At 41.6% G+C, this 288,358-nt stretch overlaps 1 protein-coding gene across 1 annotated transcript; it reads right to left on the reverse strand.

Moving 5' to 3' along the window:
* Window positions 1-13,741: 13,741 nt before the first annotated feature.
* NGF (nerve growth factor) lies at window positions 13,742-198,565 on the reverse strand. The gene is given in 6 exon segments (XM_082247414.1): window positions 13,742-14,583; window positions 27,104-27,199; window positions 27,202-27,230; window positions 198,182-198,224; window positions 198,226-198,249; window positions 198,251-198,565. Coding segments are annotated over 6 exon segments (972 nt in total). The 5' UTR covers window positions 198,317-198,565; the 3' UTR covers window positions 13,742-13,869.
* Window positions 198,566-288,358: the final 89,793 nt, after the last annotated feature.

Here is a 288,358-nt window from a genome sequence, read left to right on the forward strand (position 1 = left end):
TTCTTTTTTGGCTTTATTACGTTTTTCTTTATTTCTTTATTAAAAAATAAACTATAATAAAATGTTTATAGTGCACCAAACACAAATGTTTTGCACCCAAGCACCATATTCCCTTCCCACACTCTATGATAGAAAATTATAAAAATCCACCCCAAAAAATAAAAAACAGTAATAAAACGGTTAATAGTGCACCAAGCACAAACCTATTGCACCCAAGCACCATATTTTCATCCAGCATTCTAGAATTAAAAAGTTATAAAACCGCTCCCAAAAATTGCCTTCCACCGCAGTTGCCAAAGCAGCCTATTCCATAGGCTCCTTGTCCACAGCTACTGCTTCTGTAGCCCCACCATCATGCATGGAGGAGTCACCTGAATTATTAATTCATAGTTTCAGGTACATGATGCTGGAGGATGCGCAGCCATTTGAATGCTGATGTTGGTTCCCAGGCTGAGGAAGGGAATAACGTGAGCCTGGAGAGAGGGAGTGACAATGAAGAAACTAGTAGTCATGTTCCAAAAGCTGCAGCATACTGCCAAGTTTGCTCTAGTGATGAGGAGGGAGGGGTTGATGAGGTCACTGACTGTGTTTGGGTGCCTGAGAGAGTCGAGGAGAAAAGTGAGCAGGAGGAACAACTCCAACGAGGCAGGATGTCCTCCAGGGGCCAGCTTAAGGGCATCTACCCTATTGCATTACACCACAGAACACCACAGGTACAGGGAACTGCTAACTCTCCACTGACTTCCAAAAGTTCATTGGTGTAGGCTTTTTTCAACACGTGCAGCAGACTGCAGCATTGCTCTTTGCAATTTCTGTCTGAAGCAGATCAAGCATGGCCAAAACACCAGCCACTTGGGCACCACATGCTTGACAAGACATATGACGACCTGCCATGCAGTCTGTTGCCAACAGCACTTGAAAGACCCACATCATGAAAAACAGAGTTCTCCTTGCTCCTAATCTGGGATCTCTACCCCTACTATATCTCAAGTCTTCTCAAAAACCTGCAGTGAGAGGAATGATGGTATAGTAATGTGTGCTACAGGTACTTGCACCCAATCTGCTAGCAGTACACCACCTGTTGATTTCACCACCAGGCAAATTTCGCTACCCCAGTTGCTGAACCGTAAAAAAAAAAATACTGTCCCAGCCATCCACATGCTCGGTCAGCATCTAAATGCTAGCTTGGCCAAATTGCTAGCACTACAACTGCTGCCTTTTCATCTGGTAGACTCTGCCCCCTTTTGTGAATTTTCAGAATGTGCTGTACCACAGTGGAAGATTCCAAAAATAAATTTATTTTCTCGTAAGGCCATTCCAGCTCTGTGGAAGGCAATTTTGTGGCCTTGTTGGACAGAGCGGTCAGCAGGAAGGTTCACATTACTGCTGACTCATGGTCCAGCAGGCATGGTCAGGGATGTTACATTTCCTTCACGGTGTACTGGGTAACTCTGCTGGCAGCTGGGAAGGATGCAGGACAGGGTTCAGTGCTGGAGCTTGTTCCGCCACAATGCCTCCAGAAATCTGGTGGTGATTCTGCCACATCTGTCTGCTCCACCCCCTCCTCATCTTCTTCCTCTATGGCCTCCTCTGCTGAATTGTCCTCTGAACCAGCAGTGCTCCCTAAGCATTCAAGGGGCTACGCAAGCAGGCAGGCTAAATGATGCCATGCATAGGGATGATCAAACGGTTCGGGTCGACCATCGGTTCGACCCGAACATTGACTGTTCGAAATTCGACCGAATTCCGAACTTTTTGCGGTAAAAGTTCGGAATTCGGCAACCAGAACCACCCAAAATGCAATGGGACAGGAACTGGGCTTTAAAAGCCCCTGATTGGACCAGAAACATCAGTAAAAGCCAATTGAGGGGGCAGGAGTCTTCTTGGAATGTGATTGGAGTGACTAGGGGGTCCAGAGGCCAATCAGTAGTGAATACGCCCCACAGTATATAACATAGCCCCGCCAAATCTCTAGCACTGTAATAGAGAGGCTGTGGAATAGAGTGGAAGCATTTCTGTTACTCCTGCTGCTCCAGTGTCATTTAGCAATTATTAGTGTGAGAAAAGGGATATGCAGTGTAGTTAGGGTACTATCTACCACTATAGTTAGATTCAATAATCTAGTTTCTGTAGGGAAAGAGTTAAGTGTCAGGGTGACCGTAATGTAGTTTAGGGTGAACTGACTCGGACTGCTATGCCAGGGTGACTGAACTCATTCATGTCAGGGTGACCGCCAGAAAAAAAAAGATAATTTTTCTTAGAATTTTTAGTAGAGCAGGGATGGGGTTCCGCTCCTTTCACACCTGGGCGTTTATCGGCTTATGTCAGTAGCGCAGGGATGGGGTTCCGCTCCTTTCACACCTATATGTGTGTATGTGTATATATATATATATATATGTGTGTGTGTGTGTATATACCCCTATACAGAAGTTCAGATGTTATGCCTGCCTCCATAGACGCTCAAAAAATGCCCAATAAACGCCTGCAACAAAAACGCCCAGGTGTGAAAGGAGCGGAACCCCATCCCTGCGCTACTAAAAATTCTAAGAAAAATTATCTTTTTTTCTGGTTCTGGACCAGAAAAACACACAGGAGGAAGAGGAGGAAGAGGATTGTGGCAGTATGGATTTCAAGGATAACATACAGCAGTCTTCAAGGGATGTTTTCACTTCCCAGAAACCCCAGGAGTTGTACATGGCTGGGGAGAGGTTGCTCCTGACAATGTCATCCTTAGTGACCCAGAGGACTCATAATCTCATGCCTCCTCAAACGAACGCTGCATGGGCTCCCTGATTCAGCAAAGCCTGCGAAAGGACCTGAGGATGTATGGTATCAAGGAGAGGGAACATTACTGGTTGGCAACCCTTATTTACAAGGGTAAAGTTGCAGAGCTCATCCTGCCTTCGCAGAGGGAGCAGAGAATGAAACATCTTGAAGAAAAATGTGTGTAACGCCTTTCCAGACACTGGGAGGTTACCATTTCCTGGACAATGTTGTTTTGAGACTTCGGTCAAAGGTGGAGAGGTGGAGAAGGCGGGCCGGCTGACCGATGCCTTTAAACAATTCTTTAGTCCTCAGCGCCCAGGACTGTTAGGTTCAAGCAACCATTGGCAGCGACTGCATCATATGGTGCAGGATTATCAAGGGGCAAGAGCAGACTTGGAGACCTTTTTAACTGAGAATACACTGTGTTACTGGGTCTTGAGGATGGATCACTGGCCAGACCTTTTTCAATATGCAATCAAACTACTAGGCTGTCCTGCTTCCAGCGTGCTTTCTGAATGAACATTCAGTGCAGCTGGAGGTTTTGTGATGGAATAAAGAGTGTGTTTGTCCACAGACTCCATTGACCGGCTGACATTTATCAAAATGAATCAGTCCTTGATTGACAGCAGCTATCAAGCCCCTGATGCTGATGTAACTGATTGAATTTGCTAGGGACCTGGGATATATTGAAGACTGCCTATGCTGCCTATCCTATTCCTGAATCTTGATTATGCTAGCTTCCAACAATGTTTTTGGTTCAGGGCACCAACAACACCCAAGGCCCAATTTTTCTGCACCTGTTTGACAAGCGCATGAAATTTCAATTTTTGTTTCTAATTTTTTTACAGCAGGGGCCATTCCTGTGCCCAGCAAGAGTAACTGTGAGGAGTAACAGTGTTCAGGCACCACAAACACCCAAGGGACAATTTTTTTTTAAAAATGTAATTTCAATTATTTTTCTAATTTTATACATCAGGGCCCGTTCTTGCACCCAGCAAGAGTAACTGTGAGGGGTTAAAGGTTCAGGCACCACTAGGGATGGGTGAACGGTTTGGGCCAAGCATAAGTTTGGCTTAAACATCCCCCCATTTAGGTATTTGCCTAACACCTGAACTTTCTTGACACTAACTAAATGTTCGCCCGCCAAGCGCACAGTCAATATGTTTTTAAGGTTTCCCTGCTGAGAGCTGAATTTAAAAAAATAATTGTAACAAGAAAATGTCAATTTAAAAAAATTTGGGTAAAAAACAACTTGGGGGATCCTTTGGGTCTTGTATGGCTTTTAAGGGGAATCTCATGACAGAATTAAGGAAAAAAACAGCATGCCCCCCCCCCCCAAATCTATACAAGGCTCTTTAAGTCTGGTATAGATTTTAGGAGGAATTCCTAAAAATTAAAAAAAAATGGCAAGGGGTCCCCCCAAAATCCATCACACCCCTACCCGTTCACCAAAAAGGTACAAAAAAATAAACACAGAAGAGAGATTTTGACAAGTCCTTTATTTAAAAATAAAAAAATATTGTCCCCCGATGTAAATTCATTGTCAATCACGAAGCCCGCTGCACCCGTGACCCAAAATAAGAAAAAAAAAGCTCCGCCCTTGGTGAACGCTTCCTGTGGACTGCCTATACACGGTTTGACAGTTCTTTTATAGGGAATGGGTGGGGCCACACCTGTGACTTCACCTTGAAGCCCCGCCCCTCCAGCTGTCACCAACCCAGCATGCACCGGTCTGTGACATCACTGGTTTGACCCTGTGCATTCCCTATATAAGAGTTATCAAACCGTGGATTTTTTTTATTTTTTCGGGTTGGCGGTTGCAGCGGGTGGCATGATAGGCAGTCTGTGGGAAGTGTTCACCGAGAGTGGAGCTTTTTTTTCCTTTTCTTTTTTTGGGTCAGCAGTTGTGGCTAGCGGTGTGATTGACGATGAATTTACATTGGGGGACACTATTTTTTTTATTTTTGAATAAAAGACTTATGTGTTTTATGTGTCTTATGTGTTTATTTTTTTTGTAAACTTTTTTGATGAATGGATAGGAGTACGATGTATCCGATACCCATTCACATGGGGGGGGACCCGGGGTCCCCTTGTTAAAGTGGGCTTCCAGATTCCAATAAGCCCCCCACCCACAGACCCAGACAACCACAGCCCAGGGTTGTCGGGAAGAGGCCCTTGTCCCCATCAACATGAGGACAAGGTGCTCTGGGGTGGGGGGGGCATGTTGCCTGGTATGGTTAAGGAGGAAGGGGTGCTCCCTCGCTCACCCCCCCTTTTCTGACCTGCAAGGCTGCATGCTCGAATAAGGGCCTGGTATGGATTTTGGGGAGGCCCAATGCCATTTTTTTAAATTTGGTGCTAGGTTCCTTTTAAAATCCATGCCAGACCCAAAGAGCCTGGTATAGACTGGGGGGGGGGGGGGCTACCCCATTTTTTTTCTTTTTATCTGTATTGCCAGGAGCCGGCAATACATTACAGCCACGAGCAAGTTTAAATGACATTTTTTCCTTTAGAAATGTCAGTATTGCTGCAGCGGGCTGAATACATTGTACAGATGCCTCACTATACAGGCATAATAAAGGACCCCCCAGGCATGATATTTAAAGGAATTTTTCATTTTTATTGTTTCATTTTAAACATCATTAAATCACTGCTCCTGTAAAAATTATAATTTAAAAAAAGTATTTTTGCATTGATACATGTCCCCATACACTTTTTATGGCAATAACTTGAATATAAGCCTTTAAAATGAGGAACTTTGGTTTTTCATGTTCGTGTCCTATAGACTTTAATAGAGTTTGCATGGGTAGAACTTTTTCCCTGTTCGAGATGTTCTGGTGTGAACAGAACAGGGGGGTGTTCGGCCCATCCCTAATGACGAGAGGTCTTTTTGGAGCTGCTCAAAGGACAACAAAAAAAAATACAATTTTCTTAAAATAATATGCTTGAGGACACTATAAAGTTGTTTGTGGAATTAAAGAGCATTAAGACTTTTGGAGACATCACCCTATGTGGCACATATTCTGGCATCACATAAATTACATGTCTATTAACTTACTTTACTTTTACATAATTTCTTGGCTTACATACAGCAGCAGCAGCCCAAAATTATTTATTTCCACCCTCCAAAAAAATAGTAGTAGGTAGTTTTGCCAAAAAAAGGAAAAAACATGTTTTGTGTAGAAGTAATAATTAAGCAGCAGAGGCAATGCAGCCAAAAACTATTGTAAAGTACAGGTGCATCTCATAAAATTAGAATATGATCAAAAAATGTATTTATTTCCGTAATTCAATTCAAAAAGGGAAACTCATATATTTCATAAAGATGTGTTACACACAGAGAGATATATTTGGCTTATTGCCAGTGAAAACCCAAAATTCAGTATCTCAGAAAATTAGAATATTACATAAGACCAATAACAAAAAAAGGATTTTTAATACAGAAATGTTGGCTTACTGAAAAGTATGTCCATGTACAGTATAGTATACACTCAACAAATGGTTGGGGCTCCTTTTGCATGAATTACTGCATCAATACAGTGTGGCATGGAGGCGATCAGCCTGTGGCACTGCTGAGGTGTTATGAAAGCCCAGGTTGCTTTGATAGTGGCTTTCAGTTCATCTACATTGTTGGGTCTGGTGTCTCTTATCTTCCTCTTATACCCCACAGATTCTCTATGGGGTTTAGGTTAGGCTAGTGTAAGCCATAATCACAAAAATGAAAAGAAAGAAATGCTTGAAATATATCACTGTGTGTAATGCATCTATATAAAGTATATGAGTTTCACTTTTTTGAATTGAATTACTGAAATAAATTACCTTTTTGATGATATTCTAATTTTATGAGATGCACCTGCATATACTGTACTAAAAAAAACATTAAAAAAAATTAGCAAATTGCCAACAGGGGCAAAACAAGTCACAGGGCATAGTCTGTATACTATTAAGTAACACGCTGTGTGTAAAATACACAAATCACAAACCCACATTGCAGAACTGAGGTATGCCAACAAGAAAAATGTCACAATGCCATGTTTCAGAGACAAAAGCAAATATTTTTAGGCAGTAGCTGGAGAGCATGCAGGCAGTTTGATTTGGGCCCAAGGCAGCAATGTAAGATTAGTCAATTTAGAGTATGATATTACAAATTCCTTCTAAAGTTAGAGAGTGTTTTTTTAGAGCAACATGTCAGAAAATGTAACTGATTAGTGATTGATTGGACTATGAACTTCTTATTTACTAAGATTCTATATCAAAGAGAGACCCAGCAGACCTAATATGGAATAAACAAATCATATTTTTTTTTCCTCTCAAAAATTTAATGCAGAATTCTTGAAGTCTTTTGCAATTCCACTATTCTAGAGGAAGTCAGCAGAGTGAGTTTAAAAACAAAAAAAAATCTTTGCCTCACCGTTATTAAGCTTGTATAGATAGACTGAAATTTATAAATGACTAAACAGGCATTTAGCATCCCTAAAATATAAATTGTTGGACACCAATGATAGAAATAGCATACAGGTTTGTACAACAGCTAGAAAGATTTATTTATTTATTTTTTGAACAGGCTGTCATTTCTTGAACAGCCTGAACAGGCATTTCAATTTTGAAAAAAAAAAAAAATATCAGTGTCCTTTTTTTGGACACAAACAGTGAAAATAGCACATAGGTTTGCACCACAGAACTTGAGCAGGCATTTGGCATCTGAAAGTAATCACTTAGTGTGTTTTTTTGGATACTGAGGTCGGAAAAAGCTTACAACTTAGGAACACAAGAGGGATAGAGCAGGCAGGCATTTTACACCAAAAATATCAGTGCCTTAGTTTTTGTCATTGAAGATGCAAACAGCATACATAGTTTCAACACAATGTTGAAGCCATCATTGTCAAGGCTGCAAATTATGAGGGACAGAGTAACTAGACTGCAATTTGCCCCCCAAAAAACAACTTCCTTTTTCAAAGAGTGAGAAAGGATACACTTTACAGATTTTTTGCACATCTTTTTAACCTTTTCAGACTGTCCACTGTTTTTGAGATAAAGCAAGAACAAACAGATTGCAACTTAAAGTTGAATTATCTTTTTTCCACATGGCAGAAGAAAAAATGAAAGTACTGGTCATCACAGTTTTTATATCTTTTTGGAGAGGTCAGTATCTCTGAGAGACAGAGTGTGCAGATTTAATGTTAAATAATTAAAAATATTATAACTCGAAGGAACTGGAAGCAGGTTTCTTGAGAAATATAGGGGATCTCCATTATAGGAGAGTGAGGTAACGCTCCAGGTGTCCGCGATGACTGACATGTCAGCGTGGCACATACTTTCATGTTGAGTGTTGATTTAAACTTGTACTAGTGCAGTCACCTATATTAAAAAGAAGGGGCAGGAGATCTAACATAGAAATAAACATATGATGGGCTAGAGCATATTCTAACTGCGGATCTTATATCAAGAGGACTCTGGGGGTTACATCGGTGTCAGAAACAAATGCCAAATAATAAAATATGTGTAATCTCAAAGAAAGTCCCTGGCAACGAGGACAACCAGAGCTCTTTGATATGCAGAAAAAGTCAACTAACAAACAAAAATTATGCTTTGGTGTCAGGAAAGGCTTTGTCATAGTACAGATGTTATTTCCAGGCGCACACCCATGCGCACGCGCCAGCCAAGAACGAGCCAAACCGATGTGGGCAAACATACAAACATGCATCTGTCACCAAGGCTGGCGCCAAACAGCCTATTTAAATAGAGCTTCAGCACTGGCTAATTGCGGTTTGGTCTATGGCGTTCTTTGTATGTTCCTGCATTCCTGATTCCTGTGTTTATACCTCTGATCTTGACCCGGCTTGCTTCCGACCATTCCTGTCTGCTACTTGTCCTGACCCCTAGCTTCACCCCAGATTCTGTCTCTGCCTGCTGCCTCTGTTGATCCAGCATCCATTGCCGACTCTGCCAGTGACCCGACTACGCTGCTGTCTGCCATATATGCCTGATCTGTCCATCTGCTACCGACCTGGCTCATCTGACCCTGCTTCCAGCTCTTTCAGCCTGCTACAGCTCCTTCAGTCCAGCTTACCATCTTCTGGCACCTTCTTCCTGCTGTGCATCCACAGTTTGTCATCAGCCAAGCCAGTTTGCCTGTTTGCTTCTATCCTGTTGGCACCTCTGCCTGCTGTCTTATCCGCCTGTTGTCAGCTACTCCTGGCTTCCTTCCTGACTACTTCCAGCTCAGACTACTGGACTGATCATAGGCGCTCTTACCCCGCCCATGCTCCAGCGGCTACTGTCTCACCATCAGTGGCCCTCGAGCTGGAGCTGTACGAGAGGCCTTCCTCCACATGTCAGACAAGTCAACAAAAACTATAACACAAGCAGAGTGAAGGTGGTCAATATACAAGATGTCAAAAGTTCAGGATAGAGAGGCTAGTAATTCCTGGGATTTAGCTGCAGAATCACTGAGCCTGGGCGGTGCAAGGTCCTCAGATGAGATGGACAGGTATTAGCCTGAAGAGAGTGTGGTGAAGTATACTATCCATGTTTCTGTGATCATTGATGTCCTTCAACTGATGTAGCTGTTTTGGACTTCAAGGGCGAGCAAGAGGCCGAACGTATATCCAAACTCTCTAGGGCTGAGTCTCCAGAGGCCAGGTGGAGGTCTTCCAGGGTATTTTATAGCTCTTTAGGGGTGTGGAAAGTATAATGTGACCCTATAATAAAAATTGGAGAGCGAATGGGAAACCTCATTTGTATTTTATTTGGTGGTGCATTAAACTTTTATCTGGTGTTTTTTGGCCCTGCGTTTGGTTATAGTCAAGGGGGTAAGGATTCAAAAAGGTTTCACTTGGCCATAAATATATTAAAGAAGGAAAATAAAACTGCTGAACCAAAAATGTCCTTGAATACTCAGGAATAATAGTGGGCAACATCATTCTATTGATTCTTATAGCGGAGGAAACTAGTCACAATATGCATATCTGTGTACTCAAACTACAAACTCAGCTCCTTGCATACAAATTACTGTGGCCGATTATTAATGTAAGAAGGCAGTCGTGTTGTTTGCAACTACCAGACTATATATAGTGCAAGCGCCTTGTAAACCATGGATTATAATGACTGATATATACTGTATATGAATATGCATATAAATGTTAATAAAAAATATTCTCTTTACATCCAAAAAGTATATAAAAATACTATTGATACAAAAATGTATTTATATTAAAAAGAATTTCAAACTCTGAGGCTGGCCAGCAACCGACCTCTAGTGTGGGATCTACATATCTGGTGGCCAGTATTCAGCTTTGAGGCACAGTGGTGATGCACAAGCACTTCTGATACTTTTGTTTTGCACAAGGACATGTTTTATCTTCTCGCATGTGGGGAAGTTTGAACTACAGATCAAGTTTATGCAAGGAGATTGTATAAACTGTTGGAGCACATTGCCTACTATTAATGTCTTGGAGCACAGTGTTAAATCCATTAACTATATATCAATTGTATTTATAGAACTTTCTACATGCACTTTTGAGTATTGCACAAAGCACTTTATTCATAAGTTACAGATTTCACAGAGTTTAATTGAACTATTATGGATAGCATTGTGGATTCTCTCTTTATTTGATGTTATATTTATGATGTAGCTAATTTTTACAATTGCATTAAAACACTTCAATGCAGTTTTCTCAGAAATACAGCTTGTACATCAAGCCCTACTAGGGAGACAGCAGGTGTTTAAGGAAGTTAATTGTCAGCCAGAAGGTGCTGGTACAAGTATGATGCAATTAGTGAAGCTCCACCCCTTACGTGTTGCGTTTGCAAGGACTTCCTCAGGGGAAGTCCTTGCAGATGCAATGCATAAGGGGCAGAGCTTTAGCTGACATCATTACGCTTGTACCTGCACCTTTTGGCTGATGATCTCAGCAGACGGGGACCACTCTCTCTCTCTAATACAGCTTTCTCACTAACATTGGCTGGATGGGTATTGTACAGTGTTGAATGGATGGATGAAATGAACTCTTTTTAATCTGCTTGTGCTCTGTCTTGTAAGTGTGCTATTTTAGCGCTGTGGATGTGATCATTAAATAAAACAGAGTACTATTTTGGTTTGTTTTATTACATGACAGGCTTGTGCTGAGGAAGGATGTTTCATTAATCCCATGTGGTATTGGTGTACCAATAATCCTGAACATAAATGCAGAGGAATTCAAGCATTCTTCTTCTACTAAGTGCTGTTGGACTGCCTGTATATTAGGAGGTCTTTGTTCAAGGTGAGCTTTCTTGCTGGCACGAGGTGAAGTTGGGAGATACCTGCTGGTGGCAATGCACACATATTATTTGAAGATTGTCTCTGGGTGTATTAATGTTGTGTCATCACGCTGGACTGTGAGATATTAATTTTGCTATGATAAGGCTTACCTGTAGGTAAAAGTTTATTGGCAGAGTATACTACCGCTTTAAGGTTGGCAAAAATAGTTCAATCTCAGTGTTTCCTGATGATATAAAGCTAAGCAGGGCAATAACCTCAAAGCAGGATATTGGAACTTTACAAGAGGACCTCAATAAAACAGAGGGGTGGGCAGCGAGTTGGCAGATGAGGTTCAATGTAGAAAAATATAAAGTAATACACTTGGGGGATAAAAACTATAATGCATGTTACTTGTTAGGGAAGAACTTCTGGGAGAATCGAGAATAGGAAAGGATCTGGTGGCTCTAGTAGATAACTGGCTCAGCAATAGCATGCAATGCCAAGCATGTATTAGCATGTATTAAAAAGGGTATCTACTCAAGAGATAACTAAGACTATAATTCTACAATTTTACAAAACTCTTGTTCAGCCATATCTTGAGTATGTCATCCAGTTCTGGTCATCAGTCCTTAGGAAGGCTGTACTGGAACTGGAGAGAGTCCAGAGAAGGACAACAAAGATATTAAAGGGGCTGGAGGACCTTGGTTATGAGAAGCAACTACAATCAGTCTCAGGTCACTTAAGAAGATATGATGAAGCTGGTTTACCCTTAACAGTGTAAGGGATTCTTACTGTCAAAGTGGTAAGGGCGTGAAACTTCCTTCCACGGTTGGTGAAGTCAGCAGGGAAAGTTGATTATTTTTAAAAAACTAACTTTTAGATGGGTATCCTAGCAAATGCAATATGCAGGGATATGGGAAATGATGGTGGCATAAACTCACACACATGCACAAACACTGAACTGAATGGACTGGTGTCTTTATTCAACCTTGCCAACTATGATTAGTAGTGCTTTGGGGCCAATTTACAGCAGAAAGCAGATACCATAAACTACTGGACAGTGCAGTGCTTACTTCACCGCATGGCCTGAAATGTACGTGACATTTATAAAATGCAGTCACTGTGTAAAGCCTGTGTTTTCCTTTTGGCAAGTATTTGATTGGCAGGTCAGGCAACTTGGGCATGACCCATCTTCTCCTCCACCCTTTTTTTTATTCAATAATTTAAATAGCGTTGCTTTTTCCTGTGTAGTTCAAAAGCAAGCAGAGCATTATGTACATTTGTGAAGTGATGTATGCAGGCACTTATATGACTGTTAAAAATTATCTTTGTTGAGCCCAACCTGAACATGGGGCCTTGACTTCTGCCCAAGCCGAGATTAAACCCCTCTTTTTTATGTGCAGCCCAGGCCTCTATTATTGAACTCTCTCTTGTCTCCATTGCCTAATTAGGTACATTTTAGAGACAGTGGTTGGGGCTTAGTACCAGGAAAAATAGGGCTCCACAGTGACTAAAGTTGAAGCTGTACACACAGGGACCGATTAGAACACAAAGACGGGTGGCTGCTCTTTGGTACTGTTTTTATCTTAAAAATGCAGGATAGGCCTGGGTTTATTTTGCAATTGTTAAAAGTTAAATAACAGCAGTCATATTTTCATATTTTATATACAAGCTCTGCATCTTGCTTAGTATTTATGCCCAATTACATTACATTACTGAACCTTTTATTTCACTACAAGTCTACCAGACACATTCTGTCTAACTGAAAACAACACATTCTCTGTAGATTTTGAAGCACTCACAATGGTTCTGGTAGTTGGAGACCATGTCCTTCAAGCTGACTAGACTTTAGCACACATTGAAAAACTTGCGAGGAGCATTTTAGGACATTTCAACGTAGCCAAAACTAAATGGTCAGTCCACCCAAAAGTAATATATTCATTTGAGATGAAGCCTGGTGGGATGAGTTAGGACCTGACTGACTTTATATATATCTTAAGTATTCAGGAAGCAAAATACCTCTGCACCAATTCTTGACTCTGTCCCTGGCCGCCTGAGAGTTTTGGGTGCCCCCACACCTATTTGTGTTCTAGAAGCTTCTCTAACATTCTCCAATATATGAAATAAAAACACAATTCCATCCAGGAGATAAGGAAGGAAGTCATTGCAATGGTCATAGCAGATATTCTGCATCTACCAAAAATGAAATGTAAGGGCTGACACTTGGAAAAGTCTCTAAAACAAAGACAAACAATGCTGGTGCAGGTAGAAAACAGTAGCTTCAAAAAGCTTGCAGATATGGCCAAACATTTCTGGCTAGTGTTGTAGATTGTTGCTATGTTGCACCCCCTCACATTCCTCCGAGCCAATCATTATGATGGGCTGCCTCACTGAGCAATAGGAATACACAGAAAGCAGGAATGGGTGGTGGCAAGCTTTAACAATATAAAGGAAGTGCTGTGTGTTTGCCTGTATGGACAACCCAGCATTCAGCCATATCTGTAGGCTTTCTGAGGCTTCTGCAGTTAAGTTGAGGCAGCTCCAGGTGTCTGTGCTTTACATTTGGAGCAGTTTTCCTGTTTGTGTTTTAGAGACAAAATCAAGTAAGGAGAAAGGAGGCAAAGCCTGTGCAACCATAAACACCACTAACTTTATAGGTGTAATTTGGATATTTAGTTTAATGGAAAACCTTTTTCCAGCAAAATAAGCTCAATAAATTCAGTTGTAGAAAACACATTGCTTTGAAAACTTTTTAATAAATAGTCTCTTGTAAAAATTTTAAATATATCATGCAGTCCATATAATTTAAAATAATTTACAGGCTGAGGTAGGGGTGGGGAGAAGCTGGGACAGCAGAAAATGGTTCAGAAGGTTCGAGTTTTCCTGCTGAGCACACAAACACAGGCTGTATCAATCCGTATGAACCTCCATGCTGCTTGCTTCGCATCCATGGTCAATGCTTTGACAAAGGTGTGTGTGGTAGTACAATAGGAGTTCCAATGTTTTGAGTCAATCCCACGACATCCACCTGACACTGGCTTTGGATCGCTACACTTGGTCTCAAAAAAGTACTGTTTGAAAACGTTATTGTTTATGTTGACTTCTCCCAGCACACTTACTTCCTTGCCCTTAATGTCAATGGCTGTGGTTTTATTCCCGACCCACATACTGACACTGTCACATACAGAGTATTCCCCTCGGTGCAGGACCGGATGCACTGTTCTTTTAGCCCGGATAGTCTTATTGAGGGACTCCTCATCATCTAAATATTCCAAGTTCCGGAGGTCCTCTGATATTGGTGGAGGTTGGGTGCTAAACAAAACTCTTGGAGAGCGAAACTTCCTCTTCCTGAAAAGCTTAGGATCAACTGTGATGTTGTGAAGGTTAGAAGGTTCATGAGTCTCTAATTTCCCATTGTGCCGTTGAAGTGACTTAGTTCGATGTGTGTGGTGGTGGTGAATACGATGTCTTGTTGATGCTCCCCCTGGGGCATGGTCTTTGGTCTTTGGTGCAGCCTGTATGCCGATCAAAAATGCTATAATCAGAGTGTAGTACAACATGGACATTACTCTCTCCACCTAGGGAAAAAAACAATAAAATATTTAATATTTTATTAAATAGGCAAGTTTTTACAAGACATTAGTAATAACAGTACTAAAACATTTTAATCATTTAAAAGAAGCAGAAGTAACTAGAAGTTCCTAAACTATAAGCATTGCAATTATACACAACACCACACAATCCAAAAGTTCAGAAATAATTTACTCCAATGTTCTTCAGTTATGGATCTCCCTTTCAAAATCAACAAGACTTTCTTTACATTTTCTATCTATAACGGTCTATTGCAGTGCTTCTTTCTAGCGTTAATGTGTGTTGCATTGATACAGTCCTGATTGGGTTTCCATTGCACCGCAGCAAATCAAAAAAACACAACTTTTTTTTTTTTTTTTGGAACGCCATGCTACAATGCACAGCATGACAGATTCATCAAGAGTAAACACATTTTGGCTGTTGCTGGCAGGTAGACTTATCATCCTGATTTTTATAACTCTCTATGTAAGCTGGACAAAAGGACAGGTGCTGAGGCAGTACTCATGAGAGATATAGAGGCCAATGAGTATGTGCATTTTTATAGTAATATTGGGCACTGAGCATAATAGTATAAGGGCTGTTTTATGGGTATTGACACAGTAAACAGTATACTGTATGTACCGGGTGCCCCACGGCCCTGCATTTCCAACCAGCGGCTGCTGGTGTTTACACAGGCTTTTAGGGAGAGAGAGCCTGTCAGCTCCTGTAGGGGATCTCTCTCCCTCCTCCTCACATTGCAGTGTGAGAGAGTGGTGCTCACAGAGGACACAGCTACCCGCCTTGCTCACTCCCCTGCTTTACAATTGACAGGGAGGGAGGAGCCAATCACTAGCCAGCAGCTGAAAAGGATTTTTGGACATGTAGTCCCTAACACAAACGGTCTCACAGCCTTCTATGTTGAACAGGACCACAGATTCCTGCATGCTCTGGGGGGAAAAGAAGTAAGGATTGTCTGCCTGGGACCGGACCCAGGGGAGAGGTGGTGCCTCCCAGGTCGGCGTACTGGTCAGGCACATCCTGCCTGAGAGGGAATCTCAGGCGAATCTCCAGAGGCACCTGTACCAACGGCATGAAGTGTTCCAGTCGTGAGGTAGCCAGTCGGGCTACCTGAAGAGCCTGCATTGTTCCAGGACATTTGGCTTGGGCCTTGACCGCAGGACTGGTGAGCGGGCACTTGCTCATTTGCAGGGAACAAAGACACTGCATGCAGACAACGTTACTTATCTTGCCCACATTTGCAAGAACCTGAGTCACACTGACACCCTGTTAAGCAGTATCAGCCTTTCTATCCGGATACTGCATTTTCACCCTTAGTGATATTTGATCGCCTCTGCATTTTTAATTTTTTTGTGCTATGAAAAAGACAATTTTGAAAAAAATAAAATGAAAACAAAAAAAACAATATTTTTTGCTTTCTACTCAAAATCTAATTTCTTCATCAAGTTAGGAAAATAATGTATGTTTTTTTTAACCAAAAATAAGTAGCAGAATATATAATTGTTTTTCGCAAAAGTTATAGCGTCTACTATTTTTACTATTACTAAGATGTTTTTATTCATTTCTATTTATTAGTTTATTTTTTTACTAGTAATGACTGCGATCAGCTACTTATAGCGGGACTGTGATATTGTGGCAGACGTTTGGACACTTAACTGACACTTTTGACACTTTGTTGGGGGACCAGTGACACTAATACAATGATCAGTGCTAAAAATATGCACTGTCACTGTACTAATGACTGGCTGGGAAGGGATTAACATCAGGGGTGATCAAAGGGTTAACTGTGTGCCTAGCCAGTGTTTTGGTGTACTGTGTGGGAGGTGATTTTACTAGGAAAAGACATTGATCCATGTCCCTGCTTTGCAGAGACACAGGATCCATGCCTTCCCTCCAGTCAGAACAGTGATCTGCCTTGTTTACAGACCGCTGTTCTGTGTGTCTGCAGGATGATCGACGGGTGCCGGTGGATTTTGAGTCCATGGTACCCGCTGATCAGCTCCCGCTGTGATTAGACAAACTGCCGGTGGAGCACCCTGTAGCAGTAAAACTCTTATAGGGCTGTCAGCAAGTGAATAATACAGAATACTACAAGCAAGTTCTATATTTTTTCATCTATTTCTCAGTCTTCTAAGAAAGCAACCTGTAGATCAGATCAGTGCAGACTTCATTGGCTGCATGCTTGTTTTGGGCCAGTAACAGGTAGTGAAATATTTATTAAGGTGACAGCCTTAAAGCGTGCACTTTTAGGACTAGTTTACACTAGCGTTGGCCCTCTAAATGCAGTGGATCACTCTTCAGAGAGCATTTGACACTCAATGAGGAGGCATTATGTCGCTTCCTCACCGCCTGTTTTAACACCTAAAACCCTGCACAACCGTGCTGCAGCCCCAGTCAGATGAATGGATTGCGTTTGGCAGACAATACTGCCAGCTGATCATGACAAGGTTTTTAATTCTTGCTATGTCTGTGAAGCAAAGCATCACGGCTCTAGGATGTGTACAACCCCAAACCACTTGAAAGCAAGGATGATTTTTTTAATTTTTAAACACGTTAATCACCTGCCGACTTCTCACAGTAAATACAGTGCGCATAGGCGGTAGGTGCAGGCACAATCACACACCTGTACGTTAGGCCCTCCTTCCGGGTTTGGAGCTCGCACATTCGACTGGACACAGTATGAAGTTTGCAGCAGATTTTAGCTAATGATTTTAGCTGAAATCAGCTGATCCCCTGTGTTCAATCACACACAGAGTTCTGTGTTTACAAAAACACAGAACTCTGTATGCATAGGAACAGTGATCTGGCTGTTTCTCCTCCCTGAAAAGCAGAGAGAAAAAAACTGCCAGATAGTAAAGTAAAAGCAGCACACACTACACACTGTTAGGTACACAGCTAACCCCTTGATTGCCTTTAGAAGTTAACCCCTTACAAGCCATTGTCTCTAGTACAGCGTCAGTGTACATTACTTTCTTACAAACCAATTAATATACACTTACTGAGATATATTTTTTTTTTTACCCAAAACATGTAGAAGAATACATTTTGGCCTCAATTTATGGAAAAACTTGATTTTATTTTAATTTCTTTTATTGGATAGGTTTTACAACAGAAATTAGAAAATATGTTTTTTCCAAATTTTCAATCTTTTATAAATTTGTTTCCAAAATGTTTAATATTTTTTATTTATGTAATAAAAACATAAAAATCCAGTGGTGATTAAATACCACCAAAAGAAAGCTGTATTTGTGTGAAAAAAATGATAAATATTTTATTTGCATACAGTGCTGCATGACCACGTCATTTCCAGTTAAATTAGCGCAATTGCTGAATAGCAAAAAATACTCTAGTCATTAAGCTGATAAAATCTTCTGGAGGTCAAGTGGTTATAATCTGCATTTTTGTACTAGAAAATTACTTAAAACCCCCAATTATATATTTTCTGGGAGAAGTTGCTGTTTTCTTTTAGGTCACAAAATATTTGATCGATGCATTATATTAAATGCATATTTTCAGAAAAAATACATTACAATGAATTTCAGTGCACACAAACACAACATAATAACCAAGTAAATGGATATCAAACCTGTCAATCCATAACTTGTTGCTGCCTGTGTAACATACATGTGCAGTGGCAAAAGGGTGGGCTTTAAAGTGGTTGTAAAGGCTGAATATCTTTTAACTTAGTGCATTGTAAAATATGTAAAAAAGGTAAAAACAGAAGCTTTACAATCACTTCAACGTCCACACATCACACATATGCATCGCTGGATGACTGAGGTTTCTTTGCTGTTAGCGCATTCACTGCCTCCTCACAGAGACCGAGCTGTCAAAGGCTGCTGTTGATCTGCATTATATCAATTAGCAATGCATTAGCAAACAATAGCTGGATACTAATTCAGACTCCCAATCAGCTGACTACTCTGTTAGTCAATCACAGTGGTCATATGATCACCAATCCTTTCTGCCCCCATTCAGAACTTTTTAAAGAGATGCCAGGGCAGGCAGGAGGGGGTTGCACATGTCCATAAAATGGTGAAAAACTATGATACCCAAAATCGCCTAAAGATGATGCTTTAAAAGCCTTTGCAGATCATCACTTTAGAGTTAACCATGAATTATAGCCCTAAAATTATTGATCTCACTTCAGTGTTCAAGGCAATACCTCACATGTGTGGCAAAATTGCTGTTTACATTTATGTGCCTGCCCTAAACACATCTTTGCATTTGCTTGTGTGCACATAGTGACCGGCCTGCTTTTAAATGTTTTTAATTTAGTTTCTTATAATTTTTTTAACACTCTTTTCCATTTAACCTCATGTTAAAATGTCCCCTCTGTGATATTATGAGCAGGGGACAAATCTCTTTTTTGGAGACATCAGGGGTATATTAGACCCCTAATGTCAACCCAAGCCCTCCACTGCAACAAATTGTGCTTGATTAGCTGCTTACCTGGACACAGTAGCTGGTGAATGACAACTTTGCACCAGAAGTGACAAAATCCTCACCATTCCGGATTCATTTATTGCAGAGGAGACTGGGAAAAAGATATTCCCTAAGCTCTTTTCACGTGGCATCTTGTGTGTTGCTACTGTGGTCCCAGGCTTTCCCGAAGGATAAGGAGAGCCTGGGAACCACTGGAACACAAGAGAGTGGCCACCACGGTGGGAGTCCTTTCTCAGTACTGTAAAAAGATTATTTTACATGAAAGCCAGGTACTAAATAAATAAACCAATACCAAGCTGAGGGCTGCAGCAGCAACCGTAAGCATGCTTTAACCCAGTGATTTTCAACCTTTTTTCAGTCAAGACACCCTTTAGATTGCGCACAATCCCGAGGCATGTTGCATTTTTAATTAGGCTGCTCTAAGCAACTGAAACATGCAAAAAATGTGCTGGCATTATTTTAAATTGAGCCCCACCAAAATGCATGGTACTACAGTACCATGCACTTTAGCGTGTGAAAACATGCATGCAATTAGTGGATGTGTGGGGGTGCCATTAAGGCAACACATTTTTGTGTGGCGCAGTCAAACGTACGTTACCGCACTGCACCTGACGTGAAAAAGCCCTAAAATTTAGTTTTTAAGGCAAAGTTAAACGTTCAGTAGGTTGTAAACCCCCCCACATCCCATCAGCTAGCACAAATTCCCCCCTTCAAAATCCCCAGTCCTAGCACATATCCCCCCCCCCCGTAGTACAAACCCCTAACCTTAATGCCCCCTGCTAACACAAATCATCCCCTGCTAGCCACAAGACCCACCCCCCCAAAAATTGCCCCCAGCCACAAATTCCCACACTGCAAAATTCCCCCTCTAGCACAAATCCTCCCCTGCTCCTACCCTCCCCCCCTTTGCTTTTATCACAGCAAACTTAAAGCCCTGATACAGTCTGATAATTAAAGGTTTCCTGTGTTAACTTCTGTGTATACGGAGCAGCAAGAAGACATCTCGTTCCCCCTCCCAGGCTCTCTCCCCCTCCTTGTCACTATCTATACTACTGCTGGCAAAACTGAAAGCTGTGTGCACTGTTAAACCTTTCCTTAGCAACCGATGATGTCATTGGTTGGTAGGATGCGGGCGGCCGGCTTGTACAGCTTTCAGTTTTGCTGGCGGTAGTAGGAAGGGGGAGAGAGTCTAAGGGAGGAACAGCCTTTTCTCTCCCTGCTCAATATACAGGCTTTCTGTAAATTTGCCGAAGCACCCCTGAGGACTCTTTGTGTCACCCTTTGTGACAAACCCAAAGTGAAGAAAATACCTAGTACTCCTGGATATGTAGGACCCTCCCACCCACATGACAGCACTGGTGCTTGCCAACTGGTAGCTCATGCAGCTGATACGGTCATATGGGGCAGTAATTGTTTCATGACTCAGTGCTTACACAGGGTCTCTTCTCTTTTCCTCCAGTGGCTGGAGGGAGTAAATACATACTCGCCAGCACACAAAGGCTCTTGCAAAAGCAGTCCAAAAACTTTATTCAAGTTACGATCACATCAAAAAAATAGTGCAACGTTTCGGAGCCGCACAGGACCCCTTCATCAGGCATGTGAAGGGGTCCTGTGCGGCTCCGAAACGTTGCACTATTTTTTTGATGTGATCGTAACTTGAATAAAGTTTTTGGACTGCTTTTGCAAGAGCATTGGTGTGCTGGCGAATATGTATTTACTTGTAACTAATCCAGTTGCCAACTGGCGATCGCTTCAGCACCCAACATACACGAGCCTACAAACCAGGAAGGTGTGCGATAGGAATATGAACTATACGATATATATATATATATATAAGCAAGGGAGTAAATTCAGCTAAGTGCAGGATGCGCCGCTATTAAAGTGAACCTGTTTTGCCCTGTATGGTGCAAAATACAGTTTCAAGTTAAGCTTTTTAAACTTAAAGCCTACGTTTAGATAAAACATAAAAAAAAAAAAATCAGCACAAGGGACAGTACTTACATTTAATCTGAAATATCCCTTGTACTGGTTGTCATAAGTTGAAATCTTCTGTCCTCTGCCTTACCCCACAGCCACAATTATTTGTTGCCGCAGCAGTTAATAGAACTGAGGGACCTGTCACAGACGCTATTTCTTCTCCTTAATTCATTGAAAGCGGTAATGTAGCTTCAATGAATGAAAAGCTATCTATAAATGGAGGATGGGCAGATAAATGAAAGGACCACCTCTATTCATAGAGCACTATTCATTAATGGAAGCTACAGTACAAGGTCAACTCTTGGTGAATGTCTCTGACAGGTCCCTCAGCTCTATTAACTCTTAAGCTTTGGAAGATTACGGCCACGGGGTATGGAAGCAGGGCAGAAGAGAGTTTCAACTATGGAAGCCAGCACCAGCACAAGGGACACTTTGGATTAAATGTAAGTACCAGTAAGTACCATGCCTTGTGCTAATTTCTTTTAAGTTTTATGTAAACTTAGAATTTAATATGCTTACAACCTCTACAGTTGATCAGAACATTGTCTTTTTACAGTGATTGTTTCCAAGCTCTACTAGATTGCACTAAAGAAAAGGGTTCTTTAGGACAGATGTAAAGTCATCAGCTATAGGGTTAAACCTAGGTAAGTTGACATTTTATATAGGTCAAATATGTGCATATGTGTGTGTGTGTACCCAAGGACTGGGCCTGAGTATGAATATCAAAATTGTGACTAGGGTAGCAATATTTTTTTTCTTGGAGGAAATAGTCTGCTTTTTCTACAAGCTGAACTCGCAGAATTAAAAAGAAAAAACAGAAATCAATGCAGCTCTGTATTTAATAATGCATCAATAAAATTTTAATGCAATCAGTGTAAGTGCATGAGAAGCAGCGCCAACCTAAGTGTAGTAATATAATAAACAGGTTTTATTGAAAGTAACATACTCACTTTTGCCTCTCGCAATTGCCTGATGAAGGAGCACGCATGCTCCAAAACATGGGCACAGACCCAGCCTCCCTTGCACCAAGCTTCCTCCTGCACCTCCTCTAGAACACCGGAAACCACCGACGCCGCTGTGATGATACTGGGCCTCAGAGCTGCCACCCCAGATTACTGCAATTACCTGGCTGATCACTACAGATGTGCTTTTTTATCATCCCTGTCTAGTGAATGTATTACTTTCAATAAAACCCATTTATGACATTGCTACACTTAGATTGGCACTACTCCTCTCTCCTTGTTTCCCAGCATCTACAAAGTTCCTTCTGCTCTCAAGCAGGCAGCCTCTCAAGTGAGTGTGTAAGGATTCCTACAATTTCCTCCTGTGGTTACCACCCAGGATATACTGACCAATAATAATATATATTATATATATATATATATATATATATATATATATACACACACACATACATACACATATATATACATATACACATACACATACACATACACACACACACACACACACACACACACACACACACACTCGCTCTTTAACCCCTAATTTGGGTCTACCTAACTATTACCTATTCTGGCATACACGCTGTATCCCTTATCAGAGGTGTTCTCACTCCAGCCATCAAGTACAAAGCGCTCCGATCACCCTTATTTTTAAGTTTACGAATTTGGCATGGTATCAGACTTTTGCAATCCTTTCAGAGCTCAAGCAAAAGAGGATGAGGCAGCACAAGTACTAAAACTGATGTGCTACAGTCAGGGCTGCGGTTAGAAACCACAGAGCTCCATACAGACAACCTGACATGGGGCTCCATACAACCATTGCTTCAGTTATGAATGAATACAGTGACTGATCAGTTCTGATCACTAATTGTGTTCATTCATGAATGGAAGGAGCTTATAAATATTGCATTTACCTACCACTTACCACTCTTGATCTTGAAGGGTCCTATAGTGTACTTGCAGCTGCCAGATGGAAGAAGAAGAGGGAAACCAGCAGCGCTGGGGGGGGGGGGGGGACAAACACACCTGGGCATTGGCAGTATGGGAAACATATGAAGCACAGAGAGGGTGATCAGTGTGGTGGTGGGGGGGGGGGGAATTACTGGAACTGATCCTTTGTATGGCTCTCTCTGAAGCATCTGAAAGCAAGCCATACAGGAGATTGGTTGCAGTAATTGCCCCCTGCCACACCTTCCGATTCACCCTGCTGCCTCGGCCCCCCAGCCCAGGCCCTTCACAGGAGAACTGATGGTACCCCCTTATCTACAGCCCTGGCTACAGTGCATGGAGTCTGCTGATAGAAGGATAAGATATAAGATATACTTTATTGTCATTGTATACATAGAGAGATGAGTTTATCAGGTTTCTGCTTCTCCTTCCATTGCCCAGATACAGAATGGGGTTAGACAGAGACCTGTGTAACTGAATTGTAGCAGAGAAAAGGCAGATCCCTGGCAGAAATGCCAAGACATTTGAAAGAGACTAAGGGTCCTTTCACACGAGCAGGGCACCCGGCGGACTCTGTGTTGCTCAGCGGGGGATCGATTCGCTGATCACCGTTGAGCAGGCGGATGACAGCTCCGTCTCAACTTACTTTGCAGAGAAAGAGCTGTCAGATCCCCGCTCTCCTCTATGGGAGATCGGATGAAAATGGACCGCCTGTCCGTTTTCATCCGATCAAATCCTCCAGACGGATGGAAAATAGGGCTTCCATCCGTCTGGATTTCACAGGCAGGATCGGATCGGATAGCAGTAGGTGTCAGCTGAGATGTCTCCACTGACATCCGCTGCTCCATAGAGGTACATGGAGATTCTGATCAGGTCCACCTTGCAAATTGACAGGCGGACCGGATCGGAAAGCCTGTGTGAAAGGGGCCTAATGGACAGAAATACAAATTCTTTGGCAGGTATAACAGCTCTCTTGTGTATAGTATGTATTTCAGCAGGAGCTCAGCTTTTAGTTGATCATAATTCTCTCCTATGTAAGCATATAAGCCAAAAAAAGTAATTTTATTTCTTCTACATTTACAGTATAATGCACATATTTATGTCATAAAAGCTACCAACTAAGGATCCAATTCAAATGATTAAATTGAAGTCTAGCCTTAATTATTATAAGGGCTTCATCTGAATGGAAAAATAGAAAACCTGTAGCAGACTACTATGAACATTTTGCATCAGTATATCGTTTTAGAATGTAAAACAACCACACACTGTGAAAGTGACATGTAATTATGTTGTCAATTTGTGTTAATGACAGGAACTGGGATAAATGGAAAGAATGTTCGCAATAAGCCTGAGTCACTTGGGTTAGGGATACAAATAACAATACACCATATGGGCTATAAATTCAAAGTATATAGTCACAGAAACTGAGACGTAGGCAAAGTATCCCAACACATCTGACATTCTGTAGGTAATGGAATGAAAGTACTTTTCTTAAAATCTCTAATCCTCTACACAGGGCTGCTGCATTCCCATAATTCCCAAATTAAAAAAGAAAAAAAAAAAAAAGACCACAGACCCTGTAAAAGACACCTATGCATATTCATCTTAAGGTGGATGATTATTTTTATTGCCACCTACATACATTGGTTACTAACCCAGGGTAATATATATCAGATGGTTTAATAGGTATGTTTGTATTTTTTCCCTGGTAAAGCTAATAAGTGACCTGTTTGTCATGAGGAAACTATTATTGAGGCCAGACCATTCCTAGCAAAGATACTTTTATAAGGAACATCAAACGCATGCTGTAATTTTTCCATTCTCAGAAATATCTGGAATATTCTAGTCTGTAATCTAGACCAGGTCTCACAGCAAGATATCGTCAGAAAAGGAAAATCTTGTTTTTTCTTTGGTAGTTTTTTTTGTAAAGCAAGTTCAGTTAAGCCTCACACGTGCTCTGGGTCTTTGCCGTCATGCAGTGTGCTAAAAAAAGTGCAATGTTAAAAAATTGTACACATTAAGTCATTACCCGTGCCTAGTGTCCCTTGGTTTTTGTCTTGGCTATTGGCTTATTCTTTGCAGTATGGACTGACGGCTTTGTATGAAAAGCAAATCAACACACATGAATACACTAAAATTTAGTAAACACATCTAAAAGAAAAGTATAGTAAATTTTCAGGGAACATATTTTTTTAATGTATTTTGAGTTATTTTTGCAGTGTTAACCACTTAACCCTAAATCATGTACATGTAGGTCATTTGACTTTAAGTGGTTATACCAAGATGACGCCTGCAGGTACAGGCATCAATCAGGTATTTATTTTTTTTCCACCTGGCTAATATTATGTAAAAGCCATCCTAATGGCTAATTAGCCTATGGATGGCTTTTACAGACGGTGGGACAGGCCACCCACCAGTGCCTCTCCGGGTTCTACCGTCCCATCAGCAAGCCCCAAATTAAATCCGGCGGCTTAAAACAGTGCTAGTCGAGGACTAGAAAGTCCTATAAAATAAAAATGAAAGACTGTAAAAGAAAATACAAAATACTAAAATAAATAATAATTATATATATATATATATATATATATATATATTTTTTTTTTAAAGCACCCCACCCTGCTGTGCTCGCACCCAAAGGCAAATGCATGCATTAGTCCCAAAAGCATACATAAATGGCGATCGCACCACTCATGTGAGGTACTGAGAGCAATAAATCTAGCAGCAGACCACCTCTGTAACTGTAAACTAGTGACCTGTAAAGGCTTTTAAAGTGTCGCCTGTGGCCATGTGATTTGTCGTTATTCCATGAGCGTGCACAATTTTAAAGCGTGACATGTTAGGTATCTATTTACTTAGTGTAATACCTTCTTTTATAGTTTACAAAAAAAAAAACGGGTATTATATTGTGTTTGTGTGCATTAAAATTCATTAAAGTATATTTCTTTCAAAAACTTTGCTTTCAAAATACGGCTGCGCAAATACATGCAACGTTATAAATTGCAAAACCCACCATTTTATTCTCTAAGGCCTCTGCCAAAAAATATATACTGTAATGTTTGGGCGTTCTAAGTAATTTTCTATCACAAAATACTGATTTTTTATAAACAAAAAGTGTCAGAAAAAGGCGTGGTCTTCAGTCATTTGTGTGATGGTTACATTTTACATGCTTGCTCTGCCATATTTTAATTATTGCATTAAATTTAGACATTTGTTAATTAACCATAAGATGGAGCCTTTTGTACGTAGACACACTCAGTTTTAAACCGCACTAAAACCTGGAGATCAACTTTAGTTCAGCCTCCGGAAAGAAGCTAATGTTGCCTAGAGCTCGCCAACTATTGGCTGCTGCGAGTGCCCTCTAAAATAAAAGCAAAAAAAAATAAAAAAATTAAACTTTACAATTAAAAAATAAAAGTATATACAAACTCTTTATTTCCCTGAAACTCCTACTTACTTGCAAACTGACATTTCCCAGTGCATTTCTAAAATGAATTTGATACAAACTGTTCGTAGTTTCAGGGCTCCAAAGCAAAAGGTGCTCTGTAAGCAATGTTTAAATTTTTTCTTAACAAATCGCTAACAGTTATTATTAGACTCAGAGATCTATTAATCCCTGATATTCACTATGCCTGTCAATCACTGAGCTCATATCTGGTTTTTCCTTACTGCAAAAAAAGAAAAAAAAAAAAGAAAAGAGGCCACAGAAAGTAGTGGAATCAATGGAAAATTGTTATTTGCCCAAAATTACAGTTTAGGAAACTTTAACAATGAATTTTATATTGGAGAAAATAATAAAACAATGTGTTACTGCCAGTAAAATAAAGTGAAATTCTACAGTCCAGTTATTAAAATGAGAATAATAATTATAATAATAATAATAATAATACTTATCAGAGTAATAACATTCTGTTTATAATCTTGCAAGACATCACATCACCAGGCATTGGCCCAACATACGATTTCCCTCATAACAAAAAAGCCACAATTTTATGATCTTTCATGGACTTATCACAGAGACTGTATAATAAAATAACAGGGTGTTTATGTGTTTTGAATAAGTCCACTTTAGAACGTGAAATGAATGAGAAGGATATAAAAATCATAGCTGTAAATTAGTTCTATATTCGCTGTCAGGAAATACTGCTTTCAGGTCATTGTGTACCATATGACGTACCTTTGGGTGTACAGAATGGAAAGCTGCTCTGTCCCAGAGGCCTTTATTGCGTCCAAACGCTGTGCTGAGTTGAGGCCCAGCATACCATCTGTACAAGGGACAGTCTTAGTGATGTAGTGGAGTTTTGCTGTTGAGAGGAAACAAAAAAATGACAGTGAATACCTAACAAGATATTAATGCCATTCAGCCTGATAGAGACCATCAAGTGAAATGACTTATAATTATTAATCACTTCCATGCTGACTGGCAAATTGAACAATTATGTACCGGATTACAGCATTGTTCTCTGTTTAGTCACACAAACCTGATGATTCACTGATGATTAGCCCAGCCATTTCGAAAAAGTACAGCAATGTACATCAGTGAAATGCAGAAACTTAAAGTATAACTAAAGGCAAAACTTTTTTTTTTTTTTAGTATTGGATAGAGTTGAGATATATTAGAACACATGTACATTTTTATTGCTTTCTGTGCCCCCATTAAGGAGATTCAACCTCTCTATTTGTCCTATTTGCCATTTTCATCGAAAGTGAAAGTAAATGAAAATCCCCAAATTTTGGGTTGTCCCTTGAAAAGTAAGAGAGGGGAAATTTTCCAATTGGGACACTAGTTCTTGTGATCTGGGGGTCCCCAATGAATTTCCCTAATTTACAGGGTTTTTCTCACACTTCCTCTTTGGCTATGGAATAGTGAGTGAAGGTAAATCTACGCAATGGGACACAGAAGACAAAAATAAATCTGACAGGGGTTACTACCCTCCCTTGCTCTATCCAAAATGAAAAAAAAAAAACACTTTAACAGCCTGTCTGACACTTATTCTGGTGTAGGTCATTTTATATTCCATTCAGGTGCCGAAAGGGGTTATATATAAGTGATTTGGGTGGCTGTAAAGCTGTCTGATCACTTCCACATCCCCCTGGAGGTACTGCTTTCACCCAACTGCCCAACATAGCAGGTATCGGCAGGTGGAACAAAAATAAAAAAAGAGACCAGCAAACATCTATTCACTGGTCTCCCTTCTGGTGAAATAACATAGAAGTGATATGTATTATTTCACTCTCAGCTGTCAATTTCCCCAGCTGTGGCCTGGTAGGAAGCTAATGGAGCACAATGTTTTTTTTTTGTATTTTTTAATATGTATTTATGTTGAATATTTGCATTTGATGAATAGGTGCGCCGTCATAAAATTAGAACAGAAAACATCTTTCTCCAAGATCTTTTTTTCAGAAAATATATACTGATAGAAAAGTTGTTAAAGTATAAGAGCTCATGTACATTACAGCTTCTAAAACATGAGTTTAGGAGCTTTTGGCATTTTTTTTTTAATGCCAATAATGGCATAATATGACAGATTTAAATTGTGGGATTAATCATGCCCTCCAAAAACACATCTCACTTTTTTTCTGTATCTTTATACTTTGTCTTACACGCAACTCGGCTTTTCTACATCCTCTCTATTTTTCTGCAAGATAGTATGACATTTATGTGTCATTCCTGTATTTGATATAAACACCTGTTTTGTGTTTGGGTGGAGCTAGAAAGGAAAATGAATGCAACAAGCGTTGCCAGACAGCTTGCAGAATAAAAAAATGTAAACAAAAAAATAGCTAAAATAATATTTAATATTTTAAATATATAAAGATGACAGGCTAATTTAAGCAAGAAAATAAAAATACTAAACATGCATAATGCATTGTACTTCATTATGTATATATTGCATAATAAATGATTTTCGCTATAAAATGTGTAATATACAGAAAGCGGCTTCTTGGGAATTACAGATCACATCATGAGCCTTACAGCATATTTCTTTTTCAATTTTTTTCAAAAAGAAGTTGTCTAAGTATATATTTTGGCACTGTGAAGTGTCTATGTGGAATAGCATGATTGAGTAATGATGGGTCATAATCCGTATGCTGTACACATACAAATTTCCAGGAACACTTGCGTTACTGATGGAGATTTGCTTTTCCTATCCATTTTTTTTTTTTCTTACTTTGGAGCCAGAGGAAATGGTCTGATATCACACTCATATTTTTGTTGGATGTGTCAATTGCCAGCATGCTCACAATGTCTCGTTTTGGTGCCAGATCTAAACATCTTAAAACCATGGTGAATTTTGACAAGGCATATTAGCAACTCCACATGCTGAGAATACGTGTTTGTCTGCATGGATTTTGTATGTTCTCCATGTGTCCATTTACTCCAGGTGTTCCAGTTTTCTCCCACATTTCAAAAGTGGTAGATAATCTGGCATTAATTCAATTTTGTGTTCAGTTTTTGATAACAAAAAGTTAAATGGTTTGATATCTTATCAATATACCACTCTTATATTAGCCATGGTCCATAGATCCATTATTTTCTGTTTATTACTCTTATTGATGCTAGGGATGAGCTTTGAGTTTAAGTCGAACGTAAGTTCGCCTCTAACATTGGCTGTTTGCTTGTTCGTCGAACGATGAACAAATGGGCTTCTTCGCGGAAACTTTAAGTTCCCGCATTATCATGGACTCTCTGACTTCTGAATTCCAATAAATAGATCACTGGCTGGCAGGGTGAATCAAAATCACAGCTCTCATCATTGCAAAGCTGGTATTCTACAACTTATGCCACCGTTAAGCTTGCTTAAGCTGCACACACACTCTCCCTAACTTTTATCTCATCCACTGTGTGTAGGGTGAGATAGGAGTTGGTTAGGCAGGGAAAGTATATACAACCTAACCGTGCTTCACGGTGGCGTAGCTGGTAGAATACCAGTCCTGCAATTGCGATGGTTGTGAGATCAAATCCTTTGGCCAGAGAGATTTTTGCTTTTTAGTTTGTTGAGATCAGATAGTGCAGTGTATACCACAAAGTTATTTATTTATATATAGGCACTTCAGTTTATATCAGTTTATGTCAGTATTGCTGAAAAAAAAACGGCGTGGCTTTTGTAATTTTTTTTGTACACTTTTTTCGTGAATGGGTAGGGCTACCGTGTACCCGATATCCATTCACATGGGGGGGGGCCGGGATCTGGGGGTCCCCTTGGTAAAGGGGGCTTCCAGATTCTGATAAGCCTCCCCCCGCAGACCCCCACAACCACAGCCCAGGGTTGTGGGGAAGAGACCCCTGTCCCCATCAACATGGGGGAAGGTGCTTTGGGGTAGGGAGGGCAGAGCCCCCCCTGCCCCCAAAGCACCCACCCCCCCATGTTGAGGGCATGAGGCCTGGTATGGTTCAGGAGGGGGGGACGCTCGCTCGCCCCCACCCCCATCCTGGCTAGCCGGGCTATATGCTTGGATAAGGGTCTGGTATGGATTTTAGGGGGAACCCCACGCCGCTTTTTTTTCTCATTTTTTTATCTGTATTGCCGGGAGCCGACAATACATTACAGCCGTGGGCAAGTTTAAATGACATTTTTTCCTTTAGAAATGTCAGTATTGCTGCAGCAGGCTAGAAACATCGCACAAATGCGACACTTTACAAGCACATTAAGGGGGGCCCCCCAGGCACAATATTTAAAGGTATTTTTCGTTTTTATTGCTTTCATTATTAAAATCACTGCTCCTGTAAAAACGATTGTTTTAAAAAAAAAAATAAATCCATTGATTCATGTCCCCCAGGGCAGTACCCGGGTCCCCATACACTTTTTTGGGCCAATAACTTGTATTTAAGCCTTTAAAATTAGGACTTTGATTTTTCATTTTTGTGTCCCATAGACTTTAATGGAGTTCGCATGTTCGCAAGAACATTCCCCCTGTTCGAGATGTTCTGTGCAAACTGAACAGGGGGGTGTTCGGCTCATCACTAATTGATACATCTTTGCCTGTTATCTAGTGGCTGTCCTTTGGAATTTAGAACTTTATTTTGCCTCAAACATATAACGTTGTTGATGCAGATATATTTCTTTGAGTAATTACCTTACGCCTGTAAATTCTGCTGGCTGTAGTTTGGTAATTTGGATTTGGGTAGTCATTTATACATCTTATATTGTTTTAGAATCTACATATTGGGGTATTATCCATACTAATATACATAAAGAATTGATGGCTATTTCTTGCCCCTGTGTCCGCCTGCCAGACTTTCATGTGTGGTGTCTTCCAATCAAATAGGTGCAATGTGAGCATATTATTTGGAAAAATATACAATTAATGAATGTGTGTGAGTCTATACTTCTATACATTGTATTAACTAATGCTTTTTGCTTCAATTTGCATACCACTGTCCCGATAAAGCAACCCTATTGCGAAACGTGTTGGCCTGATATCTGGATTTGGAGAAGCCCACTCTACAACTACTTGTTTTGTTGTGATAACATTTATTATACTGGACTATAGGCATCCCTATCCAGTAATGAGTATTGTATGTATGCTTTTATAAGAATTAGGGGTTTATATCCCCATACTTTAAAGGGGTGTTTTGATTTTAATGTGATTCAATAAACTGTTTATATTTTATTATGTGTCCCATGGTGCGCCAATAAAGTTCCTACCCCACTAAACTAAAAGAATAGACAAATCCCTTTTTTCCTGCCTAGAACAGGAAATGAGAAAAATTTAAAAAAAAATCACACAGTCCAGGTAGCTGCAGGAGATCTAAATGGTGTGTGCTAAAAGTGGTATCTCTTGCCCTTCCAAATAGGTTTATAGGTACATTGTCCCTTGTCTTGGCTACAATGAAGATTCTGTAAATCATATGAATTAGGATTTCCTATCTAAAAAGCCTTTGCGTGCTGAAAGGTGAAGCAGCCGGTTCTCTGTATAAATAATACACTAAAATCCCAATTATTGTTTTTAATTAATTGAAGGAATAAATGAAATACATTTGATTGTACAATCTTCTTTAGCATTAACAAAGCTTTATAATGCAAAGAACTAACATTCAATTCATATCCAGCCATGTAGGTTCTTATTCTACACATGTTTGTTGGTAGATCAAAAGCAGATTGTACAATCAAATTATAAGACCTTTAGCCCCGGTACATACTGCTGTGACTTATTATGTGACCTGCAACACGAAGTCGCATGACAAGTCAAAACACATTCATTTCAATGGGTGCTTTTTTTAATTAATGTGACTGAAGTCGTTGCGCCAAAAAAAAAAAAAAGGTTCCTGCACTACTTTTCTGAGACTTTGGTGCGACTTGAGTGCCATAGACTGCAATGTTAAAGGGATTGTAAATGCAGAAGGTTTTTTTTTTATCTTAATGCATTCTATGCATTAAGATAAAAAACTTCTGTGTACAACAGCCCCCCTCAGCCCCCCTAATTGTCCATTCTCATTGATCCGACTTGTCAGGCGACTTGTCAGCCTGACAAGTCACGGTCCTCACGCTCCCATTGTGTAGTACAGGAGCCATTCTAATAAGAGCGACACAAGTCGCTCCGACTTAGAAAAAGGGTCCTGTACTACTTCGGGGCAACCTGGAGGCGAATTGCATAGACATTCATATTATGAAGTCCATGCAAGTCGCGCCAAAGTCGCGCTGCACGTGACTTCACAGGTCGCCCCCTACTTTCGGAGCGACCTAATGTGAATGGGGTCTAATACTTACCTAAGCCCATCTCTATCCAGCGATGTTGTAGGAGTTCCTCAGCTGCCCGGGATTGCCCTCCTTATTGGCTGAGACAGCAGCGCAGCACGACTGGCTCCCGCTGATGTCAATCAAAGTCAGTCAGCCAATCAGGAGAGAGAAGAGGCGGTCCGTGTCATGGCTCCGTGTCTGAATGGACACAAGGAGCTGTGGTTAGGCTCGGGTTCCCCCATAGCAAGCTGCTTGCTGTGGTGGCACTCAACAGGAGGAAGGGGCCAGGAGCACAGAAGAAGGGCCCTAGAAGAGGAGGATTGGGGCCACTCTGTGCAAAATCAACTGCACAGAGTAGATAAGTATCGCATGTTTTTTTTTTTGGAATATGAGACTTTACAATCACTTTAAAAGAAAAAAGTAGCAAGCAAGTCACAGGACTTTGGGGTCGCAGCAGTGTAAACTAAGCCTTAATGACACGCCACAGAGTTTACTTTTGGTTGAGAGTATATGTTGACAGCATATGTATTTTGATTAAAAAACAATTTACAGCTATAATTTCTATATGGCTGAGCACTAGCTGAAAAATATCAGTAAGTATTAGTATATTTTTCATTCGTGGAAATTGATTCTGAAGCCCAAGAAAGCACTGGTTCTAATTAGGATACCTAATCATTGTCTTAGTGACAGTTGAACAGATTATAACCCCTTTTGTTGACATGAAAAACTTCTTGCACAACTATTAATTCAAACCATCACGGAGTTCTTTTCATGAACTTATTGAATCTGTCTATCATTTATCCAAGATAAAAGCCATTTGGAAAGTCTGGTGACATAGTACAGGGGTGGGCAACCACTGCTCCTCAGCTGTGGTGAAACTCCAATTCCATGAGACACTGCAAGACTTTGACACCAACAGGCACGAGACCAGGTGTCATGATAGGATTTGTAGATCCACCACAGCTGGACTGCTGAGTTTGACTACACCAATAAAGTACCAAACAGGTGGGGAAAACCCAGGGGGATAATTGATCACTGTCCAATCTTTGCTCAAGAAAACCCCATACAGCCTTTGAAGTATACCAGTCTGATATGGAAATTATTGAAAACAATTACAGTTGTGGTTTATGTTGTAACTTAAAAGCCTAAAAAAATTCCTGTTTCAATCAGCCAAATATAATCCAGGTGCACAAAAACAAAGGGTGCACAAAGTATCACAGTTCTTTTTCTTTAAAAGATAGTAAAAGCCTAATTAGAAAAGCTTGTCCCCTGACAGCATGCTGCAGAAAAGGACGTTACTCTCTGTGTGGAAACAGTGATCCATCTGCAGAGGTCTGACAAATCCCATGCTGGGTCAGAACAAGAGCTCTCTAATGAGCTTAGAAGTAGAGCTCTGATTTTTCAGGGGGTGTGACCATTGCTGAATTTAGACCTTGGGGGGCACTTCAAATGTGGGGGGCTCCTAAATATAGATATTAAATTATATGACAAATAAAGTGAACTGAAATGAATGATAAATCACATAAGTTATGTTCCGAAGAAGACTTTTGCCCAATTTTTGTTTTTCTATTTTTTGACTGCAAGAATACACATTACATGGGTAACTGAAACTGGCAAGTCAAACATCACAGTTATGCATCACTCTACACTATTTACAAAAAGTCTTCCTTCCTGCACTTAGCATCTGCAAAATCTTTAAAGTAAAGCTGGATACACACTATCCAACTTTTGTGGTTAGATTTCCTTCAGATTTACCTTTTCTATGTAGTGCAAGGGCCTGCCTGATTGCATACAAATTAAAAGTGTTTAGGTTTGACCTCATATTATATGGTTTTGGTAAGTCTAAAGGAAAAAGTCTTCAGAAAATCTTACAGTGTGTATGGCCCATAAAAGTCCACCCTAACAATAAAATCTCTAAATCTACAGTCCATGACCTAAGACTAACCTATCTATCCCTGTAAAGATGAAATACGTATACATACCTTTTTTTAAAGCCGCTCTGGTCCAGTCTCCAGCGGTGGAAACTCTGGTCTCCAGCGGTTTCCCAACAACAATGGTTGGGAAATGAATGGGAAGGGACGTCACCCATAGAGTTACTAAGAGGCTTCTGTTGTCAGCTGCCTCCTCTGCACCCGTCTCCGCAGTAAAGCTGTCGCTGTGGGAATGGACTGGACAATTTCTTCTTTACAGGGTTAGATAGATTAGTTTTAGATTGTGGATGCCTGTAGATTTACAGGGTTTAGTGTTAAGGTGGGCTTTAACTAACCCATTAAGCTGTATCATCTTGAGGACACAGCTCTCGACAGCTAGTAGACACAGAGAACTTTGTCTTTTTTGAGTTTTTGTGATTCCTAAATATTTCTTTATCAGTGCTGATTTGCTAATTTTATAATTACATTTTCTATAAAGGAAATCTGGGGACTCATCTGGCAGAAGGGCCCGGGGCAATTGTCCCTTTTGCCTCCTTATAAATCTGCTACTGGCCATGCCAGACCTCTGCAGAGAGACCATGCTCTCAAGGGATAGGTTTTTCGTTTTAGGTTGCAGCTGCTTTCTCAAGAAATACAAATGGTTGGGCTTTGCACACATTTTGTTTTAATGCATCTGGGAATGTACTTAGCTAAAAGTTCAGTTGGGCTTTATTGAAAGGAAGAGATTTGTGAAAACTGAACCTAAGGAAACTATAGCCACCAATCAATCGTCACGTGAAAGAAAAGATCGAATTGACTGCTATGACCAGCAGTTGCACTTTCTTTGGATCTAGTGTTCTTAAAATTAGCCCACAGAACATTTTATTCATTCAGAAAGTGCAGATAGATTTTAATTAGATCTTTCCTGGATGTTGAGACTAAAACAAGTAATGATTTTCTTGAACGTTAATGGAGAAAAAAGCTATTGATGTCTTTGTTTATAAAATGTTAATAGGAAGTCTGAAAATGTTTCATTGGCTTCATTTACAACATACACATATGAACACTTGATTAAGTCTGGCTGAGTTACTGCAAACACTGACAGATGTCAAGAACCCAAAGAAGGAAACTTACATGAGGAATGCCAAATAGGTTTCAATTAAATTCTAAAGAGCAGACACACTTAAGGGAGAAAGCAATAGATGACATAGGAAATTGGCAGCCATGCCTGTTAGCAACCATACAGAAAAATATCCATTATCCATAGAACCAATGGATTTGTACTTAAACGCTCACCAAGACTTGGTAACTGCATTACTTTACTGGGAATGAGAGAAAGTGTGAGATTTTGTTTCTCTGAAATTTCAGTAAAAATTAGGAGGTTTAATTAAAATGCATTGAATCAATGGGGATGACAAAATTAACACGTTTTTGGTAGTTTTCAAGGGTTATTCCAAGTATACATTTGCCCCCCCCCCCCAAAAAAAAAAATGGATTTTTGTAAGATCTTACCGTAAAATCCTTTTCTCTTAAGCTCATTGACAGACGTAGTCTTCTTGATTCTCAAGAGCTGGGTTATGTTGTCTCCGCAGGAGCAGGACTAGGCAGAAAGACAAAACGTTCTGGCTCCACCTTAGGGGCAGTCCCTGAGGGTATATCCTCCCTCTCTCTGCTACAGGGAATCAGTTCTGTTCTAAAGCAGTAACAGAGAATTTAACCCAACCCAACTCAATGATAGAGGGGCGGGTACTACGTCTGTCAATGAGCTTAAGAGAAAAGGATTTTACGGTAAGATCTTACAAAAATCAATTTTTCTCTATCGCTCATTGACAGACGTAGTCTTCTTGATTCTCAAGAGCTGGGACATCCAGAAGCAGTGCCACAAATGAGGGGTGGGATTGACAAAATCAAAATCCAATCTAGAAGGCCCAACCGGTGCCAAACTAGAAGTTTTAAAGGCTCATTATAAACAAAGAATGAGACTCAAAAGAAAAATTTCCAACGGAAAAAAACCCTCGAGGCAGACCACTGGTCTCCTCAAATGGCGGCCTGCAAAACCTTGCGGCCAAACACGGCATCAGATGATGCCATTACATCAACTTTATAATGTTTTGTAAAGGTATGCACCGACGACCAGGTAGCCGCCTTGCACACCTGGACCACTGACGCCTGATGGCGAAAGGCCCATGACGCACTAAGCGCCCGAGTGGAGTGCGCCTTAACAGGGAACGGGGGCTCCCGACCCTTAATAGAATAAGCCTGTACCACCGTCTGTCTGATCCATTTGGAAATAGTCGCGGCAGATGCAGGCAACCCCTTTTTGGGTCCATCCGGGATCACAAAAAGTGAATCCGTCTTGCGAAACGAGTCTGTCGTTTTCAAGTATACCCTGATCGCCCGGACCACATCCAAGGAGTGTAAAGCAAACTCCCGAGGATGACTGGGCTTAGGACACAGGGAAGGTAATACAATTTCTTCATTCAGATGAAATTCTGAAACCACTTTTGGTAGGAAGGATGGATTCGGACGAAGAACCACCTTATCTCTATGAACCACCAGATATGGGGAACGACAAGATAAAGCGGCCAGTCTCCTGACTAGACAGAAAAAAACTGATTCCCTGTAGCAGAGAGAGGGAGGATATACCCTCAGGGACTGCCCCTAAGGTGGAGCCAGAACGTTTTGTCTTTCTGCCTAGTCCTGCTCCTGCGGAGACAACATAACCCAGCTCTTGAGAATCAAGAAGACTACGTCTGTCAATGAGCGATAGAGAAAAAATAATAATAAAATAGCACTGTATTGTTAATACCCCAAGTACTTGGATTAAGCTCAAATTGATGCTCAGAGATGCAGTGTAGAAACAGCGTTACCCCAAAATACAGCATAGTTGCTGCCATCTTGCCTTCCCTATCTGTGAGGCAAATTAACTTATCAGCAAGAACCTTATGAGAGCTAGGTAATTAGTAGGGATGATCGAACGGTTCGGGTCGACCATTGGCTGTTCGAGGTTCGGCCGAATTTAGAACTTTTTGCCCAAAAAGTTCGGAATTCGGCAACCAGAACCGACCAAAATGCAATGGGACAGGAAATGGGCTTTAAAAGCCTGTGATTGGACCAGAACCATTAGTAAAAGCCAATTGAGGGGGCAGGAGAATGCTAGGAATGTGATTGGAGTGACTAGGGGGTCCCTAGACCAATCATTAGTGAATACGCCCCCCGGTATATAATATAGCCCCGGCAAATTCCTAGCATTGTAATACAGGGACATGGAAGAGAATGGAAGCAGTTCTGTTAAATGTGCTTCAAAAGTGTTCCAAAGAACCCAAAAAAATGCCTGCAACAACACACCTGGGCGTTTTCTTTTGGCGCTAGCGTTTTTTTTGGGCATTTTTTTGGGTTCTTTGGAGGCAGGCAAAACATCTGAACTTCTGTATAGGGGTATATATGTACACACACACCCTTATATGTATTTTACACTTACACATATATAGGTGTTATAGGAGCAGAGCCATATTAATGTTAATTATTTAATTAGCGCAAGCATATATTTCTGCTACTATCACACCTATATATGTCTAGGTGTATATATACATATAAGTATGTGTGTATATATACCCGTATACACAAGTTCAGATGTTTTGCCTGCCTCCAAAGAACCCAAAAAAATGCCCAAAAAACGCTAGCGCCAAAAAAAAAACGCCCAGGTGTGTTGTTGCAGGCATTTTTTGGGGGTTTTTGGAGGCAGGCAAAACATCTGAACTTGTGTATAGTGGTATATATACACACATACTTATATTTATTTTTACACTTACATATATATAGGTGTGAAAAGAGGGAAGCCATATCCCTATTCTATAAGTGACATAATACAAACAATCTTTTTTTTCTGGTTCTGGACATGCTACAGAGCTGAAACTTCACAGGTACACTTTTTAGACCCCACAGACACTAAATCCAAAGTCAAAATCAAAAAATCTCATTTTTTTTTTATTTTTTCAATAATTGGCTCTCTATCAAAAATGAAAAATTTTAAGAACTTTTTTTGTGTGATTAATAGTCCCTGGGGTATGACCCAGAACCCTAGACACTTTTTAGGGGCATTCTTGGGTTTTAGGGCTTCAAAATTGTGTTTTTTGATTACCGAAGTTCGGGTCCCATTGATTTCAATGGGGTTCTAAAATCCGGGCCGAACTTTCGGGAAGTTCGGATGTTCTGGCCGAACCGAACTTTTGAAAAGTTCGATCATCCCTAGTAATTAGCTGTGCAAGAGCCTGGTGCAAGAGCACCAATAAAAGCCAAGCTCTCATAAAAGTCTTTAGATGAGTGACTGCAGGGATATAGGCAAAAATAAAGTAGTTGTAAAGCCTGAAGGTTTTTTACCTTCAATGCATGAAAGTAAAAAAACCTTTAGTATGCAGCTCCCCCCCCAAATACTTACCCGAGCCTGATCCCAATCCAGCGATGTGTACGAGAGTGGCTGCTGTCCCGGCTCTCTGCCTCCTCATTGGCTCAGAGATAGCAGCGGGAGCCACTGACTCCCACTGCTGTCAATCACAGCCAGTGAGGATGGAACAGGGGCTGGGTTGAGCCTTGTTCTGTGTGTCTTATGGACGAAGAGAGTGGGGCTTGGGAGCATGCAAGTGGCTTGCTATGAGGGCACTTGGCAGGGGGAAGGAGCTCAGAACAGTGGCGGGGGACCCGAGAAAAGGAGGATCAGGGCTGCTCTGTGCAAAACCATTGCACAGAGCAGGTAAGTATAACATGTTTCTTTTAGTTTTTTTTTTTTTAAATGTAAGCCTTTAGTATCACTTAAACTCTTGATTTTGCCAAAAATCAAGATATACAGACACTGTGGATCTGCCCTGAGATAGTGGATTTTCAAAAGAAAAATATGTACAATAATCTACCCTATGTAAGCACTTTGGAATTCGATTTGCTAAGACAAATAGGCTGCTTACTTTGCAAGATTTCACTTTGCAAGAAAAATTATTTTGTCCCAGAGTTTGGTTAAAATAGTGAAGTATCACTTTGCAAAGAAATACTCAAACACATGCAAGGAAAAAAAACCCAGCATTTTTGTTTGCACACGAATGGATGGTGGAAGTCAGTAGAGCTTAACCTGATTCTTGTTATGAATGATCTGGCATTTAGCAGAGGGGGCCATGAACAATTAAAAACACCTTTTTATTTGCGTAGCGGGTGAGGATGCCAGGTGCCGCCCCCCCCTCGTAAATTCCATCAGCCACTGCTGCCACAGGACACAGGGCAGCGACACCGAAACTGACTCGCTCTGTTAAGGGACACAAGCAGATCCGCAGCTGCAGGGGATTTTAACCCCTCCTTTTCCTCCTCGAGCCAAGAGGCTCTCATTTACCCAGCCATGCCCACTTCTATTGACCACATTCAGAGCCAATGGGAAATGAATAGCCAGAGGATTATGGGACATGCAGTCCCGGATACCAGGATTATCCCTTGGGAGTGGACTGCAACCCCTAGCATGCCCGAGCAGGAGGGAGAAGTAGAGGAGAGGAGAGAGGACTGGGAGAGGAGAAGAGGGGCCAGCATTACCAGCTAGCAGTACCCACCAGTAATACCAGCCAGCAGTACCCACCAGCAGTACCCACCAACAGTACCCACCAACAGTACCATCCATGGAGGACAGCCAGCAGCAGCCACCAAATCATAAAGATGTCCCATGAAGCTGATAAAAGTGTTAAGACCGCCACCCACTGTCACGGCTGGCCTTAACACTTTCATCACTGTGGTTGGCAGGTCTCACTATTCTTCCCTACCTTCTCCTGGCTGAGAGCATGGCATCAATACTAGGGGTTATTACTGCATAAGCGGGCACCAATACTAGGGGCTATTACTGCATAAACTGGCACAAAAACTAGGGGTTATTACTGCATAAACTGTTTTCTTAAATAGCTTTAAACTATAAAGAAAAGATTTCTAGAGTTTTCCTCTCTTTCTCAGGTCTGAAGCAGTACCCGAGGAAGAAAGCAAAACTCTTGAAAGTTTGTCTTTTAAGTGTTAGGTTAGTATAATAAAAAGGTATCATTGCATACTGCATTACTCTTGTATTTTGTAACCTATTTATATACAGTATTTACTTAAATTAGTTTTTGTCAGTGGTATGATTTAGTGGTAAAAATTACGAGTGCCCCCCCCAGTTTTGACTGTGGTATAGCCCCCTCTATATATTGTTCCTAGAGTCGCCACGGTGCCTTACACCATTATTCATTATACAATAAAAACCTGAACGATACAGTGGAGGCAAATTTCATACATGCTATGTAAATGTCCCTTAGCAGGGGTGCCCAACCTTTTGAACAGTGAGTGCCACTTGAGCAACTTCGTAACCAGTCACTGACCACAATGAGCGGAGTGGGTGGATTACAGTTCGGTGCCCATTCTACTCTATGGGCCCTCCGATCCACCCAGATGGAAGGGGAGGGATCCCCTTCTGTTTTTTTTTTTTTAAAGGGCTCGGATTAGAGGTAGGTGGGTGTAAACAGACACAAGTCCGTTTACATCTGCAGCTCCATGGAGGTGAATGGAAGGTCAGATTGTGTCCACCTTAAAAACAGACAGGGGGACCTGATTGGACCAATTGTGAGAAAAGGGCCTAAGGCTGTTTTCACATTGATGGGCTACCAGTTTACCCACACCGCGGGTGCAGCGCAGTGCACCTGTGGCTTTCCTGCGGGTTAGCTGCACTTTGCCATAGACTTCTATTATATCCTGCAGGTGTAGTGCACTTCCTGAAAGCACACCAAACCCGCAGGTAATAACAGAAGTCTATAGCTTAGTGCAGATAACCCGCAGGTGCACTGTGGTGCACCTGCGGATCAGTTTGAAAGCAGCTTACTAACCACTGCAGAACAGATATGCCCATATATACACTGTGATTTTATAATATAACCTGACCTGTAATAATAATCTTCCATTCAGGAATCTCCCTTGCTACAGGTATTGCCATCTGTTGCTGTCCCAGGCAGACTGCAATTGGTATAATTTTGCCTGTGTCAGGAGCTGGCACAATACAGGAAACATCGGCGTATGTTACTCTGCTCCCTCCGCAGCCATGCTTCCTCCAGCGCCGGCTCCATTCAGAACACTAAAGCTCTAGGATGGCGGGTCTGTCTGGACCTGGGATTGCCGACCTGCCATCCCAGAGCAGAACATTTTGGGCCAAATCAGAGGGCTCCGCAGGCCACATGTGGCCCACAGGCCAGCGGTTGGGCACCCCTGTTCTACAGAGTGCTTTGGAATAATTAATTTTTTTCTTTTCACAAATTCTTTTTACATAAGAATATTGGATTTAACTAATTTCCAGGAAACATAGTTAAGTCTTGTATAAAATATATGTCATGTATATTAAGATGGAACGAAGATATTCTTGCATTACAAAAATCTGTTCTGAATTGAGCCAAAGCGTGATGTCTGCTACTGATTCTGATTTGGATTCAAGACATCAGTAAAGGATAAGAACAGTCCAGCCACGTGTCTAATACAGTTTCGTTTGGAGAAACCCAGTGAGGCATATTAATACTTGTGGTTTTCAGTAAACACAAAGAGCCAGTTAAAGCACTTTTGCTGAATCCTAGCTGCAGTCAGCCAATCTCAAGATGATATTTTTGGCTAGGACTAGTGTGTTACTGGCTGGATCACCAGTTACATTAGTTTTTCATATATATCGGATATACCAAGACATCATAAAGTGTAATTATTTGTGACAACTTAGAAGAGCTCTGAAGGAAAATTTTGACTATAACAATCAGTGGTGTCTTTCCAAATATTTTTCAGATTAAAACTACGTATAAACCACATACTGATGAATACTGGTGTATTATAACACTCCATCATTTTAAGTAGTTCACTTATTCTTGGTTTGAATCAGTGAAGTATAGGTCCAGCTTAAGAGTAGTATAGGTCCAGCTTAAGAGTATTGTGATTAGCAAGGTTCATTATAGCTAGATACATTTGCTATGTTTTTACATAAAACAGAGTTCTGCTTTTGTATGAAACACCAGTTCATATAAGCAAATTATCAGTGAACATATTGATATTCAGTGATAGTCCTTTTGGAAAATAAGGACTTATTGTATATTAAAGAGTGGATTTTACAAAATTGAAGCATAGGAAGCTCTTTTTATATAAGTAAAATTTGCCTACAAAAATAGATTAAGCAGGGCTTTTTCCACTTTTGTCCAATCATGGTAGCAATGGTTTTAATTTACTAAAAGAGTGCAGTACTTTGCAAATAGAAGTAGAGGTCCAGAGTTCATTTCAAGTTTTCTATTTGCATTTGGAATCTGTTGCTGTCAACTCTCAATATGAGATCCAAAGAGCTGTCACTATCAGTGAAGCAAGCCACCATTAGGGTGAAAAAACGATACAAACCCATCAGAGAGATAGCAAAAACATTAGGTGTGGCCAAATCAACTGTTTGGAACATCCTTAAAAAGAAAGAACGCACCGGTGAGCTCAGCAACACCAAAAGACCCGGAAGACCAAGAAAAACAACTGTGGTGGATGACCGAAGAATTCTTTCCCTGGTGAAGAAAACACCCTTCACAACAGTTGGCCAGATCAAGAACACTCTCCAGGAGGTAGGTGTATGTGTGTCAAAGTCAACAATCAAGAGAAGACTTCACCAGAGTGAATACAGAGGGTTCACCACAAGATGTAAACCATTGGTGAGCCTCAAAAACAGAAAGGCCAGATTAGAGTTTGCCAAACATCTAAAAAAGCCTTCACAGTTCTGGAACAACATCCTATGGACAGATGAGACCAAGCTCAACTTGTACCAGAGTGATGGGAAGAGAAGAGTATGAAGAAGGAAAGGAACTGCTCATGATCCAAAGCATACCACCTCATCAGTGAAGCATGGTGGTGGTAGTGTCATGGCGTGGGCATGTATAGCTGCCAATGGAACTGGTTCTCTTGTATTTATTGATGATGTGACTGCTGACAAAAGCAGCAGGATGAATTCTGAAGTGTTTTGGACAATATTATCTGCTCATATTCAGCCAAATGCTTCAAAACTCATTGGACGGTGCTTCATAGTGCAGATGGACAATGACCAGAAACATACTGCAACCAAAGAGTTTTTTAAGGGAAACAAGTGGAATGTTATGCAATGGCCAAGTCAATCATCTGACCTGAATCCGATTGAGCATGTATTTCACTTGCTGAAGACAAAACTGAAGGGAAAATACCCCAAGAACAAGCAGGAACTGAAGACAGTTGCAGTAGAGGCTGGGCAGAGCATCACCAGGGATGAAACCGAGCGTCTGGTGATATCTATGCGTTCCAGACTTCAGGCTCTTTTTGACTGCAAAGGATTTGCAACCAAGTATTAAAAAGTGAAAGTTTGATTTATGATTGTTAATCTGTCCCATTACTTTTGGTCCCTTAAAAAGTTGGAAGGCACATATACAAACTGTTGTAATTCCTACACCGTTCACCTGATTTGGATGTAAAAACCCTCAAATTAAAGCTGAAAGTCTGCAGTTAAAGCACATCTTGTTTGTTTCATTTCAAATCCATTGTGGTGGTGTATAGAGTAAAAAAAAAATTAAATTGTGTCGATGTCCCAATATTTATGGACCTGACTGTATAGCTGCACTAGTACCAGATGAATGCATGAGCCAAGCAAAGCAGTAGCACAACACTAAAAGGACATAATAAATGATCAGTGTACCACCAAATCTAAATCCCAGAGAGGCCAAACGTACCATGAAACATTTTGCATAAAAATGGCATACTCACACGGCACATTTGTATGAAATGTGTTCAGTTTCTCTCTGAATAACTTATATACTGAGAAGCAATGTTTTATGGAATCTGGATTCAGGTGTACACTGATTATTTCTTCTTCTGGTTAGGTCATTAAAAAAGGCAATAGAGGGAGTTGTACTTCTCCAATATGGGCCAATTCACACTATATGCGGTGACAGACATTTTACTGCATGGTAAAACTATCACTGTAGGGACACAAAGGAAACAATTCATATGTGTTCTAATCACACAGCAACATAGCCTAGTGCTGCAGAGTGCATTTTATTGCAGTGCACAGGGCCAAATTGCACTGCAATGTTAGGCAGCACATCACACTGCCCGGCATTACAGTAAATGAAGTGAATGTACACTTCAAATAAAGCTCATATAAAAAAAAAAAAGAGAGCCGTGTGATGCGTTAAATCGCGCACCACACTGCCCCCTAGTGCAGCCGGAAACATAGAGCGGCCGGAGTGGTGAATCACATTTTACATAGGGAATTATCCATTGAATTCCTAAGAGTAACAGAAGGCTCCAGCAGCACAACAAAAATGTACTTCAGTCCTAGATCCCCTAATTGTAGCAGACAATGCAAGGTACACCTTGGACTTTATAGAATCTTATGCTTGTTTTCACCCACTATGACACCATAAGTCATCCCTGCTAAGAGGATACACTTCACTAGGGGCAGATATTTCATGCCTAAGTTAAACCAAGGCACATTGCAGCATTGTTTTTGATACTGGGTGCATTACTGCACTATAGAAATAATTTAAAATCATTTGCAAAAAGTGGGTTTTAAAGTGTTACTAAACCCAGGACCCTGCATTCACTATATCTGGTCTCCCACAGTACACAGAACATGGAAATTTCATTTTTTTTTAGTAAATATAAACTGCTAAATACCTTTTCTCATCAGCAGTATATTGCAGTCTTGTGACTTCTGTCAATGTCTGGTTAAAGCTTATAGGAGGAGTTTTCATTCTCCCATGATTTTCCTATGAGGATGCAGGACCCCTGACCCTCTGTCTGGACAGTGACGATTGGCCCTGTGGTGATCACACCCTGTGGTGAAATACTTAAATAAATAAAACTTTCTAGAAATACACGCCAAACTGAGCTTGTGCAGCTTTCCCCTACGGCTCTGTTCTATCAGGAGATGGTTTGGGGACAGTGGAAGAAGGGGAGGCTCAGAGAAGACAGGATCAAACAGCCTTTTTACATGTGAAACAAAGGGGGACAGCGCTTAAAAACTGTGCATGCAAATTCAGTACATAAATCACAAATCATCCAAATAAATATATGGGTTACCTCAAGTGATATAACATAAAGTGACTGTGCAAAAGTGACTATGCAACTATAAATGAATAGTCCAAATAAAAAAAAAAAAAAAAAAAAAAAAATATATATATATATATATATATATATATATATAAATATATTCTATATATATATATATATATATATATATATATAGTCCTTGAAACTTAAAAGTGCAGGTGCAGCCTTTTTACATGCAGATAGAAAAAAAAGGGGGGTAAAAAGCCACGCTTGGTCACACAAATGATATAACAGGCCCCTTAGACCAGCAGCACCTAAAAAAAGGGGCTGAAAAAAACTACTAGGCTGCCAGCACCAAAGATATGATTAATCCAAAAACAAAAGAGAACAGAAAAGTGCAGCGCCAATAAACGAAATGACACTAAGTACACTAATAGCTCAAATTACACATTAACATATCACAATATGGCTATTAGTGGGTGTATACAAATTAAATCATATCCAATAATAAGTCCATTGGAAAGGAGAAAATATTAGATAGAATCCGTGCCTAAGTCAAAGGTTCTGTTCTCTTTTTACATGCAGAGGATTAACCCCTTAGGTTCCACAGTGAGTATAACAAGCATGTTTTACTGCATATACACACTGATTTTACTGTTGCGGGTTTAGTAACAATTTAAGTAAGATTCGTTACCCATGGCTATGTTTTCCGCTTTCATTGATTTCATAGTAAATAGGATATTCATTGCCAGCTTCAGCAAAGAGCTATTTTTAGCTTGAAAAGATATAATGCCAGCCGTGCTGTATAATTCCATCGTCTGGTAGTATAATGATTTCCAAAAAGGTGTAGACTGTTTGAGCATGACAAATTAACTTGTAAGGGGCTTGGTTTTATTCCCACTTTAGAACCATTCTATAATAGCAACAACATGCCCTCTGGTTTATAGAAGTGAGTTTTAGTGGGCGTAATTGGAGCAGAAAGGTTTTGGATTCGAGCCCTGTGCTCCCAACTGCACAAAGGGAATCAATTACCCAATTACATTACACAGAGATATCATCTAGAAAGAAAAGTCTCCATTAAGGCTTGTGCAAACAGCAGCTGGTGGTAGTCAAGAACAACTATACTGACCATATACCATTAAAGAAAATATATATACCATGCGACATGATTCAATTTAGATGCTTCGTTTTTAATTTATTTTTTTTTCAAATTTGCCCTTAGGAAAAAAATTGAATCTATGATGAGGCCTGTAGCACTTATAAATAATTTTTTTCTTTCTACACTGATAGAAAATGTATGTTTATTATTTAAGTCCATTTTTATATAGTATTATATGTATAGGTGTTTCTAAACCTCTGAAGGTAGCCATTTTGATTTTTCTTGAGCAAAGCCCAAATTCCTACTTTAAACTATAAGCTCATCTTTAGAAAAAAAAAATAAAATGCACATTTTTTTTTTACAGGTAAAAAATTGTGCATTTATTCATTTTTTTTTTCTTAGAAGCCAGTAAGGGTACATTCACACTAAGCGTCACGTTTTCAAGTGATTTTGAGCATTTTTTAGGAATTGCACATTTTGCAGCTTTTAGTAGATGTATTTGTGTTTTTTAACTAAAAGGTGTGGAGTGCTGCTAAAAAAGGGGCAGAGAGCTGCTGTTTGAGCAGAAAACGCGCAACTAAATGCCTGAAAACAGCTTAAAAAAAAGCTAATGCTTCATTTCCATTGAAGTCTTTGGGACAAAAACACTCAATTCTGCCTGAAAAATAGCTAATGTACTTTGAGCAACATGCGTTTTGTTACAAGCGACAGGACGCTCAGGGGTGAACAATGGAGATTGAAAACAATTGTTTTTTTCTTGTTGAGCATTTTAAATTTCAAGCTACAAGCTAAAAAATGCTCAAGGATGGGGCCTAAAGCATTGCATTTGCGATCAGTGCAATGCCAGGCTCCTGCAGACTGTTAGTATAGCTGTCTGTCTGTACCTTTGATATGGGCAGGCAGCAGGGTTGCAAACCATACATAAATTTATGGACAGTTTGTAAATATTGGCTGATTTACAAACTGTCTGTAAATGTCCATTCCAGGTATGGACTACCTGTAAAAAAAATGGCTCTCTGCCAACTTTGGAACTGCGCACGCACAGTCACTAATGTAAGAGGAGAGTAAATAATATACCAAGGTAAGGGGGGACATAAGTAACCCCCCTATTACCTTAGTGTATTCACTCTGCTGAAGGTGGTCCGTGGTCACCAGAGTACCTCCCCTAGATCAGAGTTCCCAGGATTCCCCCTAAAATCAGGGTCCTCAGAGTTCCCCTAACAGTCCAAGGGGAACTCTGTGGACCCTGATGTCAACGGCAATGCTGCAGACTCTTATGTAAGTGGGAACTCTGATGTAAAGGGGAATGCTGCGGTCTTTGATGTGTGGGGGGGGCAGCTCTGGTGACCACAGGCCACCTTACATCAGAGTTCCCCTTTACATCATAGTCTGCAACATTCCCATTTACATCATGATCTGTAGTGTTCCCCTTTACACTGCCTCTTTACGTCAGGGTCCACAGAGTTCCCACTTGCACTGTAAGGGGGAGTCCTGGAGACTCTAATGTAAAGGGGAACTTCGTGGACTCTTGTGTAAGGGGGTGACCAGAGACCCCTTTTCATCACAGTCTGCAGTGTTCTCCTTTACTTTAGGGTCCAGTGTTCCCTGGACACTGATGTAAGGGAGAACTTTATAAACTGTGATGTAAGGGGGAACTCTGTGGACTATGATGTAAAGGGGAGCTCTGTCGACTGGAATCTTGTGTAGGGGGGGGGGGCTCTGGTAATGTCTCCTTTACCTCAAGTCCACAAGTGTTCCCTTTTACATTAGGGTCCACAGAATTCCCTCTTGCACTGTAAAGGGGAACTCGGCAGACTCTGATGTATTGGGGAACTCTGTGCAGGGTTATATTAACCTGACCATCATGTAAAAGGAGAAATATGTCGTTTGCCATTTTTTATACCTTAAGCACATTGTAATAGCACTAGCTACATGTTTGTAGACTAATTACTGATATTTGCAATGAAAATGGTCGTGCTCTATTGACACACACAGAGCTTCTTAACCCCACCCCCACTTCCTTCTCACAGCATTTGATTGACAGCAGCTGGAGCGAATGGCTCCTGCTGCTGCCCGAGTCCCTGTGTGAAGTAGAAGTTAGGTGAGAAGAGATGCAGCAGGGCACAGCGCTGGATCTCTTCTCCCCTTTCTTCCTCATTACACATGGAAGGGGATGGACAGAAAGCTATAAAATGTTTTTTAACCTTTGCATCCTTATGCATAATAAACATTTATACAGAGAGCACTAGAGGGTGTTTTTTTATATCCCTATATATACACCTTTGAGCGGTTTTCTAAATACATATCTCAGAGCAAGAGGAAGGAGGAGAGGAGTAAGCAGTATCCCTTGTTGATATCCCCAGCGGGGAAAAGCTGTATTTGACTTATTGGTAAAACATGAGTCAAGGTGAGCAGCTTGAGAGCACAGATGGAAGCACAAACTAGCAGCTTATTTATGTGGATTTTTTGCACCAGCACTTTTTTTTTTTATTTGCACGGCATGGGGGAACTTCACTGAAGAGAATTGTCATACGATTCATGTTTATATGAACTTTTTCTTTGAATTTGTATATATATATATATATATATATATATATATATATATAAATATCTTTCTGATTTTAATCTATTTATCACTTTTATTTTTGGTATTGCACAGAATTTTATTGATTGATTATTATTGATTGGTATTTATTACGCACTGATTGAGCTTTTGGCGCTGCATTTATTTGAGCTTCAATATGTGTAACATGCTGGCTTTCTATCCAATACACATTTCAAAATTAGGTAAATGAGTAATTTACATACATTTTTGGTCAATGTCGGCTTTCACACTGTTGAATTTTTTGTTATAAATTCAGGCAATTCAGTCGCACTAACAATGACTAAATGATACACACTAGTTATGGCATATATTACTAGTTAGTGTGTTATACTGGAAAGATTTCTGTTCACTTTGAGAGGAGATGTTACCAAAGTGATGGGAATTCCCATCTAAGCGCTCTGCATGCTTGAGCTAAAAAATGCTGCATTTTTGGGCGTTTGAAATGTATTTTCGTTTGCCTCTAAACTCTCCTCCATGCTAACTTATGTGTCCATGTACACATAGGCATTTACAGGCAGAAAAAAAACCCATCACTTGTGCATACAAGAGAGGAGCGTTTTGGCAGAAAACAAAAAGCCTGGCACGGCTAAACATGGGTAAATGTGTGTAAATGCACGTTAATGCTAGGTGCTTCTAGCGCATTTGAATTTTTTTAATTTCAATGGCTGGAATAAATGAATATTCTGGCCAATGAAATAAATAAAAGCCCAGGCATGTGATGCGCCTAAAAAAAATTTGAATTGAGCTTAGGAGCGTTTTTGCAGCGGCTTTTCTCCTGTTAGGAGAAAAGCCTTAAGAAGAGCCCCAGTGTGTATGAAGCCTTAGACAGTTGCCACCTGAACTTCTTTAACCTTAGTTGTTTGGGCTGATGACAACCTTCAAATTTTACATTTCCACTCACTTTCTGTCCTAGTGAAATTGGTCAGCAGAAGAAAGAGGAATGAATTTTTCACAGCAGCACACAGACTACCATAAAAACCCTTCTCAACTCTTTCTAAAAGGTGTTTATAAAAGGCAAAAATGAACTTTGAAAAGAAGACCTGGAGAAAGACATGGAATTTGAAGTGAAATATTTTAAATCTTTAGTGAAGAAAATAAAAAATGTAGAGAATTTCTCCTCATCTGGCTTTCCATCATATCTACTCAATGCTCTATGCTTTCCACTCTGGTACCCTCTCCCTCAGTTACTTCTTTTCAGTCTCTTTGACATATCTTTATGCTCTCTCCAAGGCCAAGAAAACCCCATTCGCTTAGGCTGGGTCCTACATGGCCGGGCTTTACATTGCCAAACCCCCAAAAAACCTTTAGTGCCGGTTCACACTACCGTGGCACGACTTCAGGGGCGACCTGTGAAGTCGCGTGCACCGCGACTTCGGCGCGACTTACACGGACTTCATATAATGAATGTCAATGCAAGTCGCTCCGATGTCGCCCCGAAGTAGTACAGGAACTACTTTCTAAGTCGGAGTGCATGCATGGACCGCGACTTGTCAGGCTGACCAGTCGCCTGACAAGTCACGGTAGTGTGAATGAAACCACAACATACTAAAGAGCAATTCCCTTTCTCACCTGTGGCACCACTTGTGAATTCTCTGTTGGATTAGAGACCGCTATATATACACACACACACACACAGAATTTTTTTATATATATTTATATATCTATATCCTCAGGCTGGAGCAGTGATATCAGGATCGTGGCTGCAGCCATGATCCCAGTATTGTTCATTAGAGCAAACAATGGAATTTTTGATATCTGAGTAGCTCTACAGGTGCCTTTTACAGAAGGCAAAAGGGGTCTTCCTCCTCCTACCACCGCTCTATTACTTTATGGCATCTGTTGGAGGGCACACAAGATTTTAATTTTTTGTTAACAAGAAGTTCATTCAAATTTTTTTGTTATAAAACAGTACAATACAAATAAGAACGGTAATACAAGAAGTGCAAGCCTCATGCCCAAAACAGTAATATAATAATAGGGAGAGAAACCTTTATATGCATTTTTGGTTATATACCATGACAGAAATCAATATAGACAGACAGAAGTCAAATAGTTTTTGTTTATAATGGCAAAGCACAGTACCCTATGAGGCTACCATCAAAACTGAGGTCTAATGAGTAGGGAGCAAAGAATGGTGGTGTACAATGTATAGCGCTAACATCAAACCAGGATAATGAAATGCATGTGAACGTGAATCAATAAATATATAAATAAATAATCAAAAATTGGTTACTCTGAATAAAAAATAGCAGTGAAGTCCATAAATCACCAAAAAGGAATAGCCAGTGAATATTTTGGTGATTTATGGACTTCACTGTTATTTTTTATTCAGTCACCAATTTTTGATTATTTATTTATATATTTATTGATTCATGTTCACATGCATTTGATTATCATGGTTTGATGTTAGCGCTACACATTGTACACAATTTTGTGATTGATTTTTGTCTATAGATCAGTGTATTGCAGCTTTATTTTTTATATATCACTCATTAATTTATAATTTTTTAGCGCAGAAAATGTTGGATTTCCCTTTAACAAAGAATGGTGGCAGACCAAGGCATATACACTATATTAACAAAAGTATTAGGGCGCCTGATTTTACACGCACATGAACTTTGATGGCATTCCAGTCTTAATCTGTAGGGTTCAATATTTTTATTTTTTCTCCCAAAAACATTTTACTAAAATTGAAATTAGAGTGGTTTCCATACAGGGGTCAGTCGTGTATTGATTACAATGTGGAATGTTAAACAAAAAAGGAAAAAGAAAAGTAACAAGTCATATCTGTAGGCACATTGAAGACATACATCATTTAGTGTACAATTTACAGCAAGATTTTGAAGCTTGTGGTTTGATACGGGTATTATTACAAATACAATAAAACAAATAACAGTAAATGAGCAGTCCAGCAACTAACATCTGATGCATCATACTGTAACATAACATTGTAGGGAAAAAGGCAATTGGGGGAGTGATGGTAAGGAATGGGGGGGTGGAGTAGTCAAGGGGACAGAAGGCATTATGTTTCACACTCCTGGGGAAGAAGGGATAAGTGTATTAAGGGGTTGGGTAGAGCATGTTAAAGATCTAATGAGGGGTAGAAATTTACACATTGGCCAATATATTTCTCCCTAGCAGTAGGGCATTCCAGGAGGGTGCATTATTATTGTCGTGTGTGGGGCAGAAGAGAAGAAGGGGGGGAGAAGAGAAAAAAAAAAAGGAGGGGAGGGTGTGGAAGAAAACGGGGGGGGGGGAACTCACCAGGAGATCCCTCCAGCAAGTTGTATTGAAAAGGTGTTTGATCTATGTGGTTAAGTCAAACTATGTTTGGAAAAAGATCTAAAAGTATAGGGGTGGTTTATATTATATCGTAGAGGGGTTTAAAAAGTGGCGGAAGGCCTCTGTGGTTCGAAAGTGTATCCAGCATGCCCACGTAGATGTGAATTTGGATGTAGGGTTTAATATTGAGTTGGCCCACCCTTTGCAGCTATAACAGCTTTAACTCTTCTGGGAAGGCTGTCCACAAGGTTTAGGAGTGTGTCTATGGGTATGTTTGACCATTCTTCCAGACAGGCATTTGTGAGGTCAGGCACTGATGTAAACGAGAAGGTCTGGCTCGCAGTCTGCACTCCAATTTATCCCAAAAATGTTCTATCAGGTTGAAGTCAGGACTCAGTCAGTGCAGGCCAGTCAAGTTCCTCCACCACAAACTCGCTAATCCATGTCTTTATGGAACTTGTTTGTGGACTGGTGTGCAGTCATGTTGGAACGGGAAGGGGCCAAAGTGTTCCGACAAACTTGGGAGCATGAAAATTGTCCAAAATGTCTTGGTATGCTGACGCCTTAAAAGTTCCCTTCACTGGAACTAAGGGGCCAAGCCCAACCCCTGAAAAACAACCCCACGCCATAATTCCCCCTCCACGGGGTTTGTGTGAAAAACAAGGGAAGGCAGGCAAAGATGGTGAGACCAACCCTATCCTAGTGCATCTCCCTCAGACCATGGGGATCATAGACCCACAAGATTTTATTTTTTTTTTTTAAATCAAAAAGATTAGATCTGCACATCTTACACAGCCAACAGAACTTTTAGCTTTTTTTATCACTAATCACTAGTTTCATTTTTAGTCATTTAGTTAAAATGCAACTTTATTATTTCATGTTAGCCATATCTAATAAGAAAAGCATTTAACCTTTTAACCACGGTATTGATTAATATGTTATGTAATGCAGAAAATATTTTCCATTGACTTATGTTTCTAAATGTAGAAGTATGCAAGTAAAAATCCTATATAAAGTGAGAAAGACTTTTTAAATTATATCCATTCCAAACTAAAATTGTATTCAATGTACACTGATGAATTCAATCACCCACTACATTTTAATATACAGTAAATTTAAGGAAATTATGTGTTTAGTGTTCAACAAGATTTCACTCTTCCTCTATGTTGCTTGGTTAGATGACTGCTACCACCTTGTGCCAGCTGAAAACCTGGGTCTAGCAAAGCCTCAGCCCTACACTGATAGATATAGGAAAAGATCAGACTATCAGGATTCCTAATACATTTTTTTAAACATTGGTATATAAAAACAGTTTGCCAAAAAGTACCTTAAACTTTTTACACAAAAAATGGTTTACACATAAGGCCTTAAGATATTTTGTGGAGAAAAAAAAAAGTATTCTCTGGGATCTAAATTAAGGTGTACATTGATCTATTATTCTGCTGATTTGACCATTAAAAAGCCAAATAACCACTTCTGGACCGGAAGGATTTGCCCCCTTAATGATCAGGCCATTTTTTGCGATTTGGCACTGCGTTACTGTAATGGAACACTGCGCGGTCGTGCAACGCTGTACCAAAATAAAATGAATGTCCTTTTTTTCCCCACAAATAGAGCTTTCTTTTGGTGGTCTTTTAACACCTGTGTGATTTTAATTTTTTACACTATAAACAAAAAAAGAGCAACATTTCAGAAAAAAAAAAAAATTTTTACATTCTGCTATATAACATTCCCCAAAAAATAAATTTAAAATCAAAATTACTCATTCTTTTAGGCCAATTTTGTATTCCGCTACATATTTTTTGTAAAGAAAAAAAAATCGCAATAAGCGTATTTTGATTGGTTTGCACAAAAGGTATCGCGTCTACAAATTAGGGGAAAGATTTATGTTGTTTTTATTTATTTATATTTCTTTTTACTAGTAATGGCGGCGATCTGTGAATTTTAGCGGGATTGCAACATTTCAGCAGACAGATCGGACCCCTAACTGACATTTTTGACACTTTTGGGTGGAACAGTGACATTACTACAGTAATCAGTGCTAAAAATATGCACTGTTACTGAAATAATGACACTGGCAGGGAAGGGGTTAACATTGTGGGTGATCAAATGGTTAAGTGTGAGCATAGGGGAGTGTTTTCTAACTTTGGGGGGGGGGTGGGCTTGTGAAATGATCATAGAGACCTGTGATCCTATATAGAAGGATCACAGGCACTCTGTGATCATTTCAGAAAGAAGAACAGTCAGCTGTGTTTACAACAGCTGACTGTCCTCTCTCAGCGGGGAGCGTTCGCGGATGCCTGGCAGGAATCGCGGCCGCCAGCCTCGTGAATTGGCTTCCCCGCTGCCTAATGGGGCCAGGAGCGCACCACCGGCGGCTTGCGCTCGCCCCCCAGCACCACACGCGTGACCGATGTAGGGCTACGTCAGTTCGTGTAGGAGAGCCAGCCTGCCGCAGTAAATGTGCGACGGGCGGTCTTGAAAGGTGTTAAGGGAACTCTTTAAGAATAAAAAGAATCCATGAAAAAATGGAAACCCTTACCTGGTGATCATGCCCCAGGAGTTCCCAAAGAAATGTAAAAATATCAGATGCATGACGACAGTTTTTATTCTGCATCCTATTTTATAATACTTTGCCTCTTAGGATCGAGTGTTATGTTACATATTGAATGTAAAAATGCAATGTAAAATGTGAAAACATTTTTATTTATTTAGAACATATTGGCTCAATTAATATAAATAATTTACAATGGAAATTACCCCATGGGCTCCCAAGGATCACAGAATACACCACATGTATAGAAAAAAATAGATTTAATATTCTAGACCCCCCCCCCCCCCCGCACCATACCTGTCATTAAAAGAGAAGTATAGGGTACTAAAAAAAAAAGAAAAAAAAAACAGTTTAGACTCACCTAGGTGGATGCAGCATCAGTCTGAGGCTGCGTCTGTCCCCTGCTGATTCTAAGACTGAGAACTGAGTGATGAAAGACCACTGATCACTCCGTTCTCAGCCTACAGTGAGCAGAGTTGGTGACTGTCCCTCCAGGGCTCACTGGAGCATTGGGCTCTGGAGGGGGTCTGGAGTGGCTGGAGCGGTTGGGAAACTGAGCCAGCTGGGTGGATCCTGACCATATGGTCGGAATCTTTTGAGAGGCTGGACCGGCTCTAAAAACGGGTCACAGGAGGGCAGAACAAACTGCACTTCTGTGATCTCCAGGGAAAATATTGCCAAAATAGCTATGGCTATACTTCTCAATTAATTGTAGCAGACAATGGGAACTACACCTTGGATTTATACAACTTTATGCCTGTCTGCAAATATGTGAAACCATAAGTCACCCCTGCTAAGATGAAACATAATTTGAGGCAGATATTTCTGGCCTACAGTAAAACATGTCAGAGTATACCATTATTTTAATACTAGGTCCATTATGGAAATTAATTAAAATTATTTGACAAAACTGAGTTTGAAATAAGATTTGCCACAAGGTAGTATTTTTAGGCTTTTTCCATTGTATATTCAACAGATGATCTAGCCAGTAACACACTTCCTGTCTTAAGGTGTCTCCACTCTGGATGGAAGACCAGCGGAGACACCTTTGGACAGCAGCTTTGTCAATCTAGTGTGAGGGGTTAGCTCGGTAGTGGGGTTCGTTACACAGAGAGACAGCCGAGGAGTGGTTGAAAACAACAGTCTATGGTTTATTCTTCCAATTTTCTTCAAACATTTGCAAGCATCCAAAACAGCATAATTCAAAAAACAAACATAAAATAATCCCTGGCCACTTGGGGCGTCTACCTTCTCACACAGGAACCTACCTATGGTGTCTGTCCCAACCTACTGCTGGGCAGACACTGCTGGTCATACAGCAGAAAACCAACAGTCTTTGTTTTCTTTCCACACAGAAAGAATCCACACTTCACCTTCAGAAGTCATTCAGCTGACGTTTTCTTTTCACACAGAAAAACTCCAGCACTTCACCTTCAGAAGGCATTCAACTCACTGCTCTCCTCACTGCTCTCAGCTCCCGGAGGCATTCCTTTCACTGCTCTCCTCACTGCTCTCAGCTCCCGGAGGCATTTAAAAAAACAGTCATCCTCTGGATAACTTATAGAGGCCTTAATTGCCTCATCCTGAACAGCTGAAGCTGTTTCAACGTCCTTACAGCTTTCTGGCTACCTCTGCAGCCGACACCCTATAGTAATTGGTGAATGGTCTACACAAGGCAGAAATGTATCTCCTGTCTGTGACAACACCCACAGATTTACCTGACTTCCTGTCACACTAGAGAGAGGGAAGTGGTAGATGCACTAGCAGATTTAGATGGCCTTGACTAACAAGTTAAAGCTAAACTCAGAACCACATCATACTACTGTAAAGAGCAATCCCCTCTTTCATCTCTGGCACCATTTGTGAATTCTCTCTTGGATTGGAGTCAACTGCATGAGCTCCTTCAGCAATCAAGTGTTAGGCCACGAGATGCATCTAAATAACCAAGAGGTATCCTGTTTAGCTACACAAACAATTATCACCTTGAATGCCATGTTAAAGTCACTAGGCAGCAAACATTCATTAATTAGAAATTAAATCCTAACATATCTATAGCAATTCTTAGGCAAAAAGCATATCGCTCCCGGGAGCACTAATTTTGGTTTATGTTGTGATTCGGATTCATTAAAAAAAAAAAGGTCCATCTTCTCGAAATAGCAAAAAGTGCTCTGTAGTTTACATTATATAACCAGAATTTATGTCTGGTGTGCTGTACTGATATCATTTGAAGGGCACACACAGATTAATTTTATTAAAAAATAAACAAAAAGGGTAGATCTTCACATCTTACACAGCCAACAGACATTTTTGTGATAGTGATAGTGTTTATCACTATTCCCTAGTTTCATCTTTACTGAAAATGCAGCTTTATCATTTCATGCTAGGCATATCTAATAACAAAAGCATTTAACTTTTAACCCATGGTATTGAATGATGGTTTTGTTTTGAATGTTATGCAATGCAGAAGATCATCTCCATTGACCTATGTTTCTCATTGCATAGGCATGCAAGTAAAAATCCACAGACTTTATATTCAAGAATAAAATGTAGAAATCATATTATTGAACTTTATAGCTAGATTTTTTTAAATGAAGTCCACATCAAACTAGTATTGTTTCCATTGTACACTGATGAATTAAATCACCCACTATAGTTTAATACATTTTAAAAGGTATTCGCGCAGTTAGAGCTTCCTATCTAGATTTTGCTCTCTCGATTTTACTTGCCTAGATGTTACCACAAAGGGAAGAGACTTAAAGCAGTTGTAAACCCTAAAACATAAAAAAAAAAAAAAAAAAACCTGCAAGACAAAGGCATAATGAGCTAGTATGCATCGCATACTAGCCCATTATGTGTAACTTACCTTAGAACGAAGCCCCGACACGGACCCCCGGACATCGCTGCGGGCGCTGCCATGATCCCCCGCCGTCTCTTCCTGGTTCGGCGGCTCCGGCGCGGTGATTGGCCAGAAGAGACGGCTCCGGTGTGATGATTGGCCGGAGCCGCGATGACGTCACTCCCGCGCATGCGCGCGGGAGTGATTTTTCCGGCAAGCTCCCGGCAAGTTAATTGAAGGTCCCCCCGGACCTTCAGAGCGCATGCGCCGCTCGCGCGAGCGGCTGCATGCACTGTAAATATCTCCTAAACCGTGCCGGTTTAGGAGATATTATTTGTACTTGCAGGTAAGCCTTATTATAAGCTTACCTGTAGGTTAAAGTGCCAAAAAGCAGGATACTACCGCTTTAACGTGTTACTAAACCCACAACAGCAAAAAATCAATCTGTATATGCAATAAGACATGCTTGTTACACTTACTGTGGAACCTAAGGGTTTGGTCCCCTGCATTGTGTAAAAAAACGATTTGATACTGTCTTCTCTGATCCTCCCCTTCTTCCACTGTCCCCAATCCATCCCCCTGATAAGACGGAGCCTTTAGAATCACTCTGATATGCTCAGTTTGGCAAGTATTGCTGGAGATTTATTTATTTTTCTTCGGAGGGTACATGTGATCAGCACAGGGCCAATTAGCACTGTCGAGACAGAGGGTCAGGGGTCCTGCAGCCTCATAGGACAGTCAGGAGAATGAAAACTCCTCCTACAAGCTTCAACCAGTGCTTGGCTGACACTAATAGAAGTCACAAGACTGCTATAAACTGCTGATGAGAAAAGGTATTTAGCAATTTATATTTACTAGGAGACCAGATATAGTGAATGCCGGGTCCTGGGTTTAGTAACACTTTAGAACTCACTTCATTCAAAGAATGTTAAATGATTTCCATAGTGCAGTAAAGTACCTAGTATCAAAAACAATGGTGCAATGTTGCATTTCCATGTTCTGTGTACTGTGGGAGACCAGATATAGTGAATGCAGGGTCCTGGGTTTAGAAACACTTTAATTCCTCACTAGTATCAGCTGAAAACCTAGGCCTAGCAAAGCCACAGCACACCACTTATACTGTAGATACGAGCACACTCCCACCAATAGAGTGGCGCCAAGTGGGCTATATAAACACCTCCACTGCACTAGAACCTTCCCTTATGGTCTACAGTGTCTTGCTACCTGTTTCTTGTGTTTGATCCCCTGTTGTCATTCTGATCCATCTGACCCTGACTACTCTGCTGCCTACTCCTCTGTTCCTGACGTGCCTGCTAGTGACCGACCTGGCTTGCCTGACCCTGCACTCCAGCCATCCTTATACCTGCTGTCTGCTACCTGCCAGCCAGCCAGCCAGCCAAGTACTCGCTGCTTGTGACCTGCCAGCCTACCAAGTACCTACTGTCTGCCATCTGCCAGCATGCCAAGTATCTGCTGTCCTGCGTCATGATCCAGTCTGCATTCAAATGCTCACAGATCTCATCTGCAGCCTTCACCATTTGAACTTCTAGGCACTCGTGTCACTCCAGGCTTCCATGCCTCCTGTTTACTTTATCAGGGGGTACCAAGTCGGAGGTGTAAGAGATTGCCTTCCTCTCCAAGTCAGGCTTCATCTTCAGGTACATGACAGATAGGCTGCTAGGCTGTTTGGTAGATTTTGTTTTTGGCTCCTCTGTAGCTAGTGCAGCATTGTTGATTGCTTTTGGCTATTGTGGATTTCATAGGCTGCAAAGCTGATTGCTCTTCCCTGCATTCCGGCACTCTCTGAATTGTTCTGGGACATAGATGTGCAGTAGGCAAATGGGCAGAACTAATATTTATACTGTCTCAGCCATTTCCTGTAGGAGACTGCACAGATGGTTGCTGGGAAGGTGTATAAATAGTCTGAATTGCAGATCAGCATTGCCTTCCTGCAAGGGATTCCACCTGTTCAGGTGGGGTGTGGCTACCCCTCACCTCAAGCCACTGTTCATCATGGTTCCAGCTAGTTTGTGAAAGACTGTTTGCTAAGCCTGGGCGAAGGAGTTTAACTTCTGATAGATTCATGCAGTCAGCCCTTTTCAGTGTCATTGCAGAAGAGCTGTTCTTTTAATCTCGAGTCTGGCAAAAGATATTGGTTTCTGAAGTTCATCTATAGTGAAGAGTGTCCTCTTTATTGTAAAGTTCTGGAGTATCCCATATTACCCTACACCTCATCCAAGTTTCCAAAAAAAAAAAAAAAAACACCACAAAAAAGATACCCCTAGACTGTCCATTAAGCCAATTGGAGTAACTGTTGCTGTGTTCCTGGCTGCCTCTGCACTTCTTGGAAAAGAACCTAGGCAACAATCCAGTGGCTCCTTCGGTGGTGATCGCTACATTAGTGTTAGGCTAAAAAGGCATACATTTTTTTTTTTCATATTACATACTGGCTCAGGTAGTATTTATTGTTTGCATGAAACATTCTATTTCTAGATCCCCCAGCCCTTTGCAATTATTTAAAATTATCTGAAATATGATTCACTAGATCACCAGGTGACTATACCTGGACAGCAGCATTGTCAATCTAAAGAGAGTATTGTTAGATGCACTAGCAGATTTAGATAGCCTTGACTAACAAATTAAAGCTGAAATCAAAACCACATCATACTAAAGACTGAGCAAACCTCTTTCTCATCTCTGGCACCACTTGTGAATTCTCTATTGGATTAGAGTCAGCTGCATGAGCTCCTTCAGCAATCAAATGTTAGGCCACAAGATGTATCTAAATAACCAAGTGGTATCCTGTTTAGCTATACCAACAATTAACTCCTTGAATGCCCTGATAAATTCACAAGGCAGCAAACATTCATTAAATAGAGAATACATTTTGACATATCTGTACCATTATCCTCATAGTGGTCACTGATATACCCTAGTCCTTTCCCAACAGTACAGAAGCCATCAGTCACCCAAACACGAGTCCATGCACTCCAACTCCAATTAAACAGCCTAGGGCAGTGATGGCAAACCTTGGCACCCCAGGTGTTTTGGAACTACATTTCCCACGATGCTCATGCACTCTGCAGTATATTTGAGCATCGTGGGAAATGTAGTTCCTAAACATCTGGGGTGCGAAGGTTCACCATTACCGGTCTAGGGGATGCTTTTGTTTGTAATTTATTGCTTGAAGAATTTTCACAGAAGAGTTAGGGCATAGGATCCTCCAAAAATATTTCCTTGAGTAGTTGTGAGTGTTGTACAGTCTAATGCCTCACAGCTGGGGACCATGAAGCAAGTCTCTTTGGCATTCTGTTACTTGCGCCAATGCACAACTGATGGTACCAACCACAATATCCAGAACAATACACAGTCACAGAGATCAGTTTAGTCATTCTTTACTCAAGACCCCAGGACAGCTGCCACCTTCCAGCTGTCTCCAGACACTCCAGTGAGTGAGATGGTCCCTCTCCAGGCCAGATCCTCTGTAATGAGGTTCTGCCTTTAGCATCTAGGAACGTCCATCCAGGCCCTCAACTCTCACACCACTGAAGTCAACAGAACAGTTGCACAGTCCTTAGGCACTAGGCAGCAGCCCCTCAGGCTCTGGGACCATCCTGGGGAAAAGGAACCTTGCTCTCTAATGTTTAACATAGTTAGTTATTTATCTTCATTCTAACCCCTTTTTGACACTCCTCTCCAGGAATAGCAGGAACCTGATAAAAATTCAGGCTGGTTATTTTGAATCCCCCTCCCCTAAGCCTGGGAAATCCTGAGCAGGCCAGATCATTTACTGCTCCCTTGTTTACAGAAGGAGCCAAAAACTAAATTTACCTAGCACCCTACACCAGAAGGGTGCTAAATATAATAATATAGCAAACGGGTTATCGCTCCCAGAATGCTAATATTGGTTTATGTTATGATTCCGATCCATTTAAAAAAGGTCCATCCTCTCAAAAGAACAAAAAAATGTTCTGCAGTTTATTTCATGTATGCCTGGTGTGCTACACAAGATAATATTTTATTAAAAATATGTTAATTAAAAAAATAAAAAAAAAACAATAATTAACAAAAAGGTACATCTGCACAAGATACACAGCTAACAGATGTTTTAGAAGTTTGTTATCTGTAATCCCTAGTTTCATTTTTAGTGATAATGCAGTTTTATTATTTCATGCTAGGCATAGCTAAGAACAAAAGCATTTAACCTTTAACCCACAGTATTGAATAATATTTTGTTTTGAATGTTATACAATGCAGAAAATTGTTTCCATTGACTTATGTTTCTCACTGTATAAATATGCAAGTAAAAATCCTCAGACTTCATAGACTTAAATGTATAAACTGTACTAATGAACTTAATAGCCAGGCTTTTTAAATTATGTCCATACCAAACGAATATTGTTTTCAATGTACACTGATGAGTTAAATCACCCACTATATTTTAATATATATTTAACCCCTTGGCGCCGGCCACGCGCAAATATGCGGCCTCTTGGCAGGTGGGCCTTAGCACTGAGCGGCCGCATATATGCATGTATTCGTGTAAATACAGCTGTGCTGAGAGTGTGTGCCCTGTGCACTCCTGGTGCAGTTACTGGCGGCTAATAGCAAGTTATGAAACAGGAGCTTTCTGATCATGTGACTGCCATAACAGCCAATCACGGCAGTCACATTATCACAAACCCTGCTTCCCATCATCCTGAACCTCTTAAAGAGCCTGGGAGGTGCGAGCACCAAGAGGTTAAGGCTGGGTTCACACATTTGCCAATTGGATGTGTTTTTAACCGCATCCAAGTGAATGTAACTGGCTTTCAATGGAACTGGTTCAAACATGTGCGAGGCGGCTGCGGTGTGGTTTTGAAAAGGGTCCTGTGTGTTTTTGGGTCCGGTTCAGGTGCAAATTCAGGAAAAAATGTGCACCTGAACCGGTGAACAGAAATGCACCGGAATCCAGACTGTAAACCGCAGGGGCATATGTGTGAACGCAGCCTATGGGATTCATGTGGTTGGAGCTCCTCATCTAGATTTTGCTAGTCCTCCCTTTTAGGGAGCAACTCTGTAGATCTAAGAAAAGATCAGTGTATCAGGATTCCTAAAAAGTTCATTCTAAAAACATTTGTATATATCAACGATTCACCAAAAAGTAACATTTTGCACAAAATGGCACACACAAGCCCTCATGAGTAAGCACATTTGTACGAAATGTGTCAAGATATTTTTTGGAGAACTTCTCTCATATACCAAGTTTTTGAAAAAAAATATTCTCTGGAATCTGAATTAAAGCATACAATGATCTTTTATTCTCCTGGTTTGATCATTAAAAAAAAGGGAATATTACTCCTCCAATAAAAAAAAAAAGAATCATTAAAAAGAGGGAAACCCTTACCTACAGTGTTCATGCCCCAGGAGTTTCAAGGTAGTCTTTTATTCTGCATCTTATGTAATCATTTTTTATCTTAGAATTTTGTGTTAGGTTACAGATTGAGTGTATACATTTGTTTTTTCTTTTTTTTATTACATTCTTTTTATTTACTACTACATATTGGCCTATCGGGTAGTATAAATAATGTAATTGAAAATTGCAGATACCGAAGATCTGGTAAGTAGCAATATAATTTTTATTTTCTGGTTTAACACTTTAGGAGAAATTACAAGTGGGTCTATGCACAAATAGATTTTAAGGCTGGGTTCACACAGAGAACTTTTGCCCCTGTGCAATGTGCTCTGAGGCCGCCCGGAGATGTGTGTTCTGGCTCCATTAAGAACCGGTCACAATCTCCTGTCATGCGAATTAGATGCGGAAAATCCCACATCCAATTCACATTAGTGTGAATCCAGCCTGATAGCACTTTCAGATAAAATCTAAAAAGTCAAATGAAGATTAGAAAAATACATAAAATGAAGGTGATCTAAAGACAAACAATGTGTGTAACATGCTGGCTTTTTATCTAATACACAATTCAAAAATCAGCTAAATGGGTAATTTGCATACTTTTTTTGATCAATATCGGCTATCACACTGTTGTATTATTTGTTATAATTTCAGGCAATTCAGTCACACTAAGGGTACTTTCACACGGGCGGTCCGATCAGATCCGCCTGTCATTTTATTTGACGATTCTGATCGGATCGTCCATGCATCCCTATAGGGCAGTGGATGTCAGCGGAGAAATATCCGCTGCCATCCGCATCCGATCCTGTCCATGAAATCCAGATGGATGGAAACACTATTTTCCATCCGTCCAGGGGATCGGATCGGATGAGAGCGGACAGGCGGTCCGCTCTCATCCGATTATCCATAGAGAGCAGCGGGGCTCTGACCACCTTCCTCACTCTGCAGGAGGAGAGACAGCCGTCCACCTCCTCCTGGGATGCCCTGTCACATGCTCCTGCACTATTTATGGCCAATCCCTGTATGCATTGCCACATGCCCTCCCACTGGGACTGCCATGAAACAGGATGTGTCACTAACTGGGTTTCCTCCACTGTCCAACAAGCTCCCTCATTGGATACAGTGGGGACACTCCCTCAGACCCAGTGAATCACACTTGGAAACATGCGACAGATCTGCTCCCCTGATAAGCTGCAGGAGCAAACTAGATGCTTTTACCTAGCAACTGTTTTGCACAGGGCAGCCGGGATCCTCCTCTTCTCTGTTCCTGCCTTCTCCCTCCTGTCAAGTGCCCCCACAGCAAGCAGCTTGCTATGAGGGCACCGGAGCCGAGCTGAAGCTCCGTGTGTCCATTCGGACACGGAGCTGCCATTCGGCCTCGCCCCCTCTCTCTCCTGATTGGCCAACTGACTTTGGTTGACAGCAGAGGGAGCCAATGGCACAACTGCTGTGTCTCAGCCAATCAGAAGGGAGAGTCCCAGATGGCTTAGGGACTTGTGGACATCGCTGGATAGAGATGGGGCTCAGGTAGGTATTAGGGGTGCAGGGGCAGCTGCTACACACAGAAGGATTTTTATCTTAATGCATAGAATGCATTAACATAAAAAAAACCTTCTGCCTTTACAACTCCTTTAATTTTCCGCACATAGCCTACCATAAAAAAAACTCTTCCCAACTCTTTCCAAAAGTGAAACGCTTTATTTTTAATCAATGAAATTTGATATGTAGAATAATTATATAAATCACTAACATGCTCATTTATGCAATAATACAATGCCCAATGCTTACCTGCCAGGAACTGGACTAAGCAGCTAGAACTCTGTGCTCAGCTTTTCCTCCTGTTGACCCACATGCATTACAGGATACAGCAATGCTATGGAGGTAAGCAGGAGGGACCAATGAGAGCAACACTTCCGGAATACAGTCTCTGGTTTTCTGCACATTGTTATAAACTCTCTGGATCTCACTTTCACAGGACTATGTTGGCTAAACTTCTACACTTGTGACATAGCTCTTTGGCAATTGAGGTTCAAGTGGTTTCTCAACCTTTACGTTCCAAGAATACCACCACTGCATATCCAAATCCCCCTGCTGGAGCAGGCTCAAACAGCAAGTGATTGTTCGAGTACACGCCATGCTTAGAGAATGCCAACACATACCATACACAGACAGGCTGGACTACAGCCCTCTGCTTCCTACAGAATGACAAAAAGGCAAAAGGGGAATTTCAAAAAGTATACCGCATCCCTACAACATAGTACAAAATAGATAATTTGCATCCAGGGAATTCTTTTAAAGGCATTTGCGGCAGAACAAGACAAGTTGAGACGCAGAACGAAACAATGAGTTAGTAATATGTTTGACAAACACAGTAATGTATACCACCTCTCCTTATAAGTACATATCTTCACAGTCTGCTACAAAATAATCTGTCTCTTGGAACGAGCACAAAGCCAGAGTCCTGACAACGCTGATTAGTGGCTGAATGAATTCTGTCGGCAATGTTGGTACACATTATTCTTGCTGCTCTTCGTGAGGCTGCTGTGACATTGATTTATATTTTGCAGGAAAGAGAATTACAAGGGACTTCTCACTTCAGTAGTGCATAAAACAAATACACCCAGTTTGTGATTATTGTCATGGGACTATTTTGTAAGCATGCTCAAATTGAGAGAGAAGCTAACCATCTTTTATTATTATTTAAAGTCTAAGTCAACCCTAAAATGTTGTATAATAGTTAAAGTGGATGTTTTTTTTTTTTTTCGGACCAGCAAGGTAAAGGAATAATGTGCTAGTATGCATCGCATACTAGCGCATTATGTGAAACCTACCTGCAAATCAAGCCCTCCAGCAATGCAATGCAATCGCTGAAGGCAGCGTCCACCTTCACCCGGTTTTCCTTCCGGTTCTGTGTAAAAGGCCGGAGCTGAGATGACGTCACTACTGCGCATGTGCGGGGGAGCGGTCATTCACGCCAGAGGTATCTGAAGGAACGGCATGGGTGTCCGTTCCTTCAGAGCGCATGTGCCATTGACTGCATGTAATGTAAATATCCCCTAAACAATACACTTTTCGGAGATATTTACAGTACCTTTAGATAAGCCTTATTATAGGCCTACCTATAGGTATAAATTATGCCTTTGAGTTTACTTCCTCTTTAACATGGGAATGCCATTTTAACCACTTGAAGGCCGGGCTTTTTCTGGCACTTTTTGTTTACATGTTTAAAACAGTATTTTTTTGCTAAAAAATTACTTATAACTCCCAAACGATATACTTTTTTTTTTTTTTTTAGCAGAGACCCTAACGAATAAAATGGCAATCGTTGCAATTGTTTATGTCACACATTATTTGCGCCGCGGTTTTGCAAACGCAATTTTTTGGGGGAAAAAATACACTTTAATGAATACAAAAATAAAAAAAATACAATATTTACCAGATGATGTTATGCTAAGTAAATAGATGCTTAACATTTCACAGTTTAAAGCTACGTACGCTTGTGGAATGGCAACAAACGACAGTACTTAAAAATCTCCATAGGCGGCTCTTTAGGCACCTTTACAGATTACCGATTTAGAGTAACAGAGAAGGTCTAGTTCTAGAATTATTGCTCTTGCTCTAACGTTCACAGTGATACCTCACATCTGTGGTGCAAATACCATTTTCATATGCATGCGTAACTTACATATGCATTCACTTCTGCATGCGAGCATGGATAGGTGCGCTTTACACTTTTTATTTCTTATTTATTTTATTTTTTATTTGTTCACTGTCCCTTATTTCTGTAATTACTTTTATTCCTATCACAAGGAATTTAAACATCCCTTGTAATAAAAAGGGTGACATGTCCTCTTTATGGAAAGATCAAAAAGATCCCAAATCTCTCCTTTACCTTTAAAAACAAAACAAAAAAAAAATGACTCATTGATTGGCAGTGTGGCCGGCCGGTGGCACGGTCAGCGAAACACCGGCGAGCCACTCTGGAAAGCGTCCTAGCGGCTCATGAGCCACTCAGACCGTTTTCATGAGAAAGCCAGCTGCCGGCTGTAAGGAAAGATTCCGAGGTTATTGCGGATATCTTCAGCCATAATCCTGGTAAACCACTTGCAAACCACAAGGTATATAGTTATCAGTTGTGGTCGGCAAGTGGTCATTTTTTTTGAAGATTTTTAAATCTGCATCATTCAGTCACTTCCTGTTATAAGTGTAGTGATGTGATCATTTATTTGTCCATCATTCAAGTGTGTATTCGTGTTATGCAGTGTTTGTTTTGCCCTTTGTCAATATGGCTGCTGTGCTTTCTTTCTCTCTCTGCAAGAAGGATGAGGTCATCAAAAGGGCAGAGCAAGGTTTTCTGGGTAAGACTGGACAAAAAGAGCACATGAGGAGACACAGAAATTCCTGCTGAGAGAACAGACTGTAAGTGCTGTAACATCCCTTCACTGAGACACACAGAGACACTGCTAATGATTTCATGTTCCTATGAGGAAAATATCTTATGTTGTATGGTTCACTGAATGTTATTTCTTCAATACATGGACATTTAAACACTATGAGGTGTGGATTATTGTCTATATGGATATGTTTTCTCAATTGGGATTTCACTTGCTAATCACAAGCCCCGATTGAGTGGAGGCACGGGCGCTTACTATAAATTCTGTCCTGATTACACAAATTATATAGACTCTGCTCCTAAATACTACACAGGTGGCATCATCATACCCCAGTAGCTGCCAAGAGTGATCAAAATGGCGCTACATAAGATAATAACAATCTGTCTCTGGCTCCTAACTGTGCTTCTACTTTGCCACCCTTTCACAAGGTCTATATAGCCAACTGTTGTCACTATTAAGAAAGTCACCCTGAGAACTGCTACACATTCATTGCTGTAGTACATGCATACAGACAGGAAGTGGTAGACCTGAAATGCAACAAAGGATAAAAAAAAATAACAGGAAAAACAAGTGTGTTATAAAAAAAAAAGAAGAGGGGATTACTGATTGATAGATGAGATTTTGCACCTAATGTAATCCTACTTGTTTATTTGAGGTGGCTTGGCCACTACACTGCCAGTCATGGTTGCAACTGCTCTGATACCTTTTCTTACATTACTGAAAGAATATTGATTCCTTTTAAAGTGTTACTAAAACCAGACCCTGCATTCACTGTATCTGATCTGCCACAGTACACAGACCATGGAATTGTAATTATTTTAGCAAATACAAACTGCTAAATACCTTTTCTCATTATCAGTATATAGTAATCTTGTGACTTCTATAAGTGTCTGGTTAAAGCTTGTAGGAGCCAGGGATTGCATTCTCCTCTGTTTGTCCTATGAGGCTGTCTGGACAGGGCTGATTGGCACTGTGCCGATCACATGAACCCTCCCCTCCAAAAAAAAATGTTTTTTCTAGCAATACTCACCAAACTGAGCATGTGCAGAGTGCCCCCCAAGGCCATGTACTATCAGGAGAGGGACTTGGGACAGGAGGATCAGAGAAGACCGGCCAAACAGCCTTTTTACACAATGCAGAGGATTACCTCCTTAGGTTCCACAGTGAGTATAACAAGCATGTTTTATATATGCACCATGTATGATTTTAAATTGCTGTTCTCTCCAAAATTAATTTTGTACGAATAGACATGCATATACAGACTGATTTTACTGTTGTGGGTTTCGCAACACTTGTGGGTTTTGCAAGACATACTAGGGAAAACAATGTAGAAGGAAACTGAAATGGGACATTGCGAGACACCTTGGTACAAAATTTCAACTAGTTTTGCACTGTACCCTTTCCTGCTCTCAGTACAAGCTTACCTGGAGCCAAAGACATTTACTTCTCAGCTGTGGGTATATTTAAAGTGGCCTTTTGGGCCTCATGGTTTGACCACCTTTTCTCAATTGTATGACCCACTCACAGGTTTACCTCTGGAGATTCCTGCTCTATGTACTAAATATGGAATACCCCGGTCCCATCACTTATATGTTCAGCAATGTCTTAGTTTTGTTCAATCTTTTAATCTAGAGAAATCTCTGAGGTTTAAACATTCTATAATGGACTTATGGGTGATGAGGGACATGCACAGGATCTCCCATATTTATTCCTCCCTTTGCCAGAAACTTTACGTACCCACTGCTGCACAGGACGCAAAACGATGGAATACCGCTCTTTCCTCTACAACAGCTATAATGATACATGTCTATTCGTACAAAATGAATTTTTGAGAGAACAGCAATTTAAAATCATACATGGTGCATATATTCCGTACCTAAAGTGGTCGACCGATCCTGCTCAACTTCAGTGTTCACTCTGTGGTCATTACAAACCATCCCTGCTACACAAGTTCTGGTCGTGCAGAAAAATCTCTATGTTCTGGGACAAGCTTCTCAGATTTACCTCACACTCCATAGGTCTTATGCTTCCCAAGGACATATATGCTCTTATATTCAGAGAATTACAATCCATATCATCTCACCTGCCTAAGCATCAAAGAACAATCCTGCTACGCCACAAACCCTGGCTCCTGAACTGCCTGATGATCGCCAGGAGAGCTATCCTGAAACAATGGACAGCGGCAACTCCTCCCACCCTCACAGAGGTCACTGGCGAACTACATATCCTACTGCGAAGGGACTTGGTGGAACTGTACCAAAATAGGCTGTCTCGTCCGGATTAATTTCTTAGGAAATGGTCCACTTTCCTAAACACCTCTGGTCTTTCTCCGCCTCACCCAATGACTGCTGCCATCAAATCTTCCCATCAGGTCCTCTCATGAGGGGTAATCCACAACTCCCTGTTCAAAAGTTTTAACTGCCAATCTAGTTCCTCGGGTTGTAGACTAAAGCCCCGTACACACGTACCGATCGTCGGCCGAAAAGCTTCGGCTGACGACCGATCTGCCGATTGTAGGCTTGTTAGTATGATGCCTCCGACAGCCGACAGCGCACATTCGGCCGAAAAGAATCTGTCATGCAAGCATTAAAATTTTTGTATGCCGACACCAGAGCGGCCGATTGTTCGCCAGTCAGTACAGATTTCGGCCGACAGACCGCAGATTTGCAAGACTGGGCATGCTAAGAAAAGGAAAAACACAGGGAAAGTTAACTATTAGATGACATCACTTCTGCAGTCGGCGGACAAAATTCTTGTGCAGTCTTTTGCAGTTTTCAACAGACACCGACAGCCCTGAACAAAAGACGGCCGATCGTTTGCCGATGATCGGTACGTGTGTACGGGGCTTAATAGATTGTTTTGTGATCTAAACCCTTATCCACTTTATGCTCAACCTAATAAGTATTATGCTTTTATCTGTTGATGCTACTGATTACACCAACATCTATGGCGTCCAATACTATTGCACAGAGCAGGTGACTATGCCATGTTTATTATTTTATTAAAAAGATAAAGCTTTACAATCACTTTAACTACAGCAGAGAAGTCAGGTCACCAGGATGTGTGTGATTAAAAAAAATATTTTAGCAGATTTGGTGAACATGCAGCCATGAAAGTTTTAGTGTTATGCAACCTCCAAGAGAGGATAAAACGTAATTAGCTTTCAAAATGTTAAAAGCTTGAAACATGCCTGCCAATTGAAGGAAAAATGCCTAAATCAAAAAAAGAAAAATGATCAAATGGAATCCTGGAAAAATGAATGGCAAAACAATGAATTAGTGTTACTTAAACAGAAAATGAAGGGAAGTCTTCCTAAAGGAATCAAAAACAGCAATACAAACCAGACAGACATTTTTACTCTAAAGATGGCTGTTAAAGCTTGAAAGAAAATAATGTTTTTTTTTTATTACTAATCAGTTACAGGAGATGAAGGATCCGTGTACAGCAAACTAAAAAAAGAGTACAGAAATCACATGTACCCTTAAATACACACTGCAAATGCCAAATAATCAGCACTATAAAGTTAGCAATTTTGGTGTTTCTTTTTTTTGATTTCCAAATTTTTCCAGAAATTTGCATAAGCATGAAGATGAGCTTTAAATGCTATTCTCGACCACGCGGCTATATACAGATGTTACATTTTTTACAATTATTTTACTCTGCTTAAGCCCAAATGCAGACTTCATTTTTAGTTTGGACTAGAGCTGCACGATTCTGGCAAAAATGAGAATCACAATTTTTTTGGCTTGAAATGAAGATCATGATTCTCAAAATCGTTTTTATTTTAAAGATTTACAACCTCTGAACATTAGGTTCAAACAAGATGACAATAAAATAAGCCATAACACTCTTTGATTCAAACAAATGTAATGAAAAAGGTAGTGTTATGTGCAGTCAGAAAATTGTAACTTAAAAAAGTGTATAAATATATATTATATATATATATATATATATATATATCACACACAATAATATATTACAAATAAAATGGTATATATATATATCTACATATATATATATATATATATTTTTTTTTAAAGAAAAAAATAATAAATATACACACGCACATGCACACACAGTTCCTGTATCGGCGGCTGCGCCATTTGCATTCCAGACTGGCTCCGCTGCGGCCGACGGCTTCCCTTACCGCCACTCAGAATCGTGGAAATTCGGGTTTGAGATCGCATAGGAGGGTGAATCGAGATCGCGATTATCAAACAACTAATCATGCGGCTCTATTTTGGACATAGTGGATTAGACATAGAATTCTTATCAGTTTTCGAGCAAGAAGATGGGAAATCTCTCTAGATGAGAGGCAGACTAGAATTAAAGAACAATTTTGTTCAGTGAAATTAAGTGGGGTAGGACCTCTGTCAGGTTATTATTACTGTCTGAAGACAACCACCCATCGCATTTTTTGTTCTATTGTCACAGGGATAGGACATGAGGCAATATCATCGCTATCTGGACAGCAATAAAACTTTTGCAGAAACATATAAAAAAAAGGGAGAAAAGAAAAATAAGGAAAGTTTTTAACTTTAAAGAAGATATGCGGGCAGACTGCTAAGTAGACAGAAATGCATATGTGAGTGTGCATAGGAGAGTTGTTGAACCTGCACATTTGTGTTTCTGTCCATCCAGTTCAGATATTTACACAGTTCTGCCACACAGAAGTGCTGTCTGGCAGGGGCTGACCTTTCTCTAATGCAATTAAATAATGCTAACAGTTCCCTGACCTTGTAATTCGGGGCGTAACTAGCACCTTCAGGGCCTCGATTCAAGAAACTATGAAGGGCCCCCTAGACCCCTGGCCAGGGCCCTTCTCTTCAAGCATGGGGCACTTCCCACTGATCCTGGGGCCCTTTACTCTCGTTGCAGGGCCCTTTATTACGGTCCTGCAGCGGGAACCTTTGACAAGTTCATTGGGCCCCCTTCCTGCAATCTTGGGGCCTCCCCTGCCAGGGCCTGGTCGCAAGTGTGACCTTTGCGATCCTGGAAGTTCACCCACTGGTGTCGGTAGTTTTTATTTTTTAGTATTTTAATTGTATTATTTTTTATCATTTTATTTTATTTTTTTTACAATGTCACTGACTATGACTCTGTCCATTCAGAAAAGGAAGGAGCTGGTAAATTACATATTAACCCCTTCCTGGTTCTCTATTGTGACACATCCCCTGCAGCAGCCGGCAGGAGAGGGGAGGCAGCAGAACACAAGTGAACTGGATAGGAGGAGTGGCGGGGGCAGCAGTGATTTCTCTACATGCTGTCCCTGCCGCCCGTTCTATCCAGGTGTACAGGGAAGCCGCATATGCCCCTTGGAGCATGGAGCCTGGTTGCAGTTGCAACCCCTGCGACCCCTGTAGTTACCCCCCAGCTTGTAAATGAACAATAAAAAGTGAAGCAGTGGGCTGACAAGCTTTGGCACTGCAGCATAACAGACTGGTTCTTGGTGCTGCATCTTCCCCCCAAAAGTCTAAACACTGCTGCATATAAATAGCCTGATATCAAGTTAAATACAATTACTTGCACAGCTTGCATTTAAAAAAAAATAATACATTGAAACCATGATTTTGTAGAATTCAGAACTGTATTCGTTTGTGTCTTTTATATTTGCCTGGAGATCAGCTTTAATCAGGATGCTGGCAGAGCCCATGGAAACATACTATTTAAATGAGTGAGTTTGTGTTTGTCCAAGCATTTTTTCCCTAAGTGACATAACAAAAAAGAGGTCATGTTTATGTCAAGAAAAAGTCATTGTGGTGCAGCAGTTAACTACTTGCCAACCAGCCGCTGTACACATACTGCGGCAGGTCAGCTCTGTCCCGCAAAATGATGTACCTGTACATCGCTTTGCGGGATTGCTAGCGGGTGCCGGAGCGCACCCGTTTGCCACAGGAGAAGCCAATTTGCGGATCCGCTGACCGCGACTTCCACCGGGCACCTGCAATCGCTCCCCGTGGAGACAAAACGGCGGTCTGCCATTGTAAACTTGGCACACTGCTGTTCTGTCAGTTATAAACACAGGGATCCTGTGTTCTTCCTATTTAGGAACACAGGTCTCGGTGTTCATGCAGCAAGCCCATCCCCCACAGTTAAAAAGCACCCCCTAGGGACACATTTAACCCTTTGATTGCCCTGGTGTTAACCCCTTCCCCGCCAGTGTCTTTAGTACAGTAACCATGCATATTTTTAGCACTGATTACTGTAGTAATGTCACTGGTCCCCCCAAAAGTGTCAAAATTGTCAGTTAAGTGTCCGATCTGTCCGCCACAATGTTGCAGTCCCGCTAAAAATTGCTGATCACCACCATTACTGGTGAAAAATAAAAAAATTAAAATGACATAAATCTTTCCCCTAATTTGTAGATGTGATAACGCAAACCAATCAATATACACTTATTGGGATTTTTTTTTAAGCAAAAAATATGTAGCAATATCCAAACTGGCCTAAAATGATGAAATAATTAGACTTTTTTTATTTGGAATGTTATATAGCAGAATGTGAAAAAAATATATATATATATATATATTTTTTTTTTCAGAATTGTCGCTTTTTTGTTTATAGCGCAAAAAAAAAAAAAAAAACCCGCACAGGTGATCAAATACCACCAAAAGAAAGCTCTATTTGTGGGTGGAAAAAAAGACATCGATTTTATTAGAGTACAGCATCACATGACCTCGCAATTGTCAGCTAAAGTAACGCAGTGCCATATCGCAAAAAATGGCCTTGTCATTAAGGAGGTAAATCGTTCCGGTTCAGAAGTAGTTAATTCAGTAAATAAACACAAAAAAAAAAAACTTTCAGTGATGGCTCCAACTAATAAACAAATCAAAATATATATTACTTACTCTGTGTGTCTATCTCTGCAAGAGTAAGATCACATTATAATTAGTGTTGAGCGAACACGGACTGTATTATTCGTGTTCGTACCGAATAATTGGATTTTTTGTACCCGAACACGGACACGGACACTTTACTGTATGTTCGGGTAAAAATCCGTGTTCGGTCGTTTTATTTCCGGGTTTTGCATGCTTTGGCGCTCTTTTCATGGCGGGCTTTCAACAGCCAATCAACAATCGTTTAACTGGTGTGCCTTAAGCCATCCCAGCCATGCCTGCAAATGTCTCAGTAGCTGTGATTGGCCGTCTGAAGCATGTGACCAAGTCTTTATAAGTTCGAGGCAGCCGCAGCGGCGTCATTATGCTGCTTAGATTCAGGGACAGAGCACACATCAACGTGCTGGCTGCTGATTAGGGAAAGATAGGCAGGAAAAAACCATTTGTGTCCGGATAGAATTGAGGGACAGGTCGGAGTGTTTAGGCAGGGCGAGTTGTAGGCATTTTAGGGATAGAGTCTGCTGAATTATATAGGGTCAGTGTCTTCTACAAACTACAATCGATATTGCTGTGTGGGGGGTGGGGTCTGCACTCAATCCTGATCTACGATCTCTTCTCAATCCTGTTAGGGACAGAGTCTGCTGAATTTTAGGGAAACTGTGTTCTACAAACTACAATCGATATTGCTGTGTGGTGTGGGATTGGAGATAGGCAGGTGTCAGTGATCCACATCCATTTTTCTGTGTGTGAGCTGCAGTGAACACAATCTTTTTGGGCTGCAGTGAACACAATCTTTTTGGGCTGCAGTGAACACAATCTTTTTGGGCTGCAGTGAACACAATCTTTTTGGGCTGCAGTGAACACAATCTTTTTGGGCTGCAGTGAACACAATCTTTTTGGGGTGCAGTGAACAAAATCTTTTTGGGGTGCAGTGAACACAATCCTTTTTGGTGTGCAGTGAACACAATCTTTGTGGGGTGCAGTGAACAAAATCCTTTGTGGGGTGCAGTGAACACAATCTTTTTGGGGTGCAGTGAACAAAATCCTTTTTGGGGTGCAGTGAACAACATCCTTTTTGGGGTGCAGTGAACACAATCTTTTTGGGGTGCAGTGAACAAAATCCTTTGTGGGGTGCAGTGAACACAATCTTTTTGGGGTGCAGTGAACACAATCTTTTTGGGGTGGAGTGAACAACATCCTTTTTGGGGTGCAGTGAACAAAATCCTTTTTGGGGTGCAGTGAACAAAATCATTTTTGGTGTGCAGTGAACACAATCTTTTTGGGGTGCAGTGAACACAATCTTTGTGGGGTGCAGTGAACACAATCTTTTTGGGGTGGAGTGAACAACATCCTTTTTGGGGTGCAGTGAACAACATCCTTTTTGGGGTGCAGTGAACACAATCTTTTTGGGGTGCAGTGAACACAATCTTTGTGGGGTACAGTGAACAGAATCTTTGTGGGGTGCAGTGAACACAATCTTTGGGGGGTACAGTGAACACAATCTTTGTGAGGTGCAGTGAACACAATCTTTGTGGGGTGCAGTGAACACAATCATTGTGGGGTGCAGTGAACTCAATCTTTGTGGGGTACAGTGAACACAATCTCATACTGAAGGTTTGAGGGTGCTGCCTGTTCCATACTCCCCCTACTCCTCATCTAGCCTTTTAGGGGTACAAACAATAGTAATTGGGGCCTAGTGTGGTTGTGTACGTGTGATATACATACACTTTTTTGGGATCATATTTTCTATTCCGCTATTTAATCAAAAACCTTTGGGGATCAGTTAAATTGGGGGATAGTCTGTGTTGGTACGTGTGAGAGAGATCCACCTTTCCAAGTTGTTGGGGTTCATCTCATACTTCTGAAGGTTTGAGGGTGCTGCCTGTTCCATACTCCCCCTACTCCTAGCCTTTTAGGGGTACAAACAATAGTAATTGGGGCCTAGTGTGGTTGTGTACGTGTGATATACATACACTTTTTTGGGATCATATTTTCTATTCCGCTATTTAATCAAAAACCTTTGGGGATCAGTTAAATTGGGGGATAGTCTGTGTTGGTACGTGTGAGAGAGATCCACCTTTCCAAGTTGTTGAGGTTCATCTCATACTTCTGAAGGTTTGAGGGTGCTGCCTGTTCCATACTCCCCCTACTCCTAGCCTTTTAGGGGTACAAACAATAGTAATTGGGGCCTAGTGTGGTTGTGTACGTGTGATATACATACACTTTTTTGGGATCATATTTTCTATTCCGCTATTTAATCAAAAACCTTTGGGGATCAGTTAAATTGGGGGATAGTCTGTGTTGGTACGTGTGAGAGAGATCCACCTTTCCAAGTTGTTGGGGTTCATCTCATACTTCTGAAGGTTTAAGGGTGCTGCCTGTTCCATACTCCCCCTACTCCTAGCCTTTTAGGGGTACAAACAATAGTAATTGGGGCCTAGTGTGGTTGTGTACGTGTGATATACATACACTTTTTTGGGATCATATTTTCTATTCCGCTATTTAATCAAAAACCTTTGGGGATCAGTTAAATTGGGGGATAGTCTGTGTTGGTACGTGTGAGAGAGATCCACCTTTCCAAGTTGTTGAGGTTCATCTCATACTTCTGAAGGTTTGAGGGTGCTGCCTGTTCCATACTCCCCCTACTCCTAGCCTTTTAGGGGTACAAACAATAGTAATTGGGGCCTAGTGTGGTTGTGTACGTGTGATATACATACACTTTTTTGGGATCATATTTTCTATTCCGCTATTTAATCAAAAACCTTTGGGGATCAGTTAAATTGGGGGATAGTCTGTGTTGGTACGTGTGAGAGAGATCCACCTTTCCAAGTTGTTGGGGTTCATCTCATACTTCTGAAGGTTTGAGGGTGCTGCCTGTTCCATACTCCCCCTACTCCTAGCCTTTTAGGGGTACAAACAATAGTAATTGGGGCCTAGTGTGGTTGTGTACGTGTGATATACATACACTTTTTTGGGATCATATTTTCTATTCCGCTATTTAATCAAAAACCTTTGGGGATCAGTTAAATTGGGGGATAGTCTGTGTTGGTACGTGTGAGAGAGATCCACCTTTCCAAGTTGTTGAGGTTCATCTCATACTTCTGAAGGTTTGAGGGTGCTGCCTGTTCCATACTCCCCCTACTCCTAGCCTTTTAGGGGTACAAACAATAGTAATTGGGGCCTAGTGTGGTTGTGTACGTGTGATATACATACACTTTTTTGGGATCATATTTTCTATTCCGCTATTTAATCAAAAACCTTTGGGGATCAGTTAAATTGGGGGATAGTCTGTGTTGGTACGTGTGAGAGAGATCCACCTTTCCAAGTTGTTGGGGTTCATCTCATACTTCTGAAGGTTTGAGGGTGCTGCCTGTTCCATACTCCCCCTACTCCTAGCCTTTTAGGGGTACAAACAATAGTAATTGGGGCCTAGTGTGGTTGTGTACGTGTGATATACATACACTTTTTTGGGATCATATTTTCTATTCCGCTATTTAATCAAAAACCTTTGGGGATCAGTTAAATTGGGGGATAGTCTGTGTTGGTACGTGTGAGAGAGATCCACCTTTCCAAGTTGTTGGGGTTCATCTCATACTTCTGAAGGTTTGAGGGTGCTGCCTGTTCCATACTCCCCCTACTCCTAGCCTTTTAGGGGTACAAACAATAGTAATTGGGGCCTAGTGTGGTTGTGTACGTGTGATATACATACACTTTTTTGGGATCATATTTTCTATTCCGCTATTTAATCAAAAACCTTTGGGGATCAGTTAAATTGGGGGATAGTCTGTGTTGGTACGTGTGAGAGAGATCCACCTTTCCAAGTTGTTGGGGTTCATCTCATACTTCTGAAGGTTTGAGGGTGCTGCCTGTTCCATACCCCCCCTACTCCTAGCCTTTTAGGGGTACAAACAATAGTAATTGGGGCCTAGTGTGGTTGTGTACGTGTGATATACATACACTTTTTTGGGATCATATTTTCTATTCCGCTATTTAATCAAAAACCTTTGGGGATCAGTTAAATTGGGGGATAGTCTGTGTTGGTACGTGTGAGAGAGATCCACCTTTCCAAGTTGTTGGGGTTCATCTCATACTTCTGAAGGTTTGAGGGTGCTGCCTGTTCCATACTCCCCCTACTCCTAGCCTTTTAGGGGTACAAACAATAGTAATTGGGGCCTAGTGTGGTTGTGTACGTGTGATATACATACACTTTTTTGGGATCATATTTTCTATTCCGCTATTTAATCAAAAACCTTTGGGGATCAGTTAAATTGGGGGATAGTCTGTGTTGGTACGTGTGAGAGAGATCCACCTTTCCAAGTTGTTGAGGTTCATCTCATACTTCTGAAGGTTTGAGGGTGCTGCCTGTTCCATACTCCCCCTACTCCTAGCCTTTTAGGGGTACAAACAATAGTAATTGGGGCCTAGTGTGGTTGTGTACGTGTGATATACATACACTTTTTTGGGATCATATTTTCTATTCCGCTATTTAATCAAAAACCTTTGGGGATCAGTTAAATTGGGGGATAGTCTGTGTTGGTACGTGTGAGAGAGATCCACCTTTCCAAGTTGTTGGGGTTCATCTCATACTTCTGAAGGTTTGAGGGTGCTGCCTGTTCCATACTCCCCCTACTCCTAGCCTTTTAGGGGTACAAACAATAGTAATTGGGGCCTAGTGTGGTTGTGTACGTGTGATATACATACACTTTTTTGGGATCATATTTTCTATTCCGCTATTTAATCAAAAACCTTTGGGGATCAGTTAAATTGGGGGATAGTCTGTGTTGGTACGTGTGAGAGAGATCCACCTTTCCAAGTTGTTGGGGTTCATCTCATACTTCTGAAGGTTTGAGGGTGCTGCCTGTTCCATACCCCCCCTACTCCTAGCCTTTTAGGGGTACAAACAATAGTAATTGGGGCCTAGTGTGGTTGTGTACGTGTGATATACATACACTTTTTTGGGATCATATTTTCTATTCCGCTATTTAATCAAAAACCTTTGGGGATCAGTTAAATTGGGGGATAGTCTGTGTTGGTACGTGTGAGAGAGATCCACCTTTCCAAGTTGTTGAGGTTCATCTCATACTTCTGAAGGTTTGAGGGTGCTGCCTGTTCCATACTCCCCCTACTCCTAGCCTTTTAGGGGTACAAACAATAGTAATTGGGGCCTAGTGTGGTTGTGTACGTGTGATATACATACACTTTTTTGGGATCATATTTTCTATTCCGCTATTTAATCAAAAACCTTTGGGGATCAGTTAAATTGGGGGATAGTCTGTGTTGGTACGTGTGAGAGAGATCCACCTTTCCAAGTTGTTGGGGTTCATCTCATACTTCTGAAGGTTTGAGGGTGCTGCCTGTTCCATACTCCCCCTACTCCTAGCCTTTTAGGGGTACAAACAATAGTAATTGGGGCCTAGTGTGGTTGTGTACGTGTGATATACATACACTTTTTTGGGATCATATTTTCTATTCCGCTATTTAATCAAAAACCTTTGGGGATCAGTTAAATTGGGGGATAGTCTGTGTTGGTACGTGTGAGAGAGATCCACCTTTCCAAGTTGTTGGGGTTCATCTCATACTTCTGAAGGTTTGAGGGTGCTGCCTGTTCCATACTCCCCCTACTCCTAGCCTTTTAGGGGTACAAACAATAGTAATTGGGGCCTAGTGTGGTTGTGTACGTGTGATATACATACACTTTTTTGGGATCATATTTTCTATTCCGCTATTTAATCAAAAACCTTTGGGGATCAGTTAAATTGGGGGATAGTCTGTGTTGGTACGTGTGAGAGAGATCCACCTTTCCAAGTTGTTGGGGTTCATCTCATACTTCTGAAGGTTTGAGGGTGCTGCCTGTTCCATACCCCCCCTACTCCTAGCCTTTTAGGGGTACAAACAATAGTAATTGGGGCCTAGTGTGGTTGTGTACGTGTAATATACATACACTTTTTTGGGATCATATTTTCTATTCCGCTATTTAATCAAAAACCTTTGGGGATCAGTTAAATTGGGGGATAGTCTGTGTTGGTACGTGTGAGAGAGATCCACCTTTCCAAGTTGTTGGGGTTCATCTCATACTTCTGAAGGTTTGAGGGTGCTGCCTGTTCCATACTCCCCCTACTCCTAGCCTTTTAGGGGTACAAACAATAGTAATTGGGGCCTAGTGTGGTTGTGTACGTGTGATATACATACACTTTTTTGGGATCATATTTTCTATTCCGCTATTTAATCAAAAACCTTTGGGGATCAGTTAAATTGGGGGATAGTCTGTGTTGGTACGTGTGAGAGAGATCCACCTTTCCAAGTTGTTGGGGTTCATCTCATACTTCTGAAGGTTTGAGGGTGCTGCCTGTTCCATACTCCCCCTACTCCTAGCCTTTTAGGGGTACAAACAATAGTAATTGGGGCCTAGTGTGGTTGTGTACGTGTGATATACATACACTTTTTTGGGATCATATTTTCTATTCCGCTATTTAATCAAAAACCTTTGGGGATCAGTTAAATTGGGGGATAGTCTGTGTTGGTACGTGTGAGAGAGATCCACCTTTCCAAGTTGTTGGGGTTCATCTCATACTTCTGAAGGTTTGAGGGTGCTGCCTGTTCCATACCCCCCCTACTCCTAGCCTTTTAGGGGTACAAACAATAGTAATTGGGGCCTAGTGTGGTTGTGTACGTGTGATATACATACACTTTTTTGGGATCATATTTTCTATTCCGCTATTTAATCAAAAACCTTTGGGGATCAGTTAAATTGGGGGATAGTCTGTGTTGGTACGTGTGAGAGAGATCCACCTTTCCAAGTTGTTGGGGTTCATCTCATACTTCTGAAGGTTTGAGGGTGCTGCCTGTTCCATACCCCCCCTACTCCTCATCTAGCCTTTTAGGGGTACAAACAATAGTAATTGGGGCCTAGTGTGGTTGTGTACGTGCGAGATACATACACTTTTTTTGATCATATTTCCTATTCCGCTATTCAATAAAAACCTTTGAGGATCAATTGAATTGCGGGATAGTCTGTGTCGGTACGTGTGAGAGAGATCCACCTTTCCAAGTTGTTGGGGTTCCTCTCATACTTCTGAAGGTTTGAGGGTGCTGCCTGTTCCATACCCCCCCTACTCCTCATCTAGCCTTTTAGGGGTACAAACAATAGTAATTGGGGCCTAGTGTGGTTGTGTACGTGCGAGATACATACACTTTTTTTGATCATATTTCCTATTCCGCTATTCAATAAAAACCTTTGAGGATCAATTGAATTGCGGGATAGTCTGTGTCGGTACGTGTGAGAGAGATCCACCTTTCCAAGTTGTTGGGGTTCATCTCATACTTCTGAAGGTTTGAGGGTGCTGCCTGTTCCATACCCCCCCTACTCCTCATCTAGCCTTTTAGGGGTACAAACAATAGTAATTGGGGCCTAGTGTGGTTGTGTACGTGCGAGATACATACACTTTTTTTGATCATATTTCCTATTCCGCTATTCAATAAAAACCTTTGAGGATCAATTGAATTGCGGGATAGTCTGTGTCGGTACGTGTGAGAGAGATCCACCTTTCCAAGTTGTTGGGGTTCATCTCATACTTCTGAAGGTTTGAGGGTGCTGCCTGTTCCATACCCCCCCTACTCCTCATCTAGCCTTTTAGGGGTACAAACAATAGTAATTGGGGCCTAGTGTGGTTGTGTACGTGCGAGATACATACACTTTTTTTGATCATATTTCCTATTCCGCTATTCAATAAAAACCTTTGAGGATCAATTGAATTGCGGGATAGTCTGTGTCGGTACGTGTGAGAGAGATCCACCTTTCCAAGTTGTTGGGGTTCATCTCATACTTCTGAAGGTTTGAGGGTGCTGCCTGTTCCATACCCCCCCTACTCCTCATCTAGCCTTTTAGGGGTACAAACAATAGTAATTGGGGCCTAGTGTGGTTGTGTACGTGCGAGATACATACACTTTTTTTGATCATATTTCCTATTCCGCTATTCAATAAAAACCTTTGAGGATCAATTGAATTGCGGGATAGTCTGTGTCGGTACGTGTGAGAGAGATCCACCTTTCCAAGTTGTTGGGGTTCATCTCATACTTCTGAAGGTTTGAGGGTGCTGCCTGTTCCATACCCCCCCTACTCCTCATCTAGCCTTTTAGGGGTACAAACAATAGTAATTGGGGCCTAGTGTGGTTGTGTACGTGCGAGATACATACACTTTTTTTGATCATATTTCCTATTCCGCTATTCAATAAAAACCTTTGAGGATCAATTGAATTGCGGGATAGTCTGTGTCGGTACGTGTGAGAGAGATCCACCTTTCCAAGTTGTTGGGGTTCATCTCATACTTCTGAAGGTTTGAGGGTGCTGCCTGTTCCATACCCCCCCTACTCCTCATCTAGCCTTTTAGGGGTACAAACAATAGTAATTGGGGCCTAGTGTGGTTGTGTACGTGCGAGATACATACACTTTTTTTGATCATATTTCCTATTCCGCTATTCAATAAAAACCTTTGAGGATCAATTGAATTGCGGGATAGTCTGTGTCGGTACGTGTGAGAGAGATCCACCTTTCCAAGTTGTTGGGGTTCATCTCATACTTCTGAAGGTTTGAGGGTGCTGCCTGTTCCATACCCCCCCTACTCCTCATCTAGCCTTTTAGGGGTACAAACAATAGTAATTGGGGCCTAGTGTGGTTGTGTACGTGCGAGATACATACACTTTTTTTGATCATATTTCCTATTCCGCTATTCAATAAAAACCTTTGAGGATCAATTGAATTGCGGGATAGTCTGTGTCGGTACGTGTGAGAGAGATCCACCTTTCCAAGTTGTTGGGGTTCATCTCATACTTCTGAAGGTTTGAGGGTGCTGCCTGTTCCATACCCCCCCTACTCCTCATCTAGCCTTTTAGGGGTACAAACAATAGTAATTGGGGCCTAGTGTGGTTGTGTACGTGCGAGATACATACACTTTTTTTGATCATATTTCCTATTCCGCTATTCAATAAAAACCTTTGAGGATCAATTGAATTGCGGGATAGTCTGTGTCGGTACGTGTGAGAGAGATCCACCTTTCCAAGTTGTTGGGGTTCATCTCATACTTCTGAAGGTTTGAGGGTGCTGCCTGTTCCATACCCCCCCTACTCCTCATCTAGCCTTTTAGGGGTACAAACAATAGTAATTGGGGCCTAGTGTGGTTGTGTACGTGCGAGATACATACACTTTTTTTGATCATATTTCCTATTCCGCTATTCAATAAAAACCTTTGAGGATCAATTGAATTGCGGGATAGTCTGTGTCGGTACGTGTGAGAGAGATCCACCTTTCCAAGTTGTTGGGGTTCATCTCATACTTCTGAAGGTTTGAGGGTGCTGCCTGTTCCATACCCCCCCTACTCCTCATCTAGCCTTTTAGGGGTACAAACAATAGTAATTGGGGCCTAGTGTGGTTGTGTACGTGCGAGATACATACACTTTTTTTGATCATATTTCCTATTCCGCTATTCAATAAAAACCTTTGAGGATCAATTGAATTGCGGGATAGTCTGTGTCGGTACGTGTGAGAGAGATCCACCTTTCCAAGTTGTTGGGGTTCATCTCATACTTCTGAAGGTTTGAGGGTGCTGCCTGTTCCATACCCCCCCTACTCCTCATCTAGCCTTTTAGGGGTACAAACAATAGTAATTGGGGCCTAGTGTGGTTGTGTACGTGCGAGATACATACACTTTTTTTGATCATATTTCCTATTCCGCTATTCAATAAAAACCTTTGAGGATCAATTGAATTGCGGGATAGTCTGTGTCGGTACGTGTGAGAGAGATCCACCTTTCCAAGTTGTTGGGGTTCATCTCATACTTCTGAAGGTTTGAGGGTGCTGCCTGTTCCATACTCCCCCTACTCCTCATCTAGCCTTTTAGGGGTACAAACAATAGTAATTGGGGCCTAGTGTGGTTGTGTACGTGTGATATACATACACTTTTTTTGGATCATATTTTCTATTCCGCTATTCAATAAAAACCTTTCTAGGGCAAGATCTTAAATTACAGAAATATGAGGAGACCGTCAAATAAGGGCCGTGGCCTGGGTCGTGGTGCTGCTGGTAGAGCTCCTGTTGCAAGGAGAGGACATGGTCGATCTGTGCCAGCTACACGCACAAGTGAAACACCTTCCTCAAGTGTGAGTAGGCGACAGAACCTGCATCAGTATTTGGTAGGGCATCAAACGCCCCTAGAAGTGATGAGGCCAGAACAAGTTGAGGCGATAGTAGATTGGTTTGCTGCTGACAGTGCCTCCAGTTCCTTCACATTGTCTCCCACCCAGTCTACTGCAGAAAGGTCAGAGTTGGCACCTGCAGCCAATGTCCAACCGTCTTTCACCTCACCCCCTTGCAAATCAGGCCAGCAGTCTGAGCCCCAAGCCATACAGCAGTCTCTTATTCTTTTTGAGGACTCTGTCAGCAGGGTTTCCCAGGGCCATCCACCTAGCCCTGCCCCAGAAGTGGAAGAGATTGAGTGCAGCGATGCCCAACCACTTATTTCTCAAGATGAGTACATGCAAGGATCATCGCAGCACGTCTCCGATGATGACGAAACGCAGGTGCCAACTGCTGCGGCGTTCAGCATTGTGGAGACCGACAAGGAGGGCAGGGGTGAAGACTGGGTGGAAGATGATGTGGAGGACGATGAGGTCCTCGACCCCACATGGAATGAACGTCATGCAGGTGAACTGAGTAGTTTGGAGGAAGAGGCGGTGGTCGCACAGAGCCACCAGCACAGCAGAAGAGGGAGCAGGGTGCAGAAGCGGAGCGGCCGTGCCCTAGACACTACGCCCGCTACTGCCCAACGCAGCAAGGGAACGAGCGCACCAAAGTCAGCTCAAAGGAGTTCTCTAGCGTGGAAGTTCTTTAGAAAATGTGCTGATGACAGGACACGAGTGGTTTGCACCCTGTGCAATCAGAGCTTGAAGCGAGGCATGAACCTTCTCAACCTGAGCACAACCTGCATGATCAGGCATCTAAGTGCAAAGCACGAGCTGCAGTGGAGTACACACCTTCAAAACCAAGAAACGTCTCTGGCTCATCCTGCTTCCTCTTCTGCTGCAGTCTCGGTCGCTCCAGCCACATCTGTAGTGATACCGGCACCTGCCACCCCGCAAACAGACGATCTGTCAGCAACACCACCACCTGGGTCACCAACAACCATCTCCACAATGTCCCGTGGAAGCGTTCAGCTTTCCATCTCCCAAACACTTGAGAGGAAGAGGAAGTACCCCCCTACCCACCCGCGATCCCTGGCCCTGAATGCCAGCATTTCAAAATTATTGGCCTTTGAAATGCTGTCATTCCGTCTGGTGGAGACGCACAGTTTTAAAAACCTTATGTCGGTGGCTGTCCCACAGTACGTCGTGCCCAGCCGCCACTACTTTTCCAGGCAAGCCATCCCTTCCCTGCACAACCAAGTGGGGGAAAAAATCAGGTGTGCACTGCGCAACGCCATCTGTGCCAAGGTCCACCTAACTACGGATACGTGGACCAGTAAGCACGGTCAGGGGCGTTATATCTCCCTAACGGCACACTGGGTAAATGCAGTGGCGGATGGGCCTGAGGCGGATAGCAATTTGGCGCATGTCCTTCCACCACCGAGGATTGCAGGGCGCTTCAGTTTGCCTCCTGTTCCTAACTCCTCCTACTCCGCTTCCTCATCCTCTACCGCCTCCTCATCCGGACAGCGTAACACCTTCACCACCAACTTCAGCACGGCCAGGGGTAAACGACAGCAGGCAGTTTTACAACTTGCCTGTTTGGGGGACAAACCACACACCGCGCAGGAGTTGTGGAGGAGCATGGAACAGCAGACAAATGAGTGGTTGCTGCCAGCGAGCCTCAAGCCCGGCCTGGTGGTGTGCGATAACGGGCGAAATCTCATAGCAGCTCTGGGCCTAGCCGGTTTGACGCACATCCCTTGCCTGGCGCATGTGCTGAATTTGGTGGTGCAGAGGTTCCTTAAAAACTACCCCGATATGTCAGAGCTGCTGCAGAAAGTGCGGGCCGTTTGTGCGCACTTTCGGCGTTCTCACCCTGCTGCTGCTCGCCTGGCAGCGCTGCAGCGTAACTTCGGCCTTCCCGCTCACCGCCTCATATGTGACGTGCCCACAAGGTGGAACTCCACCTTGCACATGCTGGAAAGACTGTGCGAGCAGCAGCAGGCCATAGTGGAGTTTCAGCTGCAGCACGCACGCGTGAGTCGCTCTGCGGAACAGCACCACTTCACCACCAATAACTGGGCCTCCATGCGAGACCTGTGTGCCTTGTTGCGCTGTTTTGAGTACTCCACCAACATGGCCAGTGGCAATGACGCCGTTCTCAGCTTAACTATCCCACTTCTATGCCTCCTTGAAAAAACAATTCGGGCGATGATGGAAGAGGATGTGGCACAGGATGAGGAGGAGGAGGAGGATGAAGAGGTAACATTTCCAAGGCTTTCAGGGCAGTCATTCGCAAGGGGCTCCGAGGGTGGGTTCCTGCACACGCAAACGCCAGGGACGCAATTGTCCAGCAGGGGCACAGTTCTGGAGGATGAGGAGGATGAGGAGGAGGAGGAGCTGGAGGAGGAGATGGAACCATGTTCACAGCAGGGTGGCACCCAGGCCAGCTCATGGCCATCACTGGTGCGTGGCTGGGGGGATACAGAGGACACGGACCATACACCTCCCACAGAGGACAGCCTTTCGTTGCCTCTGGGCAGCCTGGCACACATGAGCGATTACATGCTGCAGTGTCTCCACAACGACCGCCGAGTTGCCCACATTCTAACTTGTGCTGATTACTGGGTGGCCACGCTGCTGGATCCCCGTTACAAGGACAACGTACCGTCCTTAATTCACTCACTGGAGCGCGATCGCAAGATGCGCGAGTACAAGCGCACGCTGGTAGACGCCATGCTGCTGGCATTCCCATCTGACAGCGGGGCCACAGTGGAAGCACAAGGCAGAGGAGGAGGAGGAGGAGGTCGCCAACGCAACCAGGGCACCGCCAGCACCTCAGAAGGCAGGGTTAGCATGGCCGAAATGTGGAAAAGCTTTGTCAGCACGCCACAACAAACAGCAGCACCAGCAGCTCAGATGGAACGTCTTAGCAGGAGGCAGCATTTTACCAACATGGTGGAGCAGTATGTGTGCACACGCCTACATGTAGTGAATGACGGGTCTGCCCCCTTCAACTTCTGGGTCTCCAAATTGGGCACATGGCCTGAGCTTGCCCTTTACGCCTTGGAGGTGCTGGCGTGCCCTGCAGCCAGTGTATTATCTGAACGGGTATTTAGCACGGCTGGGGGCGTTATAACAGACAAGCGCAGCCGCCTGTCCAGAGACAATGTGGACAAGCTCACGTTCATTAAAATGAACCAGGCATGGATCCCACGGGACTTTTCCGTACCTTATGCAGAATAGCAATGGATACCGACCTTACCCACCCATTGTTCCATTTTTGCTCTTTCTCACTCTTTTGGGGTGTACCCTCATTTAAAATTTGTGAAAAGAAGCAGTGTTGGCTACCTCGTCCTCCTCCTCAGGGCCAGATTAATGTAGGGGCTATTGGAGCTGCAGCTCCAGGCCCCTACCTTTTATATAGGCCCCGGGTTGGCCATATTCACTGTTACCGCTCTTCTGTCACTTGTAAACACAGAAGTCTGGCTTCTATGCTCGCTTCCCCAGGCAGCACCCTCAGAACCTCCCCACACAGCGTGAAGGCCGGACAAGGAGGGACAGTTGGCGATGCATGGATGTGTTTATGGGCTTCAGAGACAGCATCCCATGTTGAATTAGGCATGCATGGCTGCACCCTTCCTCCTCTGGGTGCATGGCAAGGCACGGCCCTAAGGCCCTTCAAAATCCTCAGCACCAAGCCCATGATGCTGTTAATCCGGCCCTGGTCCTCCTCCACCGCCGCTTCCACCTACACCGCCCATAGGTGTGCGCAGCCTATTGCATTAAGGTGTGCACCCCAAAGTTGAAATACACATGCATGTGTTTGCCAGCAGGGAGAGTAATGTATCGGGGCCATGTACCTGTAGGCAAGGAGAAATAGAGCAGAGCAGGTCCCAGGGAGATCTTTCCCATCTCCTCACTGGCAATGCTATGTGCCCTAGGTGATTAGGGTGTGCCCAGGCACACCCAGCACACCCTGTGCGCACGCCTATGTCACCGCCACATCCACCACCACCTCAACCTCCCTCCTACTCCATATGGGCCTCGTCCTTCAGAGATGAAGAAGAACATTGTTTTATTTTTCTGTTTTTTTTTGTTGTTTTAAGTTATTTCCCTATCCACATTTGTTTGCAGAGCACTTGCCATGCTCTTAATTACGTTTTGCTGCCATTTGCAGCACTCTAGCCCTTTCCTTTGGTGTTTTAGAGCCATTTTAGTGCCTTAAAGTTCGGGTCCCCATTGACTTCAATGGGGTTCGGTGTCCGGGAAAAGTTCGGTAAAAGTCCGGGACACGGACCCGGACTTTTTTTTAAAGTTCGGCCGAACCCGTCGAACACGGACATCTAGGTGTCCGCTCAACCCTAATTATAATCTTTTAAATTATTTTTCGGTTGAGATTTCTTCTGACCATACTACCAATATTAGATATTAGTAATAAAGGTTTATTTTAGCCCAGATTTACATTGTAGTAGTGTATACTGTACATGCAGTATTTCCATATGAATGTTTGATGCACATTTTAACTTGCTTTTTGGTTGCTATTTAACATACCTTTTGTAATTTTAAATGTGCAGTAAAACGTGCACAAAAAAGCAGTAAAAAGCAGCAACTGTTGTGCACAACCGTTTCATAATGCTTTGTAAATCCAGTCTTAACCACTTAAGCCCCAGAAGATTTTACCCCCTTCCTGACCAGGCCCTATTTTGCGATTCGGCACTGTGTGAATCAGAGGCGTAACTAGAACCTTCAGGGCCCTGATGCAAGAAACCATGAAGGGCCCCCCAGACCCCTGGCCGGGGCCCTTACCTTCAAGCCCAGAGCTCTTCCCACTAATCCTGGGGCTCTTTACACTCGTTGCATGGCCTTTTATTAAGGTCCCGCAGCAGGATTCTTTCACAAGTTCTGCAGTGGGCCCCCTTCCTGCAATCTTGTGGGCCCCCTTCCTGCAATCTTGGGGCCTCCCCACAGTGGTGCAATGCCAGGGTCCGGTCGCAAGTGTGACCTTTGCGATCCTGGAAGTTTACCCACTGGTTTGCTACCGGGCCCCCTGGAGCATGGGGCCCGGTAGCGATTGCAACCCCTGCAACCCCTATAGTTACGCCCCTGGTGTGAATTTAACGGACAATTGCGCGGTCGTGCGACGCTGTAACCAAATGAAATTGACGTCCTTTTTTTCCCACAAACAGAGCTTTCTTTTGGTGGTATTTGATCACCTGTGCGATTTTTACTTTTTGCGCTATAAACAAAAAAATAGCGTCAATTTTGAAAAAATAACAATATTTTTCACATTTTTTTATATGAAATTCCCCCCCAAAAAATTAAAAAATCAAAATGTTTTAACATTTCAGGCCAATTTGTTTTCTGCTACATATGTTTGGTAAAAAAAAAAAAATCGCAATAAGCCTATTTTGATTGGTTTGTGCAAAAGTTATTGCGTTTACTAAGAGAAAGATTTCTGTAATTTTTGGTGTTTTTTTTTTACTGAGTAATGGCGGCGATCTGCAATTTTTTTTTGCGGGACTGCGACATTGCGGCGGACAGATCGGACCCTTGACTGACATTTTTGACACGTTTGGGGTTACTGACACTGGCAGGGAAGGGGTTAACTTTATTGGTGATGCAGGGGTTAAGTGTGTCCCTAGGGGCATGCCTCTTACTGTTAAGGGGTGTGGCTAGTAGCAGGATCGTATGATCTCTGCAGTTAGATCAGGGAGAATGACAGGTGGCTTTGTTTATATCAGCCGCCTGCCTTTCTCCCTCTCCACGGGGAGATCGCGAGTGACCGGCGGACATCGGCGGACTTGTTAGGGAACGAGCGGGGGTGGTAGCGCGCCTCCGGCGGCGCGCGCTCGCCCCCTAGAGGCTCACAGGCTAGCGACCCCTAGAGGCTCACAGGCTAGCGACGTAGTACCACGTCACTTTGCCTGTACGGGGCTGACTGCCGCAGTAAGTAGTCGTGCGGCGGTCGGCAAGTGGTTTAAGTGGTAGTAAAGTCCTCATAAAGATGCTAAAAAATGGTCCCCCCTGCCGACTTAGGTCCTAATGTACTAGTACTGTATGACAGAGTTGCCTGCGAACAGACCCACCAGTGCTGTGCTGTTGCGGCTCCCCCGGCGCTTCCATCTTCGGCCATGCACGCGGGAGTCACATCGCAGTGGCACACGGAGCGGGCCATAAAAGTTGTCTGAGATGCGCATGCGCAAACTCCAATCACATTGCCGTCAACAGGAAAGGGGGAGATTTATTACAGAAGATACCTCTAGGGTCTTTTCTGTTATATAAACCCTGCCTGTCAGTGGATTTTTAAGTTTTGACTTTACTTCCACTTTAAATAAATAAAAAGTATATATATATATATATATATATATATATATATATATATATATATATATATATATATATATATATATATATATATATATATATATATATATATATATATATATATATATATATATATAGCATTTGCAATTACTGCAGAAGCTATTTTGCAACTAAAATTTTATTAAAAATTAACTTATGCAGCCACCATAACTTTCTATGAAATTCAAAGCACAAATGACAACCTGGAGGTGTTCTGTATACCCCCAGGCTTAGTCTGCTTGTCTTCAGCAAACTGTTCTGAGTGAAACCCATCCTGTTAAACCACTGTATGGTATTGGCCACCATGCTGCAGCTCAGTATCAGGGTATTGGCAATCTTCTTATAACCCAGGCTATCTTTATGTACAGCAACAATTATTTTTTTCAGATCCTCAGAGAGTTCTTTGCCATGAGCTGCCATGTTGAACTTCCAGTAACCAGTATGAGAGAGTGAAAGCGATGACACCAAATTTAACACACCTGCTCCCCATTCACACCTGAGACCTTGTAACACTAACGAGTCACATGACACTGGGGAGAGATACTGTATATCATTGTTGTAGGCCATGTACCTGTAACCTGCATTTAGGTTGCTTTAGCTTGAGTATGTGTAGGTGACTCATTTCGTATGAGGGAAAAGGTAAGGTTTTGGCAGGCCTTACTAAATTAAAATGCCTTTAAAGGGCTGCACTACGCATTATCTACTAGTATACAAACTACAGGTCCCTGGCCAAAATCCAGTTATACTTCCTACAACTCCTGCAATTCTGTCAAAACATCTGAAGGCATTGAATGTTGATACAAAACGCTTGTTAATTGGAGCTATGGTGCAAGAATACAATTACTTTAACAGTAAGCTGAATTTAAATGACCCAGCATTCTCAGGATTTTCCGTATTGAGTATGAAGCTATTGTTAAATGAAACAGTGGTCTGACTGGTCAGACAAGTCATTGAGCAATGGCTGGGAGGTTTCCCAAACCAAAACAGGTGATGGCTTTTTTCAACCTGTCACAGCAGGTTACTGAACGGTGGCATAAACAGCATTATAGACAGGTCAAGAGAGCGCAATGGCACCAGATTATGCACAGATCAGTAACAGGGATAGGCACTGACAACCCCATTAGCGGATAACATTGGGAAACAAGCAGCAGTGCAATAGAAAGGCTCAACTCCAACCAGCTTTAAATACAGTGTGTAAGAGGTAACTAATTTCCTGTTCCAGTGATGCTCGGTCATATCTTGACATGCAAGGGATGCTAGGACAGATTTTGAAAGAAAATCTCAACAACAGGGACCCAGACTGTAAAATAGAAACAAGGTAGTGGTTCTAACTCTCATATATACGATATTTAAATGAAAAAATAATAATAAAAATGTTTTAACAGGAGCTGGCCTTTAAATTATCCATACAAAGCAAAAATGCATTTTGGAGTACAGTAGAAGCACATACCAGAAAAATATTCTTCCATTACTATGCATAAGAAAACATTCACATGTGAAAATACTAACTAAACTAACATAACTTGACTAATAAAAAAGTACTGTAAACAACATTGGTTGGGGGTCTGCAGCGGCTACGTCATCACGCTAAGCTCTATCTGATTGATTGCTTTCACCTGGAGTCGGATGCACGAGAAAAAGCCTACAGGAACACCGCTACACTTGTCATATACACGCATCTATTTAACTTGGATTATGTAAGTGCAATATTATGCTTTTTTTATCCATTATATTTTAAGTACTATGGAAGCCTTATTTTAAAGCACTGTGGAAGCCTTTTTTGTGTTTTATCCCCTGGGATCCGTATATGCCTACTGAATGAGTTTTCAACCTTAAGAGAGACCTCATGAGAGACTTACTGTTATAAGCTTCATTAGAAAACCTATAATTTAGTGGTTTTTAATCTGGTAAGCAGACTCTAATACTCACCTTGGGTGTGAAGCTAAGATTCTAAAGCCCCGTACACGCGATAAGATTATCGAACGATCTGTCGTCCGTTTTTTGGGGCATGCTAGTCTGATGTGGAAAGTGAAGAGGTTATTTTCATACGAATTTTCCCGTACGACAGAATTCTACTTCAGAAGTGATGTCATGTGTTGGATTGATTTGTATGTGTTCTTTCGTCTCTGAGCATGCCTAGTCTTGCTCTTAAGATTTTTTTACGTCGAAATCTGTACTTATGAGAGGAAAATTGGACGTTGTATTACGGACCACAAAAATTTTATAGCCTGCACATCAGGATTTTGTCAGCCGAAAAGTCGGAGTTGGCTGTCGTAAGCACCATACTAACAATCCGAAAATCGGCAGATCGGTCGTCGGACGAATTTTCCCTTTCTTATCGTGTGTACGGGCCTTTAGTCACCCTTTACTTTCTTTGAACCTATACATCTGTCACCACGGGTTGTCCGGTTCCTGCTACGACTACTTCTGTGGATTGATGGTGTTTATACACATTTTTATGGACTTTTAACAACAGGTTACATTATTATTTTGTTTTAGCGCTGCACTTCTTTCTGTTTTTATGTATTACTCTGTACCTGGGAAAAAAAGTTGAAACAGATATTAACCACTTGACCTCTGGAAGGTTTTACCCCCTTCATGACCAAGCCACTTTTTGCTATTCAGAATTGCGCAACACTGTACGTAAATTAAACTAATTTTTTTTCCACACAAATAGAGCTTTCTTTTGGTGGTATTTTAACACTACTGGGTTTTATATTTTTTGTGATATTTAGTGGTTTTGTGTTTGTTTCATTTTTAAGGTTTTTCCTTTTATTTCCTGAAGAAGCCTGCAGACACATAGCGGACGAAACACATCATTAGCAGTCTAGTTTGATGGGGTCCTGGACTCTTGACCCAACCCCCATGTCTATTCCCCGTTACAAGATATGAGACTGCCCTAAAACTTGGTCCATGTATAACGTCTGAGGCTAAAGCAGAACAGAGTGGACTGTCAATGCGTAAGTGCAAGCCTGGAACAGTACACTCTAGTGAACAGGACGGAAACCTGCCTTTGCTGCTGCTAAGTGGACCAGACAAGGTTTGACCCAAGACAGGAGAGCAACGCTGGTACAGTGGACTGGATACACAGCATAAACTGGTTACAACGAGACCATTGACACGGAGCAGTGAGTACACACCAGACCCCTGACCTGAGCTCCATGTATGGAAACTGAGCCTTGGTCTTATCCTGTGTCTCTCGTTCGGAACATTTCATCTTTTCTAGCCAAGACGGCATAGGTGATATATGCAGTGTTTATGTCCCTATTCACATCCCTGTCTAGCTTCTTACCATCTTGGGAAATCGCAACTTGGGGTCCACGAGCGGAATCCTAGTTCATTTTCTACTTTACACTTTACTATAGACCAGTGTACACCACCACACGCTCTGTGGTTAATTGCCATTTCATAACCCCATAACGGAATACCTTAATTGACTTGTTGGCTTCCATTCATTATTGGGATACATTGTTTTCACCTGTAATAATAATATATATACCAATTCAGTCATTTCACTCAACTCGTGACCTGAGTATCCTTGGAAGGGTTACCTTACAGGTCTCTAATCCACTGATGGTTATTAAAGGGATTTTAGATTATATTTGCTTGAGGGTTATTTATTTTGTTACCACAAATATTGTATCCATAAATACCTAATCTCCTAAGCTGTGCTCGAGACACATCCCCCCACAACTGCATTTTGCATACTGCCACTGAGCAGAGGTAGTCGTTACATATATCCCGAGATCCGACCAAGCAGCTTGTTACTTTATTCAATGGCCTTGAGTCCGGACTCTATATTTTTATTGTGACAGCGTTGTCATTTTTATACGGTGTTTGATGGAGGTAGTGAATATTACTAAAGTCATTTTCTAGTTAGATTACTTTAATCTTGTAGGTACCTTCTTTTGTATGGCCCTTATCCATGCTTCCCTTTTATATTTTCATTGAATTATCCCAAGGTACATTGACCCACGTCCTAACGGATGAGTTAATGCACTAGAGTGGCTTTTACTACCACAGCACCTCATATACTGGTTGCAGTATTGTGCAACAAGCTTTGTGTTTCATTTTTCTTTTATTTGCAGGTGCTCACAGAAAACCAATCTGTTATAGCCTGCACCAGAATTGCAGCTTTCTGTTCCACCTCCTGGAGTTCGCCAGAGAACTGCATTTGTCACCTGCATTATCAGAAGTCCCAGCATTTCTGTGTTGGCGAAGAGTAGCGATGAGTGAACTAGCTTGCCAAACCCCACCGACGTCATTGAGGACAATTTTCAAGCTTTTGGTTAAAATTCCATGCAAAGTGAAGTGGTGCACCTTCAGCAAAAGCAACAGTACAAAAAAAAAAAAAAAATTACTATTGCCGCTAAAGGATAGTTCCTTCCCCACTAGCTTCCATTCATTAATCAAAGCGCCCAGGGGACTATATGCGTTATTGACCGCATATAGTTGTTACGATAAGTTGTCCATAATGTCAACAAACAGACTGGTTATGTTAGGTGACACCATTGACCAAATAAAGTCATGACAATATTTGGTTAATGACATCACCAAGGATACCCATTGGCTCAGTTATAATAGAAATAAAAAGCTGGAAAACAGGAAGTCATCATTTAGTGGCAGTAGTAATACTGGAGGTTCAGGCAGGCAAGCTGGGTAAATTTGACCATTTAGTTTGCCCATATGACGAACCTTGAACAGCTAGGTTTCTGGTCAGACCAATGGTCAAACTGTACCCAAAAGCTCATCCCTAGTGAAGAGTATCTTCCCCTATTTATACACACACCCGGATGTAGTGCAACACAAACACTGTTTCAGTTTTACTGTACCAATACTTGTGCCTGTATTGAATACATTATGGTATATGTACATACTGTGTTTGTTTTTTTCATTGATAAATTAATGCCTAATATTAACTTACGTTGTGTGTGCACATTTCCATGTTTTATCTGTATGTTTTATGGGATAATATACGAGAATGCATATTTCCTTAATGCAAAACTAAACTGCCATAAAAAGAAAAAAGTTTGGGCAGCCAGGAACTTTGTCATAATGTGGAAGTATGTACAGTATATTTGCACATTATGGCACACTTACCTAGCAAAGCGATCCTGTCCAGCACTGCAATGTTCACACTGCCCTCCATCTCCAACCGGTCTTCATTTGGGTTTGGAGTCTTCGGCAATCTTGATTCACCAAGCCGGCATGATGGAACTCTCTTGCATGTGGATGGGAGTTACTTCACCTCAACACAGAATTGTGCTGAGATTATAAACTGAGAAGAGTGTTCTCAGTTCAGTGTATACTTACAGAAAAAAATGCTAACAGGTACGTATAAGCATCAATGACAGAAGGGACATGCACAGCCTCTTCTGTCATAAAAATGTCTGCCTTTCAGCACTTTACCAAAAAACTGTTTTGGTTCCACTTTAAAGAATTTAATCAGCCAGTTAAAGTAGAACTATGAGCAAAACTTTTTATTTTCATTTGGGATAGATTATTAGAGGGTCATAACCCCTGTCAGTTTGTGTTTTGCCATTTGTGTCCCAATGGGTAGATGTCCTTTCAACCCCTGTCCCATAGCCAAAACAGGAAGTAAGAGGTAATCCATGCAAACTAAGGGAATCCCTGGGGGGGCCCTAGGTCACCAGAACTAGTGTCCCCATTGGAAGATTCCCCTCTTTCTTTTCTAAGGTTTGCTCAAAATGTGGGATTTCCTGTTACTTTCAGTGATAATGATAAACTGGACAAATCGAGAGGGTAAATCTTCCTTACAGGGGCACAGAAAGCAAAAAAGAAAAACTGACAGGTGTTTTAATCCTTCTCCACTCTATCCAACACTAAAAAAAAAAAAAAAAAAAAAATGTTGTCTGTAGTTGTACTTTAGGCTTTCAGAACAAGAATTATACCCTCACAGAGATCACCTTTAGAGTAGCGGCACTGCCACAATTATAAGAAATTCCACTAAGGCTCAAGTGTCCTCAGCCTACAGGGTTAGCACAATAGTTTATTCAGGGGGGTCAGTTCACATAACTCTTCCCAGAATATGGCTAAACTTGTACAGACTAAGCTCGCCCCTAATAGGGAGTAGTTTGATTTGTTGTAAAAAAAAAAAAGGATATTCTTTAAACCAGGACATCATGGATCATTCATCAAGAAAACACCTTTAAAAGCATTTGTATTTTAAGAAACTGACTCCCTCCAGTGCCTGGATTTTTGTACAGGGAAGGAGGACCAATACAGCCATGTTTATTGGAAGGTTCACCAGTAAGGGAAACTGACCCTGTCTTTCCATGGTAAGTTATAGGTTGAATTGGGTGACTGTTAGGGGGGAAAGGGACAACAATGGAATGATTCCTAATAAAATTATATGACTTAACTCTGGTATCATTATTCAGTCCAAAACAAATCTATGGGGATGCTAAAAACATATAAGCAGGCCATGGCTGCATTACTGAGATAAGTAAGCAGCTGGGGTGGGGGAGGTTAAATGAGGTTAAAGCAAACTCTTGAACCTAAACAAATTCCTAGCATTAAATATATTCTTACCTGCATCATGTACTTAAAGTAGTACTATTGGCTCAGCCTTTTTATTACAGATACATCCCTCCTGCCTTATTAACCACCTGCCTAATAATGATGGTGTGTCACAATGCCACTAAACAATATCACTTTAACTTCTGCACTGGACCTGGTAGCATCAAACCATTACAATCTTGAGCCCTCGCCCCCCTTCACAAAAAAAAAAAAAAAAAACACGATATATCCACTCCTTGGTGAAACATTTGAGGAGCATTGTTACTCACAAGAGTTAACCAAATGCACAGAATTAATAGTACGTTTTATTTATAGTTTGACAATAGCTATGGAATTTTGATACATACATTTTTTTAACACGTACTATCTGTCTATCTATATTTATTTTTTTCTTTATGGTAAGAATTATGAAGCACAGTTCTTTCCAAGGAGAGCTTGCACCTTGCCAGATTTGGACATACCCAAGAGACTCAGCCATTCAGCCAAATGGCTGAAGCACTTAGAGGTCAATGGGAGCAGTTGTGCAAAGACTGCACGCAGATGTATTCATTCTGTATGATAGTGTCATCTGTTGTGTCTGGTTCAAATCAGCTTTACCACTGCAGATTGGACAGTTAGATCTAAAAATGTATTTATACATTTTACTGTTTTGCTATGTATGGACATCAATTTATTCAAAACTTAGTCTTCAACAGATTTAAAGTCCTTTATATACCAATATATTATTTCTTGTGTTTAATCAGCAGAGGAATTGTTTGCATTGGATACAAAAGTCGGGCAAAACTGACCATCTTAACCAGATGACACCGACCCAAGAGCGAAAGAGGCAGATCCATCCAACTATTAAGTTCTTGGCAGAGTTTCTTAAAAAGTGGGGGGTAGTTCAGGGTATAGATGGAGGAAGGAAGTTTGCCAATCTTTATACCCAGGTAGGTTATATGCGAGGACGCCAAAGTAAAAGGGGAGGAAGGTGCCCAAGCTGGAGTGGGGTGGGGGCCTAAGGGGAGTATTTCACTTTTGGTATAATTAATTCGAAGGCCCGAGCAGGTTTTAAAACGATCAAAAATAGAGATGATGGTGCGCATATCCAAGGCGGTGTTACGGGTAAAAATCAGTATATCGTCCGCAAAAAGAGATATGCGGAGTTCCTGTGAGCCAAGTATAATCCCATGGAGTGGAGCCACGTCAAGGAGGTATCTGGAGAGGGGTTCCAGTGCTAAGTTGAAGAGCAACGGGGACAGGGGGCAGCCCTGTCTCGTGCCCTTATATAGACGGAATTCCTCGGTGAGGGACCCGGCCACCCAGAGCCTGGCCACTGGAGAAGCATACATGGCCTTGACAACATGTGTAAAAGGACCAGAGAAGCCAAAGGCTGTAAGGACCATCGACAACCACTCAAAGTTAACGTTGTCAAAGGCTTTCTCCGCGTCCAGGGTTATGATCGCCAAGTCCTCCACCGATTGAACTCTAGCCTGGTCCAGGGCTAACAGCACTTTGCGGAGATTAGAGGCAGCTGATCTGCCCTTGGTGAAGCCTGATTGTGCCGGGTGTATCAGTGAAGGCATGATTTGGGCCAGTCTAGATGCAACAATCTTAGACAAGATCTTAACATCCAAATTCAGGAGGAAAATTGGTCTATAGGATCCAGGTTCTAGGGGGTCTTTGCCTTTCTTGGCCAAAAGTTTAATCACCGCTTGGTTGCTGGTAGGGGGATAGGAACCGCCCAACCAGATGGAAGAATAAACTTCCAGCAAAGTGGGCGCCACGCTATCCAAAGCAGTTTTATAAATGTCACCTGTAAGGCCATCCGGGCCAGGAGCCTTACTGGGGGCTAAACTTTTAATGGTGTTCTGGATTTCTAATAGAGAGATTGGAGCATTCAACAATTCCAGGTGGGCTGCGGAGATTGCGGGGAGCGTCACCCTATCTAGGAAAAATTTGGCTTGGGCAGCATCAAAGGTGTCAGCGGAGTAAAGAGAAGTGTAGAACTTGTGAATTATACCTTTCACCCCTGATGGAGACGAATTAACCGTACCCGTGTGGTCTCTAAGAGAGGTGATATGGGTGGGTTTGTAGGGGGCACTGCAGAGTCTCGAGAGCAACTTCCCTGCCTTGTTGCCAAATTTGTGTAGGGTGGCTGAAAAGTGTGCATGTTTCAAATGCTCGAGTTTGTCTGCCCACAAGTCAAATGCGTGTTTGGCCTTTTTCCATTCCTCTTTATGAGGTGGTGAGTCATGTGAGAGGAGATCTCGTTGAGCACAGCGTAGGCGGTCACTAGCTAAACGGTAGTGCTGGTTAGTCGATTTTTTGTATGCTGAGGCATAGGAGATGATTTTGCCTCTCAGGAAGGCCTTACCGGCCTCCCAGAAAAGGTTAGGGTCAGAGGCGTGGATAGCGTTGTCTGCAGAGTATTCGGACCAGGCTTGGGTCAAGTAGGAGCGAAAGTCTGTGTTTCCATTGAGATAGCCAGGGAATCTCCAGAGAGGGGACTCACTCTGTCTATCCGGGGGGGTCAAGCGTCAGCGAAATAGGGGCATGGTCGGAGATGACGATGTCGTGGATTGTAGGGTCTTCTATGCGTGGGGTAATAGCGTCCGAGCAAAAAAAATAATCGATACGCGTAAAAACGTTATGTGGATGGGAGTAAAAAGTATAATCCCTATCACAGGGGTGAGAGAGACACCAAATATCAGATAGGCCCAGGGATTCTACCAGTGCAGCCAAGGGGGAGACCAACGGCGTAGATCGACGCAGGGCACTGGGTTTACCGTTCGATTTGTCAAGTAGAGGGTCCATGGTGGAATTGAAATCGCCGCCGATCAAGTGAGGGACCGTTGGTGAGCGGAGAAGAAAAGAGGACAGGTCCCTGTAAAAAGGCTGGTCAGGGCTGTTGGGAGCGTATACATTTGAGAGCAAAAGCTCTCTATTACCGAGTTTGATATGGGCTGAGATAAATCTACCCTGGTCGTCAGTGTTATGGGACAAAACGTGGCAGGAGAGGCGCCTGTGGATCAGTATAAGCACTCCGGCTTTACGCCCCCTCGCCGCCGAACCAAGAACCGCACCCACCCACAGCTTTCGCATACGGAAAAAATCTTCCGCTGGTAGATGGGATGCTTGGATGAGGGCGATGTCGGCCCCAAGCCGCTTAAGGTGTCTCAGGACCTTCATCCTCTTGATGGGGGATCTCAAACCCCTAACATTCCAGGAAATAACTTTCATGGAGGCTTAAATAAAGGGGGGCATGTAGTCGGTACTATGAAGGTGATAAAAGGTACAGGGGCTGAGGCAGGGATCTGCAGTTTAAATGTGGCCGCGGGCAGGTTGACAATTACTGACAGGTGACAAGAAGGGGGGGAAGAATGATCCAACCGTGGATCCGGGGTAGCAAGGGAAGGATGGGAAAAACAACAGAAATGTATCCAGAAACATAGCAGACAATACGAGAAACAGAAATAGCACATTATGCGACTTCACTTTTTTCCGGACGCTGTAATGTGGGGGGGGGCGACTAACCCTTGGCCAGACTCAGGCAGGTCCATGTGACTGCTCTCCCCAAGCGCCATGATCAGATGGATGGCGACAGGAGTGGATCAGCCTAAACGGGGACCACCCGGAAGGGTCACATAAACAGCGTTTGCAAACAGTAGAAGGCCGAATATAGCATAACCTTAAAAATAAACGAGAAAAACTTCAGCGGCAGGGAATTTTAGGAGTGCATACAAGTAACAATAAATCAGCCGCATTGCGGCTTGTAAACCAATTTCAGTGGACGTACCTCAGGCTGCCCACATTGACCCTTACTGCAATAATACAGTGGGTCAGCACCCAGAATCATTCCCGAAAAAAAGTGTAGAACAAGTACAGTCTAGATCTTACTGTCCGAAGAGATCAACGTGGCAGATGCGAGCGATGACCGGACACCACCTCCGAGTACCTTTGCCGCTTAGGAGAGTCCTTGCGGGGGCTCCGTTGATCGAAAGGACGAGGGACTGAGGAGGGTTTAGATGCCAGGGAACCAGGATCATCCAAATGCTGGGAGCGCAGGAAGGATTCCGCTTCCGAGGGTAAAGAGAGTAAATTTGATCTGCGCATGGTGAAGTTTTGAACAGATAGACTGGAAAGCTTTGCGCTTTTTGGCCACCTCCACCGAGTAATCAGCAAAGATGAGGATCTTCATTCCGTCGAGCTGGAAGGATTTGGACTGTCGGAATCACTGAAGAATCGCCGATTTATCGGCATAGTTAAGGTACTTTGCAATGATCGGTCGCGGGGAGGGGCGATCAGAAGACATAATTCCCATGCGATGTGCTCTCTCCACTACACACACACCCTGAATACCCAGAGCTTCTGGAATTTTCTTGGCACACAAGTCGGGGATGGCGGAGGGAGGCATGGTCTCAGGGATCCCAATAAAACGGAGATTACTCCTTCTGGATCTGTTTTCAAGGTCCTCCAACTTCTGCATAATAAATTGATTTGTTTTATCCTGAGTTTCCTCAAAATGGTGGGACTGGTAAATCTCTTCTTTTATGTTAGAAACTCTGTGCTCCACTTCCTGCAGCCTAAGGTTATGGTCTGAGAGCTGCTTTTTGATCTCCTGCATCCCTGCCGCTACCGCTGTCTGCACCGCAGCTGAGATTGTGGGGGAGAGGAGGGCAACCACTGTTTGAGCGATGCGATCAGATTGTGGGTCCCCCAGGGTGGGCACCGCGGCTGGTGCGATAGCCGATGTATCCATACTCGCGGCTTCCGCCACTTCCGGCGGGTAGGCCGAGACCGCGGCCTCGATTTGCGGAGGGCCCTGCGGCGCTCGTGACCCGGGCTTCTCCAGAAATTTATCCATAGTTGGGGTGCCAGGGGTGGCGGGGAGCTGTGTCGGGGTTCGTGGAGGCGCTGGGCTGATTTTGTAAGCAGGTATTTAAGTCCCGCCGCGGGAGACGAGGGAAGACGCGACTACAGCATCCGGCGCCGGAACCGGAAGTAATATATTATTTCTACATACTAAACAATACGAATGTACATAGACTTAAAAAAAAGAATCTGTATATAAAAGCTATGATAAAAACATAAAAAGAGAAATGGCCTAAAAATATGTATTTAGGGCTACTCTATCTAATTCAATAAAGAACAGCCATAGGAAAAAGTATAAGATTATTAGGACAAAAATAGCTAAAATCAAAGTGGCACATGGAGCATTTGCAAAACACAGCTAATGTCATGTCCAGTTATCTCCTAAAAGAAAGCTAGCAACTATTAATGATCTACAAAGGCATTTAAAATGTAAAATCTTAATTTATGTACAGGTGGGAATACAGAATTGTGAACGTTAGGGGCTTTTTCAAATGATTGGGAGTTAGGCTTTAAATGAGTATACAGTAAGTGCACTAAAGTAAAAAATATTACAACAGGGCATGTTAGCATAATATAAATTTGTTTCTACTACTATATTCTATATAAGTTTGACAGTTATCTGACACAGTGAAGGTCCCCATGCAATGCAAAAGGCTGCCATGGCCAAACTAGGAGTAATGCTAGGTTTGTGATAAGCACATCATTGCATGGTACAGGATTAAACTGTCTTGACAGGTTCACTTTAGAAATTATTAAAGCCATAATAAAAGCCATAATCAAGTGTATCTCTAGCTTAGCTTTGTATAGGGTAGGAAAGAATTAAAACATGTATCCTGGAGGAGTTAGGATAAAAAACTCTAATAGTAATAATAATTATAGTAATAACACTAACAGTTTTTTGCCACTGAAAGAGACATCCTCTTTGGGGAAGATTTACCACCATCTCCTGTTGCAATGACAACAGCAAAATGTTGGATTTCTCATCAAATTGTCTCCTGGCGACACAAGTGACCAGAAAAATTAAAAAGCCTGAGTCTTCATTGGGAACATAATTAACAGTAAAGATCTGTCAGAGGTTCTATCCTTCCCATTCTCTATGAAAAAAAAGAAAAAAACATTGGCTAGAAATATACAGTGTATGTATACCTGGGAACTTTTGGATGTTGGGGATTCTGAGATTGGGCATGGAGCAAGGGAAGGGGCAAATAGAAGCACACGATGCTCCAAAACAAGGACACAATTGCAATACCTTTTTATTTTTTTGCACTGCAGAAAATTGTTGTGTTTAGTAGGGTACATAGTGTATTGTGCTAAAACATGGGGATAACAGTGCTGTGCATTGATAGTGACAGGCCTGCTGGAGATTAATTTGTAGTAACATGGCTCTCTAAACAAACAGCTCTGACTGGACACTATGCAAGAAAAAAAAAAAATAGCAATCATAATAACAACTGACCAAAAACATGAAGTTGTCACAACATATGGGCAACAAACTGGCAATTCTGGCAACAGAACAACAAAGGGGCAATTATCACAGCATGGGGGCAACAAATAGGCAACTGCAACAATAGGCAAGCAATATGGTCTGGGCTTGAGCTGTAACTATGGCAGGTGTGTCTCCACTCTTAGATCCTCTTACCATATGTATTAATGGTCAACAAAGTTAAAAAACAAGTAAAATTTGGCGCAAAGTAGAGCATGTGTGTGTGTGTGTGTGTGTGTGAGCGGGGGTGGACTTGTTTAATGGGGGAAAAATGTAAAAAAGTTAAAAATTAAAAAGACCAATGTGTTGGGAGACAGTAACAAAAAAAAGCTAAGATTCAGGCTGCAGCTGTCCCAAGAAGCGATTAAAGAATCCTAAGATTTTTATTCTCAGAGTCTTTATCAGTGGAGTCACCACAGCCTGTCGACCGAACCCCTATCCCCTTGGTACATCTCTTCAGCTGATCTCCAGAGTCTCCTGCTGTCTCCATCTTGCGGCTGACCTGCCGCCATCCACAGCAACTGCCCAGCCGAACGGATGTCCTCTCCGAGCGCCTCCTACAGCCTGATCATAGAGACCCAGCTGCGACCCTGCCAAGCTCTGCATAGTTTCCACCAGGATACATGTTTTTATAATTTCACCAAATAGGAGTGCCACCTTTCATTTATCTCTGGCTTCAATTGTTTTTAGACTAATTGCACTTAGATGGCGGAAGTTCCCACTCCTCCTTGTATACATTGTCAACAAAGTGACTGCATATAACGATGCAGTGCTCCTTACCATCTAGACCAGTTATAGGTGGAGGAGGTGACCACTTTTTGCAATATCGTATAACGTTTATATTGGTCAGGCAACGCACTGACACCTTCGCTGCCATTGTGCTATGTGCTGGGTGTTCAGTGTGACCCTGCGCCTTTAAGGAGGGGTGGGCTCCCTCCAGTCACCTGTCCTCCATCTATCTCATCAGAATGCATGTGCTCCCATTGTGGAGACTCTTTAAAGGTAGAGTTAGGGACTGCAGATATCAGGGTGCCTTGGCGCGGCCTGCAGCTTACGCATGTATTTGCAAATGTGTGCAACTAAACCCCTGTTTTTAACGCATACTGTTAGACAGGTTAATTTGGCTGGTTGCTGGCTGGTTGGTAAGTAGTGACTGGAAATCCCTTCGTTTTTGATCTGCATATAACGATGCACGTCATAAAATACATCAAGAAAGATTGGTTCTTGGATGGAGACCTTGTTGTATGCAGTTACGGTTGATAATTTATAAATACAGCAAGAGTGCGGTGCAGCTGATACATTATTTCATGTTTTTGATGGAGAGTGGAGACAGGCTATAATGGCCAGCACCCAGACTGTCCATGAATAAGAGGGGTGAGTCTTGAGCTATGGATATGGGTAAGATTTTATGGCAGGCAGGTGTTTGATTAGTGAATTGCTGAAAAATGTGGGAACTGCATCATGCATAAGACATGATTACATAGGAATGGTTTAAGTTACAGTATCTAATAAGTAAATACCAATATTACCTTTAACTAACCTATAAGCTTAATACACTTTAAAGCGGAGTTCCATCCCAAAAGTGGAACTTACGCTTTAAGGCTTCCTGACCCCCTGACATGCCACATTTGGAATGTCATTTTTTTGGGGGAGAGTGGGTACCTAGATGTGACAGGTACCCACTCCCATTCCGCTCGAGCCACCTAGGCGGCTCAACCGGAAGTTCTCCTCTCCCCCTCCCTGCAATCTTCTGGGACACATCCCAGGTCTCAGAAGATTGCCCGTCCACTTAGGACATGAAGCACAACTCGCACATACGCAGTGCGCACCCGGCTGTCATGCTGCAAGCTGTAACAGCCGGGTGCCCACACTAGAGATGACTGCGCCGCGGGGAGAAGAGGGAGAGAACCGAGGCTCCCGGCGGCCCCATCGCTGGACCGTGGGACAGGTGAGTGTGTGTTTATTAAAAGTCAGCAGCTACACTTTTTGGAGCTGCTGACTCTTAATAAACACCAAAACGGGTGGAACTCCGCTTTCAGTGTGTCATTTAGTAGAACTACAAATCCCAGCAATTCATGCAAAATATGCCAAGACTGCAGTATAGAGCATATAGAGTAAATAAATGACACAGCGCTGGCTGGGTTGGAGAAAAAGTAATAACGCCACATACAAATGGAAGAGGACCAGCCTGGATACTGCACATCTCTCATGGGAAGATCACTGTAGAAATGTGTGTAGAATGGCCTTGTGTTTTCTTTTATTCAGATTCCTTGCTCCAACCATGCACTGTAGCAGGAGAGAGGGGGGAGGCAGTGCAATCAAAACTGAAAATAGCTTTGGACCCAGAAAGCTAAGGGTTTTTCCAGATAGTCAGGGCCCAATCTGGCAAGTTCCCAGCTATGGATATACTTTAAAAGACTTATCCACTGAAAAAGGATTTTGTGGTAATGCTTTTGTGACTGTACTGGTAATTATGCAACGGGACTGAAAGCTGTAATTTAAGGCAGATTACCTTTACTATTGTTTCCTAATATTTTTTTTTCTTTTTTTTGGTTGAACTTAAAATGGAATTTAAAACTTTGTCCACCTAATCAAACTATTGTACCAATTTACATACTTTTCCTTGAATTAATTGAGTAAAAAAGTGACCATTTTTAGTAAGGTCATGTTTCAGTACAAAAATTGCAATTATCAGCAAATCAAAAAAACATTTAAAAAGGATATAAAGTTGATTTTAGTAATCTAAAGCCCCGTACACACGTACCGATGGTCGGCTTACAAATGTTCCTCTTTTCTCCCCGGGATGTCGGTGTCTGCTGAAAAGTGCAAAGACAGCACAAGGACAGCACAAGAATTTTGTCCGCCGACTGCAGAAGTGATGTCATGTAATGGTTAACTTTCCCTGTGTTTTCTATTTTCTGAGCATGCCCAGTCTTGCAAATCTGCGGTCTGTCGGCCGAATTGTGTACTGACAGGCGAACAATCGTCCGTTCTGGTGTCGGCATACAAATATTTTCATGTTTGCACGAAAGACTTTTGTCCGCGGATTGTGCGCAGACATCTGTCGGAGGCACCATACTAACACGCGTACAATCGGCAGATCCTTCGTCCACCGACGTTTGTATGCCGACGATCGGTACGTGTGTACGGGCCTTAAGATTGCTTAAGATTCCATTCTAATGCAGGAACACTAGAATAAGCAAAGCGCTCTAGATTAAATCGTACACGCTTGCTATATTAAACTTGCTTACTAAGCAGTACTTTTAGATCTTGGAGATTTTAAATAAAGATTAGGGCTTTTTGAAAAAAATAATAAAAATGCATTCTAAAATTCAACACAATTAATTTATAAGATTACCATCATTTTTATTATGAAAGCAGGATATCGGATTTTATTTATAACAATAAAAACAATGATATTCCTTTCAGATAGGAAAAAAAAAAGTACAATATAAATAAGGTTCAGCTTTTATTAGATTCTAAATAATGCTTAAATGAAGTAAAAATTAAGTCACAAAAAAAAATGTTTATACCCTAGTAAAGTAAATTCACAAGTGTGAATCAGGCTGGGTACACACTAGCTGCAGCGCGGGTCACAGCAGGGGGTCCGGTGCGTGTCTGTTCACCATTTCAGGTGCAAATCAGGTCCGAATTTTTGCCTGAATTCAGACTTGAAACAGAGCCATAGATGCGTAGGACCCTTCTGCAATGCACTTCGTGGCCAGAGCTGTGTGAACCAGCTCCATTGAGAGCCGGTCACACTCACCTGTCATAAGTGTGAACCCAGCCTAAGAGTAGTGGCAAAAAGACTGTATATACTGTATACATTAAAGAATAGTTCTAACTGAAACTTTTTTTTTTTATTTATAGAGTGGTCTTAATCTCCAAACTTTTTTTTGTGTCAGTGTCCCATTTGGGCAACTTCCCCCCACTACCTGTAGCAAAGACACAACATTAAGTAAGACACTTGTCACTAAAATAAAATGTTCACATTAAAAGATGTTTCCTCCATTCCAATGGAAAGTACAACATTTTAAAGTTGCCATTACTATCGGCCTATTAACACTTGTTCTTTTTATTGCAAAAAAAATAAATAAAAAAAAAATAACTTTTTTTTATTAAAAACAATATAAAAAAGGTGTCCAGGACAAATAAAGAGTGTGAATCTCTACAGTGGAACTTCTAGCTCTTTCATAATCTAAAACAAAACAACAACAAAAAAAACAGCTAATTTTGGGTTGGAGACAACACTTTAAACATTTAAAGCATGGGTGTCCAACCTTTTTGCTTCTCTGGGCCACATTGAGTGTAGAGAAATTTTCTCGGGCCGCATATAAAATATATACTATAGTTAAGGTATATAAGTAATAAAACGCCGCCGCGTCCTTCCCACGCTGCCACTGCCCCCCCAGCACTAATTTAACACAACTAGAGGATGATCCCTTCCGAGGTAGCCTCTGCCTACAGTTAGTTGGAAGTCACTGTGGCCCTGCCCCCGACCCGACTTCCTTCCTCCCCAGCAAAAAAAATAAAAAATTGTCAGGGGGCAGTGGGCCGCATTGCCTGCGGTTCTGGACTGCATGCGGCCCCCGGGCCGCAGGTTGGACATGCCTGATTTAAAGTGTCTCCACATATGGATTAAAAAAAAAAAAAAGATCAATACCCTCTGAGTAATCCAGGTACATTGTAATCCATGTACGTCCATGTATCAAACTTTGTTGCAGATTCTTACCTTTTTCTGTTTTAAACAAGTAATAAGGTCTCGTTCCTACTGAGAGGTTTAACTACAAGTTGTCCACCATCTCATAAGCAGCATGGTAATCTTATGCCCCATACACACGTGCAGATTATCTGCAGACTTTTGTCTGCAGACTTACCTTTTCTATGTAGTGCAAGGGCCTGCCGGATTGCATACAAATTGAAAGTGTTTAGGTTTGACCTCATATTATATGGTTTTGGTAAGTCTGCAGACAAAAGTCTGCAGATAATCTGCATGTGTGTATGGGGCATCAGTGTGCTACAACAAGGATAATGCCAACAATCAGTTAAAGCTGGTTCACACCAGAACGTGTGTTTAAAATGCACTGCCTTTGCGATCCGCTGTGGGCGTCAATACGTTGGGTTTTTTTTTTTTATCATTTTTTATTGGATTAAGGGCAAAACAAATACCAAAACATTGTTAATGGCATCCAAAACACAGATGACAAACGCAGTGCGTTTAATTGCACCAGATTGCATGGCACCGCACTGCAATGTAATTTGGTGTGGTGTGCTTTTCAAAAGTAGTGCATGTACTACTTTTTTGTGCAGTCTGGTGCGATTCGTAGCCAATTTAAAGGAATGCTAAATCACACTGCCAGGGAATTCACAGGAATCACACAGGAACATGGATTGGTGCGAACCGGCCCATAAAGTGTATGCAAACCCCAAGAATGAATTTTCCTATTTTCTCTCATTTGGTCTGATAAATATATCATGGATACATTTTGTTATATCTATTTGGTAAGTGCAAAAAAAATCTGTTAATATTCCATAACTTGTGTTTTCTCAAGAAGTCCACAAAAAAAAAAAAAAAATCACAAAATAAAACAAAATAAATTTGTTGTGGAAATAAGGAAATCAGGAAGTATTCTGTAGTTTGGACAAAAGGAAACTGGGCAGCATTGACACTATTCCTGGCAATTTCAATTCAATAAAGATAGTGTGTTGTCGGCCCAAAACAGGAAATTACACTAAACACTAAAATCCCTGCATCTATAGACCTCCACGATCTAACACTAACCTGTCTAGCCCTGTAAAGGAGAAATCAGTATACTTACCTTTTTTGAAGCTGATCTGATCCGATCTCACACTGAGGTGTCAGCGGCGGCTTCGATGTGTAGGCGGGTGCAGAGGACAAGTCTATGGGTAACGTCACTCCTCATTCATTTCACAGCTGTTGTCGGCCGCCCGTGTCCTCTGCAGAGCTTCTGTCGCTGGAGCCTGGATCAGATTGACTTCAAAATAGGTATGTGTACTGATTTCATAGACTGGCTCTGGACGTGAGGACAGCAGGAATAGTCCAATGTTCGATGTGGGGGAGCACTCTTTTCCAGAGGATTAAAGGATTGGGTGAGTATAGCATTTTGGTGCGCCTGTAGGCAAAACGAGCAGGTAACCCATGCAGTGCGGGCACAGCCCCACTGTGTGGAAAAAAAAAATTCCAGAGTTCTGCTTTAAGCATACGCCTGTGAGAGGGTCATGTTTTCCCACATGGGCATGCACAGGTGTTCCATGCATTCCTCTTCAGGCAGCTGATGCACAGGTGTTCCATACATTCCTGTGCAGGCAGGGGATGCACAAGTGTGCAGGCAGGGGATGCACAAGGATTCCATGCCTTCCTGTGCAGGCGGGGGGTGCACAAGGGTTTAATGCATTTCTGTCAGGCAGGGAGTGCACACGTGTGCAGGAAGGGGATGCACAGGTGTTCCATGCATTCCTGTGCAGGCAGGGGATGCACAAGTGTTCCATGCATCCCTGTGCAAGCAGGGGTTGCACAGGTGTTTCATGCATTCCTGTTCAGGCAGCTGATGCACAGGTGTTCCATACATTGCTGTGCAGGCAGGGGATGCACAAGTGTGCAGGCAGGGGATGCACAAGGGTTCCATGCATTCCTGTGCAGGCAGGGGATACACGAGGGTTTAATGCATTTCTGTCAGGCAGGGGGTGCACAAGTGTGCAGGCAGGGGATGCACAGGTGTTCCATGCATTCCTGTGCAGGCAGGGGATGCAGAGGTGTTCCATGCATTCCTGTTCAGGCAGCTGATGCACAGGTGTTCCATACATTCCTGTGCAGGCAGGGGATGCACAAGTGTGCAGGCAGGGGATGCACAAGGGTTCCATGAATTCCTGTGCAGGCAGGGGGTGCACAAGTGTGCAGGCAGGGGATGCACAGGTGTTCCATGCATTCCTGTGCAGGCAGGGGATGCACAAGTGTTCCATGCATTCCTGTGCAGACAATCCCACTAATGTCAATTGGTATTGGCTGCCTGCACAGTCTGCTTCAGGGCCACGCACCCACACCTGCATGGCTATCAAATTGGGAGCAGCTGTGTCCATGCAGCCTATGTGCCCCAATTGACATGAATAGGATTGCCTGCACAGGGATTTGGCCAACACCAGTTAGGGCAAACCTGGCCATCGCATATGCGTACACCTCTGTACGAACACTTGAAAAAGGCCTAAATAGGATAAATCTATCTTACTGATTCCCAGATGGCTGTGAAAATCAAATAAAACACTTACAATTTTAAATAATTTGGTTGCTAATCTAAATTTCTTATACTGTGGTTTTTAGCTAGTACTTTTCTGGTTAGTAAAGACAGAGCATTCGGCAAATTAAATCCAAGTCATGCGGTCTGAGTGTTTTGTGAAAAGGTTGCTTATGAAGCCTGGGTGAGTCAACAATAAATTAGTGGTGTAATTGGTAACCTTATAAAACATCACAAAAACTTTGTCCATAGCAACAAAGATATAACAGTTTTATATGTGTTCTAGCAAATTACATGTGTTTAAATTTCCAGATGTTTTACATAATCACAGGGTGTCTTTAAGGTCCTGTTGTCAACAACAATACTTATTGGTTGTGCTTAAGGCTTAGGTGTCAAATCAAATTATTACTTCATAGGTGCTGAAAAAGAAAAGAAGGCTCAGAATAAGCTGGAGATGTATAGGAAAGTCTTTCTAAGCAAAGAATTTGCCAGACAATACAGAAAAGGTGTGGTAAAACAGCAAAAAAGACACCGCTAAGCTTATGTCACACTAAGCTATCAAATCATCTACCAATTTAAATGTAGTAATTCTAAGTCTTCTGCTAGATTCATTAAAGTACATGGGAAGCCTCACCTTGTAAAACAACCCATTCAGTTTAAAATAGAAATGCAAGGCATGCTTATATATATCCTGTATACACTATATTACCAAAACTATTGTGACGCCTGCCTTTACACGCACATTTAATGGCATCCCAGTCTTAATCCGTAGGGTTCAATATTGATCCGAGATCCAACTAAGCATTTTGGTATTGAATTTTTACTGTCATGAGTCTGGACTCTTCGTTTGTTTTTATATAGTGACAACATTGTCATTTTTACATGATGTTTGGTGGAGGTGGTGCTTTTTGCTTAAATGATGTTACTTTTCCTAATGAATCGAACTTAATCAAATAAAGTCATTTCCTAGTTATATTACTTGGATCATGCAGGTACCTTCTTTCGTATAGTGTTATTCATACACTTATTTTATTTTTTGGATTTACCCTAAGGTACACTGGTCCATGTCCCATAGGGCAAGTTATTTACTAGATTGGTGGTTCATTACCACAGCACCTCAAATATTGGTTGCAGTATAGTGCAACAACTTCTATACAACTTCAATACTGAGTTGGCCCACCATTTGCAGCTATAACAGCTTCAACTCTTCTAGGAAGGCTGTCCACAAGGTGTAGGGGTGTGTCTATGGAAATGTTTGACCATTCTTACAGAAGAATCCCCACAAAGTCCAAAATGAGTTCCCTTCACTGAAACTAAAGGGCCAAGCCCAACCCCTGAAAAACAACCCCACACCATAATTCCCCCTCCACCATATGATTTGGACCAGTGCACAAAGCAAGGTCCATAAAGACATGGATGAGCGAGTTTGGGGTGGAAGAAATTGAATGGCCTGCACAGAGTCCTGACCCCAACCCGATACAACACCTTTGGGATGTATTAGAGCGGAGACTGCGAGCCAGGCCTTCTTGTCATCATCATTGCCTGACCTCACAAATGTGCTTCTGGAAGAATGGTCAAACATTCCTATAGACACACACCTAAACCGTGTAAACAGCCTTCCTAGAAGAGTTGAAGCTGTTATAGCTGCAAAGGGTGGACCAACTAAATGTACAGACTAAGACTGGGATGCCATTAAAGTTCATGTGCGTGTAAAGGGAGGCGTCCCAATAGTTTTGGTAATATTATATATATATATATATATATATATATATATATATAAATATATACACACACATACATACACACACATACACACACTATCTTACAAAAGTGAGTGCACCCCTCACATTTTTGTAAATATTTTATTATATCTTTTCATGCGACAACAGTGAAGAAATGACACTTTGCTACAATGTAAAGTAGTGAGTGTACACCTTGTATAACAGTGTAAATTTGCTGTCCCCTCAACATAACTCAGCACACAGCCATTAATGTCTAAACCTCTGGCAACAAAAGTGAGTACACCCCTAAGTTAAAATGACCAAATTGGGCCCAACGTGTCAACATTTTGTCTGGCCAACATTATTTTACGGCACTGCCCTAACCCTTTTGGGCATGGAGTTCACAAGAGCTTTACAGGCTGCCACTGGAGTCCTCTTCCACTCCTCAATGACGACATCACAGAGCTGGTGGATGTTAGACACCTTGTGTTCCTCCACCTCCCGTTTGAGGATGCCCCACAGATACTCAATAGGGTTTAGGTCTGGAGACATGTTTGGCCAGTCCATCACCTTTATCCTCAGATGATTTAGCAAGGCAGTGGTCATCTTTGAGGTGTGTTTGGGGTTGTTATGTTGGAATACTGCCCTGCGGCCCAGTCTCCAAAGAGGGGGATCATGCTCTGCTTCAGTATGTCACAGTACATGTTGGCATTCATGGTTCCCTCAATGAACTGTAGCTCCCCAGTGCTGGCAGCACTCATGCAGCCCCAGACCATGACACTCCCACCACCATGCTTGACTTTAGGCAAGACACACTTGTCTTTTTACTCCTCACCTGGTTGCTGCCACACACGCTTGACACCATCTGAACCTAATACATTTATCTTGGTCTCATCAGACCACAGAACATGGTTCCAGTAATCCATATCCTTAGTCTGCTTGTCCTCAGCAAACTGTTTGTGGGCTTTCTTGTGCAACAACTTTAAAAGAGGCTTCCTTCTGGGACGACAGCCACTCAGACCAATTTGATGCAGTGTTCGGTGTATGGTCTGAGCACTAACAGGCTGACCCCCCACCCCTTCAACCTCTGATAAATAGATGTATGAGTGCTGCCAGCATTTCTGCAAACTGAACCTCTGGATATGACCCTCAGCACGCGCATTCAACTTCTTTGGTCGACCATGGCGAGGCCTGTTCTGAGTGGAACCTGTCCTGTTAAACCGCTGTATGGTCTTGGCCACCGTGCTGCAGCTCAGTTTCAGGGTTTTGGCAATCTTCTTATAGCCTAGGCCATCTTTATGTAGAGCAACAATTCTTTTTTCAAACCCTCAGAGAGTTCTTTGTCATGAGGTGCCATGTTGAACTTCCAGTGACCAGTATGAGAGAGTGCGAGTGATAACACCAGATTTAACACACCTGCTCCCCATTCACACCTGAGACCTTGTAACACTAACGAGTCACATGACACTGGGGAGGGAAAATGGCTAATTGGGCCCAATTTGGACATTTTCACTTAGGGGTGTACTCACTTTTGTTTCCAGTGGTTTGAACATTAATGGCTGTGTGTTGAGTTATGTTATGGGGACAGCAAATTTACACTGTTATATAATCTGTACACTCATTACTTTACATTGTAGCAAAGTGTCATTTCTTCAGTGTTATCACATGAAAAGATATATTAAATTTGCAAAATTTAGAGGGGTGTGCTCACTTTTGTGAGATACTGTATATACACATACATTATATATACATTATATTATATATAATTATATATATATACACACACACACATATATATATATACACACACACATACATGTACACATACATACACATATATACATACACACACACACACATTATAAAATACCTTTTACTTAAGTGATCACATGACCTCTGTTCTCAGCTGCATAAGGGGCTTAGAGCTGGGGTTAGAGACTGCAGGGGGCCTGTCAGCAGGAGGTGGGGAAATAGCAGTACACTGATCTTCCCAGTGAAAAGCTGGAGAGGGTTCAGCACAAGTCTTAGCCATTGGAGGACAGGCAGGTTGTGCTCCCAGCACTGCCAGAAAACTGACAACACTGGTATGGATAAGCTTCCATACCATGGCATGGTCAGTTTGAAATAGGAAAGTTGGGGGGACTGGCAGAATCACTAGGTATTTTATACAAGGGAAGATATACAAGAAAACCAAACACTTTTTACACAAGTACATTGTACAACAGATACATATCAGGAATATCAAAATATTGGGGTAACAAATACTTTGGTCTATGCTTTTTCATGCAGATAAAATAACTGGTTCACCTAAAGTAAATCTAAATCCAAGAACAAAAAAACTTTAAATATTGCAACTTACTGTACCAGCCCCTAAATGTGGTAGCTGCATTATTTTTCCTGTACCCTAAATAGAAATCTCAAAACAATGCTATCAGCCTACCCAGCATCCAGTGAACTACAGAGCATCTCCCCACTGTGTTGTGGCAATGAGGAGAGGGGTAGTAGTAGGTGATTGTAATCCAAATCAGTAGATAGAGCAACAATACGACTACAGCAATATATAGTACAAAGAGTGAGTGTTTTCACCCTAGGACAAGAAGTGGGTCAGCAGGTGAAAATAAAACAAATGCAGCCACCAATCTAAGGACTGGTAAGAGGCAATATATTATTTTCTTTTTCATGGGTTTAGACACACTTTATTTCCCACCCCCCCCCCCCCCACCTCCTTATACTCACTTGCTATTCAATGAACAATAGTGATACCTATGTAATATTGGTAGCTATGTATCCTTCAACTTTTTCATATGCATTTCTACTTTCTGCAAAACGAGCAGTCTTAGCAAACTAAATGTTGATGCTAGTGATATACAAGTTGGGGCTTTTTGTCAAAAGTCAACAGCTAAGCCTCTTCAACATTTCTTAGCACTACCCCCTACCATGGCATATGCAGAGGGTATATAGCAATACATGACTGTCAGAGGAAGGACATATATGTTTTTTGCCATCTGGGCTGGCTTCACCCTCTTTGTGATGTACACAGCTTAGGCCCCTTTCACAAATGGGGCCATTTGAGATTAGCTGCAGGAGACACAATAGGGGTTCCCTGTGATTAGGAAGGGAAGGAAGGCAATGGGAGGCTGACAGCTCTTGCAGCTATTTGCGACCAATCACAAATCAACTATTGGCTTTCAGATGGAAGCAATTCGGCAGATGAACAGCCACCCAATCGCTTCCATGGATCTCTGTAAGTGCCACCCCGCCTTTTTGTCTGGACTCTACTACCCCACCCCCTAGACCACATGGGGGGGGGGGATCAGCAACTGTCCATTCCCTTATCTCCCCTACCTCGTAAAAACCTATTAGCAATGAGGATTTTGTCACTTCTGGTTTATGCTGTCACTTTTCCCAGCTGTTGTGGCTGGGGGGTAAAAGCTAATGGAGCATGAGCATCTTTAGTAGGGTGCAGGGTCTAATAGATCCCTAATGTCTTATTAAAGATAACCTGCCACAGTAAATATGCTGACACTTGGGGACTATTGTTGTCATAGCAATAAAGTTAAAAGGGAAAAAAAAAGTTATTCAAGAGCTTAAATTTTCTATAAAAGGTTTTAAGTCCCCCTGCCCCTAGGTACATGTACATGTGTACATAAATACACATGCTGAGGGCGCCTACATATCAAAACATCAGGTTCGCTACATGTTACATATTGTTGCGCATGCCTGATCAAGAACAATAATTCTGGGGTCATTATTTATAGTTAACTCTTAACTGATGACCTGTAAGAGCCACAAAATTTGTCTATGGCAATTGTTGTGTACCAAAAATGTTTGCTGTTTCATGGGCACATACAGTTTGGAGGCTTAATATTAACTTTAGTGTATTTTGTACTAGATAAACAGTTGCACTGCTTGAGAGTTTTAACTAATCTTCAAGCCTAAAATTTTAAGTTGTTCAGAAAAAAAATAAAAAGCCAAAAAGGCTCTGGCAGTGAAACGGTTATGGCCATACCCTGGGCACAGCTATTGTTTGTATGTTTTTTTTCCCATCTTTATTCCTTAATAGTACCATTAACATTCATTTTATTATTATTATTATTATTATTTTACTTTAGGATCTCTGTAACTGAGCAAAATTGACAGCTGGGAGCCTCATTTCCCTGTCTATGAACACCAGTCCCGTTTTTGTGCCTCCACCTCTTTTTGTGCAACTCACAATGCACAGAATAAACAGCATTATTCTGCTGTGCTTTGTTAATGGCACAGTAGAGTAAAAGGGCAGAAGCACAAAACTAGAACTAACATTGTTTATAGACACTGTTCCAATGCAGCAGGGAACTGATTAACACCATGTTACACACCATAAAAAACAAGTGCAACATGGTCCAAATGGTAAGGTTATCCTTTAAATGCAGTCGATTCCTCAAAGCCACAAAGGATTACAATCCACTTTGTGTGTGCCAAAATCATTTGCAAACTCTGCTATTACCTTGAAAAAGTAGCAGTATTATCACTGTGCTGTACATTGGAATTGCCTGAGCAGAGAGCAGAGCTGTTGGGGGAATCTCCGCCGGTCCCAATACAGGAAGCTCCTGCACAGAGGCAAAGTTTCACACTAAATTAATACACAGATCAGGAAGAAATATACAAAGAGCACCAAGATTCCAGAAACTGAAACAGTGAAAAGTAGAAAAATGAAACAGTGAACCTATTTGGATGTCAAACTTGACATTTTTACTCTGGCTTTAATTTTACACTTTCCTTTATCTTTATACAGTCCTTCTTCTTCTCAAAGGGATGACGTTTCTGAATTTTCAATAACAAAAGAATTGACAAGAATCTTATGAATAAAACGTGATCTATGAATGGAGGGCGGGCAAATTTCATAGTTACATAGTAGTTGAGGTTGAATAAAGACAATAGTCCATCCAGTTCAACCTGTGTAGATGCACGTGTGTCAATGACGTATTCATTGATTGAAAGGTCTGCCCCTTCATTCATGGAAGCCGTAGTACAGGCCTCATTGAATGGAGGAGAAAAGGTAGGCATAGTTGGGCACTCTTGATGAGTGCCTGTGAAAGCTCCCTTAGTTCTTTTAACCTTAACCTCACTGGAAGAATAAAGAGGTGGATGGGGAGTGCATTGGAGGAGGAAGATTTCTGCTAAGCGAGGACACAGCAGCACAAGGGACACATTTCAATAAAGGAAAATAATATCCCTTGTGCTTATTTAAAATTCTTTTTTATTTAGGCCCCTTTCACACTTGTACGACTTGAAAGTCACGCGACTTTGACGCCACTTTGCCACGTGACTTGAAGCAATGCCTGTGTAATCTCAAGGTTGATGGACCTCAACTCGCATCAAAGTTGGACCAAAGTAGCGCAGGGACTATTTTTAAGTCGCTACGTCTTGAAGTCGCACATATATGAATGGTACTCACTGAAAATCATGGGGTATGACTTATCATGTAACTTTGAAGTCCTAAGTCGCATGTCATGTGGCACAATTGTGAAAGGGGCCTTAAAATAAATGTAGGCTTTGAAGTTGTAGCGGATAATGCTAAAGGCACCTAAACACATATTTTCAAACTTTACGTATTGAGCATCTTTGTACACAAATAATCAGTACACTCTACTTGGCAAAGGGAGTGACACTGTAGTCACTAAAAGAGATTGTCCTTGGCTCCCATGATGAGTAGTGTAACAGGCTAATAAAAAATCAGGGAGAACAAGAAGGAGCATGTCAAGGTGAGACATAAGATATATGATAAGTTGCGAAGTGCGGTGTCACCGATTTTAAGGGCACTGGTAGTATCTTAGCAAAACTTTGTTACATTTAAAATATTCTCAAGTTCGGTTTGGTGTTTATAAATATACACACAAACACACACGTGCATAAATATTCATCTTGTATGGATATTTGAGAGGATCTACAGAGGTGGCATCATCGTGCTCGTTGGGGTGTTGCACGTGTATAATTGTACTATATACAAACTTACTCCTACCTGTTGTAGGAAGTTTTCCCTTCATTAAAAGCTTTAATCTTTAATTATTACACTAGGAGTTCTTCCTTTGTTTCCCCTCCTCAGTGAGTCTATTGTGGATCATACTGGTTGTATGGTAATCCATCCTAGCATTCTGGCTCCCAAAATCCATCCATCCTATAGGGATACTGTAATAAGGTGCAGCCAGACCTTCATCGTGGAGTCATAGTAGCTGGTAAGCGGCTTGCGAGTGAAGTGTGCACTTAGGGGTGTGAAGAATTCTTTACTCACATTGGAGCATGGGATCCTGATAACACACATGTTTATATGAACTTTTTGCACAACAGAACTTTCTTTTTTTCTGATGTACTTTATTGGACTATTTATGAATTTTCTCAATTACATCTTCATTTGCACATTTGTCTTTTGGTAATATAGACTTTTTCCCTTTGACTGATGATTGCTATCATGACTTTATATTGATAGCATAACACAATTTTAGATTTATATATCCATCTCGTATACTTCATATACTCCTAGCATTGGGAAAGACATAATAAACTGACAATATTAACACCACTTTGCTTAAAAGAAAATTGTGTTCTACATGTATTAACAGGAAGAGTTTTTTAATTTCCTATTTTGCTGCTTTGCCTGTGGTGATTTTTAAATCACATTTATCTAAGCCTTTGTTAATACAGGCATGTTTTAAAGAAACTTAATAAGTTAAAGCATAAAATGTATAACCTTTTTTTATATCCCCAGCCTATTTTTTTCATTTGTGATAAAATTACAAAAATATGTGCAGCGCTAGGAAGAAATAATAAAGTCCAACAAAGTAAACAAACAAAGTTTCATTTGTGATAGACACTTGGGTTATGATGACAGAAAGCACAATAGCCTAGATCAGGGGTATTGAATATTTACAGAGGTCGGGTCTGTACAATTGTCTTCCAGCAGAGGTCCGAATCTCATGTCGGCACCTGTGTGCTCCAAACCGCATGTTGCTGTAGCACCATGTGGCTTGGTGGGGAGCGATTTTGAAAAAAAGGGTCAGGGACTTCTTTTTCAGTGTTTCTCGCAAGTATTGCAGCCCATTAAAATGAATGGGGTGACCTACCCACGACGTGTGCCCCAAATGCACATGCACAGATCTGAATCTATTCTTACATCAGTGTCCTCAGTCCCCACTGCACCTCACAGTCCCCCTACTCCCTTCACTTCAAGATCTCCTCTTGATGAGTGTCCTCAGATCCCTCTTTACATCACCCCTCTCCACCCCTTTCACTGTAGTTTTCTCACACTTCCTTGACATCAATCCCTCAAACAGTACTGTTCTTTGCCCCTATTTACATCATCCCCCCACATTACTGTCCTCAGCCCCTTCCCCCCACTCACATTACAGTCCTCAGCCACCCTACATTACTGTCTTAAGCCCTCACATTACAGTTCTCAGTTCTCAACCCCCTTCACATTACAGTCTTCAGCCCCCCCCCCCCATTATAGTTCTCAGCCCCTTTCACTTTATAGTCTTCAGCCCCCCCCCCCCTTCCCCACATTACTGTCCTTGTGACTGTTGAGGGGCATAAGCCTAAAATATAACTGATGAGTAGGTAACCTTGCCCACCTGAATAAAACAAACACACACAACCATATAGTTGGAAAAGGGCAAGGCCACAGCTTTATTTAAGGATTTGACACAGACAAGATTAACCATTTTAACCAGTGGCAGTCAAAGTTGTATACTGTGAGCAGGTTTTCCCATTAGGATAACCAGGTCAAAGAGTGGCCTGTCCTTACCAGAAGTGCTGGACAGACATTAACCAATTCCAACTTCCAAACAAGGGCATAGCCCATTACAACAAATTGTCTCGCTGGCAAGGTCCAAAAAAACGGAGACAAAGCTCTTATAAACCAAGCATAGGGAGGGCAGGTGGGCAGCTCTTCAAGTTGCAGTTCCTTAAAGGCACTGTTTTACCTCAGAAACTGACCTTTTATTTGAACTCAGGCTCCACCCCTACACCTCATGTCATGTAGCCAATCAAACTCCAGCTAATTTGTATGATGCGAGTTACCATGCCCAGGTCCTGGCCATGCCCCCAACAGTCAGGGCTCCCTTTTCTTTTTAGGGTCAGGAGGCCTTTATTTCCCGCACATTATGTTTCTCAGCCGCCCCCACATCACAGTCATCATTCCCCCCTACATTACTGTCCTCAGCCCCCCACATCACAGTTGTCGGCTTTGTGAGCATTACAGAGCGACAGCTGGGGGAAGAAAAGGCTCCTAAATGGTGGGGGCCTGCGACAGTCAAAATGGGTGAGTGGCTCGGTCTGCATTCAGACTGCTGTCCGCCATTTAGTGATGCCTGGTTTAGATCATATAAGTCATTATTTTTATTTACCGTATTTTTCGCTGTATAAGACACACTTTTTCCTCCCCAAAACTGGGGGGGAAAAGTTGGTGCGTCTTATACGACAAATACACATTTTGCCTGCATTAAAACTGCCCCTAACTTTGTGCGGTGCTTTCTCGCAGTCCTCTTTTTATGCTGTGTGTGCTGCAGGCTGGATTTGTGGCATGTACTGCGGGCTATGGAGACTTCTTTGACCCTCCCTGCACGGCCAAGCTGTGTGTGTTCGGACTTCCCTCTCCCTCCTATAGCGCGCCTTGTCCCCCCCTTCCCGACAATCTAACCACGTGCTGCCCGGGCACCATGTCAACGCTCTGCTGAGCTTGCCGGTACCTTTCCCTCTATCAGTGCGGGCTGTGCCTCCTCATGTCTCCCCGGGCAGTCTCACTCCGTTGCTGGGCAGTGTGGGCACAATTGCGCCGCTTCTATGCATATCTCCCGGGCACTGTATCAATCTATGCTGCCCTGAAATGTTCGCACGTATGCCCCTCCTGCTCCATACGTTCCGCCTCCTCCGGCCAATGTTTACTGTGTGCTGTCCGTGCTCTGCTTCGCCCCGCTCCTACTTGATTTGATGCCCGTGATTGATGGGCAGAAGAATTGATCTGCCAAAGCTCCACCCCCCCGAATCCCAGGGAGAAGACTTTTTTTATAGATTTTCCTCCTTTAAAATTGGGTGCGTCTTATATTCCGGAGCGTCTTATATGGCGAAAAATACGGTATTTATTATAGTCAGGATTTAAAAAAAAAAAAAAAGAAGAACCAGAATGCATATTTTTTGGCAGATAAAAAGGAAATCTTGCATATAAATATTGTATGTATAATATATATATATATATATATATATATATATATATATATATATATATATATATATATATATATACACATGTATATACACTATAAAGCTAGAGAGAACTGTTTTGCCTGATTTCTGCAGAACTGAAGCTTTAATGCTTAAACTACATACAGAGTTGAATAACTCAGAGGAGTGACTTTTTCCCCTCTGTTCAGATAGTTCTGTATAAATATTTATTTAGAGATAGACACAACGGAAAAAGCTACGGCTGGGCAATTTCATAGATGCATGCAGTTTTTTTTTTTTTATCTCTTTATTTAAGATAACACAAATAAATTCACCAGCAAACATATGAACGTCTCATGTGCAAATAAGGAATATCAATTCAATGTTAGTATGTAGGTCCATAACATGAAACATAGGGGTTGATTTACTAAAAATTGAGTATTTAGAATCTACTGCAGCTGTGCATGGTAGCCAATCAGCTTCTAACGTCAGTTTGTTCAATAAGGCTTGGACAAAAAAACAAAAAAACAAAAAAAAAAAAAACTTGAACCTGATAGGTTTCTATGCAGAGCTGCACCAGATTTCGCACCCTACAGTTTTAGTAAATCCCCGCCCCCACCCCCCCCCGCCTAGTTACATTGGATATTACATATAGTTTATTTCTGATTCTCCTTCCCTGTTGATTCACTTCTGATATAGACATTATTTTCCCTAATTTACAGCTGATCAATGTATCATATAAACTTAAAACCTGCCTGTACCTGAGGTGCCTGTTTTTGCCATGAACTATTAACCAACCTCAACAGGGTTGAACCTGGAATTGTTCAGCAATAAGCTGAGGTTTTCCCCAGGAACTATGGGTAGCCTACAATGCTTAGAAGGCCAGCTGTAGGTAGGAGGGGGGGGGGGGCAAGAGGACGAAAAACAAGAGGAAGAATGAGAAGAAAAAAATGGAGAAGGTGGAAAGAGGGGCGGAGAAAAAGGGGAAAGATGTGGGTGGGGTCCTAGGTTTAGATAAGGGGATTGATAAATGGGAAAGGTATAAATGTGGGAAGGTGGAAGAGCATCAGACATGGAATGGCAAAACCATAATGACCTCAACTTTCCATGGGTGATTTCCAGACCCTCTTTAGAATCTGTTGTTCTAAATATATCATTTTTTAAATGTATAGAAAATACAAAATAAATAAAGATATAAAACATTGTAAAAACGTATTGACTTTAACAAATTACGAACCAGGCCTATTTCTGACACTTGTTGTTTACAAGGTAAAATCAGTATTTTTTGCTAGAAAATTACTTAGAATCCCCAAACATTATATATATATATATTTTTTTTTATATGCGCAATTGGGAAAAAATACACTTTTTTGAATAAAAAAGTAAGAAAACATTAATGTTAGCCCAATTTTTATCAATATTGTGAAAGATAACGTTATGCTGAGTAAATAGATACCCAACTTGCCTAAAAATTGTGCACGCTCGTGGAATGGCGACAAACATTGGTACTTCAAAATCTCCATAGAAGACGCTTTAAAAATTTCTACAGGTTACCAGTTTAGAGTTACAGAGGAGGTCTACAGCTGGAATTAGTGCTCTCACTAACGATTGCGGCAATACCCCACATGTGTGGTTTGAACACCGTTTACATATGGAGGGATGGGGCGCTTAAAATGTTTTATTTATTTTTTTAAATCACTTTTATTCCTATTACAAGGAATGTAGGATCTCACATCTACCCTTTAATTAAAAAATAAAAAATAATAATAATTTCTTTTCAGCATGGAAAAAAATGGGCCCTTTAACGCCGTTAGACGGAAGCGACATATGCTGTCGCTCCAGTCTTCCAAGGCCATAGAGTCAAGTGGGGGCCATCTTGCCCTCCCTCAACTTTCTACCTGGGACATGGATGGATTGGATAGCTTTCCCTGCTACCGACGGCTCTGATAAGCGGAGAAAACAACCTCTCCCGCCACCCATAAAAGTGATCCTGCAACGAATCCACCACTGGGACCACTTTTATGTGAAAGAGGACCACCCGCCCCTGTAAGAAAATACCTGTGTTATGGCAGCAGATAGCTGCCATAACACAACACCGGTATATAACGTCAAAGTACTGACGTAAAATTGCGGCGGGCGGTCCGGAAGTGGTTAAAAAAAAAAAGCTAAAGTAAACTCAAACCAAATTCATTACTTTTCACAGAAAAAAAAAATTGGGGTTATTTTATAACACAATATTAGGTATTATACCACTCACCCAGGAAAAAGCCAGAAGAAATATGAAATGCCAAGACTGTGAAAAGCTTCACTGTTGTACTCCCTGGACCTTGGTTCGTCTTGAGACTGTCAGACTACCTCTTGGCTCAGTTCCCTCTCACATCGTAGCGGATCTACCCTGAAATAGACGTAGCTCTATTAAAATGTCTGGTCGTGCACATGTCAGCAGTGGATCGACAACAGATCATCCGTGCGTTTATTATAACCAGATTGCAGAGGGTATATACAATTTTGTAGAAACAACTAACTGCAGGTGACAGGACAGCTTGATATCATTCCAAGCACTAGATCTATAGTATATTTTGAGAGGTCTCAATTGTAGCGTTAGAATATTACTAAATATTTCAGAGGGTACTGACATGTATAGTCACCACAGAAATCAATTACATGCAGTTTTATTTAGATATTTCACATCTAGGAGATTAGGGATGAGCAGAGTGATTGCAGAAAAATAGATTTTGCAGCTGGTGAATTTTACCAAAAGCAGAAAACCCTCTCTGAGCTGCTTAGGTGAAATCTGCTTTAGAAAACCTCCCCCCTAAAAAACCAAACAAATGTATCCATCTTTATGTGGGTTTTTCTTGGGTGTATATTTAGGGTAGTTTCGTTATTAAATTTTGTGCTCCTTTGTTTGTGTTTATTTTTTTTATTTTTTTTGCATTTGATAGTTATTCATGTTCCAGCTTAAAATAAATGCCACTTTGCATGTTCCAGCTTTAAAAAAATGCCACTTTGTTTTTTTTTAAAAAAGAAGGAATTTTTGGCAAACAACAAGTCCAGGATAGTTGAAAGGAGTCATTCAAGGTTCCCTGAACTCCAATGTACTGTATTTTGCAAAAATTGTGAACCTTTTCCAGAATTCCCTGATATCATGAACATTTTAGGTAAATGAAAACTCAATTTTACTCTTTCCTACTGAAATGATCAGAGAAAGCAGTTTGATATAATGAATAAGGGGGAGGGGCAGCAGCGCTATCCCACGGTACATAGTCTACAATGTAACTCAGGCAGGCTTGATGGAAAACCTTGAAAAGTTTATTTATAAAAATTATATATAGTGATGATGATTAAAACATAATAAAATGTATTCCAAACCAGATCTGTGGCGTTGCTGGGGGTCACAGGATGACCGAGCCGCTGGGTGAGCCGGAACTGTGTAGATGATCACAGCAGGGAACCAGGCATAAGGGAGAAGGATCTTATGTGCCAAAAGCAGACCGGACCAGCCGGTAAGGTGGCGTGGCTTCCTCCCACCCGATAGCGTGGCTGCTTGCACTGAAGCAGTATAGACGTGCCGCGGAGCCGCCAACCAGAGGTATCCACAGCGGAGGCCGTTACTCGTAAGCGGCGTCAGCAAGCGTCGGGACCTGGCCTGGAAAGCATCAGAGTTGCCGTGACGACATGTTTCGCACTGCTGTGCTTTGTCAAAAGTGACTTTGACAAAGCACAGCAGTGCGAAACATGTCGTCACGGCAACTCTGATGCTTTCCAGGCCAGGTCCCGACGCTTGCTGACGCCGCTTACGAGTAACGGCCTCCGCTGTGGATACCTCTGGTTGGCGGCTCCGCGGCACGTCTATACTGCTTCAGTGCGAGCAGCCACGCTATCGGGTGGGAGGAAGCCACGCCACCTTACCGGCTGGTCCGGTCTGCTTTTGGCACATAAGATCCTTCTCCCTTATGCCTGGTTCCCTGCTGTGATCATCTACACAGTTCTGGCTCACCCAGCGGCTCGGTCATCCTGTGACCCCCAGCAACGCCACAGATCTGGTTTGGAATACATTTTATTATGTTTTAATCATCATCACTATATATAATTTTTATAAATAAACTTTTCAAGGTTTTCCATCAAGCCTGCCTGAGTTACATTGTAGACTATGTACCGTGGGATAGCGCTGCTGCCCCTCCCCCCCCATTCACTGACTTATGCTGAATCAGCATTAATTAGCAGCAGCACCACACGGTAATTTGACTTTATTCATTCCTGAGAGTGAGAGATAGCGCTGGAAGTCCCTTTGTTGTTTGATATAATGAATAAACTTCTATTTTTATCCAGTTCTCAGGAAACAATCATTGTGCACTCCCCGACTAAAAGTTCAGCAACTATGTTAACATTTTTCTTGCATCTGAAAAATACTATTTGCATTCCCTAAAAAACCTAATTTGAAGGAAGCTGTACTATGCAAGTTTTACTTCAGTGATGGGTTAATACCATCTGGATTACTTTACACTACAAATGGTATTGGTGGTGATAAAGCATACAGTAACCTGGCTAACTGGTAAGTGTGCTAGGAAATACATTTTGTTTTGCTTGCTGTGCAAAGTCTTTCCTTGTGCACCTTGCTCTAAAAGTAAGTTATGAATGCAGTCGGTTGCCATTTTTGATTCGTTTGCTGCATATGGTGGGGGACACTTTAGTGCCATTGTGCTCTGCTGGGCTTCTGGTGTGTCCCTACACCTTTAAAGCCCCGTACACACGTACGGATCGTCGGCCGAACGATCGGCCGTCTTTTGTCCAGGGCTGTCATGTCTGTTGAAAACTGCAAAAGACTGCACAAGAATTTTGTCGGCCAACAACAGCCGACTGCAGAAGTGATGTCATGTGATGGTTAACTTTCCTTGTCTTTTTTCTTTTCTGAGCATGCCAAGTCATGCTAATCTGCTGTCTGTCGGCTGAAATCTGTACTGACTGGCGAACAATCGGTCGTTCTGGTGTTGGCCAACAAAAATTTTAATGCCTGCACGACAGATTCTGTTCGGCCGAAAATGCGCTGTCGGCTGTCGGAAGCATCATACTAACAAGCCTACAATCGGCCGATCGGTCATTGGCCGAATATTTACGGCCGACAAACGGTACATGTGTACGGGGCTTAAGGAGGCTCTCTCCAAGCTTACCTGCCTATAATTTATCAGTTTCTGTAGATGCTACAACATGGAGACTCTCATAGAAGCTTTGAAAAAGCAGTGCAGTTTTTACATACTAGATTTGCAAATTTTGTGCAACTAATACCTCTGTTTTTAAGTAAATTTATAGAGTTTGGTTTTTGTTGCTGTATAGCTGGTAAATGTGCTGGGAAATACCTTTTGTTTGTTGTATAATTCACTACCAATAATACGAAGGATTACGTAAAGAGGAGATATGTACAATAACCTAGTGTTCCAGAACAAGACTATATAATTCTAAAAAGAACTTAGCGAGGAAGGAAGGGCCCCTACTAACAAATAGAAGACAAACCATAATCCATCATGAAGGAGATGAAGGTGGAACTATACTAAATAAGCAGGATGGCAAAGTAGACCAGCAGCAGTATATGTACGAAGTCCTAAGCCTAGTATATCATCCCTTTACTTTAGAAAAAAAAAACAGAACAGAAAAAGACCAGAAATTTATTTTAAGGGTTCCTCTGTGTTGAAAAAGTTAAGAAATGCACTAGAATAAAAAATGGAATGTGTATATCAGTAAGGAACGGTCGTTAAAAAAAAGGGAAGAATGAGGCCAATCCACCTCACCAGCAGATCTCCTGTTGTAGGTAGGGTGTAAACTCTAAGCACCAGCGGGATCAGTAATAACATGGTGACATAGCTCAAAAGGCATCTACATTTGAAGTAAATTAAGTGCTTCTTACAAGAATCATCAGCTTCCCAGGTATAGAGTGCTCGAAGCACATGAACAGACATTAGGCCCATGCAAGATGCAAACCTTGCAGTAGACTATCACAGATAAAATGCAATGCTTAAGGCTAGGTTCACACTAGCTGCGGCCGCGGCTCACATCAGGGGGTCTGGTGCATCCCTGTTCTCCGTTTCAGGTGCAAATCAGTCCGAATGTTTGGCCAGAAGACGTACAAGACCCTTTTCCCATGTGGACTGTCCTGTAGCTGCGTGAACCGGCTCTATTGAGAGCCAGTCAATCGCTCCTGTCATACAAATTAGATGCAGGGAAACCTGCATCCAATTTACATCAGTATGAACCCAGCCTTAGACATTTTTTCCAAAAGTTTCAAGGAAATAGTAAAGTTAATGGAATGATCACTCTTAAAAACTATTTCACAGGGATAGGTATATTTCAATGACTGCAAAATCAAGATAAAAACTGTGGTACCTGACAGCTCAAAATCATACCGTAAGACAGAGGGGAAATAAATTAAATCCTTAAAGGAGAAGTTTGGCCAAAGCTTGTTTGGTCATAATTCCCATGTGGGTCATGGGAGTGCACTTACATTTCCACTCCTGTGACCCAGAATCAACCGACAGAGGCCTACCGCCTGCTGTCGGCTGATGTCACAGAGCCTGCTGTTGGCTGATGTCGAGGATCCTGACAATAATGTTGGGATCCAATCAGATGCTTTATTGGCAGCTGGCTCAGCCACTCTGCATGCTGTAGAGCCTGAACCAGTGGCTCCCACCCCCTCACCTGCCCAATGCTCCAGTGAGCATTGAAGCGGCAGAGCACGGAGCAGTGACTGACAGTGCTCAGAGCGGACCCGAGAACTGAGCGATCATCAGTTAGGTAATCACTCAGTTCTTGGGCTTAGAGGTGGGGGGGGTTGGCAGCTAAGTGCTAATTTTTGTTTCACTTTCAGCACTTCGCCTTTAAGTCTTAATTTACACTAGTGCTGCTGAAGGATCACATGCTTTTCATTGCAATATTGTAGTTAAACATTGCACATTTTTTACACGTTTGCATGTTGATGGACTTTATTATAGGAGGAAGGGGCTGGGTTTTATACTAAAACACACTAAAACTTTATGCAGCTGCCCTGCATTGATATGAAAGGGCACCACAGAAGCAAATTTAATTTCCATTGTCTAGCAGCATCAGAAAAAGTACTGCTCTGGAGTTGGAGACAATGCTTTGACACAGAACTGGAAGGCACCACAATGCAACCTAAATGCCTGAAGATTACTTCGAGGTTCATCTTCACCGTGACCATAGTTTTAGTCACAAAGGGAGTTTCTTTCCAGGAACTGGGTCATAGCTCAGGTAGTGTCATGGCTCAGGACCTGGAGAGCGCAATATGTCTAATTAAGACTGTACACTAAGGATTGGAAAGCACCAATGGCAGAGACTAGTGCCCTAAGTTCACATCCCAGACTAGCTTGTCCTGTGGGGTCCAGGTATGGCCTCCAAGGCATTGATAAGGATAAGCCAACCTAGATAGCTGCTGTGAAAAAAAAAAAAAAAGCTCAAGTAGCTTGTTCAGGTCTTAATTTAAGTTAGCAAATAAATAAATACTCATCGTGTAATAATCTCGAAGACAAAAAACTGTAGAAAAAAACATGAATTCAGGTTTTCAAAAGCAGAGCTGGGGAAAAAAAACATCCAACCTCCTAGAACACCAAAAAAAAATGATGAGGCATGATGCAGGGTTATTAGTGGACTGGCTTAACTTTTGTTTTGCGAGTCTCCAATACTCCAGAAGGCAGCATCATATCCCACTTGTCCGACTAGTTTACATTCCTGTGTCTTCCAATGAACAATAAAGAAACCCTGATTGCTACTCTTTGGACTTCTTACTCCTAGGCTTACTAATTAAGCCTTTGTGATGCTATAGTTTTTTTTTGGAAAGAGGAGATAAATCGCTGCCAAAGTTATGTGCTTTTTTGATGCTGCTTTTATTTATTTCTACAGTATATGTAACAATGTCATCTAAAATACTTGTAAAAAAATCGGACTTTACAAAGCATGTACTACTGATGTATAGGATTATTTATGCTGATAATTTACGTGTAATTACAGGCCATATGATTGATGCTCAGGTAATGTTGGTAATAGCAGTTCCTAAAGTATATGCCTTTAGCTACTAATAACATGGCAATGTATAACAAAGCAGCTGTTACATGATATTTTTATAGTAATTAGCCTTCCTTTCTAGCAGTATTTGCTGTGGATATCCAAGTATCACTATACAGTACATAGCACTTCATAGAGCAATATTCCTTAAAATATTTTTGGCCACACTTCTCTTCTGGGTCACATGAGCGCACTTCTACACTCTTGTGACCCAGAATCAGCTGACAGCATGCTAAAGCCCGCTGTCGGCTGAAGTCACAGAGCCAATCCAGGCTCTGCAGGGATCCCAACAATGTTGGGGTTCCACCCAGATGCCTGATTGGCAGCTGGTTCAGTCTCTCAGTGCGCCACTGACAGCCTGAGCCCCCTCCACATCTCAGGGCTCCAATGAGCGCTGGAGGGGCAGAGCAGAGAGCCAGCGACTGACGGTCGCCACTCTGCTCAGTGAACACTGAGAACGAAAAGTGGTCAGCAGTCTGATAAATACCACCAGTAATAGTTCCAGCAAATTATGCAGCATTTTAGTCCCAATAAGGCTGTGTCTCTTGAAGAAATCACAAATCTAATGTCCTTACCTTGTACATATAAGTGGGTTAATTAATAAGCCATTCATTGGAATACTTAACAGCTATGCTGTTGTCAACTTTATTGTATAAAAGTCTGTGTGAAATAGCCTTAATTTTATATACTGAATAAGGTATCATATAATCAACAGTTAGTGGGTCTGTAAAAAGTAATTGAGAAAGACTGGTGTAGAGTGCCGAGACACCTATACGAGTCCTTTTGTGGCTATAAAGGTTTTAAGCAAATGACACACTACAATCCGATTGTACAATCTCCTTAGATTAAGCAACAAGTCTGTAGTGCAAGTACCTGCTTAACTGGAAACAAATGTAATGGATAGTTTAATACAGCCCCATATTATGTAGTTTTGTTAGACCTAAAGTAGATTGTACAGAAATTGTATAATGAAAGCCTTTAAGATTTTGGAACATGTCTAAGAATTAGGGCCCATACAGCACAAAGATTATTTTCAAGGTCAGGTACTGATGTTGGATGACTCAGCCAATAGTAAGAGAGGAAGCTATACTTGTACAAGCTAGACCGAGTAACAGAGACCGCCTGCCGACGCTAGGAGAGCGAAATGCATTGTGGTCTCTGAAATAACCCGGAAGTAAAGAGGAAGAAGCTACCTCCTAACCACAGGCACTGGTACACAGATCGGATTGCCTATTGGCACCACTGCACGCTACAGGGAGCAACACAGAGGGATAAACAGCAGGAGTCTGCAGATCCTGTCCCCATCCAGCGACCTATAACAACCAATGCCTATTGCCCTGTGCCAGGTGGGCACAACTAATAGTAAGCAGCCACTTTTTAACTAGATGTATATTTGTTAATAAAGTTGCAGTATTACACTATTTCTGGCTTTCTATTTGTCTCCCTGCACATGGGCTTTAAAAAACACCTGTGAGAGATAATTATTTGGAGGAGTGAGGAGAAGGAGCTAATTATCTTTTTGGAGTCATTCAACTAATATCCAAGAGGAGAGGAGGTGTTCCTATGGTTTGATCCACCAAAGGATAAAGGGATCACAGGCTTGTGGGGTCTGTGTGACCCACCTGTTTCTGGTAAGAGGCAAGATTATCATCCTTATGCACTGGAGCAACTGATATTCCAGCAATATCATTCACTACCTTGCACAAACTGTTTTTGTTGGATCACTGCTTTAACCCTTTGAGCACCTTAGAAATGCACCTTATTTTATATATGTGGAACCAATTTCCAATTTAATTCATACATTATTTTGTATATGCATTTTTATTCACATACGTTTTTTAATTAGAAGTTTATTAAGTGATCACTAGCACTTTATTGGTTCTTTATTGCACCTTTCAGCACCTAATTGGGTTTGCACAATATATTCTGTGGCACTAGCACTTTACAGAAAGGTTTATGATGGTATATATGATTAGTGGTTATAAAATTTAACCTACATATTTTTTTACAATTTTTTAAGAAAAAGTTACTATTTACCTAATTTATTCCTTGTCACAGACAAACACCAGGCATTGCACCTTATATTCATTTTTTAATTTTATAACAATTAATTTGTCACAGATATTTGTATTTTACACATTTATATAATTTTCAGAAAATTGGTGCACCATTGATATCTATTTTATCAACAGGGATACCAGCGCCTTTTTACCATTTTTATCTAGCTTGTATTGCATCTTGCAATTAAAAGGGCAGCAGGTTCTACAATCCAAAAAAATCCCCTAAGAACAAGTTGCCTTCACATCATCCATCCACTATGTACCCGATACCCACTCACATATTCACATGGGGGGGGGGATCTGGGGGCCCTCTTCTTAAAGCAGGCTTCCATATTCTGATAAGCCCTTCACCTGCAGAACCCTACAACCACAGCCCAGGGTTATCAGGAAGAGGTCCTCTCCCCATCAACATGGGGCACCCCAAAGCACCCTCCCCATGTTGAGGACAAGCGGCCTGGTACTGTTCAGAAGGACGCTCACTTCCCCCTTTCCTGCTTCATGCTCGGATAAGGGTCCGGTATGGTTTTTGAGGGGGACCCCATGGCGTTTTTTTTTCATTAGACCCAAAGGTCCTGATATAGATTTTGGTGGAGGGGGGACCCCAAGCCTATTTTTGTTAAAACATTCTGTCATAGGGTCCCCCTTAACCACTTAAATACAGGGCACTTTCACTCCCTTCCTGCCCAGACCAATTTCCAACTTTCAGTGCTCATTGGCATCTATGGGGAATATTGGTCAGCTTGACATGGTACTGTTCCCAAACCATAAGTGACAGGGAAATCAAACTTGGGGAGAACCGAGAGGGGACCCTGGACTACAACATATCTATACATTTTAAAAGTGGAGTATACCTGTATGCTACACTGACTGCATTAAACTTGCAAAACTCACTATCCTCTAACTACATGCCTAATCTCTATTGTCACACACTATAGACGCCTGCCTTTGGCCAATCATGGCTCTGACGAACACTGTGTTGTGATTGGCCAAAGCGTACAGGTCAGGTGAATGCTTTGGCCAATCATCAGCAATCAATGCACGGCAACAGTGCAGCGCATTATGGGCCACTCATCTGCGGGTGAACTTCCCACCGAGGGCACCATTTGTTCAGCGACCCCAACACAGAGCCCATCCCTACTGCTGGCTATGGACTGTCCCTCTCCCCACCCCCTTCCCCCCTGCAGCTGCTGCACTGTGACAGAGCAGCTGTCACTTGCCCCACTTGCCACCCCACCCCCCCCGGCAGACATGGACCTGAGCCAGTCAGTGGCAGGGAGAGGATACAACAGCCACTGAGGACACTGAGAATTGTAGTCCACATGGAGTTCTGGACAATACAAGTGAATAGGATGTGAAACAGGAGGACCCAAATCTCTGCACACAGGGGATAAGAGACACCAAACTTTTCCTATGGAATTCTGCGGAGGTCTGAGTCTTTGCCAAGATGAAGCAGAGTGGTGCAGACCTGCTGTTTGGACCTGTCAGTGCTCAAACTGGAAAGATAGCTACAAGGGAGACAGAGCAGTATGGGAACCAGAGAGTGCAGACCTGCTGCTCTGTTTTGAGCACACAGAAAGTCGCTGTGTCTTTGGACCAAAGCTGATTCTCATAGCTATTGGACTATTTATTGTTCATGGAGCTAATTATCTAGTATAATCCAAATCAGATTGTGATTTGCTAATTTCTAAAGCTGACCAAAAGGACGGCATTTGTAGGAAAGCTTTTCTTTGTAATGTTTTTCTTCTTTTTAACACCCTGCATGCTTATGCTTTGAGAAGAGGTCTTATCTATTGGATCAAATAAAAGAATTCAAATTGGCCATCATCTTTGCTCCTGGCAGCAAATATTGGGTTGAATTATAATGAAGGCATCCACAGACAGACTTATTCATCCAAATATGATGTAGATGATCATCCAAGTCGAAGGACATCCCTAATCACCGAATTAGATCTTTCACCCAGTATGCAAGAAAAGACGGTGCTTAAATTTGGACACTAGGATTTGGTTGACTTTACCTATTACCTTCACAGTATATATATATATTTTTTTTTTTGTATGTATTTGTTGTTTAGGCCACCTTTAAATTTTAATTTAAAAGGATAACTTGATTTTTTAACCACTTCCTGACCACCCGCTGCCTTTTTACTGCGGCAGGGTGACTCTCCTGCGCAACGTAGGTCTACGTCAGTCGTGCGTGGGAAGCTAGGAGGCGAGCGGGCACTGCCGGCGATGCACTCCCACCCCCACTCGGCATCGGGGAAGCCGATGCATGGGTCAGGCAGATCCGATTGCCACCTGACACCCGCGATTGCTCCCCGCTGAGGAAGGAGGATGGTCGCCTGTTGTAAACACAGCCGGCCGCTCTTCTCCCTGAAATGATCACAGAGCCCATGTGATCCTTCTATATAGGATCACATGTCTCTATGATCATTTCACAAGCCACACCCCCCACAGTTTGAATCACTCCCTTAGGCTCACATTTAACCCATAGAGTTAACCCCTTCCCTGCCAGTATCATTATTACAGTAACAGTGCATATTTTTAGCACTGAGTACTGTAGTAATGTCACTGGTCCCCCCGAAAGTGTCAATAAAGTCAGTTAGGGGTCCGATCTGTCCGTCGCAGTCCCGCAAAAAAAATCGCAGATCGCCGCCATTAATACTAATAAAAAAAAACCCAATAAAAAATTACATAAACCTTTCCCGTAGTTAGTAGACGTGATAACTTTTGCACAAACCAATCACAATACGCTTATTGCGATTTTTTTTTACCAAAAATATCTAGCAGAAAACAAATTGGCCTAAAATGTTAAAAAATTTTGATTTTTAAGTTTTTTTTTGAGAATGTCATATAGCAGAATGTAAAAAATATTGTCGCTCTTTTTTTGTTTATAGCGCAAAAAAAAAAAAAAAATCGCACAGGTGATCAAATACCACCAAAAGAACGCTCTATTTGTGGGAAAAAAGGACGTAAATTTATTTGGGTACAGTTTTGCACGACCACGCAATTGTCCGTTAAAGTAACGCAGTGCTGAATCACAACATAGGTTCTGGTCATTAAGGGGGCAAATCCTTCCGGTCTTAAAGTGGTTAAAGTATGTTAAACCTATATTTAGGATGTACCATGGACAGGGTGCCCAGCTTTTGATCGATGCATGGCAGGTTGGTTGTATAGAAGTCAATCTACTGATTGACTTCTATACAACCTGCCTTTCAGCATTTTTCTGAAGGATCAGTGCCCCCGACTTTAGCCAGAAACACTGATCAGTGTATTTTCACGGCAGGGAAGTCTCCCCACAGTCAAAACACAATAGCTGAGCAGTAGTGATTACCCCATCAACCTCGATGGGGGAATCGTGTCGTTCTTTTTTTTTCATTCAACCTGCTGGTTGAAAAAAAAAAAAAAAAAGATTGTATGGCCAGCCTTATGCCCCGTACACACGTGCAGATTATCTGAAGACTTTTCTTCAGATTTACCTTTTCTATGTAGTGCAAGGGCCTGCCGGATTGCATACAAATTGAAAGTGTTTAGGTATGACCTCATATTATATGGTTTTGGTAAGTCTGCAGACAAAAGTCTTCAGATAATCTGCACGTGTGTACGGGGCATAAGTCTTTGCTCATCTTGTGTTTAAATGTTCCTGGAATGTATTTAACTGATTTAAATTTGCAAGTTCATTTGGGTTTCAGAGATCTCTGGAAATACATCACAGTAGAGAAAACCAAGGACAGTGACCCAGTCTGTATGTGGCAGTATTTTGTGTTAAGCTGGAGTCTATTCCAGAGAGAGTTTTAGCTTTTGAACAGTTGCTTTAAAAGATTTGTCCTTCATAAAATGTCATATATGCAGCAGATTAAATATTTGAAAAGATTTAATGCATAATCAAATATCCTAATCCGGTAATTACCCTTTGGAATTAGAAAATCTTTATATTTTTTTCTTTGACCGCATTGAAATTCACCCAACATTCAGTGCAAGGGACATTAGAGGTCAAGTCCAAGACCCATTAACTAAATCCTATTGTACTGCTTTGAACAGGCTAAAGTATTGGATCTGCAAAGTTCAGCAGCCACAAAGACATCTATTCAGTAAGTAGGAACCTCATCTTCCTTACAATCCTTGGCATCATATCCAGACTAAAATTTTTCAATATTCATAAGCTTAAGTCACGCAAAGCAGTCATAAACTATATGACCATACATAATATACATTTGTTCATGGGCCATTACCCAAAGAGACACTTTTTGTATCATCCGCATATGAACCGAAGTATAAATTCCTTAGGGAACTGATGAACAGGAAACTAGTTATAAAAAAGAAAAATGTTGCCGTTTTATGTTTTACAAAGGCACCAGACTTTAAAATGAAATTTTAAGTTTAAATTCATTTTGTAATATCCCAGTATTAAAGATTAGAGACAAGACTATACAAAAAAAAAACACACCATATATTTTACATAAAGAATGAGTGCAGTGATTTGCCATAAATTTACTGATTTGGCCTTTGCCAAACATATCGAAAATACCCTAAAACTTCCAGTGGCTGGAAGTACATTGGAAAAAATATATCAGCCTTCCTTGCTGACATTTTTATGAGAATATGCTTAAGTGACTGACCTTGGGAGAAAGGGAAAGCCTATCCCTTAGGACCCTTTAACACTGATACGATTTTCCTTTATTTTTACGCTGCAAGAAAAAAAAACGCAAGAAAAATGTTTCCCTTTAAATCCTTTGGGACTTTTCACACCACTGTGCTGTGGGTGCGGTGTATTTTGAAAAGTCCTGCTTGCTGAATCTTTGGTGCGGTGTTGAAAACCGCACCAAAATGCAGCTTTCTTTTGAAATGAGTGGAAGTAAAGTTGCGGTAAAAACACACCGCGATTTGCATTTTTGATGCATTTTTGAGTCACATGGTCCATTTTATAACAGGTGCAGGCAACCCAAAAAGTGCACAGGAAACATCTGAAACACAACAACATTTTGCTGCGGAGTAGTGTGAAAGAGCCCTTACTGCCGTATTAAAGACTGAAATAAGACTAAATGTATAATGGGCCATACACACTATACAAAAGTTGTATAGTGTGTATCCAGCTTTAGAGGCAGAAGATTTTCAGTTAGACATTCATTTATTTTAAGTGTTATATGGAAAGACAACACTAATGGAGATCTGCACTCACCAGTGGAAAAACATAGTAAAGCAAGATGCACAATGTTGCACTATAGTATCACTTGTAATAAGTTAATATGCACCTGGGTGGCTGAACGAACTTGTCCTCACTGTATCCTAATAGCAGCTCAGTGCCTGCATAACAAATAGAACTGTATGAACAAAGCAGTGCCTTTGGCATAACAGAGTTATTTACCTGTAAGAATATGTGCAGATTTAGCAGTGGTTCTCTCAATATACTAAACAGATAGGTAATACTGTAAAAGGGTGTATCTAGAAACAAGCCCAGCAGTTAGAACTGAAGAGCCAGAATTTGGAACAGAAAATTCAAGGTTCAACGTCCAAAACAGGAGCCCAGGACGTTGCTTATCCAGCAAAGTCCTAGGTGTTCTACGGCCAGCAAGTTAGCAGAGGCACCTAAAAGTGCTCTTTTACTGATAGATAAAAAAAAATGCAATTATTTAATGTATATTGTCTTGGTAAAAGTGCACTTTAACCCCTAAGCTAATTCCTAGCTTTAAAGAGAAACGTCACTCTCTCAGTGAACAGTGACTATTTTATTCCTTATGCTGCTAACATTAGTAAATAGATAGGAAAGCATATCATATTTACTTGTTTTAGGCTTTCTCATTTCTTTAGTTCCCCAGGTAAATTATGTCATACATCTCAGGACTCTTCAGGAGGGGTTTTCTCAGCTAAGTACAGCCTCCTGTCTGCGTGCATGCCTAAGGTAAGGGCAGATGTATTTCAGGAAGTAAATGCTACATAAATCATCTTCCCATACTCAAGATGGCCAAGACCAGAAATGCTATGGGGGTGGTGGTGATGTCTCAGCAAAATAAAGCATGGAGACATGGATGGATGGGTAAGCTTGCTTTAAATCTTAAAAATGTATTAAAAAGTGGTTTTGGTTTGTGGTGCTGAGATGCAGTTCAGTTCTGCTTTAATCCCTTCAACATCATACTCACCTTGCCCTGTGCAGGGAACCTTAACATGAAGACAACTACAATAATACACAGCATGGACGTGATCTTGGCTCCAGAAGTTACACATTTATCAGCTTATGGGGCAGCCTTGTTGGCTTTATTGACAGATATAGATATACAGTATGTGATGTGTTACCACAATTTCCCGTAGTATGGTCCTAGCTCCTGGAATAGTCACTAATGAAATATTAGTGGCCATTTGATCATTTTAAAATGCAAAAAAAAAAAAAGGTGTAGGCCTTCAACACTGATGTTTCATTACAGTACTAGTGCTTTCAAAGCTAATAGTTTTGATAGCAAAGATGGTGCACAGTACAGTTTTAATAGATTAAACATATTTAGTAAGGGTGTATTCAACTGTCTATGCATACAGGGAGTGAAAGCAACATTGTGACCTAATTCTTTTTCGCAGATACGAGTCTAATTCAGATTCTTGGTTGACTGAGCATTTGCCAAGCACAGTTACACACACTGAAGAGCACTGAATAATTTTAAAGTTCATTCAAGTTTCAGGAATGCTTTGATAGATTATTTACATAGTATAGGATGATGGGACGTTCCAAAGAGACTCTCAGGTAATGAACATGATGTTCAAGTCTCAACCTGCATGGATGTATATATTCAAAATCAGACTTAAAGTAAAGTGGGTGCATCTTGTTAAATTCAATTTAAGGCTTATTCGTGATGAATGTCCTCTTAAAATCTGTCAATGAAACCTAAAGTCACAGAATGTCCAGGTAATCAGTTGCTTTGAATGAAAGATTCTTATTACTAATTGTTCAAGGGTGGTTCCTGGTTCCATTGTATTAACCATTCACTGCAGTATAAATATATAGTTACACATCGTTATTTTGTACTTTTAGCTAGCCTTAAAAGTTTGCTGGCAGTTATTATTTCATAAGTATGTATTTGTACATTATTTTTAATATCCCTTGAAAGTATTGTACTAAATACTTGTGACAGTCTAATAATATATGATGATAAAACCAACAATACACACATAATAAAGCACATGGAAGATAGTTCACTGTAATCCATGTGAATCAATGAATGTCAAAATCATTGACATCAAAGGGCCAAAGGAGAAATGATTGGCTGCCATTAAAACTAGTGGGAAAAAAAGGAGGCATAATGCCATTAAAACTAGAGGGAAAGTAAGCTTAAATCAGTTTTTCCATGTAATTGGGAAGCACCTTCCATCACGTATTTGGGTATCCAACTTACATCTCCGGTATCTAGACTATATGAATGCAATTTCCTACCCCTTTTGTCTAAAATAGGAGAAGAGTTCTCCCACATTGGAAAAGTACACCTCTCCTGGTTAGGAAGGATCGCTGCATATAGAATGCAGGTTCTCCCAAAACTTTTGTACTATTTCAGGACCCTCCCGATCCCTGTGCCACAAATCTTTTTTAATAAACTAGCCTCGTCATTAAGAAAGTTCATTTGGAACGGCAAACCTCCTAGAATAGCCATGTCTACATTATACAAACCCCGTAGATTTGGTGGAGTAGGTCTTCCAAACGCCCAAGCCTATTACAATGCAACTTTACTATCGCAGACGCGATACTGGTTAACGACACAAGAGGATAATTTATGGAACCAAATAGAACGTAAATTCACCCCAGGTCATGATCTTTATGCCTTACTGTGTGCGGCCACCAAACGCCACAATGTGAACATTCCTGCCTTCCCTACGGTCCAAGCCACCATTCTGGCATGGACAAGAATTATAAAAACTGATTTTACTGAAGAAGTATGTGTGCATATTCCAACCCCTCTAGCAGCCTATGATCTCCTGATTCCAGGTGTGTCGACCCTCAATTGGAGGAAGCGTGGATTCCGATTTCCTGGCAACCCTACCCACCCCGACTCTGCTAGTGACCTACTGACCGAATATCCCGAAAATACTATGGCACTATCTCTTGAATAAAGGCAATTCCCAGGCGAAGGGGATCTCGGTCTGCTATCGCTTTTACAATTACCACCACCCTTTCCGTAAATCCCCTACCGTTCTGAGATGGGAGGATGCCTTACAACAATCTTTCTCGGTTGCACAATGGCTGAGGGCTTTTAAAACCAACTATGCATCCTCGGCATGTGTGGACCACTGGGACAACTCACAGAAACTTCTACATAGGTACTATATGACTCCTACTAGACTTAATGCCATTGACCCAAAGTGCTCTCCCCTTTGCTGGCGTGAATGTCAGGAAAGAGGAAATCTGCTACATGTCTTCTGGAGCTGCCCAGTGGTTCAACCATTATGGAAAGAGGTCTTCATTTGGGCATCTTCATTGTTGGGAACCAACCTCCCCCCTTCCCCGGCCCTCGCACTTTTCAGCCTGGGTCTAGAGGACCTCCCTCCTAGCTCCAGAAAAGTTCTGGCTCATATTCTATTTGCAACAAGAATTACAATTGCTGCTAAGTGGCGAGAAGCCTCCTCTCCCCACTTGACGGCAATTAAAAACAGGGTGTCCACTCAATGTGAGATGGAAAAATTGTTGGCGTTTAAGAACTGCAGAGCGGCCACCTTTCTGAAACAATGGCAGGTCTGGTTAAATCATTCCTCTAACATATTATAGCTACTCTGATAAATGTGATAATATACATGTAAATGTGAATTTTACCTAAGCATATTGGAAGTGCCCCCCCTCCCCCCCCCCCTTCCACTACTTCCCCTTATCCTCCCCTCCCCCAAACCCTACTTAACTCCACGTCATAACTCCTCGGCCGAGGTCTCTTGTATAGGTAGTGGCGACACCTATGCAACTGTGTGGTGTAAGTCTGGTCCAATCCCTCACAGTTTGCACCCGTTAGGGGTGAGGGCTTTGGGCATTTAAGTGCACTCAGGTAGACCCGCCCAGAGGAAATAGGTAAGAGCGGTAGTTCCTATATTTGTTTTTTTTTTTGGATTATGTGTTATACTATCATTCAACTGCCCCGAGACAGTTGTGTCATTTACTGTATAGCCAGTTTAGATGTCTATATTCGGTAACAAAGTACCCATCGCTGGCTCGTAAGCTATTGAAAGAATCTTATTGCTTAATGTTGATGTTCTGTATAACCCTGATATGCCGTAAACGACCTACTGTGACTGTTTCTGTTATTTTATGTAAAGTTCTTATCCTGTGTATATGGATCTACGGCTATGTGTTTATACATGCTTGTATTTTTCTTTTCTTACTTAAATAAAAATTTATTGAAACGAAAAAAAAAAAAACTAGAGGGAAAAAAAGGAGGCACTATGCCTGGCTTTCCGGTGGGCAATGTGTTGAAACAATGTAGCTTTGCTTCTCCTAGGTCGCTGCAGGCATTCTACACTTCTGATTATGCAGAATAACTGCTCCCTCATCCCAGGCTGTGGCTCCTCTTGCTCACTTTAAAAACAGACCATACAAACAGGTGGGAGAAACGTTACTTTTTTAGTTTTTGCACACAGTGCGGTGCGCAAAAACTAAACACCATAAGTAAACAAAAAAAGGGAATGCAGACAAAAAAAAGTGCACTTAGGGTGTGTCTATTAGTTCCCTCCCGAAGAGGAAGGACCCTTTCTGACCCCCCCCCCCCCCAGGGTGCAAGACTTCTGACAGGGGTAAAGCACACTAAGGTCCATTTTGATAAAAGGGCTGGCGGACCACACTTCTCATAATCAGCTGAAGCCAACCAACGATTACTAAGCAAGGGGCTCTCCCAAAGAAATACTCACCAAGGCAGGGGAAGAAGGTGCAGAGTGACACATGTATAGAGCAAATAAATAAATATGCAAAATAAAAATGTATCAGTATGAGTGAATTGGTTAGCCCTTGTGGTCTGGTAACAAAAGTTGCCCCGCCCTTTGACAAAAGGTCTAGCTTATGAGGCATAGTGAAGAAAAAAAAAGTGTAGGCATCGTGGCCTAGTGCTGTTTCACACAGTGCTGTCCCAAACCCATAGTACTACTCCGGCACCCCCAAGATGCTACTCCCAGCAGGGGCTTGACACCATGGGTCTCTGCCTTCCCAGCACCTGACCAGGCAAGGTAGCACAATCAAATCAGGAGGGACTGGGCCCTTCAGAACCCTTCACTAGGGAATAACGTCCTGCCTTCACTGCCCAGGGATGCTTCAGTTTCTATTTCCACTGAAAGATCTCTCAGGGCCCCCAATCAGACCAGCAGGAATACTATACAGCCAGCCATGCCAGAATGATGGTGGGGTGACCCTACTGGACACTGATAAGGACAGATACTAAACTTGATCCTAGCCAAAAGATCAAGAATCAGCAGGTGGGAGAAAAATACAGCATGCAGCAGAGATAAAGAGGTATTTGACACACCTAAGTGGTCGAAAATTTGTCTCGGTCAGGGAACAGCAAAGTGGTGTTTTTTTAACAAAAAAGGTAAATAGAATGCCTCTTCTTTTACAGAGTTCCTCTTTGTGTAAGTGACCCTGTGGTGACAGGGTCACTAAAATAAAGAGCAGGCTGTTAAAAACTAATTATATCAATTTTTTTTATGATTGTTCCACATGATAAGTAAAAAAAAATAACTTGACTTACTTTTTTAACCATGCTTAAATTGCATACAATTAAATCAGATCATGAATCAAATGAACTGTTAATATGTTGCTTGTTATACAAAGTCTTTCATATGCAGATCACTGAATGTCTACAACATGAAGTGAAGCAGAAGATGAAAATAATGCTTACGTGGCTATATTTAGCAGTGGTGCATGGTTGGAAGGTAATCATGTTTAGAGTGTAGTCAAAATTGTAAGCTGCTCTGATAACTTTTATGTGATATTATGTTTGGAAGCCTGCAAACCCAATGAACAAAAAAGGAGGACAAAGCTACGTGCAGACTTGCCTGTTAATCATTTTCTTTCCATGACTGGGAAAATGTACAAAATGTAGCCTTCGACTGCTGTACGTGAACAAATGAATACAAATTATAGCAAGTACATTTTTTGACAGGGTCTTGTCAGGAATCTATGTCACCAACCGGGCTAAATAAAACAGAAGGATATGACATCAGAAAGCCAGGCAGAAGAAAAAAGGATGACACCTTAGCATCTGTTTCAACCTTTTCGCTGCCGTTTTTGCATTTTTTTGCACACTTTTAAAAAAAAATTTGTCCTGAACAGCCTGCAGCCCAGAGAGCTGACTGAAGGAATTTGCACTCAAAAGGTGGCATCAGTTGAGACCTGAACATCGAACAGGTGGAATGTGTGAACAGAAGACCAAGCGGCAGCCTAGTGAATCTGGAAAACGGATGTCAGATGCTGAAAAGCCCTAGAAGTACTCACAAACGTAGTAGGATTTCCTTTAACAAGAAAAGGTGGAACCTTGTCCCCAAAGGGTAAGTTCAACCTTGCAATAAAATGCACTATGCGTTTAAGGAGCCCTAGTACTTTTACAAACACTGTGTCATGTTTAAATTTTGGAGTTTAATTTAAATGCCATACCTGCTGGCCCATCATGACTTACCCACAGCCTGATGGAAAAACCAACAATGGGGGAGATTCATGCCATTCTGCCTGTTATTTGAGATGCCATGTTTGTTGGTCCTGTGCAGTGCGATCTCCATCCCCTATCGCAGCAGAGCTTAGCTGCTACTTTGACTGGGTGAGCACTGTGCATGCATGAGTCTTGAAAGAGGGAGAGGACTTGTTCCAGGTGTACTGGAATGCATGGTGTAATTCTCTACCAATAATATTTTTTCAGCCAATGAGGAGAGAGAAGGGCATTTAACAGGAGGGAGGGGCCAGGGGCTCAAGCCAGGGACCCAAGAAGAGGAGGATCCGGGCTGCCCTGTGCAAAACCATTGCGCAGAGCTGGTACAGTAAGTATGACATGTTTGTTATTTTAGTAGACATAAAAAACAAGACTTTACAATTATTTTAGCCTCTAAATTTTAAAACTACACAGTGTTTAGAAAGTAATATGGCCCCATTAATGGATAGTGCATTTTGTTACAAAAGTGAACTGTCCACCTTAAGACTATAAGCTTAAACAATGATCAGTCTAAGCCACCTATAAAAATAGTGGAGAGAGAAGCTAGTTCTCCCTAATGCGGAACATCCAGAATTACAAAAAAAAAACGTAAACCTGTACTGCAAAATCTTCATCTAGGTAGTGAGGGGAAATTTCCTACCGATGTAGTGTAGCCGAACAGAGAGATCTGTTTGAGAGACAGAGCTATTTCTTTGTTGTGGTGAAGAAACCACCTTAGGAAAAAAGGCAGCTTTATACCTTAACAGCAACTTTTCCTTGTGTCAGACCACGTAGGGTTTATTATAGGATAAGGCTACCAGCTCAGACACAAACATCGCAACAAGGAAGGTAAACATGTCAATCTATGTTTTTGAAGATCTGAGAGAACCAGATTCACTCTCACAAAACAAAGGATGGAAGAAACAGGGAGAGCTACATGAGAGACATCCTGTACACAAGTTTTAACCAATGGGAGGCTAGTGGTCTTTGAAATAAGATTGCAAAGGTTGAAATATGCCCCTTGATGGTACTTGGGGCAAATTGCTGATCCAGGCCTGACTTCAGAATGGTCCCATGTATTTCCTGCAATAGAATCTTCTTTCCTTAGAGCAGGCAAAGTAAATCTTACATGTGCAATGGTATATCACGTGGGAGGTAGATTTCCTAGCTTTTAACTACATGAAAATCAAAGAGACTCTCAAGACCTGGGATTCAAAATCCATGCTGTTAAAGCAAGTGACAGTGAAGCAGGGTGCAAAACCAGTCCTTGGGATAGGAGATCTAGTCAATCTAGAAGGTGTGTGCCAAATGTTTGATGAGGTTATGTTAAGTGCTACATCCACATGGACCAGTTTGGAATTATGAGGATCACTGGAATGCCCTCCATAGACCAGGGTGTACTGATTCCAAAAAACAACCAAAGCATCCACTGCTTCCACCAGAGGATCTTTGCTTTCTGAGGACAAACCTGTCCAGTGTACTCCTGGACCTGGAGACCAGGAAGTCCACTTCAGGTGTCCCCCCACCTGCAAGGTTCTGGAACAACTTTAAGTGTAGGGATCATTCGCCTAGGTTCAGATGCTGCTGACTGAGAAAGTTTGCCTGCCAAATGTCTAGGCTTGGAATGTGAATGGTGGACAAGGCTGGAATGTGTTTTTCTTCCCAGACTGGAATGTTTTTACCTCCCTTGCCAAAGCAAGTATTCTGGTTCCTTCCTGCAGGTTTATAAAAGCCGTGGCATTGTCTGACTTGATCCCGATTAGATGACCTTCCAGTTGGGGTGTCCAGCTTTGTAGGGATAACCAAATACTTATAGCTCCAGAATGTTGACAAGGGGACAAGATCCCTCTGACAACAAAGTTTCTGCACTGACCAGGTGTCCAGAACTCCTCCCCAGCCTTACAGGTTTGCATCTATTATGGGGATCTTCCAAAACAGTGGAGGACAGGATTTCCCCAACTCTACTTACGAGCTACCAGGCAAGATATTTATTTATGACCTGGTTCTCTGTGTCAGGCCAATCAGTTTGCCCAGAAACTGAACTAGTTTGTCCTATGGCAACAGAATGTTGTGTTGCAGGAATCCAGAGTGGAACAGAGCAAATAAAAATTGGCTGCCATTTAGCCCAGACCTCTCATGCTAAGTTGCAGAGTTAGGTGTCATCTGGTCTGGAGAGAAAGTCTGGGAGCACAGAGTAAGAAGTTTTTCCTGCAGAAGAAAGACTTTGGCCTGAGCTGTATATAGGATGAGACCCATATAACCAATGTGCTGCATTGGTTTCAGTGCCGATTGATATCTGAATGTTTAGAATCCAACTGAACCTTTCTAAGGTGTGGACTGTCCACATCACATTGTCAGAGACTGAGCCGAATGTTCAAGGAATCCTACAATGGGAATGCCCTAGGAGAGTAAGTAGTAGGACTAGAATTGATGCTCACACCTTGGTGAACACACAGGGTACAGAAGACAGACTTAATGGAAAGGCTGCAAACTGGTAGTGTTGTGTTCCTACACCTAAATGGAGGTAGTGCTGATAAGTTGGAAAGATGAGGGACATACACATAGGCATTCTTGATTTTCACAGAGGCTAGAAAATCTCACTAAAATGTGTTCCCACACCTAACAGCAGTGAACAACAGCAAGCCCATTATATATTTTGGCAATACTTTTAATTATATATATTGTTTCACTATTACAATAGTAGCACAGTGGTATTTGCACATATTAGAAAATGTACTAGTGGATTCCGTACTCACATGAAGGCATTTGAAGCATTCAGATCCAAGAAGGGCAGATGGTTTGGTACAAATGACAAGTCTGAGTGAAAACCATAAGATTTTTCTGCTGTGGGAACAATGGAATTTTTTCCTTGGCACAAAAAATCTGCTAGAGCAGCATGGAGACATATCCATATATAAAGCACACAGAGACCATGGGGTAAGGAATGAGGAAAAATACCAGATCCAAAATGTTTGCTGTAAACCATTTAAAAACGCTCAACAGCAATAAAAGGTGCAGCCAGTATGAATACTTTTAAAAGGATCCAAATGCCATATGAAACTGTAAGCACGGTCAATCCAATCAAATTAAAGTCATATTCCCATGAATAAACTGATGAGATGAAAAAGCAAAGGGACAGAAGATGAGGTCATAAATAATAATCTACTTTATTGTGCTATAATCATAGTAAAAAGCATATCTACTTCCATGTGGCCAATGGATGCATAAACTTGTATACAGGTGAGCTTACATATACATTACCCTGGTAGCTCTGGGCTGTGCGGTGAAGCCATCTGGAACAAGCGAAGGCAGATGCCACACAAAGCGGCCAATCTTCTAGAAACACCCATCAAAAGAGATGGTGAGTGAGGGCTCCAGATTGTTGGGTGAAGCTAATGTGGAAGCCGGTATGGACCGAATATCTGGATACGGCATGGCCAGAAGTTGCATCACACCAAGCCACATCACCAGAAGTGACATGCCAATTAGGATACAGAGGTATTTGGGGTGGAAAGAAGCACCCCAAGGTCTCCAGGAGATACATTTTGAGGCATGTTACCAGGTTTTATTCAAATAGTGCCCCAGTACACTAAAAATTAAAGGATGCCTTAAAAAAAAAAAAATGGACCACAGCTCTCATTTGTCATACTGTGATCCACTTCTCCTTACCCTACTCATCTCCCTATTAGACAGTAAAGCCAAACATTACACTCAATAGACAAAAGAAAGACAAAGATAAGAACAGAAAGCAAAGACCACAGAGCGGCCAGAGGAGCTGCTATCTTAATTTCCTATAATAAAGCACCTATGATTTTCGGGGTCCTGGGGGATTATATGAATACGGGTGTTTATAGGCATTGGAAGGTGCTACTTTTAAAAGATTTGCCACTAGATTACTATGGATTAAAAGACCACACAATTTGGCAGCCAATTATATATACAGTATGTACATGTTTTATACAGCATATGCAGAATTAAAGCATATTTCTGTATTCTTAAGATTTTTTTTTTTATATTTTATCTTCAAATACAGCTCAGACTATTTATAAACACACATTATTTTTCCCCTATTTTGTATAGTAAATAAAAAGTAAAATGCATATATTAGGAAAGCCAGAAATCACTTGTTCCAGAGGGATTTATTCCTCACATTTTGAATTTCATAGGAAGACATGCAAATCATTCTCTTATTCCCCCTGTGGCCATTGACAAAGCTAAACGCAGGGAACCATATGTCTGTTTTACAAATGCTTATTTCACGTTTAGAATCCTGTGTATGATACGAACACATGTGTTATGTGCTTAATAAAGGTTAATTAGCATTCAAGTGTGTGTCAGAACAAATTTCTTTAAAAAGTACATAAAATGTTTACTTCGCCATCTTTTATCCCTTTTTAAAAAATGTTGCAAGTACAGAAAAATACCTTTTAGGTTGCCAGAAATCCAGAGTGCTAATGGTTGGGCTGCCCTGTTTATTGAACTACAGAACTCCATTTCTTTCCCATCCCTCTCCAAATGTATACTTCAACATCTTGACTAGCAAAACAATGCTGCTGTTTGACTCCCAAGAGCGTGCCCACACATTGGGGTTGCTTTACTAAAACTTAAGAGTGCAAAATCTGGTGCAGCTCTGCATAGTAACCAATCAGCTCCCAGGTTTTTTTTGTCAAAGCTTAATTGACAAGTTGAAGTTGGAAGCTGATTGGCTACTCTGCGTAGCTGCACCAGATTTTGCTCTCTCCAGCTTTAGTAAATCAACCCCACTGAATGTAGAGAAAGGACTCTTGGGAGATCAGTTCTGATGGCATGCTTAAAAACCATTTAACAATGACAGGGGTGCTTACAATGGTCAGCATTTACTCATGTAAAATCTTAATCCAAAATAGAAAATAATCTATTTCTATAAATTCCTAAAAAGTGTTATCTAGAATTAAAGTAGAACTATTTTTTTTCCATTTTTGGATAGAGCAAGGGAGGGTAGTAAACCATGTCAGATTTTTTTCACCACCTCTGTCCCATTGAGGAGATTTCCCTTCACTTCCTGTCTAATAGCAAACAGGAAATCCCTGAAAATTAAGGTGACCAGAACTAGTGTCCACATTGGAACATTTCCCTTTTAGTACATTTCTGGGGACAATCCAATATTTTGGGATTCAATTTTACTTTCACGTCCAATGGTAACCAGTACAATTATAGAGGTTGTATCTCCTTAATGGGGGCAGAGACAGCAATAAAAATTGACAAGTGTCCTAATCTATCTCTACTCTATCCAAAACTAAAAAAAAAAATTTGCCTTTAGTTATACTTTAAGCTTTAATTTGTTAGTCGCCTATGAAAAGTCCATCTAAATCTACTACTCCATCTCACAGTACCTTCTCCACAGCTTAAAAACGTTGCTATCCAAAACGTGGCTATGGTGCTCCTCCATAGAATGGAAACGGGAGTATGAGGATGATACACCATGTGTTACTAAAGGGAATATATGATTATAGGAGGAGAAGCCATGGGGAAAATGTGGGCAATGTCTGAACACATACATTAAACCATTTCCATTTAGACCACATACAGTACAAGTTAGGAACAATTGCACTTTACTTGTCTAAAGTAGCAACAGAAGCTAAATATACTGTATAGGTCATAGTCATGGTTCATAGGAAACAAATAACATTGCATTTTTAAACGTGGAAAAGGAATATTCTGGTAGAACTACAATATTTATATAGATATAATGCATGTCAGTTTACTGGTTCATTATTAAAAAAACAGCAGTTAGATTTGTTGCCGTCAGGTCCTGCATTTTCTAATGTACCAGTTATCAGCAATGAACCCTAAAGTCTTGGTTATAATAATCTCTCTTGGTCACTGTTGAATATAAAAGTGATTTTGACTTTGTGTAAGCATGTATGTTGCAAGCTGCAGTATACATTAACTAACAGGATACGTTGTATTGGCACTAAATGTCTGTTTCTTACAGCATATTAGTTACCTTTTGCTATATATTGGTTATTTTGCTTGTAAATTTCAGTCAGAAGAGGTCACTGTTGGCTTTGCGAGCAATGGTATTGCATTGTTGGTCAAGAAGGCAATGAAGTATCAAACATTGTGGGAAGATCTACTTAAACTGGAGCACACAAACTGGTGCAGGTTTGCATAGTTACCCATTAGCTTCTTACTTTAGTTTATTCAATTAAGGATCAATTAAGGGTCCTTTCACACGGGCTTTCCGCCCAGCACTCCGTTTTTCTCTCAGCGGGGATCGATCCGCCAATCCCCGCTGAGCAGGTGGATGACAGCTTAAGCCCCGTACACACGCACAGATTGTTGGCCGTAAATTGTTGGCCAACGTCCGATCGGCCGATTGTAGGCTTGTTAGTATGATGCTTCCGACAACCAACTGCGAATTTTCGGCCGAAAAAAATTTGTTGTGCATGCTACAAAATTTTTGTTGGCCAACAACAGAACGGCCAATTGTTCCTCAGTCAGTACAGATTTCGGCAGACAAAAATCAGATGAGCAAGACTGGGCATGCTCAGAGAAAAACACAGGGAAAGTCAACCATCACATGACATCACTTCTGAAGTTGGTTTTTGTTGGCCAACAAAAGTCCAGTGCAAGTCTAGAGCACATTTCAACCAACAAACAACACTGGACAAAAGACGGCCGATCGGTCGGCCAACAATCTGTGCGTGTGTACGAGGCTTCAGTCTCTGCTTACTTTGCAGAGTTGGAGCTGTCAGATCCCCGCTCTCCTCTATGGGAGATTGGATGATAACGGACCGTCTGTCCGTTTTCATTCGATCCTCCAGATGGATGGAAAATAGGGTTTCCATCCATCTGGATTTCCCACACAGGATCGAATTAGAAGTACATGGCACATCTGATCAGGTCCACTTGAAAAACTGACAGGCGGACCTGATCGGAAAGCCCATGTGAAAGGGGCCTAAGCTTTGACAATAAAACCTAGAAGGTGATTGGCTACTATGCACAGCTGCACTATATTCTGTGTGCCCTAGGTTTAGCAACTCCCCCCCCCCCCCACTGTGTTGTTTTTAAATTGCAGGATAGAGAGAAATATATTTTTTTAATAAAACATCTATACTTGCATATTTACTTCCAGCTGCATGTTAACTGAATCAACATATTCATAAAATGATATAATATATATATCGGGTTGACATGACCTTAGGCAACTCTTTCCTTGTCAGATAACCAGAAAACTACTGCCAAAACATGAACTATTCAGTTTATAAACAATTCTGGTGCATAATCAGTGAACAAAAACTCTGCTCAAGTCTGTCCTCTGCAACTCAGTTATTTCCCTATTGGGTGCCACACAGCACAGAAAAAGTGAAGTCCAGATGTCGATCACTGCCCATATTTCAAAGACTTAACTTTCTCTTTGTGAGTTATGTGTCACTGCTATCTGTATACATCAATAGCCTGGAGGGATTGATGGAAATGAGGGATTAGCTACTGCTTTTTGACAAAAAAGTCAAAGTATCCAAGATCTCCATACTCCTCTTTTACCTTCCCAATGGCAAATCACACTTAAATCAATCTGTAAAGCCACTCATTGCACCAGTCACACTGAACTGGCATTAAAGATTACCACTAGATGGTATTAAAACCACCGCTAGAGTAGCTAGTTTCTCACCCTCCCTATCCCCCTTTGCTGGCATGACTGCGGCCAAATAGGAAACCTTATATACATTCTCTGGGGTCTCAATCTCAACAGTTTTTGGAGACAAATATTTTGGCTACTAGCCAAGTGTACTGGGACTATTAAACAACCTGACCCTGTCCTGGTGTTACTGAACATCGGAATTGATGTGTACCTGTCTGTGTTTCATTCTTGGGTAACCCACATAGTACTTGCAGTCTGTTTGGTGGTGGTACAGACCTGGAAATCTAACCTAGCTTCCAATCTCTCTGACGTGGTGAGGTTGGTGGACCAAAACCATGCATTTGAATGCCTTTGGCAATCAATGCCCTACAATACACCTCCTTCACCTAATCCTAGAGTATATGAACAGGGAACAAAGCAGTGACCTCATTTTCGATTACTTGATAGACACTGGGATACTGTTTTTCTTGCATTTCTGTAACACTATGTATGCTATGTATACCTCTGTTTCTGCTCTGTACTGGTACTCCTGTATCACCTATTTGTTTACTCTGCTTTTTATTGTTAAATTATTAAAAATGTATTGATTAAAAAAAAAAACAATCTGCCTATTAGTAACAGCAAATGTTTCCCAACGCATTTTAAAGGAAAAGATAAATGTGTTTGCAACAGCTGATGGGGCAGATGAGGAAGGTGTCACTATGATTTTGGAATGAAAAGGTTGACTTTACAAAGTGAGAAAAAATAATTATTTATTTAAAAGTATAACTATAGGCAAAACTTTTTTTTCTCATTTTGGATAGAGCAAGGGAGGGTATAACCCTTTTTGGATTTTTCTTTGCCATCTATGTCCCATTGCGGAGATTTTCCTTCACTTCCTGTCCCATAGCCAAACAGGAAGTGAGAGGAAATCCCTGCAAAGAGAATTCCTTAAGGACCCCCAGGTCACCAGAACTAGAGTGCCTATTGGAAGATTTCCCCTCTCTTACTTTTCTGGGGACAACCCAAAATTGGGGATATTCTTTTACTTGCACTTTCAATGATAATGGTAAACAGGACAAATAGAGAGGGTGCATTTCCTAAAGGGTGGCACAGACCGCAATAGAAACTAACAAGCATTCTAATCCCTCTCCACTCCAAAAAGTTTTGCCTTTAGGTATACTTCAGTTCAAAAGTTTATGTAGCGCACCCCTATAGGAGCTGCTGGAAAATTTTGCCCTTTTTCCCCCCTAGAGCACACACAACCATGTACACCACATTTTCAACACGAACAACCTATGGGTTACTTTATTTTACTTTATTGGAAAAGATGAATATACATAGGGGTAGGGAGCATGTGATACCCCAATGAACTGCAACACTAAAAAACTTCAGGACTCCTCAATTTCTAGCTGCACTGCACAAACTGAATGTCCCACATGATCTCTCGTGCAGTCAGTGGCCTGTACTCCTACCAGAGTTAAAAGTTACACACACTCACTATTCTTCAGCACTAGGGCCATCTACTCACATGGCCCCAGGATCATCGGTTGCCCCCTGCCAATATCCCACAGGCTCTTCCTAGTGATGGAGATGTAAAGTCATGCCACCTTAGGAAAGATGGACTCTTTCCCACCAACTTCTTCCTGGCTCTCTCCAGTGAGCTTCTCCAGACCCAACTTGATCCCAGGAAGCAGATTTGCAAATAGGTCGTCCAGCTAAGACTAGCTGGGACCTTGAGGTCTTCCTCAAGACTTTCTCTAGACTCCTGGACCAAGGGCCAGAACACATTTACAGGGGTCTCCTCCTGCCTATGTATGGGCTCTCCAGCCACCTGCTGGGCACACTTCCCCAGGGATTGGCTTGAGTCCAATAAATATTTAAGCTACATGCTCTGTTCTTCCTCCCGCTAGGATTATTGAATCCTCTAACAAATAGCGAGAAGTAACAGAGCAGCAGCCTGTTAAACACTGAGCAGCCCTAAACATTCAACCTCTGCTCCACTGATTATAGGGGGGCTCAGGCCAAACGAAAAATTTACCTAGCAGCTTGCTCTATACTAGAAGGGTACTACATCTATAAGGATATCCTTCTCTTTACAATTGCCTACTGATTTATCTGAGCTGGTTATCTCCCAAACCCAAGCTAGAACAATTTTTTTCCCAACTTCTGATGCAGAGTAGTACAATGTAACTATGGCGATACTGACACCAGAGCTGTGCAGTATGTTAAAAAAATAAATAAATAAATAAATAAATAAAAATCGATCACCGCCATACCAGCAGTATTGTCCATAATCACCACCATGCCAACTACAGTGTCACTAGTCACCACCACACCAGATACAGTGTCTCTGATTACCACCACACGAGGCCTTGTGTCCCTAATCAATGCCACAACAGTTAAAGCATCCCTAAACACTGCTATACTGATACTAGTGTCCCTGATCACTGCCACAGCAGTTATAATGTCATCATAAGCCTGTTCACATATACAATGCATTTGACAGGCAGTGAGGCCAATCATGAGCCATTCATGGGTCATGATTGGCAGGCTTACAGGGGGGCACAATTCCTGCCACAGCAGTGAAGCAAACCATCGCAGCCATAGCATGTGTACACCCCCAAGCGCTGCCTCTGCAGCTAAAAGGGGGTAGCAGTTGAGGGTCAGAAAAGTCATGGCTCAACAACAAGGTTTTACGACCTCTCAAATGTCATGTGTGAACAAGCCCTAATCAGGCAGCCTGTCACAGTTGGTGTCCCTGATTATTGCCAATACTAAACCTAGGCTGTTCACAGACCATGTTCCTGCCTGTTGCCCGGACCGGTCTTTTGCCTCTTTGCTGATCATGTCTCTGCCTGTGCCTGAACTGACCAATCTGCATTTCTGACTGCAAGACACCAGTCCCTGCCATCCTCTGAGAACAACTCCACTCCTGGAACTTTCCTTACGTTAGCCTCAAGTACTTCCTGGTCAGTGAACATTGCATTCTTTGGGGCAGCCAAGTACTAGTAGGCTAGGTTTGCTTATAGGAACTAGGGCTGCTATAGGCAATGCTACACTCATTCATTCAGAGGGGTCCAATATAGTACATTGGTTTTGATACAATTGGTTGATTTGTGTGCTATACAACATACAATGTCTGGTACATAATTAGTTCAGACTGTAAAAAAGTCTCACATGTGGTATTGCCACACTCAGGGAGAAGTAGCATAATCTGTCTTGGGGTGTTATTCTAAGTATGTCTATGCTGTGTGTGAGAAATATCCTAATAAAATTACACCTTTGTGTAAAAAAAAGTAATTTTCATTTTTCTTTCATGCATTTTCCAAAAATTTGTAGAAAAAAAAAATCTAATTTTCAAAAGACTCACTGTGCCTTTCATAAAATACATTGGAGTGTTTTTTTCTTTTTGCAAAATTGGGTCATTTTGGGGGTGTTTCTACTGTCCTGGTGCTTCAAAAAATTAGATGCGTAATGCATGTCTACTTTATGCTCTTTGAAAGCCCAAAGTTGCTCCTTGTATTGTGGGCCACCGAGCCCCTCTATGCATCTAGAATGTGAAAAAGTCTCACATATATGGAATCCCCATACTGGGGAGGCATGGTAGAATGTGTTTTAGAGTGTAATTGTAAGTATGTCTATGCTGTGTGTGAAAAATAACAATTTTATTTAAAAAAAAAAAAAAAAAAAAAATGTATTTAATGTCTTCATTTTTCAAAAATTTGTAACAAAAAAAACAAACAACAAACAAACAAAAAAAAACCGCAACATGCCTCTTCTTACTACATACTTTGGACTTTCTACATTCTACAAATGGGTAATTTCGGGGGTATATATACTATCCTGGCAATCGAGGGTCTCAAGAATTGAGATAGGCAGTCAGTACGTCAAGTTTAAATATATGTATGTGCGCATATAGTACTTCATGATTAATCAAGTTTAAATATATGTATGTGCGCATAAATATATATATATATATATATATATATATATATATATATATATACACACATATACACACACATACATATATATTATACATATACACACACAGTATGAATATGTACTGTATATATACTGGTCAAAAAAAAATTAAAGGAAAAATTTGAAAACACATTAGATCTCAATAGGGAAAAATATCATGCTAGATATCTATACTGATCTATATCTATACTGATAAGAACTGAGTAATGTGTTAGGAACAAAACAATGCCACATGGATGGAAATGAAAATTATCGACCTACAGAGTACCCAGAAAATCCAAGTGAAAAAATTATGCAGCAGGCTAGTTCAATTGCTGAAAATTTCATTGCAGCAACTCAAAGTACTCAGTAGTTTGTATGACCCCCACTTGCATGTATGCATGCCTGACAACATCAGGGACTGCTCCTAAAGAGATGACAGATGGTGTCCTGGGGTATTTCCGCCAAGATCTGGACCAGGGCATCACTGAGCTCCTGAACAGACTGGGGTGCACCCTGGCGGCGTTGAATGGATCGAAACATAATGTCCCAAAGGTGTTCTATTGGATTTAGGTCAGGGAGCATGGGGGTCATGGGCCAGGGATTGTCATGCACCAGGAGGAACCTAGGACCCACTGGGGTAGGGTCTGACCAGGACGCAGTGTGGGGTCCGACAATGGATCCAAGGATTTCATCCCGATACCTAATCGCAGTCAGGGTACAAATGTCTAGCCTATAAAGGTCTGAGTGTCCCTCCATGGATATGCCTCCCCAGACCATCCCTGACCTACGACCAAACCGGTTATGCTGAATGATATTACAGGCCACATAACATTCTCCACAGCTTCTCCAGACCCTTTCACGTCTGTCACATGTGCTCAGAGTGAACCTCCTATCATCTGTGAAAAGCACAGGGCGCCAGTGGTGGACCTGCCTGCTGATGGGTTAAGAACCTTCTACAGTCCTGTCCAGCTCTCCTAGAGTAACAGCCTGTCTCCTAGAATCTCCTTCATGCTCTTGGGACTGTGCTGGGAGACACAGCAAAACTTCTGGCAATGGCACATATTGATGTGCCCTCCTGGAGGAGTTGGACTGCCTGTGCAACCTCTATAGGGTCCAGGTATCGCTTCATGCTACCAGTAGTGCCGCTGACCCTAGCCAAATGCAAAACTAGTGAAAATCAGTCAGAAAAAAATGGAGTAGGGAAAAAAAAATTGTCAGTGGCCTACACCTGTAAAACTATTCATGTTTTGGAGGTCTCATGGTTGCCCATCTAGTGCACCTGTTAATTTTATCAACACCAAAGCAGCTGAAACTGATTAACAACCCCCTCTGCTACTTAACTGACCAGATCAAGATCCGAGGAGTTTAATTAACTTGATGCTATACTATTATTAAAAAAAGTGTTCCTTTAATTAAGCAGGATATATATTATATATATATATATATATATATATATATATATATATATATATATATATATATATATATATTTTTTTTTTTTTCGTAACATTTCTGAAGAAATAATTTTTATAACAGTTATAACAGAAACTAAGAAAAATTTGTTTTTTCGTTTTTTCCAGAATTTCTGGTATCTTTCATTTATGTAGCATAAAAAAAAAAAAAAATATTGGTAAAATAAAGACCATCAAAAGAAAGCTATATCGGTTTCATTTGAGTAGATTGTTGCAAGACTGAGTAAATGTCATTCAAAAATGTGACAGCACTGAAAACTGAAAAATGGTCTGGACTGGAGGGGGGTGAAAGTGTCCAGACTTGAAGTGGTAAATGATAAGGGATATGTAGCATAAAACACATACCTTAATGTGTCATCACCACCTACAACAGTTTCTGGATTCTAAACATGAGATTGTGGCAAATGTCTCTGTAAGATACACAGGGCTGGTATATGCTAGAACAGTCATTTTCGACCAGTGTTCTGTGCAACTCTAGGGTTTCCCCAGAAGCTGCCAGGGGTTCCTTAAGCCGTGGCTGTTTTACTTTTTGATGGCACCAGCATAGCTCTTGGGTCACGATCAGTTAAAAGAGCCAGTGGCATGACACCAATGGTGGTTTCTAGCTATCTATAAAGGTGACATTGTAAAAGGGGGGCATTCTTCCTGCCAACAATGAATATAAGGTGCATTTTTCCCCACTGACCCTCAAATTGCTTAGTAGGGTTTCCTCTAGAAGTTAAAAATAACTTAAGGGTACTCTGGGGTAAAAATGTTGAAGCTACAGTAGAGCCTATGTAATATTTATAATTACAGTAACCATAAAATATAAAAAATTTAAAGTACATGGTGCATTTAAATATTCCACAATATTGCATTTAATATGCTTTTATGCATTTGTGCTTTCATGTCACTATGTCATACCAGCACATTTGAAGTCTTTCATCGGTGTGTAATAAAAGACATGAGACATCCCCAAGTACATGTGTCTCTATTATTATCTGAACAATGTAATATCAACCCAATGACACATCATCCCTTTCAGCAAATGCTTGCCTTTTCAGCAGTTCTAGCAATTATTATGTCCTCATCTTTCACATACAGCTCATTTATTCCTTTCTTAGGATTCCCTGATTATTTCACTAAGACACATATGAATCCATCTAATCAGGGAGTGATAATTAATATTGGAAAGCTGCTGCAGATATGACTATTACCAGTCAAGATGTTGCTGGATACACGGCTCAGCTGGAACCCGGAAACAGAATATTACATTATCACTATGTAGTTCCACTCAGAAGAACATCACATTATACAGGCATTAGTGGCAAGTATACAGGCAAATAATACTACCTCCTAGTGGCAGAACTACTAATCACACTATAATACACTATATGAAAATGGTTGTTGGACCTATGTTTGTATGAACAGCATGCTAACACCCCCTCTCAACAACCACTTCTCTATCGTCTTTTAGAGTTCTTTAAACTTTGTCTTTGGTTGTAGATTTGTCATTAGCATCTGCTATCATCCTATCAGTTTCAAATTATTCTTTATTGGACCTTGCTTTTTTTCTGACTGAGGGCGCTGGAAGTTCAGCTTCTTCCTTTTTACTGTATAATTAACTGATGACAATTTCAGTTATGTTCTCTTTCTGCAGCACTGGTGGGGCTTCTCGTGCAAGTTGTTGTTTAGGCATGTACTGTGCATGTTGGTGACATGTAGGTGTGTCAGTAATAATTAAACTTCCACGATTGCTATCTTATTGGTGTCTGGATATAGAATTTTATAATGCTTTTGGGACTCATTGTACCTGACAAATTGACTTTCCTTAGCACAAGGTTCCCATTTTGTATGCTTTTCTTTAGGGACATGTATGTATATATGTATGTATGTATACTTTGCTTCCAAAGACTAATGTTTCACGTCAGACTTGTTTAAATTCCAATAGGAGTTTTCTATTGCTTCTGTTGCTTTTCCAGGTATATGGTTTCAGAGAAAGCAGGCTGTCATTTATGCACCTTCCCAGTATGTTCTTGGCATATCCACATCAAAAAAGCATGCTTCTGCCCCTTTCACACAATTTGTTTATTCTTTCTGGACTGTATGGTACAGTCTGAAACCTAATTCCTCCAAATAATTTGTGTTTTACCACTTGTGTACTCTGTGCCATTATTTGTTTGAATCATTTTAAGCATTTTGCCATTTTGCCAAATTTGTTGTTTACTTGGTCATGATATTGTTCACATTTACCTGGATCTTCATTGTTGCTGTGTAACAGGTAGAACACAGTACACCTTGAAAAGTCATCAATGAATGTGAAAAACTCAATTTTCTTTCTTCGAGTCTGACATAGTAGGAACAGATAGGTCGGAATATGACCAGATAGGTCTGAGTAAGTAAGGCCCAGGGGATGTCAGGCTCTGAGGTTGTTCCTTTTGGAAAATGATTGGTCATTTACCCTTTATGCGACTGATATCCTTCTTTATTTGATTGCATATGGCAGTTTTTATGCCACCTACTAGCCTTTTAAACACAACAGTAAAATCTGTATTTGCAGTAAAGTATGCCTGTTATACTCACTGTGGAACCTGGGGTTAATCCTGCACATTGTGTAAAAAGTCTGTTTTATCCTCTGATTCTTCCACAGTCCCCAATCCATCTTCTGATAAGACAGAGCCTTTGGAGTCACTCTGCACATGCTTAGTTTGGTGTGTATCCCTAGAGATTTTTTTTTTCTTCTTGGGATGGTGCATGTGATCGGCACAGGGCCAATCAGTACTGTCCAGACAGAGGGTCAGGGGTCCTGCAGCCTCATAGGATGATCAGGGGAGAATGAAAACTCCTCCTACAAGCTTTAAGCAGACACTGATAGAAGACTGCTAAATACTGCTGATGAGAAAAGGTATTTAGCTGTTTATATTTACTAAAATACTTGCATTATAATTTTCTGTGTACTGTGGGAGACCAGATATAGTGGATGCCAGCTCCTGGGTTTAGTATTAATTTAATAGTTTCTTATTTCTTGCGTCCAAGATGACAGGCCAAAACGACACTTCAAATGTTTTCCTCTTTGACAGCGTTAACCACTTCATTGCACTTCAGTTGATAAAGTTCATCTGTGATTTTTAGTTTTTACTTTAGCTAATGTGCAACCTCCTTTCATAATAATACAGTCGTTACCTCTAAATGCCACTACATTTCATTGCTTGGTTTACTTCCTCACTACCAATAGTTTACTCCCAAGAGCAAGAAACCATTATCAGGTATCTTTCTGGATATTGAGATGGAAGGCAGCATCTATAACTCTCCCTGTATTCCTTTCTAAAACCATATACTTTCAATTAGCTGTTATATTTCTTTCTCTCTTGCTTTGATCAAGCAGACTGAAGACATTTTTACCATTGGTCATATGAGTTGTAGCCCCGAAATCAATGCACCAGAAGTAAATGAGGATGAGGAACCCTCTTTGGAGTGAAAGGCACATTCGGTATCTGAAGCATCTTCTAGTTCTTGTTTAAAAAAAATTTTGCTGATTTAATTTAACTTTCAAAATGTTGCAGTTTGTCTTTACCACTTCAGCCCCGGAGGTTTACCCCCTAAATGACCAGGCCATTTTTTGCGATACGGCACTGCGCTATTTTAACTGAAAATTGCGTTGTCGTGCGAAGTTGTACCCTAATAAAATTGATGTACTTTCCTCCCCCCCCCCTACAATTAAAGCTTTTTTTTTGGTGGTATTTGATCACCTCTGCAATTTTAATTTTTTGCGCTATAAACAAAAAAAGACTGACAATTTTGAAAAAAATAAAATAAGAATAATATTTTTAACTTTCTGCTATAAAACATATCCATAAAAAAAATCGAATTTCTTCTTCAGTTTAGGCCAATTTGTATTCTGTTATACGTTTCTGGTAAACAAAAATATCCCAAAAAGTGTATATTGATTGGTTAGCGTAAAAGTTATAGCATCTACAAACTATGGGATAGATTTATGGACTTTTTTTCTCATTGTTTTTATTTGTAATGGCAGCGATCAGCGATTTTTTAGCAGGACTGTGATATTGTGGCGGACAAATCTGGCACTAAGTGACACTTTTTGGGGACCAGTGACACGAATACAGTTATCAGTGCTAAAACAAAATGCACTGTCACTGTATAAATTACACTGGCTGGGAAGGGGTTAACATCAGGGGCACTGAAAAGGTGAAGTCTGCTCCTAGGGAGTGCTTACTAACTGTATGGGGGATGGCCTAACTGGAGGAAGACAGAGATCTGTGTTCCTGAATAGTAGGAACACAAGAATTCTCTTCCTGTCTGACAGAACGACTGTCTGCCTTGTTTACATAGGCAGACCGCAGTTCTGTCATTCCTCTGAATGGGGGGTCGGGGGGGGCCATTGCGGCCGCTGGACTCGGTGGTTGGCTTTCACTGTGTCTAATCATAGCAGGAACACGGCTTCGGTGGCGCGATTGCGCCCCCTAGAGCTGTTGGAAACAATCATGTACAGGTACATGATTTTTGCGCTTAAGGGCCGCCCTTTTGCAGTAACTGTACGTGGGGAGGTCCTTAAGTGGTTAATTGCCCATTTTTTTTGTACAGAAAACATTCAAGTGTTTCACAGTGCATATTACAATTTTTGTGGTCCTTGGATATCTAGTGAGGGTTCTGCTGTATGAGCATTTTCACTGTTTGCACTTTATCTTTTTTTTTTTTTTGCTCATATTCTTCTACAAGCTTGCCTTTAATATATTCTGGGTGAACATCTAATAAATGTTCCATAGCTGTGTGGGAGACCAGTGAATAGCAGTGCTGCTATAAAGTCGTATTTCTTCTCCAAAACCTTGCAGGCATTCCACCATTTCTAAGGTAAATCCTATATAGTCCTGTATGTCCTGGCCTTTTATCAACTTAGTCTGGTATAGCTTTCTAATTAAGTAAAGTTTATTGCCAAGATTTGTAGCCCCTTCCATGTTTTCTTTTGTAGTTTTTTACATGCATGTACAATGTCATCATCATCTACAGTATGGTCAGAGATATAGTACCCTGATCCATTTGATGTCTGTCCACATATCCTTAGATGGGTTTGGTCTCTTGTATACACTTCGATGCATCACATCTTAGCAGCAGCATCTTCAGTTTAAATTTCCAGGACTGTAATTCTGGTTTGCCAGATTAGTGACTAAACATTTTGGTAAAACAATGTTAGCAGCCACCATATATGCTTTCAGACACTTTTCTTTTTTATTAGATTGTTTTGAAGTAAATCTGAGCCGTATCTGTACTTGCAATTGTATTTAGAACCTTGCCTATAGCTGGGCCCATAACCTGTTATAATGCTACTACAGATAAGACTCTTGCCAATCAAGATGTTGCTGGACCCCTGGTTGAGCCCTCATTTTTTTGGAAACAAAAAAGGGACACACCATATAGTTCCTCTGGGGAAAACAATACATGTTGTGGGTAATAAAGTAACAGTAGTAACACTGCCACCTAGTGGATGAACTACTAATCACAGTGTAATATGTGAGAATTATTGTTGCCCCTATTTCGGCATAAAAAGTATGTTAACCAGTCGGCAGAGCATGAGATTCTTAATCTCAGGGTTGTGGGTTCATGCCCCATATTGGGCGTCAACAAAAGAAAAAGAGGTATGTTAACAACTCTTCGTCTATATCCTATATGCAGAGAAACAGAGGAACTCTTCCCAAAACAGGATATCTAATAATTGCCTCAGTTAATTAGCAAGGTATTCTCAAGCTTGAGTTCTGAAAAACTTTAAAAAGTAAACCTGCAGTCTCCGGAATCCTTTGAAACCACTAACATGGCTATTTTGCATGTCGATGCATGTTTAAAGCAAACCCCTCATTTGTTTACTGAAATTATTGCCAAATGTGAAGTATTCAGTTTATACACACGATACTTAGTAAGCAAACATTATGCTTCTGCCTGTTTCCCAGTTATTCCCCTAATGGACACCTACATCTTGCCTCTCATACATAAGAAAAGTAAAAGCCAGGCATCAATAACAACCTAACATTGGGTACACACTGGCTGAAAACAATCCATAAACGGTTGATTCAGCAGAAACCGCAGGGTGTACAGCTTCCTCTATGACAGAAGCCAACAGGCTTTTGTCAAACAGCATGCTTTTTTAGAGCAGTGACTATTGAAGAGAGAAGCAGAATGGCAATTCTGGAAATTCCAACTTCAAAGTCAGCAATGGCAGCTTCCATACTGGGCCAATTCTGGCACTCTGCTCCTACATGTAAAAATCATCATTTTTTTGCTAGAAAATTACTCAGAACCTCCAAAAATTATCTATTTGTTTTAGTAGAGACCCTAGGGAATAAAATGGTGGTCATTGCAACTTTTTATGTTTGAAGGGGTGTATGAAGTGATTGGCGCTGCCTTTTTTATATCAGTGGAGGTATAATGTGTAGGTACAGTGTCATCCAAAATCCTACTACCACATATTAATCGCAAATGACATTAGATAAATAGTATCACATATACCACAAATACACAAAACATATATATCATGTGCAATTAGTGCAATAAAGTGGCAGGTGATGAGTATAAACAAATAGATGCTAATTATAAATATATTGAAGAGGCTCAAATAAATAAAGTGCTACGTGATGGTGAAAAATTGCCGGATGGGATTGAATAAATATTCTAATTATAGTATAGGTGGGTGTTGTAAAAAATATAAATATATAATTTAAATATAGACACATAAAGTGCAAATGCTACAGCCTACTAGTGTTAAGGTGACAGGTGTGGTCAATGGCAAAATCCACAGATATATTTGTGCAAAAAACAAAAATATTAAAGTGACATTTGAGAAGATTCTCTGTGTCCACAAACTTGTGGCTCAACAAGAAAATATTAAGTAATATTTGGACAGTGAAAATTGATACTAGATCAATAAGTGATAGAATATTTAAAATGTAAAAAAGTTCATAAATAAATAATAAGTGCAAAGTCCAGAAAATAAATATATTATAAGGTGCTTTCTTGAGGTGATCCGGAGTGGGTGTGCGGGTGAGGAATCTTGTGCTCCCCTCTCAATATGGCCCGCACTTACAAGAGCTAAGTACCCCTACAGGGGTGGACAGCTTGTAAATAATGGGGTTCACTCCTGTATGGCAGGGGTCCAGGACCCTGATAGCCTTAGCTGTGGTCCTCCTCTCAGATCACTTCTCAGGGGTGCAATGTAGGCTCATAAACATCAGTGGACATCAGTATCCCAAGGGTAATTTAAGGTAATTCCAGGTCATATATAAAGGAAGAATGCTTCATATAGTGAAGTATTGCTGATTAAAATTTCCTTCATTAAATATAATAACCAGGTACTCACATAAACAGGAGATCAACAGGCATGTATGCAATAGGAGCCGCAACTTCCTCGTATGGCGGTGTATTTCCAGAACGCCGTGCGCTCCAACCGCCGGATGTGCGTTCCAGACCAACAAGCGGAAATGGGGTGGTTACGCTCTCATGTGCGCACACTCATGGAATGGCGTCAAACTTCAGTACTTAAAAATCTCCAAATTTGAAAAGCTAACCAGTTTGGAGTTACAAAGGAGGTCTTCGGCTAGATCTGTTGCTCTCGCTCTGACGTTTGCAGCCATAACTCACATGTATGGATTCAACGCCGTTTACATATGTGGCCGCGATGTACGTATGCGTTCTCTTCTGCGTGTGAGCACGCAGGGACAGGGGCACTTTAAATTAGTTTTTATTTTTTATTTTATTGATTTATTTATTTTTTACACTTTTCTTTTAATTATTTTTTTGATCACTTTTATTCCTATTACAAGGAATGTAAACCTCCCTTGCAATAGGAATAGTGCATGGCTTGTCCTCATTATGGAGAGATCTGGGGTCAATAAGACCTCAGATCTTTCCTACAGGCTGGCAAGCCTAAAATAAAAAAATAAATAAAAAACAAACAAACAAACACAATTTCGGCTATCCAGCCGAGATCACAGCAGCATTGACAACTGCCAGGCCGGGGGTGACATCATAACGATGCGCCCGGGCCTCAGAGAGTCATAGAGACTGCCAGGGACCATCTGGTCCACGGTATTCTCTATGGTGTACTTCCAACACCGGCGAATTCCTTCTTCGGCTCGCCTGTAAGAATGATTGTTCTTACTGTGCAGGGAATCGCCGGCTAATAAAAAATTATATCTGAATGATGCCTGCAGCTGCACCCATCATTCAAATATCCCCACTTAAAATCCAGGATGTCATATGACGCCCAGCGGTAAGGAAGTGGTTAAAGACAGGGTAGTAGCTTGATGGGTTGAGTTGATCTTTAGAGAAGCTAATTTATGGCAAACGTGAAACTGAGCCAGCTACTATGACACAAGGAGTTTGTCAATCCAATTATTGTAGAATTTATGTGTAAGGAACCTGGCAATAAAAGAGCCTTTAGTTTAGACAGATTTCTTTTAAACCACAGCCAAATAAAATAATGATGTTTTTTGAGGTGTTTATTATAAAATTTGCAGTTACCACAATAAGGCAATTAAAGCAGCTTATCGCAATGGTGAAAATCTGAATTGACGTATTAAACCACTTACACTGCCTTGAGGTAAATGCACTGTAGCATCATTGATAAAGCCTTTAATCACAAAATATACTAGGTTTTAGAGCAGAATTAACATTTTAGTAGAATGAAAAGAGGCCGTGCAGTTTGCACCTACCATTACAATTGAGTGACCTTAAAGAGTATTTATAATTTGAATCAGCATTCTTTTTTGTATCATTAAAATGTTTATTTATTACTTTCCCAATTATGTTAAGTAATTCCAAAGATTAGTATAAGCATGCTGGGCCTCATTCCTGCTACTTGTTCGGCATTGAATTGCTACATTATAGTTCGTGTTGCCCACAATCTCAATTTTCATGATGTGCAATATAGGAAAGATGAGCCTGTCTACTTTCCATGGTCATGCCTGGGACATCCCTTCTCCATAAACGAGGTCTGCTGTTGTTGAATAGACATGTGAGATTCATATTGTTTCAGATAAGCGTTTCATTATTCGGATTTATCCGAATATCCAAATCACAATAGTAACAAATTTCAACAAACCAGAAAAATATTTTACGACAAGAAATAAAGTATCAAAAAAACGAATTTGAAAATGAATATGAATTTGAAATGGAAACATATTGCAATAAATACAGTGCGATATAAAAGCAAAATAAGATAAGAATAGAAAAGAATACAATATAGACATCTCAAATTCGAATCAATTAGAAAACTATTATTAATAGTAATTATTATTATTATTTTACAGGATTTATATAGCGCCAACAGTTTACGCAGCGTTTTAAAACTTAAAGGTAGACAGTACAACTACAATACACTTTAATACAGTAGGAATCAGAGGGTCCTGCTCGTTAGAGCTTACAATCTAAGAAGGAGGGAGAAAACAGCAAATATACTACCCGAACCTGAATATACAAAACAAATCCAAATATATGAAACCAATTCCAAAAATGAATCAATCTAACATAATGAATATGAAACTAAATTATTAATTTATTGAACAAAATACATTTTTCTGTTGTGCACATCTCTATTGTTTTTTTTTTAAATCAAGAAAAAAAAAATTTATTGAGAAAAATTCACACCATTACATGCAGACAAAAAAAAAAAACAAACACAAGAAAAAACTGTCGGATGGCAACATCAAGCCACATACAGTACATAGTCCATGCCATGTCACAATCCCCCCCAAGGTTATCACATATAAGTACAGTTCAATGCACTTTAAAAAGAACATAACATATGCAAATGCAAGAAACTCCCCCCCTCCCCCATGCAAACCAAGAGTTAGCAGGAGTACCTCCCAAAAAAAAAAAATTGTTACAATAACAAACGGTCCAGAACTAGATCATCAGGGGCCATGCCCGGGCTGTCCAACCATACACCCCAAACCTTAGCGAATTTCTGAGGCACCCCCCTGTGCTGGTAGATAACCTTCTCCATACGCAAAGTAGAAGCCATCTGTTCCAGCCACATCCTATACGTAGGTGGTTCCTGTGCTATCCAGTGTCTCAGGATAAGTAAACGGGCCTGAAAGAGTGCCTGAGTTGCGGCCTCTCTCAGAAACCTATCCTCCACTATCGACTCCAGTAACCCCAGAATACAGTGTTTGGGATCCCTAGGGATATCCACCCCCAGGGCCCCATTAATGGCAGATAACACCGCTGACCAGTATCTGTGCAACTTTGGACATCTCCACACCAAGTGAACCAAGTCCCCCTTCTCTCTCTGGCAGCGGCCACAGAGATCATCGTCGCGAAGACCCATTGCATGAAGCTTCAGGGGGGTGTGATGCACTCTTAGTAGGATATAAAGCTGCGACACCTGGTGGGAGACATTGAGAGAGCAGCTGCGAACTACCTCCAAGGCCTCCTCCCACAGCTCCCCCGGGATCTCCCCCACATCCTCGCTCCAACGATCACACGCCGAGCTCGGGTACTTTTCCAAGAACGAACCCAGAAGAGAGGCATAGCAACCAGATATGAAGCCCTTGGTATCCGTATATTGTTGCATAAGGAAGAAAACAGGGGTCGAGGACAGGAAGAGCTGTCCCCGGGCTGCCTGCACCCGCATCGCATGCCGTAATTGAAAATAGTAAAACCGCATACTGTCCGGAAGCGAGAAACGCTCCTTAAGCTGTTCAAAAGTCATAATATGGGCAAGGTGAGTCACCCCGTATGCACGCCACCTGTCTGCCTGGTCCAGCTTACACAATTCAGGATAAGTCTTATTGTCCCAGATCGGGCTAAAATTAGTGTAACCCAAGGCTCGTTGAAGTTGTTTGAAGTTGTTTAGTTTTGTCCCATATTTTTTGTAGTAATCTATATGTCGGGAAACGCTTGTTAGGTTTAGAAAAAAGTTGTGCCTCAAGCCCCTCCGGCACCCCCCGCGCGCCAGCAAACCACTGCATAACCTCCAGCGCCGCGCCAGTACGCGTCCCGGACACGGCCCTCACCAGATGCTGCAACTGGGAGGACAGATAATACAACCACGGGTTAGGGAGGGCAAGGCCCCCCCCTTCGCGAGGTTTCTGTAATTGCTCCATACGTACTCTAGCTGCCTTACCCTTCCACATGAGGATTCGGAATAGAGTGTTTACTATACGAAAGGTTTTCAGTGGAATGACAACAGGAGAATTATGGAGGAAATACAGTAATTGTGGCATCAACACCATCTTTATAAGGTTTACCCTACCGGCAAGTGACAGCCAGAGTTTGTTCCAAGTCCTGATTTTATCGCAAAATCTGGTGAGAAGGGGACTAATATTAAGCAAGCTGTATTGGGTCGGATCCGCCGAAACCACGACCCCCAAATATTTAAACTGCTGGACCACAGGGACCGGACAATGGAGACCCGGGGAAGGGGCGACGTCCCCGTCCAACTGCAGAAGGGCCGATTTGGACCAGTTTATAGTGAGTCCGGAGAACTGACCGAACTCCGTAATAACTGTCATAACCGTTCTCAAGGAAGCCCCAGTATCTCCCAACGTCAGGAGCAAATCGTCCGCGTAGAGCAGGACTTTATCCTGATAGGGACCGTATCTAAACCCCACGATGGATTGCTGAGCTCTGATGCGTGCCGCAAGGGGCTCTATCGCTATGGCAAACAATAGGGGAGACAGCGGGCACCCCTGCCTCGTTCCCCGTCCCAGAGAAAAACACGTGGAGACCCGACCTCCCTCCCTAATAGAAGCCGTCGGTTGGTAATACAGTAACTTCACCCAAGACAGGAACACTGGTCCAAAACCAAAGGATTCCATGGTCGCCCAGAGGTATCCCCACTCAACACTGTCAAATGCCTTGTTGGCATCCAATGACAGCAATGCCCTCTCCCCCGGGTTATCCGCCGGTGTCTGAATCGCAACGAACAGGCGACGCAAGTTAAGGGCCGTTGATCTATTGGGCATAAATCCCGCCTGGTCTTCATGTATGATGTGAGTTATAACCTTGTTAACTCTACGCGCCAAAACTTTAGCCAGTAGCTTGACGTCCGCCTGGAGCAACGAGATGGGTCTGTAGGATCCCGGGTCTGTGGGGGGTTTATCTGGTTTAAGCAATAATATGATGCTAGCCCTGGTCATAGACTCCGGAAGAGTCCCCAGCTCCCTAGCCCTCCGGAACACCTCTAATAATTTTGGCATTAACAACCCAGAGTAGTTTTGATAAATTTCAGCAGGAAGGCCGTCATCCCCAGGAGCTTTAGATCCCGGAAAGAGAGCCACTGCTTCCAGCAGCTCCTGTTCCGTAATCGGGGCTTCGAGCTGCATCCGCTGTTCCTCCGTCAACTGCGGTAGAGGAGTGGCACTTAAATATTCCTGCAACTCTTCCGGGCTGTAATGAGCCCGCGAGGAGTACAGGTCCTTGTAAAATCGCACCAATTCAGTCATAATTTTATCCTGCGTATTAACCAAAGCCCCCCCAGGCAGCCGGAGAGCCCCTATAGGAGGAACTGAGGGGCGCGCCCCCACCATTCTCAACAGCATGCGGCCCGTCCGTTCCCCCTCTTCATAAAAGGCAGTTTTGGCAAAAAAGCGCTTTTTGTCCGCCTTGGAGCGAACTTCCCCAACCCATACCGCCTGAGCCGAGAGCCATGCCGCCCTCGTATCATCAGAGGGGTTGTGCAAGTATTCCTGCTCCAGCCGCTGCGCGCACTGGGATAGTTGTTCCTCAAAGCATTTAGACCTAGTCTGGACCTTCTTAACATTAGCTATGAGAACCCCTCTGAGAAAGCTCTTAAAAGCCTCCCACCTCAGGAGCACATCCCCAAAGTGGTCATTCTCCTCAAAAAAGCTGGCAATGGCTGCTGGAATGTCATTATCCGGTGGAAACAGTTTCAGCCAGAATGCATTCAAACGCCAGGGAGCCCTACGCAAGTCCACCCGAGGGCGAACCTGCAATCTGACCACCAACGGGGAGTGGTCCGAGATTCCCCTGCGGGCATACTCAATGTCCTCCACCATGGCAATAGCCTCCCTGTTACCCACACATAGATCAATACGAGACAATGCAGAGTGTGTTTTTGAGAAACATGAAAATTGCACCGTGTCAGGGTTTTTAAGGCGCCATACCTCAGACCAATCCACCTCCGCCAGAAAGCGGGAAAGAGCAGTTCCCCTTGCCGCACCCACGGGAGAAGGTGGAGGGTGTCTATCCCTTGCAGGGTCTAGCACCCCATTAAAGTCCCCTATAATAAACAGTGGCAGACCAACTTTGTCCATAGTAAATTGGAGGAGTTCCTTGAGCACCCCAGAAGAAAAAGGAGGCGGTATGTACACTATTGCTAAAACACACACAGTTTGAAAAAGCATACAATGTATGAACACATACCTCCCCTCAGAGTCCACCCGGACCCCCAGTTCCCGGAAGGCCAGCGACCCATGTATCAGCACACTGACCCCCCTGGAATATGCGGAGTGGGTGGAGTGATATCCCCAACCCACCCATGAGTACCGAAGACACCCTACAGAGTCCGCCACCAAGTGAGTCTCTTGTAAAGCAATAATGGCTGGGTGGTACTTTCGTAGCTGTTGGGCCACCATAGCCCGCTTGAGCGGGCAGCCCAAGCCGTGGACGTTCCAAGAAACTATCGGCACCCCCGCCATAGGAAAAAATAATAGATGGAAATGGGTGGAGAGCGGGGGCCCCCCCCCAAAGTGGCCAAGGCCCAAACAAAAAAAATCACCAGAGGGCTGCCGGTGTGAAGACGTGGCATCGTGATAATGTCCAGAAAAACATGCGGTGTGAATCTTCCCAAAAACAAAATAAATGTCAGAAGAACTAGAGCTCAAGAAGTCAAGGCACAACGGCACCCCGACAACGAACTGTCTGAACACAGGCGGTCCACTCCAGACGGGCCCGGCTGCGGCCCTACCGTCTAGAAGGGACCCACCCGGCCAACATGCACAACGGTGCAAACACAAAAGTAGGCTCCAGAACAGAGCCGTGTAGAAACACATCCTCGCTCGTCAACACTTGCCATAGTCGGAGCAGTAGATTCCAAACGGTAAACGACCCCGGCCGGGTCAAAAACAGACAGCGTGCTAGCGCACGTGCAAAATGTAGAGTAGCTCCCATGCAGAAGAGTCCGGTTACTGAAGAAGTCCCGGTCACTCCCCGTGCTCATCCCTGTTTCTACGGCCGAGAGCCGGCTCGTGAACATCCAGCCAATTCGCCGCGTCTACAGCAGTGTCAAAAAAATGCGCCCTGCCTTCCGCCGTAACTCTCAAACGGGCAGGGTACAGCATGGCATACACCAGGCCAACTCGACGGAGTCTCTTCTTTACATCAATAAATTTGGCCCTTTGTTTTTGGACATCTGCCGAAAAGTCCGGGTAGAAGGACACTCTAGCTCCATTATATTTGATATCGGCTTTTTCACGTGCAAGGCGGAGCACCTTCTCCCTGTCCCTGTAGTGTAAAATCTTGGCGAGCATGGGTCTGGGAGCATTACCAGGTAGCGCCCTAGTGGGGACACGGTGTGCACGTTCCACCGCGTACAGAGGGGAGAAGGACTCACGCCCGAAGATCTCACAAAGCCATTTTTCTACAAAGTCCGTGGGGTCCCTGCCCTCCACCTTCTCTGGGAGCCCCACTATACGGACATTATTCCTGCGCAGGCGATTCTCGATATCATCTGTCTTATTCTTGTTAGCCTGAGCCTGCCTGGCTGTTTCCCTGGATTCCGTAATTAGTGTGGGTATCTGGTCCTCCAAATCGCAGATGCGACTTTCGGCTGCTGTAGTGCGTTCCCGCATTTTTTGTAAATCCTGGCGCAAAAGGGCCACTTCCTCCGTGAGACCCCCCCAATCTGTCCTTCACAGTGTTCACTGATGCCGTGCATTTCTGTACAGCTAGAAGAATGTGTCCCAAGGTGGGCTGAGACCCCTCCAGTGTGTCTCCCTCCATCTCCTCACTGAGCTCAGGCTGCACAGATGGTTCCACATCCCCCAGGCCCTGCTGAATGGCCTCGAGTGCCTGTGCTCCCGTCAGGGGTACAGAGTCCACTACACTGGGTCCCGAGATGTCACACAACTTTTTTGCGTACAACAGAATGTCACCAGCGCTGTCTTTTCCCCCCGCACGCACTGTTTTGGGCTTCGTACCTGTATCTTTCTGCCTGTCAGGGCCGCGGGATGAGTGCTGCGGAGTCCCCCCGGCGCCATCTTGACCGGCCGAGCCAGGGACAGAGCCGTCCTTCCGCTTGCTCCCACGGGTCATAGCAGCGCCCGATCTGGACATGCAGGGTGTCAGGAAGAGCCTAGGACAAGGGACAGTCCAGGGAGAGCAGCGGGCAAGGGATGGAGTGCAGCCGCTTACCGGATCCAAGTCCGCCCAGGCGCCTCCGCGATCGGCCGCCCGCGGTAGGAAAGGCCGCGGCTTCCACCAGCGACTAGGCCTCAATCCGGATCTCCACAAAGCGCGGTCCTCCGCAAAAAATAAAGGCAGGATTCCTATGCAGGGATGATACCAAGCCTCCTGGAGGCGAGCTGGAGCCCGATGATTGCAGGCAGAGGCAGGATGGCAAGGGATTGGAAGCCAGCGGAGCGGAGCTCTACCCACGACCTGGGACCTCCGGATTGCAGGTACTCATCCGGGAGCAAAAGGTGTCGATGGACTCAGGGGGATCCCCTGAGAAGAAGCAGTCCACGGAATAGGGCAATCCGGCCGGGAAAAGGATCTATTTTAAGGATAAATGACGGGAGCTCCGTGAGCTGAGTCCACTCACATGCCCGGTCCGGCCACGCCCCCGCACATCTCTATTGTTGAATAAATATTTCCATACTACTGCACGCCAATAAATGGGGATCGTTTTTACGGTTGAACTAAAAATATCAATGTGCAACAATATTGCAAACAAAATGAGAGTTTCCAGTTTAAAGCATTTAGAACAATAAAAAGGATAAAAGTATTAATGTTTGCTATCTGTTATAGTGTTTGACCCATTGCTGGTTGTCTCAAAAAAAAAAAAAAATTGGTTGACATAACAGTTAAAATCTCTGTTGTCTCTTTATTGCAGTCTAGATTCCTGTTTGGGAGAGTTTTTCTCACCTCCTAGAGGGGTCTGGCTGCAAACTGGAGCTGGTGTTCCACTCTCAACAGGAAATGTGACCTCCACTCAAAGTTTTTTTTTTTTTTTTCTTTTTTAAATCAGCTTTAATGTAACTAACATAACTAACAGCCAATAGATACAACTGGAGTAAGTGGAGGTCACGTTTCTGGTCTAGAGTGGAGCTCCAGTAATTCCAGTCTGCAGCCAGATACCGCTGCATGCAAGCAGTGAAGCGGGTCATTTTATAAAAAATGTGGGGCACTAAAGGGGCTTTTATTACTGTAATTACTACACAGTGTGCTGCAAGATACCCTTGGTTCTAAGACAGAAGAATGTGAGGGGACATTACTCTCCCTTCCTATCTTTTTGAGAAATTGTGGTAAAAAAATAGTGGTGAAATCTTTTCTGTCACAGACCAGGGTATGCAGGGTACAGGGATGAGGACGATGTGCAAGATATCGTCCTTTGTCAGTCACCCTCGGAAATTTCCCTGCACACTGGCAAAATATCACAAGAAGCCAAAATTTCCCAATCCGGATACAGGAAATAACCAAAAAACAGCATGCACACACTATTATCCAATCTGTCATCACCACTCACAAATTACCAGGCTTATGAGAAACTTTGCATTTGACACCACCAGGCAGTACACTCTTCTGTCCAGTAGACTGGCACACAGGCAGAACACGCATACACTGTTCTCACGAGCAGTTACAGGTTAGCTAAACCAGAAAAAAATCTTATAAATAGTGCAAACAACAACAAATTTGTGTGTTCATTAGAGTAAAATGATTAGCCAGATTATTTATTTTAGTTTTATTATTCCTAGGCAGGCTGTGCATAGAAAGTACAAAGACCTCATGCACAATGGACGCTTTGGCAAACTGAGCTAAACGCCTTTCTCTACGCAGCAGAAAAAAACTCTTCACGCTCGTACATGCGACAATGTGCTAAGGCATGTCAAGCATTTGGATGTTAATTAATTTAATTGGTTAGAATAATAATGTAATCCGGCCATTGAAATGAATTAATGCTCAAGTGCTAAAAGGGCTTAGGAATTCTTAGACACCTTTACACGTGTTTAGGAGTGTTTTTTTCTGACAAAATGCTCATGTCCTGAATGCAATTTTGGTGCTTTTAGGTTTCTGTCCCTAGACTCCCCTGCCCCTGAACTCCTGTAAACACCTATGTGTGCATCGACACAATGGGGTTGATTTACTAAAACTGGAAAGTGCAAAATCTGGTGCAGCTCTGCATAGAAACCAATCAGCTTCCAGTTTTTTTTTTTTTTGGTCAAAACCTTAGGTCCCTTTCACACCAGCTTTCCGATCAGGTCCGCCTGTCAGTTTTTCAGGCGGACATGATCGGATACTCAGAAGTGGATGTCAGGGTGACATGTCCGCTGACACCCGATCCGATTCTGTCCGTGAAATCCTATTTTCCATCCATCTGGAGGATCGGATCATTTCATCCGATTGTTCATAGAAGAGCGGAGACGGAGCTGCTCAGAGGGGAATTGGCGGATCGATCCTCACTGAGCAAGACAGAGCCCGCTGAGCAGAAAGCCTATGTGAAAGGACCCTCGATGAACAAGCTGAAGTTAGAAGATGATTGGCTACCATGCACAGCTGCACGAGATTTTGCACTTTCAGTAAATCAGCCCCATAGGCTAACATAGAAAGCCGTTTAGGGGTAGAAAAAAAAGTTAAATGCCTGTAAAAAGGCGTTTAGGAGCTCAAGTGTGCAAGAATATCAAAGAGTTAAGTGGTAAGACGCAGATAAACAGTATTAAAAATAAAAAGGGTAGCTCACATGGGTCATACACCCAACATAGGACCTCTCAGATTTCAGAGTGGATCTCAACCTTATACTTTAGAAATGAGGTGTGAGCCACCCAACCTGTCCAAATGGAAGAAAGAAGTTGGCCAGTGGCCACTGCATCATACCTAATAACATAGGTAGGATTAGGGTGATCGGAACCCTAAAATACTCTCAACCATGCTGAGTTATGAAATTTGACTTCTCTTATTTGTAGAGACCAAACTTGGGTGCTTTACACATAGCAGAGCCAGTATCAATATAAAAAGACCGAAGTTATTAATAATTGCTATCCTACTCTTCAATTAAGCTGGCATGTTTGGAGTTTCTGAACAACCAGGCTTTTCAGAAAGTTTTATAAATGTATATTGCATGGGATGCGAGTTATGGGTTATTACATTTTCAAGGACTAAAAAAACAACATACACACATTTTCTTAGAGACACATACAAGTAAACACATTGGTCTCAAAGAATGCACAATTTGAGATGCAGATACATAGACTCATGACTCATGTCCAAGGAGAAAACAGTCTGGAGTTAATAAACCCCTGCTGGTAAGATATGCAAAATTACCCCTTCCCGCTGGCCCTATATGGGTCTTGGTTCTGGTAGGCGAGACAGACTTTCACAGTGGTCGCATGATTGTAATTCTGTCCTGCCAGTTCCTGATCATAAACTGAAGCTGTGTGTGACACATCATAGAAACCTCATTCCCAATGGGTGCATACGTATGGCATTGGGGCACCAAAGCCCACTCCTGCCGCTGCACATATGCAATACATTGCTGGCAAGAGTTTAAACAATTAATCTTCCTTTGACAATGCATTCTTAAAAAGATATGTATATTCTGAATAAACTCTGCCCCAAATGGATTACAATGTCACGTGTATTTCGAATTAACTCTGTCCAGACTGGTTCATGACAGATCTCTATTGTAATATTAAAAAAAATATATGATCCAAATCTATTTACTCTTGGCGGATCATAATACCTTCAGTTAAATAAACAGATAGAACTGCGCCCTGAGCCCACCCAGTTGTATGGCAATAGCAAATAAATATTCGCTATTGTCACACTGACTCTCCTCCAAGCCAATCAGGAAGAGGGTTGTGAGACCCCTTTCCTGATTGGCTAAAAGGAGAAGCGATCTTACTGGCCAGTGGCCAGGAAGAGGCAGAAGACACATGGCTGGAGGAGAAGCACAGCGGCTCATCCATCCAGCACTCCCCGACTCGGAAACGAGGAGGTAAGAAGGCAGGCCGTTCGGGGGGGGGGGGGGGGGCAATGTGTTGCCTGCCTGGGGAATGTGTTGCCTGCCTGCCTGCTGACCGACTGACAGACCGTCCATCACGGGGTGGCATTGGTTTGGATTCTGTTTTTCTAATGGCACTGTATCTCATGACCTGGTACATTAATTCCAACTCAAAAGGCTCAATTATGGGACTATTTATTACCTTTGTGTTCTAAAGAATATACAATAGTCTTTTGGGGCTAATAGGGCTTTTATGTACTTTATCCACTTCTTGACCGGAAGGTTTTTTCCCCTTAATGGCCAGGCCATTTTTTGTGATACGTCACTACGTTAGTTTAACGGACAGTTGCGCGGTCATGCGACGCTGTACCCAAATAAAATGGATATCCTTTTTTCCCCACAAATAGAGCTTTCTTTTGGTGGTATCTGATAACCTCTGCATTTTTTTTTTGCGCTATAAAACAAAAAATAGCGACAATTCTGAAAAAACAAAAAACAAAAACATTTTTTACTTTCTGCTATATAACATTCCCAATAAAAAAAATTTAAAGATCAACATTTTTTCATCATTTTAGGCCAACATGTATTCTACATATTTTTGGTAAAAAAAATCCCAATAAGCGTATTTTGATTGGTTTGCGCAAAAGTTATCACATCTACAAACTAGGGAAAAGATTGTCATTTTTCAAAAAAATTTTTTACTAGTAATGGTGGCGATCAGCGATTTTTGGCGGGACTGCGACATTGCGGTGGACAGATCTGACACCTGACATTTTTGACAGTGACATTTCTACAGTAATCAGTGCTAAAAATACGCACTGTTACTGTACTAATGACACTGGCAGGGTAGGGTTAACAATTGTATAGAAAATGGTTGGACAGCACTGATAAAAAGTCTTTATTTCTCCAAAAAACATGACAGCACAATGAACAGATGCTTCAAACAGCAGACGCGTTTCACAAATCAGGTTCACTTATTCTGTCTCCCCGGGGAGTGATCGTGGGTGCCCAGTGAACATTGTGCCCACCGGACCCACTGATTGGCTCCCCCTGTGGCCAATTGGCGCGTGCGCGCGCCCCCACTAGTGGTCCCGCAAAGCGACGTACAGTTACGTCGTTCCGCAGGACAGAGCCGACCTGCCACTGTAAAACTATGATGGCTGGTCGGCAAGCGGTTATACTACTATCCAGTGCAGAACTGGGGATAGAAAGTAGTGCTGGCTTTGCAGTGCTCGGTAAGACAGAACACTAGTAGATATCTTTACACTAGAGCTATATTCTAAATCCATTGTTGCAGACTCAGTACAGTGCTGCAGGACCAAATAAATGAGCCTTGGCTGCAGGGATGTTAGTAGCATATGAACAAATAGTGGTTTAAGGCTGAAAGCCCCCTTAGAAAAAGGACATGACATATGTAGAACAGTTTGATGGCATGTTCTTGCCGTAACAAAGTTGGTTGTGCGCCAGACTGCGGCCAATGCAGGATTTGTAACTAGTTTCACACAGATAAGAACAAAGCAAATTATTTTAAGATCTTTTGGTTGCATACTGCATCCTGTCTGTATAAGTGTCACACATTTTAATACAAAGGCCAAACCTCTTTGGAATCTCTGTACAAAGATGATAAAAAAAAGCCAATGCATCAGTCTGCCCCGGTATCACTACAGTGAATGCCTGTCTCCATCTTGGCTATTGCATGACACATCCATATGAATTTTGGGAGCCACGTCAACGTTACACTATCTAGTGTACTTTACAAGGTCACAAAGAATATAGATAACCACGTTGAAACATGACATATACAAAGTGTATAGAAATCCTTCTGACCAAATGCATATCTATGTTAGTTGTGGATACAGAACAGGTCCTAAAATGATCCTTTAAAAGGAAGTCTAGTGTATTTCAGTGAGATATTTCTATAGTGTTTGCTGTGCATTCATTTTTTGGCATGGCTTTACCATTTTTCCAGAAATGCTCTTCCATACATTTTCTATACCAGGAAATACAGAGTTTTGCAGATTAGCCACCAAAAGCAGCTCTGTCTTTCCTTGGCATAACTTAGCCATTCTGCCTAATAGCTGCCATCTAGAATGTCAGTGGCACAGGTAGTTTTTTGGTTTAGCTAGCTGATCATGTATAGCTCAATTACTAGTTCTTGGCAGTGGCGTAACTAGAACCTTCAGGGTCCCGATGCAAGAAACCATGAAGGGCCTCCCCGGACCCCTGGCCAGGTCCCTTGCCTTCAAGTCTGGGGCTCTTCCCACTGATCCTGGGGCCCTTTTCTCTCCTTACAGAGCCCTTTATTACAGTCTTGCAGCGGGACCCTTTCACAAGTTCTGCAGTGGGCCCCCTTTCTGCCATCTTGGGGCCTCCCCACAATGGTGGAACGCCAGGGCACAGTTGCAAGTGTGACCTTTGCGATCCTGGATGTTCACCCACTGGTGTCAGTAGTTTTTATTTTTTGATATTTTAATTGTATCATTTTTTATAATTTTATGCTTTTTTACAATGTCACTGACTTGGACTCTGTCCATTCAGAAAAGGAAGAAGCTGGTAATTTACATATTTACTGACCCCTTCCTGATTCTCTATTGTGCCATCCCCTGCAGCAGCTGGCAGGGGAGGGAGCACAGTGGGGGGGGGGTACAATGGGAGCACACAGGGGCCCAGAGACAGCAGAACACAAGTGAACTGGATAGGAGGAGTAGCGGGGCAGCATGCAGAGGGACCAAATGTCCTCCATTTGGTCCCTCTGCAGGAGGACAGTGATTTCCCTACATGCTGCCCCCACTGCCCCTCCTATGCAGGTGTACAGGGGAGCCGCACAGGCCTCCTGGAGCATGGGCCTGGTTGCAATTGCAGCCCCTGCAACCCCTGTAGTTACGCCCCTGGTTCTTGGTTAGAGACTCACATAGTGAATGATGAAGGATAAAGATCCAAGAGCAAGTACAATCAAAATGAAAAAGCAATATCAGTTCCCACATCCCTGTCCTCACAGATTCTCTTTAAAGACTTCCTGATATTATTATGTTGTTAAAATAACAAATGAGCAATGCCTGTCCAGACAATTAATTAATAGGAGTAATTGCTGCTCTGTATGGCGAAATCAGAAACAGACATAGTTATGAAAGGGGATATTTGATTTGTTTTTGGTATCTTTGCTATGTTAAGCAATTACAATTCGGAACTTAGGAGACCTTGAAATGTTCACTATTCAATGAGAACCTTTGGATGCACTACTTATTGCAAAGCTAGAATGTTATTTTTTTTTTTTACTGTTCTTCAACCAATGTTGCCGTTATTTAAAGGGTAACTCCACTTTTGTGGGAGAAAAAAAATAGCAAATAAGAAAAAAACAATACAGCGTATACAATTGCGACACAAATCATATTGTAATTGAATTTTATTAAAAAATACCTTTTTTTTTTCAATCTGCAGCTCTGTTTTTTTTTTCTGAAAATGCAATGCAATATGGCTACCTGGAGCTGTTTTGTACACAGAATGTGTACTGACCACACCCCAGAAACATTTCCTGCTTGTGTGATTGGCTCACTGATTTTCCCAGAAGTCTGCACTAAGATACAAGTCAGATTTCTGGCATCCCCTGCAACAAAAACGTCATCTTTGGGGAGATACTCCCAATAGGAACATGTCTAAAGGGATGCAGGCCCAGCAGATTGCCTCATTAGAGCCCTGCAGCTGCACAGCTGATAATTATAAAACCACTCCCATTTGACCCACTCGGCATGGAGGCATAGAGGAACAAACAAAGTTTTCTTCAGAATAACAAAAAGGTAGGAATCTGCAACAAAGTTTGTTAAAATCCTTGTAATGTACAGAGATCACCCAGAGGGAAATGTTTTTCTTCTCAACAAAAGTGAAGTTACGCGTTAAAACAACCTACGATTAAAAAAATCTATCCAAGGCAAAACTATTTTATAACAATATATTTATAGTAAATATATATAATTTATATGAATATATGGTTATAAAATATTTTTCTCTTGGATACATTTTATTTTTTGTATTTTGTTTTAAAGCAGTTCTATACCCCGCTTGGCGATTTTTACCCACAGGCTATATTAAGGCTTACCTGTAGGTAAATAGAATATCTCCTAAACCTACACCTAAATCTATGGGAGATATTCACCCTGCATGCAGCCACTGCACTCTAAAGGTCCGGCGTATCGTCATCACAGCTCCGGCCACTCACAGCACCGGGCCCCGCGAACCTGGAAGAAATGCCGGGGAACATGTCAGCTCCCTCAGCAGTGACCAGGCGCCACTGCGAGGGTTTTGTTCTAAGGTAGGTATTTCGGGATGCATACTAGCACATTGTGCTATTGTCTTGCAGGTTTTTTTATTTTTCAGCAGTTTACTCCTACTTTAAGTAACTGCAACACTGGTATAATATAAGTAATATAAATACTTTATTTAATAATAAAATATAGTTGTAATGCCAAGCTTAGGCCAACTAAATGGTCCTAACTCATTACTGAATATATACAACAAGGTATTGTGGTCACACAAATAGTGTTTGGAAGTCAAGAGAGCTCCAATCAAGATATACATTAAGGGTAAACGTTTGGGAACACCGGACTATCACACCTACAGTATATGAGCTTGGTGGGCATCCCATTACACAGCTATGTGGACTGTTCTGAAGTTGGCTCCTTAGTCGTTCATTTTCACAAGATTTTGTACTGGTTCTGTGGATATTTGTCCCCATTCAGCCAAAACAATGTTTGTAAGGGCAGTTACTAATGTTGGATAAAAAGACCTGGCTCACAGGCATTCTAATTCATCCCAGATGAGGTCAGGGCTCTGTTACTAAGTTAGGTCCTCCTCCCACGCTCCTCTCCAGAGTTTCTCCCATCCTCTAGAACGCCGTACCTCAACCTGTCCGGCTATCGCCTACTCTAGTTGCCTTCAGGTGATCCCTGAAATCTCATCTCTTCAGAGAAGACTATCAGACTTCCAACTAATATTTAACCTTTCCATCAGCTCATTCCCCACAGTTACAACCTTTTGTACCACCTGCCCCACCCTATTAGATTGTAAGCTCTTCTGAGCAGATCCCTCTTAATCCTCTTGTATTCTTATTGTATTGTAACTGTATTGTCTCCCTTTTATATTGTAAAGTGCTGCGTACAGCAAATAATGATTAATATACCTAAAGCGGAGTTCCACTTCCCCTCCTCAAAAAATCAAAAGTCAGCAGCTACACATACTGTAGCTGCTGACTTTTAATATCAGGACACTTACCTGTCCTGGAGTCAGCTGTCGGGTGCTGCCCCCGCCATTGCCAGTGAGGGAACCCGGCGGTGAAGCCTTTGCGGCTTCACGGCCGGGTCCCTACTGCGCTGCACTCGGTAATTGGCCACGAAGCAGAGGGAGGAGTAGGGGGCCAAAACCTCTGACGAACCTCGCCACGGTGAGGTTCGACATAAGCGGGGACAGGATACCTGTCAAAAACAGGTATCCACTCCCCCCCCCCCCTGAAAGGGGCCAATTGTGACACCAGAGGGGGGGGGGAGACAGATAAGCAAAAGTTCAATTTTTGAGTGGAATTCCGCTTTAAGGCGGTATTACACCCACAATTAAAAGTGTAATATATTGCACTTTACCAATCCTTAGATGCAGTGGCTGTATTGGATTTCCACTTGTCAACCAGGCCATAGTAAATACACGTCATTACTTTGACATTAAATGCTGGTGTTAGGGCAGCCGCTAGCTATACTTTGGGTGATTTGGCATCTGATAAAAGTGGTCCCACGGGCAGATTCACCACGGGATCACTTTTAGAGGCAGTAGGAGAGGTGCCTCATACCGCTTTCCGGTCGCTTCTGAGCCTACTAGAGCCGTCGGTAAACCCAGAAGAATTTCTATGTGGCCATTCGCTGGGCAGGAAGTCAAGTGAGGGCAAGATGACCCACACTCATCTCTGGAGGAATAGAGACGACACTTCCATTTCTCGGGCATAAACATATGATTTTTTTTGCTTTTAAAAAGGAAAATGAGAGCTCTGAGGTCTTTTTGACCTCAGATCTCTCAATAGAGAAGCGCTGTCATGCTTATTTCTATTACAAGGGATGTTTACATCTTATTTCTATTACAAGGAGTGTTTTAGAAATAAAAGTGATTTGGAAAAAAAAAAAAAAATAGTATAAAAAAAAGGGACAGTGTAAAAAAAAGAAAAAAAAAAGTAAAGCGCCCCATCCCTTTGTGCTTGCGTTCAGAAGCGAATACATATGGAAGTCACGCCTGCATATGTAAACAGAGTTCAAACCAAACATGTGAGGTATAGCTGGGATCAGAGCAAGAGCAATAATTCTAGTGCTAGGCCTCCTCTGTAACTCTAAACAGGTAACCAGTAAATATTTTTAAAGTGTTGCCAATGGAGATTTTTATGTACTGAAATTTGGCGCCATTCCACGAGCGTGTAATTTTAAAGCATGACATGTTAGGTATCTATTTACTTGGTGTAATATCAGCATTCACATTATACAAAATAATTGCGGTAACTATTGTGTTTTGTTTTGAATTTATTAAAGTGTATTTTTTTCAAAAAAGTTGCACTTGAAAGAACACTGCAAAATGTGACATAATATATTGCAATGATCCCCATTTAATTCTCTAAGACCTCGGCAAAAAAAAAAAAATTATATATATAATAAATAAATAAATAAATAAATAATGTTTGGGAGGGGGGTTTAAGTAATTTTCTACCGAAAAAATACTAATTTATACTTAGACAAAAAGTTACAGAAAAAGCCTGGGCAGTAAGTGTGTAAGCTTTTTTTTCCCCTTGGTTTTCACCTAAGGATCTGGCCACTAACTCATTTTCTGTATTAGAGTGCCCCCACTCTGGATGAAGGCGCACAGGGGGCAGATTTAGACATGAGCATTGTCAGTCTGGGGGGAAGGGAGTGTTAGAAATACTAGTAGATTTAAAAACAATAAAAAAAATGTAAGTTGAACTCCAGCTAGTACTTTATAATCAGTTACAGCTTCTTTTTTTTGGGGGGGGGGGGGGGGGATAAAGGTTTTACATAAATAAAAAATGATAATTTGATGCACTCCTACCAGTGTTAAATGGTTTGTCCTGTCTCTGTAACTTCAACATAGCTTTTCTGTTGAAAAACAATAGAGTAAATGACTGGATCACCAGATGAAAATAGAAGAAAGAAAGCTTAAAAAAAATTGAATTCCGACATCACATCTAAGAACTAGTAAGCTGCAATATAAAAAAAAGTTTGCTTTTGGGTTTAATACTGCTTTAACTAACCGAATGTACTTTTCTGCTTTGGATTCATATAACTTTTAAAAGTACAAGATAACAAATTCCTAAACAGAAAAGCAAATAATAAAATGAAATGGCTCATATTACACGTATCACTGAAACTTTACCCTTCCCCTCCCTTCCTAGGGCTACAATTTCAGTATTTTCCTTCCATTTTTCTTTTACCTTTCTGTTTTATTTGCAAAAGGTGACTTTAAAGTGGCTTGATTAAAATGAGTATGTGCATATGCAGTACATACACATGCTTTTAGAATGTTTATGTAATTGAAAATGATTCTAAATAACATCATGTGAAAACTAGAACTTTAGATGGCATTCTTTTTAATGGGCTGCAAAAAGGATAAGTGCAATTTATTGCCTTATCTTTTGCAGGAAAGTGTAATGCTACTAATTTCCAATTACATTGGCTCATGGTTACTTCCAATTTTTGTTAGCCAAAAAATGGTGTTAAAATTGTTGTAAAGGATAAACTTTAAAACAATAAAGATAAACATGTTATATTAGTCTGCTCTGTGCAATGGTATTGCACAGAGTGGCCGCGCAGAGTGACCGTGAACCTCCTCTTCTGGAATTCCCTCCAGCGTTCTCGGCTCCTCCTCTTTTGTGTGCTCCTGAGCCTGGCTATTTGCATACATAGACACACACAGCTCTAAATTGATTGACAGCAGCAGGAGCCAATGACTCCCACTGTTGTCACTGTGTCTGTGAGGGCGGAGAGAGAAACAGCACCGCTATAGACGGGCACAGCCCTGGATCGATACAGGTATGTTTTTAGGGAGGTGAGGGGGCAATACAACTACTGGGACATTTATTACCCTAATGCAGGGATTTTATTAAGGTAAAAAAAGGTCTTGCCTTTACAACCACTTTAAAGATGGCTTTCTAAATAAATGGCAAATTAAAAAAGGATGCACAAAGCACTGCATTCAGTGAAATATGACTATTTTTGAACTCCCATAATACATACTGGTTCCAGGTCAGTGGCTTACTAGGTTATAAGGACAGGATCACAATGATAACCTTGATGAAGTCTGCAACAGCAGCTACTGTATTTCTAACCTTAGAGGTTGCCTTTAAAACCTTGTAAAACTTCTTGCAAATATATATATATATATATATATATATATATATATATATATATATATATATATATATATATTCCAAGTTGGCAGTGGTTGAACATATGCATGCCAGATGACCATATGGTAAAATATGTGAGAGAGATCTGCCGGCTCAGAGGTCTGTCTGTAAACAATGAAATTATTTAAATTAGTTACAGATCTCAGTTCCACTTTCCACATTCTTTACTGAACAAAATCCATATTTAAAAATAAGTAATCTAGTATCCAACTAAAGGAAGACTACACACTTGTGCAACCATCATTAATAAAAGGTGGATCCTAAATTTGTTAGTGTCCGTTAAAAAGTGACAGATGCAATTACTACTACTCTTGAATATCCAAAAGGTAAACTCCAGGCAAACCACTGAATACACAATTAAAATACACATACTGTATGTCAATAGTGTTACCTGCCAAATGATGTTTAACTTTCTGTTCAGCCTTTAGAATCACCCAGATACAGTAGGTGGCACCACTATTTCTAATGAGAACTCTCGTGCCACCTGCCTGCACCCTAGAACAAAAATATGTAAAGTGTTGATTAATTGTCCAATGAAGAGCCAAACGACACAGAAAGCTGCAGCTGAAACAGGTCATCATGTTGTCACCCACCTGGTTGTGCAGTGTAGGAAAGGTGTGTTAATTAAAAGATTGGAAATACAGATAGTAAATCCTTCGGCAAGTAAAATAGCCCATGTGTATCCAATCATTTGGCTAGAGCTCTGCTTGAAGTACCTTATCCTTTATATTGCTACTCATATTTGTCCTTCAGATTTGAAGTACTGAAGAATTAAGGACAACTTTGCAATCCCAGCCAAATAACCTACAGGTAACATTTTGGGCTGTGGAGGTCAATCAAATTAACCAGAACCAAAGTATGTCAATTTGGGATGAATATGCACACTTTATGCAGATAATATCCATGATGAAAACAGATCTCAACTGCTAAGTGTGTGTATATCTATTTAGGTAGAATTTAGTAATATTTACTACTTATAACATCTTTAAAGATTGAAAAATTGCATTTCTAAATAATAATTATAATAAAAAAAAATATTATTAATAATCTTGTATAATAACGATTAGAAAAGCAATATTCAAATCTTCAAAATTATTATAAACAGTAAATATTACGAACCTAAATTTAGGAACTTTCTACCCTTTCAGTTTTAGTAACTAATAACTTCAATCACCATAGAAAATCCAATTACAATCCTCTGAATTCTGAAAAAAAGTTCACTACATTAAGTCGATGACCACTCAGTGACCTGACCAATTAGATTTCACCTTTCATTTAACTAAGAAGATCATTTTGATTGTTATGGGCAGCGATTTCTCTTTAATTTACTTTTTCATCTCATGTTTTAAAGAGGAGCTCCAGGCTCCTTCAAAAAAAATAAAAAATTAAAAAAGTCGGCATCTGCAAATACTGTAGCCGCTGACTTTTATTATTAGGTCAATTAGCTGTCCAGGAATCCAGCGGGGACTTCACCCAAGCCGTTTTATTATAAATCGGTTATTGGGTGCTGCCGCCGCCATCTCCACTAAGGGAAACCAGCAGTGAAACCTTGGGGCTTCACAGCCAATTCCCTACTGCTCTCTGTGAATGGCCCGGCTGCAGTGGAAGGAGGAGGGGGGGCCTTAAAAACCAGGTACCCGCTCTCCCCTTTCCCCCCTAAAGGTGCCAAATGGGGCAGCGGAAAGGGGGGGGGGCAGAGAGAAGGCAGACAAGAGGAGCTTCCCCTTTTGGGTGCAGTTCTGCTTTAATTAATTATCCCCATAAGGTCAAACACAAAAAGGAAAAGTAGGATGTACAATTTTCTTTAAAGTTGTTGAAATCTCAGGTATACAACAACTGTCCTCTCATTTTTTAATGTGATCCTGCTCTTATTTCTGCTTGTTAGCCAATATGTTGCATATAACCATAAAACCGCAATGAGCTATTCAAGACTAAACTAAACATCACTTGTAACGTCACTATACAAATAAATAGTATGAAGGCATTAGTTACATCAAAAAGATGGAGACAAATGGATAAAAAAAAAATAAAAAAATATGGACATTGGGGATTGCTATTAGCAGGACTAAATAATGAAAAACATGCCCGCTTACATTTTGGCGACAAGAGTAATAAGTGTATAGATAGTTAAGGTACTGGCAGTCCCACCATAAATATTATATAAAAGACACTATTGGGATTACCCTCCCATGGTCATGTCCTGAGTACAGATGCTGTGCAGATGCGCTGATTTACACAAACACAGGAAGGGAAAGATTTCTTTCAGAGTCCATGTTCAGCATAGATGACCTGAATCATACAAACTAACAGTCTATTATTCTGCCTTCTGTCAGGAAACATTTTGTCTAGTATAAACGTTCTTACTATACATCTATTAACGGATTGTACTTAACATGTTCATAAACCTAAAAGCTAAGATACTTTTAAATGGTCCCTTGCTTGTGATGACATTTACTAAAGCTATGGTTATTTGTAGTTGTCTAATAAGTGCTACAAAATACCCGTCACACAGGTGACAATGCTAACCCCAGACTCCTATTGCTGTAACCCATTGGGACACCACAGGCAACCACTTCTTGCCTACTCTGTATTCTTTAATTTGCTTCTAAGATTGCCAGTGAAGTCAGTTGGCAGCAACTGGATGGGGTGGGTCACAGTCCATATTCTCATCGCACACGTTCCTGGAATAAGCTCTTTGAGTACTGGGTGCTGTAGCGACCAACAGCTGGATACTGGAACCTATACAATATGTAGATGTTTGCCAGCACACTGAGGATCATCAATTTCGTCCAAACAGTTTTGTTTTTCAAGAACTGTCACATCACAAAACAGTGTAGTTCAATGTTTCAGGGCCACACAGGACCCCTTTGTCAGGCATGGGATGATGACATGCACGATGAAGGGGTCGTCCATGGCTCTGAAACGTTGCACTACACCATTTTGTGACGTGATCGTTCTTGAATAAAAAAACGTTTGGATGAAATTGATGATCCTCAATGTGCTGGCGAATATCTACATATTGGATGCTGTGGTTTTCACTCTGCTCCCAGCCCTGGAGCTCAAAAATGGAAGACCGAAGTATTGCAGTCACATGACAGCTACTAAAACATATAACATTTTCTATATTCTTTTAGGGTTTCTTGTAAGAAAAACCAGTGGCATTTGGATTAGTTATGCCTGAGCAGTAGGAGTGTTTGAAGCTTTAGGCTTCATAAATACTTTAATCACCTACTGATCTGCCATTTTAGTTAACGGTCAGTCAGGAGGGGGGTAGTTATTCTGATCAAGCATTTAAAAACGTCCCAGTGTTTACCATTGGTAAGTGAGCTAATTAGACACACAGGGGTTGATTTACTAAAATTGGAGCGTGCAAAATCTGGTGCAGCTGTGCATTGTAGCCAATCAGCTTCTACCTTCAGTTTGTTCAATTAAGCTTGGACAAAAAACCTTGAAGCTGATTGGTTTCTATGCAGCGCTGCGCCAGATTTTGCACTCTGCCATTTTAGTAAATCAACCCCACAGTGCCTGTGGTTCCACAGCCATCTGACAGTGCAGATCATAAACAAAAGGCACAGATCTGTGATTGGCCAAAACAGCGATCTCAAATGTAAAGGGGAAAGAAGGAAGGAAAAGAAGGCGCACTGCAGCCTGAATAGAGATCTGATGACAGTAAGAGACAGGGCAATGCTACTATTATTTGGAGGAGGGGAATTATTGACTACAAATTATTGTGGGGTTGCTTTTTTAGGGGATTTCAAGTCCCACTGACTACAAGTGATGGGCGGGGGGTCTTAAAACGCAAATGACCTCCAATGATGGAGGTATGTGTATGGAGGGTCTTGAAGTGCCACAGGCCAGAATTGATTGTGAATTGATTTGGGGGGGGGTTTGAAGTGCCACTGATTATCAATGATTTGGAAACTAGGAAACTAGGCACACCTTAACCACCTCAGTACTAGCATGCTTCTTAATTACTAGAATACTGTGACACAACATGAGAACCCCTTGGGGTGTCTATTTTCCAAAAAGGGATCAATTTTGAGATATTTGCATGTTTTATTATGTTTTATAACAGAAAGTAAAATTAATTTTTTTTCCCCAAAATGTTTAATATTTTAAATACGTGTTTTTTTTTTTTTTTTTTTTGTAATAACATAAAAAGAAAGCTAAATATGTAAAAAAAAAAAAAAAAAAGATATAAAATGGATTTGGGTACAGTGTTGCATGGCTGAATGGCTGAGCAATTGTCAGTCAAACTAGCACAGGGGAGTGGCATGTTGGTATTGCGTTGGTTATAAATGGTATGAATGCATTTTTACTAAAGATTATACATATGTACTTTTGTCCAGCAGCTACTGGACAAAAGAAAGTCAAAATAATGTGTTACCCTTACTGATGACATTTTGTGTTTCCAGCAATAATGCCTGCTGCCTCCTGTTGTACTCTGCTTATTCAGATCAATGCAGTACAGATCTCCTGTCACCAAACAGCACCCTCTAGTGGTGGCCATGAAAAGCTTTACATTAAAGTTGGATGCAAACACAGGGCCAAACCATGCTGCTGGAAGAATAATTTATCTTTACAAAAGGTAACCCATTATTCTGGTCTTTTTACAGGCTGCAGAGATAAATATACACACAAAATATTTAGTGAAAATTCTGTTATACTTTGAACGGAATACAGAATATATACTCACACATTGGAGAAACAGCAACATTCAAGCAAATACGTACTCATAATTAAATCATGAAAATACAGATTCTTCAGTTTCTGACCTATTTGAATATTTGCTGATGTTGAGTCATCTCTCAAATTGCCCATTTGTCATTTTTTAGGTTAATACCATTAAAATACGCATTTAGGTTTAGTAATTAAATAAAAGCAGTCGGAAGATTTCTATTTTTTTTTTTTACAGATTTGTAGATCACCTCCATAAGTGGATGGCAGAAACACTACATCATTGTTAAAATGTTAGTTAGCTTTGTTTTTTCTTCACTTTAAAAAACATACTTACAAGAACCTTTTTTAGGCTCCTTTCCCACTTGTGCAACTTCCAATAGGATTTTGAGACCTAAAGTCACAGGACATGTGAAAAGTCACTGCGACTTCAGGAAAGGTTCCTGCACTACTTTGATCTGACTTTTACACAACTTCAATGCCAGCGTGTAAAAGTCTTATCAAAGTCACTTCAAAATTGTATCAAAGTCGAACTTCAAGGTTGCATTGAAAATCACGCAACTTTGGAGTTGGCTAATGTGAACTGAGCCTTTGTTCCTTCAATTTCTAATGTATCTATTAAACTAGGCTCCAATTTACCAAGCAATGCAACAATGCTGAATAAATATACCATGATATTACAGCCAGCTCAGGTAGTCAAAGCTAATAAAATTCAAAGACCTAAAAGCCAACGTTTTTGTTTCCTACAGCACGGCTACATCAAGCTTTGATTTTTACAATTAGTTTTGGTTGCTATAGGGAATACCTTTGCCCATCCACAAAATACCCAGGTTTATGTATACATAAAGGATTATATTAGAAGCAGTACAGTGATTATAATGAAGGTTTTTTTTTTTTTTTTTTTTACATAAAAAGGGAATTAGGATTGCTGCCAAATGGCTTAAGATTCTATTACCATGAAACAAAAGTTTGAACCCAAGTGGTTGTTTTGGAGAAGCTTTCCATTTTTCTTTGCTCCAATTTTTTACATTATTCCAAATACTAATTAAAAGTGTGGTATAAAAAGGAAGACATTTCTTCCATCGCCCTTATTGATACTTACAATCTTATTCTTTAAGTGACTTTAAGGAGGTAGATGACTTTGGCCAAATCTGGTTTCAAAAGTTAAGATATGCCAGGAATAATAAGACTAGACGGAAAGGATGAAAACAACCGGATTCACAAAGACCTAGTAAGACCAATGGATGCATACCACAAAAGTGTAATTTTAAACTTCCTTATTATTCTCTAGCCAAAAAGTAGTGTAAGTGTTGGAACACCTATAAACACCCTTTATTTGCACATAGTAATTGGATAGCTAGAGTTTATTCTAATTCCATGTGACACTTTCAATAGTTTATTTAATGCTATCAAATCTTGCCAACATCTTGCCTAAATGAGAAAACTACCTAAAAGTTAAACTAATGTAATGTACTAGTGAAGAATACAATAAACAAAAATGTAAGCCATAAACATGGTATACATATGTGGGCTCATTCAATATAGCAGTGCAAAGTGCATTGATGGTGTGCAAAACTAACATATCTAGTTTTTTTTCAAGTCCATAAGTTCTGATCAGTTGCTATGAAATTTCTGCATTTTTAATGTTGTCAACACTCATGAAAAAAAAAGGAGGGATGGATTTACACTTTGTGTCAGTGCAAATGGTCTAGTCAACAGAGTTAATACGTGAAATATATATTATATATATACATATATACACACACACACACACACACACAAACATGGGATGTTCTCTAACCTTGCTTGGGAGTTCAAATTGATGTGCAGCATAAAATCAATTACAAACAAATTAAATGCTTGGGAAAATCAATATCCATCTTCAAAGTCCAAATGCTCCATGGTATACCAAGCATAATCCAAAATTGTCACTTCATAAATTCACTTGAGGCTACAATTGAAATTGCAAATCTTTTCCTGGTTTCTCAAAAGCCCAGTAAATGCTACAATGTGGGCATATGTACCCAAGATATGAAACTTTAGCCAAATAATAGATTGAAGACCCATCCTGCTGGTAGCTCTTCCTTTTTTAAATTGACTCCATCTTGTTCTACGTAGAATTCTGACAATTTTACACTAGGCTTCTGGGGATAAAAGATTGATGCCATTTTATGACTAAAGGGCAGATAATACAATATTATAAAAAGTTATATTATAAATATATATACATATACACACACACACACACACACACACACAAATTTTTCAAAAAGTACCAAAGACGATTGAAAATATTTAAGGCGCTTCAAAGGAAAACATGGATTTATGTCTCTAGATGTACATTAAATAATAACTGTCTAAAAACTAGTGAGTTTATAGCCCTGCCTGAAGGCCTTTAGCGAGGTAGAGGGAGGTCTTACCAACATGATTGTTGAATAATTGTATACACATAGCTTTTGAGATTTTAATTATGGAAATTGTTGTAAAGTATTTAGAATACTTTTGTGGCATATAGAAAACTTAGCAAAGTCAGTCAGAATCAGTAGTCAAATTGAAAGTACAAAGACTCATAACATGAATGTTAGTAATTTAAAATGTGTAGGCTTGATAATATGTGAACAGTATGAAGAGTACCGTCTGTTGGGAGGTACAAATCCGTAAATCAAAAGCATATCCTATAATACTGGAAAGGGTCATAGTCCGTTGAAGCTGAATGGCTGAGTAGGGCCTGTTGTAAGAATTGCATCCTCCATTGATAAAACAGCATAGTTTCCTTGAATCGGAACTCCAGATCTCTCAGTTAACAAAATCCAGGTGATAAGGGCATGCGATCTAACAATGCTTTCACTCTGTTTCCAAGCTCCTGTAGCCTTCTGGGCTTCAGTAAATAGTAGCGAACCAGAAGTGGTGTGGAAGTATTGGTGGGAGGAGGAGGGACCACCCAAGAAACAGCTACTGCAGGGTGGTGGGCTCTAGCTAGAAAAGGGGAGTGTACAAACCTTGACTATCTCTTTAAAATAGATAATCTGAAATTCATACAACATTTTGTTTTTCTGGAAAAATAAGGTCATTCATACTGATGTAAGATGACTACTTTGCCCTTAGGTCTGTAAACTGAACATTTGAATATGTGCCGTGTGATAAACACTTGTTTGTATGCTGTAGCTATGTTTGTGCATGTCTTTATTTTTCACCATTCAAATAATGTCTACGTTAGTCATATGATGCACATAAGGTATTTAACAAGATCTCTATTGATGAATGGTGAAACAAATTCTCATTCACAGCACAAATTTGATTAGGCTATAATAAAAGTTTTTACTTTTGTTTGTTAACATCACTTAGATCCTACTCACACAAAAATAATAAAAAAGGTGGGAGAGGAACTTACATTCTCATTTACAGTACCAAATCAAAATGTTTGCCTTTATTTTCCAACAAATGGGATTTAACAAATTTGTGAAGCAAATCCAAGATTATATCACACCCACAGAAATATGCCAACCTGTCAGCAGACCTCTATTCATCTCAATGATGGACAACATTTTCTTCAGGTCACTGTGTGTAAGCTTATATTTGAACATCAGCAGATAGAAAACACAACTGTATCCTTCACCATTATCTGTTCGGCATAAGAACAGATGGAGATGACAGCCAGTGATGGGTGACAAAATTGAGGCTTGATTGTAAAGATTGATGATGACAGCATTAGGCAACCAATTTTTTGCACCGGCCACATGGGATTATAGACAGCACTGCATAAACCAAACAAACTGTGAAAATTAGGAAATGCCCATACGGAAGTATTTGGCTAAAAATTGGTGGTGGCCCTTTATTATCGAATTTCAAACTAAATTTATAATGAACTATTAAATAAAGGAATTAGGTGAACAAACATTTCAACCACTAAAATTCTAACTATGGAGATTAAAATAAATTGTCCCTCCTCAGAGAAGGTGACACAGCCACATAAAAGGCGATGGGAAGGCAAGATTGCTCAAAAGAGTAACAGTTGAGTGGCACCTACAGTATCTTAGCATTCTTTTATACAAGTGAGCAGCACCTTTGAATACTTTCTCATAGAACCGTAAGTGAGTGAACGATATATAGTACAGATTTAGGTTTGTCCCAAGCAAGTTTGAATTGTTGACTGACTCACTACCTCTGCTAGAAGTCTATTCCAAGTACCAATTACTTATTCATTAAAATAAACCTCTAAGATTAGCTTTGAGCTTTCCTTCTGCTAGTTTGAGGTCATGTCCCCGTGTTATTGATCATGGCTCCATGTTGAAAATACTGTCCTCCTGAACCTTATTCACCCCCTTGATGTATTTAAAGATTTCATGTCTCCCCTTTCCCTTCATTCCTCCAGACTGTACATAATGCATTCCTGAAGTCTCTTCTGATAAGTTTTATCCCTCAATCAAATTTTCTCCATTTCAGCTTCATGTGATTCCAAGGTGAAACGCGAAAAAAGGATAGGAGAACATGTGGGCACTGTCACCATCAAATGAGGGGAAGGGTTTCAACTCATGCCCACCTTTTTCATTATAATAAAATAGGATCCGATTCATGGTTTCTAATTTACGTTAAGGTTTAGTTACCAGTTTGCACTAAAACACTCCTTAACATGCAGTATCTGTCTGCAACCACCTGTATTCCTTCAAATAAAGAAATATGCCATATGTCAGCTTTTCACATAAGTTGAAACTTTTAGCTCCACATCAGCTGTAGTTAATTAAGAATTAATATAAAAAAAAAATAAAAAACAAGCTTCTATACCAAGTGTACCAGGCCAAGGTCAAAATTTAAGTAGAAGGAAAGGCTAAAATGACCAAATATTGCCTCCGCCATGCTTGTATGCATACGGTTTTTAAAACAACTAAGGGTAAATAGCTTTTTTTTTTTTTCTTAACATCTGCTTTGGAGCAGTCATGTGATCACATAGCTCCTGCTCCCCCGTATCTATGAAGGGATGCTGCGGCTGGTGGGAGAGAGAGAGCTTGCTGGCAACAGGGGGGGGGGGGGGCAATGGAAACCAATGTGTGATGTCACAGCTCTTTGAAATGCAGCCCTTTTGTCGAGACACTCATTGGCACAGGGGAGCTGGAACTGTGCCATCACATGGCCACTCCAAAAAATAATTAAAAAAAAAAAAAAAGGGGGATGTATATGTGGTATGTATATGGGGGGCCGAATTAAAGGTTTTTTAAAGGGTAACTCTACTTTTTGGATCATGTTACATCCATATTTAGGGTGTATAATGCAACATGGTGCACATGGGACCCCAACCTCAAACTTCTCCTCTTCGCACTATGAACTGTCACTTTAAGACTTGTAGGGCCATAGTAACAATATCAATTGTTTACAGTAAGTAACCATAGCAATCAATGTGTATCCTGAAGCCAACTCCTGATTGGTTTACTGTATACCAATGCTGCTTACACAAAAGCATATTCATTTAGAGCAAAAAAAAAAAAAAAACTTGAAACAAGTAGACTATAAAAATAACTGAATTGTATTTTTACATATACAGTCTTATGACTTCACATCAAGCCATTTATGAAACTGCCTTAGGTAATAGTAAAGAGGCATGTCGTAGATAAGTGACTGACACTTAAAATTCATAAATTACTGTAATTGTGTTTTATTGAATAGGAGAACATGATCCGGTACTCCATGAATTTTAAGCACACAGCAATTCCAATGCAGCTAAGTAGCGAGGACCTCAGTTGGGTGTCAATCCAGCTGTCCTTCCGGGATTCTCAGAATCATTTTATTTTTATTAGACAGGGCCCAGAGAAGGATGATCTAGGGCATCCTGTAGCTTATATGGAGTATATAAGTATTCATTCCACCAGCAAAATTAACAAGTCTATTCACAGATGGATCTCCTCTTCAACTAAAGCAATTTACTTTATTGAACCACCAAGAGAATCCCAACAATACAACTAATGTTTGCGCAACAAGTTGCATCACAAATTTGATAAACTTCCACTGCCACCTTTGAATTTCTAAGCTGAATATGGCTCAGTATTGGTAAATATCACATTACACGATGGAATGTAGAGTAAATTTCCTAACTGAAACAATGAAATCCTAGCAGCATTCAGGTTGGCCATACACAAACCGAAGATCCTTCCATTAAAACATTTTGTTTTTGCCCAGTTACATTCTGCAGCTTATCATAACTTTTATAGAAGAGAACAAAAGACAATTGCCTGAATATTTCCAACCAAACTGAAATTTGGCGGATTATAGGCTCTAGGGTTGTCCTTTGAGATTTATATAACGCATGCAGCATCTAGATGTCATCAGAACATCGATGACAGCTGCTTTCTACTAAATGTGTTTTCTATCATGTATGGTATAATTTGCAGCCCAACTTTATCTCTACATTTTAGGCTGATAACAGGAAATTACTTTAAGCTGCTTCAATAGATTACTATGTATAACATTCTGTCTTAATGCAATACCATTCACTAATGCCAAACCACTAGTACTTTTATGGCTTCTTACAATCACCCACAAAATATGTGTACTGAACACAGCATAAGCCCATCCAAGGTGTACAAAAATGCACAAATCACAGCTTAGCTGACATCTGTTGCTGCATTCAGGCGGAGTAGTTAATTACTACTGGCAAAGAATCCAGGGCTAGTATGGGAACAATCCAACCCTCCAAGCTGTCTCTGTTACTCTTGTCTGTAACCATTTCATATAAAAAAAAAAATCAAGTGATATGTGCCTTTGGCATCAACAGAACATCCCTTTCCAGGCATGTGCTGCATACAATAGGCACACTTGCTCTGCAGACTACTACACTACATTCATCTTATTATAGAAATGAGCTCCAGACTGCCAACAGATTGATTTTATGTTCCTTTTTTTTTTTCCACTGACTTTTTTTTTTCCCAGAGTATCCCTTTGTTTCATCAAAAACCACAGCGTACTGAACACGGTACCTCTAAGGCATCGCTGGCTTCATAGCAAGATGTTGCTGAATAGTACTTAAAAAAAAGTAGACGTAAAGGGCACTCCACCCCTATTTTGTCATTACTTTCATACCCTGTCGCAAAGTACAATTTTCAGCCTTCAGCCTTTTTTCACAGATAAATTCTTGAAAAAAAAAAAAAATAAAATAAAAAAAAAAAAAAAAACTAAAGCCCCCAAAAGGAAAAACAATAATGTCTTTTAATATTTAAAAAGTAAATAACGTGTTAAGCGTAGCGTGCTGAAAACCTGAATTACAAGTTGTAATTTGTTAGATGTGTATACTATGCATGTTTATAGGATAATACAGCACCAGGTAGAATTTGAAATCCAGCATTACCCAGTTTCTGGCGTAGCTACAAACTGGCAGACTTTACGCTGTCTAATACCCTACAAGCCTTAACCTAATGCGCTGTAATGCGTGAAAACACCCAACGTTTATCCGGTAAGAAGTTACTTTGCTATCCACCAGCTTTGCAGGCGGAACACTGGCAACAAAAGAAGATTACACAGAACAGCAAGCACTTAAGAACAAGCTCTTCTTAACTCTTGATGGAGTTTTGGGATGTCATTTGTGATGTGTGCCACGGTGCCAGGCGACAAGCAAAATATGTGCCTGCTACGCATTCCATCACAAAAGTCACAAAACCTACTTGGCACTGTTCTGCCTTTTGAAGGGGTTAAGAATAGTGAACAAGCTCTTCTTAACTCTTGATGGGAGTTTGGATGTCATTTTCGATGTGTGCCACGGTGCCAGGCGACAAGCAAAATATGTGCCTGCTACGCATTCCATCACAAAACCTCCTTGGCACTATTCTGCCTTTTGAAGGGGTTAAGAATATTGATTTAGAATAGGATGGTTTACCTGTAAGCTTTACCACACCTAGGACATTTCCTAAAATGTAGACAGCAGGTCGAACCTGCTACGTAAAAAGTAGGTTGTGTTAAAAAAAAAAAAAAATGTATATATTTTTTTTATATAATTTTTTAAAAATAATAATAATATATATAAAAAAACCACACATTTTATTTTCAGATTTTTGTGACAGATTATATATATATATATATATATATATATATATATATATATATATATATACACACACACACACACATATATATATATATATATATATATATATATATATATATATATATATATATATATATATATATACACACACACACACACACACACACATACACACATATAAATACATTATATATATATATATATATACATATATACACACACACACACACACATACACATACACACATACACACATATAAATAAATTTTATATATATATATATATATATATATATATATATATATATATATATATATAAATAAAACAAACAAATACACACATAAATACAACATATACACACACACACACACACACACACACATACATATATATATATATATATATATATATATATATATATATATATATATATATAAATAAAATAAAATATATAAATAAAAACATATACACACATAAATCAATTTTTTATATCTGCCACAAAAAAAAAATCTAAAAATAAATTTATATTATATCCTGTGTTAGGCTTCTTGTTTGGAGAAAAAAAAAAAAAAAAGGAGGGGGGGGTCTGTAATATATAAAGAAGAATTACAAAGGGAATGCAGAAAATGCCCTAATATAGGATTCTTGTCTCAAAACACACTTCTAACAAGATTTGCTGAAGGCTTGAATGTAATCCAGCGAAGCAAAAAGCTTCAGGGTTAGGAGTGCCTGAAACATTAGAGAAGTGCTGCAGCCTACAATGCAAACTGTGTCTCGTTCCGAATCCATGCAGAAACATGTAACATAAGGTTGTATTTAGTGTTCGCAATACTAAAAAAAACTTTAAGCCCATGTAAGTCTATGAGCGGTGAGATCCTGAAGCATGCAAGGTTTATTTCTCACCTGTACTTGTGTAGAAGTGAGAGTCACAAGGTGCTGAAATCCTTGGATGATCCAATGGTTTGGTTACCTACTCACAGTCCAGTCCACCAAGTGCTTTGAAACCCAGCTGAGCCATTCACATGTCTGTCCTCTCATTCAATGGTTGAGGAGTTAGGAGCTCCAGATCTAGGGCTGACTCATAAGGCAGGACAGTTCTTCAAGGTCCTAGTGCCTTTCTGACATGAACCAGGTGTGTGATTCAAATCCTTTTTTTTTTTTTTTTCTTTCACCTCTCCGTACAGCAAGCGCAGGGATATTCCAAATTTAATTCAAGTGACATCTACGAAACTAGAAAGTCAGGAGAGACAATAGCACAGCTTGCGCATAAACATGCAGATCTCGAATGCATCCTCCTCTTAGTCTGTAGAAGAACAGCTGATAATAACCCCCTATAGTGACTGTGGCGTTTAAACTGGGATTACGTCTGAACCTATCAGCTTCAGCCCAGCGGTGGTGTTTTCAAATAATCACTAGTCAAAATGATTTAACCCTTGACACGCTGCAGAGAACGCTGAGAATAATGTGAAGAGGAAACAAGCGAATGCTATTTATTTGTTTAGGCAGCGCGTAAGCTAACAAATTGATTTATTTTCCTCTGGCACATAAATATTGTTGAGCTTTTCATAACAGCACAAGTAAATTGCTATTCCACAGAGCTTGCATTCTTTAGCATCCTTCAGTTTTTGCTATTATCATGGTAAAAATAAAAATGAATATTTGTTTAATTATATCATACTATAAACAGCAGAGCTTACAATCTAATGTTATGACTGGGATTGCTACTATTGATAAGGTTTTCTTGTCAAATTTGTTTTATTGAGTTTGAACATGTTATACAAGGAAGTTTAGATGCAACAATAAAAAAGTAAAATCATCAACTAGGGGTATAAAGATAATTACAGATACAATGTAATATAATGAATACCATCATTGATAAGGTTTTCAAATGCAGGCCACAATAAGGAATTAAATAGAAAATGTCTCTTTATGCAGTTTAATGGCCTGTGTTTTTGGAAGGAAATAAAACATATACACATAGGCAATATACAGCACTTGTGCCAAAAGCACCCCTACTGGAAGTAAACCCAGGACTTCAGTGTGGCAAGAACTGAGCCACTACAGTACAAAAATGTGCAACCATTGTTTCAAAGTCTCATGACCTGGGTTGAATCGTGTTATTGCTAGGGAAAGAGGAAATGGTTGCTATTGATTACTGCAGATCAGCTTTGCAATATTATAAATAAAGCTATACATACATATTACATTAAGCTAAGTGGTTGAAAAAACATATATCACTACTATCATAAAAGATGTATGGACTTAAAAAAAAGAAAAAATGTATACTCACCTAGGTGGATGCAGCATCGATCTGATGCTGCATCTGTCCCCTTCCATCTATGTAGTGAGAACTGAGATTTTAAACACTGCTGATTACTCAGTCCCCCCCCCCGCTCTGAGCAAAGAGCAGTGACTGTCAGTCAGCAGTTCCCAGCTGTCCCCTCCAGTGCTCACTGGAGCGCTGGGTTGTGAAGGGGGCCGGAGGGGCTGGTTTAGGCTCTCGTGGATTGCTGACAGGCTCAGCCAGGTGTCGATCCAGGCATCTGGGTGGATCCCAACCATATGGTCATAATCTTTCCACAACCTGCACTGGCTCTGTAGGTCAGCCGACAGCGGGCTACAGCCCACTGTCCACTAAAAACGGATAACAGGAGTGAAGAACAAATTTCTCTGCTGTGATCCACAGGGGAAGTACAGCCAAAAAAGCTTTGTCTACACTTTTCCTTTGGATCTTTCACCTAAATAGTAAGATTACTTATTTTGCGTGCCACACCTCCACCTAGAAAACATTTCATGCCCTATTAAACTCCAAAATAAAACCTTTAGGGGGAAGATGTTAGATAATGTCTTTACCTTTCGCCTGGCTTCTGCTCATGGCAGCAAATCAAGGATGACTTCATCATCCTTCTGGTGAGATCCTGAGGAATGACGAATAGACTAAATCTCATGAAAGGAAGATCCTGCATGGATTCTTACCTTTCTCCTGGCTTCTGCCCATGGTTCCTAAATGAGGATGACTTCATTATCCTTCTGGTGAGATCCTGAGGAATGCTGATCACTACTAGAAGTTAACTCTACCTCCCGGTCTTGCTACTGACCCATCACATACGATGAGTGATCTCACTAAGTAATGGAGAAGTGCACCAGGCAACTAGGCTCTTGACTGGATAAGCTGATCAATGTTTGCATATCAAAACAATTAATTATTTGGGGGACCTGGAAATTGGAGCATGCATGCAGGCACCTAAAGGTAACCACTATACCATACTGGTGTTACCTTTTTTTTTTATGATGGGAACAGGCTTACTTTAATAATTTGGTTGCTACAAACTAAACTTAAAAGTAGAGCTATGAACTCCCTTTAAAAAACATATGTCGTATCCCTTAATTATAACTGCATCTCTTTTCTCTTAGGCCTCCTGCAAATTCCATTATTATCTGTCAATCCTGCCAGTGAAGTCCACCTATTGCAGCTTCCTGTGATTGTAGTATTATTCTCTAGCACAGATATATACATTATTCAGGGAATTAAAAGTTTTAGAATATTGTATATATTTAATGGCACTCTAATACTTCCTACAACATACCTGCACCTTGTGTTTTTCACCTGCATAAGATGCGTATTGATCATGTAGTTTCATGGTGACATTTGCTGCCCTGTACACAAAGCCTATAGTACAGTATATCTTCCCAGTATGTTATCAAAAGTTTCTGTTTGTATTTAAACATAAGGCAGTGTCAGGGTGCCATGAAACCAGACCACACAAAGATGCAAGTAAAATAAAGCAGTTTGTTTGGGCAACAACAATAAATGCACAGCAAGATTGAGGAGCAAAATCAGGAAAACCCGGGGCAAAGTCCAGAAGCAAGTAGTCATCCAAGCCTGGATCGAGTCTACAAGTGGGTAGTCATCCAAGCCTTGATCGAGTCTAGAAGTGGGTAGTCATCCAAGCCTGGATCGAGTCTAGAAGCGAGTAGTCATCCAAGCCTGGATCGAGTCTAAAAGTGGGTAGTCACCCAAGCCTGGATCGAGTCTAGAAGCGAGTAGTCATCCAAGCCTGGATCCAGTCTAAAAGTGGGTAGTCATTCAAGCCTGGATCGAGTCTAGAAGCGAGTAGTCATCCATGCTTGGATCGAGTCTAGAAGCGGGTAGTCATCCAAGCCGGGTCGAGTCCAGTAGCAGGTAGTCTGATAATGCCAGGTTGTCTGTCAATGCAGGATAGTCTGCTGATGCAGAATCGAGAACCAGAAAAGTCATTAGCCAAGCCAGGTCATGCACGGAGGAACAAAGAGAACAGAAGACTGCTATTAGTGATGCACCTTGGAGCACAAGCACAAGGAGAAAGGACTGCAAGGCAATATATTATATAGTCAGGTGTGTAACATCATCACTGAGCGACGCCCAGGCAGCAGGCAAGTGATAATGCAAACAGAGTTTATAAGAGACAGCAGTCTGCACATGTCTAAGATGGCTGCCAACAGGAAGGCAAGGTAAGACCTTGACAGGCAGGCCACATGGCACCTGCAGCATAAAGAAAAATTGACCGCACACCATCAGAGGACTGATGCAAAATATTTCCTTTATTGTCTTCACAATCAGGAAAACAAGACAGGACAAACTGTTGATACTTTTCACACTTAAATCATGTGCTTAAAGTGATACAAAATTATTGGTGGTTTTTGCCTAAAAATAACAAACATGTTATACCTACCTGCTCTGTGCAGTGGTTTTGCACTGAGCAGCCCAGATCCTCCTCTTCCTGGGTCCCTCTTAGGCGCTCTTGGCCCCTCCCTCCTGATGAGTGCTCTTACAGCAAGCAGCTTACTATGGGGGCACCAAATCCAAGCCACAGCTCTGCATGTCCATTCAGACACAGAGCCGAGTCTAGACCCTGCCCCCTCTCTCTCCTCATTGGCTCACTGACAGATTGACAGCAAAAGGAGCCAATGGCACTCAGCTGCTGTCTCAGCCAATGAGGAAGGAGAGTCCCGGGCAGCTGAGTCTCTCATGCAACATCGCTGGATAGAGATGGGCTCAGGTATTAGGGGGGCTGAAGAGGGCTGCTGCACACAGAAGGTTTTTTATCTTAATGCATAGAATTGCATTAAGATAATAAAAAAAACTTTTCTGCCTTCACAATCACTTTAATCATAACCCAGGGCACATGGCACTGTACATTTTCTTGTATGACCTCTGTCTGTAGTCTGAGAACTGACATTTTCTATAAAGAAACAACATATTTCACAATTCACAAGTCTAGTGGTCTGCAGGTGAGAGCTAAACAGTAATTAGAGCTGACACAGACACAATCAGACAGATAAATGAAGGGAGGAGATGTCTTTCATCACATTACGCTCCCAATCCAATACAACATGGAGGAAATGATGAGGCATGAATTGGATGCTATAGGGTTTATTTACTAAAGCTGGAGAGTGGAAAATCCGTCTCACTTCTGCATAGAAACCAAGCAGCTTCCAGGTTTTATTGACAAAGCTTAAAATATAACTTGTTTCGGACAGAGTGGAGAGGGGTTAGAACACCTGTCAGTTTTTATTGCTGTCTGTGCCCCATTAGGGAGATTCAACCTCCTGGGGGGGACACTACTTAAAGTGACATGGGGGTCCCCAAGGAATTCCTTTAATTTGCAGGGATTTCCTCTCACTTCCCGTTTGGCTATGGAGAATAGGAAGTGAAGTGAAATCTCTGCAATGGAACATAGAGGGCGAAAAAAAAAAAAATTCTGACAGGGGTTATAATCTTCCCTTACTCTTTCCAAAATGAAAAAAAAAAGTTTTGCCTATAGTTCTACTTTACCACTTGCCGACCGCCTAATGTACTTTTACTGTGGCAAGTTGGCACCCCTGCGCAAAATCACCTAACTGTATGTAATTTCGTGAAGGGGGTCCAAGGGGCGCGCACGCGCCACCAGAGGCATGATTGCAAGCTGATTGGCTAGAGGAGGAGCCAATCAGCGGGTCTGGTGGACCCGATGTCCGTCGGCCACCCGTGATCGTTCCCGAGTGACAGAGAGCGACAGTTTGCCTATGTAAACAAGGCAGAGCAATCAGAGCACTCCCCACAGTTAGCAAACATTCCCAAGGAACACATTTAATCCCTTGATCGCCCATCATGTTAACCCCTTCCTGTCAGTGTCATTTGTACAGTACAGTGCATATTATTTTAGTGCTGATCACTGTAGTAATGTCACTGGTTCCCAAAAAAGTGTCAGTTAGGTGTCCAATTCCTTTGCCGCAATGTTGCAGTCCAACTATAAGTTGCTGATCGCCGCTATTACTAGTAAAGAAAAAAAATTACCTAAAATGTTTTCACAGTTTGTAGACGCTATAACTTCTGTGCAATTCAATCCATATACACCTATTGTTATTTTCTTTACCAAAAATATGTAACAGAAATCATATTGGCATAAACTGATAAAGAAATTAGATTTTTACATATTTTATTGGGTATGTTTTATAGCAGAAAGTAAAAAATATTGTTTTATTTTTTTTTCATAATTGTTGATCTTTTTTTGTTCATAGCGCAAAAAATACAAGCTGCAGAGGTGATCAAATACCGCCAACAGAAAGCTTGATTTGGAGGGGAAAAAAGGACAAACATTTTATTTGGGTACAGCGTCTCATGACCGCACAATTCTAAGTTAAATTAACTCAGTGCCGTATCGCAAAAAATGACCTGGTCATGAAGGAGTGTAAACCCTGAAGCTGAAGTGATGAATGTATTAACAGTCAGGAAAACAAGACAAAACAAACTGTTGACACGTTTCACACTTAAATCATGTGCCTAATCATAACCCAGGCCACATGGCACTGCACGTATTAATATATGACCTCTGTCTGCAGTCTGAGAACTGACATTTCCTGTGACTGAACGGCATATCCCACATTTCCTGGGTCTCTCAGTCCAGCAGTCTAGTGTCTGCAGGTGAGAGCTAAACAGTAATTAGAGCTGACACAGACACAAACATGCATATAAATGAAAGGAGAAGATAGCTTTCATCGCAATACACTCCTAATCCAATGCATTTGGAAAGGGTACAATGCCTTTTAAACTTGACTTCTGCCAAACCTTTTTTTTTTTTTTTTTTTAGTGGGGGGTTAGGAGAGCTTTAGAAATCTCACATTTAATATATAGCTTTAGATGAGAGGATTGTATGTCTTTATCTGTGTAGTTACCTGGACAAGAATTGAGGGTACAGAGACTGCAACGGAAGTATTTTTGCTGCTAGAGCTGATAAAAGTTGCATCTCCATTCAGTTTTTATAGCGGTCTGTGCCTCTTTTGGGAAAGCCCTTTCCATTTTTTTTTTATCTTCACCATGACAGAAAATGAAAACAAATCTGCAGGCTCAGTTCACAAAGCTTTACACAAGGATAAGGATTTTTACTTTCAGCTATGTGACTGTAGCTTTCAAGTTTTATTAGATTCATTCATTGAATAAAATGAACTGTGTGATGTGAACATCTGTAATTTGTAAAAATCTGGTTAAATGTGGGGTAAGTGGATTCTTGTAAGGTAGGCAAATGCTGTTAATTCTGATTCAGAGACCAGCCTGAGTCTATCCATGTAGATATTATTATCTCTTAACAAGAGCTATATATATATATATATGCAATATGTGAATCATAATATTAATACAATATATTGATGCTTGATGTCTAAAAGGATAATATTGCCTGTCTTTTATCATTTTTTTTAATAAAAAGATGTCCTTTTTCAGATGTATTACTTTTTAAACACTTGCTGACCAGCCGCTGCAGTTATACGGCAGCAGGTCGGCAGGGTCCTGCTAATCACCGTACCTGTATGGCAGTCCGCGGGAGCAACCCTGTGGGCACGCCCACTCGCCAGCGGGGAAGCCAATCCACGGGGCCGATGGCCATGATTGCCGCCGGGTAACCGCGATAGCTCCCCGTGAAGAAAGAATGGCGGTCTGCTATTGTAAACACAGCAGACCGTTGTACTCCCAGGAATCAATGCAGAGGTCCTGTGTTCCTCCTATTTAGGAACACAGGTCTCTGTATTGATTCCACAAGCCCATCTCCCCCACAGTTTGAAAACACCCCCTAGGCTCACATTTAACACTCGCCCCTGGGTTAACCCCTTCCCTGCCAGTGCCATTATTACAGTAACAGTGCATATTTTTAGCACTGATTACTGTAGTAATGTCACTGGTCCCCCCAAAAGTGTCAAAAATGTCAGTAAGGGGTCCGATCTGTTCGCCGCAATGTTGCAGTTCCGCTAAAAAACGCTGATCGCTGCCATTACTAGTGAAAAAAATTAAATAAATAAATAAAAATTACATAAATCTTTCCCCTAGTTTGTAGACAAGATAACTTTTGCGCAAACCAATAAAAATATGCTTATTGGGATTTATTTTTACCAAAAATATGTGGCAGAATACAAATTGGCTTAAAATGATAAAAAATGCTTTTTTTTTTTTATTGGGAATGTTATATAGCAGAAAGTGAAAAACATTGCTTTTTTTTTTTTTTTTTTTCAGAATGCCGCTATTTTTTGTTGATAGCGCAAAAAATAAAAACTGCAGAGGTGATCAAATTCCACCAAAAGAAAGCTCTATTTCTGGGAAAAAAAGGACATCGATTTTATTTGGGTACAGTGTCGCATGACCGCGCAATTGTCTGTTAAATCAACGCAGTGCTGAATTGCACAAAATGGCCTGGTCATTAATCTTCCGGTCCAGAAGTGGTTAATCACCATCAATTTTGTATACATGCCCTGAAAAGTCCCCGCTACATATTTGTTGTCTGAGACTATTGATCCTTATGGGATTGGTTTTTAAATGTATTACTTTTTTAATTACCATCATTTTTGTATCCGTGCCCTGAAAAGTCCCTGCTACATATTTGTTCTCTGAGATCTGTTGATCCTTATGGGATGTGGGCACAATAGCGTAGAATTCCCCTCTGATTTACACATTTCTGAGTAGCTTATATCGTAGCCAGTCACTCATTTATATCACTTAAGTTGGTTTTAATTTAGAACTGATGGATTTCTGAGCGTTCTGACTGGTTGGTAACTTCTGTGAGGTCATGGCAGTGGCTCCTAGCCAATCAGCTTCCTTTTGGCTGCTCTCTCACAAGCTACTAAGTGAAAACATGGGCTTTACAAGAATTTCCCATGATGATTGAAACATGGGAATTTGAGACTGAAAACCTTACAACTCTGACATTATGGCTTAGGAATAAAGCATTTCTACTAGTAAGTTTTACTGAGCACTATAAAGTGTTTTCCCGTGCAAGCCTATTAGGTAAGGCAAAGGCCATTCTACTACAAGCAGTAACTATTGGCAAACAAACTCAATGAATCTTTTTTTATATCAATAAACTGAAACCTTTCTGGTTCCAGTCGAAAGTATATTACAATATCTCTTTGTAAAACCTTAATTGAAGAATTTCAGTTGACATACCTTTTAAGTCTACACTTTTTAAATTTTATTTTAGCCTCAACAATGGTTTGGATACGCTCAGGGATTTTTTTTTTATCAGGTACAGGAACTCCCCCTTCTGGGTCACCCCTTGTCTCCACCCACCTAATTCTGAGCACCATCTCTTGGTTCCACCCCCTACTCACCTCCCAGTACCGCCCCTTTTAAATATACAAAATGACATCAAGTTTAATTTTATTGTGCTAAAAAATTGGAAAATAATCTATTAACCACTTTCCCACTGCTCACTTTGCTGCTACTGCAGCAATGTGGCGCGTTATCGTCCAGCGAAGTAGACCTACGTCGCTGGACTCCTCCCCCTGTAGGCGGCGCTCTCGCTGTTTTCAGTCACAGCGGGAGTCAGGCCAGGGGAGGAGCGGCGGGGATCACCCTGATCGTCGGGGAATCGAGTGAGGAGATCTGCCCGCTTGTGTAAACAGAGCGGGCGGATCTCCTAAGTTACAGGCAGGGTCACATAGCATGGTTCAGCATAGCTGAACATGCGATCTGTCCTTGTGTCACTCAGTCACCTCTCCCCACACACGTTAGTAAGCACCAGGCATACATTAACCCCTCCCTCTCCAATAAAATTAACCCCTTCCCTGCCAATGGCATTATTACAGTAACAGTGCAAATTTATAGCACTGATTACTGTAGTAATGTCACTGGTACCCCCAAAAGTGTCAAAAATGGCAGTCAAGGGTCCGATCTGTCTGCCGCAATGTCGCAGTACCGCAAAAAAAATCGCAGATCGCCGCCATTACGCGTTAAAAAAAAAAAAAACACCAAAAATGACAGAAATCTTTCCCTTAGTTAGTAAACGCAATAACTTTTGCGCAAACCAGTCAAAATACGCTTATTGTGATTTTTTTTTTACCAAACATAGGTAGCAGAAAACAAATTGGCCAAAAATTTTTAAAAAATTAGATTTTTACATTTTTTTGGGGGCGAATTTCATATAAAAAAATGTTAAAAATATTGTTATTTTTTTTCAAAATAAACGCTCTTTTTTTGTTTATAGCGCAAAAAGTAAAAATCGCACAGGTGATCAAATACCACCAAAAGAAAGCTCTGTTTGTGGGAAAAAAAGGACGTAAATTTCGTTTGGGTACGGCGTCGCACGACCGCGCAATTGTCAGTTAAATTCGCACAGCGCCGAATCGCAAAAAGTGGCCTGAACGTAAGACAGCAAAATCCTCCGGTTTTTTATCGTGCTAAAAAATTGGAAAGGAATCTGTTAATGATAACTAGAAAAGCAGTAAAACAGATCCCCTACAGCCAGCAACAATAGACCTCCCCCAGCAACAATAGACTGCCCAGTAACAATAGATCCCCCACACAGCAACAAACATCCCCAGTTACAATGGAAACCACCACAGCAACACTAAATCCCCCCCAGCAACAATTGACCTCCCCCATCAACAATAGACTGCCTAGTAACAATAGATTCCCCACACAACAACAAACATCCCCAGCAACAATAGAAACCACCCCAGCAACACTAAATCCCCCCCCCCCCAGCAACAATAGACTGGACCCCAGCAGCAATAAATCCCCTAGGCAACAATAGACACCCCACCCAACAATAGACCCCCCCACTTAACAATAGACCCCCTACCCAGCAATAGTCCCCCAAAACAAAATACCTCCAGGAACAAAAGATCCATCCCAGCAACATTACACTCCCCCAGCAGCAACAACAGATCTCCCAGCAGCCAGCATCAATAGACCTCCCCAGTAACAATGAATCCCCCACACAAAAACAAACCTCCCCAGCAGCAATGGAAACCACACCAGCAACACTAAATCCTCCCAGCAGCAACAGATAGGATCCCAGCAGCAATAAATTCCCCAGTAACAATAAATCCCCAACCCAACCAAAGTCCCCCCAGAACAAAATACCTCCAGCAACAAAAGATCCATCCCAGCAACATTATCACCCCCCCCAGCAGCAACAACAGATCTCCCAGCAACCAGCATCATTAGACCTCCCCCAGCAACAATAGACTGCCCAGTAAGAATAGATCTCCCACAGAACAACAAACCTCCCCAGCAACAATAGAAACCACCCCAGCAACACTAAGTCCCCCCAGCAACAATAGACCTGACTCCAGCAGCAATAGATCCCCCAGCAACAATAGACTCCCCACTTAACAACAAACCCCTACCCAACAATAAACCCCCACCCAACAATAGTCCCCTCAGAACAAAATACTTCCAGCAACAAAAGATCAATGCCAGCAATATTAGCCCTCCCCAGCAGCAAAAACTGATCTCCCAGCAGCCAGCATCAAAAGACATCCCCCAGCAACAATAGACTGCCCAATAACAATAGATCCCCCACACAACAACAAACCTCCCCAGCTACAATGGAAACCACCCCAGCATCAATAGACCAGACTCCAGCAGCAATAAATCCCCTAGCAACAATAGACACCCCACCCAACAATAGACCCCCCTTAACCACTTAAGCCCCGGAAGATTTTACCCCCTTCCTGACCAGGGGGTATTTTGCGATTCGGCACTGCGTGACTTTAACGGACAATTGCGCGGTCGTGCGACGCTATACCTAAACGAATTTGACGTCCTTTTTTTCCCACAAACAGAGCTTTCTTTTGGTGGTATTTGATCACCTGTGCGATTTTTTGATCACGCGCTATAAACAAAAAAAGAGCGTCAATTTTGCAAAAATAACAATATTTTTCACATTTTTTTATATGAAATTCCCCCAAAAAAAAAAAGTAAAAATCAAAATTTTTTAAAATTTTCGGCCAATTTGTTTTATGCTACATATGTTTGGTAAAAAAAATCGCAAAAAGCGTATTTTGATTGGTTTGCGCAAAAGTTATCGCGTTTACTAACAAAGGGAAAGATTTTTGTCATTTTTGTTGTTTTTTTTTTAACGCGTAATGGCGGCGATCTGCGATTTTTTTTGCGGTACTGCGACATTGGGGCGGACAGATCGGACCCTTGACTGACATTTGTGACACTTTTGGGGTTACCAGTGACATTTCTACAGTAATCAGTGCTATACATATGCACTGTTACTGTAAAAATACACTGGTTGTGAAGGGGTTAACTTTATTTGGAAGGAAGGGGCTGTGTGTAACCCTAGGGGCGTGCTTTCTACTGTGATTGGCTGTGGCTTGAGCTGTAAGGACACTGATCAACGGATCTTCATACTAGATCCGTTTTATCAGTGTCTTTACAGCGAGGAGAATGACAGGCAGCTTGTTTACACAAGCTGCCTGACATTCTCCCTCTCCCCCGCCGATCGCCGAGTGACCGGCGGACATCGGGTCCGCTGGTCACAGGCGCGGGGGGGTCCGTGACCACGCGGGAGCGGGAGCGCGCCTCCGGGGGCGCACGCTCACTCCCTAGACCCTTACAAGCTAGTGACGTAGCCCTACGTCACTTTGCCTGTGAGGGGCTGACTGCCGACGTAGATCGGCGTTAGGCAGTCGGCAAGTGGTTAACAATAGACCCCTACCCAACAATAAACCTCCCATCCAACAATAGTTCCCTCAGAACAAAGTACCTCCAGCATCAAAAGATCCATCCCAGCAATATTATTCCCCCAACAGCAAACAACAGATCCCCAGCAGCCAGCATCAATATACCTCCCCCAGCAACAATAGACTGCCCAGTAACAATAGATCCCCCACACAACAACAAACCTCCCCAGCAACAATGGTAACCACCCCAGCAACAATAAATCCCCCCGGCAACAATAGACTCGACCCCAGCAGCAATAGATCCCCCAGCAACAATAGACCCCCCACCAAACAATAGAACCCCCACTTAACAAAAGAACCCTTACCAAGCACTAAACCCCCACCCAACTATAGTCTCCCCCAGAACAAAAAACATCCAGCAACAAAAGATCCATCCCAGCAACATTAGCCCCCCCCAGCAGCAACAACAGATCTCCAAGCAGCCAGCATCAATAGACCTCCCAGCCGCTAGCAACAATAGACCTCTCCCTCAACAGTAGATCCCTCTTAGCAACAATTTACCTCCCAGCAGCATAAGACCCCATATAAAAATAGATCCCTTCCACCCACAATAGATCCCCCAGCAGCCATCATTATTAGACCCTCCAGCATGCCACATCTTCCTTTGCCATTACATACATTCAGTGCTGGAGGTGCCAGAACTGCGTTCTCCTGCAATCCCCCCCCCCCAAAAAAAAACCCTGCATATACTCTATATCGTACATTTGCATCAGTCATTGCCCTAAAAGTGCCGTAATCTAAGGTCCCTATCTCTCATGCATGCATACACATAATATTAGACATACACATAAATTAGACACACATTGGACATTCAACATACATTTAAATAGGAGCCTATTAACCTCCCAGCACGTATTTGCAGTGTGGGAGAAAACCCACCCAAGCACAGGGAGAACATGCAAGTATAGTCCTGGTTTGGATTCCGGTCGTCAAGTGGTTAAAACAATAGTTTTTAAAGGAGCAGTGATTTTAATGATGCTTAACCAATTGCCGACCGCCCGGCGCAGATATACTGCGGCAGGCTGCCTCAGCTGCGCGAACCGACGTAGGGGTACGTCGGTCGCGCGCGTGGTGCTAGGGGGTGAGCGCACGCCACTGGTGGTGCACTCCTGCCCCCACTAGGCAGTGGGGATGCCGATGCACGGGGCCAGCGGCCGTAATTGCGGCCGGCCGATCGCTCCCTGCTGAGAGAGAGCGGTCAGCTGTTGTAAACACAGCTGACCGTTCTTCTCTCTGAAATGATCACAGAGCTCCTGTGATCCTTCTATATAGGATCACATGTCTCTATGGTCATTTCAAAAGCCCAAACCCCATAAAGTTAGTAAACACTCCCCTAGGCTCACATTTAACCCCTTGATCACCCACTAGGTTAAACCTTTCCCTGCCAATATAATTTTTACAGTAACAGTGCATATATATAGCACTGATTACTGTAGTAATGTCACTGGTCCCCCCAAAAGTGTCAAAAATGTCAGTTAGGGGTCCGATCTGTCCGTCGCAATGTCGCAGTCCTGCTAAAAATCGCAGATCACCGCCATTGCTAGTGAAAATAAATAAAAATGACTTTTAAAAATGAATCTTTCCCATAGTTTGTAGACGCGATACCTTTTGCGCAAACCAATCAAAATACGCTTATTGTGATTTTTTTTTTTTACCAAAAATATGTAGCAGAAAACAAATTGGCCTAAAATGATGGAAAAAATTAAATTTTTAATTTTTTTTTCTGGGAATGTTATATAGCAGAATGTGATAAATATTTTTTTTTTTTTTTCAGAATTGTCGCTCTTTTTTTGTTTATAGCGCAAAAAATAAAAATCGCAGAGGTGATAAAATACAACCAAAAGAAAGCTCTATTTGTGGGAAAAAAAGGACATCAATTTTATTTTGGTACAGCGTCGCACGACTGCACAATTTTCCGTTAAAATTACGCAGTGCCGAATCGCAAAAAATGGCCTGGTCCTTAAGGGGGCAAATCCTTCCGGTCCAGAACTGGTTAAAGTGAAACAATAAAAATGAAAAATTCCTTTAACTACTTCTGGACCGGAAGATTTCAAGCAACAATTTCAGTCAGTACTTGCACAGGTAGAACTGAGTCACATTTTGCTGACAGCTCTGGAGGCAGGTAATACAGACACACCTGTACTTAGGAAAACAATGTCTGTATTTTACCACTGAGAGCTTCCAAGCCCACAAAGTACAGGAGCCTCTTTTCTTCTACATCCTGAGTACATCCAGGTACAAGCTGTGGACCCTCACCTACCAACAGGGAACCGGAACCACCGTGATTAAGCCTGTACAGATTCCTGCTGGCGTATGCCAACCGGAATCCATTCCATCTGGTAAGTGGGATATCTTACCATTTGTCACCAAGGTGAAGCGGAGGGTCACACCACTATTGCATGCACCTGCACTGGCACTTACCATAGCTGCACTGAAGGATTTTGGTTTTGCACTGTTTGCACTGTCCAGTATCAGCACCACTGCACTACGGACTATATGAACTTCTTTTATGTGAATATATTTTTTTATGTGAATATTTTTGTGACATTTTTTTGCTGGTTTATATTGCACCTTATCCACCGATTTAATTATCAAGGTTCTCATCAATACTATTGCACATTACACTTCATGAAGGCACTTTATAATACTTTGTGGCACCATATTGCTAATTTCTTGCACTTTATTAATTGAGTAGCACATTGATGGTATTTATGAATATTTATTATTTAATATATAATTTTTATAGCACAAGGTAGCAATACCTTCACAGTTTGCTACTTCTACTTTGCACGGTAAGATATACTTTGCCATTTAATCACCATAAGTGGCAGTATTTCACATTTCCATTACAGGGTTAGCGCAGTTTTTTATCCATACTATTTCGTAACAATTACCCATTGTTTGAACTAGCAGCTCCCCTTTTTATATATTTTATAACCATATTTATAGTAGATAGTCCAGTGGTGCGAGTGATTTAAAGCGGAGTTCCGGGCACAAAATCGACCTAATCGATTTCGTGTCCATCTGCTTGCTCTTCTTCACCTGAAAAGGAATTGGATAGTTAGGATTATTTTTTTTTTTTACTTACCTCGTAATTGTAGAAAGAAATACTCACCTATTTTCCACTTCCTCCCTCTGTGGCCGCGGCCCGCGCCGTCACTTCCAGTTTGCAATGATTCCTGGGAGCTGAACATCATCGTTCCCAGGAATCAATGCGACGGCACCGGCCTCGCTCGTCACTTCCGGTGCGATGCCGCATTCCCTGCTAAACAGCTTCTGGGCATGCCCAGAAGCTGTAGAGGAATGCGGCGCCGCACCGGAAGTGACGAGAGGGGCCGGTGAAGGGGCATTCTGGGAGAAGAAGACGCGGAAGAGGACGCAGAAGAGGATTGCGCTGGCTTCAGCTGCCCACAACAGAGATGGCAACGCTGGAGAAGAAAGTGAGTATTTTAAAAGTGAGTATTTCTTCTTGCAGGTAAGTGCGAACCGGGACAGATCAGAGGCTAGCCATTGTGGAATGTACTAGCCCTGACTGTCCCGGGGGTATGTTCATTGAAAAAATGTTTTTGTGCCCGGAACTCCGCTTTAAACTACCTTCATTACATTTTCAGAAGGACTCATTTCTTTACTCAGCTTACATCATCGGCACGGTGCCTGTGTGCCAGGATGACTAACTCCTGTGCTTGCGCAGGAGTTACATCATTTGGCACCAGCCAATGGAAGTACCCAAATACCAGCACCAGGGGAGAAGATGTTGGTGCTGCCAAGGGACCTGTATCATTGGAGAGAAGGTAAGTTTAGTGCCTTAGGAAAACTTTAACCACTTGCCAACCAGCCGCCGTACATATACTGCGACAGGTGGGCTCGACGTACCTAATATGTCATGAAATCGTAAGCACAACCGCGCAATTGTCCATTAAAATAACACAGTGCTGAATCGCAAAAAATGGCCTGGTCATTAAGGTCCAGAAGTGGTTAAAGAAAACATGTATACAGTGAGGCATGATGCCAAACATGAAAAACATGGTTTTTTATGGTTCACCTACAATTTAAAGCGGTAGTATACCAATTTTTAGGACTTTTATCTACAGGTAAGCCTTTAATAAGGCTTACCTGTAGATACAATTAATATCTCCTAAACCTGCACGGTTTAGGAGATATTTGCACTGCATGCAGCCGCTGACGGATGGATCTTCAGAGTTCCTTGCCAGGAAGTTGCCGGAAAGTTAATCCCCCGCGCGCATGCGCGGGATGAAGTCTTCGCTGCTCCAGCCACTCACAGCGCCGGAGCCACCGAACCCGGAAGAGATGCCGAGGGATCATGTCCGCTCCCACAGTGGTGCCCGGGGGTCCGCGTTGTGGCTTCGTTCTAAGGTAAGTTTTTCATAATGAGCTAGTATGAGATGCATACTAGCTCATTATGCCTTTGTCTTGCAGGGTTTTTTTTTTCTTTTTTTTTTTTTTTGACTAAACTACCCCTTTAAGGCTTAAAGTATAAGTTCACCTTTACATAAAACCTGTAAAGGTGACCAAACAAGGGACCCCTCGCCCACCCCCCTGGTCCCCGCTGTTCACACCTCTCAAAGATCCTAAGCTCTCAGGGTTGTTTTTCGCCTCCTCTGTAAGAGAGAAGTTTTATGGATTTTCAAACTCCAGACCAGGATATAAAACTTTAAAGTTTAAAACAATAAACTATGGGTGGGATGTCACACGTTATTATGAGTAGGTTTGGTCTTATTAAACAAATTAACATCAATATTAATTGAATAAATGTCGGACATTGGTGTTTCTAGAGAGGGGTATATATGCCGGGTCTCCCCTTTTTTCACTACTGTCCTCGAGTTTGTTATTGTTTTCTCTTTGTCTTCCTTTTTTGCACATCAACATCCTCCAATAACAGGAACACACACTACAATATTGTTTTATATAATGATTTATGGAATACATACTTTTGTAAATTTATTGGAGGATATGACACCATGACAAATATCAGTAGATAGGTATTAGATAGGCGTCAACTGAGATTGGAGCAAGACAAACCCAGTTGATGCCTTCTGAGGGGAAACGCATTTGGCAGAGCCAGCCATGTCGTCAGCGCGCATGGTCCATACTGCAGGCGGCCGTGCCACCACGAGATTTTGTGCTAAAATGAAGCATGTTTTATGTACGTGCGATTCTTTTTTTCTCATTTGAAAAGATAATGCACTATTAGCCCTCCTTTTCTCTCTTCCACGTTCATGAGCTGGGAGCTTCTGGCCATCCATGGCTCACAGGAAAGGTGATACAGACCGAAGCTGCTCAGCCGAGCATTTACTACATGACTTTTGACTGCTGAGGTTTAGTAAATGGCCATCTTTACATCTTTGAGCACGAAGGCGATGAAGGTGAAGGTGATGAAGATTTTTGAATAGCACCTTTCCAGCCTGTCACAATTTTTTTTGGACTGATTTGTAATAACCCAGAAAAATATGGAATTCTGAATGTTTTTCACCATATGAAATTGTTTACACTGCATTGGTTTTACGTGTTCACCTGTCATATCACATATGTCACATTTGCAATAGCTGTTTGATTGCTTTTAAAGTGCATTTTTCATATGTAAGAAGTTTGAATGATCAGCCAGGCGTGTTTGCACCTAATATTATCACTTTGGTTTTCTGTGATTTTCTTGCGATTTTTATCTAAAAAAAAAAAAATGTATTTGCCCTTTTTAGAGATAGTGCACCAGTTTATTCACTTCACTTGTGTTATGTGTACAACATACAATGTACCCATTTACGAGCAATGAAAGTGGTTTCATTACACTGTAGGATGTTTTGTTGGTTTTATAGTTGTTTTCTTTTTTGTCTTTTTGTTTGTTATGCTTTTTCACTGAAAACGGAATTAACATATGTAGCAACAAATCCAGCACTAAGGCTACGTTCACATGTGGGCATAGCGGATCGCGGGCAGAATCACCAGGATTCTGCCCGCGATCTGAAAATCATTGCAAATCGCGGAACGCCTGTGCGTTGCCCGTGATTTGCAATGGCACACCAAACGCTGTGAGATGTTGCCGCGATTTCCACCCGCCGAATTGCGGTAACATCGCACAAACAAAATCACGGGACGCATGACGCCCAAAAAAGGTACAAGAGCTTCTTTGGGGCGTCATGCAGCCCGCGATCCGCTACGCCCATGTGTGAATGTAGCCTAAATGTTTTCACCTGATTTCATGCTACTTAAAGGTTACACCTAGAGGTGCATTTTATGAATAAGTGATGTTAATTTGTGAAACGCGTCAACCTTGGCTACTATCGGTCTGTATTGTTGTGTTATGACATAATTCATGCTTTGGATTTTATGGAATAAAAATATTTTTAACCTCTGATCCTGGAGTGCGGACATCACCATGTTCTCAATAGGGCTCCCGCAAGCCACTTCAATGGTGTGGGGATTTGAAATCCCTGTTGCTTTCTCTCATTCCCGTACAGTGCTGCCGCTAGGGACCAGATGGACTCTTATCGGTGAGCATTATCCATGTGACCCTGCAGCGGTAATCCACTGGTGCTATGGGGTTAATAAGAACTGCTGGATCTCTCATGGGAACTTTTCAAGAGTGCAGATTATGCCCACCCTTTTTGCCTCCCCCTTCTTTCATGAAAACGCTCTATAAATGGAGGAGGCGGACCTTTCAGTCCTTTATTTAAAGGAAGAGAGCAGCTTCCAGAACAAGGGACACTTCTCATTCAATGTAAATGTAAAAAAAGCTTAGGCTTTAAGTGCAAGTAACTGAAAATATTCAGATTACCACTTGTAAGAGCTACCCCACACGTAACACCAGATAAAAATATGATATCAAAATGTCTTAGTACAAGGATCCTCAAACTACGGCCCTCCCGCTGTTGCGGAACTACACATCCCATGAGGCATTGTAAAACTCTGGCATTCACAGACATGACTAGGCATGATGGAATTGTGGTTCCTGAATGACTGGAGGGCCATTGTTTGAAGATTCCTGTATAGTAGGGATCGACCGATTATATATCGAGGGCCGATATTGACTTTTGCCGATATATCTGTATCGGCCCCGGAACTGTCCGAAATTGCCGAAATTGCAAATATTGCTCATGTAAGGGTAAAATGATGTCACATAGCATAATTCCCTTTACAAATGTTATTGAAGATATAAGCAATTCCACATTATCAGATCTGCTGGCCACTTGCGGTAAGTGATACCCGGGTGATACCGCTCCATCCGGAATCCACTCAATACTGCTCTGTCTCTCATCCCCTCCATCTCCCTCCCCCTGATACCGATCTGTCTCTCACCCACTTGCCGTAAGTGACACCCGGGTGATACCGCTCCGTCCGGCATCCACTCAATACTGCTCTGTCTCTCACCTGCTCCATCTCCCACCCACCTGATACTGATCCGTCTCCTACCCATTTGCCGTAAGTGACACCCGGGTGATACTGCTCTGTCCGATATTCGATCTTGGAGGGAGGTCACGTGCATGGTCATGTGCGAGCAGTATTGAGTGGATGCTGAACAGAGCGGTATCACCCGGGTATCACTTAGGGCAAGCGGGTGAGAGATACTGATCTGCCAGCAGATCTGCTAATGTGGAATTGCTTATATCTCTAATTTGTACATATGTGAGTGGCATATTGAATAACATTTGCAAACGGAATTATGCTATGTGACATCATTTTACCCTTACATGAGCATCACCACCTAATGGTTGGAGGAGGAGAAGACTAGTCTAGGACCCTGACATAGGATGTACAAAATATCGGCCCATATCGGCCGATACCGATATTCGATTGCCAAAATATTGGTATCGGCAACGAAAAACCGATATCGTTCGATCCCTACTGTATAGTACCTCCAAAAAATGTCAAATTGGTCTGACTGTGCCCCCTAGTGGATAAAATGATAATACAACATAAGAGTGTCTGGGTAAGTATAACAAAAAACACCCACCGCCAATTGTCAGACAGATGAACTCCCACTCTTCAAGGACAAAAAGACAATTAGAATAAAAAGCCGTTATTTTCACAGTAGCCTGTGTTTTATTCCCTTCCCCGCGTCTTTTCCTCTTTCTGTCCTTCTGGGCTGCTCATTATAGAATTACTACATTGTGTATTGTGCCAGAGCCTACTGCAGTCTTCATTTCTCACTGCGTATTTATAGCATCCTTGTCTGGTCTCGTGAATGGCACCCGGCGCTCTGAAGATAAGAGGCCCTGTGGGAAGTAAATAGTAGCTTTAACTCCTTTGCTGCTATTGGTACAGGAAAAAATGCATTAAGATAACACGGGCAAATGACAAGAGACACAGAGGCTAATCATTATAAATGCTCAACAATTTTTTTTTTTAATATATTTTTTTAATTTATTTTAAGAATGATAACAATGTGTATTCAATGAAGATGTGTGTCCTGTCTCCAAGTCATATGCGCATTTAATTATATATTTTTTGATCGTTTCCAGATATACTCTCTGGGAAGACCTATGCATCATAGATATGCTTATGTTTGAAAAAAGAGTAATACATTATGCCTGTATATTTTATGTCCATTTAAAGGCAGAATAATCCCTTTAAATTGTTATCTTTAACCTTCTCCTTAGTAACAGCATAAATATTCCCGATACAACATTTTCCAAATTTGTTTAGTAGAATCATTACTTACACACAAGCATGTATGCGCTTTACTTACTGGAAGATTTTTTTTTTTGCTGCGCGTTTACCTGTACATCTCTGCATAAAGTTTCCAAGTTTCCATTATCCCATGTACACCAGCTGAAATGCCAAAGTAGACTGGCAGAGACAACATAAGCACTGGCTGCTGAAATGGGAGATAGCAGGCAGAGCAGCCAATAGGTCGGGTAAAACACGACCACGTAGCAGGTACTCTAAGTAAGGGAGGTATTAAAGGAGAGGTACAGCCAAACTACCTTTGGCTGTACATCTCCTATGGATCACAGGAGTGATGTTGGTTCTGCACGCCTGTTACCCATTTTCAGCTGAGAGAGGTCTGAAGTCCGTTCGCTGCTGATGTCACAGATATTGGTCCGGGCAAAGCCTCATTACGACAAATGGAGACTGGATTCGCCAGGTGTCTGGACCGACATCCAGCTCAGGCTATTCGCGAGCCACCCCTCCACAGACCAGCGCTCCAATGAGTGAGGAGGGGGCAGAGCAGAGAGCTGCTGACTCAGTGCAGAGGTGCCGGGTGACAGATGCAGCATCGGACCAATGCTGCTTCCACCTAGGTAAGTATACATGGGGAAAAACACTGAATCCCATACTTCAAGAGCTTCAAGAGAAGGGAGTCACAGTTTTCCTATCAGTGGCGGCTGGTGGTCCATGGGCCAAACGGACTGCACCATAACCCCACCGGACTTCACCAGGCCGTGCACCATACCCCCCCCCCAGGACCACAGCAGGACAGGGGACAGGACACAGGACAGGACAGAGGACAGGACCCCCCCACCCCCCCCGCTCACTCACCCTGCCTGGATATCTGCAGCAGCAGGCGGTGGCGGCTTCGGCTTCTTCTTCCTGTCCTCTGCGTCTCCTCCCTCTTCCTCCATGCCCAATGGCATGGCTTCTCTTTTTGGTCAATCGGGAAACGGTCTCCAAACGTGCTTCCTGTTTGGCTAGGAGGAGGATCCGTGTGACAATAGTAAATTTTCATTCGCTATTTGGTGGGCACTGCACCCCAAGCCCACCTTTTTTTTTTTTTTTTTTAGCCTATTAGAGCCTCTGGCTCTAATCATATGGCTAAAAAAAAAAAAAAAAAGCCCCATTGAAGTCCATGCGTCCGGTGCCCCACATGTAGATTAGGGGGCCAAACACATGGTGCCCCTGCGCCCCCAATGCACCAGCTGCCACTGTTTACTATTGAGGCTGTCATTGAGTATAGGGGGACTCATGCTTTTTACAGGTACTCTAGGCAAAAATTAGCATTTCAACCTTGCAATGCAATGCGTAAACACACCAGACTGGTGTTCTCTCTGGATTGAACGCAGAGTACCTGTGATCCACCTATTTAGGAACACAGGTCTCTGTGTTGATGCTACAAGCCCATCCCTCTCACAGTTAGAAAACACCCCCTAGGCTCACTGACCGTTCTTCTCTCTGAAATGATCACAGAGTGCCTGTGATCCTTCTCTGTAGGATCGCAGGTTTCTGTGATGAGTTCAAAAGCCCAACCCCCCACAGTTAGTAAACACGCCCCTAGGCTTACATTTAAACTCCTTGATCACCAACTAGCTTAACCCATTCCCTGTCAATGTTATTATTACAGTAACAGTGCATATTTTTAGCACTGATTACTGTAGTAATGTCACTTGTCCCCCCAAAAGTGTCAAAAATGTCAGTTAGGGGTCCGATCTGTCTGCCGCAATGTCGCAGTCCCGCTAAAAAATCTCTGATCGCCGCTATTACTAGGAAAAAAATTAAAATAAAAATTACATAAATCTTTCCACTAGTTTGTAGACGCGATAACTTTTGCGCAAACCAATCAAAATACGCTTATTGGGACTTTTTTTTTACCAAAAATATGTAGCAGAATACAAACTGGCCTAAAATGATGAAACAATTTGGTTTTTAAATTTTTTTTATTGGAAATGTTATATAGCAGAATGTGAAAAACATTGTTTTTTTTTTCCAGAAATGTTGTTCTTTTTATGTTTATAGCGCATGAAATAAAAATCGCAGAGGTGATCAAATACCAACAAAAAAAGCTCCATTTGTGGGGAAAAAAAGGACATCAACTTCATTTGGATACAGCGTCGCATGACCGCGCAATTATCTGTTAAAGTAAAGCAGTGCCGTATCCCAAAAAATGGCCTGGTCATTAAGGGGGAAAACCTTCCGGTCCAGAAGTGGTTGAGGAACAACCTTTTTTTTTTAGCTTTGGATAGAGTGGAGATGGATTACAACACCTGTCAGTTTTTAATGTCTGTGCCCCCATTAAGGATTCACCCTCCCTATTTGTCCTGTTTACCATTATCATTGAAAGTAAAAGTAAAAAGAAAATCCCAAAATCTGGGTTGTCCGCAGAAATGTAATAGAGAGGAAATCTTCCAATGGGGACACTAACTCTGGTGAGCTGGGGGTCCCTAAGAAAATCCGTTAATTTGCAGGAATTTCCTCTCACTTCCTGTTCGGATTTGGGGCAGGAAGTGAAGGTAAATCCCTGAAATGGGACATAGATGATGAAAAAAAAATCTGACAGGGGTTATAATCCTCACTTGCTCTATCCAAAATGAAAAAAAAAAAAAATTGCCTATAGTTTTACTTTAAGTCTTTATTTCATTTTACATTTTGGAGCCAAAAACCGTGACCTGTTTTGGTGTCAGCTGTGCAGTGGCAATATGCATAGCAGGTTGCTGCTATAGTGATCTCACTATATTCCCTGGGTTTAAAGTAGCAAAAAAAAAAAATAGGAAACACACCTGTCTTTCACTTGGTTCAAGGTGCTTCCACACTATGGATCTATGGCTTCTTTTATATTAAAGAATTAGCTGGTTTGTTGGGGTGTTTCTATTAAAGGCAGAATTCATTGTGGTAGTATAGTATATACAGTATATAGCTATTATAAAAATGAGTAAACCCATTGCGTTATAGTGCTGTGGCAGGCACAATCAATCTTTGGGGATGAGGAGGATGAGGGGCTGCTGTTAAATAAAAGCTTTTTTTGTAATCAATCTGATAATCTGCCAGCAAGGAAAGATTATGACTTATGTTAAACATTGTTATTACACTGTGTGACATGTAAGTGGATTAATAAAGTGAGTCATGGTGGAGTAATATGCCCTTTATTCTCATATGTCACTTGCCAGAGTCATTTGTTAGTCAGCCTGTGACATAGAGAAAATTGAAAGTTTGGGAATGACTTCTTGGAAAACTCACGTGAAGCACTGAATCATCTGTTGATGTGTCCATTGTGCCATTAACCACACCTAGATAGCACTGTTTAGAGAGCACACATACTGCTATGACCCATATAATTTAATGTACATGGATGACGTTTTCAGCTAATTTTCCAGTCACTGCTACCTGCGCACCATTAAATGAGGACCATTCCTGTTTCTCCTGGGAATAATCATAGCTGATGGGATGTACGTGCAAGTTTATTATTTTGTGCTATGTTTATCTCACAAGCTAGCACACAACCATAACATTTTGTATTAACCACTTAAGCCCCGGAAGATTTTACCCCCTTCCTGACCAGGGCTTTTTTTGCGATTCGGCACTGCGTGACTTTAACGGACAATTGCGACGCTGTACCGAAACGAATTTGACGTCCTTTTTTTCCCACAAACAGAGCTTTTTTTTGGTGGTATTTGATCACCTGTGCGATTTTTACTTTTTGCGCTATAAACAAAAAAAGAGCGTAAATTTTGCAAAAATAACAATATTTTTCACATTTTTTATATGAAAGTTCCCCAAAAAAATGTAAAAATCAAAATTTTTTAACATTTTTGGCCAATCTGTTACATATGTTTGGTAAAAAAAAATCGCAAAAAGCGTATTTTGATTGGTTTGCGCAAAAGTTATTGCGTTTACTAACAAAGGGAAAGATTTCTGTCATTTTTGGTGTTTTTTTTTTAACGCGTAATGGCGGCGATCTGCGATTTTTATTGCGGTACTGCGACATTGCAGCGGACAGATCGGACCCTTGACTGACGTTTTTGAAACTTTTGGGGTTACCAGTGACATTACTGCAGTAATCAGTGCTATACATATGCACTGTTACTGCAAAATGACACTGGCAGGGAAGGGCTTAACTTTATTGGGGAAGGAGGGGTTAAGTGTGTCCCTAGGGGCGTGCTTTTTACTGTGATTGGACATGGCTACTAGTGTAGGAACAGTGATCAACGGTCCTACATAGTAGAACGTATGATCACCATTCCTACACAGGGAAGAATGACAGGCGGCTTGTTTACATCAGCCGCCTGCCTTTCTCCCTTCACGGAGGACGATCGCGAGTGACCGGCAGACATCGGGTCCGCCGGTCACACGCACTGACTTCCCGGGGGAACGAGCCGCGGAGGTGCGCGCTCGCCCTCTTTTGGCTCACAAGGAAGTGACAGGCTAGTGACGTATATATACGTCACTTTGCCTGGCCGGGGCTGACCGCCGCCATATATAGTCGTGCGGCGGTCGGCAACCGGTTAAACTCAATATGTTATATGTCTATTAAACCATCAAATACAAAGCATGAGCATTCCCAAGCAATGGATTCAAAATACATGGTGGAAAAGACATGGATGAGCGAGTTTGGGGTGGAGGAACTTTACTGGCCTGCACCCCAACCCCATATATCACACCTTTGGGATGAATTAGAGTGGAGACTGCCAGCGAGGCCTTCTTGTCCAACATCAGTGCCTGACCTCACAAATGCACTTCTGGAAGAATGGTCAAACATTCCCATAGACACACTCCTACACCTTGTGGACAGCCTTCCGAGAAGAGTTGAAGCTGTTATAGCTGCAAAGGGTTGGGCAACTCTATACTGAACCCTACAGACTAAGGATGAGATGCTATTAAAGTTTATGTGTGTGTAAAGGCAGGCATACTTTTGACAATATTGTGTATTTCTAGTCAGGTGAGCTGTCACAGCTAGAGGGATTCTGGTAAAGAGCTAGAGGGTTCTGGTAAAAAAGAGAAGGTTAATGATCACTCTGTGGAATATCCTAGTAGGTAAGTAGTTAATAAAAAAAAATTAAAGGTTTAGTATCACTTTAAGTACCTGTAGCGCACTACCTACAGAGCCGATAGTGAATTTTGTCCCTTTGTAGCACACAAAGTCGGGCACCGGCTTAGAAAACAGTCCAGGGTTCTTTTTAGGGTATTTATTGAAACAGGAACTTGGATGAGGATTAGAAATCATTGGATACCCCTGGTGAACTGTAATTGGAACAATGTTAGGACTTCTCAACTTCTGACTGCTTGTACAGCTGTTGGCCGCACTGCATTTACTTCTGGCTGAACTTGAATAAAGAAATAGATCTCTAGGCTTACCATGACCTGTACTCCTTTGAGAGTTTAAGCACTCTATTACATTTTGCAACACTGGGATCTTGTACTCACTTATGCTGGCCATACACTAGCCGAAAAATCATTCATCATTCGAAAATCTGTCATTTGGTTCTGTTCATTCATTTTTCGTCCAGTTAATATCCACAAAATCGAAGGAACAGTTTGGAATATTCAGCCGAATGACCGATAAATTGAAAGGTTAATGTGTTTCTCACCAAAACGGTTTGCACTAGGCATATGTGACAAAATTAACAAAAAACTATTTCATTTATGTCCATTCAACGATTTATCAATCAAAATTCGGTCATTACATGAAAAATTAGTTTGAACGATTTTTCGTATAGTGTATGGCCAGCATTAGCCACAGGATCATCAGTTGCCTCTGGCTGATATCCACCAGGCTCTTCCCAGTGAGTAAGATGCAGACTTACACAGCCTCTGGACAGCTTGGGTTTTCTCCCACAACTTCCTTCCAGCTCTATCCCATGAGCTTCCTCCCGACCCAATTAGATACTTAGACAAGGACAGGTGAATAGTCCCCCCCCCCCCCAGTGAAGCCTAGCTGGGACCTCGCTGTCTTCTGGCTGACTTCCTCCCAGATTTCTTCCCCAGGGGGCAGAGCCCATACACAGGGGTCTCCCCCTACAGAACTAGACCAAGGAACACAGCACTCTGCTGCACAGGCCTCAGACTATGTATGGGCTCTCCCTCCACCTTCTGGGCACACCTCCTCAGCGATTGGTTGGAGTTCCTTAAACATTCATGCTGCCTTTCCTGCTTTCCCTTCCAATATGCTTCTAGAAGCCTCAAGAAGACATGGGGGAGTAGTAGAACAGCAGCCTGTGAAACTCTGAGCAGCCCTGAGCAATCAATCTCTGCTCCACTGTTTACAGAGGAGCCAAACTAAATTTTCCCAGCAGCCTACTTTAAACTAGGAGGGTGATATATATTCATAGATAAGTGATAATATTCACACCAGGAAACCATTTTTGGGCAAATCAGGAGAGAGTGACTTATGTTTGTAGGAGGCCTCTGACTCTGCTAGCAAACCTGTTCAGACTTCTATTGCCTTTGCTTGAGATAATCTATGCCTGCATTGTCCACTAGGGCTGTTCTCCTTCAAGCAGGATGTTCAGCAAAACTAAAAACGTTATTTATGGATTTACCAGTCACATATATTACTAGATTCAAGTCTAAGTTTAGGGATATTACTTACATTCTGCTTACAGTAGGATGTGTCCCTTGTGCTGTTATCTTCTCTGTTAGCTGAATTTCTGATTCCCTCACGCCACCTCTGAAAATTGAAAGGATTAAAAGAGGTGCATGGAAACCAGCCAGCAACCAGTCTGAAGTACTCAACCTCCAGTCTGCCACCAACCAAGTAGACCTGTCTCACGATATAAATAAAGAACAGGGGTTTAGTTAACATGCCTTTGCAAACACATGTGTAAGCTGCAAGGCCTCTACACGGCACCCTGTGTTACTTGCAGTCCTAGCACTGACTATTTTGAGTGTCTCCACAATGGAAACACATGGCTGCTAATGGATAGATGGGAGACAGGTGAAGGGGAGACAGTCCAAACCTCCCCCAACCCGCTCCCATTGATGACTGGTCTAATATATTATAGCTTTAATAGCTATGTTGTAGCGATGGTACAAATATGAAAAAACTGAGGTCAAATCAGACTACATCCACCAAAAACGCACGAAAATCACACGGTGGGACTTTTAATGAGGCACCAGCCTGTGGGCACAGCGCCTTCATCCCTGGCTACATGAACAATATAGGCTATTTGGGACTTTAAGTGAAACACCATCAGCTAATGCCCAGCGTCTCCATCCCTGTATCAGAAAAACTGAAAATTGAAAGGATTAAAAGAGGTGCATGGAAGCCAGTCAGCCCCCAATCTGATGTACTCACCCTCCAGTCTGCCCTCAACCAAGTAGACCTGTCTCATGATATAAATAAAGAACAGGGGTTTAGTTGACACGCATTTGCAAACGCATGTGTAAGCTGCAAGGCCTCTACATGGCACCCTGTGTTACTTGCAGTCCTAACACTGACTATTTTGAGTGTCTCCACAATGGAAGCACATGGCTGCTAATGGATAGATGGGAGACAGGTGAGGGGGAGACAGCTCAAACCTCCCCCAACCCGCTCCCATCTATGACTGATCTAATATATCATAGCTCTAATAGCTATGTTGTAGCGATGGTACAAAACTGAAAAGGACTAGCTGAGAAGCATACACCTCCATCCCCTTGGTGGATACAGTATAAAACACAGGTTGGGACTTTATATCAGGCATTGGCCTGTAAAGCACAGCGCCTCCATCCCTAATTTCATAAAATATTTGGGACTTTAAATGAGACACAAGCAGGTCATGCTATTGGTCTCCATCCCTGTATATGAAAAAAACTGAGGTCAAATCAAACTGTATCCACCAAAAACGCACGGAAATCACACGGTGGGACTTTAAATGAGGCACCAGCCTGTAGGCACAGCACCTCCACCCCTGGCTACATGAACAATATAGGCTATTTGGGACTTTAAGTGAGACACCAGCAGGTAATGCCCAGTGTCTCCATCCCTGTAATGGTGCCTCATTTAAAGTCCCACCATGCGATTTTCATGCGTTTAAAATTAGCAGTGGTTGATCTTTTGTAAATTGTAGCATTTTGCCAATTTACACCCTGCTTGGTTAGGGGACATTGTAATGGGAGACCATAGGGGATTGTGACCATCAATGTCTGCATGCTTGGTACCTCATTGAGTTGGATGGAACCTAAGAGTAATACCTAAAGTTGCTATTTCTGTAACATGTCATTTGTTATCAGTTATGAAAATAAAGGTTTTCATAAAGGTGTTCTAGCTAGAGCTACACATGGGACATTTAGGAGCTTAATCACACTACTAAACTAACTAGAAATCATAAGGAGCTGCAATCAATCATTAAAACGAGGAAACAACTGGCTCCATATGGTGCAAGCTACACAAAAAGCATACAGCAGCAATCAAATGCCCATGATCACAATTGTATACAGTTGTTTAAATTGTTTACAGTTGATTGCTACTACATGCTGCACAATAAGACACCATTTGTTTCATCAGTTTAGCCACTATTACTCTTAACAGTTTTTCTCTAGTGATTTCAGTAGGTTGAACTGCTGAAAATTGTATGTGCCATAACGTTTTTTATTGCATGGTGCAGTATATGGTGGACTATACAAATTTAAAGAGCACCTGAACTGTGGCGGCTCTGCCCAAAAAAAAATAGCGCAAAGGACAAATCACCAGGATTACTTGAGGCCACCCTGCAGCTGATCTTTTCCTCATTACTAACTTACCATGACTTATACTGCACTGAATCACTGGGTGAACATGATTATCTTGATAGAGCAGCAGGGCTTTGCATCTTCATACCAGAGCTGTCCCTTATAACTAGCTGTCTTATAACTGGTTAGGAAGACATCTGAGAAGCTGGCCAAAGGGGACCTCACTGCCGTCGTTCTCTGCGGCCAGGCTCTCCTCTTTCAGATGCGCAAAGAGCTCCATGAAATGGTAACCCAACAGCCTCCCCTGCCCACCGCAAAAATGGCCAAAAATGGAACAAGGTCAGCAAGATCCTCTAGCTGATTATCAGATCTTTTACAGACACTTGCATCTACGTAAATGACTTCCACCACCTTTCTACCCCCATATGATATTCTCTGTACTTTTCCAGCACCTATTCATTACCTCCTGTCCTACAGAATATCAAAAGAGACTTCTTATCATTGCAATACCTCTTCAATGCCTCATAACCATCTCTCAGAACTTTTGCAAGCTTGACTCCACACCTGCTACACAAATCTCTCGTTGGGATATGGGAGAGGAAGGAAAGAGGGAAAGAAGCAAAAAGGAAAGAAAGAGGGAAAAAGAAGAAAAAGGAAAGGGGGAAAAAAGAATAAAGATACACACCCGCCCCTGATCTATACCCTCCTACGGAGCCAATTGGGGCAATTTACTGTACCCCTTCATTACCTCTATCTGGTGAAATATCCGGTTAGATGAGAAACCTACCTGCCCCAGCTACCTATCCTACTGCTAGAGTACATTTGTTGGGCCTCCTGAATGTTTAATCCTGCCTGAATCCCTGCCACTCAAAATCTCCTATCAAGCCCCAAGATCAGCATTACCTACGCCACCTTACACTCGGACACAAAACTATCTGCATTCCACCTAATCTTCATTGCTCTACTATCTCTATGTGACCGACTGTCCGTGTCTCTATAAACAAGTTCATCCAACAACAGTTTGTCCAAAGTAATTGGATATTAGCATGTATCTAGATCTATTGCTTCCCCTGCTGCTCCAACATACCCCCCTACATTGCGATTATAATTTCCACCTCGTCTTCCTGATTGCCTCCCCCTTATCATGTGAGTAGATGAGGAGGAGAGAGTGATTCCCTTTACATAATGCAGATAGCCTATCCACTCATCCCAGACCTGATCAAGGCTCCACCACCCTCATATGTTTTAGATCTAATTTATTATAGCTCCTTCCCCATTCTTGACATACCCGCTACTAGTGATCGACCGATATTGTTTTTTCGTTGCCGATACCGATACCAATATTTTGCCGATCGCATATCGGTATCGGCCGATATTGGTTGATATTTTCACACATGTAAAAATTACCCAAAAAAACACAAAATACGACTGAAATCTCTTAACAAACATGTAAATCTTTATTTATTAACATTTTTAACATTAAGTGCTCGTTCTTCACACCTTAACTGCATAAAAACTGATAGGAAAACTTCAATTGCAAGGAGTTGGACATTAGCATTTCACATTATCTTTGTACATTAATGTATAATAAAGTGCTGCTGTAGTGGACTCACCCACTGCAATATAAAAGTTTTAATTCACTACTGCAGTGCAGTCGGCGCAAAACTGCTTGGAAAAAAACTAGGCAACAACAACAGCTACACAATAACATACACATATACACACTGCACAACTGCTATAAAAAGAGCAAGGCAACAGCTACACAATAAAATATACATTACACACTGCACAACTGCTATAACAAGAGCAAGGCAACAGCTACATATGTCACAGTGGATTGGACTGGACTGGACTCAGAGTCAGTGGAGGACTATCTGCACTGCAGTATGGCACTCACTGCAACTACTGCAATTAGTGCAATGCTGCTAGAAGAAAAGCAAGGCAACTAGGCAACAGCTACACATGTCACAGTGGATTGGACTGGAATCAATGGAGGGCTATCTGTTCTGCACTGCAGTATGGCACTCACTGCAACTACTGCAGTGTGCAGTCAGTGCAATACTGCTAGAAGAAAAGCAAGGCAACAGCTACACAGTGGATTGGACTGTGTGTACTACCACTGCAGTAGGGCACTCACTCATTGGAATAATTTTAAATCACTACTGCAGTAGTGATTTAAAATTATTGCAGCAGTGAGTGGCGTTCAACTGCAGCAGTAGTCCACTGGCACTGACTCCAATCCACTGTCTATGTCTATTTTTTTTCTATCACTTTTGCACTGACTGCAGCGCAGCGCAGTCAGTGCAAAACTGTTAGAAAAAAATAGATAGACACAAGCTAGACAGTGGATTGGACAGACTTAGTGGACTGGTGGACAGACACTACTATAGACTAGCTAGTACACTTTCAAATCAATACTACCAGTTAAGTAGAACAATATTGTAGTGCAGAAAGCATAACATTTCAGCATGTTCACCAGTTAAACGGCTTCTTTTCTTTTCATAAATTGCTGGTACTGAGGAAGGACGAGCAGAAAGGTATCTTCTAGCATGAGAAGCAAGTCTTTTGTAGCTTGCCTCATTTTCTTTCCACAGGGTGCTGGCTGGCACCCTGTTGTGGGTGGCTGTTTGGCTAGCAGGCACTGTGCGGTGGGTGGCTGCCTGGCACCGTGTGGTGGGTGGCTGGCTGGCACCGTGTGGTGGGTGGCTGGCTGGCACCCTGTGGTGGCTGTCTGGCTGGCACCCTGTGTGGTGGCTGGCCTGGCATGTACACGCCCAGGGCCTGTGGCTGGTACACTCAGGACTCAGGAGGAGGACTCAGGCAGGGCCTGTGGCTTGCTGGCTGGTGGGGCTGGCACCGGGCAGCTGTTGGCCACAGCAGCTGTGTTGCAGAACAGAACAGACAGAGAGATACAGAACATGTGTCAGAGTACTTTGGTTACTGTTATCATTTATCACAGAACAGATAGAATACAGAACGTGTGTCAGACTGTTGGTCACTGGCACTACATTTACTAGATGTAGCAGAATTGTTATTGTCCCGACTCTCCCAACCGACCATTCAGACTCAAGTGTGGCAGCGCCCGGGTAAGACACTGTAGGAGGCAGAGGGAGGCAGCCTAAGAGCTGTCCAGTGCGCAACATACACAATGACGTCATGAAAATATTGGCAATATCGGTTAAAAAAAAGCCAATTCTGATATATTGGGGGAAGTCCATATCGGCCCTCGATATATCTCTACCCTCTACCCTCTCCCATGTCACATAACCTTTTCCCTTTTCCACATGCAAGTGTGCAGTACTGTAAATCTTTAATTGTGTCTTACCCTGTATCCCCCCCCCTTTTTTTTTATGACCAGCTAGAAGGAGGCCTTCCTACTATACTTTACCAAAGACCACATGCCCTCATGCTGACTTCTATCTATATTTAAATATCTGGTTCTGTTCTGTTTTATTAGTGATAATCAAGGCCTCCAAGGGGATACGTTAAGTAATAACACCCACCTCCCACTTCCTTCTATGTATCCACTCCTGATTTTATCCTTTAATGTACCCCAATCCAACTACCTTATCCCAATAATAAGACCTACTAATACAAAAACTCGGCAAATCATCCATGCCACCCAACCTATTCTTGGTATTCATAACCCTCCAACGATGAAAATAAACACCCAAATAACTCCCCTTGGAGCCCTCATCTCATTTTGATTCTAATACTCTATTTCTCTCAAGTTCTTCACACTTGTACCTATCTACCTATGTAGGAATCTGTGTAGAGAAAGGCCCATAGGGTTTTTCCCTTTTTCTACACAGAAACAATGTTATGCTCACTTCAATTTGTTTTCCTGTTTTTATGCACTAACAATATTTTGTTTTAAATAGCAGAAGAGGCCACGATTTCTTGCTCCTTGATTACTTTAAAGCCAACGGATTTGTTACATTACCGATAGTATATCACATCCTATCCTTAATACACAACTAGCCACCACTGTACTTCATCAAATAATGCCACATATCTTTCACAAATATGCCTTTTTTTACTACCACTTATGACTATCAACACTGAAACACCCGTCATCTTCTTAACTAGACACCAAACCCACTTGCCACAAAACCACCGAGCTGTATGTGCTCCCCAGACCACCACTTCTATCTCTATGCCCTTTAGTCTCCAAATTAGCTTGCTAGACCTCTGAAGAGTTGGAGACTATCAATCCTCTTAGACAGTTACCTACCACTCCCACACAAAGCGACCTCTGGTAGTACCAGCTGACCTCCTCTGGAACTCTTTACTTTTATGCTAGGGTGAGCTATCTGGCCTATACTCACCTCCAGATTATCACTACCCTTCATTCTCTGCCTTTCTATCCCTCCTTCCCTTCACACCCACACCGTTCCTCTGTTATTCATCTCCACTGCACCCAACCTTCTAAAACAACTACCACATCTCCCCCCCCCTTTTTTTTTCTCCCCTCTCCTTTCCATCTCTCTCTCCCTCTCAATCACACCATCTTCCCATAGGGCCTCCACTCAAATACATTTTAATGGCCCCTTTAAAGACCTTAACAATACAACACACTCTCAAAGTGATTTCGCTCAATACTAAGGGCCTTACCATGCCGGAAAACACTCCCAACTCATGTCCAACATGCGCAGTATATAAGCCTAATGTAATCCTTCTTCAAGAAACCCATTTTAAATCCAATGCCATTCCCAAACTGGAAAATACATCCTATCCCCGTGTGTACAATGCCACCTCCCCCAATTTCAAAACAAAAGGAGTCTCCATACTCATATCCAGACACCTCCCTCTCTTAATCTCTTATACCCTCATGGATGAACAAGGAAGGTATGTATTCCTAAAAGGCAGCCTATGGGACAAGCCAATCACCCTAGCCAATGTCTACAGTCCAAACATTTCTCAGGTTCCATTCTTTAGAATGATAACACGTCAGCTGGCCTCCTTGCAATCTAGGCTCCTCATTCTAAATGGTGGTGACATTAATGTCCCCCCTGACCCGCTCCTTGACACCTCTACAGCCACTTCTGTAGTACAAATTAGACGCCTGTTCATTCACAACAACAAGTATTATATCCTTTTTTTTAAAAAAAAATCGTATAACTGATTTTTGCCTACATGCATTGTTTTTTAGCTTACTATTCTAATTACCCCTCCTGCGGTTGACTATCAAGACCGGCTGCGGTTCACTTTGATCTCAAGTGAAACAGCCGATTACTTGCATTCAAAGCATATGCAGTTCAGATTTGTATCTTAAAGTCTGTGATAATTGACCATAGGTAAGAATCTTTTTGCATACCCCCAATTACATAGATTTCAATATATGCCAATGGTTACCCAATATGATGTTTTTCTTGTAAAGTAATAATTGATTTATTCGAATTTTCACACAATGCAAAAATGTATAGATATTATAAACTGGTATTTTTCCTCTTTGAAATATTAAACAAAAATAAAAACAATAAAAAGTTATGTTGATATTTATCAAGACATTGCATATAATTTTTGTATGTCATTCAATTTGCCACAAATGTACAATTTCCCCCTTTTTTTGTCCTGTCTAATAATTGTATCCCTAAATTTCTTTGTATATTTATCTTATTTAGAAGTACTAAATACATCCCCTGAAGAAACCACATCTGGTGAAACATGTCGGCATTGCTACTCTGCGACTATATCGCAAACAATCTATGTAACAAATTTTGAAAAATTTACACAGACATTTTTTAAATATTGTGGTCTGTCTATGTATTTTAAACTTTTGACGAATAAAATGTATATTCTTTTAGACAAATGTTATGACCAGAGTTATTTGGCACCTTAAAAATCCCTAGGTCTCCTACCTATGGAGGCTTCTTTCCTTTTCTTGTGTTCTCTCAATAAACTTTTCATGGAAAAAAAAAAACTTTCAGCTGTTAAGTGTTGGTGAAAAGGAAATAATTTAAGGGTTCATTCAAATCTGATTAATAGCAAGAACAGCACAATTATGAATACACGCAGTGTCATGTAACACCCTGTTCCCTGTAAGTCTCTGTGTACTATTTGCCAATTTGCCATGAAAACAGTCTACCATAAAAGGAAAAACTCACATGCTGTTAATTCTGAGTTACTTGATCTTTTACATGCACTTTGTTAACATATTTTTTATGCCTATAAGAAATGATTGTGGTTTTGTTAACAACTAATGCATGCCATGTGGAAGCACACATTTGTCATTTAGAAAATGAAGGACAAACTGTGCTTTACAGAACAGAGAGCACTTTACTTACAGATGCATGAAATGTCCGAATTACTGATGTTACACATGGGAACTGTAAATTGTATGCCGATAATCCATAATGTTTCACATATATGTCTTGGAAACTGTTTTATCAACATACAGATTCAAAGCTCCGGCATTTTGTACTTCTAAGAGACAAAAGCAATTAAGAATCTTTTGTCCATGGGGTTTCACATACAATATCTGTTTCCTAAATGATTTATCAGATATCCTTATGTTCTTTGCATCTGCTCCTATCTGCTGATAAGACTGCACTTATAGGATCTCATATTACTATAGCAGAGTCAGTAGGGCTTCCGCGAGCACATTATCCACATCATATTAAAAATATAGATAATCTTAAAAGACAAAGGGCACCCAAAATAATAAACAGAAAAATCCGTACAAAGACATAACTTATAGTCATATGCATGTGTCTCTTAAAGCGGTAGTATACTCCGCCTTATAACTTTTACCTACAGGTAAGCCTATAATAAGGCTTACCTGTAGGTAAAATTAATATCTCCTAAACCTGCACGGTTTAGGAGATATTCGCCCTGCATACAGCCGCTGACACCAGCGGCGCATGCGCTCTGAAGGTCCGGCAGACCTTCAGAGCTCCCTGCTGGAAAGTGAACTCCCGAGTGCATGGGCGGGAGTGACGTCATCGTGGCTCCGGCCACTCACAGCGCCAGAGCCGCTGAACCCAGAAGAGACGCAGAGCGAAGATGTCGGCTGCCTAAGCGGTGTCGGGGGGACCGTGTCGGAGCTTCGTTCTAAGGTAAGTATTTCATAATGAGCTAGTATGCGATGCATACTACCACATTATGCCTTTGTCCTGCAGGGTTTTTTTGTTTTTGAGGATACAACCGCTTTAAACCTTAATTGTGCTGATTCCTATTCTATTAGTAAAATACTTCCTCCATCTGTGCCCCACCCCTGCTGTCATAATCTTCCAGTGCGGCAGGAGTTAAAGAATATGTAAATCCAACATTTTATATTCCTGATATGAGCCTGCTGTACCATGTACTTGTTTGAAAAAGTATCCTGTTCTCTTTGTATTGCCTCCTTTGTGTGAAATCCCTGGTGTTCCTGCCAGTCCATCTGCTTTCCTATTAAATACTGACCACACTAAGCATGAAAGCATAGCGTGGACAGTTCTCTAGCTATGCTTGGAACTCAGCCTGCTCTCCTCCAATGATCAGACTTGTCCTGATACCCCCCCCCCCCCCTCCATGCACTACACTGGAAGAATATGACAGCAGGGGTGGGATGGAAGGTCTGAGGAACATTTTCACTAACAGAAGAGGAATCAGCGCATCTACTGACTGTAAGTAATGTCTCTTGTGCTCATTTTTCTGTTTTTTTTATTTTGGCTGCCCTTAGGCTTTAAATAAAGGCATTTAAGTATTTTTAATAATAATAATACAATACACTGTACATAACCAATATTATAATAAAACATACGGTAACTCATAGCAACCGATCTGAGCAATATTTCAAATCACTGTAGTAAAAGCATTGAAAGTGACGTTTTACTAGGTCTTACTGCAATTTACACATGCTTTGTATAATATCTTTATTAAACCCTGCTTTTTTTTTTAAGTTAAAGGAATTTTCTTATTTATTACATTATTTAGTAAAGACATGGCTCCCAACTACTTCTCATTTGGAAGGTTCTTCCATCTTTTGGAGCCAAACTTCCTCCAAAGTTGTCCCTCTTTTGGGTTTGATGTATAGACTTCTGTAAAAACAAATGTACAATTTAACTACCAATTGTGTTATCATGCACTACACCTCATCCAACCGTTATATTATTGTGAACAAAAGTGGGGGCGGAGCCACGTACACATACTACTGCGCATGCAAACGTCGACCATTTTGGTTATTGAAGAAGGGACCTGTCTCTGTCTTCTTGCATTTTACATGCTGTTTACAAAAGCATACTATCTAGCCGGTGTTCATCTGATTACCGGATATATCTATATTTACCTGTATAAGGTGGTCAATGGAATTCCAGTAAGCCTCCTGTATTTACCAATTATTTTGGCTTTTTAAAGCCAGCCATAGATGGTTCCAATCCTGGCCGACTCAGCAGGGACCATAGCAGGCTGAATGTACCCAAGTCATTTGATGAATCGACTTGGGTACAACCAGCATGTGCTTATTGCCAGTGGCTATAACCGCTAGCAATAATCACTGTGTTCTCGCAGGCTCTTTGTGCTCCCCCCCCCCCCCCTTACTGGGAGAACACAATAGCTCCATAGGGGGGATTCCTCCATCAATACTGACTGTGTCTATGGAGGAATCAAGTGATCTATGGCCTGCCTTAATCTTTCTGGTCCGTGTACAGTCCGTTGACTGACATTTTTGACACTTTTGGGGGTACCAGTGACATTACTACAGTAATCAGTGCTATAAATATGCACTGTTACTGTAAAAATGACACTGGCAGGGAAGGGGGTTAATTTTATTGGAGAGGGAGGGGTTAATGTATGCCTGGTGCTTACTAACGTGTGTGGGGGGAGGTGACTGAGTGACACAGGGATAGATCACAGGTTCAGCTATGCTGAATCCTGCAATCTGTCACTGTCTGTCACTTAGGAGATCCGCCCGCTTTGTTTACACAAGCGGGCGGATCTCCAGACTCGATTCCCCGATGATCGGGGAAGAGCAGCGGCAATCACCGCTGCTCCACCCCTGGCCCGACTCCCGCTGTGACTGAATACAGCGGGAGCGAGCATCCGGCAGCGTGCGAGCGCCGCCCACAAAGGGGAGGAGTCCAGCGACGTAGGTCTACGTCGCTGGACGGGAACGAGCCACTGTGCCGCAGTAGAGGCACAGTGAGCAGGGGTAAAGAGGTTAAAGCGCTGTACAAACTGTTGGCGCTATATAAATCCTGTAAGATAATAATAATAATAATCCTAACATTTCCAATGAGCAATACTGGAGTTTTAGAAGAACTTCATAGAAAGTCACTTTTTATCTGGAGTTTATCTTCATGAAAAAATATTTCATTTATTTTTGACAGTCAATAGTCATGAATGAATTCCCCATTTTAAGTTCTTTATTTTTCAATTGAACTTGCTTTAGCACAGCATGAGGTAGACCCAAAATGTTTACAATATGCTTGGGGGATAGTAGCAACCTCTTTATACAGGTGCCATATGCTTGTGGAATGCGTAGAACTAGATCTTCTTCATGCGAGAGTAATTTTATTACATCTGTAAAACGAGCTGCCTCTGAATGCTAATGTTTAAACTCAGCAGTGTCATCCAGACTGGACAGTTCATATTTTCACATCCCACTCTATTCATTTTGGATCCCACTGCTTCAGACATTTCATAACAGCTTGCTGTAAAATTTTATGAACAATTAAGTTTTTGTTTTAAAAACATACCATTTGTCAATGACCATTTCATCCTCAAAAAATGTATGGAGTACTGTTCCCCAAGGTTTTGTCACTGAAAATGTACAATGTAATTTATAAATGCTTTACACAGACTGCTGAATAAGCATAAATAATGTGCTGGTCATTCCAATATTGATTGATATATTTCTGGAAATGGAATTTATCTTATTGTCCACATTGGGAAAATGTGTTCATGGGGGTAGAGAAATTAGAGCACCCAATTCTAGTTGTAGCTTGGATGCTAGGAAATACATGCTACAACTTTTGTAAAATGGTCGTTCTAGCTAATATTAAGGCAGAAGACTTGGATACATTTGTTCTTGGCACCAGGAGGCTTGGATTGATTATTTTTGGAGTGGGGCTCTAAGTGCTAAGAACAAATGGAAATTTCAATCATTTATGTAAAACCTTCATCCCAAATGGCAATAAAAAAAAAAGAAAGAAAACAGTTGCTGTAACTGCTTAAATAGTGATGTCTGAAGTTTGGCTTTATTTGTTAGTCAAATCCATCTACATTTGTTAGTGCATCAAACATCACCCACCCCCCCAGGTTGACAATTTTGTTGTCCAAAGGTGTTTCCATTGCTCCCCCATGGGGACACCCTAAGGCAGGACATGTGTTACTGGTTGGATCATCAGGGGAAAATAAAGGAAAAAAGTTTATTTAAAAAAGAAAAAAAAAAAAAATCAGCCACCTCATTTAAAGAAGTATGGCCAAAGCTTGTTTTGCAATACTTCTTCTGTAGGTCAGAGGAGTGCACTTAGTTCTGCACTCCTGTGTCCCAGATTCAGCCCATAGCGGACAAAAGCCAGCTGATGACTGATGTCACAGAACCGGTCCAGGCCCTGAAGGGATCCCAACAAACATGTCAGGATCCACCCAGAGTCCTGACTGGCAGCTAGGTCAGCTTCTCAGCATGCCACTGAGAGCCTGAGTGAGCTGCTCCCACCCCTTCCACAGTCCGGCTCTCAAGTGAGTGCTGGAGGGGAAGAGCACAGAGCGGTGCAACAGATGAACAGTCATCTCTCTGTGCTCAGAGTGGAACCCAAGAACTGAGCGATCAACAGTCTTTGAGAGCTACTCTCTACTACTTGGGGTAGAGCCTACCAGGACTGCTGCAGAATTGGATTGATGCTGCATCTACATAGGTGAGTATGAATGTTTGTTATTTCTGAATTCTGCACTTCTCTTTTAAGGACTGGTTAACTTCAATATTGAATTTCTTTGTTTTTTGGTTTAGATATGCTTCTAAAGTAAAGCTGCAAGCGTAAATAAAATACATTGAAATAAACAATGATAGGGGAGAGAAAAAGACAGATAGGGAATAGACAGAGTGTTGGGTTTGGACTTGGAAGAAGCCAGCTGTCATAGCACATTCTTGTATGAATGACAAAGTCAGATGAAGTCGGTGCATCCAAAAAATTATTTCATAAATAATTTTGGGGTTTTAGGTGCTATATTAAAGAAAAAGACCTCCAAAGTCATATTCTCAGAAATACTGCCTTTACCCCAAGCACATCAGAGAGGCAACAGGAGCTTAGAGAGCCAAACAAGTGGCTGAGAAACTGGGTGTCACGATTACTGGGTCAGGCTCAGAGTCCAGTCGCAGGAAGCAGCAGCACAACCGTGGTCAACAAGCAGGGTCTGGTACACAAGAGATCAGCCGGAGTGAGGGAGCAAGCAGAAGAGTAGTCGTAGTCTTAGCCAAAGATCGGTACACAAGCAGTGAAGAGCAAAATGGCAGCAGGAAGAAGCGTAGTCCTGGAACGTAGCTGGAGGTCGGTACACAAGTAGAAGATTCGGGAGGATGAAGCACACAAAGCTAGATCTTGGCAAAAGCACAATAATCTGGCATCAGGAAGTTCCCAGATCAGGCTTAAATAGGAAGTTCAAAGGAGTGGCCAAAGGTTCAGAGTTCACAGGAGGCTGGACAAGGAACTAGGCAGGAAACTGCACAAGGTCTAGGTTACCACATAGATTTAGAATGCATTGATATCAGCTGCTGGATAGCTCAGCAAGAAGAAGCGCTGCCAGAAGCAACCACAGACCTGGGTTTGAATCTGGGCCCTGACAGTATGCCCCTCCTTCCAGGACGACCACAGGGCGTCTCAGGACCAGGCTTAAGTGGAAACCTTTGATGGAATTCCTGAACCAGTCTAGGAGCATGGACATGCTCAGCAGGTTCCCAAGAATTTTCTTCAGGTCCGTATCCTTCCCATTTCACCAGGTACTGCAACTTGTTCCTGTGAATCCTGGAGTCAATTATTCCTTCTACAATAAATTCCTCTTCACCCTCAACAACCACAGGCAGTGGAGGAGGAAGGACTCTCCCAGGGAAGGAATTTTCATGGAAGGGTTTAAGTAAAGAGGCATGAAAAACAGGATGGACCTTCATACTGTCAGGAAGTTTCAAGCGGAAAGTAACTGCATTAACTTGTGCCAGGATTTGAAAAGGTCCTAAATACTTTGGCCCCAACTTAACAGATGGTACCTGAGTCCTGAGATTCTTTGCGGATAACCAGACCTTGTCTCCAACACGGAAAGACGGATTCTCTCTTCGACGTCTATCAGATGCCTTCTTGTAAGCCTCTTGTGCCACCTTCAATGTTTCAAGCAGTTTGCTTCGAGTTTCCTGTAAAAGAGATAACCTCTCATTAACAGCAGGAATCGGTGTAGCAATAGGGAGGTCAGGAATGCAAACTGGATGGTACCCTGTATTCACATAAAAAGGACTAAGAGATGTGGAGCTGTGCTTAGAATTATTGTAAGCAAATTCCGCTGTTGGAAGATAATCTACCCAATCATCCTGTAAATAGCTAACAAAACAGCGAAGATATTGTTCCAAAGTCTGATTTGTTCTTTCCGTTTGGCCATTGGATTGAGGATGAAAGGCAGAGGAAAGGTTGACTGTGACACCCAGGGACATGCAGAAACTTCTCCAGAATTTGGAAGTAAATTGAACCCCCCTACCTGAGACCACATCATCTGGGATCCCATGTACATAGGTGAGTATGAATGTTTGTTATTTCTGAATTCTGCACTTCTCTTTTAAGGACTGGTTAACTTCAATATTGAATTTCTTTGTTTTTTGGTTTAGATATGCTTCTAAAGTAAAGCTGCAAGCGTAAATAAAATACATTGAAATAAACAATGATAGGGGAGAGAAAAAGACAGATAGGGAATAGACAGAGTGTTGGGTTTGGACTTGGAAGAAGCCAGCTGTCATAGCACATTCTTGTATGAATGACAAAGTCAGATGAAGTCGGTGCATCCAAAAAATTATTTCATAAATAATTTTGGGGTTTTAGGTGCTATATTAAAGAAAAAGACCTCCAAAGTCATATTCTCAGAAATACTGCCTTTACCCCAAGCACATCAGAGAGGCAACAGGAGCTTAGAGAGCCAAACAAGTGGCTGAGAAACTGGGTGTCACGATTACTGGGTCAGGCTCAGAGTCCAGTCGCAGGAAGCAGCAGCACAACCGTGGTCAACAAGCAGGGTCTGGTACACAAGAGATCAGCCGGAGTGAGGGAGCAAGCAGAAGAGTAGTCGTAGTCTTAGCCAAAGATCGGTACACAAGCAGTGAAGAGCAAAATGGCAGCAGGAAGAAGCGTAGTCCTGGAACGTAGCTGGAGGTCGGTACACAAGTAGAAGATTCGGGAGGATGAAGCACACAAAGCTAGATCTTGGCAAAAGCACAATAATCTGGCATCAGGAAGTTCCCAGATCAGGCTTAAATAGGAAGTTCAAAGGAGTGGCCAAAGGTTCAGAGTTCACAGGAGGCTGGGCAAGGAACTAGGCAGGAAACTGCACAAGGTCTAGGTTACCACATAGATTTAGAATGCATTGATATCAGCTGCTGGATAGCTCAGCAAGAAGAAGCGCTGCCAGAAGCAACCACAGACCTGGGTTTGAATCTGGGCCCTGACAGTATGCCCCTCCTTCCAGGACGACCACAGGGCGTCTCAGGACCAGGCTTAAGTGGAAACCTTTGATGGAATTCCTGAACCAGTCTAGGAGCATGGACATGCTCAGCAGGTTCCCAAGAATTTTCTTCAGGTCCGTATCCTTCCCATTTCACCAGGTACTGCAACTTGTTCCTGTGAATCCTGGAGTCAATTATTCCTTCTACAATAAATTCCTCTTCACCCTCAACAACCACAGGCAGTGGAGGAGGAAGGACTCTCCCAGGGAAGGAATTTTCATGGAAGGGTTTAAGTAAAGAGGCATGAAAAACAGGATGGACCTTCATACTGTCAGGAAGTTTCAAGCGGAAAGTAACTGCATTAACTTGTGCCAGGATTTGAAAAGGTCCTAAATACTTTGGCCCCAACTTAACAGATGGTACCTGAGTCCTGAGATTCTTTGCGGATAACCAGACCTTGTCTCCAACACGGAAAGACGGATTCTCTCTTCGACGTCTATCAGATGCCTTCTTGTAAGCCTCTTGTGCCACCTTCAATGTTTCAAGCAGTTTGCTTCGAGTTTCCTGTAAAAGAGATAACCTCTCATTAACAGCAGGAATCGGTGTAGCAATAGGGAGGTCAGGAATGCAAACTGGATGGTACCCTGTATTCACATAAAAAGGACTAAGAGATGTGGAGCTGTGCTTAGAATTATTGTAAGCAAATTCCGCTGTTGGAAGATAATCTACCCAATCATCCTGTAAATAGCTAACAAAACAGCGAAGATATTGTTCCAAAGTCTGATTTGTTCTTTCCGTTTGGCCATTGGATTGAGGATGAAAGGCAGAGGAAAGGTTGACTGTGACACCCAGGGACATGCAGAAACTTCTCCAGAATTTGGAAGTAAATTGAACCCCCCTATCTGAGACCACATCATCTGGGATCCCATGTAGTTTAAATACTTCCCTGATCATTAATTCTGCAGTTAGTTCCGCATTGGGTACCCCCTTAGTTGGGATGAAGTGAGCCATCTTGGTGAAACGGTCGACCACTACCAAGATGGTGGTCATTTCCTTCGAAGGAGGGAGCTCAACCACAAAATCCATAGAAATTGATCCCCAAGGCCGTGATGGAATTGGAAGCGGTTGAAGCAATCCCACAGGGGAAGATCGGGGTGTCTTATGACGTGCACAAGTTGGACAAGAAGCAACATAGTTCTTTACATCTTTCTTGTAACTAGGCCACCAGAATGAGCGAGACAACAGTTCAGCAGTTTTAAAGGCCCCAAAATGTCCTGCAAGCTTAGAGTCATGAACCAGTCTGAGGACTTCTAGCCGCTCACCTTGAGGGACATAAAGGCACTGATTCCGAATCCAAAAGCCATTTCTGAAGGTGAGACTCAGGTCCTTAGGAGGATGTTTAAGGAGGGGATCAGAAGAGTAGCCATCTTTAAGCAAGATCAAAAATTCTTTGGGATTGGTGGCTCCTAAAAAGTTCTTTTGAGAAAGAATAGTGCAGTCAGAGTTGCTTCCTTGAGGGAATTCAGACAAACTCCGTGACAGGGCATCAGCCTTGCCATTTCTTGAGCCAGGTCTGTAAGAAACGATGAAATTAAACCTGGAGAAGAATAAAGACCAGCGTGCTTGTCGTGAGGACAGTCTCTTAACAGAACGGATGAACTCTAAGTTCCGATGATCGGTAAGAACAGTCACTAAATGCTCAGCCCCTTCCAACAGATGCCTCCATTCAGAGAAAGCTTCCTTTATAGCCAGCAATTCTTTATACCCAATGTCATAGTTCCTTTCAGCAGAGGACATCAACCGGGAAAAGTAAGCACAGGGATGAAGCTGCATCTTTTCACCTGTACGCTGAGAAAGGATAGCTCCAACAGCAGAATCTGAGGCATCAACTTCTACCACAAAGGGCAGTTCAGGGTCAGGATGTACTAGAATTGGTGCAGAGGTAAAGAGTGTCTTTAGTTTACAGAAAGCAGCTTGCGCCTCTGGTGCCCATGTGAAGAGCCGTCCCTTCGTGGTTAAATCGGTAATTGGTGCAACCACCTTGGAAAAGTCCCTTATAAACTTTCTGTAGAAGTTGGCAAATCCAAGAAATCGTTGAATTTCTTTAACATTCCTAGGGGCAGGCCACTCCACCACTGCTTTAATCTTATCAGGGTCCATGCTCAACCCTTCAGGGGAGATTATGTACCCCAGGAACTGAATCTTGGTCTGTTCAAATTCGCATTTCTCCAATTTGATATACAGTCGATTCTTCCTCAGGCGCTCGAAAATAATGGATACGTGTTTGCGATGTTCCTGTAGAGAATCTGAAAAGATAAGAATATCATCAAGATAAGCAATCACAAATTGATCCAATAGATCTCGCAGCACATCATTAATAAAGTGCTGAAAAGTTGCTGGAGCATTGCAAAGACCGAAGGGCATGACCAAAGACTCGAAATGTCCATATCTGGTTCTGAAAGCAGTCTTCCATTCATCACCCTTACGAATGCGAATAAGATTATATGCACCCCTTAAATCCAATTTAGTAAAGATCTTTGCAGAACGAAGTCTTTCCAAAAGCTCGGGAATTAGTGGCAGGGGATATCGATTCTTGATAGTGATTTTATTTAATTCCCTATAATCAACGCATGGTCTCAATGTCTTATCCTTCTTCTCAACAAAGAAGAGAGCTGCCCCAGCAGGAGAGGTGGAGTGTCTTATGAACCCCTTTGCCAGGTTTTCATCCAACCACTCCCTTAACACCTTTAATTCAGGTTCGGACATAGAATAGAGGCGGCCAAAAGGAATCTCTGCCCCAGGTAAAAGTTCAATAGGACAGTCATAAGGGCGATGTGGGGGTAGCTGATCTGCATTCTTCTTATCACACACATCATGAAATGCTCTGTATTGAGTTGGCAGGCCTTCATATCCAGGAACCATGTGTTCCTCCACCTGGAGGTTCCCGACATGGCAGGAGTCAGGTTGACAATGTCCTTTACAGTACTTGGAGGAAAAAGTTAAAACACGTGTTTCCCAGTTGACAGAGGGGTCATGAATAGAGAACTAGGGGATTCCTAGAATAATAGGAAACTTTGGTGATGAAATCAACTGAAAACATATGGTCTCCTGATGATCAGGCTCAAAAAACAGACTAAGAGGAGCAGTCTCATGGGTAACTGGCCTGGAGGATAGGGGGGAACCGTCAACAGTCTCCATATCTACAGGTGAGGATTTATTTCTCAATTCAATATGATGGTCTTGAGCAAATCCAATATCCATAAAATTTCCACCCGCTCCAGAGTCCAACATGGCAGAGCAGGAAATGTCATTAGCCCCATCAGAGAGTCTAATGGGAATTATAAAGTGAGTGGGCGGAGCTTGTATAAGATTGCTTTCTTCAAGTATTGGAGAAACTGACTGTGTGATGGAACTAATTTGTTCAATGTCTTTAACATCAGTTGCAGCAACTGTTCTCCTTAGCTTATTTGGACAGTTAATAGCATAATGTCCAGAGTCCCCACAATAAAGGCATAAATTTTCAATCCGACGTCTTTCCTTTTCCTGAGTAGTGATACCCCTTCTAACGGAATCAATCTGCATAGGTTCAGGGTTACTGGAATCATGAAAAACCTGAGAACTCTTCCGAGGAGGTTGACTAAAAGAAAAACGCATACCTTCTGTATTTCCTAGTATTCCCAGTCTCTCTTTTCTCCTTTCAGAAAGTCTCTGGTCAATACGGATGCACAATTGGATAAAGTTCTCCAGGTCATCAGGGGCATCACCTCTAGCCAGTTCATCCTTTATTTGCTCAGAAAGCCCCTGCCGAAACTGGCTTCTTTGTGCTGCTGGATTCCAGGTTGTATCTGCGATCCAGCGCCTGAATTCAGTAGTGTATTCCGCAACGGAGCGTTGTCCCTGACGCAAATTATGCAGTTTGGCCTCAGTGGTAACACATCGATTTGGATCGTCAAAAACTTGGTCCATAGCTTTAGTAAAGGATTCAAGATTATCTAAAATGATGTCATCCTTTTCCACATAGGGAGAGGCCCAAGATAAAGCTTCCTCTGTCAGGAGATTGATAATAAACAGTACCCTCTTTTTTTCAGAGAAAAACGCAGCAGGCTGCATTTGGAAGTAAATGCGACACTGATTAAGAAATCCTCTGTAAAGCCGGCGGTCTCCATTGAATTTTTGTGGAAATGGAATTCGAGCACTGGACTCGGAACTGGCGTCATTTACGGAAATAAGATCCAACACCTGTTTCTATAAATCCTGAATTTCTGCTTGTTGATCCTTCACCACACTTTGCAGTTCTTTAAATTTTGCCTGATAAGTGACACCAAATTCTTGCAATTCAGAAATTTGCTTAGCAAAGGTAGCTGCCACGGCGGACTCCATTGTGGCCAGATTATTCTGTCACGATTACTGCGTCAGGCTCAGTGTCCAGTCGCAGGAAGCAGCAGCACAACCATGGTCAACAAGCAGGGTCTGGTACACAAGAGATCAGCCGGAGTGAGGGAGCAAGCAGAAGAGTAGTCGTAGTCTTAGCCAAAGATCGGTACACAAGCAGTGAAGAGCAAAATGGCAGCAGGCAGAGGCGTAGTCCTGGAACGTAGCTGGAGGTCGGTACACAAGTAGAAGATTCGGGAGGATGAAGCACACAAAGCTAGATCTTGGCAAAAGCACAATAATCTGGCATCAGGAAGTTCCCAGATCAGGCTTAAATAGGAAGTTCAAAGGAGTGGCCAAAGGTTCAGAGTTCACAGGAGGCTGGGCAAGGAACTAGGCAGGAAACTGGACAAGGTCTAGGTTACCACATAGATTTAGAATGCATTGATATCAGCTGCTGGATACCTCAGCAAGAAGAAGCGCTGCCAGAAGCAACCACGGACCTGGGTTCGAATCTGGGCCCTGACACTGGGTTTTGGATTCATGGAGAAATTGGCTGACTTTGCAGTTGTTTACTGGCTCTACAGAAAGACTGCATCTAAACAGGAAGGGTGTAGCTCTGTTGGGGGAAAAGATGGTCAGAAGGTTGGAGGAAATTTTAAACTATGGGGGGTGGGGGGATTGACGAGAGGTATACCATGCAGTAATCAAGAGTTCAAGTGAATATATGTGAGCCAAGTTGAGGAAGAAGGAACCTCAAACCAGGTAACCAGGTGATAGAGAAACAAAAATATCAAAAACCAAGGCTAGCAGGCTTGCCAAATCAAATGGTAATTCAAAAGTGTGCAGGATAAATTAATATACGCTTGTACAAAATGAAAAGGCATGTACACACATGCTGGAAGTCTGGTTAGCAAATTGGAGGAACATGAACTTTTGATACCTGAGGAGGATTTTGACTTATATCAGAAACCTGCTTTGACAGCTCACATGACTGGCTTGCCACTGTCCAGAGCTACTTCATATATTGGAGGGACTGGGTAGGTAGGAGAGGGGGGAGGGGTGCGCACGTACATCAATAGTGGTTTGATAGTGAATATGCAAGATGACAGTGATAATGGAGATAGGGAGGCGTTGGATTCTTAGGTGGCTGAATCTTTAAAGGAATGAAACAAATGGCAAATTGCTTGTGGAAGCATGCTATAGGCTCCTTAACATTAAAGGGAACCCACATTCTTATGCAGTTGCAGATGGCAGGGAGGCAGAGAAATGTAATAAATATGCAGGACTTCAACTATCCTAAAATTAATTGAGCAGATAGAACTCAAGACTCAACTAAGGCTCATTACTTCTTGAAGGTACTGCAAGACAATTTAACAAATCAAATGATGGAAGCCCCAACTGAAAATAATCTTCTGCTGGACCTTCTAATTACAAACAACACAGAACTGTTTGCATATGTAGAGTTAAAGCTTTTATTACCCCAGATATGTACTTGTATGAGAAAGTATCCTGTTCTCTTTGTATTGCTTCCTTTTTGTGACATCCCTGGTGTTCCTGCCAGAGTAATTACATTTGCCATAAATTATAGGAAATGGAGACATGAGGGGAGGACTAGAACTATAAAATTCAAAAGAGCAAATTGTACTAAGCTGCACTCCATACTACATGACACTAAATGAGATCAAGTTCTTGCAATAAGAACACTGAAACAAAGTGGAAGTGCTTTAGGGTTGTAAAGACTGGCATTCATCAGTGCATTCCAATGGGCAACAAATATAAAAAAAAAGTAAAACCGGATAGCTAAGTGCTAACATAAAAAGGAACATTATTGAGAAAAAATGGTTCTTTAACTGCTTTCAGCTCACCCGCCGCAGAAATACTGCGGCAGGCTGGCCCTCCTGCGCGAACCTCCATAGGTATATGTCAGTCGCACGCCTGCAGCTAGGGGGCGAGTGTGCGCCGCAAGCGAAGCACTCCCGCCCCCACTCGGCAGTGAGACTCTGATGCATGGGGCAGGTGGCTCCGATTGCCGTCTGCCACCCGCTGAGAGAGAAGAACGGTCAGCTGTTGTAAACACAGCAGACCGTTCTTCTCTCTGGAATGATCACAAAGCTCCTGTGATCCTTCTATATAGGATCACAGGTCTCTGTGATCATTTCACAAGCCCCGTCCCCATACAGTTAGAAATACGCCACTAGGTACACATTTAACACTTTGATCACCCCTGGGTTAACCCCTTCCCTGCCAATGGCATTATTACAGTAACAGTGCATATTTTTAGCACTAATTACTGTAGTAATGTCACTGGTACCTCAAAAGTGTCAAAAATGTCAGTTAGGGGTCTGATCTGTCTGCTGCAATGTTGCAGTCCCACTAAAAATTGCAAATCACAACCATTACTAGTAAAAAAAAAAAAAAAAAAACAATAAAAATGACATAAATCGTTCCCCTAGTTTGTAGACGCGATAACTTTTGCGCAAACCAATCAAAATACACTTATTGCGATTTTGTTTACTAAAACTATGTAGCAGACAACAAATTGGCCTAAAATGTTAAATTTAGATTTTTTAATTTTTTTTTGGGGAATGTTATATAGCGCAAAAAAAAAAAAAAAATGTTATATAGCGCAAAAAAAAAAAAAAAAAACAGAGGTGATCAAATACCACCAAAAGAAAGCTCTATTTGTGTTAAATAAAAGGACATCAATTTTATTTAGATACAGCATCGCACGACCGCGCAATTGTCCGTTAAAGTAACGATGTGCCGAATCGAAAAAAATGGCCTGGTCATTAAGGGGGCAAATCCTTTCAGTCCAGAAGTGGTTAATAAATATAAGGCAGAAGAGTCATCACCTGCATTTCAAAACTACAAATAATGCAATAAGAAATGCAAGAGTGTGATGAGGGCAGCTAAAACAGATTACAAGAGACACACTGCTGAGGAGAGTAAAAAGAATCCTCCAATTGTTTTCAAATATATTAATAGTAAAAAGGCAAGGTCAGAACATATTGTTCTCATAAATGATGATCAATGGAAGTTAGTCACAAGTGACAGGGAGAAGGCAACTGTATTACATACATATAATCAACAAGACAATAATGTTAATAGCCGTACATTGAATGTACCCTTGTTGCCCACAGAATTCAGTGTTCACAAAGGGTAGAAACTCTTAAAGTGATTCTAAATCCTGATAGTTCTGCCTCAGGGGGGCTCTGTACCCCCCACCCCAAAGCACCTTGTCCCCATGTTGATGGGTACAAGGGTCTCTTCTCCACAACCCTGGGCTGTGGTTGTGGGGGTCTGCGGGCAGGGGGCTTATTAGAATTTGGAAGACCCCTTTAACAAGGGAGCCCCCCATATTCCCCCCTCATATGAATGAGTATAGGGGGGGGTACCTATTCACTAAAAAAGTGTCAAAATAAATAAAAACGGTACACAGGTTTTTGACAATTCCGTTATTAAAAAAAAAAAAAAAACAGTGTCCCTCGATGTAGATCCATCGTCAATCATGACAATAATGCCACCACAGGACCCACAAAAGAAAAAAAAATCACTGCGCACGCCGCGAAAGCAAACTGCTAAATGGCTGGCTTGCCGTTTGACAGTTCTAATATAGGTAAGGGTGGGGCTGGTGACATCACCTGGTGGCACCGCCCCCTTGTGACATCACCAACTGTTGCATGCTGGGTCAATGATGTTACAAGGGGGCGGTGCCACCAGATGACATAACCACATGGCCCCACCTTTACCTATATAAGAACTGTCAAAAGGCAAGCAATTATTTATTTTGACACTTTTTTGGAGATTGGGTAGGATCTGGGGGGGCCCCCTGGTTAAAGGGTACTTCCAGATTCCCATAAGCCCCCCACCTGCAGACCCCCACAATCACAGCCCAGGGTTGTGGGAAAGAGACCCTTGTCCCATTCAACATGGGGACAAGGTGCTTTAAGGTGCCCCAAAGCACCCCCCCCCATGTTGAGGGCATGTGGCCTGGTATTTTATTATTATTATACATGATTTATATAGCACCAACAGTTTGCGCAGCGCTTTACAATGTGAGGGAAGACAATACAGTTACAATACAGTTCAAAACAGGAGGAACTAGAGGGCCCTGCTCATTAGAGCTTACAATCTAGAAGGGAGGGTCAAGTGAAACAAAAGGCAATAACCGTGGGGATGGGTTGATGGAGAAAATGGAGGTACATTTGTAAGGTGTTGGTAGGATAGGCTTCTCAGAGATCGCCTAAAAGCTAATAGAGTAGGAGATAATCTGACAGATAAGGGTAAGGAGTTCCATAGGATTGGAGAGGCTCTGGAAAAGTCCTGGAGGCGAGCATAGGAGGAGGTGACGAGGGGCCTAGAGAGCAGGAGGTTTTGAGAGGAACGAAGAGAGTGATTAGGTTGGTATTTTGAGACGAGGCTGGTGATGTAGCTGGGGGCTAAGCTGTGGATTGCTTTGTAAGATGTTGTTAGTATTTTGAATTTAATTCGTTGGGTGAGTGGAAGCCAGTGGAGGGCTTGGCAGAGGGGAGCAGCAGACACTGAGCAATTGGTAAGGTGGATGAGTCTGGCGGCATCATTCATGATGGATTGAAGGGGGGATAGCCTGTGTAGAGGTATGCCAATGAGAAGGGAATTGCAGTAGTCGAGGCGCGAGATGACCAGAGAGTGAACTAGGAGTTTTGTTGTGTCTTTGGTTAGAAAGGGGCGTATTTTGGAGATGTTGTGGAGGCTGAGGCGGCAAGATTTGGACAGCGATTGGATGTGGGGTTTGAAGGAGAGTTCAGAGTCCAGGACAACACTTAAGACCTTGGCATGCGGGGATGGGCTGATAGTAATGCCATCGATATTGATGGAGAAATCAGGGGAAGGGGCACGTGGTGGAGGAAAAATTAAAAGCTCGGTTTTGGATGGATTGAGTTTGAGGAAGTGGTGAGACATCCAGACCGATATATCTGATAGTCAATTAGTGATACGTGAGGAGACTTAGGGAGAGAGCTGAGGGGTGGATAGATAGATTTGGGTATCGTTAGCGTAGAGATGGTATTGGAAGCCGTGGGAGGCTATCAGCTGACCCAGAGAGGAGGTGTAGATGTAGGTTCTATACATACTGCAAATGTGCCACTCTACAGGCAGACTAAGGGGACCCACCAGGCACTACATTTAGAGTAATTTTTCATTTTTTTTTGTTTCACTTTAAGCATCAATAAAATCATTGCTCCTTTAATAACTATTGTTGTTTTTTTTTTGTAAATTTTCATTGACACATGTCCCCCAAGGCAGTACCCAGACACCCATACACCTTTTTTGGCTAATCACTTGCATATGAGCCTTTAAAATGTGCACTTTTGATTTCTCATGTTCGGCTCCCATAGACTTCAATAAAGGTTGCAGTTCGGGGCAGAACTTTTCCCCTGTGTGGGAGTTCTGCTGTGAACTGAGCGGGAGGGTGTTCAGCCCATCTCTATCCAAGATCTTGCTGAGGAAAATAATTTCATTAGTAGTAACCAACATGGATTTATTAAGAACTGTTCCTGAGAGACAAATCTGTCAACATTCCATGAGGAGGTAAGCTGTAATTTGTATAGAAGGATTCCTATGGACATAGTGTATCTGGGTTTCACTAAGGCATTTCATATAGTACTCAAGAAATGCTTAATATACAAATTAGAAAGGATTCCATTTGTCCCCAGAGGGTGTTGGAGGGTTGAAACCAGTCATGTAGTTGTGTCAGCACAGTGGCATAGTAATAACCATCAAAGTCAATGTAGCTGAATTGCTAACTGATCTGTGTTTAATGAGTTTTGTATTGGCACAGCAAAGTTTTTTTGCCTGTCCAGAAGTGGGGAAGGACACTACTGAGGACTGCAGGGCATTTTTGTTGCGTAGAAGGTTAAATCCCTGCCTCACTTTTGATGTTATTGTTGGCGCGGTGTCCATTCATCATATGGGCCTTCACCAGACTTCCAGACACTGGGCTCACACTGGCCGGATAGCTGGGAGACAAGGGAACCACTGGGAGCTGTAATTCTCCCTGCAATTCATCTGGGAGATGTGTGAGAGCTAGAAGCACGAGGAGCAGAGAAGCTAACACAATCTTGGCTGGATCTGCTTAGCGGCGCCGGCTTAAGGAAGAAAGCCATGAGCTTTTGGGACCAGCAATCCTCTTTTCACTTCCGCGACATGCTTGCAGAGGATGTCTGGGAACCAGAGGTGCAGTATGCCTGTGGATGGTCTGTCCTCGCTCTGGTTCTCTCTCCAGCTGGCAGAGCTCTTGGCTTAAACAGCCATATAGAGCACTGACAAGCCACGCCCCCAAGCCCTTGATTCTTAATCCTCCCCCAACGTTTAGCCCTGAACTTGCTCCTTAACATGTAATGCCCCCTAATTCCAACATCTAACTCCTTAAAAAAGTCCCCAACATTTTATCTTCTTCAGACAGTTAGGGAATGATTTATTAAGGGCTGGCTCACTTTGCAAGGGAAGTTACACTCTGTAAGGGTACTTTAACAGAGCTTAGTGAATGTGATGAAATTTCACTTAGCAAAGAATACAAAATCATGTGCAAAGACATTTAAAAAACAGCATTTTTGTTTGCATGTTATTGGATGATGGAAGTTAGCAGAGCTTCACCTCGTTCACAAAGATCTAGTAAAAATTCTCTTGCAAAGTGCAAATTCTCTGGCAAAGTGAACAGCCTATTTGCCTTTAGAAAATCAACAGTACAAACATATGGCCACTGCCTTCACCTATAATTGGCCTTGGCAGCAAGGAGCGCATAGAAGGACAATGCATGCAAAACAAAACCAAAGAAATTCCAAGCTCAACATACTGACCAGCCTGTAATCCTGCCAAATTGTACTATCTAACAGTATGCGTTAAAAACAGGGATTTAGTTTGCACGCATTTGCAAATACATGCGTAAGCTACAGAGCCCCATCAAGGCACTCCAGTAGAGGTTCGTAGTCTAAATTTGAGAGCCTCCACAATGGAAGCACATGCATAATAATGGATAGGCAGAGGGCAGATGAGTCTGGAGGGAGCCCACCCCTCCTAAAGGCAAAGGGCTTACTGGCACCCAGCACATAGCACAATAGCAGCAAAGGTGTCCAGTACGTCCCTCCACCAATATTTCAACAGTGCAAACAAATGGCCACTGCCCTAATCTATAACTGGCCTTTGAAGCAAGGATGGATGGGCAACGCATGCAAAACAAAACCAAATAAATTTCAAGCTCAACTTACCGACCAGTCTGTAAATCAAGCCCTTAATTCCGGTAAGGTTGCAATATTCTGCCTCATTCTTATTTAACGTTTTCCTCCCTTACTTCACTTTTATGTTTTATTTTTATTTTTTTAATTTTCCTTGCACGTGAATGGGTATTCTCTGCAAAGTGAAACGCCAAATTCAGTAAGCTATGGAAAAAATCCCCTTGCAACGTGCAACTTCCCTTGTAAAGAGAACAGTGTATTTGCCTTCAGTTAATCAATCCGTAAGCTTTATTAATCGAAGTATCAAAATGTGTGGAAAATAACATGTGAAAAATAAAAGCTTAAATCTGATTGTTTGCGATGAAATAACATAGACAGTCTGATATTTTGTTAATAATCTGTACTCTTCACATATCCATAACACACTAATAGTTGCTTTGCTATATATGTCCTTCCTATGTTTGAGAATTCCTTACTGGATGCAATCTGTAATATAGAAAGAAGGGGTTGGTTTAAATATCTGGTAGAAAATGTGCGCTATTTCAGAAGAACAAATAAAGAGCATAGCAATACATTTATATCAGAAGTATATGCACAGAGAGTCAAGCACATGAACCAAACAAGAAGATACCTGGAATTGTTTAAGGGCAAAAGCTATGTGCATCCCTAGAAGGCAGATCCTTTGTACACTTAATAAGCATTCTTCTTGTGCATAGCTTAAGTGATCCAATGATTCCAGTGCCTGGAGCTTTTTATAAACCCTAAGTATGAGTGGTAAAAGGCAGCTGTGTATATGTGAGTGGAATTCTAAAGTGTCAGACATCACAAATGATTTCAGAAAACATTTAGAAGTACATTTTTCGTCTTTATAGTGAAACTTGACTTTCCTTTAAAATAATGGAACCTGGATCCAGAATGTCTGTGTAATACATGCAACTACATATTTGCTCTAAATGACTATTACTGTTATGATGACATGGATTTATTTATATGGCACCGACATATATTTACTTGTAAGTTAATTTTGGCAATGGGAACCCAGTGCTACTTGTTTTTGGTGCAAAAACCAGGTGATTTCTGCACTGACTTCAGCATTGGATGGTTTAAGTATGCATGAATTTGAAGTAGTTATACTAGTATTTGGGGCTAACTATCTTTGTATGCATGTTTTTTTTTTCAACCAAGTAGCTAAGAATAGGCAGGTGAGCATGTAAAAAAGAGACTATAGCTTGGAGACTCTGCTGGACTGCAACTGTAAATGTTAAGAATTAATCAATGAATAAAAATGTACATAAGTTGCTCTTGATATGTTGTATTCTCTAGATCTTTCACCGTTTTTGTTTCCAGTCTCTGGACTCATTCTATCTTATCAATATTTTTTTTAAGTGAGGTCTCAAGAATCAGACACAGTATTCTAAATCAGGATTACACAGGTGTTCCATGCATCCCTGTGTAGGTAATTAGGGATGATCGAACGGTTCGGGTCGACCATCGGTTCGACCCGAACATTGACTGTTCGAGGTTCGGCTGAATTCCGAACTTTTTGCTGAAAAAGTTCGGAATTCGGCAACCAGAACCGACCAAAATGCAATGGGACAGGAACTGGGCTTTAAAAGCCCGTGATTGGACCAGAACCATCAGTAAAAGCCAATTGAGGGGGCAGGAGAATGCTAGGAATGTGATTGGAGTGACTAGGGGGTCCAGAGGCCAATCATTAGTGAATACGCCCCCCAGTATATAAGATAGCCCCCGCCAAATCTCTACCATTTTAATACAGGGCTGTGGAAGAGAGTGGAAGCAGTTCTGTTACTTCTGCTTCAAAGTGTCATTTAGCAATTATTAGTGTGAGGAAAGGGATATCTAGTGTAGTTAGGGTACTATTTTCCACTATAGTTAGATTTAATAATCTAGTTTCTGTAGGGAAAGTGTTAAGTGTAAGGGGACCGTAGTGTAGTGTAGGGTTAACTGACTCTGACTGCTATGGCAGGGTGACAAAACGCTTCCATGTCAGGGTGACCACTATAGAGAAAAGATCGTTTCTCTTAGAACACTTATAGAACCGGATAGAGGCTTCGCCCTTGTCACCCGGCTTTTTGCTGCAGGCGTTTATAGGGCTTTTTTGAGGACATGTTTGGAGTCAGGCATGACATCAGAACTTCTGTGTAGGGGTATATATACACACACACACATGTATGTATATATACACATACACATATATAGGTGTGAAAGTAGCAGAAACCTATGCTTGCGCTAATGAAATAATTAACACCCATATGGCTTCTCTGCTATCACACCTATATATGTGTATGTGTATAAATACATATAAGTGTGTGTGTATATATACCCCTATACAGAATTTCAGATGTTTTGCCTGCCTTCAAAGACCCCCAAAAAATGCCCAAAAAAAACGCCTGCTGCAAAAATACACCTGGGCGTTTTTGTAGCTGGCGTTTTTTTGGGCATTTTTTGGGCGTCTTTGGAGGCAGGCATAACATCTGTACTTCTGTGTAGGGGTATATATACACACATACACACGTATATGTATATATATATATATATATATATATATATATATATATATATATATATATACACATACACATATATAGGTGTGAAAGTAGCAGAAACCTATGCTTGCGCTAATGAAATAATTAACACCCATATGGCTTCTCTGCTATAACACCTATATATGTGTATGTGTATAAATACATATAAGTGTGTGTGTATATATACCCCTATACAGAAGTTCAGATGTTATGCCTGCTGCCAAAGACCCCAAAAAAATGCCCAAAAAAAACCCGCCTGCAACAACACACCTGGGCGTTTTTTTTTTTTTGGCGCAGGCGTTTTTTTGGGGGTCTTTGGAGGCAGGCAAAACATCTGAAATTCTGTATAGGGGTATATATACACACACAGAATATGGTGCAATGTGTACAATATACAATATTGTATAAAGAAAAAAGTCCCAAGACACCAACGTGTCGATATTAGACAATCTTCAGTGATGTGATAAGTGTCAGATGGTGTTGAAAACAAATGGTGACTTGAATTCCCTCCACCTGTTGGAATTCCTGTTATCTCTATCCATCTGGTAAGAAGCCCAGCGGGCCATTGTGAACGCACGGTGGGGATCACCATTGTTTGTTTATAGAGCACTGGGATCGTTTAATTTTGCTAAGGAGAGCACTTACTTTATTCCGTCCGGTAAGGAGGAATTCCAACAGGTGGAGGGAATTCAAGTCACCATTTGTTTTCAACACCATCTGACACTTATCACATCACTGAAGATTGTCTAATATCGACACGTTGGTGTCTTGGGACTTTTTTCTTTATACAATATTGTATATTGTACACATTGCACCATATTCTTTGTTTGATTTTTGAAGGTGTATATTTATTGGTTGCAAATTATTGCACAGTTATCCAGATATAGCGCACCACCTCATTACACATTTAATTTTCTGGGAGCAGCATATCACTGATCAGCGCACTTTTCTTTCACACATATATACACACACACTTATATGTATTTATACACATACACACATATAGGTGTTATAGCAGAGAAGCCATATGGGTGTTAATTATTTCATTAGAGCAAGCATAGGTTTCTGCTACTTTCACACCTATATATGTGTATGTGTATATATACATACATGTGTGTGTGTATATATACCCCTACACAGAAGTACAGATGTTATGCCTGCCTCCAAAGATGCCCAAAAAATGCCCAAAAAAACGCCAGCTACAAAAACGCCCAGGTGTGTTTTTGCAGCAGGCGTTTTTTTTTCGGCATTTTTTGGGGGTCTTTGGAGGCAGGCAAAACATCTGAAATTCTGTATAGGGGTATTAAACCGGCAAGGTGTGAAAATAGCAGAGCCACTATCCTGTTCTATATTAATTCTAATACAAACAAACTTTTTTTTCTGGTTCTGGACATGCTACAGAGCTGAAACTTCACAGGTACACTTTTTAGACCCCCCCCCCCCCCCCGACACTAAATCCAAAGAAATCTCTTTTTTTTTTTAATAATTTTTTCAATAATTGGCTCTCTATCAAAAATGACAATTTTTAAGAACTTTTTTTGTGTGATTAATAGTCCCTGGGGCATGACCCAGAACCCTATGCACTTTTTAGGGGAATTTATTGGGTTTTAGGGCTTCAAAATTGTGTTTTTTGATTACCGAAGTTCGGGTCCCATTGATTTCAATGGGGTTCTGAAATCCGGGCCGAACTTTCGGGAAGTTCGGGTGTTCTGGTCAATTTCATTGCTGTTAATTGGAGTGCAGTGGCAGTGTGACATGCTATGTTTTTATGGACAGCATACTCACAGGAATGTTACCAGCGGATTGGCAAAAAGCCAACCTGGTACAAATATTCGAAAAAGGACAGAGATATATTTTTGGAAACTACAGGCCAGTCAGCCTAACATAAATAGTATGTAAACTATTGGAGGGGATGATAAGGGACTATATCCAAGAATTTGCTGCTGAAAATAGTATCATTACCAGTAATCATGATTGGTTTACGAAGATTCGTTCTTGCCAAACCAATTTGTTAACATTCTATGCAGCAGTGAGCTGCCATCTAGATAAAGGAAGGCCTGTGGGTGTGGTATATCTGGATTTTTTAAAATCATTTCATACAATTCCCCATAAAAGTTTAAATTACAAATTGAGGTCTGTAGCCATGGACCATAGGGTTTGTTTATGGATAGAAAACTGGTAAAGGGGGGTGTACCAAGAGTGGTGATAAATAACGTATACTCAGCAGTGTTGCCAACCGTCCGTATATTCACGGACAGCCCGTAAAATCGGGGCACTTTTCTCCTGCCCGTAAATGCCCGTAGCAGGAGAAAAGTGCCCGTTAAAAGGATAGCTGCGGCGAGACATTCTGACTGCGCATGCACGGCGTGCGCCTCGGTCCCGTCGCCGGACACTCTAACAGTCAGTGAGTCTCGTCATCATCTCCTCCTCCCCCGCCTGACCGCCTCTGCCTGTGCCCTGCCCATGGCCCGCCCAGAATGTTCCTGCCACTGCCGCCGCGGCCGCTACCTCCCCCAGCCTGAGCCTATCGGATCCACGGTGAGAGTAGCTGTGGCTAGAGAAGAGGAGCACAGTCAGGACTCAGGAGCCGAGGACACTCATGGAACTTGTGAGAAGAAGGGGGCAGACCCGGCAGAGCCAGAGAAGGACAGTGCCTGTGGGGACTAAAGGGGACAGGGAGGAATGACAGTGCCTGTGGGGACTAAAGGGGGACAGGGAAATTGGGAATGACAGTGCCTGTGGGGACTAAAGGGGACAGGGAATGAAAGTGCCTGTGGGGACTAAAGGGGACAGGGAATGAAAGTGCCTGTGGGGACTAAAGGGGACAGGGAATGAAAGTGCCTGTGGGTACTAAAGGGGACAGGGAATTACAGTGCCTGTGAGGACTAAAGGGGACAGGGAATGACAGTGCCTGTGGGGGCTGATTCTGAAGGGGACACAGAAGGACAGTACTATGGGGTCTGAAGGGGGTACAGAAGGACAGTACTATGGGGTCTGAAGGGGACACAGAAGGACAGTACTATGGGGTCTGAAGGGGGCACAGAAGGACAGTACTATGGGGTCTGAAGGGGGCACAGAAGGACAGTACTATGGGGTCTGAAGGGGACACAGAAGGACAGTACTATGGGGTCTGAAGGGGGCACAGAAGGACAGTACTATGGGGTCTGAAGGGGACACAGAAGGACAGTACTATGGGGTCTGAAGGGGACACAGAAGGACAGTACTATGGGGTCTGAAGGGGGCACAGAAGGACAGTACTATGGGGTCTGAAGGGGACACAGAAGGACAGTACTATGGGGGCTGAAGGGGGCACAGAAGGACAGTACTATGGGGGCTGAAGGGGGCACAGAAGGACAGTACTATGGGGGCTGAATGGGGCACAGAAGGACAGTACTATGGGGGCTGAAGGGGACACAGAAGGACAGTACTATGGGGGCTGAAGGGGGCACAGAAGGACAGTACTATGGGGGCTGAAGGGGGCACAGAAGGACAGTACTATGGGGTCTGAAGGGGGCACAGAAGGACAGTACTATGGGGTCTGAAGGGGACACAGAAGGACAGTACTATGGGGTCTGAAGGGGGCACAGAAGGACAGTACTATGGGGTCTGAAGGGGACACAGAAGGACAGTACTATGGGGGCTGAAGGGGGCACAGAAGGACAGTACTATGGGGGCTGAAGGGGGCACAGAAGGACAGTACTATGGGGTCTGAAGGGGGCACAGAAGGACAGTACTATGGGGTCTGAAGGGGACACAGGAGGACAGTACTATGGGGGCTGAAGGGGGCACAGAAGGACAGTACTATGGGGGCTGAAGGGGGCACAGAAGGACAGTACTATTTGGTCTGAAGGGGGCACAGAAGGACAGTACTATGGGGGCTGAAGGGGGCACAGAAGGACAGTACTATGGGGGCTGAAGGGGACACAGGACAGTACTATGGGGGCTGAAGGGGACACAGAAGGACAGTACTATGGGGGCTGAAGGGGGCACAGAAGGACAGTACTATGGGGGCTGAAGGGGGCACAGAAGGACAGTACTATGGGGGCTGAAGGGGGCACAGAAGGACAGTACTATGGGGGCTGAAGGGGGCACAGAAGGACAGTACTATGGGGGCTGAAGGGGGCACAGAAGGACAGTACTATGGGGGCTGAAGGGGACACAGGACAGTACTATGGGGGCTGAAGGGGGCACAGAAGGACAGTGCTGTAGAGGGTATATGAAGGTGGGCAGAGGAGGACTCTGCTGTGGGACGGTGATGTAAAAGGTGGCAGAGGTGGACACTGATGTGGAGGGTGAAGGGGGGCAGATTAGGACACTACTGTTGGGGGGGAATGGGGGGTGTCTGCAGCCTCTAAATACCTCCTGTACCATGTCCGCGCAGCCTCTGACCATCTCCTGTAGAACGTCCGCAGTCTCTGACCTCCTCCGGTATCATGTTCGCAGCCTCTAACCACCTCCTGTATGATGTCCACAGCATCTGACCACCTCCCGTATCATTTCCACATCCTCTGACCACCCTCAGGTAAGTGACAGCGCTGCCAGGCCAGGCTAAGGGGGGGTCACTGATGCAAGGGCTGGGTGAATACAATAATGTAAGGGGGAACTGATATAAAGGTTTCCCCCTTATAGCAGGGAATCCCCCCCTTACCTTAGTGTAATTAATCTGTGGAAGGTGGTCTCTGGTCACCAGAGTCCCCCCCCCCATCAGAGTTCCTGATATTCCTCTCTACATCAGAGTCTGCAGGATTCTCCCCTTACAGTGTGAAGGGGGAACTCTGCGGACCCTGATGTAAAAGGGAACTCTGATGTAAAGGGGAATGCAGTGGACTCTGATATAAGGCGGTTTCTGGTCACCAGAGCCCCCACTTAAATCAGAGTTCCCCCTTAAATCAAGATCTGCAGCATTCTTCTTTATGTCAGAGTTACACTGTAAGGGAAATCCTGCACACTCTGATATATGGGGGAACGCTGTGCTGGCTGGGTTGTATTAATCTGATCTTCATGTAAATGGAGAAATATGGTTTTTGACTTTTGTTTAACCTAAACACATTGCTAATAGCACTATCTACATGTTTATAGTTTAAGTATTGATATTTGCACGGTTTAGCACTGAAAACAGCCTGTATATATACATTTTTGCAGTGCCAGTAAAAAATTTGTGCCGTCCGTAAATTTTGGACATTCTGCCAGTAAATTTCCCTCCGGGGGGTTGGCAACACTGATACTCAGACTGGTCTGGAGTGGTAAGTGGGGTACCTCTAGGCCCTGTCCTGGGACCAATTCTGTTTAATTGATCCATAAATTATATAGAGGTAGATATACATAGCTCATCCTCAGTGTTTGCTGATGATACAAAAATAAGTAGGGCAATAACTTCACACCAGGATAAAGAAACTTTATATAAAATATAAAGCAAATGTGATTTAATGTTGAAAAATGTAATTTACTTGGGAGCTAAAAATATGAATGCAAGTTACTCGCTAGGGGGAGAAGCTCTGGGGGAATCCAGGATGGAGACAGACTGAGCAATAGCATGCAATGTCAAGCTGCAGCAACCAAAGCAAGCAGACTATTAGCATGCATTAATAAGAGAATTTACTTCTGAGAGAAAACTATAATCCTCCCTCTTTATAAAACTCTGCTTCGGCCACATCTGGAATATTCTGTCCAGTTCTGGTCACCGATATTCAGGAAGGATGTGCTGGAACTGGACAAAGTCCAGAGAACGACATCAAAATTATAAAGGGGACCGGAGAACCTCAGTTACGAGGAACGACTCCAAGCACTAAACTTATTCTCCCTGGAGAAGAGACGCTTCAGAGGAGATATGCTAAAGATATATAGAAATACCTCAATAGTGATCACAGCATAGTAAGAAAACTATTCAGTCTTAAGGAGTGTAAAAAGATACAGGGCCACTCAGTGAAATTGGAGGAGAAACGGTTTAACCTTAAGCTGCATAGGGGTTTTTTCACTGTCAGGGCTGTAAGGATGTGGAATTTCCTTCTACAATCGGTGGTGTCAGCAGGAAGTTTTGATAATTTAAAAAAATTCTTGGGTGTGCATTTTAAGGAACACAGTATACAGGAATATAGGAAATGATTTTTGACATGAACACAGAAACCCACAAAGGTTGAAGTGGATGCACTAGTGTCTTTATTCAACCTTTCCAATTATATGTAACATTCGTGTGGGTGCCTGGGCCCTGACTGCATCCTGCATTCAGCAGCCACTTAGTCCATTTGACCCCAATTGACAGCAATGGGACTGTCTGTATGGGGATGCAAGGAGCACTGTATTATCTTAAATATATAAATTATCTGGTTCTAAAGGCAACATTTTTTTTTTTTTTACTTTAATGCATTCTCTGCATTAAAGCATAACTCTACTTTTGTTGAGGAAAAAATATTCCCCTTTGAGTCCATGGGGGGATGGGGGGGGGGTATTCAGGTGTAAGAGCTGAATAGGGGCAAATGAAATGAAACAAACTCACAACCACCAAACATTCACTGCAGGTGATTCTTCCTGGTGGATATGTTTAAAATGACAGAGAATGATTCGCCAATGGGGAATGTTTGGTGAAGGTTACCTTCACTGCTTTATCAATATGCTTCTAAGTGTTTTGGCTTTAATTTTATTGCTAAGATCAGTGTATGAATACGGGATGGGTTAAGTGTTGAGGGTTACGTTTTAGAGTTAGAGTTAAGGTTCCCCTTAGCTTCTTTTTACTGGATGGATCTTGTTTTCTCCAAACTGACAAGGCCCGAACGCATATGTGTTCCAGTAGCCATAAAGAAACACATGGACCAGCTGCTACATGGAGAAACAGTTAATAAGATCTGAGCAAAACATTCTTAAGATATGTCTAAAGCTAAAACTTCTGTTTTAGATGTAGCCAGGCACAGAACTATGGTGTTTTGAGACAAAGATGCTGCTCTGAATGCATTTCCTTTCTGCTTCCTTCTACAGAGTTGATAATGCTGCTGCACAGTGCACATCTAGCCAGTAGGGATGATCGAACTTTTGAAAAGTTCGGTTCGACCAGAACACCCGAACTTCACGAAAGTTCGGCCCGGATTTCAGAACCCCATTGAAATCAATGGGACCCGAACTTCTGTAATCAAAAAACACCATTTTTAAGCCCTAAAACCCAATAAATGCCCCTAAAAAGTGCCTAGGGTTCTGGGTCATGCCCCATTAACTATTAATCACACAAAAAAAAGTTCTTAAAAATTGTCATTTTTGATAAAAAAGCCAATTATTGAAAAATTAAAAAAAAAAAAAAAAAAAGAGATTTTTTTGATTTTTACTTTGGATTTAGTATCTGGGGGGTCTAAAAGGTGTGCATGTGAAGTTTCAGCTCTGTAGCATGTCCAGAACCATGAAAAAAAAAAGATAATTTTTCAGTAGAACAGGGATGTGGTTCGGGAGCCTCCTTTAACTTTAACACCTATATGATCTTTTTTTCTGGTTCTGGACATGCTACAGAGCTGAAACTTCACAGGTACACCTTTTAGACCCCCCAGACACAAAATCACACAAAAAAAAGTTCTTAAAAATTGTCATTTTTGATAAAAAAGCCAATTATTGAAAAATTAAAAAAAAAAAAAAAAAAAAGAGATTTTTTGATTTTTACTTTGGATTTAGTATCTGGGGGGTCTAAAAAGTGTACATGTGAAGTTTCAGGTCTGTAGCATGTCCAGAACCATAAAAAAAAAAGATAGTTTGTATTAGAAAACTTTAAGCACAGGAATATGGCTTCTCTGCTGTAACACCTTGCCGGTTTAATAGCAGGCATTTTTTTGGGTTCTTTGCAGTCAGGAAAAACATCTGAACTTGTGTATAGTAGTACTGTGCACAAGTTCTGATGTTTTGCCTGCCTCCAAAATTCCCCAAAAAATGCCAGCAAAAACACACCTGGGCATTTTTTTTTTGACGCTAGCGTTTTTTTTGGCATTTTTTGGGGTTCTTTTGAGGCAGGCAAAACATCTGAACATGTGTATAGGGGGGATATATAGACATATATGTCTGAATATATACCCCTAGACATATATAGGTGTGATAGTAGCAGAAATAAATGCTTGCGCTAATGAAATCATTTACAGTAATATATTTCTGCTACTATCACACCTATATATGTCTAGGGGTATATATTCAGACATATATGCCTATATATACACCCTATACACATGTTCAGATGTTTTGCCTGCCTCAAAAGAACCCCAAAAAATGCCAAAAAAAACGCTAGCGTCAAAAAAAAAATGCCCAGGTGTGTTTTTGCTGGCATTTTTTGGGGAATTTTGGAGGCAGGCAAAACATCAGAACTTGTGCACAGTACTACTATACACAAGTTCAGATGTTTTTCCTGACTGCAAAGAACCCAAAAAAATGCCTGCTATTAAACCGGCAAGGTGTTACAGCAGAGAAGCCATATTCCTGTGCTTAAAGTTTTCTAATACAAACGATCTTTTTTTTTATGGTTCTGGACATGCTACAGAGCTGAAACTTCACATGTACACTTTTTAGACCCCCCATGTCCAGAACCCCAAAAAAAGATCATATAAGTGTAAAAGAGGGGTCCCACCATCCCTGCTCTACTGAAAAATTATCTTTTTTCTGGTTCTGGACATGCTACAGAGCTGAAACTTCACAGGTACACTTTTTAGACCCCCCAGACACTAAATCCAAAAAAAGTCATGCCTGCCTCCAAAAATGCCCGATAAATGCAAGAAAAAGCGCCGTAGAGAAGCCGTATTCCTGTTCTAATAAAAATTATAAGAAAATGCTAATTTTTGGGGGGTTCTGGACATGCTACAGAGCTGAAACTTCACATGTACACTTTTTAGACCCTCCAGATACTAAATCCAAAGTAAAAATCAAAAAATCTCTTTTTTTTTTTTTTTTTTTTAAATTTTTCAATAATTGGCTTTTTTATCAAAAATGACAATTTTTAAGAACTTTTTTTTGTGTGATTTTGTGTCTGGGGGGTCTAAAAGGTGTACCTGTGAAGTTTCAGCTCTGTAGCATGTCCAGAACCATAAAAAAAAAGATCGTTTGTATTAGAAAACTTTAAGCACAGGAATATGGCTTCTCTGCTGTAACACCTTGCCGGTTTAATAGCAGGCATTTTTTTGGGTTCTTTGCAGTCAGGAAAAACATCTGAACTTGTGTATAGTGGTACTGTGCACAAGTTCTGATGTTTTGCCTGCCTCCAAAAACCCCCAAAAAATGCCAGCAAAAACACACCTGGGCATTTTTTTTTTTGACGCTAGCGTTTTTTTTGGCATTTTTTGGGGTTCTTTTGAGGCAGGCAAAACATCTGAACTTGTGTATAGTGGTACTGTGCACAAGTTCTGATGTTTTGCCTGCCTCCAAAACCCCCCAAAAAATGCCAGCAAAAACACACCTGGGCATTTTTTTTTTTTGACACTAGCGTTTTTTTGGCATATTTTGGGGTTCTTTTGAGGCAGGCAAAACATCTGAACATGTGTATAGGGGGTATATATAGGCATATATGTCTGAATATATACCCCTAGACATATATAGGTGTGATAGTAGCAGAAATATATTACTGTAAATGATTTCATTAGCGCAAGCATTTATTTCTGCTACTATCACACCTATATATGTCTAGGGGTATATATTCAGACATATATGTCTATATATACCCCCTATACACATGTTCAGATGTCATGTCTGACATCAAACATGTCCTCAAAAAAGCACTGGCAGTGGCAGCCCCTGCAGCATTAAAAAATGCTTGCTGGTGAGAAGCCACATACCTGTCCCGAAGCAGAGAAATGATCATTTCTCTATAGCGGTCACCCTGCTATGGAAGGGTTTTGTCACCCTGCCATAGCAGTCACTGTCAGTTAACCCTACACTACACTACGGTCCCCTGACACTTAACACTTTCCCTACAGAAACTAAATTTTTGAAGCTAACTTAAGTGTAAAGGAGCACTCTAACTACACTAGATATCCCTTTCCTCACACTAAAAATAGCTAAATGACACTTTTAAAGTAAAATTAACAGAACTGCTTCCACTCTCTTCCATGTCCAGTATAACAATGCTGGGAATATGGCGGGGGCGATCTTATATACTGGGGGGCGTATTCACTAATGATTGGTCTAGGGACCCCCTAGTCACTCCAATCACATTCCTAGCATTCTCCTGCCCCCTCAATTGGCTTTTGCTAATGGTTCTGGTCCAATCACGGGCTTTTAAAGCCCATTTCCTGAAGCATTGCATTTTGGGCGGTTCTGGTTGCCGAATTCCGAACTTTTTGGGCAAAAAGTTCTAAATTCGGCCGAACCTCGAACACCCAATGTTCGGGCCGAACCGATGGTGGACCCGAACCGTTCGATCATCCCTACTAGCCAGCAGGGGGAGAGGCAAGTTACAGAAAGCCTATAGATTTTAATGCAGAACGCCTGGGGTGCTTGGAGGTGTAGATGGATCATAGTTGGATGTGCCTCAAGCCTGTCACACTTCAGAATTGCATGACCGACACAGCCCCTGGATTTCATTACATAAACTTGCCTCAGTGACCTTAACACATAGCCAGAAAGAAGCAAGGAAATCCCATAGTGAAGTACAGTTAAGACTGATTTATTAACAAAATAATGGGTACTCACAAACAAAACAATATTAAGGAGCATATCACACAGCGGCCAGCTCTCCGGATGGAGATGCTGACTTCACCGCTGAGTCCTGCTCTACATAGGTTTGACCAACGGGATGTCTTCTAGAGGCAATAGAATGGATTCAACATTCTGATTGCATTGGTAAGTAAGGCATTTAGAGATTATGCTTGCTTCAATTGATCCTATCATTTCTTACTGTGTGTTTACTCATATTCTTACTTATATAGATTGCACTTTGGAATTATCGGGCTAATGACATAGCTATACCTGTGTTTTATCCTTCCATGGGCTGGCAGGCATAGAAGATTAATAATTCCTCCTCATATACAGTATATCTCTGGACTCCGTCCCTTTCTTTTTTTCCTTTTGAGTAAGGGTTTTTTATATTTTTCTAAATATTCCCTTAATTTGGTTGCAAACTTGCAATCAATACTATGCATTAGGAAAGTGTATAAGATATTTGGATTTTAGTGTTGCATTCATGTATCATATAAAATGATTTCAGACCTGTATCCTTGTATTATGCAATGTGATAATCTGTTATTATGATTGTTAAGATTATTATTTTTCTTGTCTCCTTTGTAGACTTGTTTTTATGATTGTGAATAAGCTTTCTCAATACTCAAATCCTTGTGGGTCCTGAAGAAGCAGTATATCCGCGAAACGTGTCGACCTCTCTGAAGGATATGGATTGCTTTTTTCTGGGATGTATTTTTTTTCGTTTAAACTCTTTTTATTGCAGAAGAAGTATTCCCGGTTACAGTAAACAAGACACTCAATGTGAGGGCATAAACAGTAGGGTATAATACAGTACAAAAAAATACTTTTAAGTCACAGTGTCAAATATACAGCATTCCACATGTTCACAGTATTATTGTACATACAAGCAATTAGATGGACCCAGCATCCTGAGGTCCGTAAAGTTTCATAACCATTAGATTTAAAGTTGAATAGGGAGCAAATTGACTTACAAAAAAGAGATCCAAAACATTCAGTGGCATCTTATTTATTAGAAACAGTGAGGGGTGAGGAGAACCATGCATCCCAGATTTTATTGTATTTATGGGGACACCCCCTATGCTCAATAGATAAGCTTCTCATAAGACAAAATTTGGTTCACCATTTGCAACCACATGTGTGTAGAGGGAGGACTTGGTTGGATCCACTTAAGTGCCACTGCCTTACGTGCTAGAAATAAATTCTGGGATGCATTTAATTGAAATGTCATGTTGCTGATGATCGTGATATGTTCTTCTCAATGCTATTTAATAAAATTACAGTTGTTTTATATACAATATATATCTTTCATTTGAGTATAATAGGCAACAATTAAGGGTATATTTAAAGTCCCAATCTCTCCAATATCCCTCTTTTGCCATAAGGTAACGTAAGGGTAATAGCCAGTGAGACAGTGCAGTACAAATGCCAGGCTAAATCTAGCACAAACCCAAAGATCTAAATCTAAGGCTAAATCTAATTGACAAACCCCAAGAAACAAGATAGTGTTATGAAGAAAACTGAAAACAATCAAGGTCCCAGGGTACAAAAAAAAAAAACCACCAGGGTGAATAATGAAAATGAATTGGCCTAGGCCACAAATTGAATCCAAGACAGGGGATGGTGGAACTTGTCACAGAAATCATGACAGTTGCAGAATATGAAGGAAAAATGGGTAAATCACAGATGAGAGTCTTGCCAATAATTTCTGGAGAACCTGGGAGGATTTGGCAAAAAGAACAGCTCCCTAATGCCCCGTATTAAGAGAAACTGTTTTTTGTTTTTTTTTTGAACCAAGTTCCTCTTTCTATTTCTACCTCAGTTGTCCTTTTTTTTGTCTTCTCTAAAAATGTGATATACTACAACAAACCTTTCATTCAGCCTCTATACTATTGCATTTTTTAGTTTGAAAAGGTAGTGACGTAGATTGAACCAGTCTATTTTGTATTATTTTTTTACAGTCCTCATGCCTAGGGGAATTGCAGAAGATGCATCCTTTACCTGCATTCTTTGTGCTAAAATATTTCTCCCTTTCATGGGAGGTATGGAAAAGAACAGAAGTGCTAAAGGGGTGAAGCAGAGAAGGAAGCCAGAAAAGAGACAGAGATAAGAAATAAATACAAAGAGAATGTATGCATTGTAATTTGTCCATGATACAGGAATCTACAGCCCGCCAAGTGCCTGCTGACTGTCTACCAATAACCTGTTGGCCTGCTGTTCCTGCTGTTCCTGCTGCTCTGCATTACAGACCAGCCTACATCCAAGAGGACACAGACATCTCAGCTGCAGCTGTGCTTGGAAGAACCACCAGGCACTTGTGCCATTCCAGGCCCTCGTGCCTTCTATTACTTTACCCGGGGTACAGAGCCAGAGGTGTAAGAGAATGCCTTTATCTCTACATCAGGCTCCATCACCCGGTACGGGGCAACCACCAGTACATTCCCACTGATTACCACTGCAGCCAAGCTCTTTTCCACTGACTACCACTGAACCCATGTACTTCTCCAAAACCCTCACTGCGTCAACATGTACTTCTTAATGGACTGCAGCTGTGCCTTACTTCTATTGCACACATTGACTTCTCCACTGACTTCCACCTATCATTGCATAAACGTGCACTTCTCCACAACCTGCACTAATACTTCTTTACAAAGAATACCCAATCACATTCAAGCAACAAATAAACATTTTTTCTTGCACATGATTGGATCATCTGCCTCATTCCCTAAGCTAAAGGGATAATTCCCCTGCAGAGTGCAACTGCACTTGCAACGTGAACAGTCTGTTTGGCTTTGGTGAATCAACCCTATAATGGGATTGTACCCTACATTTCAATTACCAATATCTGCATTTATTAATAATATTGCAGATGTTTTGGTGGTATGTGTGCTTTTATTATACATTTTCAAATAGCTAGTGCTAACCTACAGATTATACTGTGCAGATATCCTTTTGAAATTCATAAAACTGCAGCTTACGCATCCACATTTGCTCATTGATATGCACAAGCACTTTTTTTTATTTGTTTAACAACTTCAAGACTGAACACTTTTACCCCCTTCTTGCCCAGGCAATTTTCAAGATTTTCAAGATTTCCGTGCCATCACACTTTGAATGACAATTACTCAAATTTTTTTGGGTCAGATAGCATTTTATTTTGGTTGTATTTAATCATCACTGGCTTTTTTCGAATGTTGCTCTGTAATAGAAAATAGACCGAAAATTTTGAAAAACAAAACACATTTATTTTTTGTTTCTGTTATATAAAGATTTTACAAATAAATATTATTTATTCAGAAATCAGGCCACAATGTATTCTGATAAATTTCTGTGGTAAAAAAATAGTCCAAAACAGTGTACATTATTTAGTCTACAAACTATGGTATATATATTTGTAAATTTATCAGTTCTGTTGCACTGCCTATCTCACCTCTTGAGGCCCTAAAATGAGAGGATAATACAAAAACCCTCCAAATGACCCCTTTTTGGAAAGTAGATAGTCCAAGGTATTTAGTAGGAGGAACACTGCTGCTGACTTACACTGGTCTAGAGACACTGTGGTTGGTGTGGTCAGAGAACTGGTTGAGCTATTAGGGATTGCTTACACAAGAGATTGAGAGTGTTAAAACCTTGTGGTTGAGCTGAAATTATATCACTCCTCGATCACTACCATGTCTTTAGCTAACGAGGCAGTAGTTGGGGGTGTGCACATGCAGGCAGGTGCAGTCTGCTATCTTCACTACAGGTGGCTCTCAACCGTAGCCGCAATGCAGCGGGAGAGGAAGCCATGAGGAACAGGGTTCCTCTATGGCAGGCATCACTAAATGGCGGACTGCAGGCCAAATGCGGATGCGTCACTCTCCTATTTGGACTGCCACAGTCCTGACATTTAGGAGCCTTTTCTTCCCCCTGCCATCGCTCTGTAATCCTCCCTGAGCCGATAGCGGGAGGCAGGACAGTTCTGGATGAAGGGCGGAGCTGCCCGAGGTTAAGAAGCAGGTGATTGGTTGCTAGGATGAAGGGCAGTCCTAGCAGCCAATCACTGTCTGTGTAAGGTAGGACAGTGAGGGAGATAAGGTTAAACAGGGCTAAGGACTGAATGTGGGGGGGGGGGGGGATTCCGAGGATTGCAGTGATGAGGCTGAGAAAATCAAAGTGAAGGGAGCTGAGGACTGTAATGTGGTGGAGCTGAGGACTGAAATGTTAGGGAGCTGAGGACTGGAATGTGGTGGAGCTGAGGACTGGAATGTGATGGAGCTGAGGACTGGAATGTAGTTGAGCTGAGGACTGGAATGTGAGGCAGCTAAGAACTGGAATGTGGGGGAGCTGAGGACTGGAATGTGGGGGAGCTAAGGACTGGAATGTGGGGGGACTGAGGACTGGAATGTGGGGGACTGAGGACTGGAATGTGGGGGTAACTGATGACTTAAATTGTGTGAGACTGAGGACTGGAATGTGGGGGGCTGAGGACTAGAATGTGGGGGATCTGTGGACTGGAATGTGAGGGACTAAGGACTTGAATGTGGGGGAACTGAGGACTGAAATGTGGGGGGAGCTGGGCACTGGAATGTGGGGGGAGATGATGACTGGAATGTGGGGGAGCTGAGGACTGGAATGTGGGGGACTATGGACTGGAATGTGGGGAAGCAAAGGACTGGAATGGGGGACTGAGGACTGGAATGTGGGGGGAGCTGAGGACTAGATTGTGGGGGGAGTGAGGAATGGAATGTGGGGGAGCTGAGGACATCAAAGTGGGGGAGCTGATGATTGGAATTTGGGGGAGCTGAGGAATGTGGGGGGACTAAGGACTGGAATGTAGGGGGAGCTGAGGACTGGAATGTGGGAGGACTGGGGACTGGAATGTGGGGGGACTGAGGACTAAAATGTGGTCGGAGATGAGGAGTGGAACGTGGGGGGAACTGAGGACTGGAATGTGGGGGAGCTGAGGCCAGGAATGTGGGGGGACTGAGGACAGTAATGTGGGGAATGGTATAAATAGGGGCAGAGGACATTACTGTTAATGGGGGAGGATGTCAAGGAAGTGTGAGAACCCTACTGTGAAAGGGGTGGAGGGAGATGATGTAAAGGGGGAGCTGAGGACACTCATCAAGAGGGGATCTTAATGTGAAGGGGCAGGGGACTGTGATGTGCAGTGGGGACTGAGGACACTGATGTGGGAATGGATTAAGATCTGCGCATGTGCATTAGGTGCACACGTCATGGGCTGCACTACCCACAAGAAACACAGAAAGAAGTCCTTTACCTTTTTTTAAAAAAAAGCACAGCACCAAGTCGCATGGTGCTGCAGCAACATGCCGTTTGGCGCACTGAAAATATGCAATGGTACTGACATGATTTTCGGACCTCTGCTAGAAGAAAATTATACTAACTGGACCTCGGTGAATTGTAATTCAATACCCCTGCTCTATGGCTTCCTGAGTCAATGGGGCAGCAATCTGTTTGGATGCTGGCCACCCATGTGACTCTGGCAGCCCTCTTAGGTGTTGCAGAGTCTATTTAAGAGCCTTGCCCCTGAGTTTGGAGCTCCTTATGCAAGTGGGTAGCGTAGGGAAAGATACCTTGTCCATTAGGGACAGTACTGGCGGTGGGGAAAGATTCCTGATGAGGAAGAAAAGTGTAGGGTCGCATTTCTTCTGCATACTGTCCTGATTGGGCATGAGACCAGGCTACATTTTGTCCCCTCTCAACAGATGCTGTTGGTTTGGCTGGAACCTACTTCTTCATATCATTGGAAACTGCGAGTGTGCCCGGCTGGGTAGCTTTCCCTTTGGGTTGTTGTGTACTTTTGCTGCATTACTTTAATACAAGTTTTCTTTTGTACCTGACTGTGTGAATTATTGCTGCCACACCACGATCCACCCCACCTACACACATGCGGTGGCTGCGATGCTTTGCCATGCAGCTGTGTCAGGATTTAAACCCCATGTACACCAACCAATTGCAACCCATTCAAGTGAATGTGGGTGCTTGTGTGAGGTCCAAGGTGCTAAAGTAGATGGTGAAGAGGAAATACAATGCCTTCCCACTACCTGTCAAATGGTCTTAGAAGAGTGATCCAAATTTAGATGGCTCTTCAGTGAATATCGCACATGTGAACGAGTTCTTACAGTGACACTGGGACTGGTGTGGAAGTGATTAGGAACACCTTAACTTTTGCAACAGTAATCATGGACACTGTGAGTAGGCGGCGGTGATTAGGGCCGCTGACTGGCAGCACTTTTCTGGTGACATTGTACTGCTGTGGTGGTGATCAAAGACAGGATGGCAACACTGACATACAGTGATATCAGATTAGCCAGCCAGTAAACTAGCCATTGCACATGATTTCCGCCACAGCAGTACAATGTCACCCCAGTGACACTGCACTTGCCTTGGTGACACTATGTAAAAAAAAAAAAAAAAGTATAATTTTTTTTATTCTTTTCATTCTTTTATTTTTATTTTTACATTTTTTTTTAAACAATTGAATTTTTTTGAAAAAGAAAATTATATAACATATTCACTGAGAAAACAAAAAGGAGTATGTAATCATTATACAAATGATGTCATACTGAGAAAGTAACATTAAATATAGAAGTCTAATAAAGCTTGTATATCATGACACTGAAATATCAGTATTCAAAATAGTCAAGATGTGTTACTTTGATAATCTTATAATTTAGAAATCATTAAAAATCTATGTTCTAGTAACAAAACTATTAATAATACATGTTTGATAATTATCAAAATCATTAAGGTTATCAAGGTTATTATTAACCTCAGAATTGGAGTCGAAGACAGCTATTCTTTGTATATAATATTTTTTAAGTAATCATTAATTTACTGTATAAGTTTGAGTGGGTAAAGTTTTACCAACTACTCAAAATTTTGTGATATCTGGATAATTTATCATCTGTCATGTTAAGGTTTTTTCCATCTCGTATATCTTCTCTATTTCATTGATCCAATCTCTTATAGTAGGTACCCCTGTTGTTTTCCAAAGTCTCAGACTTAGAACCTTAGCAGCATATAACATATGTCACATTTTTTTACATACTCTCACCAGAAAAGTGACACTGTCACCATAATGACTGCTCTAGGGGGAAGGTAATCAGGATTTTTCTTTCTTTTTTTTACACTATGATTGCTTATACAGCCATTGTTAAGCACCATGCAGCCACTGAGTACTACTGTGATTTCTGTGATTGGTCACATGATTCAGTGGCTCTGCACCATGTGATCACTGTGGCCAATCACAGAGATCACTGCAGGTAAACAATGATGTCAAGAACGACAGCTGTTTTCCACTACTGGTATTGTGATTTCTGTGGTGTTACTAATCACAGCAATCACAATACCAGTAGTGAACAATGGCTGTCCTTTTTGACACCATTGTTTACTTCTGTGATCTCTGTGATTAGTTACAGTGATCACATGGTACTGAGGCCAATCACAGTGTCCCTGTACCCTGATCTGTGATCCATCAGACATTGCTAATCGCACTCCAAGGGCACGACAGAGGAGTGCTTCTGGAAGGATGTGCCCGTACGCCCTCCCATAAGAATGCTTGTCCCACAGGGCCACTGTACATATATGGTTAACATAAAGTAGATGATGGAATTTGAACTAAAAACCCCCTTATAGTTCATAAGGACCAAATGTTCATATTTTTTTATGAATATATTAAAGGTTGTGTTATTTTATCTCATCTATAGAGGAGGACACTTTACCAGAAAAAAAGGCATGGCTGTCTGAACAAAATGTTTCCATAGGGGTATGAGAGATGATTACGGCCACACACATCTACACAGGTTGAACTGGATGGACTATTGTCTTTATTCAACCTCACCTACTATGTAACTATGTAACTATATAACATATACCCAGTAGATGAGGACTTTTAATTAACCCCCAATTTGTTGCAATGAGATTCTCCACTTTCCAATAATCACTGAATGTAAACCTAAATAGGACTACTTACTAGCAATATATTCCTTCTAAAATGTGCATATATGTACTGTATATATGTGTATTCACTGTTTCATCTACAGAATAAACCTATTACTCACAAATTGCATGTCATTCAACAAGTTGGCAGTAGCTAATACAGCATCCTCAGAGTCTCAGCATGTAGTTTATTATACTCTGCCAAGATTTTTATTTAATACTCCCATAATCCTTGAATACCTCCATTGAGAACACACATACAAAACGGCATGCTTTACCACTTTATTCTCACAGCTGGAGATTAACATGTGTACAAAAGGGAAGACCATTTGCTAAACTGTTAACATTTCATAAATGTTAGATAGCTAATATTAGATGATTCCAAAAGGGAAAATAATTAAGTGATGAATTAAGTCTCTTAAATACCATAAACTGTGAGTGTCAGTCCAAGCCAAATTGTAATAAAATGGTTATATTTTAGTTTTTTATGACTTATTAACCAAATTAAAACCATGCTCTAGATTCCATTTTAAATGTCTAAATATACATTTTTTCTAGTGAAGGTGTGTACAATAATATGATTTGTGTACAATATAAAGCATATGAAGTGTGTACTTAAAGTGATTGTAAAGGCTGGACATTTTTTACCTTCATGCCACATTAAGGTAAAAAAATGGCCCTCTATTTGTATTGCCCCCTGTACTTTCTGGATCCAGAGCCGTGCTCTCTGAGTGGCTCTTTCTTCTTTCTCTGCTCACAGAGGCAGCAGCGAGAGGTATTGGCTCCTGCTGCCGTCAATCAAATTTTTTAAACAAAGATTGTTTGATAGGGCCAGGTTAAGCTGTCTGTTTCAGATGGAGGAGGCAGGCAGTGCAGCTTGGAAGTAATCCTGTAGGTGGGCCCCATAGGAAACCTCTTCCTATAGATGTGCACCAAATAGAAACATAGAAGTGGTGGCAGAAAAAGACAGAGTAGTCCATCGAGTCTGCCCATTTTTTGTTTTTTTTATATATTTTTTTTAATTTTTTCGAGTATAGAACTGTTTGTCCCAGGCATGTTTGAAGCCATTTACTGTTGACTGACTCACTACCTCTGCTGCCCTCCGGAGCCTTATTCACCACCTTGATGTATTTAAAAGTTTCAATCAAGTCTACCTTTCTCCTTCTTTCCTCCAGACTGTATCTATTAAGTTCCTGAAGTCTCTCCCAATATGTTTTATCCCCCAAACCTTTATCCATTTTTGTTACCCGTCTCTGGACTTCTATTTCATCAATATCTTTCTGTAAGTGAGGTCTCCGGAACTGGACACAGTATTCTAAATGAGGTCTCACTAAAGATCTTTATAGGGGAATCAGAATCTCCTTCCTCCTGCTGGTGATCCCTCTAGTGATGCATCTTAGAATTCTATTCACTTTTCCCACTGCATGGCCACAGTGCCTGGTTCGGTTCACACCAGAACTCCTGAACATGGAAAAAGTTTGAACCCCAATTTAGGTCTATGGAACCTGAATTTGAAAAATCAAAAGTCTCCATTTTGAAAGCTTATATGCTAGATATTGGCAATAAAAAAGGATACAGGGGCCCGAGTACTGCCCTGTGGGACATGTATCAAAGATTTACATTTGTAAGAAAGATAGTTTTTCTATAGGTGCAGTGATTTTATTGATGCTTAAAGTGAAACAATAAAAAAGAAAAATCCCTTTAAATATAGTGCCTGGGGGGTCCCCTTAGTCTGTAAAGTGGCGCATCTGTACCGTTTATAGGAACTTGCTTACATACACTATATTGTCAAAAGTGTTGGGACCCCTGCCTTTACACACACATGAACTTTAATGGCATCCCAGTCTTAGTCCGTAGGGTTCAATAATGAGTTGGCACACCCTTTGCAGCTATAACAGCTTCAACTCTTCTGGGAAGGCTGTCAACAAAGTTTCAGACTGTGTCTATGGTGATGTTTGACCATTCTTCCAGAAGCGCATTTTTGAGGTCATCCACTGATGTTGAATGAGAAGGCCTGGCTCGCAGTTTCCGCTCTAATTTATCCCATATGTATTCTATTGGGTTGAGGTCAGGACTCTGTGCAGGCCAGTCAAGTTCCTCCACCCCAAACTCGCTCATTCATGTCTTTATGGACCTTGCTTTGTGCACTGGTGCACGGTCATGTAAGAAAAAGAAGGGGCCAACCCCAAACTGTTCCCACAAAGTTGAGAGCATGAAATTGTCCAAAAATGTCATGGTATGCTGACACCTTAAGAGTTCTCTTTACTGGAATCAAGGGGCCAAGCCCAACCCCTGAAAAACAACGTCACACTATAACCCCCCCTCCACCAAATGATTTGGCTGATTGAGCAGAGTCTCTATTATACAGGTTTCAATTTTGCAAAACTATTCTACACTACGCTGACCAATAACTCAAACTATTTTGTTTCTAATCAAACATATTGATTTATGCAGTCATGCCATGTGCCATGTAAGCTCTGCTAACACAATGCTCTTAGTTCTTTTGTACAGTTTTGCATTAAGAACTATGTGCAGGCATTCTCAACATGGCAGTTATAAAAAAAAAATGAAGCAGCGTTATTTGTAAAATACAAAGCATAAAAAGTAAAGGGTCTCCAGAAATGACCCGTGAATATGAAAAATGTTTTGTGGTGAAAACAGCTGACATTAATGACATGTACTATAAATATGAGCAAACACTATGTAAATTGGACACAGCTCACTTAACAGGATACATTTGCTGTAAATGTCACTTTACAACACAGGATGTCCAAATCTTTTAAAGGCTGCTCAAGAAGTTTTCAGCCATTCATCAGTCAACACCTAAATGCTACAGATACAGCTTCCCTTCACTGAATTGCCACTAATAGATGTGCATGGATTCTCTAAGGAGGCGTCAACACCAAATGACAGGTTAATTTCTCATACCGTGTTGTGGCCAGATTAATCTTTCACTGGAAAATGCTCTGCCAAAATAGATGAAAATTGCTGCTGTCAGTCAGTGAAGATTTTATATTTCACACAGTTATGAGTCTATAAATTTATATTTTATAGTAAATTTTAAAGTTTCGGTCAAGAAGAAGTTAAATTGACTCTCACTTTCACAAAAAAAAAAAAAATAGCTGTTGACAGATATGAAAAGGGGGCACATAGAATTGTCCGCACATGCCTGCAACGGTTTTCACTGTCTTGGTTCCACCAAAATGTTGGGGTGTTCTGCTCATTAAAAGCTATGATAATTCCAGGTAGTATGGCAAATTCACTCCATTCCACCAGCTACACATTCCTATTGGCCTACCATTTTGATGGGTTGCCTACTTGTCTAATAGAAAGGTATGGAAGATAGGAGGGAGTGGACAACCTTCATTACTATTAGGAAGGGCCAAAGCTTTTCAAAACAGTTCAGCATTCAAGCAGAACAAGGACATTTTTAGGTGCCTGCACTTTATGCCTACCATGAGCTTTATTTTGGTCACTTTATATCAAACTATTTTTCAGACTTTTTCAGCAAAACCCAGTGCATTATATCAGCTTTAATTCAGGAAAGTCTTCACAATGTTCCTAAAGTAATAACTGCGGATTTTGTTAAAAAAAAAAACATGTTTAGGGATTTTTACATCACTTACTTTGTCTAACTTCTAGAGCAGGAGTCTTCAAACTATGGCCCTCCAGTTGTTCGGGAACTACACTTCCCATCATGCCTAGTCATGACTGTGAATGTCAGAGTTTTACAATGCCTCATAGGATGTGTAGCTGGGGGGTGTACCAGTACGTCACTAGCCTGGGAGCGAATAGGGGGAGAGCGTGCGCCGCCGGAGGCGCGCTCCTGCCCCCGCTCGTACCCGACGAAGCCGGCGCGTGTGACCCGACCTGCTATATAGGACCGTTGATCTGTGCAGTTACACCACTAGCCACATCCAATGACAGTTAGAAACACGCCCCTAGGGACACACTTAACCCCTCCCTCTCCAATAAAGTTAACCCCTTCCCTCCCATTGTCATTTTTACAGTAACAGTGCATATGTATAGCACTGATTACTGTAGTAATGTCACTGGTACCCCCAAAAGTGTCAAAAATGTCAGTCAAGGGTCCGATCTGTCCGCCGCAATGTCGCAGTACCGCAAAATAAAAAAAATTGCAGATCGCCGCCATTACGCATTGAAAAAAAAAACAACAAAAATGACAAAAATCTTTCCCTTAGTTAGTAAACGCACTAACTTTTGCGCAAACCAATCAAAGTACGCTTATTGTGATTTTTTTTACCAAACATAGGTAGCAGAAAACAAATTGGCCAAAAATTTTAAAAAATTTTGATTTTTACATTTTTTTAGGGGGAAATTTCATATAAAAAAATGTGAAAAATATTGTTATTTTTGCAAAATTGTCGCTCTTTTTTTGTTTATAGCGCATGATCAAAAAATTGCACAGGTGATCAAATACCACCAAAAGAAAGCTCTGTTTGTGGGAAAAAAAGGACGTCAAATTTGTTTGGGTACAGCTTCGCACGACCGTGCAATTGTCCGTTAAATCACGCAGTCAGGAAGGGGGTAAAATCTTCCAGGGCTTAAATGGTTAATAAATACTACACTATGAGCATTTTTTCCTGGTGTCAGTGATCCTTCTGTCTGGTTTGATGAGATTGAGCATTTTCCCTGATGACTTCACCTTGTGAGGTTGGAAGATCCACCAGATCCATAGAGTATCAGATGTATCTTCATAGGAAGGAAGACCGTTGAATACTGAATGTGCTTTTGCTGTCCTATAGCTTAGACAGCAACTGGTTCTGGTGAGTGTGCACTTCTTATATTTGGTGGAGGCAGCCAGATGATGATTCACTGAGAGTGTGGAGTAATAACACTGGAACTCATTTATTTACACGTATGGACTTTTATTCACATTATTTTGATCTATTTTATTTAATTTAAAACTCAGTTTTGTTTATGCACATTTGTGTACTTGTTGAAGAGTATCACTATTATTCATACAGCGCTGTTTTTTTCTTTTTTATGTACTTTTTGTGTTTGTATATTTACACATGTTGCATGCTGCTTTTTCCAGACCACTTAAGCGCTGACAGCTGACTTTTTAGATTATAATGTCGGTTGCTTGTGTTCAGATCACTTACGTTGTGCCTGTATAGAACCCTGAATCCTAGTCCCAGGCTGTATATGGACCTCTTCTTCTGTTCAAGTTGAGATTAAACTTAAATTGTTACTAAACCCACAACAGTAATAATAACTGTGTATATGTAGTAAAGCATGCTTGCTATACTCACTGTGGAACCTAACGGGTTATTCCTCTGTATTGTGGAAAAAGGCTGTTTAATCCTGTCTTATCTGATCCTCTCCTTTTTACACTGTCCCAAGTTCATCTCCTGAAAGAACAGAGCTTTTGGAGTCACTCTGCATATGCTCAGTTTGGTGTGTATTGCTAGAGAGTTTTTTTTTTCCTTGGGAGAGTGCATGTGATCAGCACAGGGTCAATTCATCACAGCCTGCAGCCTCACTGGACAGTCATTGGAGAATGACAACTCCTCCTACAAGCTTTAACCAGTCACTGATAGAAGTCACAAGACTGCTTAATACTGCTGATGAAAAAAAAGGTATTTGGTAGTTTATATTTATTAAAATAATTGCATTTCCATGTTCTGTGTACTGTGAAAGACCAGATATAGTGAATGCAGGGTCCTGGGTTTAGTAACACTTTATTTCCTCACTAGTACCAGCTGAAAACCTGGGCCTAGCAAAGCCACACCACACCACTTATAAATATAAAAAACGATCAGTGTATCAGGATTTCAGAGAAGTTAATTCTAAACATTGGTATATGACAACAGTTCTACAAAAACTGCCTCAAAATATTTTACACAGAAATGGCATAGACATAAGGCCTTATGAGTATTTGATGCAGTGTGCAGCATATGGTCTTAGCACTGACAGGCTGACCCCCCACCCCTTCAATCTCTGCAGAAATGTTGGCAGCACTCATACGTCTATTTCCCAAAGACAACCTCTGGATATGATGGATATGATGCTGAGCCTGAGAACATGCACTCAACTCCTATGGTCACACATGGCGAGGCCTGTTCTGAGTGGAACCTGTCCTGTTAAACCACTGCAAGGTCTCGGCGACCATGCTGCAGCTCAGTTTCTTGGCAATCTTTTTATAGCCTAGGCCATCTTTATGTAGAGCAACAATTCTTTTTTTTTTCAGATCCTCAGAGAGTTCTTTGCCAGGAGGTACCATGTTGAACCCCCAGTGACCAGTATGAGAGATTCACAGCAATAACACCAAATTTAACACACCTGCTCCCCATTCACACCTGGGACCTTGTAACACTAACGAATCACATGACACCGGGGAGGGAAAATGGCTAATTGGGCCCAATTTGGACATTTTTACTTAGGGATGTACTCACTTTTGTTGCCAGCGGTTTAGACATTAATGGCTGTGTCCTGAGGTACGTCCCTACGTCACATCTGGCGAGTGGAACGCAAACTAGAAACCGAAAGCCAGAACGGCGTCTCCATTGCTTCAGCCGGCATTTGCAAACTTAAATGTAAGTGACTACTATTTTTGAATAAAAGCAAAATATTGAATACTACACCATGAGCCGCCCTACTACTCTTTCCATATTTTTATGCTGAGACCCTACCACTAACGAGTTTATGAGTGGCGAATAGAGGAATCGCAAATACAGTCCCCACACGCTCTCTACCGAGGCATGTAGCAAATCCTCCCTAAAGGAATTTCAACCTCAGGAGAACAACCATTGGTGTATTATGCTAAGCAGAGGGACCCCTGAGTGTTCACCCATAGAGACCACTTACCTACGCTAGACCCCAAGGGGTAATCTGGTAAGTGGGTAGCGTATAAGGTGGAGGATATTCACACTTCAGACACCCACTGAGGTCACCTGTTTACAGAGCACAAATTTGCACCTGTTTGGAATTTACTTGAATATCAACACCGTTTGAAGCACTATCACTTTATCCGCAGACACATTCAGTGTTGCTGTTTGCACAAGGACTGTTCTAATATTGCGCCATTATATTTATATTTTATATACTTATCCAGTTGTGCACAAATCACTTTATGTATATTTATCAATGTGTTATTTATAGCAACATTATTATTGATTTGCCTATTCGGTGGAATAGGGCATTGAGTTCATTTATATACAAACATTTATAGTTTACCGAAATTTAGGAAAGGGGATATTTTTGTCATCAATACATGAGCGCTGTTTCTTATCATACCTTTACATTTCTTCAACTGTTTGTTGTTTTATCTAGCAGCTCATAAATAATTAATTTTCAAATGTATTTATCTTCCCCTACATAAGTGATCATAGGTCAATCCTGAGTGCAACCACCTGAGTACCTATCACTCACATTTTTCCATTAATGGCTGTGTGTTGAGTTATTTTGAGGTGACAGCAAATTTACACTGTTATACAAGCTATACACTCACTACTTTACATTGTAGCAAAGTGTCATTTCTTCAGTGTTGTCACATGAAATGATATAATAAAATATTTACAAAAATGTGAGGGGTGTACTCACTTTTGTGAGGTACTGTATATATATAAATACATATACATACAGTATATACATATACATACAGTATAAAGTCTTGTTACTTCTATCAGTGTCCACCAGCCGAGCACTGGTTAAAGCTTGTAGGAGTATTTTCATTCTCCTATGACTGTCCTATGAGGCTGCAGGACCCCTGACCCTCTGTCTAGGCAGTGCTGATTGGCCCTGTGCTGATCTTAAGGACCCTCCCAAAAAAAAAAAATATCTCTAGCAATACACACCAAACTGAGCATGTGCAGCTGGCCCCCGAGGCTCTGTTCTATCAGGAGATGGTTTGGGGCAGTGGAAAAAGGGGAGGATGAGACAAGATCAAGCACTCTTTTACACAATGCAGAGGAATACCCCTTAGGTTCCACAGTGAGTAAAATAAGCATGCTTTACTGCATATACAGACTGATTTTACTGTTGTGGGTTTAGTAACATTTTAACCACTTGCCGACTGCCTAACGACGATTTACGTCGGCAGTCAGCCCCTCACAGGCAAAGCGACGTAGGTCTACGTCGCTAGCCTGTGAGGCTCTAGGGAGCGAGTGCGCGCCGCTGACGGACCCCCCCCCGCGCGTGTGCCCGGCAGACCCGATGTCCGCCGGGCACTCGCGATTGTATGTTAGAGCGGGAGAAAGGCAGGCGGCTAATGTAAACACAGCCGCCTGTCATTCTCCCCTGTGTAAGAATGGAGATCACACGGTTCTACTATCTAGGACCGTTGATCTCTGTTCTTACACCAGTAGCCACATCCAATCACAGTAAGATTAACGCTCCTAGGGACACACTTAACCCCTCCCTCTCAAATAAAGTTAACTCCTTCCCTGCCAGTTTCATTTTTACAGTAACAGTGCATATGTATAGCACTGATTACTGTAGTAATGTCACTGGTAACCCCAAAAGTGTCATAAATGTCAGTCAAGGGTCCGCCGCAATGTCGCAGTCCCACAAAAAAAAATCGCAGATCGCTGCCATTACTCGTTAAAAAAAAAAACAACAAAAATGACAAAAATCTTTCCCTTAGTTAGTAAACGCAATAACTTTTGCGCAAACCAATCAAAATACGCTTTTTGCCATTTTTTTTTACTAAACATAGGTAGCATTAAACAAATTGGCCTAAAATGTTAAAAAATTTTGATTTTTACATTTTTTTGGGTGGAATTTCATATAAAAAAATGTGAAAAATATTGTTATTTTTGCAAAATTGACGCTCTATTTTTGTTTAAAGGCAGGATAAGAGTTGGCGCATCACACATACCTATATAGCATCAAGGGGTATGCAGTTCATGTATAGTCATTAATCTGGTGTAGTTGATGGCTGAAATAGATTACACTCAGGGCCAGCTCAGCTGCAGAGAGAAGTCAGCTCTGAAAGTGAAAATAAAAACAAAAAGCAGAGCGCCTCTAAGTGTTATCAGTTTAATTAAAAGGGTAATGCAGGTACAGGAAAACTGCTCACATTTAAAACAGTATAAAATAGCTCATCTGTTAGGTGGTCTGCAGGAACACAGGGGTCCACGGCTGGATGTTAGTAGCTCCAAGAGATGGTGCAGGAGATGCTGAAGGAGGGAGATGTCTGGAGAGCCAAGAGACCAGATAGTAGGATGGTCAGCAGCTTCAGGAAGGTGTTCTGTTCCTCAGGGAGACACCTGGTGAGCCGAGAGACCGTTAGGTAGAATGGCTGTCGGCTTCAGAAGGGCGCCCTGCTCCTCAGTACATCCGGCGCCAACAGATAGGGGAGCCCAGCGTGACAGATCCAGCAGCCAAACGCACAACGCGTTTCCGAGCGTGCGCAGTAGCCTCACAGGGCGTGCGCGCTCCTTTCTCAAGTGCAGTGGCATGACACAGAAGAGCTGAACAAGTTTATAGGAAGCCAGCACTCAAGCTGGGTGGATACAGATGGACTTAAAGTGGCCATTGTAAATGGGCTGGACAGTGGGACCACAATACTTAAAGCGGCAATAAGAAAATAAACACAAAAAAAAATCGCATACAAATGAAATCGCATTAAAAAAAAAAAAAAAAAATGGTTATTTAACAAGGTAAAAAGACATACATCGGCTCTAATCATAATATGGTGTTAACATCTAGCTCTTCGTTTAAACCCTTGGGTGAAAGTGAATCCAGGGTATAGATCCAAAATGTCTCTCGTTGGCATAATTTGGCAAATCGTTCGGCCTCAGATGGAAGTTTGGGGATAGACTCTATTACCCAAACCTCCAATCCTGATGTGGACTTGTTGTGGAACTCGAGTTTTTTTTTTAATGCGATTTCATTTGTATGCGATTTTTTTTTTTTTTTGTGTTTATTTTCTTATTGCCGCTTTAAGTATTGTGGTCCCACTGTCCAGACCATTTACAATGGCCACTTTAAGTCCATCTGTATCCACCCAGCTTGAGTGCTGGCTTCCTATAAACTTGTTCAGCTCTTCTGTGTCATGCCACTGGACTTGAGAAAGGAGCGCGCACGCCCTGTGAGGCTACTGCGCACGCTCGGAAACGCGTTGTGCGTTTGGCTGCTGGATCTGTCACGCTGGGCTCCCCTATCTGTTGGCGCCGGATGTACTGAGGAGCAGGGCGCCCTTTCTGAAGCCGACAGCCATTCTACCTAACGGTCTCTCGGCTCACCAGGTGTCTCCCTGAGGAACAGAACACCTTCCTGAAGCTGCTGACCATCCTACTATCTGGTCTCTTGGCTCTCCAGACATCTCCCTCCTTCAGCATCCCCTGCACCATCTCTTGGAGCTACTAACATCCAGCCGTGGACCCCTGTGTTCCTGCAGACCACCTAACAGATGAGCTATTTTATACTGTTTTAAATGTGAGCAGTTTTCCTGTACCTGCATTACCCTTTTAATTAAACTGATAACACTTAGAGGCGCTCTGCTTTTTGTTTTTATTTTTGTTTAAAGTGCATGATCAAAAAATCGCACAGGTGATCAAATACCACCAAAAGAAAGCTCTGTTTGTGGATAAAAACGGACGTCAAATTCATTTAGGTACAGCGTCGCACGACCGCGCAATTGTCTGTTAAAGTCCCACAGTGCCGAATCGCAAAATAGGCCCTGGTCAGGAAGGGTGTAAAATCTTTCGGGGCTTAAGTGGTTAAGGACGAATTGAAACTGGCTGCTATGGTCAGCATGGGCAGACCTTCTTTCAGGCACTTCTATATGAGTCCTAGTCCCCATGCAAATAAACTAAAGGTGAAATCACAATGAGATTATAGTCATGTGGTATCAGTTGTAAGATAATTAAAAGGCCCTTTCTATTATGAGCTAAAATTAAACTTGTACCTCTAGGAACATCATGAGACGTGAGATGAGTCTTCTCCTTGTCTCATACTGTAGCTTCCAGCTGTCTTCTTATTGTGGAAAAATGCAGCAATGCAGAATCTGCATGACTATGTATACACTCTATACTTTTAAATGCAATCATGACCTAGATATCCTAAAACTAATAGAGGAAAGAACATTCGTTTTATTCCCTGACCAAAACAGCATTAATTGTAGGTGTTTTGTTTTTTAGAAGGGTTGAGAAACAAATTAAACTTCCTAATATTCATTGTTCTAAAACTTCCTACAAGCTTGATGCTTTAATAACTGGGCTGTATAAATGTAATGCTTGAAGCCAAGTTAGGTAGGATAAAAGGCCCAAGGTCACTAGAAGAACTGACACATAATGTAACATAATCTAAATGTGCCGCTAAGCTGCCCATCAGTCATTTACCTGCATGTCACTCACTGAGGATTATGATATTTAATATACCTCAAGTATGAAAAATATTTATTATGTTTAATGAAAAAAAAGATCATTTTGGTTCTACAATTTCATAAAAGAGGGGGGTGCAGAAAATGATTTTTCCTGATTAAATATGAGAAACCATGGTCCTTTAGGGAATTTGGCACGTAAAGATATATGTAAAAGGTTATATTACAAGGTCATTGTTCCTAAATTTCAAGTGCAATTCCTTTCCATTCCCTTTGTATATTTTTATCTGTGAATGTAGGATTCTCTTTTAACTCCATTTATTATGACATATTTCTGTGTAAATATCTTGTTTATAGTTATATAAACATTTTATTATATCCTGCAAATAAATACCCCAATTTGGCTTGTATTTAAAATCTATGTAAGAGTTGCTTTTTTTTTTTTTTTTACTATAAAGTTTTTTAATTTAATTTTACTTAAACAACAAACATAGTAGAAAACAAAATCCATTATAGTTGCATAACAATCAGTTATTACAGAAGAAGAACCCATGGAAAAAATGAGTCAACAAAGTAGTCTTCCAGGCATGGATGTATAAGTACAACAAATATCTAATGATAAATAATTAAGTCCCTGTTTAACGCATTGGGAACAAACTGTAAACAGGTACAAAAAAGTTCAGTAAACAGTAAAAATGACAATTAAACAGAATTAAAGTTGAAGATCTTAGAACACTAGTCTTACTCACTGGAGTACTGCTGGTTTAAGAATCACGAATTACGATTCATCTCTTTAAGGGAGTTAGAAGCTCTAGGTTGATCAATCCAGATTTGCCATCATTGCCTAATGTAAAGAGGTTTTAATATAAATAAGGAGCAAGAAGGCCACTAAATAAATAGTTGTCCAAATCCCACTCACCCAGCGCTATATATTAAAATATAAAATCATAGACCATAAAGGCCAAAGCTGCTGCTATAAATCACAAATTAATCAATAAAAAGGTGTGACAGATTCACTGATATAAGAAAAATCTGTAACACTAGCAGCGCTAACACATGACCAATAATCATACATAAAAGTATCCATAACTAATATAACATATAAAAAATATGATATAATATAATAAATAAATAATAGTGCCCACAGAGAACCGCATGCAATCAATGGAAGTTCCAATAACACAACCAAATGATAGACATAAAAAGTCCAATTTCAAGTGCAGATGTCAAACATTGGTGAAATAGATGTGCAAATATCTGTATAAATCAGTGCGCCTCCACCATCAAGCTGTGCCACCCCGTCAGAATGGACACTCATCAGACAGACGATCAGTATAAGCCTGTATATAACAGATAGAATCTCCACCTGTGGACAAGTGCACTGCTGCGGCTTGGCTCCCAAAGGACTCTGTATCTCCAAAAGCAATCAGCTCACGCCAACCATGTCATGTAAGTGAAAGCATATAACGGGGACACTGTCAGGGTACTGCCAACATCTTGGCCAATCAGCGAATTCGCGCATTGACGCGAATACGCATGCACGCCCAATCATGGGTGAACGCAGTCCGGAATGTGCATGCGCCAATGCGCACGCGCATACGCAGTGCGTAATGGCGCTTGGGGCCAAACGGCCTATTTAAAGCCAGCAATCACAACAACTAGTTGCTGGATGATCAACAGCCTCCCGTGTTCCCTGTGCCTTGTAAACCTGCTGATCTTGACTTCCTGTTGCCGACCCGGACTGTTTGACTTTGTTTCTCCTGGCTCCTGACCCCTTGGCTTGCTCTTGGATTCCTGTTGTCTTCTCCAATACTTGACCTCGGCTTGGCTCCTGACTTCTCTCCAGCATTCTCCCAGTTTGTTCCTGTTTGCACCTTGCTACTGCCTGGCTTGCCAAAGTGTTCCGGACCTGCTTGGAACTTCACAACAAGCTTTGTTCCTGCTTCCATCTGGTCATCCCAACCGGCAACCCGTGCTACTTCGGGCACAGCACTCCCTGTCCCACTTCCAGGGGTGCTCTGCACCTAGCCGCAAGGGGGAACCCTCTCTACACTCCGGCTTCGGATCAGGTACGTGACAGACACATAGTGTAATTCCGTACACTTTATTGCAAAAACAATATAAAACCAAGTTCCCCGCTCCCATCAAAATGCTACTCACAAACACAGAAGAAATTCAGGCGTTGCGAATGCATCGGAATGAGAGACGCCACACTGTGAGTTCCGGCCTGCTGAGGTATCGAGCGGTCGGCGCATGAGAACAGCGGTGGATTTACATTCTTCTATGCATTCGCAAATCCTGAATTTATGTTATATTAGTTATAGATACTTTTATGTATGATTATTGGTCATGTGTTAGCGCTGCTAGTGTTACAGATTTTTCTTATATCAGTGAATCTGTCACACCTTTTTATTGAAAGAGGTTTAATGCTGTAGCAAGACCTCAATGGAATAAATACTGCAGTGAGAAAAAAATGTGAGTGATAGACAGGCAGTGGTCGTAGGAAACTTCTATTAATATAAAGTCAGATGTCCTGTTATTGACAAGTTCATGCATGCTGAACAGCTTCTTGCCACCTGTAGGATTGGATTAAGCATATTGCAGATCTGCAGATTAGATAGAAAGGTTTTTGGGTAAGCCTACTGATCACTCAGTGACCATAAGGTTCTAATAGAATCAAAAGACTACATGAAAGAACTACAGGAAACCTCAAATTGCAGCTTGGGGTAAGTAAGGTTAATGTGTACATTCAATTAACGTTCGGGATATTCCTCTCTAGATCTTCATAGAAATGAATGTTAAAACTGATTGGTTGCTGTGAGATATATATCATCAGGGCTTTTTTTCAGCTGGAACATGGTCCAGCTGCTCCCTGCTCACCACCATCACTTGTAAACACTTGGCTTCCTGTGTTTTCCAATTGCAGTATGGGGACAAAGAAGATGTCGGTGCCTGGGGTGCAGTGTAAATGATGACACCCCCACTGGATGATCTCCCTGCAAGTGAGAGAGGCAAAGCCATCTACAGTGTGAGGGGAGATACTAGAGAAGAAGAGGGGTAAAAGTGAGATATAGATGGGGGATGCAGAGCTAAGCAGCTGTGGAAGAAAGCTGAACTCTGCACTCTATATATAGCGCACCCCTGAACCCTGCACTATAT

Source organism: Pelophylax lessonae (genome assembly GCF_965119305.1).
Source record: "Pelophylax lessonae genome assembly, chromosome: 2".
NCBI lineage: Eukaryota > Metazoa > Chordata > Amphibia > Anura > Ranidae > Pelophylax > Pelophylax lessonae.